This window comes from Gobius niger (genome assembly GCF_951799975.1).
Source record: "Gobius niger genome assembly, chromosome: 4".
Lineage (NCBI taxonomy): Eukaryota > Metazoa > Chordata > Actinopteri > Gobiiformes > Gobiidae > Gobius > Gobius niger.
Window position 1 is genome coordinate 6029060 of NC_136855.1, and position 288358 is coordinate 6317417.

General features: G+C 42.8%; 5 protein-coding genes across 6 annotated transcripts; 2 read left to right on the forward strand and 3 right to left on the reverse strand.

Annotated features, from left to right (window-relative positions):
- Nucleotides 1-11098: 11098 nt before the first annotated feature.
- Nucleotides 11099-24326, forward strand: ero1a (endoplasmic reticulum oxidoreductase 1 alpha). The gene is made up of 15 exons (XM_079554947.1): nt 11099-11263; nt 12285-12404; nt 14453-14536; nt 14612-14653; nt 14729-14805; nt 14902-14975; nt 15331-15451; nt 17311-17366; nt 17452-17478; nt 17640-17732; nt 18686-18932; nt 21781-21850; nt 21959-22045; nt 23890-24011; nt 24186-24326. Exons 1-15 carry the CDS (start codon nt 11192-11194, stop codon nt 24244-24246), a joined length of 1353 nt encoding a protein of 450 aa, XP_079411073.1. The 5' UTR covers nt 11099-11191; the 3' UTR covers nt 24247-24326.
- Nucleotides 24327-27147: 2821 nt separating this feature from the next.
- Nucleotides 27148-72655, forward strand: pacsin3 (protein kinase C and casein kinase substrate in neurons 3). Of its 2 annotated transcripts, XM_079554914.1 has the most exons (11): nt 27148-27526; nt 34707-34779; nt 45243-45337; nt 47283-47439; nt 47508-47743; nt 49280-49435; nt 50255-50430; nt 53596-53716; nt 65693-65826; nt 68440-68621; nt 72455-72655. In XM_079554914.1, the coding sequence occupies exons 3-11, from the start codon at nt 45290-45292 to the stop codon at nt 72568-72570; spliced, it is 1326 nt and encodes a 441-aa protein (XP_079411040.1). In that variant the 5' UTR covers nt 27148-27526; nt 34707-34779; nt 45243-45289; the 3' UTR covers nt 72571-72655. The 2 variants fall into 2 exon arrangements, with proteins under 2 accessions (XP_079411040.1, XP_079411041.1); XM_079554915.1 differs by lacking the exon at nt 34707-34779.
- Nucleotides 72656-90989: 18334 nt separating this feature from the next.
- On the reverse strand, nt 90990-103755 carry LOC306962328 (D(4) dopamine receptor-like; the record flags this gene model as incomplete). Its single annotated transcript, XM_079555447.1, has 6 exons — nt 90990-91237; nt 94049-94288; nt 96219-96571; nt 98332-98444; nt 102836-103144; nt 103729-103755. The coding sequence occupies 6 exons, from the start codon at nt 103753-103755 to the stop codon at nt 90990-90992; spliced, it is 1290 nt and encodes a 429-aa protein (XP_079411573.1).
- A 5146-nt stretch (nt 103756-108901) lies between these two features.
- On the reverse strand, nt 108902-188593 carry otog (otogelin; the record flags this gene model as incomplete). The annotated part of the gene is made up of 54 exons (XM_079555515.1): nt 108902-109140; nt 109343-109422; nt 112684-112729; nt 112994-113113; nt 113717-113821; nt 114197-114378; nt 114452-114527; nt 114925-114965; nt 115034-115132; nt 115205-115306; nt 117834-117935; nt 118015-118119; nt 118593-118799; nt 119442-119630; nt 120110-120248; nt 121864-122075; nt 122280-122466; nt 122785-122874; nt 122943-123094; nt 123367-123544; nt 125293-125579; nt 125782-126036; nt 130782-130861; nt 132274-132391; nt 132796-133071; nt 136654-136890; nt 137011-137037; nt 138115-138271; nt 138519-138635; nt 138713-138832; nt 138928-139074; nt 140143-140277; nt 141707-141845; nt 144243-144350; nt 146221-146380; nt 146457-146500; nt 147680-147754; nt 150565-150730; nt 151617-151829; nt 155396-155520; nt 159152-159329; nt 160301-160439; nt 167759-167904; nt 168206-168252; nt 170080-170188; nt 172071-172196; nt 172800-172909; nt 172991-173097; nt 175003-175133; nt 175640-175845; nt 177398-177519; nt 179690-179841; nt 180067-180168; nt 188578-188593. The coding sequence occupies 54 exons, from the start codon at nt 188591-188593 to the stop codon at nt 108940-108942; spliced, it is 7290 nt and encodes a 2429-aa protein (XP_079411641.1). The 3' UTR covers nt 108902-108939.
- An 18437-nt stretch (nt 188594-207030) lies between these two features.
- Nucleotides 207031-209659, reverse strand: LOC306961950 (uncharacterized protein). The gene is made up of 2 exons (XM_079554925.1): nt 209389-209659; nt 207031-207978 (listed from the first exon to the last, which is right to left on the reverse strand). Exons 1-2 carry the CDS (start codon nt 209633-209635, stop codon nt 207155-207157), a joined length of 1071 nt encoding a protein of 356 aa, XP_079411051.1. The 5' UTR covers nt 209636-209659; the 3' UTR covers nt 207031-207154.
- Nucleotides 209660-288358: the final 78699 nt, after the last annotated feature.

Below are 288358 nucleotides of genomic sequence, written 5' to 3' on the forward strand. Positions count from 1 at the left end.
TGTTAATTTCTCATCATCTATGTCACGACTGAATTGTAAATCAGACTTTTACTCTCCAATAGTTACTCAAGTAGTAGTGTTTTACTCTACTTGAGTAATTCGGCTTGGTCTAAGAACCAGCCCTGCTGCTAGCCTTGTTACCATCCGGCCTGTTTTTGGAACCAGCCCTGCTGCTAGCCCTGCTACCATCCGGCCTGTTCTGGGAACCAGCCCTGCTGCTAGCCCTGCTACCATCCGGCCTGTTTTTGGAACCAGCCCTGCTGCTAGCCCTGCTACCATCCGGCCTCTTCTAGGAACCAGCCCTGCTGCTAGCCCTGCTACCATCCGGCCTCTTCTAGGAACCAGCCCTGCTGCTAGCCCTGCTACCATCCGGCCTCTTCTAGGAACCAGCCCTGCTGCTAGCCCTGCTACCATCCGGCCCAATCTAGGAACTAATCTTGCTGTTCGTGGAACTGCTGCAAGTAAGATAAAGAAAAAGAACATAAAAGTTGCTTCAATTGCACCCAATGTTGTGGAAAAACAACAAGCTACAAAAATGTTCCAAACTGTGAATCATGCTAAAGTCTTGTGGGAGCAAAATACAAAGCCTAAAGGTCTTTTTGGTAGTCATATAAATATAAGAAGCTTAGTATCTAAATCAGAGCAGATGGAGCAGTTGTTGACAAATTCAAACATTGATTTTTTAGGGTTATCAGAAACTTGGTTAAACCCGGCATCACCTGCTGCAGTGTTTAATATCAGAGGGTATAATGTATATAGAAGAGACAGAATTCATTTTCAAACCAATGTTTGAAAATGAACTTAAAGAAATAAATTGGATCGATATGACTTCAGACAAAAAATGTGAAGATATCTGCAAAAATGTGATAGAAAAAACTAAATCCTTGATAGAATCTTCTTCAAAAACAATACCCCTGAAAAAAGAGATCAAAACACAAATTGCCATGGTTTAATAACTCAATCTGGCTCCAGATGAAAAAGAGAGATCTTGCTGTAAAAAAATGTTTGAAGTCAGGTCTCACCACCGATCGGTTTGTATATAAAAATTGCAGAAATAAGGTCACTTCACTACTCAGAGCAGCAAGAGCAAATTTCTTTTTGGATATAATAAAAGAGGCAAAGGGAAATAATACAATTTTGTGGAAAAATATTGATAATCTTTCAGGAAAAACAAAGTCAGCCAATCAGGTTATACATTTAAAAATAAACGGAGAAGAACAACACAACAATTTGGTTGTGGCAGAAAGTTTTAATAATAATTTTTTTAAATTCTGTTTTAGAATTAAGTACAAATTTTACAAGTGAATATTCTAATCAAATTGTAGCTAGTGATGAAACTTCTCCCAACCTTAAACCCACAGATGAATTAATGGTGAACAAAGTTCTCTCATCCCTCTCAAACTCTAAAGCTAAGGATATCTATGGACTTGACACCGTATTTCTCAGAAAATACAAACTATTTAACGCTTCCAATAACCAAATTAATAAACAGTTCCCTTGAGGAATGTACTTTTCCCACAGCACTAAAATCTGCCATTGTAACCCCTATTTACAAATCGGGCGATAAACAAGCCATAAGCAACTATAGGCCAATAAGTACTTCCTGTTTTTTCAAAAGCTATAGAGAAAGTGTTTGCTGAACAGCTGACGACACACCTTGAAAATGAGTCCCTATTGCACCCTATGCAGTTTGGCTTCAGAGCCAATCATTCTACTGAAACTGCCTGTTGTCATTTTATGGAATCAATCAAATGAAGCCTTGACACAGGAAAGGTGGTAGGTGCTGTATTTTTAGACCTACGAAAGGCGTTTGATACCGTTAATCATCTGGTGTTATTGTCCAAACTAAAACAATATAATTTATCCATCAATACCCTTAGCTGGATTAAATCCTATTTAGCCGGGCGCTCTCAGTGTGTCCGTGTAAGTGAAGCAGTGTCCCAACTGAGAGAGTGCACTATGGGAGTGCCACAGGGATCTATCTTGGGGCCATTATTGTTCAGTTTATATATAAATGACCAAACCAAACAAAAAAACGAACCCCTTAATTACAGTAAAAGGGGAAAAAAATGATAATGGCAATGAGTTCAGATACCTTGGCATCATTTTAGACTCGAAACTAAGCTTTAAGAAACACATCAAAAAGGTCTGCCATACAATAAAATATAATCTGATTACATTTAAATCTATAAGAGATTCATTGACAATACAAGGAGCTAAAACGTACTTAATGCAATGATATGACCTCACTTACTCTATGGTGTATCATGCTGGTCACAAGCCAACAAATCCACAATTAAACCTTTAGAATCTCTTTATAAACAAGCACTTAGGATTCTAGATAGGAAATCGCGACAGTATCATCACTGTCAAATATTGACCAAATATAAAATGCTCAATTTTGAATATATAGTTAAATCAGCCAATCTAAAATTACTATTCAAGATTGTTAATAATGTGGCACCTCCACCACTAAAAAACTTTGTCCAATTAACATCTAATCAGATGGTCAGAACAACAAGGTCAACAGTCAATGGCCAATGTACCAAAACGAAAAACAGCATTAGGACAATCAGCATTTTCTTTTAAAACTATCTCTGAATGGAACAAGCTTCCAACTACACTAAAATTATGCAAAGACTTAAAACGATTTTGCCTGAGTGTGAAACAACATTTTCTGGGAAATCAAACATGTCAGCATTAAAGAAAACAACAACAGCAACAACTACATTTGACATCTGAGAAGGGCAGGGGTGGGTATAGACTATAGAGGAACAAGTTTTCCTTTTATTAAAATGTACTTTTTAAAAATTTTATATAAATGTAAATACTATCTGTAAATATCATTAACTGTATTTTTTTATGCTTTTTGTAGTGTTTTGTATTTGTCTGTCTCGGGGACTGCAGATGGAAATTAGCTCCAAGAGCTAAAGTCTGGTACAAAGCATCTTTTCATATGCTGATTAATGCTCCTGCACATGTCCCTGTCAAAGAAATAAAATAAAATAAAATAAAATAAACTAATTGATTAATTGTAACATTATTTCAAAGTAAAAGTACTCTTACTAGTAAATATTTGAGCTACCCACCTCTATACATGTAGGCCTCTTTTATGCAATAACCACTAAAGCAAAGTGTCCCTCACTCTCCTGGACTAATTCTGTCAATTCTGTGTGTAAATCAGTAAATAAAGCTGTAATTCAGCTCCTATGGCGAACTATGGGAGTTACTCTTTATGACACTTTGGTGACCTCTGCTGGTTGACAAGATCATTAAACTGGAGCTCAGAGCACAGCAACTAATTTAATCAGTTTATCAAAATATGTGAATGTAATACAACATATCCTACTGAGTCACTCAATAAAGGAAATGACGTTGATGATCGATGTTGAGGCCAATCACATGGTGTCAATTTTAAAGCCACACTGCGGAGCATTTCACCCAGTAAACTGAATGTAATACAATCATTGATCTTTTTATTTGTAATAGAAATGCCTCTTGAAACATTATAGAGAAGGTTGCAACTGCCTGACAAATCATTTTTAGGGCATTTATCTTTGACTTTAGTTCAAAAAGCTTTCACTTGTGTGGCCTGCTCCGTTGTTGGGCTGATTCTTGTGTTTTGGGGGAGTTCTGGGTAAAATTGACTGAAAACAAGATCCGGTTCTTTTCACAATTGAGATCCAGCTCGAAACATTCACCTTAAAGAGCCATTCAAAAGAGCTGCTCGGTCAGAAACGTCACATCAATGAAAAGAATGAAGGAAACTGTAAAACTGAGTCATGGTGGACCATAGACACAGTTGTTATTTGGAGAAAATGACACAATCCTCAAGTGCACTCTGCTGTAGCTGTTGCAGCAATTGAATTTCAGGACTGCAATGCCTGACTCTCTTTTTAAATCTCTTTGGCCTTTCTTTTCTTCTCTGCATTTACTATCTTCTAGCTGATCTGAGTCCTCCGCATCTTGGGCAGCGGACTGAGACATGCTCAGTATCGTGGTCAGAAGCTCGCTCAGAGCGGCTGCTGATTCTCAAATCGGGAAGAGCCATGACCAGGCCTGACATGATGCTGTCAAGAGGCGACTCGGGCTCACGCCTGACCTGGCCGCCAACTGAGAAAAAGACGGTATCATGATCAGAAAAACCGTTGGGTTGCACGTAGAGGTCTGTGATTCGAACATCAGGACGAGCGATGACCAGGTCTAAGATGTTGCCTTCGCGAGTCGGACCGGACACTCTCTGGACCAGGCCAAACTCTCGCAGGACTCTGAGAAACCCTCGCGTGGCCCTGGAAGACTGATTAAGTGGAATATTGAAATCTCCAGCAATCACGACGTTACTGTGACGGGAGAAGACGTCGGACAGAAGTGTGTGGAACTCGTGAAGAAAACAGGCCATGTTGCGCTGTGGCGGGCGGTAGATGTTCACGATAAGACTGGACTCTGAGGATCCCGGGCGGCTCAAGGTGGCAGCCACGTATTCAAAGAAGAAAGTAAAGTCGAAATAAACCTTCCGGCTGACAAACTCATCAGAGTGGACTATAGCGACGCCGCCTCCAAGACCGTGGAAGCGTGGATCGTTGATAAATTCGTAGTTCCGAGGCAGGATGCTTCTGAAGCTGTCGTTTCTCAAACTGTCCAGCGGCAACCAGGTCTCTGTGATGAGGAGCACGTCCAGGAGGTTAGCCTCAATTAAGTGACTTAGTGTTGTCCGTGAGTACCGCGAAGGTCTGATGAATTTATTGACCGAGCGAGCATTGAGTAGCGCCATCTTCAGCTCCTTTTTGCCGCCATTGCTTTTCATTTTCCTACAGAAGAAAACAACCATATTAAAAAAAACAAATGCTCTGTTTACTAATATAAAGCAAAAAAAGTCGTTCTGATGGCCTTGTATTGGATGATTTGTCATCTTGGCTTTTTAAATAAAGCAGGGATTATGCTTTTTCCTGGTATTTGGTAATTATATCAAACACATCCTTACTCCACTATCATACACTTTGTTGGTTAGAAAATGCAATATAATCTAAAAATGCAAAAACAAAATATCCACCAGTTTCACTTCCTGATCCTCCACGCTAAATCCTCCAAATAAGAACAGCCACTGAAGAAGATTCAAAGATTACTCAGAGATTAACGAGTGGCTCCAAACTCAGCTCCAGGTCTGAGGAAAAAAGCCTCTAAAAGTACAACGTGCGTATTATCAGCCCTTTAACGCCTTTGACAAAGCAGAGCGGCTTCCCATGTACCAATCGAAACAGGTGAGATTTTCACGTTTCTCCGAGTTTTTAAATGGCCAAAATCGGTCCAAGGACGGCTGAGAAACATCCTGTTAAAGTCTTCAATCCGAGAACCAGGCTGTTTAAACGCACACGCGGTGATTAGCGATCGATCCACGGCAACGCGCGGTGTTTCAAAAACGTGTCAACAATGTTGTCATTGAAAATTGACTTGAAATGAATAATTTTAGGCATTTCCCTCTTCCCATAACGTTAGTGTCCGTCCGGAGAGGAGAGAGGAGGAGAGAGGAGTTAATCAGAAAGGAGAGTGTTGCATAAAACCCCCGTTATCTCCGGATCTAGAAAAACAAATTCAGCACGATTAGACGGATTGTAATACAGAGTTTGGAGCTCGTCGAATTAAGTGACCCTTGTGTTTTTTGTTGCTGTAACTTTTGGTTGTGTCATTTACTTGGAGTCCTTTTTGTGGAGTCCTTTGTGAGTTTGGGAGAATTCGTTGGACTTTTTCGAGGTAATGCTAATTATGTAGCTTCCGGTGTGCGTTGTCTATGCCGGGTAACAAGAGTCAGGCTCCGGTTTACCCGGACTGTCCCAGTTTTGAGTGTTTTATCCAATGTCTCCATAGATTTCTCTAAAGCCATTGATTTGTCCCAGTTTAACACAGAATCTATCACTGCTGTCTCCGTTTTTGGTTAAAAATAACACACGCAAGTTTAAAATGAATGTTTTTGGGCCATGTTGATGTCTGGTCACCCTAACCGAGTGGAAGGTTAGCAGCACTGAGATTTTTTCCCATATTGCCTAAAAGTCCTTGGTGCATTCTTTTCCCGAATGGAGAGACTCTAGTGAGTGACTGCAACAAGTTGAAGCGGCCAATTAGAAGCGTTGATCGCGAGTTGACTCATTTGGTGTGGACGCACCTGGAGTCGGACATTTTCTGTGGCCTCGTTGATCGTCTGAGCTGTCTCTCTCAGGGATTCGCTGGCTTGGGTCTCGTGTTTGTCCTTAACGGCTGCTGTCTATGGCTTCAGGAAGAGACAGGGCCAGTGCCACCACACCACCTAAAAACAGAAAAACACAGCGTTCACACGGGGTGAAACTTTCGAAAAGGTGCTGCAAATGATGACTGAGGAGATGACATCGCCGTGACAGAGCTCAGATAGTGAACAACGCACTTTCTCGGTTGTCCCTGGAAAGCGGGACTCACCAGGGCTGTCCTCTCTCCCCTTTAATATCGCCCAAATGGAGACGCTGATTACTGAAGGTTGCCCTTGCCAATCCAATCTTAGTCTATCGACGCACGATTGGTACAGCGAGGTGTGGTTGCGTCCTGTGTGTCCGAGAGTTGTGTACCGTGTGCAAATATCAAGAATGGCGTCTCCAGTCCCCGAACTTCTGAGCTATTCATACTGGCATTTAAAGCTGAGATAGGCCACATCTGCTTTTGTGTTGAAATAGCGCTTACTTCGGTGCTGTGTCTGCCCCCGTCCTGTTTGAACTCGATTCAGCCAAGCCCCAAGCCTTTGGACCGAGGCCGTGACTGAACCAGGAGCAGGGGTGGTCAAAGAACTGGATTTCATCACTTGAGTAAAAGTACAGACACTACTGGTCAAATATAAGCAGAGTTGGGTAGAGTTGATGAAATATTTACCCAAGTGTAACTTTACTTTGAAATAATTTTACTCAAGAGGGAGTAAAAAGAAGTACCTGTGGAAAATGCTACTAAAATGTCCTAGTAGCCCATTTCCAAAAGAAATGCCAGAAAGATTACAACCTAAATCTGTTTTATGCGTCACATGAAGCTTTTGTCGCTCAAAGATAAGTGACTATTTATTTTTACTCAAGTAAGATTTCATTCTAATATTACTCAAGTAGAAGTAAAACGTACCATATAATAAAACTTCTCAAAGAAGTGCTATTTGAGTAAATATAACATCTGCACAGCGCCACCTGCAGTTCATGGAGTGCCCATTATTAGGCTTTTAACAGTAACCAAACACATGGACAAATGGACTTTGGAGCCGAGAAATGTAGTCGAGTAGAAAGTGTTATATTTGCCTTTCAAATGTAGTGGAGTAAAAGTAGAAAGTTCTCAACACAAAAACTATTCGAGTAAACCTTGCTTATGTACAGCACTGTAGTAAATCAATCAATCAAACTTTATTTATAAAGCGCTTTTCATACCGAAAGGTATCACAAAGTGCTTTACAGGTTACAACATTTAAAACAATACGCCTGGCCCAACCTCCCATATATATATTTTATATATTAGGATTACACAAATCGATGTCAGTTAAAAGCTAAGCTAAAAAGGTGGGTCTTGAGCCTGAACGTTCCCTGCAGCCCTGAGCTCCTCCTCAAGACCCCTGCCGGAGGAGCGAAGGGGCCATGAAGGTTACTTTGTTACTGTCCTTTGACCAGGAGTTAAACTAAAAACATGTACAATAGGTGAATCCTCCAGCCAGGTGTTTCTGACCACTAGCCCGGGTGCACATCATGGAGATGGGTCCCCGAGCACCGGCCCACGCTGGCTGCTCACAGCTCCTACAGGTCGCCCTGCGGCATTGAGGATGGGTCAAAGAATGATTTTACCTAAGGGGATTAATAAAGTATATCTTAACCTTAAAGGGACTATACAGAGTTTAAATTTAAGTATTTAAGTATTTTCCTCCCCCAGGGGCGGATCTAGAAAAAAAATCATGGGGTGGCAAGCAGGGTCAGAGATAATTTCTGGGGTGGCAACACATTTTGCAATGTCAAATGTTAATAGCAGGGGTACGCAATTTTCCTTGATCGCAAGCCAATTTTTCCATTTAGATGCCACCTGAGCCTCCTAAAATGATATAAAAAATAGTAGCACTGTCCATTATATAAGTAGGGGGTTTCTAACTGAGATAAAATTGTAACTTTTGTAAAAATAAATAAATAAATCATCATCTTGGGAGCCACAGGAGTTGGCACCTGGCTCCTTATTTAGCAATAAAGTTGTTATAATTCTTTGTCCTGTCAAAAAAGTACTAACTGAGAGGGAGCCTATGAAGCACCCTAGTAGCTTTTAGAGCAGATGTGAGACATCACATGACATCAATGGGGTGGCAAGACCTCTACTAGGGGTGGCAGCTGCCCGTCATGCCCGTGCCACCCCTCTAGATCCGCCCCTGTCCTCCCCCTACATGTTCCAACAATGTCAAAGGTGTAGAATGAGCCCAGACCTGTTCACCACAACTGCCTCTAAAATCCTGCACTGAAAAGGTGTTAATTCGGTCCGAAGTGCCGACATGCACAAGCTTAATATAGAAGGTGCAGTTACACGTATGACCTCAGGTGGCAGTAGTGAGTATAAAATGGCTAGTCCCTTTAACCTTTACCTTAAGAAGTAATGCATAAAGTTATGAATAAATAATGTGATTCATAAACTAACTGAAGTCAAAGTTGTGTCCAAAACATTTTTAAACTATAAAAAGAAGATCCAGTTCAGAAGAAATGAAAGGATAATGTAAAAGTGTCTGATTGTGTATGATTCATTCACTGCTGACATCGGAGAGTTCTGCCAAACACTGCTGCCGCACACTCAAATACGTCCTCACCAATGTTCAAATCTTACAAGTTTGTAGCAAAGTCATGGCTCTCTGGCGTCGGCCAGGAGTGAACAAATCCGTCCAAACATGTACCTTCACAATAATAAAAGAAGATCAGGAAGTAAGAAAAGGTCAAGGCTTACGTGCTTGGAGGCAGAGTTGCTGTGGCTGCTCCCGTCTGTGTCTGGTGGAGTCTGACACGGACTGAGGGGAAACGAGGAGGGGTCACCACTGCTGCTGGATCTGCTCCAAACAAAAGGGAAGTGCCTGTTCCTGGAAACTGCTCCGGACATTATAGGGGCATTATAGGGGCCAATTTGTTTTCTTAACATATACTCTTTCATCTGGAAAACAACAAGAAACCTAATCTTCACAATCGCATGTTTAATTACTGCACTTACCCATATCATAGATTTATTTGGGAAATTGTAATTACAAGGGCTATTTCCTCAAAATGCATTTTCTCACATTGGTGCGACAATATCTTCTACAAGCTTTCTTCGGACCTTAAACTATTTTCGAGCCCTGACAGCGGTTCATTCATTGCCATCATTCGAGCGTAACCTAAACAAGTGATATCTCATGTAAATTACTGAGAGGTGATATTGGAAGCACTTGGTTTCTGCACCGAGTATGCGAGTATGAGTAAGATTTCTGGTAGGTTTTCCTGGGGCGTTGTAGAGACGAAAGGAAAGGGCGTCATGCTAACCACTCATACAGCCGCTGGGTCACAAAAGGGTATATTACGCACTAATAGCAACTTTTTTCTGCATAAAAAGTTACAAAATACATCTTTAAGTCTCTAGTGGTTGAATAGACTAAAGTGGCATGAGTGACAGCAACATTAATCAGAGTCAGAGAGCAGGGAAAATTGAACCACCCATATGTTTGGGGGTAATTTGGCAAGAAAGTAACCCACTTTTTATGAAAAAAAGCATTTTTCATTCAAAGTAAACTTTTGTTCATAAAATGATTGTTACAAAAACAAACAGGACTTTTTATTTTAATAGCTTACTAAATTACCAACATTTTAGATCATTTTGTAAGCTATTAAAGCATACAATAAATAGTGTAATATACAAAGAAATAAAGGGGTGGACCTACTGTATATATTTTACAATTCTTTGACTTTTGACTTGTTTTATGTCAAATTAAAATGAAATCTTTCTCCCAGTCAGCAGATAGAGCATGTGAACAAAGATACAACAGATCATGATTATTTTTCTGCATGAAATCCCACAGAACACACAAACATGTATTATATAAGATTTGTATTATTTTAAGTGTAAATTTTAGCTGAACCAAGTGAGTGACCAAAGCGAAGTGTCTCACTTTACTCCACTCTCCTGTACTTTCTGTGTAGAATCAGTAGGCCTAAATAACGCTGTAATGACGAGCCATTAGAAGTCTACTCTTTCTTACTCTTTAGTGACCTCTGCTGGATGACAAGATCATTAAACTGGAGTTCTCACAGCGGAAAATAAACCCCTTTAACCTCTTAACTCCCGCCTGAACTGAGAGCATTTTCTCCAGTTCAGCTTTACCCAAATCCTGTAGGCCTGTGTAACACCTCATTTGGAAGCTAAGATCTACAAAACTCATCTAAATGGATCTTTTTCCGCACATCATCAGATTTTTTCCCATAATTTTTTGGGCTATTCAACTCATTTTTATAGCTTTTTTGTCATTTTTTTCTTCATTTTTTATTTCATTTTTTGTCACATTTTTTTTGTCACTTTTGGTCATTTTTGTGATTTTTTGGTCAATTTTTGTAATTTTTTTTGCTTTTTTTGTGTGATTTTTCCGTCCATTTTTTGTCACTTTTTGGTCATTTTTGTCATTTTTTGTAAATGTTTTGTCACACTTTTGTCATTTTGTCATCATTTTTCTATGTCATTTTTTGTGTAATGTTTTGTGTAATTTTTTGTCTGTTGCTATTTTCACAACTTTTTTCCAGAAGCTTTTGGATTGGAGTAAAGCCAAATTGGAGAAAATATGCTCGGTTCAGGTGGGAGTTAAGGGGTTAATCAATAAAGTGGGACTGTTTAGCTCTATTTTTGAATGTATTTATTTGTTTTAATAAAACAATTCCGTTATTGGAAGAGAATGTTTGGACTAGCCCGTGAGCACAAAGTCCTACGGGTCAGATAAAAGTGTTAATATCTCCGCGTGTGGCCAGATTTTGAACAGACAGCAAAACTCCCCGTAACACTGTCACGTCCGCGGTCACGTCCCTCACGTAGGTAAACACGGAACTGACCCGCTCTCTCACACTCTCTCTCTCTCTCCAGCCGCTGCTCGCTCAGAGAGGGAAGCCGGATCCCTGGGTCTGGGAGAGCATTTTCAATTCTTTCTTTTGGGTTTTTGTTCTTCATCATGAATCCAGCGGTGATCTTCCTCCTCCTCCTCCTCCAGGTGTGCCGCGCGAGCGCCAGGTGCTTCTGTCAGGTGGGTGGCACGAGGAGCGGGTCACGTAAGGCTCTCTGTCTATGTACACAGTAAAAATAAAACGATAAAATCAAAAGTAAGGTGAAAAACTTGGCTTTAAACTCGGCTATTTGGTCTTAAAGTTCAGTTTCTCCAGTTTACAGAACGTGCAGCTGCGGACACCTGCTAAAGTGAGGTGTTTTTTATAGTTAACCTCTTAACCCCCGCCTTAACCGAGTGCATCTTCTCCAGTTTAGCTTTGCCCAAATCTAAAAAACGTCTTGAAAAAAAGCGTCAAAATAGCAACAGTTTGTTTTGTAGTTAAATGAGGCGTTACACTGGCATATAGGCTGTGACCTTTTAGATTTGGGTAAAGCTAAACTGCAGAAAATGCACCAAGTTAAGGTGGGGGTTAAGACCTTAAGTGGTATTTAGTGCCAAAAGAAGGACTCTGTACACATTAAAGCTACACTTGTATAATCTATTATTCATAGTTATACAAAGGTTAGATCTAAGGCTGTTAATGATAATGACTATATCCACTTCCCATTAATGACATACAAACAATACATTTTTGAGCTCTATATATTTTCAATATACTTTAAAATATAACAATGCTTTATCTGTTGCTTTAAGTGAGTTGTATTTCATGTTTTAGTGGGATATTTTCTGATTTAGTACTTTTCTAACAAAGCCCTGCTGTGATGTTAAACTGTAGAGTTAGTTTCAATGCTGTTCAAAGGCCTTCAGTAAGATCATTGATCGCATTACTTACGTGGCTCAATATATCGAACTTCAAATCCTGTAATCGTGACGGGCTTAGCTAGAACAACAGAGGAGCCTGAGCCATCAGAAGCCCAGACACACCTCACACACCAAGAAAGAAGGAAAATATAGTTTCCAGAATGGAAATCTAGCTTTGCAAAATTGAAATACATAATAAATGTCTCAGCATAAACAGTGAAGATGCTGAGTTTAGATCTGCAGGAAACAGGAGGTTTATGAATGAAGTGTATATTCATGTTTCCTGGTTCGTCCACAGGTTTCAGGCGAGCTGGACGACTGCCACTGTGACGTAGAGTCCATCGATCGCTTCAACAACGAGCTGCTGTTCCCCAAACTCAAGACCCTGCTGCAGACCGACTACTTCCGCTTCTACAAGGTAACACTCCGCCCCGGGGCAGACTGACAGAGGCGTGGATGATCATTTCAGACTCATTTCATTTTCCTCACTTTAGAGATATTTCTCAGGGGATAAGAACACTTTTTGGTCAACTGTCGAGAGTGACCCTCCAAAGACTCAGACTGATCAAACAACCGAACCCAGAGCACCAAGGGCATGTGGGACGACAGTGGCACAGTTAGTGCATGATCGGGAGGTTGTGCCTACACTGGTGTATGAATGAAAGAGTGAATGGGTGACTGGTGCCTTGCTGTAAAGCACTTTAGGCCTTATGAAGGTAGAAAAGCACAATATAAGTTGAGTCCATTTACCATTTGATCACGGGGATCTTTTTATCAGGACCAATGATCAGAGTTTCTGTTTCGATTTAATTTAATTAATTAACAATGGCTTTAGAAGCCTCTGTTACCTGTTGCTCAAAGCACTGAAGTCATTATTTATTCACGCCATACTCTATGGTAAGTAGAGAGTGGCTGATGGCGAATAACTGAATAACTAATCGATTAATCGAAATTTATTCAATTTTTGAAACGGTTAACAAAACACTCTCTCTCTCTTTATCCCACCTCTGGCTGAACTTTGGTGAATAGACAAAGGTTTACTCGATCTATTCACCAAAGTTCAGCCATTAAATAAACCACGCATCACTCTTAGTCTTTTGTCGGCCGGTACTTTCCAAACAGTCACAGTCATAATGGAACGTATTTTAGTAATCGATTAATCATTTCCACAGACTCGACAAGAGAAAAAATGACATGAAAACTCAGTATGTTTTGAATAGTAAAAAAAAACCTTTGTTCTCAAAGTGAGGGTCTGTTGAGTGTTTTATTGTAAATGTCATAAATATCTGTGTCTCAGGACAATTATCCAATCAGAAAGCAGAATGAGCTCCACTGTTCTATAGTTCAAACCAGTTTGGAAATAAACGTCCTCAGCCCCGGCCCCGATAAAATCCACTTTAGCTTTTATGTGGTACTGTTTGCAGTAAAGCAATTAATTAAGCGATGAATTGTAAAAAATTATCAGCGGATTCATCGATTACCCAAATAATCATTGCAGCCCTAGCTGTAAGCCACAGCTGCCTGGAGCACACTACCTCCAGGCTAATCCTGCGCCATCAGCCACTCTGACCACCAACCACTAACTCACACAGGCAAATAGGCCTGTCGTGATAAAGTCCAATGAAAGACCAGAACACTTTTAGTGACGGTAAATGTGTGATAAATGCTTGTGCTGGTGTGCTTAAATAGAGAAGAATGAACTCTATCACAGCACTGAGTGAGCGGAGCGTCTCCATGATTGAACACACACACGGCCGCATCCCCACATGTATCCAAGTCATTCACTCACCACTTTTGCCTCTTTTAGCCAAGGATCAGCACTTAAATTGTATTGACTGAGCGCGAGGTCCAAGAACAAGGGAAAAATGTTGGCCGCTAAAATCTGACGTTTAGTGGATTGATTTTTTTATATTGTCCAATGTTCATTTGCACCAACAAGTCAACACTGCCTTGTTCAAAAGCCAGAGAAATGCTGCAGTGGTTTGACAAACAGGCAAACAACAAAACAGCTTCACTCCACTATGTGTAACAAAACAAAACATTTATTTCTAACAAGGTTGAATTTAACACAGAAGTGAGATTTCACCTGAATAATGTAGCTGAAATATTTCCGATTTTATCATTTATCGAGATATTTATTGTCCATACATTTTTTTTATTTATTGTGACAGGCCTACAGGCGAACACACTCATACTTATTTTGGCCTGTTGTACATGTTTTTAGTGGTGGGGAAACCTACACAGACATGGGGAGCTCCACGTAAAGGCCCTGTCCGGCTAACCGCTGTGCCACCGTGCCGCCCAAGTCATTTATTGCTGAAACGTAATGAAAATCAGTTTGATGCAGATTAATCGTGTTTCATCACAATATTCGGAGCCTGAGCAGTTTCCTCAAAGTGCTTTAAATACGCGTGTATTGACAAGAATTTGCTCATTAAGTTTGTATCCATGCCTGTTGTTCTGAAGGTGAATCTGAACAAGCCGTGTCCGTTCTGGACCTCGGGCAGCCACTGCGGCCTCAGGGACTGCGCTGTGAAGCCCTGCGCTCCCGTAAGATCCTTAAGTCCTAATTTAGCTTGAGTTGAATCATGTGTTTGAAAGTATAACATGACTTGTCTGCTGCAGGATGAAGTGCCGGAGGGGATCAGAACCGAGGCCCATAACAAGGTGACGCTGAAATTCTGTCATGTTGATATGTACTCTTCAAATGTGGTCCTTGTTTGAAATGTGCTGTGTGTGCAGTATTCGGCCGAAGCCAACAGCGAGCTGGACAAATGTGAGAAATCGGAGGCACTCGGCGCGGTGGACGTGTCTCTGAGGTCAGTGTCTGCCTCCAGTGTTCAGACAATGAAATATAGCTTTGTAAATTCGATATTTGCCCATCAAAGCACCTGTTTGTGTTTTCTGTTCTCCAGCGACGAGACGAGGGAGGCCCTGAAGAACTGGACCAAACACGACGACGAGGCCCAGCGCTTCTGCCTCCTGGACGGTAATCAACTGCAGAATTGTTTTCTTCTTTTATCATTTTAAGCAGGTTTTTCACGGACTGTGGTTACCCTCGCTGTCCTGTCTGCACGATCTCCCCAGAAGTTCCGTGCATGGGAAACACAAAACCTATTTTGATTATGATTATTGGTTAATGTACCTCTGACTCCCAGTAGGTCTTTGAGAGAATAGACGAGTCGTTTAAACACAATCAGACACAAACAAAAATCCTTGCGTTCATCACTCTTTTTGCCATTAATACCATAAATTAATGCTTCTATATGTCCTAAATGTCACTGTTTTGACACTGACTTGCTTATTGACCCCATGTCCTCCTCTGTTCCTCCCGGTCTCCTCAGATGAGTGGTGTCCAGACTCGCAGTACGTGGACCTGCTGCTGAACCCGGAGCGTTTCACCGGCTACAAAGGACCAGAGGCCTGGAAGATCTGGACCAGCATCTACGAGGAGAACTGCTTCAAGTAAATACTTCAGTCGGGCCGTGGACCAAATACTGAATGCTTTGAGTTTTAGGTCGCACTCACACTTGATAGTTGCGTGAACCCAGTGTGATAGGGGACCAAAGTTGCAACATTGTTTCATTCGCTACTTGCGCAATACCAGAATGCATTGTGCCGTGGGGGGTTCACTGCTGTAAACAACATGGCGTCGCAAGCTGTCATCGAAGAGACTAATATTAATCTTCCAAATACCATTAAAAAAAAAATCTAGCTTAAGAAAATCTGTACCTTTTTATCTATTGATTTTGAAAAGTCGCTAGGCTAGTGCATGTCTATGGTAACTAGTAGCCTGCATTAAAAACAGCCTGACCCAAGCACAGTGCGCCTGAGGCGAATAACTTTTAACACCAGACTACCCATATAAATGTCTGTGTTGACTGAATAATTTTTGAAGTATTAACAATTTGCATTTAAAATACCGTAAATTCTCTAATACTGGCCTGTATTCCATTAGCGGCCGGGTCTCTAACAGTGGCCGGGTTCGCGGCTGGCGGAGGCAAATTAAAGCCGGTCTCTAAAACAGGCCGGGGCTTTTATTAGAAACTATAGCGGTAGAAATATTTCCCATGTTAGGAATTTGTCTCATACTGGTGTAAATGAATAACTCGCGTACAGGAAGTAAACAAACGGGAACGCTGCGGAGGAGCTGATCCAAGCGTAACTTTGACACAGATTTAGCCACTTTTCAAACCTCCTGTGACTATATTTGGAAACAGGGCAAGCAACACATGTTGTGTGACCCTCCAGGGTTTTAATAAAGTCACCATCGCATCTTCAAAGCACGTCCAGCTGCTCCGTGTGCAGGTCAGTCCCACGCCTCAAAATAACTCCTCCGATCAGCGCGAGCGTCTCGTCTTCTCTCGGGTCAGTCTCATGATCGATCAAGAACACATACGCTCCGTCTAAACTCGCCTTTTACACAAGATAACAACAAATAATCCAAGTCCGCGGTATAAACGAAACAGAAACCTGCAGTGACATTCATGTCAATGTTCCACTAACAGCAACGAAACACTTCCTGTTGTCCCGACAAAATAAAAGGCGTCAATGTTCCAGCCGCTGGGAGAGGGTTTGAAATGTTAATTAATAAATGAACCTAATAATTTAGGTCCAAATGGACACAAATCTCATTTTTCTTCATTTTCCTAGTAGTCCGTTTTGCCCAAATAGAAATAAAGGCCTGTCTCTAATTGGTGGTTCCAATAAAGGCCTGGTCCTAGATGCCCTTAAAGGCCCCGGCCTATATTAGAGCATTTACGGTAACTTTTATTTGAGTAGCTTCCTGGTTGTAGCTACGCAGCGGCGGAGTGATCTGCGCAGTTACCAGATCTACAGTAGTTTGTTTACGCATTAGTACACGTGGAATTCACAAAGGAGCTTTCTACAAATCAGATATGGCAACGTTTGGAGGACAAGCCCATGATTTTGAAGAGGTTTTTAATGCAGGCTACTAGTTACCGTAGACATGCACTAGCCTAGCAAATCCACTGAACGATCCACTAAACGATAATGCTATAGATCCCAACCCAGATATCGATAATCGGGTTAAACTGGCGCTGACAGGTATGGCATGATTGCGTTTACTTGTATAGCTGCTTCTTCTTTTTTTCGCAGCTAGACACCAAAAACCGCCCCGATATCGGTCACTGTTCATGTCATTTGGTATGATATGGACGATCACGTGATCTCACACCCGCGGCTACTTTCTGGTTTTGTTTGTCTCTATGGTCCAGTTGCATTCACAGATCTGGAAGCAGAGCAAGATTTGATTCTTTGATCCGGCTTTAGCATATATTTCTGATGATTCTCCTCTCCCGCAGACCTTTCACTGTGAAAAGACCTTTGAATCCGTTCTACAGCAGCGGCCGCAGTGAGGGTGAGGGCTGTCTGAGGCCGTGTAAATCACTTCTGCTGATCATAAACACCACTGTGTAACATTAACGCGCGCTTTTGTTTTGCAGCAAGGGCTTTTTACACCTGGCTGGAAGGTGAGTGAAACATCGATTTATTTATTATTCTTTTTTTGGGGGCAGTGGTCAATTTTTTGTCTAGTTTTTTCCCTCCCTTAGTTTCAATGACAAAGTACAAAATCCGCTGTGAGCAAATCTTTGTTAAAATAAAACCATATATATGTGTGCATGTTTTTTAGGACAGTGTGTGGAGAAGAGAGCGTTCTATCGACTCATCTCTGGACTCCACGCCTCCATCAACATCCACCTGAGTGCCAGATACCTGCTCAGCGGTACGCCCCCCCCCCCATTTTGAAATGAATATCGCAATACGTGTTGTGATTAGCATATCGTAGTGGAACACCTGTATTACAAAACTTCGATACTCCCACTCACAGTGCACCACTTATAACAAAGTAGTACTGTGTGGTATCAGTTGGTATTGGGTATCGGTAGATACTCAAACTGCCAGTATTGGTGAGAAGCAAAAGAATTGGAGCTCAGTGCATCTCCAGGGCTGGGTACCGTTAAACCAGTAAACCGTTAAACAACACCAGAATGGTATCAGAAAAGTTTAGTTACTACTGGTGGTGAAAATATGAAGGAATATGCACTTCGCAGAGGAACACCACAACGCCCCAGCGGAGTGGAGTGTTGTTGACTCCGCGTCGTGCATTATATCTGTCTAATGCACGGCTCCTCCTTTTTAAATCCTTACATAATGCTGTACAAATTAAAGTTAGTTTGGTGAAGTCATCAAAAATTGGACAATGTGACAAAAACACGTTAAGAGCAGGTCTCCCTCCGTGGCTGTCTGTCTCCTCCTGTGACCTCCTGTGACCTCCTGTCTCCTCCTGTGACCTCCTGTGACCTCCTGTCTCCTCCTGTGACCTCCTGTCTCCTCCTGTGACCTCCTGTGACCTCCTGTCTCCTCCTGTGACCTCCTGTGACCTCCTGTCTCCTCCTGTGACCTGTCTCCTCCTGTGACCTCCTGTCTCCTCCTGTGACCTCCTGTGACCTCCTGTCTCCTCCTGTGACCTCCTGTCTCCTCCTGTGACCTCCTGTCTCCTCCTGTGACCTCCTGTCTCCTCCTGTGACCTCCTGTGACCTCCTGTCTCCTCCTGTGACCTCCTGTGACCTCCTGTCTCCTCCTGTGACCTCCTGTGACCTCCTGTCTCCTCCTGTGACCTCCTGTGACCTCCTGTCTCCTCCTGTGACCTCCTGTGACCTCCTGGTCTCGTTGCAGATGAGTGGTTCGAGCAGCGCTGGGGTCCGAACGTGGCGGAGTTTCGCTCGAGGTTCGACTCGGAGCTGACGCAGGGGGAGGGGCCTAAGCGCCTGAGGAACCTGTACTTCCTGTTCCTGATTGAGCTGCGAGCACTGGTCAAAGCTCTGCCTGTCGTTAAAGAGGGGTCCTTCAGGCTGTTCACGGGCCAGCCCCAAGAGGACCGCAGGAACAAGGAGCGACTGCTGGACCTACTACACACCGCACGGTCAGTACCCCAGCCGGGCCACTGGGGGTAGGGTAGTACATGGGTTTATAGACTTTTCTCAGAGTGGCCTTGCGTGAGGAATCGTGTGCAGTCAGGGACTCGGTGTTTTCTCCGGGAGTTCTGATGGCCGTGACTGACAGGAGGATCAACCAATCATAGAAACGCATGGTTCACTTCATTTTATTTATTAAGCAGAGAAGATTTCAAACAAAATCGGGCCTGGCTCAGTGCAAACTGATTATCAGCAGGTTCCTGCTCAGCAGAACATTCAACATCAGCTCAACACACGACACAAAAACATATGGTCAGAGACAGAAGGAGGAACACACTGATGTGAGGCTACAGTGTCCATCACTAGTGGTCACAACAATAAACGTCGGGCAGATTTTGACTAGGGCTGTACGATATATTGAATTTATTGTTAAATCGATCGAGGATCGTGTGACAGACAATATCGTTGATAATGATATACATGTGTCACTTCCCACAGCCATCCCTCGCGTAAATTAGCAGAAGACTTACTTTTCGTGGATGCGCCCTACAGAACAGGGTGTTTGGATTAGCCTGCTACTATGATGAGGCAAATTGTATGAACTTTATTTTATCAAGGTCGTGCTCCTATCTCCTGCCTGGTGCGCATTAAAGCCTTTGTCTCATGTGCTGATTTACCTGCACTTCTCCTCAGTAAATACAGTTGAAATTAGAGCAAACTCGCGCCGGCCCACACAGCTCCAACAACATGTGTGAAAACCTCTGTGTCAACATGTTACCTCCACACGCCGGCTCCTGAGTGCTTGCATTTTGGGTGCTCGTCATGGATAGGGCTGGGTACCGTTTTTTACCACTACTTTAAAGATACCTGCTTTTCGGCACCGGTGCCTGAACGGTTCTTTTTTCAATACCTATGTTATTTTAATTGAATTAAATAATGTGCATAAAAAGTATCCTTAAGGGAGAAAATCCTAAAACAGCACAACAGAAAGAACACAGGCCGCAGCAGCGTCACCTGTTACAGAATTCCCACTTAAGCAGTGATAAAAGAGAGAAAGGACATTATTACCTCCTGAGCTGGTGAGACAGACCAGATCCACATCAGGCACCGTTTTCTTTCAACTAAACTTTTCTAAACTCACTGAGCTGTTCCACAAAGTGAAAGCTCCTCACGTCAATATCTGTTACATAGTGGGAGCGCGCACTCTGTCACTAATAATTTACCAAAACTGTTCGAAATATGGCTAAGGCAGAGTGAGCTTTGATCCACAAACAATCTTTCATCTCCTCCTCCGGTGCAGCTGGAGTTTAGTAACAACAGCAATAACTTCAGGCTCTGCGGAGCTTTCGCTAAAAGGTAAAAAGCTGAAGTGTCTCTTGTTGTCACTGCTTTTCTCCTTCTCTAAGAGCTATAGTTTCTTATTCAGTCCTGGTTTAGTCCTGGTTTTTAACCTTTTTCCGGTTTAGTCCTGGCTCTGCCATCTGTGCCATCAAGTGTTAGTAAGTTCTAGCTTTGCTTCGCTTTAAGAAAACATCTGCATTTGTGCTGAAGCTGCTCATGAGTTCAGGCTTTTTTTAAACTCACTGTGGATCATTTCTTGACGTCTGGAGAGAAAAAGTGCCGAAAATTGGCACAGAAAAAAAAGTTTTTTTGATGCCACCCCCTACCGGAGCTTTTGGGTCAGTACCCAGCAGGTACCGTTTAACGGTTCCCAGCCCTCCTGCTGGATAACGGCAGCACCACCGGTCTATCTTCCCAGTAAGCGCCGCCTCTGCTCCTCTCTGTTTTACCATTTGTTTTCATCTGCATGCTCTTGCGCGTCTTCTTCTCCCTCTGGGTTACTTGAAGGCAGGTAAACACTGCCCCCCACAGTGGAAACATTGTACCCTGCCACAGGGCATCTCTGAAACCTGACAGGGTTGGCAGGCTCAATTTTCTGGCACAAAATCTGTAAGATGTACAGAACTCACTCTTATTTTTAATAGTTTTTTGGTTAGTGAAGAATTCTTCCAAGAACTTGTTAACATTGTTTTATATTGTTTACATGTTTGGACATTTGGACAAATACTTGAATTGCAAGAGGAGGAAGCATGCATAAAGTCGATTAAAGCAAAATGTGATATAAAAAAAACAACAGCCTGAATGGATTTACAGATGTGTTAGCAGCAGATGTGAGTGTGGACAGACCACACAGTGACATAGAGCAGTGCAAATGAACGAACAGGTTATAATGTTCATGAGTCCCATACATAGTTGTTGGGTCTTTTTTTTTCATGATTCTGATGGTGGAGGGGAATAAACTCCAGGATCAATAGATATGTAGGTTTTCTGGTGAGGCGCTCCGTCAGCGGTCAAAACCTTTGATCCTGGAGCATCCTAGAGACCACTGTGATGGCATGTAAAGGCGCCATGCTGACCACTCATACAGCCACTGGGTAGCTACAAGGTCAAATACACAGATAACAACTTTTTGGCATTAAAAGTTGCATATGCACCTTTAAGTCAATGTATTGTACTCTGTATTGCGGTGACTCTCATTCTTGACTCTGAAAATGAAATGCCTCAGTGTCTCCCCCTGTGGTAGAAGACAGGGAGTGAATCCCATGTTGCTGGGTCACTGCGCTCGATTGTACCTGTATGAAACTGTGCAGGACTCTGTGATTTAGTTGAATGGCTCCTCCTCGCTGAGTCATAGCCACGCTTCCTTCAATCAGCCCCAGGGCAGCTGAGGCGCAGTAATATCTGCCACCACCAGAGGGCGACAGAGGAGGAAGTTAAAAACTAGCAGAAAATGCAGTTGAATACATTAATTTGAATTGAAACAGACCTGTTGTAACTCACTACACATGTTTCCAGGTCGTTCCCGCTGCATTTCAATGAGACTTCGCTGTTCGCCGGAGACGAGATGGAGGCGGCAAAACTCAAGGTGAGAGTGTTTTAACATGTGACCTGCTATAGGGGTCGGCACTCTATGGTTTCTACAGTGGTTCATATTTTAGTCCTCTCTAAAAATGCTCCGGGACGTCGTTTTCAGGAGGACGTCCGTCTGGCGTTCAGGAACATCTCGCGGATCATGGACTGCGTGGAGTGTTTCAAGTGTCGTCTGTGGGGGAAGCTGCAGGTAAGACGTCGCCTGGTTTTCCTGTGGTGTGTTTCTTCTACACAAGCCACACTTGTTTCTCCACGTGCAAAAAGCCTCACTTGATCAGGTCGGGAAAGTGCGGGGAAAATCAAATACATACATTTATTATTATATCAAAATTGTAAATCATAAAAATATATCTAATAGAGGTCGACCGATGTGGGTTTTTCTGAGGCCGATGCTGATTTTTTGGGGTGATTTTGATTGGCCAATGCCGGTATCCACCACTGAAGTTTTAGGATAATATTTTTTTAAATGTCCCGTCTACAATCATGTGTATGAAGCTTCTAAACATGTCAGTGTTGAACTGTGACAGCAGGGGGCGCTGTATATTCATGTTCAGTAGGTACTTCAGATGGAGCTTGTTTGAAAGACAAAAATCAGTAGATTACAAAAAACAGTCTCTATCTCTTATGGTTCCGAAATTATGCACAAAGGTCTACAACAGAAAAAATAGGAAGCTGAGGGAGGCCTCATTCTAAAGTCCAAACTGAGCCCTTTCCAGTGCACAAAACGGGACGTTTCTATCACTTTCAGTTACGGAGATATCGGCCGATATCGAAAATACCTGAATATCGGCCCGATCTATGATTACGGTCTCTGGGCTCAAGCCTCGAGCCTCACCTAGTGAAAGAAGTGTATCATGTAGCGCAAATAGCAGCAAGATTGCAAATGAAACTGACCTGCTTATGGACAAATGGCCTTTAATTGAAAATGATATTTTGAAGTAATTTAAATTGAATTGTACCCTTTGTATAATTTATTTATTTAAACATGCTTAATTCAGAAGCTTTCTCAAAGTTTGTCATCTTTGCTTAGGCAGCAAAGTCGATTAATGTGATGCTAGCTCAGACCTGGGCAAATTACGGCGCGAGATGATTGAATCTGGCCCACGACTTGTAGGGCATAAATTCCTTAGTATGTCAAAAAAAAAAAAAGGAAGTCTCTACCCCATTCCTTTGCAGAGTTATGATTTTTTTTTTTTTTTTACCAAAATGCTCACTTCAGCCACTTGGGGGCTGCTTAAATAAAAATAAAAGGAAAGAATCCCACACGTGTCCAGCAGAGGGCACTGACATAATGAGAGATCAGGATACAAACAACACATTGGCTACAGTCCTGTCAGAAAATTTTCTCAATAGTATTTTCCCAATCAAAACATATTTTTATTTAGGAACTTTTGTTAATGGACCCCGGCAATACACTCCGCATGTATGTTTTGGCCCCCAGGGAAATGTACTTGGAGACCCCTGCTAGAAACTCCATTTGAAGGAAGCACAGAGGTGCTTTCAGTGCGATAGTAGTTCATGTGGGTACAAAGTTTAATAAGTTAAATAACGATGCTCACTCATGCACGTCCTTGGCTTGACATGGCAAAATGTTTTCAGAAAATAATAGTCCTACAAAATACCAGTATCAGATATTCAAAATACACAATTCAGTGTAATGTACACTAGGATAAAGTTGAAGTCAATAAAGTCAATTCAGGCTTCTTATGTGGCCCCTGATGAAAATGAATTGCCCACCCCTGTGCTAGCTAGTAGCACCGCATGGTTCTGCTGTATTGTGTTTTCTGAAATAATAAACCACTGTGCTGCTAACACAACCTAAAAATAAATAAATAAATATTTTTTTTAAATATCAAAGATTAAAACAATTGTGTAGTATGTAAAAAACAAGAAAATTCTGGGCTAGAACTCCCTTTTGAAAACAGCCACACAAACAGGACTTTTGTGTCATAATTACACGATAATAATATTGTTTAACTTGTGTCCAAGTATATTACCGCCTTCTTTATTCCATAACCTCTCTGTGCTGCTCAGACACAGGGTTTGGGCACGGCGCTGAAGATCCTGTTCTCTGAGCTTCCCTCCTCTCCCTCCTCCTCCTCCGGCCTCACCCTCAACCGTCAGGAGCTGGTCGCCCTCGTCAACGCCATCGGACGGTACTGACACCCCCACATTTCAGTGTTTGAGAGATTTACAAACTACAGCATTGACACAATAAGACATTATGTTAGCGTCTGTCAACTCATTTGCAATTCTTTTCTTGAGTGAGAATTCATGATTTCACTTTTGTTCTATTCTTTTTTTTTAATATTGTCTGTTTTGTTTTGCAGAATCTCCACCAGCATCAAAGAGTTACAGAATTTCAGAGGGTTGTTGGCTGAAGACACATGACGACCAACTCCACTGTAAACACTCCCCTTTTATCAGCTTTCTGAATGTATGTGTCTAAAGTGCATTTACACATTTCCTACACAATTTTTAGCTTTAAAAAGTTCATTATGCAACTTTTTCTGGGAAAAAAAGTTTGTGTTTGCTCGTATTTGACCTTGTAGTGACCCACCGGCTGTATGAGTGGTCAGCATGGCGCCTGTACTTTCCATAACAGTCGTCTCTAGGATCAATTGTTTGCAAGGTTTTCACTGTTGAGACATAACCAGAAAACCTACAGAACAACTGATCCCGGAGCGTTGTAGAGAACACTGTGAGGGAAAGTAAATGCGCCATGCTGACCACTCAAACAACTGCTGGGTCACTACAAGGTCAAATATGCACAAATATAAACTTTTTTCACATAAAAAGCTGCATAATGCATCTTTAAAGTGATATTCTGGAAGTCTAAATGTTTTACAAATTGTATAAAATCTTCCAAATCATTGTTCTCTAGCTTCTCTAATCAGCATAACAGTTTTCAGCAGTGCTAGACTAAGGGTTTTCTAATACACGATTAGCTAACACATGGTACCAATAGAACACTCTGCACACCTATGTATGTATTCCATCATCCAGCTACAATAAGCATTCACAGCTTTAACTATGTCTAGACTGTATTTATGATTAATTTAATGTTATCCTCGTTAAAAACATCAGTGCTTTTGTTTAAAAAGTAGGGGCATTTTAAGTGACCCCAAACCTTTGAGCGGTAGTGTATATTATTTTTTGTATAGTCCCTCCTTCCTGGCTCTCAGCAGCTAATCAGAGTCTAGTATCCTCCCGTGTTGACCAATGAGGCGAGCTTTGCCTTTGAACTATTGGGAGGAGCTTGATCGTTTACCTTTGAAAATTCTGTTCGTGCTAATTTTGCAAACCAAAGGTGTGCTTTCAACATAACGCTGTCGCATGTTTTTGAATCATATCACGTTCGTATAAGGCTAGCATCGTATTAGCATTAGCCGTTTTGTTTACACACGGGTTTCATCGCCTGGAATGCTCTGAGGTCGTAAGTCGTCATTTTCAGGGGGAGAAAGATATTTGAAATAGTTTAGCTAGTTTTCTCCCTTAAAGTGATAGTCTGTAAATTTGCAAAATGAGGAGAGTTTTGAAAAAAACTTTTCAAAAGTTCACAAACTAGCTCCCTCCCCCTCCCCTCCTGATTGGACCTGACAGGCACAGAAAAGCTCGTCTCATTGGTGGAAGTGATATCCCGGGGATTCGGATTAGTTGCTCAGGCAGGGATTTTAGAAAAAATACAATGGTTTCATATTACTTCTGATATGTAAAACTGCAGGCCCCAGGTCACAGTCTATTCAATTAGTAAAACATTTAGACTTACAGACTATCACTCTAACGTCCTAGTTTTCATTCCCCTCTTTAACAACATCTGTACTTTAGTCGCTCCATAAGACTCCACACTTTACAGACTCCAATCAACTACATTTGGAAGATTTTTTTCCTGGGGAATTTTTTGAAATATCCGATTCCCAGCCTGATTTATTAAGCTTTGGAAAAAAACAAGGAGAAAGTTTATGTACTTATTCAAAAGCTAAATAAGATCCAAAAAGCTTTGTAACTAATATATCACCAAACCAAATCCATACATTTAAACCTTACTCTATCCATTATTCAACTAACGTATTGATTTCCTCTGTATTTTGTGACCAGGTTGATTTAATCTGACCCTGATGTGATTGTGAAAGACAAATACTTGAAAATCTCGTGTCTTTTAACCAGATAAGACTGATCTTGTTTCCAAACTGTGTCGTCTGTACCAGGAATGTGAATTGTATTTGCACTCTCTGCCTGAGGGGGGCGCTGTTTGTCATGTTTTAATAACACACTGAAGAGAGAAAAAAGGAGTCTTTGCACTAATATATTTATGCTTGATTGACTGTACATCGTTGTTTGTCACACAATTGCACTGTTTTTCATTAGAAAGTGAATACGGCTGTTTATTCTCCTTGAGTTTATTTTATATGACGATACTGCCGCCCTGTGAATCAATGGGGAATTACAATAAATTGGGGAAGTTGCGATTGAGTTTGAGTTTGTGAGCCAAAAACAAGGACCTTTAAATAATCTGTTGTATTTCTTGAAACTTGTGATGTATTTTCACATTTGTTTCTTTTTCATATTGCCCATAGACTTTGTTACACAAGGTGAAAGAGGAGGAAGAATGGAAGAATTGTGGCTCGTTTTTGTTGCTTTGTTCAAGAAGCTTTTAGATTTGGGTAAAGCCAAACTGTGCTCGGTGGGGGTTATCACTTTTATATTATTATTCCTATTCCTATTCACTTCACTTTATTTTTCCCAGATCGCTTGCGGAATATAATTTGAACCTCTTAACCCTCACCAGAACCGAGCGCATTTTCTCCTGTTTGGCTTTACCCAAATCTGAAAGCTACTTGAAAAAAACTATCGATGTCATAGCGACAAAACTGAGGGGGGGAAAAATGCAACAGAAAAGTGGCAAAGTGACAAAAATGCAGGGAAATAAATCTGTTTAAATGAGTTTCGTAGATCTTAGCATTCAAAGGAGGCGTTACACTGGCCTATAGGCTGCAACATTTTAGATTTGGGTAAATCTGAACTAGAGAAAATGCGCTCGGTTCAGGCGGGGGTTAAGAGGTTGATATTATTATTCCTATTCACTTTACTTTCCCTTCGTAGGTTTTGTTTCAGACCTTATGTTTCCAAATCACTTGCGTAAAGTCGTTTGAACGCGCTCCTCCGGTGCGTCCGGGGCCTGAAGGGTTAACGGGGTAAATAGGATGATGAGTGGATTGTGACGGAGCAGCATCTGATTACACACGTGCGCGCGCACAGGCGGCCCACGGGAGCGCGCACGGCGGAGGGGAGGACAGACGTGGTCCGCGAGAGCTGCTGCTGCTGCTCCTCAAGAACACAAGTCACTTCTTTAAAGCCACTAAAAGCTAAAAGCGAGTTCGAACGGGGAAGTATCACCGCTGGACTTCGGGGATCTCCGAGCGTCATCGGCGCGTCCTCGGGTGGATTTACGGCCCATGAAAAAGTCGCAGAGTGCGTGCGCCCCCGTGGAGGTTTTTAAATAAGGACTGTTTACAGGAGGAATCCTCCGCGCAGAGGGGATCGTGCGAGTCCAGAGGAGTTTCTTTTATTTATTTTTTTGGGGAGAGCGAATCGAGGAAAAGGGAGGAAGAAAGCGCGTGGGAACTGACGCACGTCGTGGCAGCTCCTCGCGCTCGGCGGAGGTAACCAGGTAAAAATGGCACACACACCTGAGCACGCGGAGACCGTGGTTTAATCCCACAGAGGCGTTAGAGACCAGACCAGACCAGAAGGGCCGTGGAATACAAACAAATATGAAATGATGAGGTCTGACAGGACACCCACGCTACGTTTGGCCTGGTTTAGACGTGGATTTGACCCGGTTCAGTGAAGTCCTGGATCTGGTCAGGAGGATGGAGAACAACTTGACCAAACCGTTTGACAACCGTTTTTGTCCCATAACGAAAATGGCCTTTGGTTTTAGTCAATACTTCAGTTTTAGTTGAGTCCAGATCTACAACACTTGCATTGAAGTCAAATGTAAAGCCTAATACTATATTTGTAATGCCACAAATGCAAAAATGGTTTGGCATATTTCATTTAGTAACATTTGTAAACATTCGATCAGGTGAATGAGGAGCAATGTTAATATTCTAAAGTAAATTGGACACCAACTTTGGAGGAAAAGATTGTGTCAAATTTCAGTCAGAACTGCAGCTGAAAAGTTTTTGTGTTCCTGACAAATGTATGCAGTAAAAATAGTTGCGCAACGTCATTGACTGAGTTCTGTCGTTTAGGTAGAAGTATATTTTAGAAGAAATTTAGAGTTAATGCCAGTTTGAATCCGATTTGATGCTTTTTAATGACTTTTAGGGCCTTCATTTTGGCATAATTTAATGCTGCATTATATGCATGCATTATATTTAATGCAGCATTAATAATGAGGACCATTCATTAGCAATTTTTTTGCCAATCTTTGCCCAAATAAAAGCACCACTTTCTACAAATGCCAGTGGAATACACCTAAATGGGTGTTCTGCTAAGAAATTTTGAAGGAATTGAATTCATTTTTTCACATTTCTAGAGCACTTTAACAGACATTTAATCTCTGATTTGTGTAATAATATTCCTCTAAATCCTCTTGAGGGCCAGAGGTTTTATGATAAAGGGTCGGTTTTGGCCCCCGGGCCTCACGTTGCCGACCCCTGCAGTAGACCATATTTTACTTCACAAGTTGGAACAGAACGGTTAAAGAGGAAATCAATCAAGTGGTTAAAATGTTATAACCGGCAATTTGTTTCGATCGGAGAGTACAAATCTACTTTGAGACATAAAACCTGCGGAGTACATCAGGGCTCAATACTTGGGCCGAAGTTGTTTTTGCTGTACGTAAATGATTTATGGGAAGTAACCATAGAACTTGATCGTCTAAAACACTGGTTTGACAAAAATAAATGACCTCTGAACTTAAAGAAAACAAAAATTGATGATTTGGAAATTTGTGAGTTGTCCTGGATCAGAAACTTAGTGGGAGACACCACATTACTAATGATAAGTTAAACTTGGCTGTGAGCATTGCGCCAATACTGGTAAAGTAATAAATGTATTGAGAACATTTACAAGTCATCTTCCACCTACTCGCTCTAGGAATATTGTTACGCTGTCACCAATACGATGTGGCATTGCTGCCCCGAAAATACTTGATATGAGGCTCTTTCAAACTGTGTATCAGTCCCTTCTTTTGTGATTTTGTTTTTATGAGTCAACAAAAATATCTGGACATTTGAGTCACAGTTCTTGTCTCATTATCTACTTTTATTGACGCCTGCAAAAACATTTCTGTCCCCCCCAATCCCTGCTGAAGTCCTGGTTACTCGTGACAACAAACGTGATCTCATCAGGGCAACAGAGGTGATGAGTCACAAAGTAAATTTACTTAAGTAGTACTTGAGTTGTGTTTTTGTTGAGAACGTATTACTTTTACTCCGCTACATTTGAAAGATAAATATGACACGTTCCACTCCACTCCAAAGTCAAATGTCCATTCGTTCATGTTGCTTCATTTGAAAAGCCTAATAATGCACACTGTATGAACAGTAGGTGGCGCTGTGCAGATGTTGCCGTCAATGCCACTGACTCACAAGGAAGATGGTTTGTCCCTGTAGTGTTGCCGTACAGACAAAGATTTGAATTTTTTGTGAAGTATTTGTCTTAACACTTATTTAAACAGCTTTGTACTTTCCACTTTGAGTACTTGGTGCATTCACTATTTGCACATGACCCATAATGCTTTGCACCTTAGGGGGTAGCTACGACCTTGAGGCCTTTGGGTGCAAGTGAAGCTACAGCCAAACAATGATGAAAAACAACTTCTGCTGTGCTCGTAATTGCTCCAACAATCAAAAAAACGGAACTTAATCCAAAACTACAAAGCTCTGCACACGAGGTCAACCAGAGCTTTGTTCCCGATCGACTTTTCAAAATCAAAAGAAAAAAAGTTACCGATTTTCTTAAGCTTTGGTTTAATGGAATTGGAAATAATTTGGTAATTTAATATTTGTCTCTTCGATGACAGCTCGCAACACTTTATTGTTTACATCAGCGAACCACCCAAGGTGCAGTGCATTATGGTAGCAAAAGTAGCATTTAATGTAGAAAAGTTACAAGTTAAAGGAACAGGCCACCGTTTTTCCATTCTGAGATCTGTTCTTACCTGAGCTTAGACGAGTTGATGCGTACCTTTCTGGTCTTTGTGCCCGTGAAAGAGCGTGGTAGCTTCCAGCTTTATCCCCGTTTGGAGCTATAGGAATATGCTGGGAGAGTCCAAATGCTAACAACATCTTTGGTCTTTGTGCGTGACTGAGGGTATGCACAAAGACCAGACAGGTACACATCAACTCGTCTAAGCTCAGGTAAGAACATATCTCAGAATGGGGAAAGAAAACGGTGGCCTGTTCCTTTAATGACAGAGGCAAGTTCAAGAGAATTCTGACTCGCTCATTTCTCATTAGTATAACATGGTCGGCACGGCAATCGTTTAACTCCTTATCATCCACCTGAAACGAGTGCATTTTCTCCAGTTTGGCTTTACCCAAATGTCAAATGTTCTCAAGTGGAGTTTATAGAGTTTAGGTTGCAGTGTAATGCCATATTTGAAAGCTAAGACCTACAAACTGATCTTAGAGGGATATTTCAGGATTTTTGACATAGGGCCTCATTACTTAGTCATCCAGAGTTTTGCTGATTTCTGGAGTTCTACAGTTCTTATATTTGAAGAGCTTCGTGGCGCTAGGCTAGTGCAAGGCTAGCACATTTCTATGATATCAGCTAGCCTGCATTATAAACAGTCTGACCCGCTCCACAGAGCACCTGAGGCAAATCACTTATAACACCAGACTAACCATACAAATGTCTGTGTCCATAGAATATTTTAACCATTTTGCATTTAAAATAACTTATTTGAGCAGCATCTGCTTCGTGGTTGTATAAGCAACGCGGCGGCGGAGTGATCTGCTAGAAAATAGTCCCTCAAAATGCAATCATTCATGTGATGCAAGGTCAGTAATATTCCGAAAATTATTCTATGGACACAGACATTTATATGGTTAGTCTGGTGTTATAAGTGATTTGCATCAGGTGCACTGTGGAGCGGGTCAGACTGTTTTTAATGCAGGCTAGCTGATACCATAGAAATGTGCTAGCCTTGCACTAGCCTAGCGTCACGAAGCTCTTCAAATATAAGAACTGTAGAACTCCAGAAATCAGCAAAACTCTGGATGACTAAGTAATGAGGCCCTATGTCAAAAATCCTGAAATATCCCTTTAAGATCAGTTTGTAGGTCTTAGCTTTCAAATATGGCATCACTGCATCCTAAACTCTATAAACTCCACTTGAGAACATTTGACATTTGGGTAAAGCCAAACTGGAGAAAATGCACTCGTTTAAGGTGGATTATAAGTGATTTGCCTCAGGTGAACTGTGGAGCGGGTCAGACTGTTTTTAATGCAGGCTAGCTGATACCATAGAAATGAGCTAGCCTTGCATTAGCCTAGCGCCACAAAACTCTTCAAATATAAGAACCGCATGAATTACAAAAGAAAATATCTCCAGAAATCAGCAACACTCTGGATAACTAGGAAATGAGGCCCTATGTCAAAAATCCTGAACTATCCCTTTAACAGTTCTTTTTCCTTGTTGTCTAATTTTTGCCACTTTTTTTTGTTGCTCTTTCGGTTTTTTTATTGTGTTTTCCTCGTATGCTTGCCTCTTTTTTGTTTTGTGTTTTTGTCACGTTGGATCCCCGTTTTCTACTCGTTTCTGTCACTATTTTGGCACCTTTTTTTTCCAAGAACCTTAGATATGGGTAAAGCTAAATTGGAAAAATGTACTCAGTTCAGGTAGGGGTTGAGATTAGGTGTGTTTAAGATGAGCCAGGCGCTGCAGGCGGCTGCAGGCGAGCGGTGCATGCTGGTCAGATTCGTGTCCAAGATGGCCCCGCCTCGCTCTGACGCCACCTGTCCGACGGTGCCCGTATTCTCGTGAGACCGAGGCGGCTGGAGCGCCTTGGGTAGGCGAGCGAAGTTGCTTTTCTCCGCAACATCCTGATATGATTGTGTTAATGTCCGTCCGTCCGTCCATCCATCCATCCATCCATCCATCCATCCATCCATCCATCCACTTTTCCGTTGTCGTGGGGGCAGCTGTTGCCTGTCCAAATCACATTGCACCAGCCCCTTATGGCTCCTCCTGCAGGTGGTGGGTCCACAGAAGGACGGCCTCATGGTTCTAACCGGGCCTGTTGGTCTCTCATAAGGGGCTTCTGAACTGCTCTTTGTCTGACCCGTCACCGAGGACCTGTTTGCCATGGGAGACCCTACCAGGGACACGAAGCCTCCGACAGCAGAGCCCCCAGGATGATTCGGGGGCTCAAACCCCTCCACCACGTTAAGGTGGCGGTTCCAGAAGGGGATTGTGTTAGTGTATTAGCCAAAATGTTGTCATATGCACTTTTAAGTATTTTTTCCAGCAAATACTTTCACCTGAGTGATAATATGCCGGAGTTATGTTTGACCAGTAGTATCTGTACTTTTACTCAAGTAACGAAACCAATGACTTTGATCAACATACATTCTATATGTATGTAATGGCTCAAAACAAAGTACTACTGGAGTAAAGTGCAGGTGTGTGTGATGTCATGCCTCCAGGTCAAAGTTGAGAGGCGTGGCGTGTTTGTTAATTGCAGTTCCCCCCCCCCGCGACCCTCGTCCGCTCCGGGGTCCGTTGTGGAAAGTTGAGAGGGGCCTGACACTTGGGAGTTTAGTGTGAATTCAGACTCGAGATTCCACTTTCCATCTCACGGGGGAATAGACGGACGCCGCAGGTCAGGGCTGGACAAATCATCGAAATTTTATCAGAAATTTGCACGCTCTACTTTGGCCAATGTCAGCAGTCGTCATTGGACTTTAGACCGGCCCTTGGTTTTTAGCATTTGGCAGATTTTTGTATGAAAGGTCTGTCGAGTCCATAGATGACAAACTGGAGTTGACTTTGGTGTAAAGAATCTGTAGAGTTCTATTGGCCTGGTGTTTCAGAATGATATAAGCATCATGTGTAACATCACAGCTTCCTCTAATGCTCGTGAAGCTGAACTCTTTTGCACGCCGCTGTAGTTTGTTTTTGATGTGGTCCCGTCGACCGTGGAGCGCTGCAGCTGTGAGGCGTTCAGGGCTCAGGCTCAAATGGGGGAAAGCACCACTCTGTCATTTACATTTCTATTTTGGGTCTGCAAACTTCAGACCAGAGCGAGCCCTGAACCCGTAGGTTGGCTCATAACGTTTTCTTTTTTTTGTACAATACTTTTTGCTTACATGAGGGATGTCATTTGGAAGTATCTGCTCATAAAGTTCTGCTGTGTTTTTATCGATCTGCTGCAGTTTTGTGACTTCTGATGGTGACTGAAACCTTGAGTGCTTCACCTGACACGACTGAAACATAAATCAGACTTAAACGCTGAAATCGTGACTCTAATAGCATCTTCTACTTTCACTTGTGTACTAATTGGGGTCACTACTTTCACTCGGTCAGATTTTCTCTCGCTCCCTCACACGGTCCATCCCACCAGAGTTGCCAGGTATTTCTGTAAGATTGGGTGTAATATTTAAACGTTTCCACTGGTGGGCAGATGATAAAGTTAAGGTATACTTTATTAATCCTCTCAGGGAAATTCATTCTCTAATGGTCAGAACCACCTGGCTGGAGGATGAAACTATTGCACATGTTTTAGTGATAGGGGAAACTGGGCTGTGGCTACAATAGTAAACTTACTGCCATCGAGTGTGGAGTGAATGAATAATAATAATAAACTGTTATCTATTAGGTCACAGTCCTTTACTATATATGCAGCCCGCAACCCAAACGAGTTTAACACCCCTGTATCTACATAATGATAACCACAATAACCAGCGAGATTGTTTCCTTTAAGGTGCATTATGCAACTTTTTATGCAGAAAAATTCAACTTTAAGTTAATAGTTGTGCATATTTGACCTTGTAGCTACCCAGTGGCTGTATGAGTAGTCAGCATGGCGCCTTTACTTTTACTACATCCCTACAACGCTCCAGGATCAATTGTTTTGTGGGTTTTCTGGTGGGAGTTTCCATCAGCAGTGAAAATCTTCCAAACAACTGATCCTGGAGCGTCCCAGAGACCACTGGGATGGAAAGTAAAGGCGCCATGCGGACCACTCATACAGCCGTTGGGTCACTACGAGGTCAAATCCACAAGTATCAACTTTTTTTTTCACACAAAAAGTTGCATAATGCACCTTTAAGGTTCAGAAGTTAAAAATAGGTTAGGTGAAATGAAAACCTTTGATAAAGGTCAGAAGTTCAACTGGGGTCTATGTTACACCGCATAGACCTGCACCTCAGTACACTAATATGCAGCCCAAAGTTTTAAATATATGATCTCCTACCCCTGCATTAACCTGCCTTTGTGCTCTTGGGCAAGACACTTCACGCTGCTGACCTCCAGTGTCTGCACAGATTGGTTTATAAATTAGTTCATTGTTTCTTGAGTCCTGGGGAGGTGGTGATTTATTAACATTCAGTGACCATTTTTACAACTTCGCTCAGTGTGGTCCTAATGTGCCTGAGCTAATTAAACCTTTCTGCAATGTTTTTTTTATTGCATTCGCATTTACCTCAATCTAAATAACCATAAACTAACGCTGGTGGGGTTTTCCTTCGTCCGGCTGTGTGGTATTTCGCCTTAATGTGCAGAATGTGTCGTGCTTTTGCGAGCGGGCTTTAAAACTAACGCTAACTGCTAACGCTAACACCACTCCTCCATGTCTCTCTCTCCCCGTGTCTGTCTCTTCCCGGATCATCAGACCCGGACTCCGGGACTTGGATCTGCCTCGTCTGAAGTGGCCTTCGCTGGTCCATCCTTTTCTCGGCTGAAGGGTAAGTCTGATGCTAACACGGCTAACGCTAACATATTAACCACTAACTGGAGGCTCCAGTTTGCTTCTTTTTTATGACTATTTTCTTCACTTTTAACTTTGGATTCCTAGTATTGTTGATGGATAGAGACAGTTTGAACTTGATCATAGTTATTTTGAGAAATATTGTATCATCAGAGTAGCTCTGCACAATTTATCGGGAACTTATTGTTATTGCAGTAGCCTACCAGGTGACGCAATATCCGCAAAGCAAATAACCACGATATATCGAAAACTCTTACTCAGATTTATGCTTTTCTTGTGAACACAGTTTTTAAGGAAACAATTCACTGTAACTTAAAGATGTGCAAAACGTCAGCTCTAGCACTCTCAAGCACTTTTAGAACACTTTCCAAATATACTTCCATTTTAGTCTCGTTTTGATGATAGTAAAATACTGCTATAATACTCTACAAAATGAAAGCTTTTAATCTATATTGCAATTTGCAGCGCAATGAACAGTGTTTAGTCCCATTGTCGGCCTAAACTGTAAATTAAGAATGGACTGAGGGAGCGAGGCTTCCCCCATAGCGTTGAGCAAGAGCTAGCTGAAGGGCGTTCATGCTAGCAATTTGGCCAGTTTTATGGAGCCAGCTCAATTGTTGAAAATAAGGCAGAAATAAAATAAATATTGCACATTCTGCTCAATTTATCAAACGATTATTGATTAACCATTAACCACCGGCTTATTGTTGTAGCATGATGTTTTATATCAACAAAATTGTAAACATTATTTCCCCCAGTAATAATCATGAAGCCTCATTAAAAAGTAGAATTATCAGCCAAAATACAAATAATAGATTTGTAAACTTCAACAGATGCTGCATTTTATGCTTATTTGCACTTCAATTATACTGTATTTTCCCCTAAAATACAGCCTCATGATTAATTGATTAATAACAATTAATTGATTAATCACGAACACCCTTAGAAATATTAAAAGAATAAAATGAGGACGATGTCGCGGATGTTAAGACACGTGGAGGTCAGAAAGACAAACCTGTGTTCATTAATGACTTGAAGAAGAGCAAAAAAGCGAAAAAAAGCGTTGCTTCGGTCATTTAACAGCTCAAGCTAAAGGTTAGCAGCTAACGTTAGCATCTTTTCACCGTAACCATTTATATTTCGGTCGTTTATTCATGACAAATACGCAACACACGACTGAAACAGCTGATTTCATTCAGTCGTGTTGTTTAGTTCAAAGACCTGTCGCTGTCAGGCTCTTCTCCGACTCTCGCAATGCATTGTGGTCTATATTGACCCGTTTAGTGACCATCGATGCTCACTACTTTTCGAGATGCATTGTGGGAAATTTCGAGTGGACTACTTTTTTCTCTCTGGACATTCGGACACCCCTACAAAATGGCGTGACCACTATATAGTGCACTATATAGGGAGTAGTGTGGACATTCGGATACAGCCAGGGACTTCCGGAGTCAGCCCGTTTCCTTAGGTTTCAGGATGTTGAAGGCCACAATAAGAGTGGAACAGAACTCAACAGTTATCACTGACTACTCTTCCAAATCTGTGCTTGATTTAACCAGAGCTAAATGTTGTCCTCATTGTGCCACAGCTCTGGGTCTGCAGTGTTTACAATACACAGGCTAATGTTGCTAACTAGCTGCTGTCGCCTATTCTTATCTGCAGAAAACAACATGTCCATATTGAGCAACATTTAGCATAACCAAAATGCTCTGAACAAGTGAGCGCGAGCTCTGATAAACACAAACTCACACGGACTGTGTAATAAGCCTACAGCTAAATGTGGCTAATAATACAGCACGGGCACTGAACAACTTTTGGACATGGCCTGTTGTGTTTATTATGGACACAAAGTGTAAACTGTCAATATTCCCTATAATTCTTTATAAAACAGTTCCAAATTGCACATGTTTATAACCAAAAATGGCTCAAGTAAAAACATTTTATCAAGTAATTAAAAAAAAATCTCATCTACCGGTTTCTCTGTTTTGTGAAGTAGCCCTGAGTTTGTCTCTCATTAGAGCCTCAGTGAGGCATGTTGAAGCGGAGGATTGTCTTGCTCTCAATCTGACAGCACCGTGTGAACAGGAGCGTGTCCGTGTGTGAGCGTGTCCGTGTGTGTGTGTGTGTGTTTGTGTGTTTGTGTGTGTGTGTTTGTGTGTTTGTGTGTGTGTGAGCGTGCCCGTGTGTGTGAGCGTGCCCGTGTGGGTGAGTCTGGGCGTGACGCTGCATTCCTCTGTGCGCACTGCGGGATCAGGCTCAGGTGAAGTTTGGAAATCAACAGAGACAGATTTGAAACCAAAAGCTTCAGATTAATCTTGCACCATCCTCCACATGAAGAGTTTCTGTGAAGTAAAAATGTGCCTACAATGGTGTTTTTTATCTGGGCGCTCCACTTAAACAGTTTCTGCAGATGATACAGGCCAGTGCGGCGAGAGACCTCACAATGTGACGGTCACAAATAGCCAGTGATGGATGTTTATTTCATGACTTGAGCAAAAGTGCAGATATTACCAATATGTTTTGACTCCAATATAAGGAGCTCTCAAAGTGAAGTGTTTACTGTAGTATTTTGTGTAAAAAATACTCTGTATCATGGTATTTTAGCCATCCCAAAGTAAAGTATAGGCATATATGATATATTGTACCTCTACCACTATGGAGAACTATTTTTTGTGTTGTATTTCGGGAGTATTTTGCAAACCCAGAAAACACCCCGCTTCGATTCAGTTAACCCCGCCCCTTTTCTCCGAGCTGATCCACCCATGCAAAATTAACAGTAAACGAAATATAAATATCACAGCAATAAGTGAAGTTACTACACGATGCAGTTATAAGGAGTTGACATCTGCAACACAGCTTCATTATGGCTAACACACAAGCTAGCACACATGCTAACACGCAAGCTAGCACACACGCTAACACACACGCTAACGCGCGTTTTGAGTGACTCACCGCTCTGTCCTGGCCGCTCCATCGGGTGTTTACACTATGGGACTCGTGTTGGTTATAAAAGTGAATCCACTTTGATTCTGGTGAAGGTTCACCAAACATCATCAAGAGAGTCACAGAAAAACACTATTTTGATGATAGTCGGCGAATCCCGGAAATAAATTCCAACTTCTGGCGAGTGGCCTCTTCTTTAGGAAGGTTGAATAAAGTCCTGTACCTCTCAAAAGCGCTCTTCTCCGTCACATTATCGTTAGGTAAGAAAAAAGAACATGTGTGTCCAGAGTAGGTTAGAAAGAGCTTCTTCTTCACAACTTTCAATGCAAACATGACATCGGTTCAGACGCTCAGGGGGTGCGTTTGATTTCTTCGCACGGACAGCGCGGACATGTCGGGCCCTTCCTTTTTTCTTTCTTTCTTTCTTTCTTTCTTTCTTTCTTTCTTACAAAAGAAATAATGAAACAACTGTTTTGTGAATTAAAATCAGCAAATCAGCAACAAAACGGGAACAAACCTTGGCATTGACCGTACATCTGCACAGGGCCACCTACTGTTCATAGAGTATGCGTTATTAGGCTTTTCAAATGAACCAAACACGTGGACAAAATGGACTTTTCACCCTGGAGCCTTTATATTTGTCTTTCAAATGTACTTTTATTGAAATGTAGCAGAGAGAGTAACATGTTCGCTCGTGCTTAGCTGTTCAGAGATATTTGTTCATTCTCCATGGAAACTTCATGTCTGATGCACACGGGGCCTTAAGTCACAATGTTTCAAGTTGGCATTTTACTGGCGAAAAACTACAGGACAAATCGATGGTTTTGGAGAAATCCACGGGGACATGAGACGGAGGCTTCCAAACTGGGACTCGCCCGGGTAAACGGGGGCATCTGGTCACCCGTCTTTAAGGTTCCTTAGCCTAATTAAAGGTCCTAATGCCCCCAGCTGATTCTGAATGTCACTCTGAATTGGCTGTGGTCCCTTCCCACCGCACACACACTTGGATAATATGAAAAAACACTCGCGCTGTACAGTCTGTGTAACTGCTGCCCTGAGCCGCACTGTGTCATTACGGAGATAAACACATCCTCCGCTCTCCCGCACGTCCAGGAGTTCCACCAGTGGAGAGCGACACATGAGCTGCAGACGATGAACCCGCCGGGAATAAAAAAGAGGTGAAGTTGGTTTAAGTTTAGCGTGGCCTGGCCCCGGTCGTGGTGTGACTGAGCCGTGTTTGCAGAGGCTTAAGTCCAGACCACACGGAGCTGTACATTAATCAGATTAGTCTGACTCCGCCCCCTTTGACCCACTTTTGTTTAAACTACGGCTCCCATCATGCCCTGCTCCCACCGGATCACAGGCTACACACACGTCCCCCCTGTCTCTGCAGATGAGAGGTTGTCAGTGCAGCACGATGTATCGGCAAATCATTATTATCACTATATCAATATCACGATACGCCACCATGTATCGCAAAATCTCTGAGCTTTTTTCCGTCCTGAATCCTGATTTTTGTCCTGATTTATTGTTCTTTAGGAGTCTCGTTTTGACCAGGGCCGTCAAAGTGAATCAAAAGATAAATTGCAAATTAAAGGCATCATATGTTTTGACAGACCGTTTATCTAAAACTCCTTTGGTGGAAGTAGGGTTACCATTGATTTTTTTCCCTGGTAATTAACGGGAATATATGGGAATTAATTGGAATAAACTGAATTAAGTTCTGGTAAAAAATGGTGTTTGGTCTCAACTTACATAGCGCTTTTCTATGTATCTTTTAGGCCCAAAGTGCTTTACAGGAGGGAACCAGTCACGCATTCACTCATTCATACACCACTGTATGCAGACGAGGTGGGTGTCTTGCCCAAGGACACAACAACAGTGGGCACCTTAAGGAGCTAGGATTCGAACTCCCGATCTTCCGGTCATGAGACAACCCGCTGTACTGTGCCACCGTTATAATTTATTGATCTCCGTAGAGAAATCTGTCCACAGAAGGACGGCCTCATGGTTATAATCGGGCCTGTTGGTCTCTCGTAAGGGGCTTCAGAACCGCTCTTTTTCTGACCCGTCACCTATAGGACCTGTTTGCTATGGGAGATCCTACCAGGAGCACGAAGCCTCCGACAGCAGAGCCCCCAGGATCATTTGGATGCTCAAACTCCTCCACCTCGTTAAGGTGGCGGTTCCAGGAGAGAACAATTATATACAGTTTTTTTTTTAAACTTGTACCTTCTTATATTTTTAACACGACCACCCTGCTAATGATCACAAATCTGACCGTCTTTCAACCACTTCTTCAGGTTAAGTTTGAACTGTTATTAAGTGCTACTCTCTCGAACAGTTAATGGCAACGAGTTCCACATCCTGCAGCTTTCACAGAGAAACCATTCTGTCCAGTATTCCTATTGAGAAAAAAAGGCTGTCAGTTTTGCTAAAATTTAGTGTCCAGCATGATTGCACCATCCAGTCTGAGATTTTTTCCATCGCTCCCTGGAGCTGAGCTGCTGCTTTCTGACTGTGGAGCCAGGCTAATGGTCAGAAACACCTGGCTGTAGGATTAACCTATTATACATGTTTTTAGTGGTAGGGGAAACCGGAGTACCTGGAGGAAATCTACATAGACGCAGAAAGGCCCTGCCCAGGTGGAAAACGAACGCGGGACCTTCTAGCTGTGAAGCACGAGCACTAACCGCTGAGCCACCAAAAATACAACTGAAGCTGCTTCTTTACAGACATGAACCGCAGTATAAGAACCTGATCTGACAGTTGGAGATTAAATATCTATCACAGCAGAGATGAAAAGTCTCAAAGAAATCATCATCTCCGTCTGACTCTAGGGTTTGAAGAGGACAGTGTTTTAGGTCATGGTCGATACAAAGAAGAGTGTTTGGAAACGGAACAGACTCATCGACAGACAGACAGTGTTCCCCAACCAGGGGTATGGGAAAAGGGAAAAAAGGGGGAAATTGAACATAATTTTTATAGGAAAAGCTATATTTTTCAGTAAAATGTGTTACCTTGGGAGAATGTTTTATGGTTAATTTTGACCGCAACATTGTCCTTTTTCTTACAACTACCATTTTTAAGTAATTACTTTCTAAATAAACTGCAACACCCCTGAGGTAGGGGGTACACGGACAACCATTGAAAGGCCCAAGGGGTACACAAGACAATAAAGGTTGGGAACCACTGGATACAGACACCATCGCATCATACAAGGGGGCGGGGCCTCACTGAGGAAAGGAAAGAAAGGAAAGGAAGTATGTTTTGGGAAACACAAGTCTAAATCGGGCCCATATGGATGTTTTTTCACAGCGGATTGTTCAGTAGAAGCACAAAAGCGGCAGTCGTAGCTAGCAGTATTTGTTTAAGTAGTTTTGGAGTAATTGGAAAACATTTCAATTTTTCTACTCTTTGTTTTGCCCCTCTGACTGCTTCAAACATAACCATATATGGGCAATTTCAGAGAGGCCGTCTGTGTCTGTTCAGTGTGTGTGTCTGTCTGCTGTATGTTCACTACGCTTATGCAGTATTACCATTATATAGTTTTCAGAGTCTGTGCCGTTCTTGTTCTACAGTTTAGGTCTGTTCTGTTTAAAGGCACAATATCTGATTTTTTTTCCTTTTTTTTTCTTGTAATGGAACAACATTTGCTTTGTCCTCCTTTAGCGTATAAAGCAGCTCTGTGTCAGACACTGGCCCCGCCCACTCCTCGGACAGTATTGGTGGATTTAACCTATATGGAGATATGGAGCCTCACTTCTTGTACGGGTTTGGGGTGTGACATCACTCAAATCCATCTTTTATTGTTCAAAAACAGAAACTAATAGTTCACTAATTGTTTATTCAACCAATAATACAAAAATAATATGTTTATTTTAGTGTTTGGACAGAGCTAGAGTTCCCACTGACAGTTTCTGGAAAATGTCCAGAAATGTATCTGGAATTTTCCTGCCCCTTTGCAATGCTACGACTTCATTACAAATTACAAATTACTACTGTTTAACGATACCAGTATTTCTTTGAGGCTTCTTTGCATTTTCCTCCATTTGAACTTATTTTGGTGGAGAGGTGAGGCCTGTGTGATCATTTCAAACACAGACACAGTTTGATTTATTTTGGAGAACGGTCTCTTTAAATAACTTTATGTCGGCTTAACTGTGTGAATAAACAGGTTTGACGGTACAATCGTATTTGGCTTTACGCCGCGTTCGTCCCTAAGCAACGTCTGCAGGAGAAAGTGAAACTGAAAGAGTGCCTGAGCCGCCAAAGTGAAGCGTGATTCATTTCGATTACTCTTTTTTTAATCTGATGTTTTTGATGGATTAGCAGCAGTAGTTTTGACACAGTTCAAACGGCTGATTCATGAACCTCAGCTCAAACACGTTGCTCGTCCCTCAGATCAGTTCTGTAATGGTGCGTATGTTTTCCCCTGGTGTTGGGGTTCTGTCCTGCCGCTCAGATCAGGTTGTGGGTAAGATCTCTGTCTCTGTCTGCGTTTGGGTCGTTGGGTTCAGTGGAAAATCGTCTGCTGAAGCCGGGGCTGTAACTGCTCTCACGTGTCGCTTGGACCTGGAGACGCTGCGGAAACTTCTAATAAACTTCTGCGCCACAAGAATCAGCTCCTGCATGAGCTGTGTTCGGAGTAATCCTCTCCTTTTGAGTATTTTCTACGAGTTTAGGTTTGATGATCAAGGTCTTTGATTGAACCAGTTCCTGTTGTTTACATGTTTTATTCATTTCTTCGAGAAATGTAATTGCTAATAATAATAATCCAGACTTTGATTGTTCTCCTCATGTCTGCGTGTTCCTATAGGTTTCCTCTTGGTGCTCCAGTTTCCTACCACTAAAACATATGGGCTTTTCTTTGGGTCGAGGACAGTAAAGAGGGTTCTGAAATCAAAGTGGGACTCCTGACCGCTTGGATTGGCCAGTCAAGCTATAAGACGTTTGCTCTATGCCCCATAGGGCCAGACACTTCCCCCACCTTTCCTGCGTGACAGGCGCAGATTGGCAGCCTCGCTTGTGTCAGTCAGCCCCAGGTCCACTTACCATGATGAGCGTTTGTGTAGCACCTCTTTCCTTCGGCCCCATCCACACGGACTCAAGCACAAGATGTTTGATCAATGCTGTGTATCATCCACACAAAACCGGCATTTTGGGGGGTTCTGTAGATGATCCTTTTCCAAGCTAGGTCCCAGAGTGGAAAGATCTCACGCCGTTTACAAGGCTCCGTTGCAAGAGCTGACACAATTAATCCAGGGTGTCCAAGCTGGTTTCATTGAGGGCCACATATTGAATTGTACGCGGTAGGGCTGAAAGATATATCGTTATCGCATTGATATTGAGATCTGAACATTCAAGATATTAATATCGAAAAAGCAAGATATAAATGATACCGATTTCATCCATGAAACTGCACTCTTTTGTATTATGAATTTATTTTTCTGAAAAATGCTGAAAAAATATGGAGATATGAAATTGTGTCCATATCGTTTAGCCCTAGTACACGGTGTGGGGGCCCACATGTCAGTGGTCAGTGCTCTCAAACATAAATTAGGGTTCATTTAAACCAGGCCTCAGACCCTAAAACCAGCTCTGTCACACAATGAAATGTCATTGATGTTATAATCGTATAAAAAAATTATTAAACTTGTAGTAAAAAGTACCATCTCTGAAAATGTGTGTCAATTACAGAAAATTCCTGAAGGCCTTCAAAGATGTATCTGAGCACCGCTTTTGCCCGGGCAGCACTTTAGTGACAACCTTTAGTACAAGACAACCATCTGATTATTGAAATCGTTGACTTTTAGTGATTGATTAATCGTTTTCTGGTCATCACAGACTCAAATAGAGCAAAAATGTTGTATTTTTTATGAAAAGCTACTTTAAGGTGTGTAGTGTTTTGTACATTGCACATTTCAGAAATATCTGTTTCCTCCAATCAGAAAGTAGAACTAAAAAACAATGGGCCTCATTCATCAACATCTTCTTAAAGGCACAACACGGCACAACATGAAATACAAGCATTTATTTATGATAGATATTTTTGTCATTGAAAAATACCTCATCTATGTATAAACAAACACGTGCCTTTGCTGTGAGCGGCTCACAACAAGACATGACTGTAACTTTACTGGAAGTGGGTACGTCGCCAGCTTGTCTCCATGGAGATTCAAACAGATTAGGTTCTCATCCAAATACATTCTTTGATTACCACTGCAGTAATAGCATTTTCTGTGATGAACTGCTCATTGGGAACATGTTTTAATGGCAACATTGTAGTCCAAAATGTTACACAGTGTGCCTTTAAGAAACCTCTCAAAATCCTGTGTCAGGAAAATCCTTGGCCTTGGCTCAGGTGTTCTGAAGTGGGTGTATCCTGACTTGGAAGTGTGTACATGTGAGGACTAATGATCATGTGTCACCGCTTCATTCACCATATCAGGACAAGAGTGCTGCGTTCATCTTTATCAAATAACATTAATGCAGCGCATTTCAAAAGTTTTAGCAGTAATACATTTACTTTACTTTAATTTAAAGTGCAAGTGATAGTACCATCTTATTTCTGAATGAACAAAGTTTTTAATTTATTATAATTATATTTACATATTTTCTGGAATTTATTCAGGTTTAATATGTACAAATCAGATTGTGAACAGAATTGCAAGAGTCCATTTAGTTTACTCATCAACATGCCCTCAAGATAAATTACAATTTTCACACACCTTTGTCGGCTTACGTGACGTTTGAGATCGGCACAATCACGTGGCCTTTTGAAATCTTCACTAAAAGTGCATCTTTTCTCACTTCTGTCACCAAGCACTGAGACTTTTTTTCTCATTATATTTTATAAGTATTTGTTTCTTCACCTTTAGTGGTGTTTTTGGTGAGAGTGTATTACTTTTACTCCTCTACGAATGAAACATGCTACGTAAATGCACTTGAACTCGACATATTCTGGTTTTGTGTAGCTCTGTGTGAACGCAGCTCTATTCATGTGGTTTTTCGCGCTGTAGTTTTTAGCTCCATGTGGTTCTGCTCCAAAAACAGGTGCTGCGTTTGAAACAAGCCTAAACCCGCTCCACCGCAGACGTCGCCGACCTGGCCCCGCTGTAAAGCTCTCTCTGGGAAACTCACAGACACATTCAAGGACAGAAGGGAGCCCTAATCTGAGGCTCATGTTGACAATGACCGCATGTGCCATAAACAACAAAATCGTTTTAAACTGCTCTTCGTCGTCACATTTGAACAGCCTGTCTTCATATTCTGACCGTTTCTCTTTTAACCATGTTCTAGTAATGAAAACGGATCTTTTGTTTATCTTAATTTAAACGTCCCCACTCCCCTCTGAGCTCACACAGAGTTCAGGTGCTGTGCGTGCTCAGAAATAAGGGCTGAGATGCTGTAAACACATATTAACGACTGAACCCAAATAAAGCATGATGAAGAACTTTAATTTGAAGTTGTGTTTTGGTGTTTGTGTTTGCACAGTGAGAGTGTGAGCCGCCATCATTCTGTGCTGCGCGGGAGACTCAAACATGTCTTCAACCGGAGACCTGAGCCCCAGCTCCGGGAGCTTCTGGGAGGTAACGGCAGCTTCATGCTCTCTTTCATCTGCGAACCATCCAGGCTGTGTTTGTGTGTTTTATTAAGTCCAATGACTAACCTCTAAACCCCCCGCCTCAACCAAGTGTGTTTCCTCCAGTTGAGCTTTACCCAAATCTATAAGGTTACAGCCTATAGGCCAGTGTAACACCTCGTTTGAAAGTTAAGACCTTTCTCCTTGTGTTGTCACTTTATTTGAAATGTTTTGTCTATTGTTTTTTGTTGTGTTTGTGTCACTTTTTCATGGCTTTTTTGTCATCTGTTCGTCACCTTTCTGTCGCTCTTTTGTTTCATTTTCATCCTTGTCTGGTCTCGTTTTTGTTGCTTTTTTTTGACATTTTTTTCTGGAAGCCTTAAAATTCGGGTAAAGCCAAAAAAGGAGAAAATGTGCTTGGTTCAGGCGGGGGTTAAGGGGACATTTTTAAGAGCCCAGTTTTATGCCTTGTTTGTGTAAAGATCAGTGAGAGGACAGACCCCAGAGGACGGTCTGTCCCTCCAAACCAGATTTTTGACTAAGCTGTCCCATTGACAAGGGTTTAAACTGACCCATTCTCATTATTAGCACTGTCATGTCATAGCAATATTTGAACAGAAGCCACAAACAGGGATGCAACTTTCACTGACGAGGCCACCGTTTTTACATACTGAGATATGTTCTTACCTGAGCTTAGACGAGTTGATGCGTACCTGTCTGGTCTTTGTTCGTGCCCTCAGTCACACAAAACGACCAAAGATGTTGTTAGCATTTTGCCTCTCCCAATTCTCCCAATGTATCCCTATAACTCCAAATGGGGTGAAGTTAGAAGCGACCAAGCTCTTCCACACGCACAAAGACCAGACAGGTACGGATCAACTCGTCTAAGCTCAGGTAAGAACAGATCTCAGGATGGAAAAACAGTGGCTGCTCTTTAACCTGCGCTCCCTGTCCCTTTTATTGCTGTGCAAAATGCAGCAGAATGCCAATGCCAATGGCAACCAATCAGACTGGGACAGAAACTATAATTGGATCACCTAAAGTTATAAAAACAAGTGTTTGTATTATAGTTTTTGAAATGCTGAACGACAGATCTAACGTATTTGTCATGATCAGATGTTGTTGTGTTTTTCATGTCATAGCTAAGGCTCAGCGATATGGACCAAAAGTCATATCCCGATATATTCAGATTGAATATCGATATCCGATATATATCCCGATATTTTTTCCGCAAAGTGAGAGCTGTGAAATGAAATGTTATGTCAAAGTCAAAGCCAAAGACGAGTAGTTTTATTGAAAATTCACTATAAAATGTAAACATAAAAACTGTATAACGAAGCTCCGTAAGGTGCACATTTAAATAAATAAAAACATAGCATCATAAAAAAAGCTTATAAAATAGAATAGGTCAAACTTTTTCTGAGGGCAGCATTTATATACAAAGAGAGAACAAAATAAAGTGCTCAGTTTAAGATAAACCTTTTTAAAAATCAGCTTTAGACTGGCTGTTTCTTTTTGTTAACTGAATATCTGAATTTGAAATATCCCGATATACACAATATGGTCTAATTCCATATCTCATTTCCAAATATATCGATATATCTTAAACATCGATATATCGCCCAGCCCTAGTCATAGCCTGTCGTACTGGATGTTTAGTGTGGAAAAGTCTTTAGATCCTTGTTTAATGTTTCCCCATTAGTTTATTGACCATTGTTTTTTATAAGAAAAGATTCTATTATTATTTTTCTATTCATTCACTGATCTGACAATGGAGGAAAGAGAACCATTCACTTTTTCACTCACGTTAAGTCTTGTTTTGACACAACTTGATGAACAAAACAAACCGATGATGAATTTGATGTGTTTTCTCTTACGTTCCACCCCTGCCCATTATGAATGAAGCGAAACTAACCCTCGATCTGTGATTTGCCTTTGCCTGTTGTCGTCAGCCCGGTAACTTCAAGCGCACGGTGAAGCGCATCGACGACGGACACAGACTGTGCAACGACCTGACGGGCTGCTTCCAGGAGCGAGCCAAGATCGAGAAGAACTACGCCCTCCAGCTCAGCGACTGGGCCAAGCGCTGGAGGAGCAACATCGAGAAAGGTCTGTAAACCGACTCCCAAAGCCGGGCCGGAGCGGAGCCGGGGTCTGACGCTGTGGTGTGTCCGCAGGGCCTCAGTACGGGACGCTGGAGAAGGCGTGGCACGCGTTCATGTCGGCAGCGGAGCGTCTCAGCGAGCTGCACCTGGAGCTGAGGGAGCGGCTGGTCAGCGAGGACGCCGAGCGGGTCCGGCTGTGGCAGAGAGACTCCTTCCACAAGCAGCTGATGGGAGGCTTCAAGGAGACCAAGGACGCCCAGGACGGGTTCCACAAGGCGCAGAAGCCCTGGGTCCGCAAGCTCCGAGAGGTCTGGGGAACTGATCTAACCTGTTTTAGTGTGTTTCATTACAGACTGCCCACAATTCCACCTCCTTAAAGGGACGGCGTCATTTACATATGAGTGGTCTAAAGCCTGAGCTTAGAAAAGTGCTGTTGCAGTTTGACAAACAGGCAGTGTTAGGGAGAATACTTACAGAATACTGAATACCCGCCTTGAAATGTGTTTAGTAAAGTATTCTGTTAGTTTGTCCAATCAGAGTACAGTATTCTGAATACTTAGAATACTTTCATGTTGATTTGCGTTATATTCCTGCATAAATGAGGGATATTATTAATAACATGTTGGCTAAACTTGCTACATCCTCAGTTTGGAATTTATTTACTATTGATTCAAAATGAACATAAAAGCACTTTGCGAAGGACGGCAGACACGACGCAGAGCTAAACGTTTCCCTGGCTCTTTCTTTTTCTTTCTTGTTATGGAACTGAAATGTCATGATTGAGTACTGCAATGTATTGCTTTGTATTCTAAATACCAGTAAGTGGAGCTGAATACAGTATTCTAAATACATGTATTCAGTTACTTCCCATCACTGCAAACGAGCAACAAGCTACATCTTTGACAGTCCCTCATGCAGGAGATGGATTTATAAAGCAAAAAACAGTAATATAGTATAATTATTTGGCAGTACAATTGACAAAATCTGAAGTAAATGAAGTTTATTTTACGCTGCTACATCCTGACTCTAGTCAAAGTCCGCTGTGGTGCAAAACGCAAATGACACGTCTACAGCGGTATGACAGTTTACACTGGTGTCCAAATATTACGTCGGCGAAACATGGCATGATATGAAATGACCGAGGCCTAGTCAGAAGTACCATCTCTGGAGTGATACATTTGCAACAACAAGAAGCCTGTGAACCAACAAAAGTTAGTCTGAAGGCCACATTTGGGCCCTAGTTCAGTCCGGGCTAAGGAGTTGCTATTCACCTTTTTCCGGAAGTTCACTAGAGCGCTGCCATTCAATGTGTTCGCCTGTTTACTCATATTAGTTTAAAGCAGAACTAAGTAACTCTTGCTCCTAGAGGCCATAAGCGCAACTGCAGGTGTCGTAGGGACAGAGGGATATTGTTCATCCAATTACAGGATTTTTTTCACTCAAACTTGGCTGTAAATATATATTATTGTGGCGCTAGCCCACAGTTACCTTTGCCTGTTAGCCTGTTAGCTTCTTCTTCTTGATTCCATTACTGTGTATTGGTGACTCCGACCCCGAGGCAGCAAAGTTGCAATTGTGTTTTCTGGGCAGAGACACCAGGGGAGATGAAAGACCCCCAAATCATCCCATTAACACTTGTATTACCCCCAGAGGGACTACAAAAAGAACTTAAGGTAAACATGGTACTTAGTTCTGCTTTAAATAGGACTGGAGAACTCAAGAGAAAATCAGTTCTACACGGACACAAAGCAGCTCTTAGGCCGCGCAGAGAGACGTTGCAGTGTTGACTTGTTTCTTGCGCCTGCATCTGAAGCAAGTCTTTTTTCTGCTCCTCCGTTCGGCAGGTGGAGGCGAGTAAGAAGCTGTACCACGCGGCGCGGAAGGAGGAGTGGAGCGCCATGAACCGAGAGACTCACGCCAAAGCGGACCCCAGCAAATCCCAGGAGGAGGTCCGCAAGTTCACGTCCCGGGTGGAGAAAAGCACGCAGGAGTCGGAGAAGGTACTGCACTGGGGCGTGTTTGTGGAGCTCTGAACTACAGAATGTGACCCCACAGAGACGCAGACGGGTAGTTCTCTGCAGAGTCTTAGTGCTCGTTCTCTATGCACCTGTGTCTGGGCAAGAGCCGCCCGTTTGAGGAGTGTTCTTATGAAAACAGACATGACCGGGCCTGTCCCAGTGCTATGCCGGAGCCAGGTACACCTGAGCCTTTAAACGCGGGAAATTGTGTGAAATTAGTGTTGCCATTTCTGAACTATAGAGGTTCTACATGTGATGTTCTAACATAGCAACAGTACAGCATTTCAACACAGCAACAGCAGCAAAGTTGGTTGGCCCGTTTGCTTTATTTATTTATTGATTTGACTCAGTTTGCAATGTTGATGGTTCTATTTCGGTTTAAAATCAGTATTCCCTCGGTGTCTCAGTAGTCAAGTTTTAGCCAACCCACCTCAAGGTTGTAGGGTGTCAAAAAATCCATTCCACAATACTAAATCGATACTAAAAGTGGTGTCGACGCAAGATATTCATCTGAGCAGGAATCAATTTTCATCATTGTTTTCGTCTCAGTTCTGTCGCTATTTTCACACCTTTTTTCCAGAAGCTTTTGGATTGGGGTAAAGCCAAATTGGAGAAAATGTGCTTGGTTCAGGTGAGAGTTAAGGGGTTAATCAACAACGTGAAAACTCAAACAGGCAAAACAACATTAAAATAAGTTTTAAAAAAAGCAACAAAAGAGCGACAAAAACATGACAAAAAAAGCATGAAACAAATGTGAGGAAGAAGTGTTGTCATTAACTTTGCTCCTTGTGTGTGATGTAGGCTCAGGAGCGCTACAGTAAGGCCCTGGAGGAGCTGAACCGCTGTAACCCGCGCTACATGGAGGACATGGAGACGGTGTTCGAGCAGACGCAGGAGAACGAGAGGAACCGGCTGCGCTTCTTCAGGGACGTTCTCCTGGAGATCCACCAGCACCTGGACCTCAGCTCCAAGGAAAGGTGAGAGGGCGGAGTCGAGAGCCTGGAGCTGGAGCTGTGTGAGAACATTCAGTCTCTCCAGAGCTTTAGGCCAAATGCGATTTTTCACGCAGTGGTCAATGTTTTGCTAGTTTTCTCCCTTCGTTTTAATGACGAAACTCAACCTTTTCAATGCTTGTTTTATTACTTTTTCTTTGCTTGCCCGCTGTAGTTTTTCCCACACTTACCCATTCACAAATACTGACATGTTTGGTATCCACGTGTAGCACGGAAAGCTGGGACCGAGATGACGCCGTAATCCAAATATGGTCATTTCCTTTGTGGGAGACAGCAGCGGCTAAAGACTGGAGAAATACACACAAGGACTAAACTTTAGGGCCGTTTTATTCCAGTCTTAAACAACATCTGCACTTTAGTGGCTCCATAAGCTCCACACTTTACAGAACACAGTTTTCAAGTCCTTTTCCGAGGGATTTTTCGAAGTGTATCTGATTTATTGAGCTCTGAACTTAAAAAAAACATCCACGATTTGAAATTTTGCTTATTCAAAAATTAAACAAGATCCAAAACCCTCTCAAACCCTTTCAAAATGAAATTATTTTATTTCTATCTATAAGATTTATAAACAAACATTTGCAGTACAAGTTTCAGATGTTCAGATCTTTTCTCTTTTCACGCTGCAGGTGAATCGGGGGAAAATGTAAATTTAGAAATAACAATTTGAAACTTCTACTGAATATTACTGATATAAATATGAGAAAAAATTGTATTGCACGTTTTCTTACGTAATTTTATGTCTTCATATCAATATAATACATTATATACATGAACATATTTTCAGCAAGGAAATTTAAATTTTAATTGGTTTACATAGGAGTAACACAGATTTTTTTCAGAAGGGGGGGAATCTTTGGATCTAGATAATCATAACTGAAATCTGGAAAAATCTGGAAAGAACACAAAATTCAAAGCTGACTAAATCATGCTGGGAATAAGATATTTTGGAAATCCTCTGAAACAAACTGTGGAGTCTAGGAGTGGAATGAAAACCAGCCCTAAAGTTGTGTCCTTTGGCCTGACACTTCCGCCTGTGTTCAGTGTTGACCGCTGGTTTGGACCTTCAGTTTGAAGTGGTCTGTGTTTGCTCTGGAGTTAATGCTCCACTCTCTGTGCAGCCGCTTCATTAATATTAACTCCCTCCCTGACCTCGTGCTTCAGGCTGAAACTTTTCCTCTGTTTAAGAACCGCACAGTCTGCAAATATCACTCCGTGTTTACACTCGGGGGGGGTTGACACACTTTTGGACGTCTTCGCATCGACATTACAAGCTTTATAAAACGTAATCAATGCAAATGTGTGGAAATAAATGTTATTAAATGTTATTCAGTCTTAAATTCAGATAGTGTTTATACAGGAAGCAGCGAGTCAGAGGGAATGCTTCTTATTACTCCATTTTTAATATTTACATTCACTCTATGATCAAACAGAGGAATGAGAGAACTGTTAATATTCAGGAAACAGTTTCAGACTAAAATATTTGGATTGTTGATTAAAGTATTGAGTGGAATTAGCTGAGCAATGTCATTATTCTTCAAGAAATTTAGATTTTTTTAAGGCCCGACTGGCGTGAATGAATAATGAAGACAGTGTGGCGCTTTCTAGTGTTAAAGGAACATTATGCAACTTTTTAGTTAATTTTTTTTTTTGCGTATTTGACCTTGTAGCGAACCGGCGGTTGTTTTTACTTTCATCACAGTGGTCTCTACAACGCTCCAGGATCAATTGTTTTGTAGGTTTTCTGGTGAGGCTCCGTCAGCAGTGAAAACCTTTCAAACAATGTAAAGGCGCCATGCTGACCACTCATACAGCCACTGGGTCACTACAAGGTCAAATACACACAAATATCAACTCTTTTTTTCTACAAAAAAATTGCATAATGCACCTTTTAAGGTTAAGGTCAACTTATTAGTTCCCATTGGGTGGGGCCTCAGGGCACTACAGGGGAGGCCACAAAGCATGTCTACAAAACAAGTACATTGAAAGAAATCGATTTTTTTAAAGGAAATGTAAATTTCTGTGCTACATTATACTACATTGAATCCCAAGCCCTGAGAGATTTTTGGATCAATAAGGGGGCCGCGATGTCCTGGACTTTGGGAATGGCAGCCATAGCATAATTGGTTCCTATCCTTTATGCCACTGGGCCAAACTGTGTAGGAGCAGTGGACAGACAGGGACCCATGTCCAGATGTGGAGCCAGGCTAATACCCAGGAACACCTGACTTGAGGATTAATCTACTGTATATGTTTTTAGTGGTAGAGGGAACTGGAGGAAACCCACAGAAAAGCCCCATCCGCCCGGGGATCAAACCCAGGACCATCTAGCTGTGAGGCATCAGCGCTAACCACTGTGCCACCACAACACGATTTTGACAAAAAATCTGAGTGTAATGTTTCTGGCATTCGTGCGGATAAAAGTGCTTGTTGTTGTGAGCGATGTCGTCTATTCATGACAAAAGCACCACGTGGTCCGAAACCCCCAAGTGTTTGAGCCAAACGCTGGACTTTCAAGTCAGTACTAAAGTTAAGGCCTTAAATGTCATTCAAAAGCTTTAAACTGTTTGAAAGTTGCACTAAATGTACATTTCTTGAAGCATAATAATATTGTATGACTCTTTTTACTGCCTAAAAACAATGATGGTCTAAAAAGTTGTGGCTGAAAATGTGCACAGTGTTTTGCTCAAAAGTTTCCCATGTGTCCAGTTTGTTGCTTTAAAGACTGTGTGGAGCTCCCTGCCCTGTGTTCAGTGACCCGCAGGTTAGAGCTTTATCTGTGAATGTTGTAACTCGGGATTGTGGGTAAACGGCGGCTCCAGAGCAAACACAAGAGGAATGCGACTCTCAGAGAGATCAGAATTCTACCTGAGAGGGGGCAGGTGACGTAAGAGGAGGGGGTGGGTCGGACTCCTGATCTATCGCAGTTTGTAGTTGTTTTAAGCCTTATTTCCTCCATAATTCTCAGTGCGCCCCCTGCTGGCAGTTTATCAAAGACCAGTTCAGTGCCATTCAGACGAGCCTTTATGTGACAAAGCTTGTGATTACTTCAGTGTATACTTTGTTGTTTTTGACTTTGTTGTTTTCATCAGTAAAGTTTCTTCTTTAACCATGTGTTGTTCCTTTGGTCAGTTTCTCGGCGCTGTACAGAGACCTGGGGCAGAGCATCAGCGCGGCCAGCGACTCTGACGACCTGCGCTGGTGGAGGAACACCCACGGCCCCGGGATGAACATGAACTGGCCCGAGTTTGAGGTGAGTTTAGGCCCACGTCTGTCTTCATTTCATTTCAGTTTGGCTCAGTTACTATGGAAATTTAGACTGAACTAGCCTTACGTCTCCATAAACTCTGCACTTTTATCACACACTAAGGGGAAAATACATTTTTTAGACACTAATGTTTTATTTTTACATTACATTACATTATTATTACAATTTAAATCAGAAAATCCATAATCCTTCCATATTTACTGTGCTGTACCAGACCAGAGCACCGCACGTACCGGATGTTTTGATCATGTTTCTGCTGCATGGAGTTTACCCACCATAGACCTTCTACTTCCTGTAACCATAAGGAAATGGTGGTCAGCTCTGGAAGTTCCTGGCACAGATGGACTTTTCATTAAAACTTGTATCCCCCTCTTTAAGTCATTAACCTCTTAACTCCCACCTGAACGAATCCCTTTTTCTCCAGTTTGGCTTTACCCTAATCAAAAAGCTTCTTGGGCAAAGAAGCCCCAAAACAACCACAAAAAATGAGAAGAAAACAGGGATGTAAACGCAACAAAAAAGTGACAAAAACTCAACAAAAATGTGGCAAAACTTCAACAAAAATGTGACAAAAATTCAACAAAAATGTGACAAAAATTCAACAAAAATGTGACAAAAATTCAACAAAAATGTGACAAAAATGTGACAAAAACTCAATCAAAATGTGACAAAAACAACCCAAAAATGTGACAAAAGCTTGACCAAAATGTGACAGAAACAACCAAAACATTTGACAAAAATTCTACAAAGATGTGACAAAAATGTGACAAAAACTCAACCAAAATGTGACACAACACAGCAACAACGCGAGGAAAAAGATCAGTTTTGTGGGTCTTAGCTTTCAAACGAGGTGTTACACAGGCCTATAGCCAAAGAGGACAGAAGGCATTCGGTTTAGGCGGGTGGTAAGAGGTTAATGAACACACTTCTCATTCTGACCTCCACGCGTTTCTTAATTTGATCTTTTGACTATTTTAATTTTCGCCCTATTCCAGATAATGGAACTGGCTCCAATAAGCCAGTCAAATTGCTAGCATGAACGAGCTACAGCTAGCCCGTGCTGAAGCATCCTTCCCTCAGTCCATTCTTAATGGTGCCTGCGCTCTTTAATACTGACACTAGAGCGGGACCGTTGAGATATTCAGGAGCTGGACAGTGCTTAACTCACAGTGGGAGGAATCGTTTGTTGGCTGTGCACGATGTTAATGCAAAGAGTAAGCACTCGTTCTAGTCAGGGCTGTTTGTAGCATGGTCATTGAAAAACTCTATTTTTGTCATATTTGAAATCACGATTATTCAAACGATTATTTGTTGCCTTTCTTTATTAAAAGTCTTTATTTTATTTATTAATGAAAAAAAACTATGCTGAATATTTTCTGTTTTCTGAACAGTCATAAACGGACAAATGATTTCAAGTTTGCCTCGATTAGGGAGAGGTCTCTGTTTCACACCTGCCCCCTGCTGGTCAGCCCTCACACCTGCGCAAGCAAACTGATCAGCGCGGCCGGATGACATCATCACACAGCGCTGTTTGTTTTTATGTCAGGCAAAAGCATGAGGCAGGGCAGGTGAAATGCGAAGGGAAAATAATCCCAGCGCCATGAAATAATGCAAGTCTGCTTTGCAAAAAAAAAAAATCAGATTATGCTAATTTTGTAATCGTTTAGTGTAATAATCGAAATCGTAATCGAATTTCGATTAATTGCACAGCCCTAATGGTCAGCATAAAATCAGATTTACACTTAAATGTAAGCAAGTAAGTCAGCAAGTGCTTTATTTGTCATTGTACAAGCGCACAACGGAATAGTGGTCAGGTGTTAGTCCTGAGCCGCTACCACTAAGCCGCGCTGCCAGTATGGGTCAACCTGACCAGCATGTTTTTGGAAGTCGGGGGAAACTTGGCTGGCTGCCATCTGTCTCCTCTGATCCTCTGAAACGGTGCAGCGCCTCCTGGGTTTATCCCTGTTCCAGAGCGTGGTGTCCTGCACTGGTCAGCTCCACCTCCTCCTCCAGTGTGTGGTTATATCAAAATGCCTCCGTCTCAAACAGTAGATGTAGGCGGCGCAGCTTAACGACAGTGCGACCACTCCTCCTGCTCACTCGGTCTGTCGTGGCGGAGCGCGGCGGGAAAAGCCTGAGTGAGAGTTGGCTCGTGTGTTTACGCTCAAAGAGAAGCCTCTCTTTTCTGACTTTTCTGAAACAGCCTCTGGTCTGGTGTCAATGCTCTTGTTGTGGGGTTGCGTGGGAGAGGAATGTGCAGCTGGACCCGACACATTAATATTTACGTCTGACTCTGATGATTCAGCTGCGATTGTGAATCTCTGGGACCAAAACATGGAGAACAATAAATTAGGTTTTTATCATGTTAGCGCATGAAATTGATCAAAAGCAAAGAAAGGATTGATCATGGCTGAACACAAATGAACCGCATCATGTTTCTGGACTCGCTGCAAGAAACAAGAAGAACAAGCTGATTTGGAGCAGTCGGAGCACCTTTGTTCATAAACTCCTGCCGTCCTGTCATGGGCGCGGCAGGCGGACAGGTCATTTTGAGTAGATGCAAACACAGCAGGTAAAATAATGACCATGTGCGCCCTGAAATGAGTCATTTGGCAAACTCGAACTGTCTTTAAAAAGCTGCAGACGCTCGGTCGTATGTTGTTATCAGCAGGTCACACTCGCAAAACATCAGGACCAGTTACAACCGCAAGCAGCAATGCAGGGCCTTGACTCGGGCTGGGTTTAATGAATCGATTAATCGTTTTGAATCGATTTTCCTTTGAATCCAATATCGATTCAAAAAACCTTTTAAATCGATCCTACGGTTGTGTTTGACTGAATTAACTATGTTTATTTCAATCGACAATAATTTCGGAACAAAATGAGATAGAAACGTACTTCTTTCTCCGGTTTTGAGTGCTAGCTCGTCTCTCGTCTCAAAGTTACAGCGTGGCAAAAAAATAGTCAAAAATTGCTCCCCCTGGATATAAAACGTGTGTGGCTGAGTGTCCACCAAAGGCAGGGGGGTGGGGCACAGGGAGACACAAGCGCCAAATATAAAGAGTCGGAGCAGTGAAAGTCTGCATCATAAATATCAGCTACACAACTTTTTTACTTTTTTAGAAGATGATGACAGCGAGCAGAGAGAACGAAAACATGCCGGCAGACAAATCCGGAAGTTGTGATGGTGACATTTACCCACAATGCAAAGCAAAAATCAGTCGCTCCCCCGCTCATCGGATGAGATTTTGGGATGAGCAGAACACTGCATGAAATACTTAAATGAATCGAAAATAAATTAAATTACATTGTGAATCGTAAGTCGGGCTCTTGTAGAGAGAACAAATCCATTTGGGAAATCCAAATTGATACCCAGCCATAACCTAGACCCCAACCCAAGTGTTGCTTGGTGTATATTTAGCTGAAGAATTGTCCAAACAGGCCAAGGCTCAAAGTGGACATATCATGCAAAATCACCTGTTTTTGAGCTTTTAAACGTTGTTCTTTCCAGACAGGTCTGAGTCATCCTCGGGTTAATCCTGTTTCTTCTTCTACTACTGTGTCAGCGTTTCATTCTGTACTTCCTGAATACAGCTGTGTCATTTTTCAAATCTAAAGACTGATATACTTCAGCGTCAAACCCACACTGCTTTTTTTAATCCAGACAATGTTCCTGTGTTTCGATAGCTTTGTGTTTTCAGTTTTTATGTCATTAATTAAAAAATTAAAATACATCACAACGTAAACGCGGAAGTTGGAACGATTTTGCCTTGCATCCAGACACCGTGGGGTAACAGGGGGGCGGGACTGACCGCTCGACTATAAACCAGCCTTATAACTGTCCTCCACATTTTGAAAGCTCAGAATCACACCTTTTGTCTGTTCTGAGCGTGTTTCATCAGGCCGTGCTGAAGCTGTAAACCAATCAATATAATTATCACATAATGAAATCAGAGTTTTTATTGCCATTGTCAGTGAAGGGACAGTCACAAACTAGGATTTATTTTTGCTGTAATTGTGCAACATGAAACATAAAGTCTATAAAGGCATGCAAGAAATAAAATAAACTTGGATAGTAAAGAAATAAACAGTCTGCACTAGTGTTAAAACAAATCGTCAAACACAGTGAGCTCAGACTAAGCCGTGTAAACATTAACTAACCATTTCCTCGTTGCTCAAACGGGCGGAGCCTGACGTGGCGTTGCATTCCGTATTTATTTACCGCCGCTGTTTGAGAGAACAATGTTGCGGAATAGTTTTGAGGGAGTTAAATTTCAGGCCTTTTGTCCCCAACTCGGACCGTCCCGTCTCTGTTCCCTTCACAATAAAAGCCCCGATTACATCTGCATTGTTCTCCCACAAAGGCCTTTACTGCGCCATAAAACACATGAAACGTCACCAACACAAAGCATTTCCCCAAAAACCTGGAGCTGTGGGCGAGGCCAGACTGAAACCTTAGCTAAGGCCTGGCTCGGTGATTACAGAATTACATGATGGAATTCTGCAGACGCTGCATGTGAATCAGGGAACAAAGTCGATGAGAGATTTCAGCTGATTGTGAAAGTTTTGATTTTTAACACACACTTTTTCATAGAGCCAGGTTTATATTGATGGTTTCATTAGGTTTTGTTCATCAGTCACAACAGTCTATAGTTTTAGGGCAGCTGAGAATACACAGGTACATCCATTTTCTTCCACTTGTCCGTTGCTGGGTCGTGGGAGCAGCTGTTGGAGTTGCCCAAATCACATTACACCAGCCCCTTATGGCTCCTCCTGCAGGTGGTGGGTCCACAGAAGGACGGCCTCACGATTCTAACTGGGCCTGGTGGTCTCTCATAAGGGGCTTCTGAGCCACTCTTTGTCTGACCCGTCACCTCAGACCTGTTTGCCATAGGAGACCCTACCAGGGGCACAAAGCCCCCGACAACAGAGCTCCCAGGATCATTCGGGCGCTCAAGCCCCTCCACCACGTTAAGGTAGCGGGGAACGGGAACGGGTACAGTGGGGGGAAATGTATGTGAACCCTTTGGAATTTCTCACATTTCTGCCTAAATTTCTCATAAAACAGTGTCTGCGTTAACTCAAACCACCCAAACAATTACATGTCATCATGTTTTATTGGCTATAACATGTGAACATTCACAGGACAGTGAGGAATAAGTAAACACCCTGGCTAAGGATGCTCCAAGAGCTAATTAGACACATTTTTGCAGACATTAAGAGTCAGGTGTGAGAAAAGCTTTGGCACACATCTTTACAGGAGTGGCTGTCCTGTAAAGATGACTCCAAGGGCTCAGCGCTAGCCTGGCCTTAGCCATCCGTAAACCCCGGTCAATTATCATTTCCCTACATGTACGTCTGGGTCCATTCAGAGAGCGGGGGAGGCGGGGCTTGTAGGTTTTTTTTATTTATTTTTTTATTGCTGGGATCCCCATTAGCACAGCAGAGCTGTCGCTATTCTTCCTGGGGTCCACATATAAAAACATAAAGAAATACATTAAAGAAAAAAGAAAAGTACATTAAGATACAAAAGCCACGCAACAATGTATACATTATATTACTGTATCACAATTCATAATCACTGCTTTCTTGGCATAATTTAACAATAATGTATCAAATCTCAAGAAATAGTTAGTATATTTTCAGTTCAGTTCAGTTGTTGATAACATTTTTTCAATGCCGATTTAAATGTTTTTATATTTACGAGCATCGTTAGATTTTCAGGTAGCATATTCCATGCATGCATTGCTCTGTACATAAATGTTTTCTGAGCACTGTTTGAATGTACTTTTGGTAAAACAAATTTCCCCACTAAGGCGTGTCTAGTTGGATAGTCATGTTTATCTTTGCTAAATAAGAGTCTCTGGTAAAGAATTTTGGGTCGCTTTGATACTATTATATTTTTGAAGAAAGACAATAATGAATACGATAATCTGTCTTTTACTGACAACCACTTGAGTTGATTCAGCATGACTTTGGTGTTGGTTGTATAATCGCAGCGTAGCACCAGTCGAGCTGCTCGGTTTTGTACGGTCTGTAGCCCTTTTAACACCCCAGCTGCAGCGTTTGACCACACTATTGGGCAATAGTCAAGATATGACAGAACCAGAGCTTGGCTTATTTGTCTAGTTGCTTTCCATGTAAAACAATTACTTTTTGTGTTCGTCATGTGCATTAGTCCTGTACATCTTCTTATAACGGAGAGACCATTTCCCATTTTAGTAATGATGTTGTCCACATGTTTCTTCCAGGATAACGTGTCATCTAAAGTGATACCTAAAAGTTTTGCCTCTTCGACCTGCTCTACCATAGTTGCACCTACTGTGAGATTTAACACTGGATTTGTTTTTATTAGGGATTTTGAGCCAAATATCATACTTTTTGTTTTCTTCACATTTAGAACTAATTTGTTTGAAATTATCCACTGGACAACTGCCGTGAACTCCTTGTCTAAATTTACACATAGTTCATCAGCTGTTGTAGCTGACATGTACACTGTAGAGTCATCTGCATACATGGATATTCTTGCTGCCTTAAGTACAGTCGGTAAGTCATTTGTGTAAATCGTATACAGCAATGGTCCAAGACAGCTGCCCTGAGGCACTCCGCAGTACACAGGCCTGAGATCAGAATATGACCCATTAAAAAACACTTTCTGCGTCCTGTTTGTTAGATAACTCCTGAACCATTGCAGAGCTGGCATTCCAAACCCATACCATTTCAGTTTGCTTAACAAAAGTTCATGATCAAGAATATCAAATGCTGCAGTAAAATCCAACATTACAGCTCCTACTATTCTTTTTTCATCTATATCCTTCAACCAGTCATCTGTCATTTGAACCAGGGCTGTAGCTGTGGAGTGTCCCTCTCTGTATGCATGTTGGTATTCAGTGTTCAGATTATTTATATCAAAATATAGTTTTAGTTGTTTAAACACAGCTTTTTCCATAATGTTGCACAAAACCGGCAGTATACTAATTGGGCGACTATTTAGTTCTGAGAATGGTTGTTTATTATTTTTTGGCAGTGGGATTATTTTCGCTATTTTCCACTTTTGCGGCACAGACCCTGTTTCAAAACTTTTATTTATGATGTGACACACGACTGGGGCTATTTCATTTGCTATTAGTTTAACAAGTTTTCCATCTAATTGATCCACCCCCGAGGATGTTTCTTTACAAGATTTGAGTGCAACTACTACATCCTCTATGCTTACATTTTGCAATTTAAATTCACAGGTTTTTTCTTTCATAATTGTATTTAGTATTAAAGGGATACTATTATTCAGAGTGGCCTGCATATTGTTTCTTAAATCACATGTTTTGTTAATGAAATAATTGTTTAAATTATTTGCTATTTCATTAGGTTTAGTGAAAAACTGACCATCTTTTTCCAAAAAACTAACCATTGGCTTCTTTTTTCTCCCAATTAATTCATTCAGGGTACTCCAAATTTTCTTACTATCGGATCCACAAGTTTCCATTTTGTTTTCATAATATAGCCTTTTCTTCTTTCTGTTCATTTTTGTCACCAGATTTCTCAATCTTCTATAATTCTGCCAGTCTGATTCATTTCCTGATGATATTGCTTCTACTTTTGAGTGATTTCTCTTCTCCATACATTCCTTCAGCTCGTTATCTCGCCAAGGACAGCTTTGTTTTCTAACTGTATGTTTCTTGAGAGGTGCATGGTTCTCTACCACAGGCAATAGTATCGATTCAAACTTCAGTAGCGCTATTTCTGGATTATCCTCTGATAAAACATTTACCCAGTTCAGCTTTCTTACTTCACATGCAAATTTCTCAGAGCAAAGGTTTTTGTATGATCGTCTACATGCAATCTGAGGAGTTTCCTTAGCGGCAATATTTTTGTTTTTTCTAACCATTACTATGAGGTTATGATCAGAAAATCCAACTGGCACCGACAGTGTTTCTGAACAACGCTCTGCCACATTAGTAAACATATGGTCAATACAAGAGGATTTAACAGTGTCATCTTTCCTTTTCATTATTCTGGTTGGTTTGTTCATCAGCTGAGTTAGACCACAAGCAGCAGCACATGCCTCAAGTTTAAATTTCTGTGAGCAATTCATAGAATTCCAGTCAACGTTTATATCACCCATAAAAAACACCTCATATTTTGAGTCACACACTTGATCCAACATGTCACAGATGGAGTCTAAATACTCTGTTTTTGAACTAGGTGGCCTGTAACAGCAACCAATCAAAACAGGTTTTAGATGGGGTATTTGTGCTTGTAACCATATGACTTCAAGATTACTTCTCATTAAATCATATCTGATTTTCACTGGGATCTGACTCTGGACATATATGGCTACACCACCCCCATGTGCATTCCTATCCTTACGATAGATATTATATCCTTGAATGAGTAATTCTCCATCTTGAAATGTGTCATCAAGGTGTGTTTCAGACAGAGCCAAGATATTTAGACTCGCCGATGACAAAACTTCATTTAAATCTTCCAACTTGTTTCTCATACTACATACATTTACATGTGCTATTCTTAGACCTCTTTTTGGTAATATAGAGAACATGAAGGTGTGATAATAATGGGTGACGTCAAGTATTTGCGCAGACATAGTTATGACAGAGTTATGACAGAGTTATGACAGAGTTATGACAGAGCTGACCTGGAAGCACCTCGGGCACATCCTTTCTTTTCTTTTTTTTTTTCTTTTCCTTTATTTATTTATTTCTTACAACAGAAATAATGAAATGGTTGGTTTACAAATTAAAATCAGACCGGAAGCATAGAATTAAGACATTACATTACAGACGTCGAGCACTTCCGTTCCGCTGTTACGACACAACTGAGCACTCAGTTGTTCACCAGGAGAGGGAGGAGCAGCTGCTCAGAGAGCAGGATTCAGGAGGATTACTGAGAGCTGCGTGAATGAAGCCACAAACCACTCTGGGGGTGTTTTTGATAAGGAAATAGCAAAACAACATGGCTAAAAGCTCCAAAAAGTCGATTTTGCATGATATAGGACCTTTAAGACAATGACCCAAAGCACAAAAGTAAATCCACTTCAGAATGGTTTCAGAAGAATAAAATACACGTTGGCCCAGTTAAAGTCCTGACCTAAACCCCACTGAGATGCTGTGGCATGATCTAAAAAAACAAAACATTCACACCAGATATCCCAGGAATCCCACTGAACTGCAGCAGTTTTGTAAAGAGGAATGGTCCAAGATTCATCCTGATTATTGTGCACGTCTAATCTGCAACTACAGGAAACGTCCGGATAAAGTTATTGCCGCCAAAAGAGAAAAAAAAGGTTTTATGTGTCATGGATTTGTGAATGGAGACCATGGTTTTATGACAGAATCTGAAGGAGCAAGTCGACAAAATGTAGTGAAATCAACATGTTTTGTTTTTTCTTTTTACTTGGACTGCTCAGAGTCACGAGGCATTTGTTTTGCTACATTATGTGAAGCTCCACTTCCACGTTTTGCTTCTTTCTTTAATCCCGACTGTGAGGACAAAATCTCACGATGTTAATGCGTTTGTTTATATCCATCATCCTGGTCATAATGTTTTGGCCGATCCCTGCGCTGAGACGCACAAACGCAGGGCCTGAGTGACTCGGGTTTGGTGAAAACGGAGCCGGCCCAGTGTCCTCACAGGAATCCGCAGCTCCCAGATCCAACAAGAGGCTTTTGTCTGAGAGAGAAACACAACAGGAAGACGGGAATATCAGGGACTGAAGCAGGATTCTCACAAAGCTCTAAACGAGCGGCAGATCTTTGCATGTTTTTCACTGTTAAGTTTAGGAGAGGCAGAGCTGCTTTCTTTTTGTATAGATACAGACGGTATGTTTAGAATTGCCCATTTACAGTCAGTGACGTGTGGTCAGGGGAGGCAAATGAGGTAGTGCCTAATCAGCCATCACCAAAAAAGTATATATATATAATAGTAATCATAATCATAGTCATCATTTGAAAAAAATACATTAAACCTTAATTAAAATTATAAAAAAAATGCAATACACTTTATCAACTAAGTTGTTCTGATGATGGTGAATGGGATTTCCTATGATTTTTATCAATTTCATGGTAAAAAATGTCCAAATGTTTTATCAGTTGTGGATATGGTATAAAGAGGGCGGAGCTACAGCGAGCCTCCGGTTTCCCGCACACACTGACCTCTGACTTTTCCTCATTCACTCAGTGCTCTCTATCATGTCTGGGTGCAAAATAAATGAACAATACATATTCCATAATAAACAGTAGAACAGTGCTCTAAACTTCCCTGTATTTACACTTACAGTCACATCCGTCAGTCATCCACCTCACTCTGCACTTCCCCATTACCTCTTTCCACTTTGCAAAACTTAAAACACATTACATTTTGGTAAGAAGTTATCACCAGACACTTTACATATGCCTTAGTCCCCAGCAACAAGCCTCACTGCACGTCACTGTATAGGCTATGGCAGACCTGGGCAAATAACGGCCTGCGGGCCACATCTGCACGGCGAGATGATTGAATCCGGCCCACGACTTGTTAGGGCATACATTCCAGAGTATGTCAAACAAAAAGCAAGTCCCAGGCCCATTCCCTTTCCATTTAAAGAGATTACCTGAATGCTCACTCCAGCCACTAGGGGGCTGCTTAAATAAGAAGAAAAGAAAAGAATCCCACACGTGTCCAGCAGAGGGCACTGACATAATGAGAGATCAGGATACAACACATTGGCTCCAGTCCTGTCAGGCTCATTATTTTTCATTTATGGGAAAAAGTTTCCTCAATAATATTTTCCCAATCAAAACATATTTTTATTGAAGAGCTTTTGTTTATGGACCCCGGCAATACACTCCCCATGTATATTTTGGAAATTTACTTGGAGACCCCTGCTATCGCTCTACTTCCCAGCAAAGTGCGATGGTAGAAGTTAATGAGTATAAGAAGTTGAATGTTTCTGTGTGGAGTTTGTATGTTCTCCCCGTGTCCTGGTAGGTTTCCTCCGGGTACTCCGGTTTCCCCTACCAATAAAAACAAGTACAATAGGCCAGGATGTTTGAGAGTGTGCATGGGGGACGACGGATGGAAATTAGCCTAAGGCTACAATCCGGTGTGGCTTGTTCATTAACTTGCACTGTCCCTACCAAATAAACCATAAAAAAAAAAAAAGCTAAATAACGATGCTCACACATGCGCTAATATGGCTAAATATTTTCAGAAAATAATAGTCCTACTGAATACCAGTATCAGATATTCAAAATACACATTTTAGTGTAATGTGCAATAGGATAAAGTTGCAGAATAAGTTCGAGTTATTGTTGGTGCGGCCTTCCAACTCAGAGCTGGCTTCTTATGTGGCCCCTTATGAAAATTAATTGCCCACCCCCGGGCTATGGTCATGTAGAAAGCAGGAGGGGAAAAAATGAACTTTCTCCCATTTCTCCACAACAACTTTCACAAATGCCGAATTATGAATATACTTTTGTACTAAATAAAGATACAGAGACATGGAGAGAAGCAAAGTGGTTCAACAGCCCATAAATACTTACGTTAGCGTCATGCTACATATGCTAAAGTTAGCTATGGCCGCTGTTTGTTTTTTTTTGCTTCTACTGAACAACTAGTTGTGAAAAAAACATTCATATGGACCCGATTTTGGCTTGACTTTGTGAATGATAAATGTTTATAGTACGCCAGAAAACGTTTTTCTTCCCCCTCAGCTAGGTCCCGCCCCCTTGTAAGACGAGTTGCCATCTGAATCTATACAGGACCTTGCAGACTTCATACATATTTTTTGTAATTTTTGTCCTTCAGTGTATTGTAAAAGCAGGCCTTTGTGCTGTGCAGCAAATTCTAAAACCTTTTTGTCAACCGTGAACCAGCATTAAATCATTATCTAGGATTTTTTGCCGTCATCTTTCTGTCCCGTCCATGTTCAGTGACGATCTGTGCGTTTGTGTTTGTTTTTTCCAGGAGTGGAGCCCGGAGCTGAGCCGCTCCATCAGTCGCAAGGTGAGAGGCGGCTCCGAGGAGAACGTGGTGACCCTGACCAACATCGTGTCGTCTGGAGACGCCCCGCCCAGCCCCACCCTGGACAGCGCTCACAGGTAACACCACAGATCTACTAATTCAGACATTTTGTTTATCCAGAGTCATGGCAACAGAGCAGTACATGAGCTGACCACTGGGGGGCACTACTGCACACAGCTCAACCGGCTAAAGTTCTAAAAAAGTGATTAAAACAATTAGCATTAACAAACCATCACTCATTTTCTTGTCTCTTCGTCTGTAAATCTGGTGTATAAACCATCGCAGCGCCCTCTGGTGGCCACTTTCGATAACACATGCTGGCCTTTAGGAACGTGTGGAAGCACAGACGCAGTGACAGTAACTATACACTTGGAATGCACGGATCTATTTACATGTAAAATGGGAGCGTCAGTGAGCCTTTCATCTTTAAAGGTGCGTTATGCAACTTTTGTTGCTTGAATATGTGTTTGTAATTTAACTTGTAGTGACTTAGTGGCTGTATGAGCGGTTAGCATAGCATAGCTTTTGCTTTCTCTCGCTTTGGCCTCCACAACGCTCCAGGATCAGATGTTTTGTAGGTTTTCTGGTTAGCTGTGAAAACAATTGATCCTGGAGCGTCCTCCAGTGATGGACAGTAAAAGCGCCATGCTGACCACTCATACAGGTGCTCTCACCAAATACTCACAAATATCAACTTTGTTTTTCACATAAATAGTTGCATAATGGACCTTTGACCTCTTAACTCCCACCTGAACGGATCCCATTTTCTCCAGGTTTTACCCTAATCAAAAAGCTTCTTGGGAAAAAAGCACCAAAACAGCCACAAAAAATGAGAAGAAAACAAGTATGTAAACGCAACAAAAATGTGACAAAAACTCAACCAAAAAGTGACACAAAAAATCAACTAAGATGTGACAAAAATGTGACAAAACTCAACCAAAAAATGACAACAATTCTACAAAAATGTGACAAAAACTTGACTAAAAATTGAAAAAAAAAAAGTGACAAAACTCAGCAAAAATGTGACAAAAACGTAACAAAAAAAGACAAAAACTTAAAAAAGAAAAAAAAGATGCCACAGCAACAACGCAAGGAGAAAGATCAGTTTTGTGGGTCTTAGCTTTCAAAGGCGGGTGGTAAGAGGTTAAGCAGAAAGAGCTTTCATGTGACACTAAGTAGATGTAGTTTGTTGTTCATGGACTTTATTCTTCAGAAATACTAATTCCCAGACTTTATAAAACACATGAACAGCTGTTTTAAAACATTTATTTTGATTTTGATCTAACATGTGTAACTGCAGATGACGAACTGAATGAGAAAGTGATCCTAAATGCAAATACTCAGGCGCGCCAATGCAGTAATACTCCGTTTCAGTAGCTGGAGTGCAGGAGGGGCAGTTGGACAGTGGGAGTGTGTGGAGGAGGCACAGACTAAACAGTCGCTCTGTGTCCAAGTTCAAGGCCTTTGTGTTTAGTCTCTGCTTCAGTCCAACTGGAAAAATCTGAGTTCAGGAGTTTTAATTCTACATTTTTCAGGAGCATAAAGTATTAAACCATCTGTGTCTGTAGTCTGTATAAGTCTATATTCCAGGTTCTCAAGGAATGACATGGATTGTGGCCTTAAATGTCATGAAAAATAATGGTATTTAAATTATAACTGGCATTAAATCTAAATGTCTTGGAAAATTATGACATTGCTCAACAATTTCTACTGTTTAAATTCATCTCTAAAATTGTGGTCTAAAACAGCGGTTCTCAACTGGTGGGTCGTGTTCATTAATTTGAGGGGAATACAGTACTTTTCATGATCTATAAGAAACGGCGTCCTTATTTGCATTTAGTCCTGAATTTAAGGTCCTATATCAAGTGCTATGCAAGTGCTCGGCGTCTGTAATGTAATGTCTTAATTCTATGTTTACGGCGTGATTTTAATTTGTAAAACAGCTTTTTCGTTCCTTCTGTTGTAAGAAACAAATAAAGGGAAGGAGGGGGAAAAAAAGGAAGTTCCCTCTGACTCTGAACAGATGTCATGTTTGCACTGAAAGCTGTAGGGAAGGAGCTCTTTCTAACCTACTCTTGACAGCCTGTTCTTTTTTCTTACCTGACGATAATGTCAGAGAAAAGTGCATTTGGCTACGAGGACGGGACTTTATTCAACCTTCCTAAAGTGAGGCCACTCGCCAGAAGTTAGAATTTCTTTCCGGGATTTGGCGACTATCACCAAAATAGTGTTTTTCTGTGACTGTCACTGGTGGATGCTTAGTGAACCTTGGCCAGAATCAAAGTGGATTAACTTTTATAAGCAACACGAGTCCCATCACGTAAACAGCGATGGACCAGAGTGGTGAGTCAATCCGAACTGCAAAAGTTGTTTGAGTGGAGAGAGGGGGCGGAGTTAACTGAATCCAAGCATCTTGTCTTCCAGGTTTGAAAAATACCTCCAGAAAACCCTTATATTTATCTCAAAAATGAGAGCTCCATAGTGGTAGAGGTACAATATATCATATAAATGCCTATACTTAACTTTGGGATGGCTACAATAGCAGGATACAGATCCTTTAAAGTTAAAGGAAAGGTATGTGCTAACCAGTCGTATCTTTTGTAAACCTAAACCACCGCGAGCTCACGACGCATCAACTTCCTGTGGTCCATCTTTGTCTCACTGACCGGGCGGTTCACTTCCTGTTGCAGGCTGAAGGAGGACTCGTCTGATTGGTCGGACGAGGAAAGCCCCAAGAAGGCGCTGGCGGTGAATGGCGTGCACGAGGGCGACGCGCACGAGCAGGTAGCGGGCGCGCCAGTGAGGGCAGTGCACGTGAAGGCGCTGTACGATTACACGGGGCAGGAGGGAGACGAGCTCAGCTTCAAAGCAGGTATTAACACCCTAACTCACTAACGCCCCGCAAACGCACTCTGATGAGCTTCTGATGGAGGGGTCATGTTGTTCAGCGTCAAGGAAACCACTTCTTCTTGTTCTACCTCCAACTGATGCGTCACACAAGTCGTTTATCCAGATCCAACACATGGGTCGTCAATGTCTGACTTTTTGTAATCGAGCTTCTTCTGTCCCACACACTGCCTCTCCTCCGATGGGTTTGGACTCAGCTTCAAATGGTATCACCCTGTCACCAGTGGTGTGTTTTTTTGTTCTGATTTGGCTTTGTTTTCTGATTTGGTAAATTTACATTAAAAAAATTACATTCATAAATGTCTCCACTGGGGCTGGGACAAAATATCGCTGTGCAGTGTATAGCAATACGTCTCGTGGTGATACGTGTTTCACCAAAAAGAAACACGTGTTTCGTATCGGAAAAGAAACACGTATCACCACAAACTACAGAAATCTGTCTGAACTGCAGCAGTTTTGTAAAGAGGAATGTCCCAAGATTCATCCTGATCGTCTTGAGCGTCTGATCTGCAACTACAGAAAAGCAGTTATAGCTGCAAAAGAAGGATCAGCAGATATTTAACAAAAGACTTTTAAAAAGCTTCTGCCATTTGTGCTTTTCAAAATGTTTTAATCAGTGTCAGACTCATTTTATTTGAGTTCCTGGTAGATGATCACTTACTTCGTGTGAGCAATTCGCTGTAGGATGTACTGTAAGTATTTCGGTCAAGGAGATGACTGTGTTTATGAAGGTGAAGGCTAACATAATTTTAAGCATTATAAAATCTGAAATAGTGCCACAAATGTTAAGTAATGTTCATAAAAACAATGGTCTTGTCTATAGTTTGACTTTTTTAATAGGTAGGTAAGTTTGTATTTGTTTTGTTTAAACTGACACAGATGTCTCCTCTGCTGAACTATTTACATCCCACATCAACTTTTGAAAATGCAGCAAGTGATCATCGACCAGGTCCACAACGAAATCTTTACAAAATATGATGATTCCTGCAGGTCTGAGTTAATCTCCATAGGAAATGAATGCGGACAGGAAGTCCTGGAGTTCACAACTTCAGGTCAGAGGAAGTCGCATAAACACATCATGCAACAAGGCAATAGCCCAGCTGAAGAGTCACTGGATCAATTGTGCCAAAATAAAGACTTAAATGTCATTAAAAAGCAGTAACTTGGATTCCAACTGGCCTTAAATCTAATTATCAAAAGCACTCAAATCATGGCCTAAAACACTTTGAACTGCACTGAGGGCAGATTTTGTACCTTTTCTTTTTTGCTCAAAAGTTTCCCCTCGTGCCCAGTTTGTGAATAATTACATTTCCCAAACTCTTGGCACGAGAGATTCTGTTTTCAGAGCCGGGACAACATTAGGAATGATGTGTGTCAGGGGTAAAGTACAGACCTGCTCTAACAGGACTGAACACATGAGTCTGTACTTCAGTGACCTGGAGACTACATGTGGGACGCACACAAAGAAACAGTTTCTTTGGCCGATTCCTATTCACAAACTTAACATTTTTTAACATTTTATATATATATATATATATATACACACACAGTGGGGAAAAAAAGTATTTGGCCAAAATCCAATACAATGTCTATGTGAAACTGACCAAACACTTTTTTTTCCCCCACTGTATATATATTTATATATATATATATATATATATATAATATATTTATATTTACATTTACATTTTATTTGTGGTACAAGTGTAGGCTTAAAAAGTGGGTTCATTAGTTTTAAACCAGGTTTTTAAATTCCTACATTTATTATGGTCAGTGTTGGTCAAAGTACTTGGTTTTGTTACTTGAGTAAAAGTATAGAAACTACTGGTTAAATATTCTGCCAATAAAAGCTGCTCTGCTGAAGTATTTGCTGGAGATAATACTTCAGTTTTCAAAGTACAAAGGTACCAATCTGTTAAGATAAATGTTAAGAAAAATAATGTCCCCCGAATTCCCCTATGTTCGTCGGTAGCATCTACACAGCGCCACCTACTGTTCTGGAGTGTGCGTTATTATTGTTATTGTTATTGTTATTAGAAATGTAGTGTAAAGTATTCTTAACACATTGAGTGTTGCGCTGTTTTGGGGATTTAGCTGTAAGTGCCAACAATCCAGACCATTTTTCATGATATTTGTAGCACCACAGCTTATTCTATGTTATAGTTATGGACACAGGCTGTGGCTCGTTTGATGCCATGGTTCCTGACAAATCCTAAGCTAAACAGAGGCTGATTTGGATCCAAATCACAGATTTTTTTCAAGAAACAGATATTTTGTGTTTTATGAAACACTCTCCTTTCTGATTTACTCCTCTCTCCTCTACTGGCACTAACGTTGTGGGAAGAGGCAAATGCCTAATATTTCCATTTCAAGTCAATATTCAATGACATTATGTTGTTGCTACAGATGGCGTGTGTATTTAAACAGCCTGGTTCTGGATTGAAGACTTTAACAGGATGTTTCTCAGCCATCCTTGGAACGATTTTGACCATTTAAAAACTCAGAGAAACGTTAAAATCTCAACTGTTTCGATCTATACATGGGAAGCCACTCTGCTTTGTCAAAGGTGCCCAGAGAGCGAGAGAGAAGTTGAAGTGAAGAAGAAACGCAATAATATGAAATGTCCAGATTGTGGATTTGATGGTCATTTATTTCAGTTCTGTTCATCACAGAGCTCCCAAAATCACACATAAGGTGTATTAGAGTGTCTAGTTTCATAATAAAAATAAAACGTAAAAACGAGTTTTTTACGTTTTTGGCACTCAATGTGTTAATTTTCAATGAATTTAATTAATATTTCAAATGTAGTGGAGTAGAATTATGAAACCCTCAACGCAGATACGACTGGAATAAAGTGCAGAAAAGCACAGTATTATGTCTGAGCACCTCTGTGTTCCTGAAGGTTTAGTTTGAGGGCGGAGGCGCCGCTGCTTTGGTTTGCTTTGTTGACACATCCTTTGGTGAACAAATGCTAAAGTAGTTCATCCACACAAAGTCAGGAGGCGAGGAGCACCAAACATCTATACTTACACATCAGGGAGTAGTCCAAATGACTGTCCAAATGACTGTCCAAATGACTGTCCAAATGACTGTCCAAATGACTGTCCAAATGACGGTCCAAATGACGGTCCAAATGACGGTCCAAATGACGGTCCAAATGACGGTCCAAATGACGGTCCAAATGACTGTCCAAATGACGGTCCAAATGACGGTCCAAATGACCACCTGCAGTCTGGCCATGAGCACAAGATGGCGACGCCACGGCCAGTACCTGACAATGGCAAATAGAGAAATCTTTGAGATTTGACTTTCCATGTCCTTCAGCAGTGATAGTTTTACCACAAGTGTTTGCAAGTGAGCAGTGTTGGGGGTAATGTATTCCAAAAGTAGCATAATTAATTACAATTCAAGTGACTCGAGATACAAGTGCAGTTAAATAAAAAAATTCAAAAACTCCCCCAAATAAAATGCAGCACCAAATCAAGTTTGAAGTTGGTGAATAAGATTTGCAGTGTGAACTTAATGTCATCAAAACAAAACACGAGAGAACGGGGGAAAGCCATTCTCTCATAAAGACTTCCTTTACTTTGAGTTAAGGAAGATTTCCTTACATAAATAAATGATACAAATGTCTCATATTTTCAAAACTGTAAGTACTAATTTACAGTATATTAGTTTTAAAGCAACACTGCAAATGAGTTGAAGCGTTTTGTCCCATTTCTCAAGAGTCCTTGATGAGGCTGAAGCATTGGCGTCCATTGGCTGCTCTGTCTCTGATGTTTCTTTGTGGTCCTGCAGGTGAGCAGCTGCTGAAGCTCGGGGAGGAGGACGAGCAGGGCTGGTGTAAAGGGCAGCTCAGCTCCGGACAGATCGGCCTGTATCCCGCCAACTACGTCCAGGCACTGGACTCCTGAGCCCGTGCCCCGCCCCACCCCACCCCCCAACACCACAACGCCCTGCCAAAACCATCACCAAGCCCCCCCCCCACACACCTCCTCACTCAAACCTGGCCACTGCTGCAAAGACATGCAGGACTGGAACATGAATTGTTTCTCCACGCTGTTACTGGACCAATCAGGAGCTGCGGGTTGGGACATGTGACCCACAGCAGACACTTCCCTTCCATCTTCCTAAAATCATGACTTTCGTTTTTACTGAATGAGTTTTTATAAGATTTAGGTTGATTTAAGTGATTTTGGGGGTAAAATACTAGAAATGTTTCCCTGTAGATTATGGATCTAAATGTAGGAAGTAAATCCAGTCATCCTGGTGGTTAGTTCTGGCTCGTAGGTTTTTACTGCTTTAACGACACAGCACGGATGACAACTGGAGAACCTTTACCTGCTCTATGTTCGACACAAACATGTTACTTCAATCATTTGAATAAGTTGGCAGAAGTTTTTAAAGTCCTGTTGCGTTGGAAGCTTCGGGCTCGTTGGAGATGGGCACATCTATTACTCTCCAAATCAAACCTTTTACTGAAAAACATCATTAAAACTCATTTCTTCTCATTTTCACTTCGCTCATGTGACTCGACATCCACAAACGTGCACCTTTAAACAAATTTCTCTGATATTTGATGTTTGATATCTGATGTTTCCTCTTGTTCACGAACGAGCCTGATAACATCATCTTTTCATCTTATAATAATTCTTTCTTTCTACTGGAGTTTTTCCGTGACTAGTAACCAGTGCCTTAGAGAATAGCGCCCTCTCCTGTCTGCACCTTGACCCCAGGCTGCAGATTTGAACCTCCTCCAATCATCTTCCTTTCTCTTCAGTTGAAAAACCTTCTCCAGAGCAGAGATGTGGACTTTTATTTGTCATTTATTTGTGTGTTTGTCTGAGGATCAAAAACGGGAACTGCTTTATTTGTGCTTCGCTTTGGCTCGATTTGTCCCAGAGTCGCTTGTTTTTCTGCTAAATAGTGCTTTATGATGATTAAGTGTAAAGAAATGATAGATTTGTTTTTTGTTTTTTAATGAGATTCCAAAGCTCGAAACATTTGTTGTAACTTGGCACCGAAGTGTGAGAACAAGAGTTTGAGTTTGTTTAGTGAAATGGCAGCAGCTGTGGTTGATTCAGTGTTGCCAAAATCCATCTGTAAATGTTCCTTTTTCTGTGCGAAAGGTGATGGACATTAAATACTTTGTGCAGCGACAAACCAACGGAGAGTTTTTGTGCACATTTCAAACGGGTCCAGAGGCCGTGGGAACCCAGGGTGCTGTAGCACCGCCTGGTGGATAGATGGTGTATTGCAGGCAGTAGTAAATATGGAATAAGAAAAAGTATTTTTGGAGGGTAATCTTGTCCCTCAGCGCTCCTCACCAAAATAAGTTCCCACGGCTCTGGGTCCAGGAGCTTTAACGTCAGAGAGACCGGGCCAATAAAGTCATATTTATCTGTCATTTGGCCCTACAAATATCTTAAATAACTATTGACCAATATCAAAACTACCATGTCTTCCTAAAATGTTAGAGGAATTTGAAAATAATCAAATGAAATCCTTTTGGCTTTTGACAAGGACACAGCACTGTGACTGGCGCGACTAAAGTTTTAAATGACATCTAGATCATAGAGTGTTTGGTCCTGTGATTTAACAAAGGCCTCTGTGAATGTTAAAGCAGCTAGAACACATTGGATTGGATTAAAACGAGCCTATAATTGGTTCTTCTTGGTTCAAACAGATTTAAAACCATCAGCTACAACTGCTTGTGTTCTGAGTTTTGAAATCACAAATCCCCCAGGGCTCTATACGAGGTCACCATTTTCATAAATTGGTGGTAAATAAATGGTAAATGGTCACATTTATATAGTGCCTGTCTACCTGCTATAGGCACTCAAAGCACTTTAAATCAAGGAACCACTCACCCATTCATACACCAGCGTACGCGGACACTGGAGGTGAAGTGTCTTGCTCAAGGACACACATTTCAGAGGAATTTGAAGTGCCGACTCTCCTAGCAGGACGACCTGCTCTGCTCCCTGCACCACCGTCACCCACATGTTCTTGATTATGGTGACACAGTTTATGCACACCTCACCTGTTCTTAAAGCTCTCCATATTCTCTCACTCTGCCCTTCCAGAACTGTTTATTATGAGAAAGTCGTCTGAAAGTCTTCCTGTCAAATAGGAGAGAGATTTATTTGTAAGGGAATCTTCCTGATTATCTCACATGTGACGAAACTACAACACCAGGTCACATGACTGTCGTTCTGACAAATCAACTCGTAAAGAGTGACACAGGAAAGAGCACAAATAGAGCGAACTACAAAGACTTTTACAGTAGAACTCTTTAGTGCCTCTTTCACATCTAAGAAACGTGTTTGGACCAAAACTACACAATTCACATGTTGAACAGGGAAAACACCCCAGCTTTAACGAATAAACTTTCACATGGAAACAAGACAAAAAAGAACCTATTCGTCACAAATAACAGGTTTAATTATTACATTCAATGTGTTTCTCCAAATTCATTTTTCTCACACTGGTGCCACAACATCTCAGTAGCTTCTACATAAAGCTGCACAAAATATCGTATCACGATATGATGCGGTTTCCACAATATATCACAACATCACTAAAGTCTTCATCTGACTGAGCCACACAGCAAAAACAATGAACAGAACTTTAACATGTGTAAAAGTTCAGTTTTAGTAAAACATTTACTAACGTAGCTCAGTTTTACCCTCGTTTTGATCCTGATTTTTTTCTGCTGCTGAAAAGCTTTGTGTTTAATTTGAACGGAACATTGAATGGAAATGGAATCGAGCATTGTTATTCCATTTCAAAATAAAATCGGAAAAACAACTTTTCTGGTAGATTTTTTGTTTTGTCTCTCTCTAAACTTGAAATAAAACAAAAATCATGCCATTACTACTTTTTAGTTTGATTATTATTTGCAACAACACAAAGACACGAGAGAGAGTCCTCGGCTCAGAGCGCTTGGTGCCACTACGGTCTGTCGGGGCATCTGAACTTGTATTTCCTGTGTCCCCACCAATTTTCACACCAAACCAGCGGCCTCAGTGTGGGAACATCTGAGGACAGCTTGAGGACGTAAAGTGCTCCGGTGCCTTTGCCGAGACGCAGAGCGAACATGCAAGATAGAAGAGATGACCGGTTATCTATTCAGCCCCATTCATAGTAATGATCCCGAGTGGTCTGTGAAATCAACATGGCTGCACCATCGCCTCCTACGAAGCCTGTTCCTTAAAAGACCGGACCCGGACCAGCTACGAGCCTCCACAGAACTATGAAGAGCAGGCACATCCCCTTTAAGAACAGCGCTATGATGTGAAATATAAACCTCAAACTCAACAGCAATAAAACAGAAGTTCTCATGACCGGCTCCAAATCTGTCCAGGACTTCACCCTCCTCATCGACGGTCACAATGTCACCCCTCCACCCTGTGTGCAACCTCGGCATCATAATGGACTCCACCCTCTCACACATCAACCACATCACTGAAACATCCTTCTTCCAAATCCTGATCCACGCATTCATCACTTCCAGACGGCTGCAATAGCCTCCTCTACGGACTTCCCACCACTCATCTCCAAAAATCCATCCAGAACTGTGCTGCCCGCCTCCTCACCCACACATCACCCCCGTCCTCCGCCAAATCCTAGAGCGTTTATCGCAACCAGCTAATTGGGGGGGTTTGATGTTTTTCATGTAGCAAAGCCACAAACTGTACAGAGTATGTTGTAAGCCAGGTCATGGGCCGAGTTGCGCCGGCCTGTGGAAAGGCAGCTATAGAGGTTCAGAATCCCCTAATGAGAGACCAACCGGCCCGGTTAGAATGGTGAGGCCGGCCTTCTGTGGACCCTCCACCTGCAGGAACAGCCATGGGGGCTGGTGCAATGGGATTTGGGCAGCTCCAACTGTCGGCAACAGACAAGTATGGGTATATACAATATCATTATTATCATCATCATATTATATGTATCTGTATATATAATGTTTTCTCCTTGCTGTCATTTCCATTTCCACGGCAGTAACATTGGTTGTGTTTGTTTTATTTGTCACAGTATTTATGATTGTTGCCGTATTTTGTGAAGTGCATTAAAAAGCCAGGGTGTAATATGGCCCACTAGGGGGCAGTAGCTGATATACTGATATATAATATGTGCATTGGTATTCTTCTTCTCCTTCAATTATCATTTTCTCATTTGAACTACAGACACGAGGAGAGGAAACATTTGAATCGTTTTCAAACTTTAATGTCTGGGCCACAGTGTTCATTTTGTCGACTAAAATATTTCGTCAGAAATGTAGTCAAAGACTGTCTACAAGAGACTGAAGTTGTTTTTGAGACTAAAACTGTGACTAAAATGTGCGGATATTTTTGTTGAGTAAAATGTGACTAAATTAAGAAACTTCCACTGACAGTTTGACGACTAAAGTCTAAAATTATTAATTGAATAAATTAAAATTAAATAACATTTTCATCAAATGTCTGATTGGCCGACTCTTGATTGTTCGGAGGCTCAGCTCTGGTTGGAGCTGTGGAGCCAATGAGGCTATGAGTTATGATAGAGTTATGATGGAGCTATGATAGAGTTATGATGGAGCTATGATAGTCATGATAGAGCTATGACAGAGTTATGACAGAGCTATGATAGCGTTATGATGGAGCTATGATAGAGTTATGATAGTCATGATAGAGTTATGATAGTTATGATAGAGTTATGATAGTTATGATAGAGCTATGATAGCGTTATGATAGAGTTATGATAGTCATGATAGAGTTATTATAGTCATGATAGAGCTATGATAGAGCTATGATACCGTTATGATAGAGTTATGATAGTCATGATAGAGCTATGATAGAGTTATGATAGAGCTATGATAGAGCTATGATAGCGTAATGATAGAGTTATGATAGTTATGATAGAGTTATGATAGTCATGATAGAGTTATTATAGTCATGATAGAGCTATGATAGCGTAATGATAGAGTTATGATAGTTATGATAGAGTTATGATAGTCATGATAGAGCTATGATAGGGTTATGATAGGCATGATAGAAGTATGATAGAGCTATGACAGAGTTATGATAGTTATGATAGAGCTATGATAGATTTATGATAGAGTTATGATAGAGTTATGATAGAGCTATGATAGAGTTATGATAGAATTATGATAGCGTTATGATAGAGTTATGATAGAGCAATAAAATGTGACTAAATTAAGAAACTTCCACTGACAGTTTGACGACTAAAGTCTAAAATTATTAATTGAATAAATTAAAATTAAATTAAGTTATGATAGAGCTATGACAGAGTTATGACAGAGTTATGATAGAGCTATGACAGAGTTATGATAGTCATGATAGAGCTATGATAGGGTTATGATAGGCATGATAGAAGTATGATAGAGCTATGACAGAGTTATGATAGTTATGATAGAGCTATGATAGATTTATGATAGAGTTATGATAGAGTTATGATAGAGCTATGATAGAGTTATGATAGAATTATGATAGCGTTATGATAGAGTTATGATAGAGCAATAAAATGTGACTAAATTAAGAAACTTCCACTGACAGTTTGACGACTAAAGTCTAAAATTATTAATTGAATAAATTAAAATTAAATTAAGTTATGATAGAGCTATGACAGAGTTATGACAGAGTTATGATAGAGCTATGACAGAGTTATGATAGTCATGATAGAGCTATGATAGGGTTATGATAGGCATGATAGAAGTATGATAGAGCTATGACAGAGTTATGATAGTTATGATAGAGCTATGATAGATTTATGACAGAGTCATAATAGAGTTATGATAGAGTTATGATAGAGTTATGATAGAGCTATGATAGAGTTATGATAGTCATGATAGAGCTATGGTAGAGCTATGACAGAGTTATGATAGTCATGATAGAGCTATGATAGAGTTATGATAGAGTTATGATAGATTTATGATAAGAGTTATGATAGAGTTATGATAGAGCTATGACAGAGTTATGATAGTCATGATAGAGCTATGATAGAGTTATGATAGAGTTATGATAGAGTTATGATAGAGCTATGATAGAGTTATGATAGTCATGATAGAACTATGATAGAGTTATGATAGAGCTATGACAGAGTTATGATAGTTATGATAGAGCTATGATAGAGTTATGATAGAGCTATGATAGATTTATGATAGAGTTAAGATAGAGCTATGATAGTCATGATAGAACTATGATAGAGCTATGACAGTTATTACAGAGCTATGACAGAGTTATGATAGTTATGATAGAGCTATGATAGATTTATGACAGAGTCATAATAGAGTTATGATAGAGTTATGATAGAGTTATGATAGAGCTATGATAGAGTTATGATAGTCATGATAGAGCTATGATAGAGCTATGACAGAGTTATGATAGTCATGATAGAGCTATGATAGAGTTATGATAGAGTTATAATAGATTTATGACAGAGTTATGATAGTCATGATAGAGCTATGATAGAGTTATGATAGAGTTATGATAGAGTTATGATAGAGCTATGATAGAGTTATGATAGTCATGATAGAACTATGATAGAGTTATGATAGAGCTATGACAGAGTTATGACAGAGTTATGATAGTCATGATAGAGCTATGATAGAGTTATGATAGAGTTATGATAGATTTATGACAGAGTTATGATAGTCATGATAGAGCTATGATAGAGTTATGATAGAGTTATGATAGAGTTATGATAGAGCTATGATAGAGTTATGATAGTCATGATAGAACTATGATAGAGTTATGATAGAGCTATGATAGAGTTATGACAGAGTTATGATAGTCATGATAGAACTATGATAGAGTTATGATAGAGCTATGACAGAGTTATGACAGAGTTATGATAGTCATGATAGAGCTATGATAGAGTTATGATAGAGTTATGATAGATTTATGACAGAGTTATGATAGTCATGATAGAGCTATGATAGAGTTATGATAGAGTTATGATAGAGTTATGATAGAGCTATGATAGAGTTATGATAGTCATGATAGAACTATGACAGAGTTATGATAGAGTCATGATAGAGCTATGATAGAGTTATGATAGAGCTATGATAGATTTATGATAGAGTTAAGATAGAGCTATGATAGTCATGATAGAACTATGATAGAGCTATGACAGTTATGACAGAGCTATGATAGAGTTATGATAGAGTTATGATAGAGTTTTGATAGTTATGATAGAGTTATGATAGAGCTATGATATAGATATGATAGAGTTAAGATAGAGTTATGATAGAGCTATGATAGAGTTATGATAGTCATGATAGAACTATGATAGAGCTATGACAGTTATGACAGAGTTATGACAGAGCTATGATAGAGTTATGATAGAGTTATGACAGAGTTATGACAGAGCTATGATAGCGTTATGATGGAGCAATGATAGAGTTATGATAGTCATGATAGAGTTATGATAGTCATGATTGAGCTATGATAGAGTTATGATAGAGTTATGATAGAGCTATGATAGAATTATGATAGTCATGATAGAGCTATGATAGAGTTATGACAGAGCTCTGATAGAGTTATGATAGAGCTATGATAGAGTTATGACAGAGTTATGATAGCGTTATGATAGAGCTATGACACAGTTATGATGGAGCTATGATAGAGTTATGATAGTCATGATAGAGCTATGATAGAGTTATGACAGAGTCATGATAGAGTTATGATAGAGTTATGATAGAGCTATGGCAGAGTTATGATAGAGTTATGATAGAGTTATGATAGTCATAATAGACCTATGATAGAGTTGATAGTCATGATAGAGTTATGATAGAGTTATGACAGAGTCATGATAGAGTTATGATAGAGTTATGATTGTCATGATAGAGCTATGATAGTTATGACAGAGTTATGACAGAGCTATGATAGCGTTATGACAGAGTTATGATTGTCATGATAGAACTATGATAGAGCTATGACAGTTATGACAGAGCTATGATAGAGTTATGATTGTCATGATAGAGCTATGATAGAGTTATGACAGAGTTATGACAGAGTTATGATAGCGTTATGATAGAGCTATGACACAGTTATGATAGAGTTATGATAGAGTTATGATAGAGTTATGACAGAGTTATGATTGTCATGATAGAGCTATGACAGAGTTATGATAGAGTTATGATAGAGTTATGATAGTCATAATAGACCTATGATAGAGTTATGATAGTCATGATAGAGTTATGACAGAGTCATGATAGAGTTATGATAGAGTTATGATTGTCATGATAGAGCTATGATAGTTATGACAGAGTTATGACAGAGCTATGATAGCGTTATGATGGAGCTATGATAGAGTTATGATTGTCATGATAGAGCTATGATAGAGTTATGACAGAGTTATGATAGAGTTATGATAGAGTTATGATAGAGTTATGACAGAGTTATGATTGTCATGATAGAACTATGATAGAGCTATGACAGTTATGACAGAGTTATGACAGAGCTATGATAGAGTTATGATTGTCATGATAGAGCTATGATAGAGTTATGACAGAGTTATGACAGAGTTATGATAGCGTTATGATAGAGCTATGACACAGTTATGATAGAGTTATGATAGAGTTATGATAGAGTTATGACAGAGTTATGACAGAGTTATGACAGAGCTATGATAGCGTTATGATGGAGCTATGATAGAGTCATGATAGAGTTATGATAGTTATGATAGAGTTATGATAGAGCTATGATAGAGTTATAATAGAGTTATAATAGAGCTATGATAGAGTTATGACAGTTATGACAGAGTTATGATAGCGTTATGATAGAGCTATGACACAGTTATGTTAGAGTTATGATAGAGCAATGATAGAGTTATGGTAGTCATGATAGAGTTATGATAGTCATGATAGAGTTATGATAGAGTTATGACAGAGTCATGATAGAGTTATGATAGAGTTATGACAGAGTCATGATAGAGCTATGATAGAGTTATGACAGAGTTATGACAGAGCTATGATAGCGTTATGATGGAGCTATGATAGAGTTATGATAGAGTTATGATAGTCATAATAGACCTATGATAGAGTTATGATAGTCATGATAGAGTTATGATAGAGTCATGATAGAGTTATGATAGAGTTATGATTGTCATGATAGAACTATGACAGAGTTATGACAGAGCTATGATAGCGTTATGATGGAGCTATGATAGAGTTATGATAGTCATGATAGAGTTATGACAGAGTCATGATAGAGTTATGATAGAGTTATGATTGTCATGATAGAACTATGATAGAGCTATGGCAGAGTTATGATAGAGTTATGATAGAGCTATGATAGTTATGATAGAGATATGATAGAGTTGACAGAGCTATGATAGTTATGATAGAGTTATGATAGAGCTATGATAGAGTTATGATAGAGTTATGATAGAGCTATGACAGAGTTATGATGGAGTTATGATAGAGTTATGACAGAGCTATGATAGCGTTATGATGGAGCTATGACAGAGTTATGACAGAGCTATGATAGCGTTATGATGGAGCTATGATAGAGTTATGATAGTCATGATAGAGTTATGATAGTCATGATAGAGTTATGATAGAGCTATGATAGAGTTATGATAGTCATGATAGAGTTATGATAGAGTTATGATAGTCATAATAGACCTATGATAGAGATGATAGTCATGATAGAGTTATGATAGAGTTATGACAGAGTTATGACAGAGCTATGATAGCGTTATGATGGAGCTATGATAGAGTTATGATAGTCATGATAGAGTTATGACAGAGTTATGATAGAGTTATGATTGTCATGATAGAACTATGATAGAGCTATGGCAGAGTTATGATAGAGTTATGATAGAGCTATGATAGTTATGATAGAGATATGATAGAGCTATGACAGAGTTATGATAGAGTTATGACAGAGTTATGACAGAGCTATGATAGCGTTATGATGGAGCTATAATAGAGTTATGATAGTCATGATAGAGTTATGATAGTCATCATAGAGTTATGATAGAGCTATGATAGAGTTATGATAGTCATGATAGAGCTATGATAGCGTTATGACAGAGCTATGATAGAGATATGACAGAGTTATGACAGAGCTATGATAGAGATATGATAGAGTTATGGTAGTCATTATAGAGCTATGATAGAGTTATGACAGAGCTATGATAGCGTTATGATAAAGCTATGATAGAGATATGATAGAGTTATGATAGAGTTATGATGGAGTTATGATAGAACCATGACAAAGTTATGACAGAGTTATGACCTATGACAGAGTTATGACCTAGTTATGACAGAGTTATGATAGCGTTTTGATAGAGCTATGACAGAGTTATGGTAGAGTTGCCGTTTTTGCACACTGAGATATGTTCTTACCTGAGCTTAGACGAGTTGATGCGTACCTGTCTGGTCTTTACATGTGCGCTCAGTCAAAAACTGAACATGTTGTTAGCATTTATCCTCTCCTCCTCCTCTCTATGGGGCCAAAGGGGGTGAAGTTAGAAGTGACCAAGCTCTTCCACGTTTTCCCTATTTAAATACGGTTACATGAGCGGTTACATGATCCTATGGTGTTATTGCGCCTCACAATATAGCTACACAAATACTTTGTGTAACTATATTTGGATGGTGTAAACGCTCATGTAACCGTATTTAAATAGGGAAAACGAGGAAGAGCTTGGTCGCTTCTAACTTCACTCCCGTTTGGCCCCATAGAGGAGAGGAGGAGGAGGGGCTTTTGCTTCTCGCTCTGTTTACGTGACTGAACTGGCTCGCGTAAACACCAGACAGTTACAATAATGCTCCAGCGACGTCTGACCAGGATCCCCATTCAGACCTGGGGGGAAGGACGGGTGTAGCTAAACGGGCCATTTTGTCACAGGGCAAAAATGTAAAAGGAATACATTTCTCCAGCGCACGCTCTGATGTCTGAGGGTCAGTTCCAGCTCGTGTGAGTTGTGGACTCCCCTGTGTCTTTTATTTTATCTAGTTAGTTTTATTGTTTTATCTACTATTTTTATTTATAATATTGTTTTATCTTAATTTCTATTGTTTTTTTACGTACTATTTATTGTTTTACGCAGGTTTTAGTGTAGTCTCTTTTGTTTCGTTTTTATTTTTAATCTGATAATTAGTATTGCATCTGTTTATTGTTTTCATGAGCTTATGTGCAGCACTTTGGAAATGTTTGTTGTTTAAATGTGCTGTAAAAATAAAGTGTATTCGATTGGATTTTCAATAATCCTGATCGGTGTCCCACGCTGAGTGCAGATATGAGCGCCCAATGACCCCACATGAGGGGCGTGTGGTGTCTCTACAGACTGCAGTGAAGACCTGTGTCCTCATGTCAGACCTGTGTCCTCACGTCAGACCTGTGACCTCACTCTACAGACTGCAGTGAAGACCTGTGTCCTCACGTCAGACCTGTGTCCTCACGTCAGACCTGTGTCCTCACTCTACAGACTGCAGTGAAGACCTGTGTCCTCACATCAGACCTGTGACCTCACTCTACAGACTGCAGTGAAGACCTGTGTCCTCATGTCAGACCTGTGTCCTCACGTCAGACCTGTGACCTCACTCTACAGACTGCAGTGAAGACCTGTGTCCTCACGTCAGACCTGTGTCCTCACGTCAGACCTGTGTCCTCACTCTACAGACTGCAGTGAAGACCTGTGTCCTCACATCAGACCTGTGACCTCACTCTACAGACTGCAGTGAAGACCTGTGTCCTCATGTCAGACCTGTGTCCTCACTCTACAGATACAGACTGCAGTGAAGACCTGTGTCCTCATGTCAGACCTGTGACCTCACTCTACAGACTGCAGTGAAGACCTGTGTCCTCACATCAGACCTGTGACCTCACTCTACAGACTGCAGTGAAGACCTGTGTCCTCACGTCAGACCTGTGTCCTCACATCAGACCTGTGACCTCACTCTACAGACTGCAGTGAAGACCTGTGTCCTCACATCAGACCTGTGTCCTCACATCAGACCTGTGTCCTCACATCAGACCTGTGTCCTCACATCAGTCCTGTGTCCTCACATCAGACCTGTGTCCTCACATCAGTCCTGTGTCCTCACATCAGACCTGTGTCCTCACATCAGTCCTGTGTGCTCACGTCAGTGGAGCACGGCTTGTGTCAGCGCTTCTGTTAGCGCTGCTGTTATCAGTGGCTTTAGAAGCGCCTACAGACGGCGTCCCACACTGAGCGCAGATATGAGCACACAGTGCGTTTCTTCTGAGGCATCTCCAGTTGGAAGCGGATGGACTTTAGGATGTTGGCGCTGTAGCTGCTCTGCGACAGAGCAAAATGAGCCATGTATTTGCTGTTTACTTCTCTGCACAGGTCTCTGTAAACAGCGTCTGCTATGTCCTGGTAGCTGCGCTGGCTGGGCTTCACCAGGATGTTCCAGTCACAGACCTGCTGTTTCAGCTGCTGCTGCAGCTTCTGGGACAGAGCCAGCATTTCAAGACTGTTAGGGCGCCTGGTTCTGAAGATCCTACAGAGCACTTCACAGATGAGAGCGTTGCAGTCATTGTTGCTCCATAGACTGGACGGCCCCTGGCTTGCAGGGAAGGCCCCAGGGAACTGTGAGGAAGTCTGCCCTGGGCTCTGAGTGGATGTGGGCGCTTGTGGGACAAACGTTGGAGCGTGGAGCTGTGTATCTGGGAACACAAGCTCGTCAGGCTGAAGTTGTAGCACCAGCCGCTCATTGGGCTGAGGTTGTACCACCAGCCGCTCGTCGGGCTGAGGTTGTACCACCAGCCGCTCATGGGTGGGGGAGAGCATGAGCCTCTGTGAGCTCTGACTGGGTTGGGACAATCTGAAGACTAGTCGGCATATTCTGCCCAGGACTCTCTGCACTGGGTCTTTGAGGGCGGGCAGCTGAGTTTGATTATAAATCCAGTGAGACATTGAGTCCATGAAGATCTTAACCTTGGTTCGGACCTCCTTCCTGAACGTTGACTTGTGTTTTGCAGGCGCCATGCTGTTGGAGATGACATCAGTCAGCTCCCGCCTCACCTCTGAGTGCTGGTTGACCGCAATGGTCTTGGGCAGAGTTACATACACGTCTCCATCTTCTTGAATTAGCTGCTGTAGAAGAGGAGTGGCCTGCTCCATCACCTCCTCCATGGAGACATTAGGTTTGGCATTAGCGCTGCAGCACAGTGGGGTCAATAACCTCCTCAGTGTGCCTTTGGCAAAAGACATGGTGAAGAAAGCTTTGACCTTGTGTGCAACTGATGTCAGATAATTGGTCCTCTGGGAGTAGCTGACGTTGCTCTGCTCCGTGCTGTGGAGAGAGTCTCCGGACACTGCCTTTTGGAGGGTTATCTCCTCCATGAGGTGGTGGACGATGGCGGAAGCTGTGTCCAGGCTGTGTTTGCTCAGACTGGCCCTGTCTTCTGTGCTCAGTTCCACAGCCTCATTGAGCAGTATATCTCCCACTACTGCAGTTGCCTCTCTCACACTGGGGCTGGAGGATCTGCCAGCGTCTTCAGAGAAGTCCACAGACAGTGTGTCTGTGCCCCTACAGCAGGCACATGTCAGCGAGGCACAGAGTTTGGACCACAGGTTGGCACAGCATCGAGGCTTTTCCTCACTCTGTGTTTCTTCACTGGGTTGAATCATCTCCACGAAAGCCTCCTGTTCCTCGTCCAGGACACTGGGGACTCTGTCGAGCACGGGTGACGCAGGGAGGGGCTGGTCTTGGTTCTCTGCCTGTGAAGACTCGTCTTCAGGTGAGGCCTGGCCGTGACAGCACGTTGTCATTTTCTCCTGGATGGCGCGCAGCATAGCTCTGGCGTAGCACATCAGGGCCTTCATTTTCTCCTTAGGAGGCCTGTAGTCTCTGTTTTCAGGCAGTAGGAGGTGCTTTCCCTTAATTCGGCTGCAGCACAGGACAGCGTTTATTTGGCTTGTCACTTCTGCGCTCAAAAGATTCAGTAGATTTTTCATGGATTGGTCAGAGGAACCCACAACAGCATTAAAGCTCTCTCTGAGACCTCTGAGCAAGCCTCTGTTCACTGCCTTCTCAGACACCTGCAGAGAGCGCTGTGTCACTCTCGCCTCCACCACCATGTTCCTTAAGGCCTCCAGGAAGAGGTTAGCAAGAGAATCAATGACCTTCTTAATCATCTCAGCCAGATTGACCCTGGAGTCAGGCTCTTTTAAGTTTAAAGAGCGCAGTCTGCCCCAGAACGACAGAACCAGCGGCTGAACCGTTTCTGTGGAGATCTTTGGCACGACTTCATCCAGAGGAGAGTCATCTGCTGCGTCCTCCTCTGTTTCTGCTTCATGTTGCATCATCTGATCCATCACAGACTCCTTGAATGTTGGGGCATTTAGAACTGCCTCGTCTTCTTCAGCTAGAGACATGAGCTGCAGAGTTGTGTGAGGAAATGGGGTGGCGATCCACTCAGCCACGGGCTTCAAATGGCTCTTTTGTAGTTCAGGACTGGGAGGAGATATTATTTGGGTTGGAAACGTAAAGGTCACAGATTTCTTCGATGTGTTAGACTGAGAGCTGGACGTCCGAGAGAGAATAGATTTTGGGGGGTCAGACGTCGATGTCCTGGCCACAGAGGGACCTTGGACAGGACTCGACCGTGGGCTGCTCATAGCGCTATTTTCTGTGAAATCTTCCAAAGCGCGGGTAAAACAGGGCCCTGTGTTGATGATTAACTGTTATTCTGTATAGATTTAGCCGTCGCTGTGTGAAAATCAGCTTTGCCGTGTCGTAAAGACGTGGAAATGATCACTGAAGCCTCACGTGTCTGTCTGCAGAGTGACACACACGTTATGCAAATGACATGATCACTGCCCTGTTTCTATAGCGATGGAATACATGGATGAATGGATTTCAGTCACATGACTAACTTTTGGAAGTCATATGACCATATATGGGCAATTCTTTAAAATGCCCATATATGGTCATATTTGAAGCAGCCAGAGGAAAAACAAACAGAACTTTCTCCCATTTCTCCCCATTACTATAACAAATGCTGAAGAGGTTGCATTCAAGTGACGTCACAACATTTCAAATTGAGGTGGAGCAGCTGAGAATGTAATGCAGTCACTATAGTAACCGTCAAACTTCAGATTTTTGTCTTAGTTTTTGGCTAATGGCTGATGACCTACTATTAGTACTATAAAGAATATTTACCTAAATCTGTACATCCGGGTCAGCGGAGATAAATGCTAGCGGTGCAGCAGCTACGCTAACCCCGGAAGTAGTGACTTTAATAAAAATGACTTTTTAAGCAGGAGGTGCTGCATTTTTGGCTAATGAGTCTGAGAAATAAGTAGGTTCAGTAACTCTCTGCTGAGTTTCAGAAATATGGATGGTTGTATGTCAGAGTTTTTAATGTTTTCTTCTAGCATATTTGCCGGTCCGCTAATAAGGCAGGGGTTAAAGCAGAAAAAATCATCTGACTGAAAATGTTTCCTGGTATAAATGATCACTAAATGTGGCGCAGCGCGGGGCACACAGTGTTTTTGTGTTACACATCGTACAGTAAACAAAGTACAGACTGACTAAATACTTTAAGTAGAAACTCCCAAACACCCAAAATGAAACATTGTGAGACTGGAGCAGAAAGGGTGGGGTTTCATTACACGGTCTGGGTCCTCCCCCAGAATTGTTTTTACGTTTCGGTTAAATCTTGAGTATTCTGATGACTTTTACTTTGCCAAGTTGTTTTGAGAATGTAATTTCTTCCATCCATCCATCCATCCATCCATTTTCTTCCGCTTTATCCAGGGCCGGGTCGCGGGGGCAGCAGTCTCAGCAGAGATGCCCAAACTTCCCGATCCGCACACACCTCCTCCAGCTGTTCTGGGGGGACCCCGAGACGACACCAGGCCGGCTCGGAGACATAGTCCCACCACCGTGTCCTGGGTCTTCCACGAGGCCTTGTCCCACTAGGACATGCCTGGAACACCTCCCGCGGGAGGCGACCAGGAGGCATCCGGAACAGATGCCCGAGCCACCTCAGCTGGCTCCTTTCGACGTGAAGGAGCAGCGACTCTACTCCGAGCTCCTCCCGGGTAACTGAGCTCCTCACCCGATCTCGAAGGGTGCGTCCAGCCACCCTGCGAAGGAAACTCATTTCGGCCGCTTGTATTCGCGATCTTGTCCTTCCGGTCATGACCCAAATCTCATGACCATAGGTGAGAGTGGGAACGTAGATCGATCGGTAAATCGAGAGCTTTGCCCCCGACTCAGCTCCCTCTTCACCACGACAGACCGATACAGCGACCGCATCACTGCTGACGCTGCACCGATCCGTCTGTCGATCTCACGCTCCATCCGTCCCTCACTCGTGAACAAGATCCCGAGATACTTGAACTCCTCCACTTGAGGTAAGGACTCCTCACCGACCTGTAGAGGGGAAGCCACCTTTGTCCGGTGGAGAACCATGGCCTCAGATTTGGAGGTGCTGATCCTCATCCCGGCTGCTACACACTCGGCTGCAAACCGCCCCAGTGCGTGCTGAAGGTCCTGGTTCGTTGAGGCCATCAGAACAACATCATCCGCAAACAGCAGAGATGAGATCCTGAGGCTCCCAAACCGGACACCCTCCGGCCCCTGGCTGCGCCTAGAAATTCTGTCCATAAAAGTAATGAACAGAACCGGTGACAAAGGGCAGCCCTGGCGGAGACCAACACGCACCGGGAACAGGTCTGACTTACTGCCGGCAATGCGAACCAAGCTCCTGCTGCGGTCATGCAGGGAACGGACAGCCCTTAGCAGAGGGCCCCGGACCCCATACTCCCGGAGCACCCCCAACCACGAGGGACAGGGTCGAACGCTTTCTCCAGGTCCACAAAACACATGTGGACTGGTTGGGTGAACTCCCACGAACCCTCGAGCATCCGACGGAGGGTATAGAGCTGGTCCAGTGTGCCACGACCAGGACGAAAACCGCATTGTTCCTCCTGGATCCGAGGTTCAACTATCGGCCGGATCCTCCTCTCTCATATGTCATTTCTGCTTCAATAAATGAGCCAAACCAACGGAGAAAAACTGTATTTCGATATGTGTGGGTTTGGAGTGTCTAGCCTCATGTCTTTAAAACATGTTTTTAATTCAGATGATCACATTGCCACTGAGTCACTCCGCTCTCACACACCTGCCCCCAGGCTCACTCCTCACCCGCACAGGTGCGTGCACTCCCATAAGCCAGATCAGCATTGTCCGTACGCATGCGTGGTAATGCTCCGGTCAAAGTTCACGCCTACCCACGGTGTCAACAAAGCCCCTGGGATGATGGTTTTTGCTAATGGCTCCTGCTTTGGTCCGACATAAACAAACAGTGCTCTGTGATGATGTCATCAGGTTTTCTTGTGGCTCTCGTGAACATAAATGTTAACATAAATGCTGATATAATGTTTGGCTGTGGCCATGAAACTTGTACCGCTGTTATGACAGAGAAATGAGAAGGGAGGCGCTGTGGTGTTTTTCTGTCTGTATTCTACTCTGTCATTGGCCGCTGCATTCTGCGTGTTTGCTTTGGGGCTGCTAATAAAATAAATATTAATAATCACTCTCACTCGGAAGCCGTGGGAAGATATTTTGGCTATGGTGCTGGGAGACAAGATTTCCCCCAAAAATGCTATTTCTGTGCTTATTTCCTATTTATTGCCTGTAATGCACAAACAATTCACCAGGGGGTGCTGTAACACCCTCAGCACCCTGGGTTCCCCCGGCCATGTTCACACTTCTACTGTGCGTCCGAAATCGGGTTTAGAAATCGGGCTTAGAAATCAAACCTGTTTGAATCAAACCAAAGAATTAGAGCATAATCGGGCATAACAATTGTTTAGTGTGTGCTGAGCTTTACCCAAATCTAAAAGCTTCTCTTATGAGTAATGTCTCATTTCAAAGCTACACGGATCCAAACGGATCTTTTTAATCTTTTTTGACAATTTTTTATCATTACTTTACTGTTGCATTTTTGTCACTGTTTTGACGCTTTTTCAAGAAGCTTTTAGATTTGGGTAAAGCCAAACTGGAGAAAATGTGCTCAGTTTAAGGTGGGGGTTAAGATGTTAACCGGGCAAAGGGCTCTTAACCTCTTAACTCCGCCTGAACTCCCTACATCTACTACGTGGCCAAATAATATTGTAACACTCTGATCGCAGTAGAAGAAGAAACGACCAAAGTGAAGAGGATTAACTGAAAACTGCACGAATGAAACAAAATACTATAGTCCAGGTCTCTTTATTACAAAGGAACAACGTTAGAAGAAGCAAATTGAGCAGGATATGTCTCCTTTAAAAGATGTAAAAAGTGTGAAAAATGTCTGTAAGAAAAGTCCATTCTCTCCAATAAAAGTCCAGTTCACAAACGTTACTCCCCGTCTGTCCGTGTGAGGAGGAAGCAGCCGCTGACCTTCTGCAGTGCTCTGTGGAGGCACTTGCTGAAGAACTTCTTGAACTCCTGGTTGAACACGGTGTAGATGAGCGGGTTGAGGGCGCTGTTGACGTAGCCCAGCCAGGTGGTGGCGCTGATGAGCGGCGGGGGCACACGGCACGAGTCGCACAGCGCCCGGGTGGTGTGGACCACGAAGAAGGGCGTCCAGCAGAACAGGAAGCAGCCTGTGGAGACAGAAGACCAACATGAGGTCATACAAACCCCCCCTGGTGGGTAGTTTAGTACAGAATAAGTCAATAGATATATGGAAACAAGAAGGGAATCCTCTAAAGCAGGGGTGTCAAACATACGGCCTGATCCCGTGAGATGATTGAAACAGGCCCTGGTCCTGTAGAGCATCAATTCCAGAGAAAGTGGGGGAAAAAAGTCTATCCCATTCCTGTGCGGAGTTAAGAATAACCAGAATGCAGCTTAACCTCTTAACTCCCGCCTGAACCGAGAGGATCTTTTGCCTCACGTTATCAGATTTTTTTTCCATCATTTTTTTGTTGGGTATTCAACTCATTTTTGTAAATTTGTAATTTTTTTTGTCATTTTTTGTCACATTTTTGTCATTTTTTCGTCCATTTTTTATCACATTTTGGTCACATATTTTGAAATTTTTTGTCAATTTTTGTCAATTTTTTGTCACATTTTTATCACATTTTTGTAATTTTTTTGTCAATATTCCATCACATTTTTGTCATTTTTCTGTTACATTTTGGTCATTTTTTTGTAATTTTTTGTCACATTTTGTAACATTTTTGTCATTTTTTTGGTCATTTTTTGTCAACTGACAAAACATTTTTTGTCAGTGACATTTTTGCCTCTTTTTCATCAATTTTTCATCACTTTTTTGTAATTTTTTTGTCAATATTCCATCACATTTTTGTCATTTTTTTTGTTACATTTTGGTCATTTTTTTGGTCACATTTTTGTAATTTTTTGTCATATTTTTGTAATTTTTTGTCACATTTTGTAACATTTTTGTCATTTTTTTTGGTCATTTTTTGCCAATTGACAAAACATTTTTTGTCAGTGACATTTTTGCCTCTTTTTCATAAATTTTTCGTCACTTTTTTGTCAATGTTTTCTCACTTTTTTGTCACATTTGCATCATTGTTTTCGTCTCAGTTTTGTTGCTATTTTCACAGAAGCTTTTGGACTGGGGTAAAGCCAAACTGGAGAAAAAGGTGCTCGGTTCAGGTGGGAGTTAAGGGGTTAAATAAAAAAAACAGACTTAACAAGAGATCAGGATATGAACACATTATAGCCATGTGGTATATGGTCAGTCTGCCCCAGGGCGGCTGTGGCTTCAATAACAGCCACCGAGTGTGACTCTTAAGCAGCACTTTGAGAAACTTGTGACACAGGCTCTTAGTGTAAACTGTTGTTACTGATGAGGGCGCAGACTCAAACACCTCTGGGCCATAAGAACTGTTAACACTTACCATACTGAGGCTCCACTAGGACTTTTGACATAAAGAATGGGCTACTATACTATTGAGATGGATGGATTTCTTCAACTCTGTCCAGTTGTGCAGAGACAATACAAAGACTGTGAGTCCCAGTTTAGGGGCTGAGAGGCAGCGGGTGTGCCGTGATAATTGAGGATAAAAGGATAAAAAGGATAAAAGAGGATTTAGTGACGCAGCTTTAACACAAGCTAACGTCACTGAGACCTGCACAGAGTCAACTCCTCGTCCTCCAAGTCACCAATCGTGAGTCGTGGCCGCGAATCCAACACTGCAAAGAGTAATCAAGGAATAAGTCTGCTCTGGAACCGAAACAATGATCGGATCCTATTAAACTCTTAAACTGTGATTCACGAACGCTGGGATCTTCCCGCATCACCTACGCACCTGCCTTAAGTAACTGATGTGTGAAGTATTTTTCTCCGACTGACCAAAAATGACTCAAATTAAGGTCAAATATTCTGAATTTGAAGATTTTGTCACAGGATGATACATTTGCACACAGCATTTTGCACATTTGATTGTATTGTTTGTGTGTGATTTTATTTTGAAGTGTTTTTACCGTTGTGCATTTTTATTTCCTGTTTTTAATCACCTGGACCCTCACACCTGCCTCTGGCCTGTCAGCCCTACAGAGACCCCGCCGTGGACTCTACCAGCCGCCCCCCCCCCCCCTCTACCTCTTGGGTTTCTTTTTAAACAAACGATTCTGTAATAAATGATTGTTAAACCTTTTAACTGCGTATCTGCTTGATTGCACTGCTTGCCTGGTTTGAATTGGTTTCAGAGTTCCTAGCCTCTTTTAAATACTAGGTGGCGCTGTCTGACGTATCCAGGCACAGCTTACATTCTAACACAGTAAGTTATCCTCACTCAGTCCGTCCGGCTGCTTCCATTTGTCAGACGTGTCATTTTCGAGCAGTGATTCTCAATGTGTGGTACGTGTACTATTGGCGGTACTTGGGCTTCTTCAGGTGGAGCTCAGGGCCAGCAAAAGGAGATATTGTTTTCATTTATTTTAATTGGAGATGATTTCGTTGATGCTTTTGTAATGAAATAAGTAAATGTTATTCTAATACGTGTCTAACGTGTCACACTGCGTCACACGCTTCTGTCACATGTGTGGCTTGCGTTCACTTCAGTAGGAGCTGCTGCTGCTGCACGATTCGGAGGAAACTTCTACGTGTTTTCCCTTTTCAGCTGAGCACAAAGCTGTGAATGGAAATGCGTTTCCTGATTCTTTGATTGTGCTTTGGTGTACCTGTAAAGCTGCACGATAAACCTTTATCAAATTGAAGTTGAGCGTTTAGATGCTGTGATTACGTAAACTCCAGGGCCTGAAGTATTTTGCTTTTTTCCCGCCGTGTGCTCCGCCATGTGAGTGAAAGACATGTTTGCCGATCAGAATGATGGAAAGTTGAACAAAACATGAGCTTGAGTGTGTTTGTGAACATCATACTTGTGTGTTTCTAATAACTGTGTGGCCATGATTGTGGTACGGTTGACTTGATGTTCCCTCACCGACGACGACGGGCAGCACCCTCATGGCTCGGCGCTCGCGGTGGTTGATCTTGGCGTGTCTCCTCTGGGGCCTGTACTCTATGGTGGGGACGGAGTTCTCGCGGTACGTGCGGGGGTACGGCAGCTCCTGCTGGGTGTAGTCGTCCCCGGTGTCGTCCATCCTGCACTGGGTCAGGTCCCGCTCCACCATCCGGGGCAGGGCCAGGGGCAGCGGGCGAGGGGAGCCGGGCAGAGGGGACACTGAGGGGCAGAAGAAGAACCAGCAGGTCAGGGGGTGGACGTTTCGGCTACAGTAATCTGTGACACAAACCTGCCACATTCATCTTAACCCTTGTGTCCTGTTGGTCCAATTTTTGTAATTTTTTGCTCTTAATTTGGCCATAACTTATTCCATATTGAGATATTTGAATTTTTTTTTTTGTTACAAAATGTGTTTTGACAAACATTATCAAAATATAAATGTAACATTTTATATTGATCATTGATGCAGCCTGTACAAATTTACTACCCTCATCTCATGTTGGTGATTTTTCACGCCACTTTTTGACAGCTGTAAAAAACATTGTAGTTTTTTCACATAATTATGTTAATCCACTTCAGTTCTGCACAAAACTACCAAAGATTGAAAAAATATCAAAATATTTTACTATTTTATTGCCAATATATATAAAAAACAACAACAACAACAACAACTATTTTCCATATAAAAAGTGAGTTTGGGCAGAATTTGGATTATCATTTTAAAACACCCTTGGGTCAAAGATCAGTAACAACTTTGATTTAGATAGACTTTTTTAGTTTTTATGTAAAGTTGAGTTCCCTCTCCCTAATCTCACATTAGTGGCATTTTCTGCCCCTTTGACTCCCATTAAAAACTCACTTTTTAATGGTTCTGCCATCAGACTTAAAAAATCTGATTTCTTTGGTTATTTGTGGTGAGCCCCATAACTCCACAGAAACAGCCTCACTGGGATATTAGGTTTTTCCCATATGGTAAAATCTGAAACTCAGTGTATTGACCACTCACAAGCGACCTGCTTGTGAGTGAGACATTTGGTAAAATGTGCTGTTTGGGCCGCTGTAATGACAGAGAAATGAAAATTGGCCTCTAATTCAAACACACTTTATCTCTGCCTTACACTTTGTTGGTTAAAAAATGCAATATTGATCTAAAACAGCTGAAACAAAATATCCAGTAGCTTCACTTCCTGTTACAGAAAGAAAGAACAGTTAGTGCTCGTCGCTTGTGTTTATACTCATATACACGATGAGAGGATGAACCCCGGTGAGATGGAGAGGCAAGGAAAGCATTTTCTCCATGACTAGTGATGGGCGATACATTTTTTAATCAAGACAATAGCGATACTTTGGGGTCACTTTTGTTGATATTGATACCGATACTGGTCAATTTATGCCAATTAAAATGACATTACTTGAACTGGTTAATTAAACAATGTCAATATGAAACTAAATCCATCAACAAATGAATACTTTCATGACAAACAGAACCTAAAAATGAATGAATGATGACGGCTCAGTGAGACTCTTTAGTGTTTAGAAACTTTTTACAGATGACCTGGTATTGATACCTAAAAAGTAGCCGTGTGGCATCACTATCGATGCTATGGTATCGATACGGAGGATCTCAGGAGTTACAGACTGGTAAATCCAGAATGTGTTTTTATACACAGGGATATTCTTTATCTGGCCACGCCCTCCTTCGCTGCTCGTGCCAAACTCAAACAGACCCGTGCATCAGATTGGTTTATTTGCGTCACGTGTTGTCGGAAGTCCCCTCAAAAACAACAACAGGCGGGAGAGCGAGCTTTTTTTTCTTCTAATCAGTCAGTCAGCAGTGAGTCAGTGAGTTTTGTGACTCATGATCACGTTCGAATATTAGTACAGAACCACTAATAACAAAGCAACAACAACACACGTTAGCCCTTCACTGATTGGCTACTCCGCTTCCTGTTTTTCGCGTTTGCTCAGAGCGCCGCTGAAGTCATGGTTACCAGACTCAATTGCTGGTACAGCGGTGACTCTGGATTTCTTGGTGACTCAGAGGGAGCTTTCTCTGAGCTGCCGTCGTGCTGCTAAGAATAGCTACCGGGGAGGATTTGCAGATCACTCAAAGATGCGCTAGCAAGTGGAAACAGGTCCCAGCCCGTACCTGAGGTGGCGGGTACAGGAGTGGCGTGCTGCAGTTTCCGACACGCCTCGATGCTCATCCTCAGCTTGCGTTTGCGGTTCTCCTCCCAGCGCCGCAGGCCCCTGAACACGCCCCAGTACAGCAGCAGCATGACGGGGCAGGGCACGAAGAAGGAGCACACGGACGAGTACACCACGTACGTGTCGTCCTCCAGTTTGCACTCGCTCGGGTCGCGGCGCTCCACGTTGTTCACGCCCAGCATCACCGGAGACGCCACGGCCAGCGCCAGCAGCCAGGGGGCGCACAGGAGCACGAGCTGCCGCTGGTCCACCTGCCGCCGGCTGTAGTTCAGGGGGATGGACACCGCGATGAACCTGACAGAGACACTCAGACATGCAGTCAATCCAACACTATTTCATCATTTTGATGACTGAAATGGGACTAAAACTAAAACCTACAGATCATTTAACCTCTTAACTCCCGCCTGAACCGAGAGGATCTTTTTCCTCACGTCATCAGATTTTTTTTCCATCATTTTTTTGTTGTCTCATTTTTGTAATTTTTTTGTAATTTTTTGTCACATTTTTGTCATTTTTTTGGTCATTTTTTGTCATATTTTTTGTCAATTTTGGTAATTTTTTTTGTCAAATTTTTATCACATTTTTGTATTTTTTTGTCATTTTTTTGTCACATTTTTGTCATTTTTTCGTCATTTTTTTTGTCAATTTCTTGTGACATTTTTGTGTCATTTTTGCCACTTTTTCATCAATTTTTCGTCACTTTTTTGCCAATGTTTTCTCACTTTTTTGTCACATTTCCATCATTGTTTTCGTCTCAGTTTTGTTGCTATTTTCACAGCTTTTTTCCAGAAGCTTTTGGACTGGGGTAAAGCCAAACTGGAGAAAATGTGCTTGGTTCAGGTGGGAGTTAACTGAAGGAGCGCAAGAAGGGATTAAAAACCTGTGAACCTCCAAAGGAACAGGTCTGAGTTTTGTCCATGGGTGAACCATAGACTGTAAATTAAGAATGGACTGAGGGAGTGAGGCTTCCCCCATAGTGTTCAGCCATTGGAGCCATTATTTAGAATAGGGCAAAAAAATAAAAAATAAAAATAGAAATAGTAAAAGGATCAAATGAGGATGATGTTTTTCAGACAAACACGTGGAGGAAAATGCAAAGTCCATCTAAGGCAGGAACTCCCGGAGCCAGCTGCCATTTCCGTACAGGAAGAAGTCGGCCACAATTCGTCCATTTAAACATGTTTGAAAACAGTAATAGTAGCCGTGTTATTATCTGTTTGAATCTAAATGTATATCTTTAGACTTAATACACATACACGAAATATATATGTATGTGTTTGTATATACACAGGTGAAACTCAGAAAATTAGAATATCGTTCTGTTATTCAACTTAACCTGTGAAACTAATATGATGATACTCATAGCATGCAAAGTGAGATGTGTATGGCCTTTATTTATCATTTTGAGTATTATGGCACAGCTTGTAAAAAACCCAAATTAAAAATCTCATAAAATTAGAATATTTAGAAAATGGACTGTAAGCCATAATCATCAGAACTGGTTGTTTTCATTTTCCAAAATGTGGTGATGTCACTGGACCCAGTGGGGGAGGAGCCAGTTTTTCCTTAACTCCATTACACTTTCACATGTCGTATCTAAAAAGAACATTTATGAATTATAAAGATGATCATTAATGTGAGTCACTGGGTCCATGATCTCTCTGTGCAAGACCAAACATTTCCTCACAAACAAAATAATGTTTCCTCTATATAATATAATGGTAAATGGTCTCAACTGATACAGCGCTTTTCCACCTACATTAGGCACTCAAAGCGCTTTACAGCAAGGATCCACTCACCCATTCATACTGTCATTCACACACCAATGTACACAGACACTGGGGGCAATGTGGATTATGCATTATTAGACTTTTAACATAAACCAAACACAAGGACAATGGACTTCAGACTGAAGTAACAACAATATTACTCAAGTAAAGCACAGATCCTCCAAAACTGTAAGGGTCCACGCTGATGGCACAGTGGTTAGACTCACTGATGGCACAGTGGTTAGACTCACCGCTCCACGCTGATGGCACAGTGGTTAGACTCACCGGTCCACGCTGATGGCACACAGGTTGAAGATGGAGGCGGTGCACAGCATGACGTCCAGCGACATGAGGAAGTCACAGAGAACAGTGTCCAGAGACCACAGCCCGCCCTGGAACTGGAGACAGACGAGACATGAAGTGATTTCTTTAAATAACACTGGAGGACCTGGATGTGTTGTTTTAAAGCGTTGTAGCACATGTGCTTATTTTCAGCACCTTTTCCATGAGGGGCTTTTGCTCTACGCTAACAGAGAAAATATATTATTCAAGACCATGCACATTTTACACAGAGGAACAACTCCTGATTCTAGCCACTGTTTGAGCCTCTGCTAAAGATGTTAATATTGGTCTGCAGTTTCAGTGCAGTGGGGACAGAGTTCCACAGTGTAGACCCATAGATGTTCTGAACCATGGGAGCACACCTTCCCCGCTGACAGAGGCTCTGAGAGAGGTCTGACTGCTCACCGTGAGAACATGGTGACACACAAGGTATAGAGCGTGTGCTTTTGTACAGGGTATAGACGATATTAACACTTGCAACACAGTCTCTTGGTGCTCATATAGTCTTGGCTGCACAGCAGATTATCAGTAACAGGATCAGGTTCAGATACAGTTAATCCTCTGAGCTCCAGTGCTGGGCCAGAGACGAGCCTTCAGGAGTCGACTACTGACCTCGGCCCGGTCAGCTCCACACCCAAACCGAGAGCTCACTCCTGGGTTAGGCAGAAGACCCACATTCTGCTAAACTAGCCCTCACTTTTAACTAGACTTACACAACTTATATAACAGACTGTGTAGTGCAAAAGGACATACAACAGTGCTGTTGGGATCACTCCATCCAACCAATCACAGACTCCTCCTCCTAAAAGTAATCTCATTACTCCTTTGATTACTTTATTTCAAAAAGGAAAGGACTTTATTTGTATGGCGGCTTTCACAGACATGGTCACGAAGTGCTTTACATGAGACAATTATACATTCACTACTCGGTGTTCAGTTTCCTCTGGTTCAGACTGTCACGCCTGTGCACATCTGTACCAACGGTCCCTCTGACCATCATCATTCATCCTGGCCTATTGTACATGTTTTTAGTGGTAGGGGAAACCGGAACACCCAGAGGAAACCTACGCAGACATGCAAACTCCACACAGGCCCTGTCCAGGTGGGAATCGAACCTGGGACGTTTTAGCTGTGAGGCACGAGCGCTAGCCACTGTACCACCGTGCCACCAAAAAGTAATCTGATTACTGATCACGAGTTACTTTAGTTTTGTCTGTTTAGCTCTGCTCCACTTAGTGGTTCATGTTGAGAACCTCTTGTTTCCCACAGACTTTGGAGTTTCTAAATTTTATAACATTTAATAAATAATAAGACATTTAGCTTCATTACATGACTAAAAGTAATCAGTAGGTACTTGATAAAGTAATTATAGTCTAAATACCAGTTTTGCAATTGTAATCCCGTTACATTGCTGTGCTAGTTAAAAAGTAATCCAATTACCAACAGTGTTACCACAGGTAATCTGATTAGATTCCAGATTACTCTATAAAAAGTACCTTGGTTATTTTACTCATTACTTGATTTTTAAAGTAACTACGTTAGATTACAAGTTACTTTATAGTTACATTCTTCAGCTGCCGACAGGCCCTCCCTGCCTTAAAATACAAATGAACCGGTTTTGCCAACACTGGCGTTATTGGAAGTGCATTTAGACAGAAATATCAACAACGCTCCACAGACTCAGGAAAGTGACGCGCTGTATTTCCATCTCCTCCTCTTCAGTCGTCATGAGTCGTCTTCAGGCTGAAAACGGGACGTGTTGCAGACGGCAATCCATCACCATGGTGGCTCTACATCGTGATCACGATGAACGATACCAACCCTAGTATTTTGTTTTCCGAAGGAAAATGACAGAAAAGTAACTCACAGAGTCTCGGAAAAGTAACTTTAATCGGATTACTGGTCTGGAGAAAGCAATGCATTAGTAATCAATCGATCAATTGTTACTGAAAAAAGTAGTCAGATTAGAGTAACTCCATACAAAGTTACTCGTTACTGGCATCACTTATTACTAATTCCTAAAGTAATCCAGGACGGGCAAAACTGTGTCAGACAAATAAGTCAAATTTGGCCTTGATTTGAATGACTAATTCCAGAATATTAGATATACAGTATGTAGATATTAGACCTTTTAAAAAAAATAAGATTGTTGTTTTTTTCTTAAAGCAGTACTAAGTAACTCTTGCCCCTAGAGGCCATAAGCGCAACTGCAGGGGTCGTAGCAAGTTGCGATTTTTTTAAACTTATTAATTGTCTTGGAGAGTAAATACTACGCTGACAGGAAAGGTGAAGGGAGAGAGGGATAATATTGCACATCCAATTATACAATGGAAATATCTTTTTTTCCCTCAAACATGGCTGTAAATACTGTTTAAAGTGACGTTTGCCCACAGTTAGCTTTGCCCGTTAGCATGTTAGCTTCTTCTTCGTGATTCTATAAGTGTGTTTTGGTTGCTCCGGTCCGGTGGCAGTCAAGTTGCAATTGTGGTTTTCTGTCCAGAAATCATCCCATAAACACTTGTACTACCCCCACAGGGACTACGGAAAGGATTTATTAAGGTAAACACGTTACTTAGTACTGCTTTAATTTACAGTCAGGTCCATAAATATTGGGACATCGACTCAATTCTTCTGTTTTTGGCTCCATAAACCACCACAATCGTTTTGAAATGAAACACCAGCGCTGTCCCGGGTTCGATTCCCACCTGGTCGGGGCCTTTCTGTGTGGAGTTTGCATGTTCTCCTCATGCCTGCGTAGGTTAGTGGTAAAAACATGTACAATAGGTTAATCCTCCAGCCAGGTGTTTCTGACCACCAGCCTGGCTCCACATCATGGAGATGGGTCCCCGAGTGCCGGCCCCCGCTGGCTGCTCACCCTCCTACAGGCCGCCCAGTGACATTGAGGATGGGTCAAATGCAGAGAACTCATTTCTCTACAGAGATTAATAAAGTATAAGTACAAGTATAACTGCATAAAAGGCAGACTTTCAGCTTTAATCTGAGAGTATATACATCCAAATCATGAACGGTGTAGAAATTAAGTGTTTGTATGTGAGCCTCCCACTTTTCAAGGGATCTTAAGTAATGGGACAAGTGGCTGCTCAGCTGTTCCATGGTGTTTGCTCTTCCCTCATTATCCCACTCATAATTAACAGATGAGACGTCCCGAGTTCATTTGAATTGTGATATTTGCATTTTGGATATTGTTGCTATTGTTTTGAATATGAGATCCAAAGAGCTGTCAGTATCAGTGAAGCAAGCCATTATTAGACTGAAAAATCACAACAAACCCATCAGAGAGATAGCAAACACATTATGTGTGGCTAAATAACAGTTTGGAAACATTATTAAAAAGAAAGAACAAACAGTTGAGCTGAAAAACACCAGAAGATGACAGGACAAAGGTCAGATCAAAACCACTCTCTAGAAGGTGGTGTGTGTGAGTCAAAGTCAACAATCAAGAGAAGATTCACCAGAGAGAATACAGACCATTAACCACAGGGTGTAAACCACTGAGCCTCAAAAACAGGAGGCAAAAAACATGTAAAAAAGCCTTGACAGTTCTGAAACAACATCCTAGGACAGATGAGACAAAGATCAACTTGTACCAGAGTGATGGAAGAGATAAGTCTGGAAAAAGAAAGGAAAGCTCCACCTCCTCAGTGAAACATGGTGGTGCAGCATCATGGCCTGGGCTTGTTTGGCCCAATGGAACTGTTCCATTGTGTTTATTGAGGATGTGACTGTTGACAAAAGCAGCAGGATGAATTCTGAAGTGTTTCAGGATGTATTGTAAATGCTTGGACATCGCTTCACAGTGCAGATGGACAATGACCCGAAGCTACTGCCAAAGCTAAAGAGCTTTTTAAGGCAAAGATCACCTGACATGAATCCAACAGAGCAGCATTTCACTTGCTGAAGACCAAACTGAAGGGAAAATGTCCCAAGAATTGCCTGGCCTGCCAATCTACATGCTTTTACATAGATATTTCAAAGACATAGAGTCTGGGAGCAAGCATGAGCACAACGATTTCCCCGGTGGGCGTGATTGACAGACGACATCAACCAATCAGAGAACAAGCGGCAGGAAAATTTAATTATTTCAAGAAAAATGTACTTATTCCTAAATAACTTTTGCAGTGTTCAGTCTGCACCTGATGACGTCACCATTTGCTCCCCAGGATGAATGAGAGGCTACAGTCTGATGTGTTTACATGTAGCCTAGCTAAGTGTCACGTGTTCTCATCCACGTGCGGTCCCTCTGTAAACAAACCAAACGCACTGTAGAGGTGTTTGTGACCTACTGCTTTATCTGTGCCTGGTCCTGCACTTTATCTCCAAGTTTAAATCATGTCACACTAACTTCCTCCACCTCGAGGGCAGCCCCCCTCTTCCAGGCCGGTGTGCGCTCTTCTGTAACGGCCCCCCCCTCTCCCTCTCCCCTCACCTCCGCGAGCACGAAGAGCGGCAGCACGAGCAGCGCCAGCAGCAGGTCGGACACGGCCAGGCTCACGATGAAGTAGTTGGTGCTGGTCTTCAGCGCCTTCTCCAGGTACACGCTCGCGCACACCAGCACGTTCCCGAAGGCGATGACCACGATGAGCGCCACGCCGAACACAAGCGCGGGGACGCTGCGGTCCACAGGGGGGTCCACAGGGGGGTCCCCGAGGAGCGACGGCCCCAGAGGCGGCCCGGGGCTCGAGCTGTTCCCGGACATCACCAGGGCGCGAGAGGACGTGCGCTCGCGCTGCCAAGACTGCAGGGCACGCGCACGGTTAAAAGCTGATTATTCGGACTGGCGCGCGCACACTGAGGGGAGGTCAAGGCTCAGAAGTCTCTGTCACTCTATGTATCACTTTAAAATAATAATAATAATATTTTAAAGAATTCAATAGCATGTGTGATGTTTTAAAAGTATACATACAAGAATAAATGATGATAACGGCTTACACTTGTATAGTAGCTACTTTATGAGACTGTGTAATGGCCACACTGTAGTCATTATACATTCACACCATACTCAGTGATGGCTAGCTCGACTAGGGTAGAGTAAATATAACATAATCAATATAATTAAAATATTTGCTCAAGTAAAATTAACGTTATACTTTTAAATAATTTAAAGTAAAAAGTAGCCTACTGGGGCAAATAATTACTCGAGGAAAAAGTACCTTATGAAGAGTTAAGTAACAAAACAGAAAGACTGCAGATACTTCATTTCAGTGTTAAAAAAAATAAATAGCCAAAGTTCATTCAGGCCTATTGTACATGTTTTAGTGGAAACCTACACAATGATTATTTCAAGTGGTAGAATTAGTGGTTCCCACCATTTTGTCCCACGCGCTCCTTAAAGGAACAGGCCACCATTTTTCCATACTGAGATATGTTGTTACCTGAGCTTAGACGAGTTGATGCGTACCTGTCTGGTCTTTGTGTGTGGCCTCAGTCATGCAAAACGACCAAAGATGTTGTTAGCATTTGGCCTCTCCCAGTGTATTCCTATAGCTACAAACAGGGGTTAAGTTGGAAGCTACCAAGGCAAGGCAAGGCAAGTTTATTTGTAGAGCACAATTCATACACATTGCTCTTCAGTCACAGACTGAGAAGTGAAGAAGGAAGTCATGGTGGATTTAACAATGAAAGATTGAAATTCAAGTTTTCCTTCATAATAAGTGTGAAAATCCTGTGATTAAAATATTACTTAAATACCGGGACACAGACGACCTAGGGCAGATTATGTACATGGATGTTTCTTCAACCTTTATAAGCATCAATTGTGTGATTTAAAACCAAAAAAGGGTAATTTTCATTTCATTTTTTATTTATTTACTACATACGTCAGTTTCAGAATTGTCCACTTACAGCAGAAGTCTAAAGTTCTGTCTAAAGCAGAAGCTCCATGACTTCCTTTTTCACTTCTCAGTCTGTGACTGAAGAGCAATGAGGCCTCAGCTTTTTTACTGGAAACAAAGAGCTCACTGTATTTAGTGTCATGTTACTGTCACTCATGGTGTCTGACCTAAAGTCTAACTCTGAAGAAAGTTGATTCACATATACACTGAGAAGGTTGGAAGGGCGCCCCCTTGTGTCCAAGTGCGTCCAAATACAGGGACCAGAACTGGAGCCATATTTGGTAGTAGAAAGGGTTAAGTCATTTGTTTATAATCCGAGCGCCCCCATCATTTGATCAATGAGATCGACTAAACTCAGATTATTCAGTGTTTAATAGTTTAATAGTTTTCAAATTGAACCAAAAATACTCACGAGTTGAAAGTGAAAACCATCATTAATAGGCCCTATACTTGAGCTAAAAGTGAGCCCACCAGTTGTGAAATGCACTTCTTAAGTCCTCCCTGTAAAGAACTGGGATGATAAAACTGTTTAGACCTCGACTGACATTTTCATTTACTCACTCTGTTTTTCATTATTTCTGACCAAAAAACAAATCTGCTATAGGGCCTTTTGAATCATCACAATTTTTGATTTGTACGTATTATGAACTGTTATTACATAATGCGATTCTATTTCACCTTTTTGTGAACTTTTCAGTCACTTTCCAATCACATGACCAGAGGCCGGCCCAATCACAGCACAGCGTTGTGTTTGTGAAAGAATGTCTAAATACGCTTATTCCTACTGCGGTCAAATCCCTCCGTCTCACTGCGTCTGGGTCCAAGGGTCTCTGACGGCTTTTGGATTCAAGAGGGATTTTAGAAAACGTATTCATGAAGAGAAGTGTAACAGTAAAGGCAAACAGAGTCACTGTTTGTCAGGAAATATTTATTGAAAATCCAAATGTACATCGTATGGTACAACCCTCAGTCACTCCATCGTCAGGCTGTTCAGGACAAGTCCACAGTTGAACAGCGCTTTTCCAGGCGTTTGCAGCTGGGCGGGACTTACGGAATACGTATGTAGGTTTTACATTCCCATAAAGGCTCTTTCAGACTGTCAATAGAAGTTTGGATGATTTTAGTCTCTCCTTTTCATTTTTATTTTGTCTTATTTTAGTCGATGGAAATATTGGGACATTTTAGTCATAGTTTCAGTCAATTTTAGTCGTCAAAATATCACTTTAAAATCACAACTTGCTAAGACACCTGCAGTTGTGGTCATGGACTCTAGGGGCAAGAGTTACTTAGTACTGCTTTAAAGGGGGGGTATTATGCAAAATCGACTTTTGCAAGCTTTATATCATGTTATTATGTCATTCTCTCATTACAAACATGCCTGAAGTGTTGCCTTGGCACATTCACGTATTTTTGAATAATCTGTAAAAACTCTGATGGCAGCCATTTTAGGGATAGGTTTGCCTGAGTCCTCCTAGGAACGCCCCCACCTCCTGGAGACGCCTCCGAGCTTTCGTCACCAGCCGAGTAACCAACCACTGCCCCTCAGCAGAACCCCCTCCCCACTGATGCCACAGACAGCGTGTGGAGGGGGCGTGTCGGAAAGAGTCAGAGGTTCTTAAAGAGACAGAGGCCTATTTCAAGACATTCACTACAGCCATTTTGAGAGAGCAATTTTATACAAGGCAGTTATTCTAATTTACTGCATTTACAGACCAACAGAAGGTTTGGTCATCATTGTAGTGTGATATAGACTGGTGCTATGTGATTGAAAAAAGCATAATACCCTCTCTTTAAGTCCTATTATAGAGTCTAAAGGCCTTCCCAGTTCTAGTGTATTACTTTGAAGGCATGAGCCGCACCTGGAGCACATGACTACTTAATACGCAGGAGCAAAAGGACAAACTTGTTTAGTGTTCCCGATTACACCAGTTGGGCTCAGTTCAACTAGAATTCTGATTCTACTCTGAAGGCTACATGCAAGCACTTCAAAAGGAAAGTAGAAGCTGCTGTGGACATTAGTACTAACCGTGTTATGGTATGGCCATGCAGCTTATTCTTTACAATGCTGCTAGACTGTGGTTGCCATGTCCTACAAACGTTTCCACAGTTTGGGCTCATTTACACTGATGTTAGACTGAAGTTTACGCCGCCCGCCCCAGCAGTGACCTAGCACGTATTCCGGAAGTGAGGAATCAGGAGCACAATTAACAGCTTAATCTTATAACGGTGATTTCCATTTCAGAAAAAGTGAATGTGGACCAGAAGTCCCCGCCCACAGTGAGACTAACGTTTTCACACCAAAGATAAGGAATAACGGTGTGGACCTGTCCATGAGACGCTGAAAACTCCCCAAAGACGACGAGAACGTGTGTGTTCTATCAGACTCCAATAAATAAATAAAGTGCTCGACGAACAGCGACCGCTCTCTGCCTTAGAATCACGTCACACAGAAACAGTACAATCACTACAGCTACGACGGAACTGCAAATGTAGGCGAGTATTTACAGAGCGGAGGATCATGGGAGGTGGTGTTTCAGGGGCTGTCAGTGCCCGGTTTGAGTCTGTCATTGCGAGAACGTTCGATGAAGACTGTCGTTCTTCTGCGTTTTGGGCCCGTCCTCCAGTGCTGCTGTGGTGCAGTGGACCAGACTGCTGGAGGACCGGCCCGGTTAGCGATTGAAAAAGCACATGTTTTGGCCTGGATGTCTCGCACGATACGATACACAATACAAAATACATGGCTCACAATATCGATAACCTCACGATGGGCCGATACTGCGATAATCGATAAATTGTGCACAAAAACCTACAAAGAAACATATGCGATTTTTCACCTATTTAACATTTTTACTTTATAAACAACTACAAATGTATATGATTTACATTTGGTTTCATGTGCACCCTTCCCCTTTTTCTTAAATAAGTAAATAAATGACACTGACAGACAGTGAGCCCACTGATTGTATGGAGTCTCCACAAGGAATAAATTAAACTCAAGTTTATCTCACGTAAGATAAAAACACTATCATTCAAAGTAAATGGCTCGTTGCACATTGTGGCGGGTGCAGGTTTCTAAACTTCCTAAACTGTGGGCCAGGGATCAGAGGGTGACCCTTTAGCTTACGCTTTGAGGCTGTTCATTAGCCTTTAGCTTATACTGTATCGGCTAAAGTTTAACCAGGTTAGGCTAACAAAGAAGAAGATATCATCAGAAGAGTACCGGAGTAGAGTGGGTCTTCTTGTGATCGGAGGGTCGGCGGTTCGAATCCTGCGCACACTGGTGTATGAATGAGAGTGTGAACGAGTGCCTAAAGTAGGTAGAAAAGCGCTATATAAATGTGAACATTTACCATTTATAACCGGCATGATTCCCACAAGAAAAACACCTGATGGAGAGGCCAGAGCAGTAAGTAAATCAAAACGCTCGCAAAACGGTAATGATAATGTGTGTTAGCCTTTGATGAAGCTGTAACATTGTGAAGTAACTTCACTTATTGCTGCGATAATTCTATTTCTACTACTGCTAATGTTGCATGGGCGACATCAACTCAGAGAGAGGGGCGGAGTTAACTGAATCCAAGCGTCTTGTCTTCCGGGTTGGAAAAATACGCCCAGAAAAAACTTTTATTTCTGAAAAAAATCTGTACTCCATAGTGGTAGAGGTACAGTATATTATATAAATTCCTACTTTGGAATGGCTAAAATCGCATGATGTGGGCCTTTTAAATCACATAACAGAAGGGCCCCTGAGTGCTCAGAAAGGCCAGCACCAGCTTTGCCACCACGTCATTTTTACAAACTATGTTTATTCTGTTTAAGCGAAACTCCATAGCCACATCGTGCAACGAGCCGAATAATTTGTGTGAATGCGTTTGCTCCAAGTGCTTACAATGACAGTGCTGCCCTCTACTGTCCTGACTGTATTCTTGACAATAAATGGCCTCTGGGGACTTTGAAAGCCTCATTCATATGCATGACATCATCACAAGTATCAATATGGGCATAAGAAGTATTGGTATCGTATCGTTCTGCAAAATATAGTCACATATCACTAAATGTATGTATTGTCACACCCCTAATTAGGACCACTGGCAGGAGCAGGGGGCGGGGATAGGACCACTGGCAGGAGCAGGGGGCGGGGATAGGACCACTGGCAGGGGCTGGGGGAGGGGTTAGGACCACTGGAATGAGCTGGGGGCAGGGTTAGGACCACTGGCAGGAGCAGGGGGAGGGGTTAGGACCACTGGCAGGAGCAGGGGGCGGGGCTAGGACCACTGGCAGGAGCAGGGGGCGGGGCTAGGACCACTGGCAGGAGCAGGGGGCGGGGCTAGGACCACTGTCAGGAGCAGGGGGCGGGGCTAGGACCACTGTCATGAGCTGGGGGCGGGGCTAGGACCAATGGCAGGAGCAGGGGGCGGGGCTAGGACCACTGGCAGGAGCAGGGGGCGGGGCTAGGACCACTGGCAGGAGCAGGGAGCGGGGCTAGGACCACAGTCAGGAGCAGGGGGCGGGGCTAGGACCACTGGCAGGAGCAGGGGGCGGGGCTAGGACCACTGGCAGGAGCAGGGGGCGGGGCTAGGACCACTGGCAGGAGCAGGGGGCGGGGTTAGGACCACTGGCAGGAGCAGGGGGCGGGGCTAGGACCACTGGCAGGAGCAGGGGGCGGGGTTAGGACCACTGACAGGAGCAGGGGGCGGGGTTAGGACCACTGACAGGAGCAGTCGGTGGGCTCCTGGATGCCGTAGTTGACCCAGGTGGAGTTGCCGCTGCAGTAGAGCTGCACGGTTCGGCGCTGCAGCCCGGTCTCTCGGCAGCACTTGCAGAAGCGTGCGTACGTGTTGATGTTGTAGTTGTAGATGCTCGCCGACGGACATTTACCGTCGCACGACACGATGTTCACCTGAAACGGGACAGGGTTAAGGGGACATAAGGCATCCACAAATCATAATACAATTTTTATTATTCATTAATGTATTCCTTTATTAACAAGGAAAGCGTTTAAGAGTGGCACAATGATGGACCTGGTGTTGCCTTCTCCAGTGTTAGTCGAGGGAAGGGGATGTTTAAAGTTGGCACAGTGCGTGATTCAAAGCGGCACTCACCGGGCGATTGCTGCGGCAGTCGTTTTTCCTGATGGTCATTCTCACAGTGACTTTTTGACATGACTTTCCGTCCTCTTTACCTGTTCAGCAGAGGGACATGTTTAACGCTTTTCACCTCAACTTTAGATGTAGTTTACAGAGAAGTTCAAACAGAAAAGAATGAGAAGAGGCGTCCACATGGTTCTGCGTCACAAACAATTCTGATCATCAGCAAAAATGATTTGTCCAAAAGACTAAAACACACACACATTCAACAGTGAGTTTTGCTGAAATTGTATAAATCTTTAAGATAAATGCATTGAACTTTGGCATTTGAGGCATTGGAAATATTGTGTTTGGGCATTAGATTGCATTCAGTTTGAGTTCCTGTTACTCGTAAAATGTTTTCAGAAAAACTAGGCCAGTTCAAAGGTTTTGTGCAGCAGAAAAGGTTTGTAGATTCTCAACTAAAAGCATTAACTCCAAAGTGATATACTCTGATATCAATCGATATGGAAAAAATACATCTAAATATTTTTTACCATATCACCCAAATGCTCCCTCTACAGGCGGAACAGCAGCATTACACCAACGACAAACGCATGCAGAGTCTAGGCCCCTCTACGGGTCTAACACAGTACATTGTTGAAAGTCAACAATGCACTGCCCACAGAGCCAAAGCAGCTGTCACATGATCCTCAGGTCGGGGCGGGGCTAACAAGACAGGAAGTGAGATTAGAATGAATGTTTATTGGCATTTTATCTTTATATGATCTCCTATGCTTCTGCATTCGTACCATTCTTTTAAAGGTAAACCTAACGCTATTTTCAAATGCACGTCAGGCGGATAGAACAGAGGGGGGACTTGTTTTTTGACTGGTGCGCACTTGCATCATGGATGCTGTCAATTAGTGGCCACTCTGTAATTGTGCTGCACAGCTCAAAGAGGAGTACAATGGGGAAACAAGATCCTCCTGGATTTTATGCTGGAGAGCCAGATTTGGCCCCCGGGCCTGACGTTGCCTACCCCAGTTTGGTTGTGTATATTTTAATGTCACTTTTGAATTAAATAAATGAAATAAAAAATGAACGGAAATGTATTGGGCCATTTGAGCCCACTCTGGCAGGTCATGGTGCCTCTGATGCATCACTACTATTCAGTGTGGAAAATGCAAAAAATTATATTATGGAAAAAGTCGAGAGCCGGATAAAATTGCGTAGGGGGGGCCACATCTGGACCCCAGGCCGCAGTTTGCCCACTTTTAACTTTAAATCTTTTAACAAACAATATTTTACTCAAAACAAAAATTATGTATTATTAAATTTACCAGTTTCATTTAGTTTACGTTTGATATTGTAAAGAACAATGCAAGCAGGGTAAGTGGTAAGGGCTCAGTGGAAGACATGACTTTTGTATGAAGCAGTAACTGGTGTACAGTAATGTTTAATTTTCAGTTTGTTGTGTGACAAATAAGATTTATAACCCCAGGGAATACACTATTTCACCAAGACGAGCGAACTTTACACATTGCGGCTTTTCTTTCAGGGGCCTTGTTCTCGTTGGATTTCTGCCAGTTTTGGGGGGAGTACATTGTCGAAGATCAACAATGGCCTGAGCGGGCGTGTACCTCGTTCACAGTTTGTGTTGACTGTGGGAGAGACGGGGCTAACGGGGAAAGGGAGGAGAGCGAGGCCGTTACCTGCGACACGGACACAATCAGACAACCAAGGAGCAGAGGTTATTCTTCTTATCTGCTCCTTTTCAATCATGGGAATATCCAGCTAAGAATGTGTGTGCATATATCTGTCAATCACTGTGTGCAACATCATGACGGGGAAACATATCAATGATTTTTCAAAACTAATTCATTATCAAAACAAAACACCCAAAGCATCTTTACAGTCAGTCCTGCTCTGACAAGAAGCGACAGCTCTCACTTCTCTGACCAGCCAATAGAAACACAAAGAAGAGAAAACGCCTCCAGAGGGAACCAATCAGAGCCTTAGTGAGTGTAACTGACAGGTCAGGTCTGAGAAACTTGGTTTGTCGACAGGTCCCACATGAAACTGCATTGAAAAAAAAAACAACTAACATCCAGTGGCAGAGGGTCACCCCAGTGCTACGTGCTGGAGAACCCAGCCATGATATATTTGTCTTGATTTTCCACGCATTTGCGAGAAAAAAAACCTGGATTTCCCAGTACTTCTTACTGTCCCCACTTTTCAGAGTCACTGTCACAGAAATGCTAGAAAACTGGCCCTAACATGAAATCATTACAAATGCTTTATAATTAGATGCAAAGTATTATTTACACAAATGTTTACAAAAACATATGAGTTTACAATACTGTATACTAAAGAAGGATAACAAGAAGGACAAGAAAAGAAAAGTGAGGTAGGGGCCATTAATGGTGCCTAACACTAGAACGTGCCTCATTCTAGTGTTACTTGCCATTTTTCTTACATAACTGTAGCTCACAGTAGGGCTGTGTGATATGACGATACATATCGTGTGGGAACAATAGAAAAGTGTCTATCGTGCCATTTCTCACTCTGAATAAGTCGTCCTCCTCTGAGACTTTTACGCTCGGGTTTATACACATGACAGTTCAGATCAGTTTAGTTTAGCCCCATTTATCCTGCAATCTCACATTTTTTCTAACCTAAACAATATTTTTTTTTAAATTATCCATAGCAAAACCACTGCTTCAAAATAAAGTTTAAAAAGGTAAGCAATGATATATTTGTCAACTTTTCAAAGAATAACTGAAAACGTAGTATAATACGTATTAGTCTTACATAACACTTTTTTAGACACTCAAAGTCGCTTTACAATTTTGTGCATTATTCATTCACTCCATACTCGGTGGTGGTAAGCTACTATTGTAGCCACAGCTGCCCCGGGACTGACGGAAGCGAGGCATAATAATCAAAATGATAACAAATAAAGGCTATACATATGTAATGAGTCTATCATATATTAGTTTCACAGTTCAAGCCGAACTACAGAAACCAATGCACTTTTTAACGATATTGTATCGTTATCGTGATATAGTGCGTAAAATAGTCCATATCGTGATATATGATTTTTTCCTTATCGACCAGCACTAGCTCACAGGGTAAAAGAGAAAAGAGGTGCTTCTGTTTGTGAGATGAAAATGATTATCCTTTAGCTCTGATTGGTTCCAACTGTCGGGCATGTCTTTGTGATTTAAACACTGCGTTTCTATTGACTCACTACATTGTGGTGTGAGAGAAGCTTTGACTGAGAGGAGACATGTTGGACACATGTCGAGGCTACAGCGCTAACGCTAACAATGCTAATAAACAAACAAGCTAACAGCGCTACCAGCGATACTCACAGGTCCTGCAGCAGCCGTCCATGTAACTCACCACGGACCCTCCGATCTGAAACAGCGGCAAATGTTTCAATGAAGCCACGATAGAGGTCCAGCCGGTTTCCTTGGGCCTGTCTGTCTTTCAGAGATTTGTCTTTTGTGTAGTTTCCCACATTCCCCAGTTGAATGCCCCGTGTGTCATCGATTAGTGATTAGCAGCCCCCCGAACTACAGGGTTAGCATGATCTTCATTGTCTGCAGAAGACTTTACGTTCCTGTTAGGAAGGTTAGATCTTCAAAACACATGCAGAATGACACTGAAAGGCGGTTTTACCTTGAGGCAGTCGGTCTCGTTGAATGGGGGGCAGCTGATGGGGTACGAAATCAGAGTGGAACCGGACTGAGTGTCTGCGCAGTCAAACTTCACACAGTTAGACATCCACGAGCGGCCGGGCTGCAGGGAGATACACAGGACAAATACAAGGAAAACAGAATAAAACCAATCAATCAATCAGTCAAGTTACAAATAGTGACACAACAGAAACAAGCATTAATTCAAACTCTTACTGTGAGAGAAATGTTACACCAGAGAGTTTAAAGGTAAACCTCACACATGACTGTCAGAGTTTTATGTCTGTTTTTTGGTGCGGAACAAAGTAAAGTCTGATGTGGGACTTCCTTTGATTGACAGTAAAATAAAACTGAGATGAAAAGAAAAGACGGCACCGAAAGCTAACGCAGGTCCATCCATCTGAGAGACAACCACCTGCATTCTTTGCAAAGCTACAGACAGGCAAGTAAGAAGCTTTCTCAAAGTTTGTCATCCCAGGCAGCAAAGTCTTAGAATTTTACCCCTCTTTCTGCTCAGTTTCTTATTTAAACCATACGGCGAATATTGTAATAATTATTATCATCCCATTCCTACTTGATTCTGTAGTTACTTTGCCAAGACAGTGATGACATTTGACTTTTTAATTAAAAAAAAAGAAGTAAAATGTGATTATTATTTAAATGCATGCCCTGACGTGTTTCAAAAATGACAGAAATAGCTTGTTACCTTGTAGAGGGCCGTGGTGCCGTTGTCGTGCTGGTACGAACAGGAGATGTTTTTGCAGGAGCCGCAGCACGTGGTCTGGTCTTTGGGAGGGACATAGATCTGATTCTAAGGGAAACGAGACACACGGAGTTATAGCAGAGAAAGGTTTGGTTGAGAGCTCCATGCCAGGTATCCGAACCCGCATAAATGTCCAAAAACACCCCAAATATCTAGATTATAGAGTGACTGCGCCAAGCTACTGTACCTCTAATGACACAGGTTTGGAGCTGGACTCTGCCTCTCACTGTCAAACCGCTGTTAGCTATAGATCCTAATGTGCTGGTTTAAGTTCTCGTTTATGTGATCATTTATATGCAGGACATTTATTACAAGCCACAGCCAGAGGTCGGCCCCAAAACTCATACCTGGGTTGACCAGGCATTTGGCTGAGTCGCCGTATAGATGCAAAGTTGACAACATTAATGTTAGATTCCGTGTCACCTGCAGGCAGCCGGCGGTGCAGTTGTGGGTGGTGGTCCTCATGATGTGGAGGCCGGTGCTGGAGTCGATGGAGCGGCTGCACTGGCGGCTGAGGCACACGCCCTCCTCGCCGTGCTCCACCAGCGTCTGGCCCGGGCGCAGCAGCAGCCCACGCTCGGAGAACACGCAGCCCGCCTCCACCACTGCGGCGGAGGAGAGAGAGGGTCACCATCAGTTGGTTTGGACACGTGCAGAGAGGGGAGGACTTTTACTGACCACATTTGTATCGATTGCAGTTGCACTGGTTTTGGGGGTCAGCAATAAAGGCCCGGTCCACCTGCATCGTCTCGCCCTGAAAAAACAATATGAGTGAATATCAGCGTTAAACTCAAATATTTTGTCGTAATTTAAGTCAAAGTCATATTTTTGTGACTAAAATTAGACTGAAACTAAATTCAAATGAGTTAACGAACTGGCTGACCGAACAAAACAATTGTCACACAGGCTAGTTCTCGGCAAGAGGAAAGTGACTGAGTTCAGTTGTTCTTTTTATGTTGTTATGACATGGGAGATTTACGGGATAATACTAAAACGTAACGAAGCCGAGAAAAAGTACGAATACGAATCAACACTGTCTGACAGCACTGCAGCCTCATTAACATGACGATATCAGTCAGAAAACAATACTCCAAGGTAAAAGTGTCAGTAAAATAAATGTGTCCTTTAACAGTAATTAAGTATATTTTTACCAGGCCACATTTTGGAGAGGCGATCTTGTCACAGGCACAATCTACAAACAAAACAAGAGTCATCTCACCATCTGTGCTTTTATCATGTGTGGATATTGTTTCTGGTTACCGCATGTCTGTCTGGGGCAGCAGCGTCCCGGGACAGCGCTGGAGATTGGGCTCATCCCGACAGGGCAGCTGATCTCTGGGCAGCGCTGCGGCTCACACACTAAAGAGGCAAAGGCCAGTGTTAGGTTCATTCAAAGATACAGGGCGATGATGTTAGAGATGTGACACTGACCGCACTGGTACAGCGGGCAGCAGCGCTCCGTCGTGTTGGAGTCCACAGACAGCACCTCTCCCTCCTGACAGACAGGGGGCGACTCTGAGCACGACGTACACACTGGAGGCACAGGAGAGGATCAGTCAGGTGAATACCAAGGACAACAAAGTCGCACTATTCACACAGAATGACCCAGTGACGTAGGTAAAACTGAACTGGAAAAACGGAATGATGATAGCAATCCTCAGTGGACTGAGCTGCCGATGATTCTTCCTCCAGTTTCTCTCTGAAGAGTGGACTTCTGTCCAGCACAGCTTCAACAAAATAACAATAATCTCCATGCGCTCTTTTTCTTCTTTGTATGTTTGGTGCTGATGATTGTCTGTCAGATGCAATATTTTTCCCTTTTGTCACTACCCAAGGTAGCGAAACTAAGTACCAGAAGGTTCCGGCCCACTTTAATTCCTGCCTGTATAAATGAATGTCTGCTGAAATGTTGTAAATGCTGCACATAATAATGTGGGGTCATGTGTACATGTATATGTAAAGTGTTTTCTTTCTATATCCCTTTTTCCAAGCACCTGTGGGGAATTCGAACCATTTAAAGCCACATTGCGTAACATTTTGGATTCAATACAAACCAGGCTCGACACAGGAATTGCTATTTTTGCAGTGAGTAATCAAAGACTGAATTTGGATAAGGATCTAACCTATTAACACACTGAGTGCCAAAAACTTTTAAAAAAAAAGAAGCGTTTTTTATATTACGAAACAAGACACTCTAATAAACCTGATGTGTGATTTTGGTAGCTCTGTGGTGAACAGAACTGAAATAAATGACCATCAAAAACTGAACATTTATATATTTTTTTGCGTTTCTTTTCCTTGTTTTTTTTTAGTCTGAGGGGGCGTGGTGTTGTGTAGCGAACAGCTGTAAAGCCGACACTTCTCTCCTGCTCTCTGGAGCGCGTTTGACAAAGCAGAGCGGCTTCCCATGGAAACATTTCTCTGAGTTTATAAAGGTTAAAATTGGTCCAAGGACGGCTGAGAAACATCCTGTTAAAGTCTTCAATTCGAGAACCAGCACAAGCGATAAAAAGCGATCGATAACACGCGGTCTTTCAAAACGTGTCAACAATGTTGTCTTTGAAAATTTACTTGAAACTGAGATATTTTGGCATTTGTCTCTTCCCATAACGTTAGTGTCTGTCAAGAGAGGATAGAGGAGGAGAGAAGAGTTAATCAGAAAGGAGAGTGTTTCATAAAACATGCAATATCTCAGTTTGAAAAAAAAAATCAGTGATTTTGATCAAAATTTAGCCTCTGTTTAGCTTAGGGTTTCTCAGAAACCGAGGCACGTAAAATTAAACAGTCTTCAAACGAGCCATAGCATGTGTCCATAGCTATTACATAGAATATGCTGTGGTGCTACAAATATCATGAAAAATGATCTGGATTGTTGGCACTCTACAGCTAAATCCCAAAACAGTGTGGCACTCAATGTGTTAAAATCTCATATTTGGCTGTCCTAAGTCGACATCTCCATGGAGACGAGCTAAAAACGTCCCCCACATCCAGTAAAGTAACTGTCAGGTCTGAGGAGAGCTAACATGCATGTTTGTTTGGTCATTTTGGGGGATTTTTCAACAAGATAAATCAATCAATGCCTGTGTTTTATTCAATGTTCTTGGGTTAAATGATATGAGGTGTGGCTTTAAATTAATTTGCACTATTTTGGATGTTGGTCCCGGTATTTGGATGCACTTGGACACAAGGGGGCGCCCTTCCAACCTTCTCAGTGCAAATGTGAAATTACTTTCTTCAGAGTTAGACTTTAGGTCAGACACCATAAGTGACAGTAACATGACGCTATTTACAGTGAGCTCTTTGTTTCCAGTAAAAAGGCTGAGGCCTCATTGCTCTTCAGTCACAGACTGAGAAGTGAAGAAGGAAGTCATGGAGCTTCTGCTTTAGACAGAACTTCAGACTTCTGCTGTAAGTGAACAATTCTGAAACGTATGTAGTAAATAAATAAGAAATGAAATGAAAATTCTAATTACACTTTTTTTTTAAATAACACAATTGATGCTTATAAAGGTTGAAGAAATATCCATATACATTATCAGCTGTAGGTCATCTGTGTCCCAGTTCCTCTGAGTCGTGGTGGGTCATGGTGCACCACAACTCAGAGGAACTGGGACAAACATGACTCTACAGCAGATACTAATGACAAGGATTTGCTTTTGTAGAATGAGAGTCATTAATATTTAAGTCATATTTTAATCACATAAATTCTGGATTTTCACACTTATTACGAAGGAAAACTTGAATTTCAATCATTTATTGTTAAATACAGCAGAAGTGTAATGTTCTAAAGCAGAAGCTCCATGACTTCCTTCTTCACTTCTCAGTCTGTGACTGAAGAGCAATGAGGCCTCAGCCTTTTTACTGAAAATAAAGATCTCACTATTTAGCGTCATGTTACTGTCACTCACGGCGTCTGACCTAAAGTGTAACTCTGAAGCCAATCAGATCACAGAGACTCAGAGTGGGCGGGGCTCAAATCAGCACCTTACGCCAAGATCTATAACAAACCCAGAGTAGAAAGGGTTAAAGCAGTTGCAGTAAAGCGTTGGGTTGTACTTACTGCACATGTGAGCCAGGCAGCAGGCGTCGGCTCTGGTGGAAACCAGCGTCTGATCGTCCCGACACGAGGGAACCACAGACTCGCACAGCTCCGGGTCACACTCTGGGAACAGACACACCGGGACACGTCACGCTGATGTTAGAAGTACTTTTAACCTGAGGCGTGCGAAGATCAGACTGACCGCAGGAGAACAGCGGGCAGCACGAGTCCTGTCTGAAGTACGACACCAGCTTCTCTCCGTATTTACAGTCGGGAGGAGGCAGCTCACACAGGCTCTGGTTACACACTGTAAGAAACAAAGCAGATTGACTACAGAGCTGCACTTATGTTCAAGTTTTGGATCCACGTTTTACTCGTGAGAACATTTTACTTTTGCTCTACGACATTTGAATGGTAAATATAACACAGACAGACCTCCCCCTACATGTTCCAGCCATGTCCTGATGTGTAGAATGAGCCCAGACCTGTTCACCACAACTGCCTCTATAATCCTGTACTGTCACTCAAAAGGTTGTTACTTCGGGTCCGAATTGCAGTCATGCATAAGCTTAATATAGAAGGTGCAGTTACATGTATGACCTGAAGGTGAAGGTGGCAGTAGTGAGCATAAAATGGCAAACTTTGCATCTAGCACCTTTAAATTTGGCATGATCAAGTGCAATACTTTTTTAATAATGAAAACAAGTTTAATAAGTTTAATTTGACAGTGCAACTTTTACTTTGAGCACCACTGACAGACCTACATATGAGGAGACTGACCGCAGAGTTTGTGAGGGCAGCAGCTGTTGTCGTCGGCCAGGCTGATCACTACCTCCCCCTGTCTGTGGCACTCGGGCACTGCGCTGGAGCAGTTGAACTCCACGGGGACGATGGTTTCGTTCTCGCAGCGGTACATGCAACAGGCGTCGTGTGAGGCCTTCCACACCTCGCCGTGAGAGCGAGGCAGCCCCGCGCTGTCCGTGCACGCTGTGACACACAGAGATACAGGGTTATGAGGATTATACAGACACTGGGGAAAAGCTGGGCTATCTATTCATTTTCCTGTATTTAAACTAATGCTAATTTACTAACTAATGCTTTTTAATAGCATTTTAATTCCCCCAACTATATATTTGTTGCCACAAACACAACAAACCTGTGCATATTTAAGATTTGCTAGTATTCCATCAAAGAAAGGATTACGGGGAATTTCAATATTAAAAAGAAAAATGGGTCACAAGTGGAAACTTTGAGGAAAGAATTTGAACAAATTCAAAGTCCATCTATGACATGCTAGAGCCGTATGAGCCATCTCAGGGAGGGGTCTCCTGGTGGTTCCCAGAGTCAGGACTAAACACGCTGAGGCTAAGGCTAAAATCTGGAACAGTCTTCATGAGGATGTGAGAAAGGTGTCACTCTGATAATGTTCAAATCCAGGCTGAAAACACTTTTTTTTACCCGTGATTATGACAATGAAAGTGTTTTATCTCCTCTTGCTCTTTACTGTAATTAATTCATTGTTATGGTGATGTTTCCGGGCTGGTTTAGTATTTTTTAGGTCATTTCTCTGTACCTGCAGTGATAAAGGACTGATGACGTGGTATCAGTTTAATTGAATGCATTTCTCACCGCACTTGTCGGGCCGCACACACAGCGCGGAGTACGGCCTGTGCAGCAGCGTTCCCTCTGGACACACGCAGCCCTCGCTCAGACCCGAGCACTGGTCCGGGTCGGAGTCGAAGTCTTGGTTGGGGCAGGACGAGGCGGAGCAGGCCCGGAGGCAGGACTGGTACTGCAGACCGTCCGGGCACACGAACGCTGCAGAGGAGAGGGAAACCAGGATTTAACTGAACCCAAAGGTTTGGAAAAGACTGTACACAGGGCAAATATCTTCTTAAGCCAAACCAAGCAGTATTTCTTCAAGTGTATTTTCTCCAGTTCAGCTTTACCCAAATCTAAAAGCCTCTCGACTAGAGCTTACAGCCTATAGGCCAGTGTAACGCCTCATTTGAAAGCTAAGACCTACAAAATTAATCTAAACTGATCTTTTTCTTTTTTTTTGGGCATTTTTGTCACTTTTTTTCAATATATATATATTTTTTACATTTATAAAGCCAGTAATCAAACTCAGTTCTGAGCTCAAAGTGTGGTAATTACAACCCAATGAAGTATGTCCACTTTGATACCTGCCCCATGGTCAGTCGTTTCCACAGAGCTGATTCGCATCTGTCGTGTATTTAAGCTAATAAAGTAAACATTGAGTCAGTGCATGGTCACGTGGAAAAGCGAGTCCTTACGGCAGTGCTCGGGCCTCCTCCACTCAATGCAGATGTTGAATTTGTGGCAGGATGCGGTGTACGCCGCCAGCGCCACGCACTGGTTCTGCACGTACTCCGTGTCTCTCACCCACAGCTCGCAGAAGGTGCTCGGACGGACCTGGGACAAAAGAATAAATAAATATATATTGATTCCAGCATTCACATATAAATATATATGTGAGTGCTGGTGAGGCTAAACCTGCAAGAGTCAGCTTAGCAGCCCTGACCCTGGGATGGTATATCATCATTTTTGTGGACTATTTTTTTTTTTTACAATGCTTAATGACATGAATTTCTGAACAGACTATCTCTTGGTTAACTTCCTGTAGGCCAATGTAGGGTAAACACTACTTCCTGTCCACATTTTAACGTAAATTGAAAATAAACAAGATAGAAAAAAAAAAACTTAAATAAACATAAAGCCAAGAGCATTGCATTAAAAATGTGTTTGTGGATGGTGGAGCCATTTTACCATTTGTGTCAAATTAGCATTAGCCTTTAGCTTCAAGACCAAAAAACGTCCAGCTATCAACTAGGGCTGGACGATATGGCAAGAAAATTAATCACGATTTTCATTCTCATATTGACCGGATTTCCAAAATCGATTATATTTTTTTAATAATAAATATATGAAGCTGATTCTTGAACTTAGACATCTTTTATTTATCCGTCATTTAACACAATAAACTTCCATTGTTTCGTCTAAACTCTAAAACTAGGAGATGGTTCTGCCAAAGAAAACCTGTCGATTATAAAATCCTATGTCGATTACTGAGATTGACCAAAGCAGGGATTGCGATTTTGATAAAATTTTGATTAATTACCCAGCCCTACTATCAACACAGAAGTTCAGATCTCTCCAAACCGTCCCAGGGTTTATGAAACGCAACAAATCTATTCTTGTTTTTTGAGGATTTGTAACCATTCAGTCAAACTGGGGAATGAGGGGGATTTTGGATAATTGAAATTAAATTGCAAGCACCGTTTGAGCATAGATTTGTAAATGTGGCAGAAAATGACGAGTAGGGCTGGCCGATATATTGATATTTAAGATATCGATATATTTCTGAATGAAATATGGAATTAGACCATATCGCATATATCGGGATATTTTAAATTCAGATAAGCCATTAAGTTACTAAAAAGAAACATGTAATCTCAAGCTGATTAAAAAAAAAATGAGCACTTTACTTTCTTATCTCTTAATATATATATGCTGCCCTAGTTTATTTTCTAGGCTATTTTTATTGAAGATGTTTTTTTGTTTTTTTTGTTTATGTGTGTAAATGTGTGTTTATGTTTACATTTCATAGTTTTCGATAAAACTACTCGTATTTGGCTATGACTTCGACTTTCACAGCTCTCACTTTGGGCGAAAAATATCATGATCTATATCGTATATCGAATTTCAACCAAAATATATTGGGATATGACTTTTGGTCATGGTGTCATATGAGTTGTCAGTAGAGATGGGAATCGAGGTTCTGCTGAAACAACAGCGGTGAGGAGCTGACATCCTTTGACTCTCATTCAGATAAATAGAGTAAGGGAAAGAGGTAGGTAAGAAAACGATCTGTTTAGCAATTTGTCATTTTTTTAATGTTTTTTTTTAGACCATTATAATTTCCTATTGAGACGCTGAGCTAGTTCAGACGGTTCTAAACTGAGTCCAGACTCTCCTAAACCACTTGAGACCCGTCTAAAGCCCCTCAGTGTCGTCATTAGAGCCGTACGTATTGGTGACAGGGCATGAAGTGCTGTTCCTGCAGCATGCTCAGACACTGGGAGCAGTCGCTGGTGGAGCAGTTCTTCTCGCGGCGCCGGCTGAAGCTGAGGGAGCCGGTGGCGTTTGAGATCTGCCAGCTGTCGATGAAGGCCTCGCTCTCAGAGACCGCGGTGCCGTTGGACAGAGTCAGGTCATTACTGGGGTCTCCATCGCAGAACCCTGCACGAGACCAGAATCAAGAACATTTTTTCTAAATCTTGAGAAAGCTCTTGATGCATATTTTCAAGCAGATTATAACACTTTTTTTGAAAGTCAGGTTTAACGCTGACGTTTGCGACTTGAGGTGACGTGACCCATGACCAATTGACTGGGACTTGCATTTAGTGACTTACTCCCACCTCTGGCCCTAAGGTTTATCCTCACCGCAGAGCCCCAAGGTGGTCAGCCTGTGATGGTGAGCCTCCGTGTCGATGACCATGAGTCCGGTGGAGTGGAACCACTGCAGCCGGAGTCCTGCCGGCGTGCGGATCAGATACATGTTCCCTGTGTCGTAAACCTCAAAGCCCAACTTCTTAAAGCGCGGCTTGGCGTAGCGTGAGTTCACATACAGCTGAAACACAGAGGAATGGTAAAATGGTAAATAGTCTCACCTTATAAAGCGCTTTTCTACCTTTATCAGGCCCAAAGCGCTTTACAGTGAAGAACCAGTCACCCATTCACTCTCTCATTCAAACATTAATCTACGCAGACACTGATTGTAAAGATTTTAAGAATTGAAATGCTCCTTTCTGTCATGTCCTTGGTGTGGGGTGAGGGGTGGAGGCACAGAGAGGGCTGGGAAGGGAGGGAGTTCAGCTTCCTGGTAGCCTGGCTGAAGTTGTGGTTAATCGGGGCCAGACAGATTTGACTCTGATGATTGAGTCCTCACCCTGCGCTGGAGTCTGTTGATGACGACGTGGTTGGATTTGTGCGTGATGTTCAGGGCCACGAGACACAGGTGAGTGAAGTTCCACAGCAGCTGCAGGGAAAGGGTTTGAAACTTTAGATCCGAGCCGCATTAGAAACATTAGAAACTCTGGCACTGACCGGAGAGCTGGAGTCGGCGGGACACTCCTGCACAGACACGCTGACCGTTTCGTTCTGCAGCTGGGTCACCATGTAGGAGGCGGCTTTGAATACGGCCGCGCTGTTCCCATCGAAGGTGATGACGCTCAGGTCGGGGAACAACGAGCAGCGGCCTGAAAACACACGGACAATCTCTGCTTCAGCTATTCCGCCGTCATTTTCATCGGTAAGTATCGGCTTAAATCCTAATATTACATGTCCAAAGCATCACTCCGACCTAAGTGTTGATTTACTGTATGTCCTTTCATAAAGACATAAAAAATATATACATTTGTGGCTAAAGCAAAGCACGCAGAGGCAAAAAGGTCACCCCAGCGGTATTGAGGATGGGTCAAATGATGGGCCTAATGATAACTTAACACATGAGAATGAAATGGTGCCGTACATGGACAGTCCCACTGGGGGCAGCACTTGTCTCCGTTCACCAGGACAGCGAATCCCAGCAGGCCGCAGTTGGGCGGGTCGTTGGTAAAAGGGCAGCTCTGGGATTTGTTGAACAGCACGAGCTGGTTGTTCACGCAGATGAGTTTGGTGCAGTCGTCGATGATCTCTGCGTAAGGAGGCTGCGCAGAGAGAGACCGAGGGGAGAAGTTTACCATGAAACTGACAAAACAAAATGAAAGAGGAATAAGCCACAAAGAGACCATTTCATCGTATGAACTTTGAGCACATTGTTAAAAAATTGACAACAAACTGGAAATAAATTCAAATCGCTGTTTGGAAGCAAGACTAAATCAGATGGTTCTGTTCTTTGGGTCCCATTATGTCTCAAAGCTGCGAACCCTCTATATTTGTCCTCTACAAACAAGCTCTGAGAATACAATACACTTTAGTCACAGATGTATCTCAATGCGTATTGTACTCTGAGTTATAGTACAATACGTATTGAGATACATCAAGGCCGATACATAAACATTTTCTTCAAATAAGTTCATCTGTCCATGATTTGCATGAATAATTTTGAAGTAATACTAAGTTACTTGTTTACCTTAATAAATCCTTTCCGTAGTCCCTCTGGGGGTAATACAAGCGTTAATGGGATGATTGGGGGGGGCTTTCATCTCCCCCTGGTGTCTCTGGCCAGAAAACCACAATTGCAACTTCCCTGCCTCCGGGTAGGAGCACCAATACACACTAATGGTATTACGGAGAAGAAGCTAACAGGCTAACGGGCAAAGCAAACTGTGGGCTAGCGCCTCTTAAACCGTATTTACAACTAAGTTTGAGTGACAAAATGATCTCTCCCTTTGTCTTTTCTGTCAGCGTAGTATTTACTCTCACAGACAATGAATGTCTGTAAAAAAACACAACATGCTACGACACCTGCAGTGGCGCTTATGGCCTCTAGGGGCATGAGTTACTTAGTTCTGCTTCAAGAAATCGGTCCATGTGGCAAATGTTTTACACTTCAATCAAGAAAGAAACACAAGCAACAATTCTATTTCAAGTGTGATGAGATCTTTTCTCTTAGACTTGCCTTATGTTATGTTGACTTATAAAAAAAAAAAATCAAGATTACGAGCTACAAGCTCATTTCTCAAACACGAATTTGAACAATGTGTTAAAACACGGTTGTAAAAGTCTCAAAAGAGGACGACTTATTCAGAGTCACATCTGCTCGTCAATATTAAGGCTCATATTTCACTAATACAAATACAAACTTAACCTAATGTTTAAGAAACCCAGTGGGCAAATGGACAATATTCAGCAGTTCACATGGTCCACGCACCATGCCTCCCTCTGTTTCTCCTCTCGCTGTCCTTTACAGATCATGTTCGAACCAATCACGGCAGTAAAGGCTGTTTGTTTGTGTTGTTCAACACAAATAAACAGTGATGTAGCTGTGCTTTAGAGCGGTGGTTCCCAACCTGGGAGGCGGGTCAGGTCATAAGTGATATAATTTGAGCAAAATATATGGTTAAAAATCATCAAATATGATTTAGAAAGGACTACAGATACAATAAACACTCCAATTTGTTTGAAATAAATACTTATTAGCAGTTTTCATACATTTGTGGGGGCCACAGTTTTGGACTTGGGATGTGCGGCCCGACTACAGCACATGCGTTGGACTGGATTATGGCGCAATTTTCAATACTTCAAAATGGCAGACGGCCTTCAAAATTTTCTGTCAAAGCTAAAAATATTGCATAAATAATAGAAACGTTTCGATTAAAGTAACCTCTACTCTGGAGTACTGCAGCTGTTACTACAAAACGATAAATTTCCCCTACATTCTACCTGCTATTCCCTCACGTTTCTAACACCCGACAAGGTGGTATGTTTCACTGTAGACTAACTAAACACTCACCCTACAGGCGCGGGCCGTCTGCAGGATCACGGGCGCTGATGTTTCCGTGCTTCGCGTCGTCTCTAAAACTGTGGACGGCGTCACTTTGGGCGTGGTCCCCTCTGTGGTCACTCTGCCCAGATCTTCTCGCTCCGTTACCATCACTTTGGTGGTCTCCGTTGCCATTGTCGCTACCGTCTTCCAATCACTCTCACTCAGTTTCTCTGTAGCCTTCATTGGTGTAGGCGTAAATGGCGATATTTCCGCCCTTTTGGTGGAGGTTTCTTCAGGGGTTTTAGCTGTGGTTACTTTAGTCATTGTGGAAGACAAAGTTTCAAGCTCTTGCACAGTTGTAGTTGCTGTCGGAGGCTTTGTTGACGCTGTTTGTAATGTTGTGGCCTCTTTCGCAGCAGTAGTGCCTGGTCCCGTATATCTCTCAGTAGTAGGAGCAGTAGTAGTAGTAGTAGTAATTCCTTCAGTAATTGGGCGAACGGTCTCAGTAGCTGTCACTTGTGTGGTGACTGGAGCTCTGGCCGTAGTCTTGTAAGTGGCTGATAAAGGCTTCGTCGTAGGAGCATGTGTCGACTTTGTAGTTGGGACCAGTCGGGTGGTGACTTTGTCCGGGGCAATGGCAGCGGCAGTGGTTTTTGGAGTAGATGTGGAGGTAGTGACGTGGGCTGGAGAGGACGGAGGGAGAGGGGTAGTAGTAGTAGTGGTAGTGGAGGTAGTTGGAGTAGTTGAAGCGGTGGTGGTAGTTACTGAAACCTGTTGGAAAGAAAAAGAACATGAAAGTGAGTAACTGCTGGTGCAAATGGATCTCTCAAACAGTTCCCGTCCACCTCGAAACCTGCTCTGGTTCTGCATTAAAAAAAAAAGGGTGCAGATGTGAGTGCAGGCCAGCAGCAGTACACGGCAATCGAGTCTGAGCATGACAAGGCTCGAATAGATAAGTGTGAGTGCTCTACTAGTCTGGTGTCCGTGGCATCAACTCCATTTCCACAGTGTTACATAGGCAAGTAAAGAGAAAGCGTAAACAACCAGCGAAGGGCGGGCGTCTGCCGTTGATGCGATGTTATAGCAGTTCTGCGTTAATATTCATACAGGATTATGAATCACGAAACTGACCTACTGTTGATGTATTTTTGGTCATTTAACGCCGATTGGAAAAAAGTTCTCTCTCTCCTGCGCATCATCCGGATTGTTTTTAAGGGGACTTCCACATCCCATGAGTGACACTGCTCGCGAACAACACGTGACAGCAAATAAACTAATCTGATTGTGCGGGCTCGTTTGACTTCTCTATTGCCGTCAACAAGGGCGTGGGTCCCAGACTGATGTCCCTCTGAATAAAAATATAGAGGGATATCATTCTGGTCTCACCAGGCTACCCATCACATGTTGTGACATCACAACAGTCGTAACAGTCTATCATTTAGAATTGATTTGTGGAGCTAAGTGTCCTATTCTGTATCTGTATAATGGCTTATCTGTCTTCTCTCTCAGCACATACTATGAACTAAGGTCACAGATTAGGGCCGACCAATATATACTATCATCATTGGCCAATCAAAATCCCCAACAATCTGCCTGTCAACCACTATTAGATATATTTCTATGATTGAAACCTTTACTATAATATTAATTATAAATGCTATAGGCTATTTGATAGATTGGTAAAATATACATCAAATTAAATAACTTAAAATATCGGCCTATATATCGGCCATAAGCCACGCCAACCCCAAAGATCCATATCGGTCGGGACCACGGTCAGATGAAAGGACTTATGGCCATAAGATGAATGTGGCATTTTGTGAATCCAATCACTTCCAAATATAGATCAGGGAAAACATTTGGGGTCCAATCTTCCACCTGGCGCAACAACAGCGTTGCTCAAGACGAAGTTGGTATCTTGTGTACAAACGACGGTGCACCAGTGCTTTCGTCGGTCGTTTGAGGATGTTGCTCAGAGAAAATAGGAGTCGGCTGAGGTGTGGTGAGCTACAAAGAACACTACAACAAGCGCTTTCTTTTCTATAATTAACATCTAATTAAGTTCTGGCAGGACAAACTACTAACTCTTTCTCCCACTGTGAGTTAAACACTGTCCATCTCCAGAATATATCAATGGTCCAGCCCACTTACTGTGCCAGGTATGAAGCTAAAGATTTCACAGAGCATCTCCCGTCTGCGCAAAAGTCTAGTCTACAGCCTGTGTTTAGAAATGCAAGATCAGGCCTGTCATTTTCTACTTGGAGATTTCTTTCCAAAACTGGCTCACCTGAAATATTGAAATGAGTAATCCAGAAGTGATAAATGGGCCTGTAAATCTGTCTTGACTCACTTGCACTCTGCCTGTGACCGGACGTGTCGTTGCCGTCGTCGTCGGTCGATGCGTCGCAGGTTGCACTGTGGTCGTTCCAAAAGCAGGGGGCGCTCTCTCCGCTGTAGTGGTCAGTTCTGTTTCTACCCTCTCTGTCGGAGGTTTCACCGTCTCAACCTTCACCGGCACGGTCGTTTCCGCTCCTAACGCCACTTTCTCCGTAGATTTGAAAACCTCTGACGCAAGAGTTGCTGGAAGACTTGGTCCTTTTACTGTAGTAGTTGATGTTTCAGTTGAAGTACTGGGTTTAGTAGTTGTACGAGAAGTAGTAGATGATTTTGCTGATGGAGAAACCGCTTGTGTAGTTGTTGTAACGTGAGGAAGATGCCAGAGTTCTGAAGTAGGAGCAGTTGAACGTGTTGGAGCAGTCGTAGTTAGTTGTGATGCTACAGTTTTTGTAGTACTTTCTACGCCAGTCGGAATAGTAGTGGTAGTAGTAGTCATAAGTATTTCCGGCTTTATCGTCTGCACAGGGACTTGCACTCTCGTCGTCTTGGCCTCTTCTGGTACTTCGGATCTTGTGGTGACTTTATACGTCTTTGGCGCAGTCGTTGACCAAGGCCTTTTTGGCGTAGTAGTAGTAGTAGCAGTAGCAGTACTAGTCGTAGAAGTAGCAGTAGTTGTAGTAGCACCGGCTGAGTGGGTAATAGGCCTGATTACTCTTGTCGTAGTATGAGAAATTGTTGATTTTTCTTCCTGTAATGAAGCTTTAATGGTTGTTTTCCAATCTAAGGGTGGCTCTGAAGAAGTATATTTTGTAGTTAAGACTTCAATTGGCCTTGCAGTAGTAGTAGAAGTAGAAGTAGTAGCAGTAGTAGTATAAGTAGACTTTGTTGAAGCTATGTCAGGAACCGGTTGTTGCTTTGTCGTGACTTGTGTTGGCACTTTCTCAATTTCATCCTGAGCAGAAGTAGTTGTAGTAGCTGTAGTTGTAGTAGCTGTAGTAGTCATAGTAGCGATAACAGTATGGCTAGTTCTTGGTGAAATTGACGCAGTAGTAGTCTTTGCAGTACTTGAAGTTGCAGTAGTGGTTGTAGTAGTTTTTTCAGAAGGAGTACTTGCTTCAGTGGTGGTTTTCGTTGTCAGACGAACTGGCATTGATGCAGTCGTTGTAAGTGAGCCATGTATCGTTGGCTTGGTAGTACTTTTTACCCTTTCAACTACTTTTGTGGTAATTGTAGTAGTTGCAGTAGTTGTTTTATCAGCTTTAGCAGTAGTAGTAGATGCAGTAACAGCAGCAGCAACAGGAGCAGTCGAAGTAGTGCTAAGTGTTGTAAATTTTAACGTGCTAGGCTGAATGCTAATATCGCTAGCTTTCATTGTTGTGATTTCCACAGGTTTTGAGCTAGCGCCGCTAACTTTACTCGTAGTTGTTGTTGTGGTTGTTGTAGTAGTAGTTGGCTCAATAGCCCCTGTAGTAATCGGTTTACTCGTCATCTGTGTAGCCTTTGCAGTAGGCTCAACTTGCTTTGTGCTAATCCCACTAACGTCCTTTGTCGTGGCGCTAGGCTGCATGCTAGTCTTGACAGCTTTCGTTGTGGCTTTGGCTGGCGGGCTGGTTGTTGTGCTAGCTTGTGTAACTGGTTGAGTAGGTTCGACCGCCTCCGTGGAGGACACGGTAGACGTTGTGGATTTGGTCGATTTTGTGGTGGATTTGGCCGGTTTTGTGGTAACGCTGGCCGTCTTTGTCGTTGTTTTGGAAGGTTTGGTGGTAAGCTTGGTTGGCTTGGTTGTCTTGCTTTCCTTAGCTGTAGTTTGACTTGGTATCATGCTAGCTTCTGTGGGTGCTAATGCTCCAGCTGCAGTTTGAGAGGTTGTTGAGGCTAATTTAGCTGGCTCAGTCACAACTTCGCCACGTTCGGTGGCTGTTAATGAAATTTTGGTTGTGAACTCTCTACTTGCACTGAGCGGTGTTGTCGTTGGGCTAAGGTGCGTTGTGGACAATTCGGTCACGAGCCAGAACAACGTTGTCTTAGTGTGCCCCACACTGGAAGTGGAACGGCTCTGGTCCTGTGGGGGTTCAGTGACTCTGGAGGTGACCAGCTCTGGTTGGACAACAGGAGGCGCTACATAAGTCGATGTTGTGTTTGCAGAAGGAATGGGAGGAGAGAGAATTGATGCGTGGGAGCCGACGGGGGGATTGATACCTTAAAAACAAAAAGCAAAAGATCAAAATGAGTTTGACCAATCATAAGCCAAAATGACAAATGGTGGTCTGAGCCAACTTTCAGAATTTGGGCCAGTTCACTTGGAAACAAATAATTGCTTTAGAAAAACCCACATCGATCGACCTCCTTAAGATATATTTCTATATATTTCTATGATTGAAACCATTACTATAATAATAAATGTTTAACTATAAGTGATTTGAGCGATAAAAAAATGACATCAATTTAAATTACATAAAATATCGGCCTATATCTCGGCCAACCCTTCATATCGGTCGGGGTTGAATTCCCCCCCCCATGCAGTATTTATGTCAGTAAACAGTGCCAAACTTCCCTTCATCAGCAGTGTCTCATCTTAATAAAGTATCACTCCCTAGTTTTACAATGGTAGCGGTTTGTGTAGAGCAGGGGTGACCAAAGTGGGGCCCTTGACCTACTCTTGCGCTGCATATGTTTAATACCATTCATTCTCAATGATAAATATGGATGCAGTATGCTGTTTGGCCTAATTGGGGGTGCTGTTTCACTCCTTGTCTTGGTGTTTATCAATCACAGAGCGTTGTAGCATTAGCTTTCCCAGTTTTCCAACTTCTGGTTGTTGACAACAACAAAGATATACGTGTTAAAAGTTGACTTATAAAAGAATTGATGCTGAGCTGACACTTCCAAAATGATCTAATATGGCATTTTCTTTGACTGAGGTAAAATCACTGTAGATGCAGGTGTTGTTGTTGTTGTTTACATTTTGCACTATATTGCTGCAATTGTTGATTTTGTTCTACTAAAAATAGGCTTTTGCCATAGTTAACATTTTTGATGTAGCATGTGATTTCCATAAATAGAATGGCACTTTTTCATTTTGGTCCTTGGAGACAAAAATGTTTGGGCCCTCCTGGTGTAGAGTGTCTGGGGTGTAACAGTATGTATGTGGTGCTCTGTATGTTTAATGACACACTCACAGTCCTGGAGGTGAACGCAGCGGTGAGTGACCTCATCCAGCACCATGTGAGAGGGACACACCGGCAGACAGGCCTCCACTCTGTAAACAGAACAATTACTCTCAGTGCCTGGCTGTCATTATGCTTTTTTCTTTAAAGAGGTGTTCATGTTTTTGCAGGTATCAGGTTATCATTTCAAACCCACCGTGAGCATTATTTTGTTCTACAAATTAATGTGTAGTACATCAGACTGAATGAATCAATTTGGTAATTGATCAATGAATTGATAGATTAACCGAAAGATACATTTTTGATGAATAAATATTTTAATTCAACACAATAAAAGAGCAACAATAAAAAAACTTAAACTACCATTCTTCTCTGAAGAATGCAAATTCTCTTCAATTCCAGTGATTAGGAGTCAGCACATTACCAAAGCAAGCTCTGGTATAGGAAGTTTTTTTCCTTTTCTTTTTTTTAACCAAAATGATTCACTGGAATTGAAAAGAATTCTCCTCCTTCAGAGAAATGTATACTTTGTAGTAGGGATGCACTGATACCACTTTTTCTAAAACCGATACGAGTACGAGTATGAGTATGTATTTTTATTTAACAATAGTATTGAGATGTTACTTATTACTGCAACTAAAGAGTCTCTTTTCTCCTTTACTTCAGCTCATGTAGATTTTCTTGTGTGTTTATTGTAACTGATCCAGTAGCTACAGTATTTTGATTATTTTGCTGCAACTCCTTTTGGCTCAATATGGACATGCTGTATCTCTTTATTTTGGATTTTCTGAGTATTTTTTAGTCGCTGGGCATAAAACGGCGTAAGAATCCTCAAAACTGTTAGCAGCTAGTTAGCAGCACTAACAACATTTAGCTCTGGTTAAATCCAGCAAAGTCAAGTGGTATCGGTTTTCTGGTATTGGGACTTCATTAATGAGTACGAGTATGAGTACAAACTTGTGGTATCGGCCCGATACCCGATACTGGTATCGGTATTGGTGCATCCCTACTTTGTAACCCTTAATTATCACTCTTTTATTGTGATGCATGATGTCAAACTGGTGCCTCTAAATGAAAGTCTTAATCTATGAAAATGTGTCTTTAGGCTAAACTACCAATTAATAGATCAATTACCAAATTGATTTATTTATCCTAAGTTACTATAGCGTTTTAATGCAATTTTAATGCAAGATGTACACAATATGTTTAAGGCTAAACACAAAACACATTTACAATTTCTAAAAACAGTCCACCAAACAGAGGAATGAGGGGAAATTTTGATAATTAAAGACAAATTAACACAATGAGCCACTTGAAAACAAACAAAAAAGTAAAAATGTTGCAGTTGCATGTGTATGTGGCCATTTCTTCTGTTTTCTATGAACGTATGGAGTAAAAAAGTTGAGCCATTTCATTATGATAACAGAAATCCCCAATGTAATGCCTGTTGTAATCAAATGCAGTTGGGTATTTATAGATGTGATGAAGTTTATAAAGTACTTACTGTGGGATGGAGGTGCAGGCCTGGGCTTGGGGGTCACTGCAGGTTCGAAAACACGGCACGGAACACGAGTCATATCTCCAAAGACACTTAGGACCCACCGAGGCGTCCGCGCTGGGGCCTGGACAAAAGTATAACACAGAGAAAACTATTTATCTTTCATTCACAAATGCTCTATTTTGACAGACGAAAAAATGAAAAAGTAGAAAACACACTCTGGGATAGTTTTTGTTTGTCAAAGTAGTAGCTTGGCTTTAGCGTGTCGCCTAAATTAACATTTATTCATGACATTACAAGTTAAAAAAAAGCATTCCAACAAGGTAAATGAATTTGGCCAAAAACAAAAGAACAGAAAAAGATCACAATTCGAGTGAACTCAAAAACACAGATTTGGACTTGAATGATGAGGAGTATTTGATTTGAACAAGCATGAATATGAATATGTACTTTTTAAACTGTTTAGATGTAACATTTTGTGAAAAGTCTGTTGTCATGAAAAAGGTGAGTGAGTCCGGTGCGTGTTACCTGTGATGCGGAAGAGCGTGGCCTTGCGGTAGCTGTCCGTGTGGCGATACTTGAGCAGGTGGATGAGGCGCGTGGCGTGGAGGAAGAAGCCCGGCTTGGACTGCGCCTCGAGGGACACGAACCCGGGGATCCACGTGTCCCTGTGCAGCACGAACGTGGCGCCGTCCCAGAAGGCGTCGCCGTGCCGCCACTTAGACAGCTTCACCTCACCGCTCGGGCCCGCGAACAGGAAGTGGTTGGGTCGGTCGGCGGCCTCAAACGACACTCGAGACAGGTCTGGGGGCGACACAGGAGAGGAGTGAGGAACAGGGAGGAGACGAGGGAGGGGATTTCAGACTTCAGGGACTAAAACAGGACTGGACCATGCAGGTACAACAGGGTTCAACAAGGCCTTTATGAGGGCCAGACCAATGAATGACTAACTATATGCTGTAACCTCCATCTCTCAAGGACCTGTACCTGTACCTGTCCCGGAGGAGTGTGGGTCGGATCACGCTGACCCTTCTCACCCTGGACACGGACTACTGTAATGAAGTCAGTTTGGGTTCAGACTCAGAGGTAGGGCTTTGTACCGTAATCTACGCCACACCGCGTAGAATTTTACCCAAACAATAAAATTGAAATACAAGCTTTTATTTTATGACAGATATTTTCAGCATTGAAAAATAACTCAAACAAACATGTGATTTTGCTGTGAGCGGCTCAGATCTCCTAAGACATGACATAACTTTACCGGGAGTGGGTACGTCTCCAGCTCGTTTCCATGGAGATGTCAACTAAAGGCAGCAGAATTTGAGATTTAAACGGGTTAGGCTCCCATCCAAATCCATTCATTGATTTCTCACTGCAGTAATAACATTTCCTGTGTCGAGCTGCTCATTAGGAGCATATTTTGTACTGATGGCAACAGCATAGTCCAAAATGTTACGCAGTGTACCTTTAAGCAGTGATAAAAAAAAGAGAAAAAGGACATCATTTCCTCCTGAGCTGCAGAGACAGACAAGATCCACATCATGACACTGTTTCATTTACGATAAACTTTTATAAACATGAGCGGCGCTTGATGTCAAAGCGAAAGCACTTCACACGTCAAAGCTTTACACAGTGCGAACGCTCACTCTGTCACTAATCATTTACCAAAACTGTACCAAAAATGTCTAATACAGAGTGACTACCAAAAATGTCTAATACAGAGTGAGCGCTCACCTTTCCAGAAACAATCTTTGATTTCCTCCTCCGGTGAAGCTGGAGTTTAGCAAACAACGAAATGCAAGCTCAGCCTCCAGGACTGTCGCTAAAGGAAAACAGCCTATGTCTGTCTTGTAGTCACTGTCGTGTTGTGCTTTTCTCTTTGTCTAAGACTCTATTGTCTTATTTAGTCCTGGTTTAGTCCTGGGTTCACAACCGGTTTAGTCTAAATGGTTTAGTCCTGGCTCAGACCGCGGCTCTGTCATCTCTAATAATGACAAAGTTTTAGTAAATGATATATTTTTTTTCTTTAAAGGATCTGTATCATGCTATTTTAGCCATTCCAAAGTTAAGTATAGGCATTTATATGAATGATTGTACCTCTACCGCTATTGAGCACTCATTTTTGTGATAAATATAAGTGTTTTCTGGAGGTATTTTTCAAACCCGGAAGACACAACGCTTCGATTCAGTTAACTCCGCCCCCTCTCTCCACACATACTTACCGTAATATAAATAAACAGCAATAAGTGAAGATACTTCACAATGCAGTTATAAGGAGTTGACATCTGCAACACAGCTTCATAAATGGCTAACACACAAGCTAATACACGTTTGGATTGACTCACCGCTCTGGTCCATCGCTGTTTACATTATGGGACTCGCGTTGGTTATAAAAGTTAATCCACTTTGATTCTGGCGAAGGTTCACCAAACATCCATCCAAAAACAATATTTTGGTGATAGTCGCTGAATCCCGGAGAAAAAACAACTTCTGACGGGAGTGGCCTCTTCTTTAGGAAGGTTGAATAATAGACTGTATATACTCCTGTCCACGTAGCCAAACGCGCATCTTTTTCTCCGTGACATTATCGTTAGGTAAGAATAAAGAACAGGTGTGTCCAGAGTAGATTATAACGAGCTCCATCTTCACAGCTGCAGCACAAACCTGACGTCTGTTCAGACGCTCAGTTTGTTTTGGCCACAGCTGACCTGGAAGCACCTCGGGCACATCCTTTCTTCTTTTTTTTTTTCTTTTCCTTTATTTATTTCTTACAACATAAATAATGAAAAGGGTGGTTTACAAATTAAAATCAGGCCGTATAGAATTAAGACATTACATTACAGAAGTTGAGCACTTCCGTTCCGCTGTGACGGCACAACTGAGCAGGTCAGTCGTTCACCAGGAGAGGGCGGCGCAGCTGCTCAGAGAGCAGGATTCAGGAGGATTACTGAGAGCTGCGTGAATCAAGCCACAAATCACTCTGGGGGTGTTTTTGATAAGGAAATAGCATAACAACATGGCTAAAAGCTCCAAAAAGTCGATTTTGCATGATATAGGACCTTTAAAAGAAACAGCCACCATTTTTCCATACTGAGATATGTTCTTACCTGAGCTTAGATAAGTTTATGTGTACCTGTCTGGTCTGTGCATAAATACATTGGGAGAGACCAGGTACACATCAACTCGTCTAAGCTCAGGTAAGAACAAATCTCTGTATGTAAAAATGGTGGCCTGTTCCTTTAAAGAAAACAGCTGCACTTGTGCTGAAGCAGCTCACTATCTGTTCAGGCTCATGTCGGGTCATACAGTACATTGACGTTTGGAGAGTAAAGTACCGAAACTTGGCACAGAAAAAATAAGGTTTTTCAATACCACCCCCTACTGGAGCTTTTTAGTCAGTACCAAGTAGATGTCCAGCCCTATTAAGAGGAGGTCTTAACTACAATCTCCTTTTGGTGTTTTCGCTGCTGCCAACATTTTCACCGCCATCCCGATGTCAAAGCAGATATTCGTCACGTGTCCCAGTATTCACATGCCCGTGTGCAGTGTTCGAGCCACATCTCCTCCATCGGACTTCCCCAAACTTCAGGTCGGAAGCTCAGTTTCAGGCTCCTGTTACTGCAGCGGGAGGTGTGTAAGTTAATTCAAACATCACTCTATAGCTCACAGCGGACTGCACTGCGGCTGCGAGGGCCTTTTATATCAACAACCCCACACGTAGTTACAAGGGAGAGAGAAATATGGATTATATTTGAACTAGAATAGCCAAACAGGTATAAGGTGAAACTACAGGGAAACTCTCTCTTTAAATGCTTATGATGACCTTTCGTCTGTGAGCAAATCATAACCTGCAAGAGCCAATCTGAGATCACTCCAGCTTGACTGATTTGTGGAGAGGACGCACTTTTGGAGCAGCATTTGCAGCTGATTGGATCAAAAACACAGAAATCCATGAAATATTTAGTTTTGAAAAATGTTTTGTGTAGTAGTAGTGTAATGTTATGTTCAGCAGGAAATCACTGCACTTCATGGCAGCGCTCCCTCATCTTTCCCACACTTATTAATTAAAAAAACGGACATGTTTGGTATTCACGTGTAGTATGAAAGGCCACCGAGATGACACTGTAATCCAAATATGGGAATATATTGGGTAAGACAGTAGAAAAACAAATCTTTTCAGGGCCTAGTTTTCTCAAAATTACACTGTTGAAAAAACATCTCCTCTTTAGTAGCTCCAACAGACTCCAAACTTTACAGGCTTGGACTTACTTCACTTTAAATAGCTTATACAAAAACAGAACAACAAATGTGTAATTAATATAATTCAGATACATATATTCTAATACACATTCATGTTTTTTGTCCCTGTTTTGGGTCTGTACTCACCATGCGGTCGGACTTGGCTCAGCCCAGGCGTCATCATGAAGTGGGACAGGAAGCCCTGGGACTCGCTGCTGTTGGCCCGGACCAGGAACAGCGAACCCAGGGAGCCCAGAGAGCCCGGGGAGCCGGGGGAGACCACACCGGCCCCGGGGGAGAGCGGGAGGAGCGGGGAGACGCTGGAGGCCAGGACGGCGGTGCGGTCTCTGAAGGGGATCAGTCTGTACGGACCTTTACCCAGGACTGGACAGAAACAGAAATACTTATACTTTTGGTGTTCAATTATATACACCAATAAGTAAAAAGACTATAGATAAATTAGAGATTAGTGTTGTGTGTACTGCACAGATGAAGGACACATACCTTTGTTGTAGTATTCACAGTCGTATGCTGAAACAAAAGAGCAGAGACACAAATGAGGAACGTCACTTTGAACTTTATGGCTTTTAAAGGACAGATGCATCGAGCCGACTGCTTTGCTTCTGATACTGACACTGAGGATTTGAGGATCTACCAATATCTGATAATAACAAAGACATTTAAAGTTAATGTGTCCTCCGCATCAGTGATACTGACCGGGTAGTGATACTGACCGCCACCGGTGATGGTCAGTATCACCCGGTGATGGTCAGTATCACCCGGTGCTGGTCAGTATCACCCTGTGATGGTCAGTGTCACCCGGTGATGGTCAGTATCACCCGGTGCTGGTCAGTATCACCCTGTGATGGTCAGTGTCACCCGGTGCTGGTCAGTATCACCCGGTGCTGGTCAGTATCACCCGGTGATGGTCAGTATCACCCGGTGCTGGTCAGTATCACCCGGTGCTGGTCAGTGTCACCCGGTGATGGTCAGTATGACCCGGTGCTGGTCAGTATCACCCAGTGATGGTCAGTATCACCCGGTGATGGTCAGTATCCCCTGGCTTCATGTATTGTGCATGTTTTTGGTTGATGGGGGAAATTCCTGCACAAACGGTATCAAACCTGGTTGTGAGGCCAGAGTGCTAACCACTCAGCCAGGTGCCGCCATGTTCTAAAAAGTGGCTGCTGTGAGCAGTGAATGGTCCTCTTACGTAACAAGTCGATTTCTTAATTTGTGATCTTAAAGCTCGATACAAATACTCCTGGATTCTTTTCATCAGTAGGTGGATTAGAGAACCCCCTCACACTCGCCCCTCCTCCCTACACACACTGCTCTTGCGTTGCGTTCAAAGACAGAAGGGAACTATCAATAATCTTTATCAGTAGAATAAAGAGAACATTTTGATAATACATAATTTTAACATTTTTAAACTCTGCATAGTCCCTTTAAAATGTGTGAGAAATCAAAACTGTAAGTGTGTGTTTGGAGGGCGCTACAGGTCTGTTTTTGATCTGATGATGTGGCTCTTTTATAGACAAATGGTTTTGGACGTGTATTTACGGGTAGAAGGAAAATGTGAGAGCAGAGGATGCAGAGGAGACTCACGGCAGAGCGAGGGGCTCCTCCAGTCCACAGAGACGCCCTGGAGGCAGCAGCGCTGGGCGTAGGCCGCCACGCTGGAGCAGAAACACTCACAGTCTCCTCCTCGGCTGCACGCGCACGTGTCAGCGATACAGTTCATGTAGAACCACGTCACGTCCACCTTTAAAGAAGAAGTGTTTGTTAAACATGAACACCTACAAACTAAACAAATTAAAGCATAAAAAGTGTTTCCAAACCTATATATTTAATTTGACAAATGCTAAAATGTTTGTATTTTCAATTAACTTATGCAGTAAAAACAGTTGGGCAACGTCATTCGATATAATGCCAGTTTGAACCCAATTGAATTCTTTACGGCCTTCCTTTTGGCAGAGGACTAAAACGTTGGCCTGGTGCAGCGCCCTCACCACGGGATGGCAGCTCTGGAACACCTCTCCCAGCAGGACGGAGCACTGCCTCTTGGCGAAGGGCTCTCTGAGAGGAAACACGGAGCAGGGCTGCCTGAGGTCTGGGCTGTTCACACACTAAGAGCACAGAGGGAGGTTAAACCAGCCGCTGAACTCCTGCCCCAACGCTGCTGCTGTGAGCCATGACCTCTGACCTCGGAGGTGGTCCAGCTGCTGCCGAACTCCTGCGGCGTCGGGGACTCGATGTTTTCAGGCGTGCGCATCTCGTTCACGGTTTTCAGGTCAAAGTTGCCACAAAGACCGCTGAGTTTCCCCTAGAACAGACACAGAGATTGTAGAGCAATAAATCCAATAAAACCAAAGGGTGTTTCCTGAGGATTTCAGATCAGCAGAGTGTGGTCGGCGGTACCTGCCAGCGCGGTCCAGCCTGAACGTGGACCGTGGTCTTCGTGTCCCAGAGCACGGTCAGGTCCTCCTCAGGGAAGTGCACCACAGAGAAGATCCCTGCGGAGAACAGGAACACCCTCTGCCGGCGGTCCACCACACTCGAGGGGTTCTGCACCAACACAGACATACACATTCTACTGGGATTGAAAAGATAAAAGTCAAGATTTTTTTTTTAACCTCTTAACTCCGCCTGAACCGAGAGGATCTTTTTCCACACGTCATCAGATTTTTTTCCCATCATTTTTCTGTTGGGTATTGTCACATTTTTGTCATTTTTTCGTCAATTTTTTTTTATCACATTTTTGTCCATTTTTTGTCACATTTCTGTCATTTTTTGGTCTATTTTTTATCAATTTTTTGTCATTTTTTTGTCACATATTGTCACATTTTTGTCATTTTTTTTTGTCACATTTTGTCACATTTTTGTCTTTTTGTCACATTTTTGTCATTTTTTGTCACATTTCTGTCATTATTTCGTCTATTTTTTATCATTTTTTTGTCATTTTTTTCACATTTTGTCACATTTTTAGTCATTTTTTTGTCAATTTTTTCGACAATTTTTTGTCAATTTCTTGTGACATTTTTGCCACTTTTTCATAAATTTTTCGTCACTTTTTTCCCAATGTTTTCTCACTTTTTTGTCACATTCCCATCATTGTTTTCGTCTCAGTTTTGTTGCTATTTTCACAGCTTTTTTCCCAGAAGCTTTTGGACTGGGGTAAAGCCAAACTGGAGAAAATGTAATCAGTTCAGGTGGGAGTTAAGGGGTTAATACAGTTTTTATGCTGTTGGTTCAGGGACAGCATTAAAGAAAGTGACATGGTCGTTTCAGCTCAAATAAATGAATTTTTTGCCTTTTTTTTGTGAATGTTTGACCCATTTTTCTTCTTACACAATTTTTCCTAATTTTTGCCCCCATTTTTGTGCTCTCATTCTAGCAATTTTTTTATTACTAATATCCTCCCCATTTTTCCAAACTGCATCTGAATTTTTACCAATTTGTTTTCCTATTTTTTATTTTTATTTGTCCACACTTTTTCGCCAAGATTTCCCCCAATTTTTCAAACATTTCATTGTCAGAACATTATTCTTCTGCTTTCTGGGTCTAGATGACAAATATTTTAGTCTAGGTATTGGAAAAAGTAATGCTCAAATTGGCCGCGGGTTCGACTCATACCGGTTTCCCCGAGTCGCTGTCGAAGGCGATGACAGTTCGTCCGACGCTGATGAGGAGCGACTTCCTGCAGATCACGCCGCTGTCGAAGCAGTCCACGTTCTGGGCCGTGACGCTGAGCGGAGTGTCCATACTGCTCTGTGGGAGAGAGGGGGGAGAGAGGGGCTCAGGAGGACCTGGACTAAACCAGGACTGTCTTTCCACAGGCAACAATCACACACTGCTGTACAACACAACAGGTGAAATAAAGTAGTCAATAAAATAAATGGCACACGCGAAAACTCATCGACCGAAAGCGGTGATAAAGAGCGGGTATTTGGTTTCCTCTTGCTCCCCTTCACTGTGCAGCTGTTTCAATAAAGAGCAGGAAATTAAAATACCGAGTGGCTCATGTGGCTGAAGTTGAGTAGTGGCGAGTGTTTATGCTTCAACTTCAATTCAACTTTATTACAGACTCAGGGTCCAAAGAGACAAAGGCCCTTTCCAAAACCACCAGCTCTCCTCTCCTCTCTTTTCCTCCCTTCTGATCTCTTCTGATCTCTTCTCTTCTCTTCCCCTGCAGAGCCAGCTCTCTTCTCCTCTCCTCTCTTTTCCTCTCTTCTCCTCCCTTCTGATCTCTTCTCTTCTCCTGCAGAGCCAGCTCTCTTCTCCTCTCCTCTCTTCTCTTCCCTTCTCCTCTCTTCTCTTCCCTTCTCCTCCCGCTCTTCTCTTCTCCTATCTTCTCCTCCCTTCTCTTCTCTTCCCTTCTCCTACCCTCTGTTCTCTTCTCCTATCTTCTCCTGTCTCTTCTCTTCTCTTCCCTTCTCCTACCCTCTCTTCTCCACTCTTCTCCTGTCTCTTCTCTTCTCCTTTCTTCTCTTCCCTTCTCCTACCCTCTCTTCTCTTCTATCTTCTCCTCTCTTCTCTTCCCTTCTCCTACACTCTCTTCTCTTCTATCTTCTCCTCACTTCTCTTCCCTTCTCCTACACTCTCTTCTCTTCTATCTTCTCCTCACTTCTCTTCCCTTCTCCTACGCTCTCTTCTCTTCACCTCTCTTCTCCTCCTGTCTCTTCTCTTCTCTTCTCTTCCCTTCTCCTACACTCTCTTCTCTTCACCTCTCTTCTCCTCCTGTCTCTTCTCTTCTCCTACACTCTCTTCTCTTCACCTCTCTTCTCTTCACCTCTCTTCTCCTCCTGTCTCTTCTCTTCTCTTCTCCTTCCCTTCCCTTCTCTTCTCCTCTCCCCTCCGCCTTGAGGTTAGGTTTTCGCAGTAGCTAAAACCTACATTTCGATCCGAGAAAGGTTAATTGTGCAGCCCTAACTCAGCCAACCCGTCTTTCTAAGCCACGCAAGCACTGTTTGTTTTGCACGCAAGATGTCACACTAGTCTGTGCTAACGCTATTGTTGATCGGGCCCTTAGAGCGTTAGTGCTTAGGAAGAGGAAAGAGGAAGCGGTTTGAGAAAGGGCCAGCGTTTAGGGGAGGAGCTTTCTCTGAGCTGCTAATAACTGGGGAAGATTCAGAGATTACTTATTGGCGATATTTCTCAGACGATGAACAATTGTTGGTCAGCTGATCCGGGGCTTTACCTTGAGCAGAGAGATCCTGCAGTTTCCCACGTAGTCGTAGAGCAGTCCGTCGAAGGTCCTGTAGTGCCGGTCTCCGTACGCAGAGCACATGGAGGCACAAGGCCGAAAGACACACTGGAACGTCCCGTGCTGACACACACTGCAGAGGAATCAAGACAGGACAGACGTGTTTCTACTTTCACTTGAAAACGGTGAAATAACTGTGTCAAACGCCAAAACATCACATTGAATTACGCTTTTTCTGATGAGGAAATTGGGTTTAGTTTAGCAATTTAAATTCTGATCATTTGAGAAAAGACTGAAATGTGAAATGCTAAACTGACGCTTATTGAAGTTTGGAGACAATGATTTCATTATTTTCATTACTTCAAAGTGTCTCTCTTATTCTCTGCCCAATGTTGGATTTGGCCGCAAAATCTGATCCAAAAACCCTCCTGTTCGATCTCTTTTCACATCAGGAACAAATGGATTTTTCATTCCTCCTCAAAGCTCCATCAGATTACGCGGTTCCAAACCACTTAAACCACTTTGTTTGTTTCTATCTCATCGTTTTACTCGCTTTCATTTCACATTTCGGCCCAATCTGATCAAACCAGTGGCCGCGGCGAGTTCGGGTTCCGCGGAACGTTTGGGACAATGCTCTAAAGACTTTTGTCATTCGGCCATTTTTCTGTCAACTCCAAAACAGGCGGGACCAAAGGGGTGTCCCCCCCCAGAGACCAGCGTTCACAGAAACTACAGCGCGATAAGGTTTGAATATGAAACAGAAGCCTTCCCACAAACGCGGCTGTGAGAGACAGACTGCGGGGAATTAAGAAGGTTTCCAGACCCAAACTGTTCATCACAACTTGTGTTTAAATGCAAACTGATTCAGGAGGATGGACGGCCAGAGAAAGTGCATTTAAAATGAAGGTGGAACCAGTCAGTGCTTCTTAAAACTCCATGGATCCCTGAGCCTTGTGTAAATTCTCTTAACCCCCCTGTTTACTGAGTACATTTTCTCCAGTTCGACTGTAAATGATGAAAATGCAAAAGAAAAGGCATCAAAAGAGCGATAAAAAGGTAACAAAAAAGCAAAAATTGGTCAAGAGGTTAATAATTAGCAATGCACTGCATTAAGTAATGAAGAAATAAGTCACATTTACATTGAATTACACTGAATATGTCATTTTGTCCTGGTTTAGAGGAATTCATTTAAAAAAATGAATGATTTTTAAATGTTTCTTAAATTAAAGGAACAGGCCATCGTTTTTCCATACTGAGATATGTTCTTGCCTGAGCTTAGACGAGTTGATACGTACCTGTCTGGTCTTTGTGCGTGCCCTCAGTCACGCAAAAAAGGGCAAAGATGTTGTTAGCATTTGGCCTCTCCCAGTGTATTCCTATAGCTCCAAACGGGGGTGAAGTTAGAAGCGACCACGCTCTTTCAAGAGCACAAAGACCAGACAGGTACGGATCACCTCGTCTAAGCTCAGGTAAGAACATGTCTCAGTATAGAAAAACGATGGCCTGTTCCTTTAAGAAAAAACAACCTTTTGAGCGCAAAGAGAGTTTTCCTTAATTTAAGGAAAAACAATGTATTTAGTGATATCAAGTTCAGTTTAACTGTGTATTAGCGACATAAATAAAAATATAAACTTGCTGATACTTTCAGCGACAAAATGTAAAAATGGGATAGAGTCAGGTGTAAATGTATGGTTTTATTTTGTTGATATATTAGTCAAAAAGATTTTTGTTCAGAGCGGATTTTGGATCTCATTTTGAACAAAATCTGTTTCTCCTTGGTTTTTGGTGGGGTTCAAAGCACAATAAATTAGGCTAGAAGTATAATATCAGGTTCATCTCCAATGTCAAGAAATGTGTGAAAAATGGGGAAGAATTTGGGGGGGAAAATTGGAAGATTGGCGGAAATTGTGCCAAAAAATAATAAGAAAAAAAATTTTAATGGGGAGAAAAAAGGGAAAATATTAGTAAGAAAAAATTGGCAAAAATTAGGAAAACTGAAAATAGGGCATACATTCAGTGAAAAAATAAATACATAAATAAAAATCATTTATTTGAGCTGAGTCACTTCGTTTAATGCTGCCCCTGGACCAACAGCATCACCTGCTTTCGATACTTGTATTTTTTCCATGCAAGTAGTACCTAAACTTTCTGCACTTCTGCACTTTTAATGGTACCCCTAATTACGATGGGTTATTCCCATTAAAAAAAAAAAAAATACTAACTGCCTCACTCAAATTTGGGTACATGGAAGGCAAGGGATGTTTCCTGTTTGGTCCACAACATGCCCTGGCTGCCTCCTCCGAAAATTTGCAATTGACATTTTTTCCAAGTCATTCAGAAGTACTGCAATGTATATGATATCATTCTGAAAAGACTAAATAACGTCCAGAATACAAAGTTGCTGTACATATTATCTACCCCACAAAAGTCATATTCTTTGTCCATTCCTGACTCTAAAATACATACATATTAGATGAATTTAGCTGCGATTTGTAACAGGCGAGTGCAGTAGAGAAGCATGAGTTGTTACCAGTGGTGACAGGGTGAGGAGACTCGGTCCCCGGGGAAATACTCCTTCCCCTTCCACAGGCAGGGACAGGCCTGAGGCTCGAAGCACTCGTCCCCGTGCTTCAGGAGGCTGAAATAACAATTAGAGAGGGAGAAAGGTCAGCAGTTCACGATGCAGTTCCAGTAGAAACAGCATCACAAGATCAGATCTGGACCTGTTTGATACAAATGAATGGTGAAGCCAGTCCCTATATCAAGGTATGGCGAGGAATGACAAATCTGTTTCTTGGCATTTAGATCATTTCTGTGGTTTGCTAACCATCCATTGGAAGGAGCTCAGTTGGCGCTTTAAAATGAGCCCAAAACATTGCAGTGAAAATCGGTTTGTTTTGGAATCTACTGATTTTTGTCCTTCAAACAAGCTCCATCTGAAATACCTACTAAACATGAATGTCCTGAATAAATCAGCCCTATGACCCTCGAAAAGTTTCCAAGCTTGCTATCTACTATCTACTATCTACTATCTACTATCTACTATCTACTATCTACAATCTACTATCTACTATCTACTATCTACTATCTACTATCTACCCTAACCCATATGTTTGATTCGGACTCCTCTTCTCCTTTTTATTTCTGTGGTTGTGGTGATGGCAGTCCTGATCTCTCCTCTTAAATTGAGCTTAAACAGGCTTTTTACTTTTAATGACAAGAGCGAGAGGAAGAAGCTGCTTAAGACAATCCAGTCGACCATATTTGAACGTCTCTACTGTGACGCAGATGTCAAAGCCCTCTGTGGATCAAACATATTCTGATCTGCACAGGATTCTTGTAACTCTAAACCCAAATATACCTTTTTTGTGAACTTGAATATTTGAGTTCTGAACATCTGCTGGAGCGTTATTAGCCTCAGAGACGGTGATCTTGTGATAACACTCACACACAGAGGACCCAGGCTGTAATGGTCAGTAATGAGTCCAGGCGCTGACAGAAGAATCCATTCAGCCAAACACAAAGCCTCTGTTTATGACCAATGCACTGCTCTCAAACACTTCATCATTCCAATGTTTCTAAAGTCAAACTTCGCTGGTGATTGTAGAGCTTAAATGGCCTCCATTATGCAAAATCGACTTTTCCAAGCTTTACATCATGTTATTATGTCATTCCGTCATTAAAAACATGCCTGAAGTGTTGCCTTGGCACATTCACGTATTTTTGAGTAATCTGTAAAAACTCTGATGGCAGCCATTTTAGGGATAGAGTCCTCCTAGGAACGCCCCCACCTCCTGGAGACGCCTCCGAGCTTTCGTCACCAGCCGAGTAACCAATCACTGCTCCTCAGCGGAACCCACAGCGTGTGGAGGGGGCGTGTCGGAAAGGGTCAGAGGTTCTTAAAGAGACAGAGGCCTATTTCAAGACATTCACTACAGCCATTGTGAGAGAGCAATTTTATACAAGGCAGTTATTCTAATTTACTGCATTTACAGACCAACAGAAGGTTTCGTCATCATTGTTGTGTTCTATAGAAGATGGCGGCCGCGACACAACCATCTTTCACCAAAGAAAAAAAAAAAAAGAGTGGTGCGCACTGAATGGGTGCTGCTGCCGGATGCTCTCTCATCGAATGCAATTTCTCCATCTGTGAGATCAATAAAGTACCATCTTATCTTATCTTATAGACTGGTGCTATGTGATTGAAAAAAGCATAATACCCCCCCTTTAAAGATCTGAACAGTTGCTAATGACTCCTTGTATCCTTTAGTTTTTGTGGGAAAAACGACATAGCCTCTGCTCTTCTGGCTGATGCCATTGTAAAACCACTGACTTCTTTGTTTCCAAAAGCAGCACTCCGTGTGCGTCAGAACTCAAACAGATCACGCCCAGGCCGCCACTAAATGCACCATCAGACACCAGGCGTTCTCTGTGATGTGAAAAGAAAGTCTCTCCAAAGAAGACAGTGATACAATGTGAAACACTGTACTGCCAAAAGCCACACTCACCCCGGGGGGCAGGAGCAGCCGGGGGCGCAGGGCTCGTGGGCGGGGCAGGTGAGGTTCAGCAGGTACGACTCACAGGTGCGCTCGCAGGCCACGCCCCTCTGTGACGTCACTCCCACGCCCGAGCAGTTCAGGTAAATCTGACCCAAGGGGCACAAGCCGTCTGGGGAGGAGGACAGAGCGGGTCAGGAGGGAAAAGACTGCGCATCCAACATTCTAGATGTCTCGTAGTTACTCACCACTCGCCGGAGTCTGTGAAACCAGCCTCCCGTCCACACACAACCTGCGGAGAAATACAAACATCTGTTTTACTCATAGTTAGTGGCTGTGTGAAGCCATTTATGGTCAAACAACAGAGTTTGCTCTTTTTTAATCAAACTGAAAAATGACCCTGATCCAAAGTTTCCACACCCCAGTCCTGTGTATGCTCCCGTTAGCATCAATGACAGCTTGCAGTCTTTTGTGGTATTTGTGGAGATGGTTCTGTTTATAATCCAACGGTAAAGCGGCCCAATCCTCTTGCTCATAAACTTTTGATCAGGGTCATTTTTGGTACTTTCTTTTATCATTATGATTTAAAAAGAGAAAACTCAGTTGTTTGACCATAAATGGCTTCTCACATCACTAACTATGAGTGAAAAAATCTGCCAGGGTAAGTAAACTTTTGAGCACAACTGTATTAATATTTCTTGTGTCATTTTCTCAAACCGATTTATTCTGAATTTTGCTGCGGCGAGATCCAGTGTCGCTTTAATTTTTCACCAAGATCTTGTATTGACGAAGGGAGAGTGCGAGCACTGCGCAAAGCCTTCTCCAGCACATCCCAAAGATTCTCACTGGGGTCTATCTCATGCTCGAATTCAGGTCAAATATTCTTAATTTGAGTGATTTTAACTGATTAAGATATCTTTTTGTCAGTGTAAAAGTCACTCTACCACTCAATAGATTAAATATGTTCTTTGTGGGTTTTTCAGATCTCGCAGATCCTCAATAGACAGTCTTTTTACTTACAAAAACGGATGTATGGAATCGGTTCTGTGATTTGTTTTCAGTATTCGCCAACATCAAAACCTGGAAAATCAATCGGAATAACCCTGAACAAATCCAAACTCATAAAGTCTGTACATATTTGAAGCCAGAGTTCATGTTTAGAGAAATGTATGAGTGTGTGTTCGGTAGAGATGCGCGGTCGGGTTTCTTCTGACCCGCCCCAACCCGACAAACCGAAAAAATGAGTCTCAGTTTGCCGGCCCGACCCGAACACATAAAAAAGCTGCTTCATGGGCTGCTCTGCCGCTGGCCGTCACTCAAACGGGAGCACGTCACGTGACCGTGAGTTTACAGGAGAAATAGTGCTTGATGCTTTGTTTTGCTACTGCCTCGGGTCGACTGGCACATCCCCAGTGTTAGGCATCAGTGTGAACAGTGCAGAGTAAAAGGCCGTGTCGCAGTGAGGTCTTACTGAACTCCTGCTGAAGTCATGATCACGTCTCCGGGGTCGTAATCCGCCCCGAGGAAACTGCACGGACACTCGCTCCTGGGAAACGACAAGGAAACAGCAAGAGTCAGAAATAAGCAGCGACAAATACGACTAAGCAACACGTAGAGGTTTTCTCCTCTCTTCCACAGCAGTTGTTTGGTCAGAAATGCACTCCGTAAACGTGGATCATTTGTTTTAAGCGTTCCGCACACACTCACCCTCATTGTCAGTGAGAATATGTTATTGCAGTGGTTCTACAATATTGAACAAGACCAATTAACATGAAATGGTTTATGCCAATGTGACACAAAGCTATTTGAACCTTCCAATGATGGCTTTAGCTGAGCTTGAAATGACAAATTATAGATATTCATTTGCCTGGTCTGCCAGACACTCCTCCTTTCTGTTCAAAAGACAAACCGTCATTTCACGATTTGACCGACATCGACTACATGTCTTTGAAACATCTATGAAAAAGCATGTAGATTGGCAGGCCAGGCAAGATAGTCATGCTTAGGATAACTCCCCCTTGTACAGCATTTTAGAAATAGTGCTGTTTTATAAGCATTAAATAACAAGGAGTCGTGCATTACATGTTTTTAACGCGTTGTGCAGAGTCTAGAGCGCCACAGTTTTTTTGTGTTACTCAACACAGTGCAGTTACAGGGCATTTTAGTGACCAAATATGATGTATTTTTATGAAAATATTCTGGTCATGTTTCAGTTTTTGCAAACATTCCACCATTTTGTAAAGCCAAGAAAGTTTAACCTCTTACCTGACAAAAAATTACGACAATGTAGCACAATTCGAGGAAAAGATCCTTCTAGATCGGTTATGTAGGCTTTAGCTTTCAAGTGAGGCGTTACTCTGGCCTTTTAGATTTGGGTAAAGCTGAACTGGAAGAAATGCACTTGGTTAATGTGGGGGTTAAGAGGTTAACCTCAGAAAAGCAAACTGCTGCAGATAAGGCTCTAGCGGCCTTCAGTCTGCAGTCCACTTCTATCTTAAAGCCACTAACCACTCCTGTGATGGCAGTGAGGTGAGAACATTTTACCTCAAAAGCAAAGATGGTTTGAAAGAGACGACAAAGAAGCAATTTTCATTAAGAAACAAAACCCTTCCATGAACAAAAACGGAGGACGGAGATTTAATCTGTCTCCCCAGTACAGCAGCCTCCTGTGCCACAAGCCTGGAGGGAACTGTCATGCTAATGCCAATGCTAATGCTAATGCTAAAGCTAATGCTAATGAGGCCGAGATACAGCCCAGAGCAGATCAATGTCAGGTAACGAGCAATAATCAGCTGAGTAGCGTTTACCCACAGGTTAGTCTTTGAATAAAGAGTTTTTTATCTCGTCCCCCTGTGAGCTGGAAGCCTTAGTGTTGCTGATGAAGCCGTCTGAATGAGAGGCGAAACGTCCTACACTTCAACAAAGAAGATGACTCAAGAACCTCAGAAAAGTAAAGCTACTTTGATTTTGACTCCTTCTGTAACATCGGTCCATGTAGAAAATGTTTTACATGGAAACGTATAAAATATCAATAATAAAAAAACAATGATTTGATGCAAATAATAACATCTCTATGTCTGTGCTGCGCATGGACGCACTGCTCAGCCAAACCAGAAAACCAAGGGTTAACATTGAATACTTTGTAAACTGCAGAGGAGACTGAACACCACCTGAAACAGCCTTTGTCAGCACCACTGTTTGAGAGCCAGTCCCAGGGCAGCTGTGGCTACAAAAGTCTCTGTAAATAATGCACCAAATGCTAAAATGATCATGTAATGAAAGTCAGTGTCTCCACCGTGGGCAGAGGTGTTGGGATTGTTGTCGGGATTTTGCTGCTGCCGTGGCCCTGTGTGCAAGAGTTTTTGGCCACTCTCTCGCCTCTCTGCGCTCGGGTTTCCTGGGCACCGAATAAAGGGCGGTTTGACGGTGAATTCCTGGCCGGTAACCGGATCGCGGCGTGAGAGAGAGGGGGACATTTAGGACGCTCCGCGGGGCAGAAAATACACTCTAAAAGCATGACCCGCCCGTTTAAAGAGAGCACTATCACTCAGAGAGGAGCCGCTCTGGAGACGAGCCCACGGCGCGCTCCAACGGACCTGCTCATCCCGCCTCCAGGGGGAGTACCGCGGGCGGACAGCAGGGGGAGACTGAGGGAGAAGTGGAAGAGTGGAAGTTTAAACCTGGTCAACCTGATTGCATTATTGATTCATTAAGGAAAGTAATAGAACTGATTGAATAGAATTGATGGAAAGATGGCTTCGCAACACTGCTGTCATGTTGGATCAGAAAACAAACTACAAGCTTCCGTATGTCGAATGGTGTCACCTGCTGGGGTATTAACCAGTTCTGTATGTTTTGGAGTTATGGGGGGAAACACCCGGAGGAAACCCACACAGAAAGGTGTGCCTGGGAGTAATCATGGACTCAGACTTGTACTTAAACAGCCACATCAAAGCATCAGCAGCTTTTTACCATCTGAAAAATATCACTAAGATCAGACGTATATTGTCGAACCCAGACTTTGAGAAACTTTGTCTCCAGCAGGTTAGACTACAGTAACGGCTGCTCACTGTTAGAGCTGCAGAACATCCAGAACCAGGAAATACAACCATATTAGTCCAGTGCTCCGGTCTCTGCGCTGGTTTTCTGTCACTCAGAGAATAGAATTTAAAACAGCTCTGCTTGTGTACAGGTCTTTTCATGGTTTAGCACTAAAGTCCATCTCTGACATGTTAGAGCCGTATGAACCATCTCAGGGAGGGGTCTGACCCAGAGTCAGGACTAAACACGCTGAGGCTAAAATCTGGAATGATGGGACAGAGATGTTAGGTGACAGAACGGTAAAGGTCCACTCACCGGTGGACGCAGGTGCGGGTGCGGTGGTTGTAGAAGGAGCCGTCGGGACAAACGCAGCCCTCCTCGCACTCGTCCGAGCACGACTGAGGCACAGACAGGGCGGAGCAGCGGCGCAGGCAGGACGAGACGCACGGACCGTAGACCATGGAGTACGGACAGGTCACCTCTGTGACGAGACAACAGAGCTTAGACAGGAGGACATCACTGACATGTGCAGAGGGATTTACCAATGTGGTGATGCTTCTTTTAGGATGTTTGGTCGAGTATCGCCTTAGAGTTTAAGAACACGACAATAACATTCACAATATTGACATGTTTGGTGTTCACGTGTAGCACAAAGGCGACAAAGAGGACGCTGTAATCCAATTATGGTCTTTTCCTTTCAGGGAGACAAACTTTAGGTTGTCATCACAAAATCTCCACTTTAGTAGGTCCTACTGACTCCAAACTTTACTGTCTTGGATTTTTCAGAGAGATTTTTAAATGTCTAATTCCTGCCTGATTTCTTTAATTTTTAAACAGCAAAAACAAGGATAAATTTGAATTTTTACAGACAATTTCACTATATAAATTAAAAAAACTAAAGATCCAAAATCCCTCTGAGCAAATCTTCACAAAGTAAAACCATCAAATTAAACCGGGCTCTGTCTATTATATTGATTTAATCACTGACAGTAGGCAATTTGGCCACTTTTATGCACAAAATGTCATAAGAAAAACTAGTCCTCAGTAATTGACAATACTGACATAATGCTTCATATTCAGATCTCGAAAATGTATTTGTTTTTTCCTTCTTCCCTGCAGCATCACCCTTTAACGTTTGCAAACATTCCATCAAACAGATGAATAACAGAAATTTAGATATTCAAACGTAACCTGGAAAGTGTTTTAGACCCTCATTTTTGCATTTTCAACAAACTTACAAAGCAAAAAATACTTGAGCATAAACCATTTTCCAATTGATTCCATTTCGGGTCTTCCTTTTGACACGCTTCCTTTACTGACTGAATGGAAACTGTTTAAAGCCTATGAGGGTGTAGTTGCTTCCTCACCGCACTCGGGGACGTGCTCTCTGAAGGGGATGAGGACTCCGTGTTGGCGGCAGTGGCGGGCGTAGTGTGCCATGGCGGAGCAGAAACAGGGCGTGCCACATTTGCAGGCGTCGGAGCGGCACTGCAGCAGGAAGGGCCCCGGGCTCAGCAGCTCGTGACACGGCTCGAACAGGCCCTGGGTCAGAACGGAGCACTTCTCTGTGGCAAAGGACACTGGGGCGGGGGCACAGAGAGAAAGATCAACATCACAGTGTTGGTTTTATTTACTGCTGTTATTAATGGGGGAGAAAAAGAGACACATCTTGCAGTGGAACAGAGCAAACGCATCAACACCAAGGAGGGAGCATTAAAGGGGGTGTACCCAGTTTTTTAAACTCATAGTACAATCAAATCAATTCTAGTCCCTTGCGTTGGTTAGCTCCTCATCCTTCATCTTCCTCCTGCGCAGCTCCCTCATCTCCACAACAGTCTTTCACCATCTTCTCCTCGTTTGCCCCTTTTTTGTTTCCTGAAGTGCCTCCACTGTGCTGCAGGTGTGGGGGGCTCTTGGGCCCTCTTCAGTAATTCAGAAGAAGAAATGTGTAGGTCTTAAATGTCTGTAAGCTAGCACATAAGCTAGCTGTTTGTTCACTTTTAACCTGCTACCTGCCATCCGGGCTTGGGTTAGGGTTAGTTACCCCTAGTCAGGATATAATTAGGGTTAAAAGCTATTTCCTTGATGGTCGGCTCGGGCGATGTCCCCTTAATTGGCCATTGACGATGTTTACAGTGAACCATCGTGATGGTCGATGATATCGTCCATCTCTCATTATAAGCATTTTTAAAGACATTTACATAGCCAATATATGAGCTGCATATTATTTATGTTAGGAAAAATGTGAGATTGCAGGATTAATAAATCTAAACTAAACATAGGGCTGCTCGATTATAGAAAAAATAATAATCCCGATTATTTTAGTAATAATTGAAATCACGATTATTCAAACGATTATTTGTGGCCTTAAAAAAAAAATCTTTATTTTATTTATTCATTTTTATTATTATTTTAAAAAACAACTATGGACTACATTTTCTTTGGACAATAAGAGTTTTTTTTTTTTTAATATGCCCAGTTTCTAAACTAATCATATAGGGACACCTGCCCCCTGCTGGCCAGCCCTCACACCTGTCCAACAGAGCCGCGCGGCCTGATGACATCATCACACAGCGCTAATGTTTTTATGTCAAACCAAAGCATGTGCTCGTGAAATGCGAAGGGAACAGAAACAATTATCTCAGCAGCATGAAATAATAAGAGTTTGCTTTGAGCTCCGTTGATCTGCTCCTGAAGAAGAGTTTTAGACTTTTCTACTAAACAAAACCAGTGCCTGAGCAAAGGATGGGGCTTCTAAAACAGCTGTTCTCCTTTCAGCACAAGGTGAGCTCTTAACAGTGGCGTTGTCTCAAGAGTTAGGTATAAAAAATATTAGTACGATATTATTTACAGTTCTGTCACGCAGTGCTGGTGTTTCAGCTGATCAGACGCGCTCACACAAACCGCGCAGGACGGACTTTTTGCGCTTTGAATGGACGAGCGTGAGGGCATCCTTAATAATCGTTTGTTCTCGATTATGCTATTTTTGTGATCGTCTAGTGTAATAATCAAAATCGTAATCGAATTTCGATTAATTGCACAGCCCTAACTAAACATGATCTGAACAGAGTCACGGAACACGAATTTTGCAAAGGAAATGTGTTAAACTCGTACGTAAAGTCTGAGAGGAGAACGACTTACTCACAGCGTCATCTGCTCCTCAATACCAAGGCTCTTATCACACGAATAAAAATGTAAATCGGAGCTTATTATTTGCGTTTGCTTAATTTTAACGCAATGTTCAAGAAACAGTGGGTGAACGGGACAATATTTACAAGTTTGCATCGTAGCCTACATTTTTGAAGCCGCTCCACACTCCGCCCTGTCCATGAGCTCGTGGCCTCGTACCTCCTGCACCGCCTCTCTCTCTCCTCTCTCTCGGTCTCGGTGAGAATATCTAGCTCCGATGTGAGATCCATCTCGTCATTTTAAAACTGTTAGGTTTCCGTACAAAAAGTAAAGCGAAACCAGGAGGTGTTAATGTGAAGAGAGAGAGAGCCCCGCGCGTCAAACAGAGCAGCGCTGCGTCTTTACTTTAATAATTACAGCTAACACTTCATGTCTTCTGGCAGGCTACGGAAACTAGCGTGTATATTAGATATATTTGTGATTTAATTTACAGTGCAATCCCTGCAAAGTTTGAAGGTTTACAAGGCCCACAGAGGACCAGTGCGTGTTTCTGACAGGAGGGGGCGTGGCATCACGATGGTGGCTTTCCATCGTGATGTTGCTCATCCATCACGATGGACAATGATATTGTACATTAGAACAACCCTATGGCCATTACGGACTCTCTGCAGTAAAAAATCCAATGAACCTTCACAAAAACTCTGCAAAGATGTTCAGAAGTATCCAGTAAAGTATCCAGTAAAACAATGTGGAATACAGAAACAGTTCGCAGAAAAAGGCAAAAACGTTGCTGTAGCAAGAGAGAGGGAAGCTACTGCTTGTTTATTTAATTTTTTTGATTTTGCATTATTTAGTGTCATGTTACCGTCACTCATGGTGCCTGACCTGAAGTGTAACTGTGAGCGGGTCTACCTCTGCTCGTCCCCGTCCTGAGCGCACTGTGAGTGGGTTTACCTCTGTGCTCGTCCCCTCCCTGAGCTCACTGTGAGCGGGTCTACCTCTGCCCATCCCCGCCCTGAGCTCACTGTGAGCGGGTCTACCTCTGCCTGTCCCCTCCCTGAGCTCACTGTGAGCGGGTCTACCTCTGCTCGTCCCCTCCCTGAGCTCACTGTGAGCGGGTCTACCTCTGCCCGTCCCCGCCCTGAGCGCACTGTGAGTGGGTTTACCTCTGTGCTCGTCCCCTCCCTGAGCTCACTGTGAGCGGGTCTACCTCTGCCCATCCCCGCCCTGAGCTCACTGTGAGCGGGTCTACCTCTGCCTGTCACCTCCCTGAGCTCACTGTGAGTGGGTTTACCTCTGTGCTCGTCCCCTCCCTGAGCTCACTGTGAGCGGCTCTACCTCTGCCCGTCCCCTCTCTGAGCTCACTGTGAGCGGGTCTACCTCTGCTCGTCCCCTCTCTGAGCTCACTGTGAGCGGGTCTACCTCTGCTCGTCCCCTCTCTGAGCTCACTGTGAGCGGGTCTACCTCTGCTCGTCCACGCCCTGAGCTCACTGTGAGCGGGTCTACCTCTGCTCGTCCCCTCTCTGCTTGTCCTCACATAACCTTGATCATCTGTGCTAGTTGTAAAATGGAGAGCTGTCCCATTTCTTAGGGCGGTCTTTTCAACCCCTTAGCCCTCGGTTTCAAGGTGTTGGGAAAGGGCAAGGGCAAGGGTAGAAAAGAGAATTGAGATTGGGCCTTAATTCACAGTAACCAGAGTGAGCGGACTCATTTTGACATTAAAGGGTGAAAGAGTCGGGATTCAAATCACTGACTGGTTATATATCTCGGCCGCTCCGCCATCTGAGCCACTGTCACCCAATAATACTGATGATGAATAAACTCATCATCTCTCAAACACTGTTGTTTGTTCTAACTCCTGCAGGCTAGTTTTACTGTGACACTTAACGTAGTCAGAAAATTATAAGTTCTTGTTACATCATCATAGACAGAAAGTGTGTCTAAATATAGCATATTTTTACCGATCATGAATGTGGACGTAAGAGCCCACATTTTGACTTTCATATCAGGGTATTACCGGCCTGTTGGTGCGCGTCACAGGGGTCGATCTGCGGCGTGCTCAGGCTCATGGCGCAGGCGGACGACACGCGCCAGCCGTTTCCAAACAGCTGTGGCGTGCTCTCGATCATCCCGGACGGCGAGCTGCAGGAACACAAGAGGAAATGAATGAACAAAAACATGAACTCACTCACGCAGGACAAGTTATTGTTAACTTAAAATTCTTCCATCTGACTGATGTCCGCTCTAAAATTTAACACATTGCAACTTTACAATATGCAACATTTTTGGTCATGATTTAGAGCTTTTTGAGTCTTGATTTGACACAATTGGATGGAAAAAACTAGAAATTGTTGTTTGATTACACTGGAACGTTCTGAGTTGAAATGGTTATTGATTTTTCTTTTTTTTTCATAATGTACAGCCCTACTGTAATGGTTATTCACATTAACATCTGCTGTCTATATTGTGTTCTGCTAATTCTACTATATTTATTTTATGTTGCATTATCTTATTATTTAAAACATTATGAGCTTATGTTTCATGTTGCACAGAAAATTATATACAGTATATTGACAGTTTGGTATCCACGTGTAGCATGCAAGAGTCTCTTGCCAGCCTGTGGTTTGGCGAGCTTTGCCACAGCGGAGACCAGTGCCAAACCGGTCTGACCAGGTATAGGTTTTATATATAGGTAACATTTGCATGTAGCTTACCTTCATATTTTAATAATAATAATAATAATAATAATGCATTGGCTTTATATAGCGCTTTTCCGGACACTCAAAGACGCTTTACATTGCACTATTCGTTCACTCCGTACTCAGTGGTGGCAAGCTACTATTGTAGCCACAGCTGCCCTGGGGTAGACTGACAGAAGCGAGGCAACCAGTCTGCGCCATCGGCCCCTCCAACCACCACCTACCACTCACTCACTAACTACATTCGCTAGGCTTCCTGGTGTTCCAAAACGGTCTCCCATCCAAGTCCTGCCAGGCCCTTCCCTGCTTAGCTTCCAAGGTCTGACGGAATTGGGCATTATTTTAGTGGTTTCTTTTCTGTTTTATTACAGCTTGGTACCTCTGAATGATTCCAAAACCCCCATCAGAAGGCAGTCATTTTCTCAGGTGACCCTCAGGTGAAGAAGGGCGTCAGAGCCAGGGGAGAAGGAAGAGGACAAATATGAAGAAGAGAAAGAGTGTAGTCGGAGGGAGCGGAGGGAGCTGCAGGGAAGGAAGAGGAAGGAGGAGGTGGAAGAGCTGATCAGTGCAGGACACCACGCTTTGAAGCAGGGATAAACCCAGGAGGTGGTGCACCCAAAGATGTACTATAATAAAACTCTAGGTAGGACATGGCCATAGTAAAACGTTGGAACAAAGTTCTGGCGGCCATCTTGTGACTGGCTCTTCTAACCCAGTGCAATGTAATCATCATAGAAACACCACTGATTTCCTTGATACGGTTTTGATCTCTTTTCAGTTATTTCATGACTCTATGATAATTGTGACTGACCTTATGTCATATCTGGCAGCTTTGCAGTTTTTCACATTTTATTTCAGTTTAAATACGCGGCACAGACTTTAGCTTCATTTGTTCATGGATTTTCCTCAAACACTTGTATTTGTATCAAATATAACAATTTGTTTCTTACTTTAAAACAGCATTTCTGTACTTTTTAACACGACATGACCAATATTTATTGAACATGGGACAGTGATACAGTGAATGCTAAACCACTGAATCCTGGGACTGAATGGGGAAAACAATGCTAATACGGCTAAACAACACGACTAAAAAACGAGACATTTCAAACAAATGACCTGATCTTGACTCAGATACGAGGCTTAGAAGTAAAAAAAACAATCACAAACTATGGGCCCGATCTTGTGTTTCCGAACGCAGACTATAGCGTAGCTTTCAGATCTTGCAGAGCCAGACTTGGGCAGGACAGCCTCCCGTGGCCAATGGCGATGTTATGTAAGTGGGGGTGAACACATGCTTTTATTTGAGTTATCTGGCACCTGCTTTGGTACAAGAGATCAGTGCACCCCCCCCCCCCCCCCCCCCCCAACTGTTTCCTATAAACAAACCACATACACCTTCTTTTGCTAACCTTTTTTGTCATTAGCCACTTTGTTTACATCATACCATCCCGTAAGATGATGGCGAAGCATTTCAGTGGAGGGATTTCTGCTCGTCCCTGAGTGCATTACCGCTGTCGCACACATCCGTCCTCGCTGATCCCATTAGGGCCGTTTAGACCCGCTCTAGACCTGGTTCAGGCCCGGCGCAGATCTGCTTCTCGGGGAACAGGCGGGCCCTTGTTGCGGCTCCGTGGCCCCCGTTAGAGCCCTGGCCACAGTGTGCATTACCCCGGGCCCTCCAAGCGTTCAGTCAATGAAACAGGAGCAGCACTTCAAAGACACGGCCTCAGCGCGCCGTAAAGAGAGCGAGAGACGAGAGGAGGCTCAGCCAGAGACCAAGAGGGGGTCAGTAACGAAGTACGTTTACTCAAACCAGGAGCTGTACTTTACCAGAGGAGACTTTTTGTTGGGAACGTACTACTTTACTTACAGTACATTTGAAAGATAATCAAAACACTTACTGCTCCACTTTATTTCTATAAAGGCTCCAAAGTCCAAATTGCACCCTCCAGAGCAGTGGGTGGCGCTGTGCAGATTTACTGTAGATGTCCTTGTCTCACAACAACGAGGAAACTCGCTTCTTGTCTTGTAGTCTTTCTTGCGCGTTTACTAGTCTTGAATTTCAACGAAAAGGCCGAGAATACGTTTCTGATGATTGAAGAGAAACATCCTCAACTCAATCAACCCAGGCCAGTCGACATTATTGGAGTTCAAGGTGAAGGTGCAGGTGAACGTGCAGGTCCTCTCACTCACCTGGGCCTGAAGCTCCGCCTCCTCTCACTCGCCTGGGTCTGAAGCTCCGCCTCCTCACTCGCCTGGGCCTGAAGCTCCGCCCTCCTCTCACTCGCCTGGGCCTGAAGCTCCGCCTCCTCTCACTCGCCTGGGCCTGAAGCTCCGCCTCCTCGCACTCACCTGGGCCTGAAGCTCCGCCTCCTCTCACTCACCTGGGCCTGAAGCTCCGCCTCCTCTCACTCACCTGGGCCTGAAGCTCCGCCTCCTCTCACTCGCCTGGGCCTTTACAGCGTGAGCCGCTGTGTGATCCTACCATTGATCTACTGACCGAGTTGCTTCTCTGCTACTGAATCTTTATTTGGTTTTATCTGACAGATAAACGCTGCGTGTGGGTTTAGACGCTTCTTTCCCGCATGATGCGGTGCCGTGTGTATGAGTGATGCTTTTACTGCACGAACTTTAGGAGTCACAGCTCTGTTGAACCGGAGCCGAAGCTCAATGTGGATGTGTGAAATAAACAGACATTCGTCCTTTGGTCTGTTCTCCTCGGATTCTCATTCATGGCTCTAACTAATCAGATTTGTGTGGAGTCAGACCCTGCGCTCACAGAAACAGGCAGGTATGAATAAGTATGGGAAAGACCAAATCGTCAAGGAAGAGTTGGTTGATATTTTTTACTCCAACATTGAAACTAAGACGCTTAGGGAGCCTTTTGCCTTAAGTTTGAACTGACTCTTGATTTTACAAAATAAACATCTCATTGTAATCTAAACAGCTTCAATCACTCACACTTAGAAATGATTGGTATCTACATGTACTTTTCTGAAACACTGTTCTCCTTAATGGCTGCCTGTCACTTGCTCAGACAAACTGCAGCCAAGATCCCGGCGTGTTCTTACAGGAAGTCGTCCTGGCTGTTGCCGTTGAAGGTCCCGCACAGTCCCACCGTGTCCTGGAGCCAGCGCTGGTCCAGCTGGAGGTAGAGCCTGGACTCGGACCAGGAGTACTGTAGCCGCAGCCCGAAGACCGTCCGCACCTGCACGAACATGGAGGAGAGCTCCTGCACCTCCAGCACGTCTGAGGGACACACAGCCTTCATTTCACACATCAGTCTTTCCGACTCCACTCTCCACTCTTTGGTAGCCACAGCTGCCCTGACTGACGATAATGTGGCTGCCAATCAGTCGCTCACACACAATATTCAAAGGCAAGGTGAGGGAAGTCATAAAGGAAGTCACGGTGGCGCAGGGGTTAGCGCTCGTGCTTCACAGCTAGAAGGTCCCGGATTTGATGCCCACCTGGACAAGACCTTTCTGTGAGGAGTTTGCATGTTCTCCCCGTGTCAGCGTAAGTTTCCTCCGGGTACTCTGGTGTCCCCTACCACTAAAAACATGTACAAGAGGCCAGGATGAATGAGAGTGTGTTTGAGAGCTGCAACTGTGACAGCAGATGGAAATGAGCCCATGGCTACAATCCGGTGTGGCGTGTTTACATGCATGAATGTTTCCGCATAACATAAAGCTGAAAGTGTCTTGCCCGAGGAGACGACGGCGGCAGGTTAAAAGTTTAAAAGCCAATTTAAAGGTCCTACGTTATGTTTTGGGCTGTCACAGCAACAACAACAGGAAAAAGATCAATTTATATCAGTTTTGTAGCTTTCAAATGAGGCGTTACTCTGGCCTGTAGGCTGTGAACACTCCAGTCCAGAAGCTTTTAGATTTGGGTAAAGCTGAACTGGAGAAAATGTGCTTAGTTAAGGCGGGGATTAAGAGGTTAACCCAGCACTCATATTGCCTTCACTACCAGAACCAACAACAGTAGCTGCAGCTTCAGTGTCAGCGGCCAACTGCACTGAATGGGTTTGGATCAGGACCGAACATATTCAAATCTCATATTTGGCTGCCTTTCATCAACAGCTCGAGGCGTAATCGATATCTATTGTTTCTGACGCCTCAAAGCCGTTACTCGCACACTTCCACACACATTCAGACTGATTTGTGCTTTGAGCCAGTGGAGCAGGAAAGTCCCGGTGGATGAGTGGTGTTTACCGTCGTAGTAAGGCAGGGAGATGCGGTACTGTCGGTACTCTCCCAGAAACACCTCCCCCCCGTGGCTCAAGGTCAGCTCCGTCCGCGGGTCCTCATCCACCACCAGGCTGACCGACTGCAGGCACGCCCCGTCCAGGTTCTGCAGACACACACACAGACAATCACCGATACCAATGAGGCTGTAGGCAAGACCTTGATGAGAGAGTGATTGCTGGGTAAATAGGGCATTGGGGACGGAAGTTCCTGATTCACCGTGTGGAAAATGCTGTTTTTAAAGCATCACTAAGTAACTCGTGCCCCTAGAGGCCATAAGCGCCACTGCAGGTGTCATGGAATGTTGCGTTTTTTTTTAACTCATTAATTGTCCGTGAGAGTAAATGCTACGCTGACAGAAAAGGGACAGAGGGATATTGTACATTGTGCCACATGATGGAGATCATTTTTGTTCACTCAAGCTTAGCTGTAAATACTGCTAAAGTGGCGCTAGCCCGCGGTTAGCTTTGCCTGTTAGCTTCTTCTTCGTGATTCTAATAGTGTGTATTGGGGCCTCTGACCCGTAGGCAGCGAAGTTGCGATTGTGGTTTTCTGGCCAGAAACACCAGGGGGAGATGAAAGACCCTCCAAACATCCCATTAACACTTGTATTACCCCCAGAGGGACTACGGAAAGGATTCATTAAGGTAAACAAGTTATTTAGTACTGCTTTAAAGTGAAGGAATCATATTTCTACTACTTCTTCTACTTCAGGAAAATACGTTGCAGAAATGAGGCCTCTCTTTGAATTGTCAGCATCAGTCTTATACACAGTGATTCCATAAACCGTGAAAAACATGGCCATTGACTTTTTTTGCTTCATTAAATCGTTTGTCTTAACACGTCCAGCGTTGTCCTACTTCTTTTCTTTTGCTATTTTTATTTTGGTCGTTTTCTAAATATAGAATCTGGTCAAGTCCAAAAACCCATGGACATTGCTAGCATGAACAAGCTTCCGTTAGCCTTTGCCCGCGCTGAGAGCTGTATGTGGCTGTTCTTGATAGTTTTTGTCATATTTTCATTGTTTACGGGAAAGTCTAAGGCCCAATCTTGTCTTTCTAAATGCAGGATGTGGACTAGACCTTGGCGTCGTCGGGTGGTCCTTTGTGGAACCTTAGCTCCAGACTTGACGCAGTAAGTGGGTTGAACGGGGCTGCAGCGTGTAGAGCCTGGTGTGGCGCTCTTTCTTCAATACCAGAGCCAGCTCTATTTCCCCCATGTTTGACTCTCAGCGGAATACAGTTTGTAGTTTGTCCTGTAATGCTGGGTTACATGATTGGGGTGATTCGTGATTCGTAGTTCAGCGTGATATTATTCTTACACTTTTCATAGTGTCGGAATCACTGTTTTCTCTCACGCAGGCGCTCAATATTGATAGAAACCAACGCCGCGCCGATGCACAGGGCAGCGAGCAGCAGCACGTGTGTAGCAGAGGCGAAGGTTAAACAGCACAAATCAGAAGCAAAGACATGAACCAGTCACCGTATTATAGTAGCAACATGGCCTAAACGAAGGAAGGTTTGTGTAGTTTTGTTTTCGCTTATAAATGAAACTGTAAGTCCACACGGCTAATTTGCATGAACTCTCACAATGTACTGCAAACGAGAATGGGAGGGATGTTATATGTATATTTATAGATACTTATTGGTACTAGTGATGTACCTATCTGATATTCAGTGTCAATCCGGGCATTTTGAGAGTATCGGATTGGATCGGATTTGATGACTGGACGTGTCCGGTGCAAAAGACGGGCGTGAATCTGCAGCACAGTGGTAAATCTGCAGACTGGAGCCACTGCAGATCCAGGACCACAGATTCAGTGCCTTCATGCTATCGCTAAGCTAGGCTACTAGCAATTTGATTTGATTTATTCTTATTATTGTGTCTTGCACATAAATAAGTGTCCAGCCATCATGGGCTCACAAGACACATTTCAAAACAGAATTCAGCTGCCAAAATGAAATCACAGAAACTGTACAATCAATCATAACAGAGCAACATCCACATCACAGAGGAGGATATAAATTAATGTGTCTACTATTGTTAACCTGCCGCTAACACCTGCTTCTGAAAAACGTTCTAATTTAAAATTCAAAGCTAAAGCCAAAACCTCCAAAAGGTTACAGCCTATTGAAAGACAAGACCTACAAAACTCATTTAAATCGATTTTTTTCCTCGTCACTTTCTTAAAACATTTTATCATCACTTTTTAGTTGCGTTTTCATCACACATATGTCACTTTTTCATCACTTTTTTGGCACTTTTCTGTTGCTCCTTTGTGGCTTTTATGTTGCATTTTTGTTGCCTTTTTTGTCACTATTTCCACGCTTTTTGTCACATTTTAGTCACTCTTTTGTTGCAATTTCATCCTCGTTTTCGTCTTATTTTTGTGGCCATTTTGACATTTTTTCAAGAAGCTTTTAATTCTGGGTAAAGCCAAACTGGGGAAAATGTGCTCGGCTCAGGTGGGGGTTAAGAGATTCCTGACAGGACACGATTCCCAATGACCCGTAGCAGCGCGCAACTGTGCGGGACAATATCCATGGGTGTTTGTGCCATTAATCGTAACACGTGGAAACAGTTCGCAACAGTTTGCGACGGTGCGTGACGCCTCCACCCCAAATCATCAAATTCCATCCACATTCGTGATCCTCGGTCACAAACTTTAGACCTCCAGGGTGAAGTAAACACAGTCTGTTGAATCAATACAGCAGGACATTTTCACAAACCTTTTGGAATGAATCAAAACTGGCTTCCTGTGCAATTGTAAAGTGCGTGGTAAATCAAACTCTTGTGGGAAAGTAGTCCCCAGCTTTGGGCCGTGGAGGAGGAATCTGCTTCATTCCTAAAGGTTGGTGAGCAACATCAAGAGAAGGTCCAGCTGAATCGATTCAATGGACTGTGTTAGAAATCATAGAGCGCTTTTCAAGATGCTCAAAGCTACTTTTTGCCATCCTGGGATGGAACAAACGTTGCCACCACAGAGCCCGGTTACGAAGCCGCGCTGAATAAACCAAAGTCATTGCGGACATTTTACAATTAGCTCTTACAAATTTCATCCCCTATCAAACCGAGTCTCTCTGCAGTTATGCCTTTGTCCTGCTCGGACCGGGCCAAATAATGTGGGCTCCTGAAGGTCTCTGCGAGTCTCCTCTTTCGCTCATTTGTCGCGTTGATCGTATCGTGATGTAAACGCTTCCATAATCACCGCGCTTCATTCAGACGCCAAAGAAAAGACACAAAAGAGCAGCCTTCCCCGACAGGTTCCCAGAGAGCGTATAGAAGACGTCCCACTTAAAGAGGTCCATTATAGAACAGGGGGGGGCTCTGGGGACTGACAGGACGAATGCACTGACAAAACATGGAGCTGTCACTGGCAGAGCCACCTAAACCTAAAGATAATACAGATTTAGCTGATGCAAAATGATTATTAGTCTATTTAGTCTTACAAATTCAACTCAATTTGACTCTTAAAACTTATGTGTGGCAGAGCTGAACAGCCTGGCTTCATTCTGTTTTTCTTTCTTAAACTTGCATAACTATTGTAGTCAGACTACTTTTGAAATAATGTAATCAAAGAAATAACTACATTACATATAGAAGAAGTAATCAGTACCCAATAGTTGGATTACTTTACACTGGTCATAATTTTAGTCAAAGTATATTTCTTCTGACTAAAACTGAATGAAAGGTTGTCAATGAGACTAAAACTGAGACCCTGACCTCCAGATGTTTTGGTCGAGTCGTAAAATTAAAGTAAAAATGAAAAGAAGGGACTAAAAACATGTGACACGGTTTAAACAATTCTCATAAACTGTCTGACCAAAAGAAAAGTCACGAGCACATTGTTAGTTTCTCCAACGTCAAAAGATCCAGTGTTTTCACCAATTCAAAGAATGTCCCGATCGAATTGTTTGACCCTTTATGCTGGCCGATACCGAACCGATGGTCTTTTTTGTATTTCTATTATATAGCCTAATATACATTGCTATCATATAATGTATATATCAATAATATATTTTATATATTAGATCCATACATTGTAGACCTATTGGAAAGTGCAGTAGTTTCACCAGTTACAAGCCTTTTTATAATATTTGTTTATATTTATTTATTTGTAGGAAAAGCAGTTTTGGATTTAGCTTTGAATTTTAAATTTGAAGGTAATGTTGGGTTTTATAGGTTAATACAGACTAAAATGGGCATTTAGCATTAAAACAAAAACAGTTTCAGAATTTAAGCCTCTTCACAAAACAACAGCAATAAAATTGAACCTAACCTAGCAGGAGATACTATAGTTTCTTTTGGGGGATCAGATCCGATCCAGTCATTAAATCCAATCCGATACTCTCAAAATGCCTGGATCGGCTACTGATACCGAATATCGCATGGGGACATCCCTAAAGATCTCAACTCTGTGGCGGCCGATCCATCTCATACTTCCTGAACCCCTCCTTCACAATGTGAGCCCCATGAATCCTGGCATTGTCATCTTGGAATATGCCTGCACCATCAGGGAAGAAGAAATCCACCATTGGAATAACCTGGTCATTCAGGATGTTCAGGTTCAGAATCAGACGATCTCATTCTTTGGGCTCAGCGTGTCATAGTGAACCTAGACCTCACCAACTGCAGCAGATCAGAACGCTTACATCCAGGGCTCTTTTTGTGTGTTTTGTTGGCCGTGTTTACTTGTTTGGGATAGTGCATATTAATGAGTTTAATGAGGAGAGGGCACTTGTGTAATTTGGCAGCCGCGTTTCTGTGAGTCAGCCCCTGGGCAGCTGTGGAACTGTTGACAGATGCAGACTAAATATTCTGAGGTATCCAACAGGGGCAACACCACGTTTAGTTATTATTTCACCAAACTCTGCTTTTCGATCTTCGCCAAATGCCTGGCTCTGCTTTTGCTGGAGATGAGTCGATAAAAGACGGTTTGTCCGAGAGTGGTTTCCCATGAGCCTTTGGGGCAGTATCGCGTGTCATCTGCCCAGTGTCCCGTGCTTTGTGCCGTGAGGGGCTTTTGGGGGCTGTGTTTTTGGTTTTGGACAGAATGTGGACAGGTTTTGGTGATGGACCAGACTCTATGAAAGACCTGATTCATGTGGCTGTTCTCAGATCCCGGCGCCACGCCCTTCACCAGCACCAGCTGCTCCGGCCTCTGCCACATTTACTCTTTTATTGTTCCCCGCCACAAAAGCATGAAAAGGAAATGTTTTAACTCAAATATTAAAGAATGCTTTAAGTCTGCTCTTGTGTCTTCATTTGAACAGTCAAAAAAAAAAAGAACAACAACTACAGGTCGATATTTGGGTATTTTACAATATCAGCTATCGGCCGATATCACGCCGATTAAAGGCCGATATCTCTGGAACCCAAAGTGATAGCAGCAGTGAAGCCGGTAACGCGCTACTTTTTTCAGTAGCGTATAATCTAACGCATTACTATTTCCTAATCAGTAGTCAGATTAAAGTTACTTTTCCAAATCACAGTTATTATTTTGTAAATTTCCTTGTAAAAAGATATTATTAGCTTTTTTTTTGCGATGTTATGTATGCAAGTCAGGTTTTCAGCCTGAGGACCACGGCACAAACGTGAACAGGAGAGAGATGCACGTTTTCTCACTGGAAACACTGAACAGTCACTATGTGAGTTTGTGTTGGATAAAGATGACACTATAAAGGTTCGCTGCACTCTTTGTGCTGGCAACAAAGTGTTCCAGCTTCAGACACATTACATCCAATTAAGAAACATTTAGAGTTGTAGCACAGCAGTCACTTATACTGAAAGTCCCACCAGGAGAGGATGTGAAGCAAACAGCTGATGCAGGAGGAGGCGGTTTTTGTCAGTGTGATGAAATGAGGTAAGACACGCCCTAATCTTTATGGAGATGTGTTTAGCCACAGCCCTGAACAGCAGCCACTGAAGTGAATCAGACTCAGTCTATAGCAGTAATGTAGTGCCCTCGTGTGGTCCAACACCCACTACAGTAAACACCAAAATAAACTCTCTAAAATAAAGTAACGAGTAATATAACTTAGTTACTTTCAAAACCATACCGCCTTTGCTCTGCGCAATCTCATCAGACCTATGCAGGGAAGGGCCTGGCTGGACTTGGATGGGAGACACCAGAAAGCCTAGCGAATGTTGTGAGTGAGTGAGTGGTTGGTGGTGGTCGAGGGGCCGATGGCACAGACTGGTTGCCTCGCTTCCGTCAGTCGACCCCAGGGCAGCTGTGGCTACAATAGTAGCTTACCACCACTGAGTATGGAGTGAACGAATAGTGCAATGTAAAGCGTCTTTGAGTGTCCAGAAAAGCGCTATATAACACCAATGCATTAAAGTAATGAAGTTACTTTTTAAAGAAGTAATCAGTAGTCAGTCTGATTACTTTTTCAAGTAATATGTGGCAACACTGGATAGCAGTGTTGGGTGTTAATAAGTTAAAATAAATAATTTCCCAACAAGAAATCCAACAGGGAACAGCGTTCCCGTTACGGGTTAATGGAGGTCATTATTTATTATTATTATCCTGCTCTCGTCTGTTCTTCAAGGAGAGGAAATGAGAAACAGCATGACTCGGGCAACCAATCAGAGGAGGTGCTAAGTGGGCGAAAAGTGTGTCCGACACGTTCATTGGTTTAACTGCTTTAACCCGCCTTAACCGGGCACATTTTCTCCAGTTCAGTTTTACCCAAATCTAAAATCTTATAGGCCAGAGTAAAGCATTTGAAAGCTAAGACCGACAAAACTGACTTTTGTTGTTGCCACATTACTGTCACATTTGTTAAGCATTTTTCTCTGTTTTTTGTCTGGTTTTAGTTGGGTTTTTTGGCTTGTTTTTTAGGACTTAAATCGTAAATGTACCTGAAGGGTCTGTCCACATGGGTTTGTGATGAAATACAATGCTTAGACTAGATTTTAAGTGCATTAAAAAAAGGCACAAATACTGAAATCCAAGGCCGAGAGAAAGAGTGGGTCTGGGGCGCCGGTGCTTTGTGTCCAGCAGAGTTTTCAGCGCAGTCATAAACAGGGCATGGTTCACCTCCTGAGCTCATGGGCCCGAGGATCCAGCAAATTTACGTTCAAACGTGGAGCTACATGAGAAAACTGCAGAGACGCTGCTCTGTACTTTTGGGGACTGTCTCGATAACAATGATTAGGAGATATTTTTGCAAACCATCAGAAAAATGCAAACATGTGCTGGCAACCATTTTAATCTACATTGTCCTAAACAGACTTCAAAAGGGAAGAAAAAAAAACTTTTTTTTTTTTTTACAAATTTCCCCCTTTTCCCCTCATTTCTTTCCTAATCATTGAAGATAAACTCCTTAAAGCAATTTCGATATCATCTTGCAGACTATATACTGCCCACCTCTATCTGTAGTGTTTGTGTGTAAATGTGGTGGTGTCACTGCGACTCACGGCTCCACACGGCGCGTTCTGGATGGTGACGGTGAAGCGGCCGGAGCTGTGGCTCTTGGACAGGACGTACTGACACGTCGCGGCGAAGGAGAAGACTCTGCCGTCGAACGAGTGGAAAAACATGTCTCCGGTCACCGAGCACTCCACTGCAGCGAGAGAGGAGTAAGAGACAATGATGTCTTCTTTAAACGCAGATATAACAATAAAAAGTATAGGTTTATTTTAGGGCTGAGCTGAAGTTCTCAAATACTACTCAAGTAAAGCACATATCCTCAGAAACTCTGCTTAAGCACTGTACTTGAGTAGATTTACTTTGTCACTGACCACCTCTGGGATCAACATATTCTAAATAATAAAGTATATGAAAGCAGCCACTACAGCTCGATCACAAAGCGGGTTCTTTGGAGCCGTCTGGACTTTGGCAGAGCGCGGTCGCGAGGGACTCGCCTGGACAGGTGTAGTCGGTGCAGTTCCAGCCTCCGCCCACACAGGTACTGCAACAAAGCACAGGCATTTACAGGTGTGAGCGCCGTGAAGGTCAGATAACACTGATTAGACCGCGCCGCAAGGAAATATGTGGGGTATTTAGGCGACGGGAAAACTTCTACCACACTTACTTACTAAAAAACTATTCAGACCGTATTGTGGAGCCACACGATGTGAGGACAACAGGAGTACAAAAGCGGCGGCAGCTCAGAGAAAGCTCCTCCTGAACTCCTACGTATTCAAAAAGTGATTCCCTCACCTCTCCATCTCTGGCTAAGCTTCATCCTTTCATTGCAGAGTAAAAAACGCTTGCCACAGCTTCACCACAGCCCATAGACTGTACATTAAGAATGGACTAATTGTAGCCTCCTTCTTCCTGAAGCCTTAAGGAAATGGACCAGGTTTCCAGAAGTTCCTGGCTCCCATGAACTTTGCATTGAAACTTTGATGTTCTTTAACCTCTTTAACCTCTTAACTCCCACCTGAACAAATCCCATTTTCTCCAGTTTGGCTTTACCCTAATCAAAAAGCTTCTTGGGGAAAAAAGCACCAAAACAGCCACAAAAAAATGAGGAGAAAACAAGGATGTAAATGCAACAAAACTGTGACAAAAATTCAACAAAGATGTGACAAAAATGTGACAAAAACTCAACAAGTGTGACAAAAATGCAATAAAATGTGACAAAAAAACAAAAATGTGACAAAAACTCAACAAAAATGTGACAAAAATTCAACAAAAAAATGACAAAAATTCAACAAATGTGACAAAAATTCAACTAAAAAATTAAAAAAAATTCAACAAAAAGTGACAAAAAACTCAAGAGTGACAAAAACTCAACAAAAAGTGACAAAAATGTGACAAAAATGTGACAAAAATGTGACAAAAATGTGACAAAAACTCAACAAAAAGTGACAAAAATTCAACAAAGATGTGACAAAAATGTGACAAAAATGTGACAAAAACTAAACAAGTGTGACAAAAATTCAATAAAATGTGACCAAAAATCAACAAAAATGTGACAAAAATTCTACAAAAACTAAAAAAAGACAAAAATTAAACAAAAATGTGACAAAAATTCAACAAAAAAATGACAAAAATTCAACAAAAATGTGACAAAAATTCAACAAAAAAATTACAAAAAATCAACAAAAATGTGACAAAAATTCAACAAAAAGTGACAAAAAACTCAACAAAAAGTGACAAAAATTCAACAAAAAGTGACAAAAATTCAACAAAAATGTGACCAAAAAAAATAAAAGAATAAAAAAAACTAAACAAAAAGGTGACACAACACAGCAACAACGCAAGGAAAAAGATCCGTTTTGTGGGTCTTAGCTTTCAAATGAGGTGTTACACAGGCCTATATAATAGCCAAAGAGGACAGAATGCATTTGGTTTAGGCGGGTGGTAAGAGGTTAAGTTATTACTGAACACACACTTGTCATTCTTCTGACCTCCAAGTTTGGGATGAACCGATACCACTTTTTCTAAAACCGATACAAGTACGAAGCATTTTCTTCAACATTCTTTATGAAGTTTATAGACTGTTTATAGACTGTTCATAAACAGACAGCCAAACTGCTAGCATGAACGAGCATCTGCACTGAAGCCACTCTCACTTAGTCCATTCTTAACTTACAGCAACCTATGCAACAATCACACGAGCCGCACATTCCCTGTATTAAAAAGCTGTGGCATTAAGAGGTGCAAGAGGCGGAGTGGGTGGGAGGGGCTTAAAGTGATATCCCTTGAAAATGAGGATGTGAAACTACTGGATGTTTTCTCTGGGATTGACTGCGAGTTCCTGAATGAAGACAGATGGACAGAGACTGACCAGGTGTTGCAGCGGTCGTCCAGCGTCTGCCCCGAAGGATACAGCTGACCGTGGTGTTCACAGGGGCATTCAGACGGCCGCACGCAGGCCCCGGACTCAAGGACGAGACCTGGAGCAGAGAAACCAGTGTCATGCTTTTAAACTCTTAATATTTGAATTTTTCGAAAAGCCAGTGCTAAATATGAATGGGATTTTTTACGTCCGGCCCCCGGCACGTGACCGTAAATGGCCGGGACTGTCGAGCTCTATGAAGACAAAGTAATACATAGCTTTTAGAGTACATTGTAGCAGAAGTGTTCATAACATTTAAAACCACACTGCATGACATTTTGGATTCTCCTGCTGCCAACACGAGACATGCTTCTCCGAATGCAGTTTATTTCTGCAGTGTGTTCTCAAAGAATGGATTTGGATGAGGACCTGACCAGTTTAAATCTCATTCTCAGCAGACATGAGTGTCGATATACTACACAGTGCAACAGAGCAGTGCAAACGGCGAGAATGGGTTATTATGTGTTCGCACGATGTACCATTAAAACACTTGAGTGATGCTGGAAATGTGCCTCTGTTATTCACCCAAACAGCTGCACCTCCAGTTACCAGTCTGTAAAGTTTGCGGACAACACCACCCTCATGAGTCCGCCTACAGGAGAGAGGTGGACCGGCTGGCGTCCTGGTGCAGCCACAACGAAGCTGAACGCCCAGAAGACATTGGAGATGATCGTGGACTTCCCCCTCGCCCTGACAGACTCTCCCACCCCCATCTCAATCGTGGACTCCTTCACCATCGCCCCGGACCTCAAATGGGAGCCAAACATCAGCTCCCTCATCAAGAAGGACCAGCAGAGGATGTTCTTCCTGTGGCAGCTGAGGAAATTTAAGCTGCCGACCAAGATGCTTCTGCCACAAGAGCAGTTTCTTCCCTCCGCCATCAGACTCATGGACGATAACGAGACTCAATAACTCTATGACTCTATGACTCATGAACATAATAACCAGTTCTAGCCATTTGCACTGCTCTATTACATTATGTGATCTATCCACACACATATCTGCTGCTGACACTTACTGCACATGCACATCTGCATACACTCATGCCGTTGTTCTATGTCAAATTGCTGTTGTTGTCTTTAGCATATTTGTATTTATTTTAATCTTCTTTATGTATGCCCTTATAGTTTTCAAGTTTTTATAGTTTATTTAATCTAAATAATGTGTTATATGTTTTCTGTTTTCTGTTTCATATTGCACAATTGCACCGAGTAAAATTCCTAGTTTGTGAACCTGTTCTCAAACAATGGCAATAAATACTAGAAAAAGGGAGAAGGCGGAGGTGCTCACAGGAGCTTGATCGTGTAGGTACCAGGTGCTCTTCGGGAGAAGAGACAACTGCCTTGACAAAGACCTAGGGGTTGAAACGTGTCTCGGAAGCTTTATTCTCGGCAATAAATACTATTCTGAGTCAAAATTCCATTAAAAATGACCAGTTTCCTGCTAGAACAGTCATTTACCACATTAACAAAGTATAGACTATATTTCTGATTCATTTAGCGTCATCCCCATTGAAAAAAAACTGTGCTTTTCTCTCACATTTAAAAGCAGCAGTACCTTAAAGTCGGAGATATTAAAGAACAATCTCTCAGCTGTTGCCTAAACTCATTTCTAGCTCCCACAGACCCTCCTGCACATCCCGATATTTCCCTTGAGTTCATTAGAAGATCGTCTCAGCCAGAGTTCATAGCGAGACACAGTTGAGATGTGAACAGGGCGGACCGCTAATGCTAATGCTAACGTTGTGCTAGATTTAGCCTCTGACTTCCTGTTTTGTGCTGGATTTTGACACATCTGATTTGTCGCGTTTACAATCTGGATCTATGGTGCTAAGAGACATTTAATCTACTGCAAGAAAAGGCGTGAGCGGAGGCGTGTGTGAAGGCGTGTGCGAAGGCGTCAGCGGAGGCGTGTGGAAAGGGCGTGCGGAGGCATGGTACCGTCGGGGCAGTAGCAGCCGTCCACACAGGCCAATCTGCTGTCGATGCAGCTCTTCTCCTGGTTGCACGTCTGAGGGCAGCAGCTGATGCACTCTCTCCACTCCAGACCCTCATCACAGTGCTTCTCTGAGGAGCAACAGGAGAAAGGAGACTAGCACTTATCTCTTAGACCTATACTCAGACTATTGCATCACCACAGTGGCTCCATAGTATTAATCTTACAAACCAATCAACAGCAATAGAAGAGCACTAACACACGGTTTATCGAGGCAGAAGCAAGTCGGTCAAGACTTTTTAATGCCATTTTATTGCCTCAACTCGACAAATCTATTTTTTAAAATCATTTCTAAGATCAGAATAAGCAGAGTAACAAAGTGAAATTTTGAAATTGGGCAATATTTGAGCAAAATAATCAAACATATTAGAGAAAATGTCAGCAAAACTGCAGATGAGTTTGTTTAGACTATCACTTTTGTATTTTTGACAAACTTATGCAGTGACACCGGCTTCTATTAATATTAGAATTGATTTTCAGATGTGTTTTCTGCAGTCAGCCCAAAACTGTGGAACGCTCTGCCTGTAAACGTGGAGTGTTTTAAATCTCGTCCTACATGAAAACGTAAAATGATAATTGTAATACATTTTTCTTCCTATTTATGTCAGTAAGTTTCAATAAACTTTAACATTTGGGTCATTCAAATAAAAGGACTTTTCTGACTGAGTAGTTACCGCAGAAGGAGAAGGCGAGTCTCCACTGCTGCAGCGGGTGGTCGGCGTGGGCGCAGGCGCGAGCGTACTCACTCAGCACCACACACTGCATCTCATCCCCCGCCCCCGACCTACACAGGCAAAACATTGACGGATTCATAAACCCGCAATTTCATGTGCTAGCTGTTGATTCTGGCGAAAAGCGGCCTCACCAGCAGAGGTCGTTGGTGCAGGAGGCCATGAACGACAGAGGGCTGACGAACTCATGGCAGCTCTGGAACGGAGGCTCCAGCAGCTTAGAGCAGACTTCATGGGCTTTCTGTGGACGGAAACGTACAAAACTGAGCACAGACTCAATGCCTGGCTGCACTGCAGAGTGATGGGGTACAGTACAAACTCATTCAAGTCAGGACTGGGAGCTCACATTAGCCATAACAACTTTTTTTCTGCCTTTTTGTCCAGGTGTGAAAAGAGGAAGTCCTCGCCTCAGCAGCAAAAAGAGGACCTAGATCTGGGGGCTTTTAACAAGTAGGTAACGCATGTTTTGAAGAGTTTTGATTATCGTAAGCCAGGAGTCTCCAATCTTTTCACACGATGAGGTACTTTTATGAAACAAAAGCAACAAAGAGCTACTTATGCATCAAAAAGGTTTGTCTGATTATCCTATTTCAACAAAAATGATTTGAAGTTTGTCCTTATACTCTACTTTATGAACCTAACAGTTTGCAGATTGCGTCCAAACTGTTCAACACCAAAGAAAATGTATCTAAAGAGCTGAAGAGATCCTGGTTATAAACTGTTGGGCTTTTCCCATAATTCTGAAACTGTATGTGCAGTGCACTGCACACACAGCACAGATGGTGTTAGCATTTAGCCTCTCCTCCTCTCCACAATAGCTCCAGTCCAAACGAGGTCAAGATAGAAGCTACCAAGCTCTTCCACATTTTCCTTATTTAAATATGGTTACGTGAAGTGTTACATTACGAAAGTATGACACAAAATTAAACAATGTGGATTTTCTAAGCGGATAAAAGGGGGAACTATATTGTAAGGTGTAATAATACCAGGGGTAGTTCGGCGTCCAGACAGTAAAGTGAAGATATTACTGCGCGGATTTCAAACTACTCCTGGTATTATTACGCCTTACAATATAGTTCCCCTTTTTCTCCGCTTAGAAATTCCACATTGTTTAAATTTTGTGTAATTATACTTTGTAGTGTAACACTTCACGTAACCATATTTAAATAGGGAAAGCGTGGAAGAGCTTGGTAGCTTCTATCTTGACCTCGTTTGGAGATATAGTGGAGAGGAGGAGAGGCTAAATGCTAACGCCGTCTGCGCTGTGTTTACGTGACTGAGGGCACGGGTGAAGATCAGACAGGCACAAATGAAGTCGTCTAAGCTCAGGTACGAACATATCTCAGTATGTAAAAACAGTGGCCTATTCCTCTAAGGATTCAAAGGGGCAAACACAAATCGCTGTCATTTTCCAGTTTCTCTGAGACCTAGGAAGTTGTGGGAGGCTCATTTTAAGGCTCTTTCCACGGCAAAAATGCCTTTAAGTGGCATTAAATCGGCCGATATTGTAGAATGTTCAAATATTGATCCGAAATGTCGTCGACCGCTACAAAGGTTTGAAAAAAAAAGGTGTATTTTCTTCCTTAATTTTGATAATTGTGAATAATGTAATGCGCTGTGATTGTGTGTTTTTAATGCTGTAATTCCCTTGTATTTTGTTGTACGGTGACCTTGAGTGTCTTTAAAGATGCCTCAAATAAAATGTATTATTATTATTATTATTATAATCCATATATTCATGACTCAAACATTTCAGATCGTGACTAGGGTTGGGATATCACTACTTTAACAAAACCTGCTTTTCGATGCCAGTGCCTTAACAGTACCTTTTCAATACCTATTTTAATTCAATTAAAATAATGTGTATAAAATCGTTCAGGATGTTCTAAATCAGCAGAGGCCGCAGCAGCATCACCAGTAACTTCATGCTTTGAGCAGAATGTCCGCTTAAGCAGCGAAAGGACATTAAGACACATCAACATTTCCTTTTCTTTCTCTTCCTGTATCACATCACATATCGTATCGGGCCCCAAGTACCGCGGCAAAAGCGTATTGTCCCAGCGCTGCGAAGCACAAGCCAAAAACAACAAAAGAACTGGCACAAAAACAAAAGGAAAAATCAAAGGCTTATAGTCTCCGCCCTCACCTGCAGAACATGGTCCGGGGCTTCAGAGCAGGGAGAGCTGAATCCTGACAGGACGACGGGACACCTGGACTCATCGGGCTCCGCCTCCTGCCAGCTGTTCCCGAACATCTCGACCTCCTCCGTGAATACGCCTGGACAACGGCAGGAACACATCCAAAAACATGGGTCATCTGTGTACCCACTTTCAAGTCAATAAAAAGGGGAGGGGGTTGAGACGAGACAAACTTGGAAAAACAAAAGCAGAACTATGGCAATACTTTCAGGTTTGGGAATATTAGTTCAGGGCTTGCACAAGCAAATTTTATGCTTTTTAACCTCATAATCCCCACCTGAACCGAGAGGAGACGAAAAGAAAGCAGCAAAAGAACAAAGAAAACGGGACAAAACAGCTATGAAAGAGGAAAAAGATCAGTTTTGTAGGTCTTAGCTTTCAACTGAGGCGCTACCCTGGTCTATAGGCTGTGAGCTCTCTAGTTGAGAAGCATTTAGATTTAGGTAAAACCGAACTGAAGTGGGAGTTAAGAGGTAAATGCCCAAACACAATCATTTCCATGCCACAAAATGCAGTCATATAGAGACAAACTGAGACAAACAGACAGAGGCAGCAGAGGTGAACGAGGTCAGACGGAGGATTTACCGTAGCTGGTGCGCAGATCGTCCTGAACGTCCGCGTTAAAGTTCCCACATAACCCGCAGGTGCGACCCACAAAGTCCGGGCTCAGTTTGATGTAGACGGAGCCTCGCCGCCCGTCCCAAGCCAGAGTGAAGCCCTGCCGCGTCGCCAAGACGTAATCCGCGATCCGCTCCAGCATCAGGTCGTGGACGTGGTGAGGAAGTTCCAGGCTGCGCACAGGGGCAAAGGTCACTGCAGCTGCTGCTTCAGTATCCTCCACGACCTTATTCCAATCTACAATGGCCCATTTTTTTCCACATTGTATAGAACTGGGTCTTTTGTCTGGGCAGCAGACCTGCTCAACCTTACAGCGGTGGGTTTCATGTATGTATTTCCTCATACCAAGCAGTTGTTTGCAGGTTCTACGACTTACTTTGTGAAATGGAGCAGTAAGCGTCAGAAACATGATTGACAAGTAAAGGCTGTATATAGATCTTTAATAATAAAACTTTCATAATAACGTCCCTTCGGTTGGTTAATCTGCAAATGCAGGCTGACGACACGGGTAGAAACAGAGTTTCCAAATTTTTGAGTTTTTGAAACATGTGCAATAGGTTAATCCTCCAGCCAGGTGTTTCTGACACCCAGCCTGGCTCCACTCCTGGGTCCCCAGGAGCCCACGCTGGCTGTATAATTTAAGTTAAAGGGACTACACAGAGTTTAAAAATGTTAAAATTAAGTATTTTCCTCCCTTCATGTTCCAACAATGTCCTAAGGTGTAGAATGAGCCCAGACCTGTTCACCACAACTGCCTCTAAAATCCTGCACTGTCAGGATTGTCAGGATGTTACTTCGGGTCCGAAATGCCGTCATGCACGAGCTTAATATAGAAGGTGCAGTTACAAATATGGCCTGAGGTGGCAGTAGTGAGTATAAAATGGCCAACTTGTATCTAGTCCCTTTAAAGCAGTACTAAGTAACGTGTTTACCTTAATAAATCCTTTCCGTAGTCCCTGTGGGGGTAATACAAGTGTTTATGGGATGATTGGAGGGTCTTTCATCTCCCCCTGGTGTCTCTGACCAGAAAACCATGTTTGCAACTTGACTGCCACCGGTCCGGAGAAAGCAATACACACTAATGGAATCACGAAGAAGAAGCTAACATGCTAACGGGCAAAGCTAACTGCGGGCTAGCGTCACTTTAAACAGTATTTACAGCAAAGTTTGAGTGAAAAAAAATATTTCCATTGTATAATTGGATGCACAGTAACCCTCTCCCCTTGCAATATGCTCATGGTTCTTTTGGGACTCTTCCCCTGGCATCGTTGTGCAGGTATCATGAGAAAATGGATCAGATTTGCTCTCTGCACACTGGATTTTTATTTTGGGCAGGATTTTATACTGGACGGAGTTTCTTCAGGCTGCTTTTGTATCTGTCCTCATCAAACAAATCAAATAAATAATAAAGTGACGCAGTAATGTAAAGAAAGAGTCACTGATCCAGACACGGGGCTTTTGATAGCATCAGATTTGGTGTTCTTCTTCTTAAAAGAGGTCTGTTCATTTTAGAAAAATGTATCTCTAGCTTGCGTCACTTTTGGGCATTTTTGCGCAATAATGTTCTCTCATTGTAGTGTCAGCTGACATGTTACTTTCATGTGCAATTTGGAACATGTAAAACCCTTATCCCCATTTCCGAGGACAACGTGAAAGCCTCATTACTTCATCTGGACACTTGTGGCTTCTGGCTCTGCTCACGTTGGTCGTTGATGTAAATCTCACCGTTGTCCTTTGAAAGTGACGTTGTGAGCGCTGAGCCTGATCTCTCCGTCCCAGTTCATGAACAGACTGACGGAGCGGCGGCAGCTGTAGGGGGAGGAGTCACAGTCGGGGTCGTTGTGGACCTGAAAAGTAACACAGTAGCACAGTTACAACGATAAACACCGGAAGACCTTGATGGCAGATAAGACATGGCAGACTCCTTAAATAAAAAAAAACAGCATGGCACACTCAAGTAGCCGATTTCCAATTTTTAATCAGGATGATGATATAACGTTTCGGCATGAGCCTTCATGATGATCATTCTTTTTTCAGCCATTTTTCTACTTTTTGTAGAAAAATGGCTGTTCTGCACTGGGTGTGGCTTCCTGATTGATGGGCACCACCCACTCTTTGGAGATGATCTAAACCACCTGGGCTGGTCCACTCCACACACACTGTGGTTCTAAGATGAAAAAAGAATGATCTGATGAAGGCTCATGCCGAAACGCTATATCATCATCCTGATTAAGAATTGGACATCGGCTGCTTGAGTGTGCGATGCTGTTTTTTTGATTAATGAAGATTTTCCTCAACATCTGCACCGCTGAGAGCACTTCTGGTGTGCGTTGCTTCTATTGTTTCAGATATGACTCCTTCAACAGAGCGTGGTCCTAAAAAGGGCAGAAGGACAGGAACTTTGCTGTGAACTGTCAGTCAAAGTCTGGCCTCATTTAAGGAACAGGTCAACGCTTTTCCATACTGAGATATGTTCTTACCTGAGCTTAGACAAGTTGATGCGTACCTGTCTGATCTTTGTGTTTTACAGATTTAAAATCTACAGAGAAACCCCTCAGAAAGCCCTTTGGCTTAAATGGTTGCTTTGACATATCTAAAGAAGTAATAGGATTTCTTCTCTGGGAGCCGCATCTCTGGGATTTGTTCATTTTCAAAGAGCTGGCTCATTTATGGGTCCCTATTCATAATCTTTACGCTTCTGGGGATTCCCTTATTACAAAAAGGACTTTAATATCAACAGAAATGAGTGATATAAAATGATTACATTTTGTTAATAAATAAATACAACCTTGAAAACTCTGTAGTTGAGCCCTATGAGGTGAGACTGAGACGTGCTTTTAAAAAAAGTTCCAAACTTACAATGGGACTGGCGTTTACCCTTAAAAAAGCCTGTACGTATATGAAAGCCACTTATAGCAAAGCTCTCACTTGTGTGGCCTGCTCTGTTGTTGTGTTGATTATGACGTTAATCTTGGTTAAAAAAGGAGAATCTTAGCACTCCTCCTGCAGTGTCTCTGGGATTAGGTCTGAATCTAAATTGGGACCTTATAGCCACTAAAGCGCAAACAAATACCATTTCTTTGGACCATTAATGTAGAAACTACAAACAAAAAGTACATGAAGTGGCAAAAGTTCTCTTTCCCGTTTTTGAGAATTATGTAAGGCCTGAGTTCGCCTGAGGACCCAGTTCAGCGGAGTGGGGTCAGCGCGTCCCTCCTGCAGAAAAACCTCTAAATCCCTGAGAGCCAGGTCTCGGTTCTGCTCTGCTGGTCCGCTCTTCAGAGGATTCCACTGAGTTGAAGGTAATTGACGCTAATCTCAGAAAGTGGACTAATCTGAGCAGATCAGCTAACGGGCCATTTCCACACAACAGCCTGTTTAACACGTCCTCCGCAGACTGAGGAGTCACTGTCAACAGAAATAACCTGCTCAAACCCCGCTGTGAAAACCTCTGTCCCAACTCAATGACCTTTACGTCTCTGTTCAAGCAGGTTATTACAGACACACTGTTCTCAAAGTTTACGGTGGTCTTGGAGCTGTTTTCAACCACAGCCGCGTCCAAATGAAACAGGCTTAAAAACAAGGGGCTGAGAGTCTTTCTCACACACATGAATAAAGGCAGTCAGCGTGTGTTGGCCTTTAATCAGGCAATACTTATTGGAAAACCGGTGTTCAGTGTCCTTTCTAGGATAATTTCAGATGGATTTGGGATCCAGGAAAAGGCCTGGATTTGGGGACTGTCCCTAATATTTTGGGACGTCTGGTCGCCCTCGCCGCCCGTGATGTTTCAAAGTAAGCTTTCTGATTGGACCTGAAAAAGCCCCTCCTTGTTCCCTGTGCAGAGGAAAGCTCGCCTCATTGGTCCAACACTGTCATTATAATTTATATTATCATCATGTCACTTAGTTTACATCAAATTGCAGGCCCAGAACATCAATTGAATGTTGAATTGTATTCAGTTTAACTATCGCTCTAAACTGAGACTCCACTGTTTCAGCTCAGTCCTCATGGAAGTACCTGCACGTTGAGTCCGGAGCCCTCCTCGCAGTCTCTCAGTAGTGTGTAGGTGCAGCGTCCGGGGAAGTGGAAGTAAAGTCCATCGAATGTCTCAAAGTTGTGCTGGCCCCAGCTGCGGCAGGTCATCTCCCGCTCAAAGCCCTGGTTCGGCACTGACACACAACAAGCAGCCGTTTTACATCTTCAATCAACAGACTGCAGTCATAGGAAGAAAAATCTGATTCATAATTCATATTCATAAAATGAAAATTGTTTACACATTTGGGTTCATCACGACTCGAGTATGTTCGGCAGCTTTTTGTTGCCTCACTCACCGATAAAGGAGTGGGCGGTGTGTAGAGTTAACTGTCCGTGTAGTGGGCGGGGCCTAAACTCACCTGTTTGACACCTGTGCCCCGTAGCCTGGTACAAACTGCAGTCACATGACTGCGAGTTCACGCACTGGCCGCCGTTCAGGCAGGGGAAGCGGCACGGACCGGCTGTGGAGACAAACGTAAGACTTTATATTCTTTTGAACAAAACTTAAAATAGTAAAAGGAAAAGCCGGATCTTACATTGAAGATGTATTCATACAACCGCTGAGTCAACAAAAATATAGCAAAATACTGTACGAAATATTACATCAGATAAAACAAGATAAATGCACCGCTAACTACTAAAACTCCATGTTATGTCACAGCAGAGAGGGAAGTAATATTAAGTCTCATGGATTATAAGCCTATGTATTTAGCACAAAAAGGTTGTGTCAAAATCAGGTCCTAATGAACGTTTCAACACTTTTTACATTGGAAAATTAAGCAGATTGTTCCGTAGAAGTGAAAAACCAGCATTCGAAGCTACAGTAGCAGTAGCATGCAGCTAACAGCATTATGGTTAAGTAGCAAGTCAGTAAGAGCTTTGATTGTTATTGTAAAAGAGTACAACAAAATAGTGTTCAGGTGTTAGTGCTGAGCCGCTGCGACTGAGCCGTGCTGCCACTTTGGGTCAACCTGACCAGCATGTTTTTATAGGTCGGGGAAACCCTAGCACCCGGAAGAAACCTGGCTGGTTGCCTTCAGTCTCTGAAACGATGCAGCGCCTCCTAGGTTTGTCCCTGTTTCAGAGCGTGGTGTCCTGCACTGGTCAGCTCCTCCTACCTCTTCCTCCTGCACAGCTCCCTCCACTCCACAAAAAACTTTCATCACCTTCTGGGAAGAGCTTAGCTGTTAATCTGTTTCATTCTCCAGTGAACGTCATTAGCCAGAACAATAGAAGGCATGTCTGGCTTAGCTGTGAGTCTCTTGATGCCTCTTCAGTGTCTCAGAAGAAATGTGTATTTGGGTTTAGCTGATAAGCTGCATTTACTTTTAAAAGCTGCTTTCTTCAGGACCATTATGGACTCTCTACAGAGAGCTTTTTTTAACAGGCATTTGATCACTGATGTGTGTAATAATCATGACATGATACATTGATAGGCCTCTTGTGTTCACTGCTGCCTCTTTACATTAATAAAATTGGATTCCAGAGTGAATCCATGATGGCACTCTCCTCTGACAGACCAAAAAAAGACAAAAATGCAGGAAACTCTGCCCTCGTGAGGTGGGCTGAGCAGCAACAAGCCTCCACAGTGCTCCAGGGCCTGTCAATCATTAGCCCAAAGCTAAAACTTCTAAAATGTGTATACCACGAAATCCCGCATGGTTTCATAAACTGTACCCACCCCAGAGTTTATCTGAGTATCTAGCTTTAGAAAAGCTAACTTTCTTTTTAAACCGGGTTTTAAATTTGCTAAATTTGGTAAACTGGCTCTTTTGAATTCGCTCCTTGAAATGTCAACCCACCCTGCTTTACAGCAAGGGCTAGAAGGCTAGGATGATTCTAAGGACCCAGGAGTCGTGAAAAGGCTTATGCTGTAAGACTGTGGGCCCTAAATATAGCCAATTCTAATGTAAAATTCATTTTTTGGTGAATAAAAACATGTTCTTATTTTACACCCCGTTCCATTCATAATGGTTCGCTCCACCATACTGCTGCGTGCCGACAGGCACAAGGTTTGGCCTCTGTCACTGCTACTTCACAGCCATATCATGTCAGAAGTCAGGCAGGGCCTGGCAGGCTTCAAACACAAGGTTTGATTTCCTGTTTCTTATTTCTTGGAGTGTTGAGACGCTAAAGTGTGCTCTCATCTCACGCTTCAGGCAGAGAGGCGCAGCTCCAAACTCACTCCAGCCACCCACAGCCAGGCCACTTCAACCGGGAACACTGTCACCAAAACACCAATCAGCTCGGTCACTCAGAGCTCGCTGTGCGCCCTGTGTTCCCCGACCACAGCCCAGTTCAGTATCGGCCAATCTATCCCCGAATGCCAACAGCTGATAAGTCCTGAATAAGTGTCATTCAAGAGCGCAAATGACTACAGCGCCTCGACTCACAACGCACTGTTCACAGGACTTCAGTCAAACTGTTACAAAAGCTAAATACAACATGAGACCAAGTGTCAGGACTAGGGCTTTAGGCTGTTGTGTTGTTTGGAGCCAGAGTCCAGAGTACAGTGAGAAATGAAGTTTAGAACAGAGGCTGAGCACAGGCAGCAGAGGCCTGGGGGTCTGGGCCCCCACTCACTCTGATTGATAAGCAGCGTGTGTCAAAATAAATTTTGAATATTATTTTGAATTTAGAAGATAAGCTGATTATAATCTCTATGTGGGCCATTCTTTTTCCACTGTGTACTGAAACATGTTCCTTTTCAATCTGTATTGCATTAATAAAATGTAGCCATACAACAGGATTTTATGAAAAAATACACAACTTGAACCATACTAACTTGCTGGGGCACCTCTAAAAGGCACCAAATTGCAGAAAATACAGTAAAAATGTCTGGTGGTGCGCCACTGACCTCGGAGGTAGATATTTGCTGTGGTGACTGAGTAAAGATCATTCAAGCAAAGTTCGGACACTTATTAAGGTTACAGTCATGAAGCAGCGCTGACGATAAGAAACTGTGAGCTCATGGATTCATTTAAACCTAACAAGACGAGAGAAAGCCAATACTAGTGTCAGTGTAGTCACAGTCTCTGAACTTAAAAGGAATGTAATGAGTAATTATTTTCTGAAGCCGCTCCACTGTTTAACCAAAAAGTCAGTTTCACTGAAAATAACAAGGAAATGAGAGTGACCTTTATACTTTCAGATCAAATGTTATTCACAAGCTCATCTTCCCATGAACCCAAATGGGACGTTTTCAGTTTGTAACTCTGCCTTTGGCTCGACGTTGCCAATTACTGGGATGGTGGAGTAATCGCTTAAGTCCTGTTGCTTAGCATATTCCTAAGATAAAACCCAGGGGATACAGTTGGTGATGAAATTCAACATTACTTTAAAAACCCGCCATGTTTAGGGGAAACAAACAAACATTGTCCATAGATCATTAGCTAAATGAAAAACAATAGAAAAAGTATAGAAAAGAGCTGAGCGGACAATTACATGAGCTGCTGAGTCTCTACTGGTAAATCCATCTGACACAGTGGATTTACAAGAGGTATTCACATATTGTCGACTGGACTGTGTTGATTTAGTTCTTCAGAGAGTCTTCTTGCTCTTTAAGCAAATGACGAGACATAATTTGACTGAAGAGTAAGTAAATCCCCTTCTTTTTGGGTGACAAAACAATGGCCAAAAAAATGAAAGCTCTTACTGCTTTTTTTATGTATAAGCGCTTTTGACTAGTATATATATCCACTGATATATTACAGTGAATATATCATGCACGTAAGGTTTAGAAATAGACTCAAAGACTTTGGGGTCTCAGCATTGATGATGTACATTTTGTAATTTGGAATGATGTCTCTGCCGCCCGGCAGCAATGGGAATAACTGATTGACTGAGTAACTTTCAGTTTCCATTGACAGCATTGTTAGAAGTTCCAGCACAGTGTGATAAATCGATATAATATTGAATTATGGGTATTAATAATGTGGAGGGCAGATTTGTGCTTTCACAATGATGCAGAAAAAAAAATGCTAAATTGAACAGGATCGAGGATTACTCAAAACTGTGGGAAGGTGAAGTGAAATACAATTGTTGTTGTCAGAGGAAACTTATTACATACAAAAAGACGTGGATTTTGCATGATATATTTCTACTTTACAGGGATTTTACTTTTTTAAATGTGAGTAATATCCATTTTGCTCTCCTGCAGAAGGTTACAGACTAAGAAGGCTTCTGTGTTTATCCGTATTGTTAGCGATTAATCATAAACCCCAAAGATGCTACTACCAATTAGCTTTGTAGGGGATAATATTGTAAACATTGCTGAATCACTCCGCTGCCAGGAAGCTGTGAAATTGTATAAACTCATCCATGTGAAGATGAAGTTTAGTTTAAAATGAACTAGAGCGGTTAACAATTGGCATGAAGGGTGTAAAGAGCTATCACTCTGAAAACTGGATGAAAGAGCAAAAGCATCTCACTGGCTTTTGAGCTTCAGAGCGTGTGACATGTCTAAAATGACTCCAGTTTCTGTGTCCTGGTGGTCTGTTGACGGGGTCAGGTTTTCCTCTGTCCCACAGCTGTCAGAAAACCCACACACTGTTACGGTCAGTGAACGCACCGTGGTTTTATCTGCTCCATCGAACCCTGGACCTGCTCTGGACCTGCTCTGGACTCTGGGGTCAGCGAGCCTTGACACACACCCCTCCCCTTCTTTACCTGGACCAGAAACACACCTGTCCGTATACGGCTTTACATTAAACAGCGCCACAGCCACGTTCTGACACATGTAAAACTATGAAATGTTGTTATTGTTGAGTTGATCATATATTTATCTTCCATCCAATTTCAGCGCTCTAACTCTCTAATAACACACTTAGAGCCAATAGAAGAGATCAAATTCTGTTCTCACTGTGTTCATGTTCATATATTTCCATGATTGTCATCTGATTTAATTTTACAAATGCATTTCTTTTGAATTCTTCACTGGGATGACTTTATAAGCACATGTCACAGCTTTCACTCTTATCAAAGGGGAGCAAAAGCAAGGAAGTGGGAGGGGCTTATGGTGAGCGTGCTTTAAAATCAGGAAGTGGAACAACTGGACATTTTGTTTTAGGTGTAGCATTTTCTAAACAACAAAGTGTAAGATAGTGACAAAGTGTGTTTGAGATGATGACCAAATTCCTGCAGAAAGCATAGTGCCTGCTCTTTAAAGGTGAATTATGCAACTTTTAAAATAAGTTGATGTAGTGACCACATGGGTGCTTAGCTTGACACCTTTACTTTCCATCCAGCCTCTTAGACATTCCAGGATCATGTTTGCGTTTTTGACTGTTTTCTTGGATTAAATATACACGTACACATGGAAACGTTCAATTAGCAGTGAAAACCTACCAGCAACCCTAAAACAATTGATCCTGGAGTGTCTTAGAGGCTTTATCTTTGATATAGTATATTATTTGCTGTGGTTTGTTGAAATTTGCAAAAATGTTTAATAAAACGCAAAGTGGTCCAATCAAGTCAAACGCCAAACTAGAATCCAAACTATAGCCAGTGTAGAAACGAACCATGTGTATATTGCTGTTACTTACGTGGGTGCCTCCTTGAGTTGGTCCCCAGAGCTTCTTTATACTGTCGCCTCAGAACCGAAGAGTTGGTCTTGCCCCCCTCCTCCTCAAAGCCTTCCGATTGGTCCCACGGATGATTGTCTGCACCCGTTTCACTTTGATGCCACTTCGATAAATTGCCTCGTGTGCTGTTTTCCGTCTTATGTCTTGTTTGATCAACTCCACCTGTAAAATGTTTAGAATTTTTAGTCACATGTACATCTGATATCTGATTGGCTGATCTTGTGGCTCCGCCTTGCGCCAGCTCCTAACCTTTCTCAGCGTCGATTCCCAATTGGCTTGTTGGCGTTGGCCCATTTTGTGAAGTTTGTCTTGTTGGGTTTTTGTGAATTTTGTCGCTCTCTGAACGATTTTTTGCCGTAATTTGAATCTGAGTCGACGAACTTGTCCTTGTTTCCGATTCGCTCGCTTGAGTTGCAGTGCTTTGCGATTGGTTCCTCGAACGCTTTGTGGTTGGCGTCACAAAACTATGCGTAACTTTTGCAGTAGCAGTAAGTTCTATAGTTGACATTTTCCTTTCGTTTGGTTGGCTTGTTCCCTCTTTTGATCGTCCGTCGGAGTCAACAGACGTTAATGTGGACAAGTCTACTTGGCTAAACTCCTCGGTTGTGCCTGGAACTTCAGTCATAATTGTCATTTTCATATCTTTCGACTCAGTTGTTGACTTGACGGAGCTTGTAAGGTCAATGTCCGGCAATGGCGAAGCTGTTTGGGAAATAGAGGCAGGATCTAAAAAGCTTTTTGGATGGTTTTCTCGCCTTTTCAAAGTTGTAGCTTGAGTCGCGGGCATTGCATTAGTCAACAATACATCAGACTGTAACATTCTGGCACTATTTGACCGAGAAGATGTGGTTTCACCCATTGTAGAAGTTGCAGAAGAGGCAACTCCCATTGTGTTTATGTTTGATTGGGTGCTTGCTGGTTTTGCGACTTCTTTAGATTGTGTTTGACTAGTTGAAGGTTCATTTCCCCCTAGTGTAGCAGCAATTGATTCCAGTGGGCTCGATTTGCTGGTAGACAGTGTGGACAGGCGTTCCTTGATGTCAGACTCTATACTCATTGTTTCTTTAGCCATTGTGGTTGATTTATCTGAAAATGTTCTACTTGTTACGGGCTCCGTGGATGTCGTGAACTCAACGGAAGATGTGGTTCGACTTGTTGTTGAGGGAGCTATCGTTTTGCTAAAACTGGTGGTGGGCTGTAAAGTCCTTTGAGATCGGGTAGAGTGTGTGTAAGTGGTAGTTGAGGTCCTCTGTGAAGTAGAAGAAGGCGATGCGAACAGTGTACTGGTCGTTTGGTTGGTTGTTTCCACTGGAGGGACCTTTGAGGAGAACAAAAAGCATTCGTTAGAAGTTCCTAAACAATATAATACCAAGATTGTGAATTAAACGTGGGACTAAACAATAAAACAGAACGATATCATCACAACTACAAAATGTAAATAAACCATAGTGAAGCTTAAATCATGGATTGGACTGAGTTTGGTTGAGTTGAGGACGTTTGGCTTCTATTCACAGAAGCTTCTTCTTAGTCAGAAAATGAAACAAAAGGCACTTGGGAAGGTTCAAACGCAGCTATCTAAGAAAAATACTTAACTTAAGGATAAGGATAAGCATTTCAAGGTGGAAGAATTTCAGACTAAACCAGGTCTTCATGAGAGGTTGGCGTCAATGGTCACAGAAGAGGCCCTCCGAAGACTTTGCCTGGGGCTCCTCCTGCTGGCAGCTGTGGGAATAACTAAGTTTCAATTCTGATTTACGCCATGGTTTACAGCTTCAGAACGCCGTGCTCAGCGGCTCAGAATCGATATAGTGTGGGATTATGGGCTTTAAAAATGTGGAGGGCAGTTTTGAGTTTATCAAGGACACAATTGTATCCTGGAAGTACAGAAACAGCTACATTTAACAGCTTTGCCCAAGGATTACTCAAAACTGTGAGAATGTAGTGAAATACTACTCCAAGTATGTCTTTAAACCAGGTCTTCATGAGAGGTTGGCGTCAATGGTCACAGAAGAGGCCCTCCGAAGATTTCATTCAGCTTCATTCTGCACCACATTTTCTGACCCCAAGAGCTAAGACGAAGCTTCTGAAAATACGAGCGAAACATCCTCAACTCAACCAAACCCAGTCCAGTTGAAGATTTAAAGTGGACATGTCACGCATACGAGTTATAAAATTAGACTTAAACATAATTTTGGTGCATCAGTATCGGTATTTTAGGTTTAATTATTCTACATAACGTCTGTAAGAATCAACAATAAAATACAGGGGACAGAGCTGGTGAAGACTTTGCCTGGGGCTCCTCCTGCTGGCAGCTGTGGGAATAACTAAGTTTCAATTCTGATTTACAGCTTCAGAACGCCGTGCTCAGCGGCTCAGAATCGATATAGTGTTGGATTATGGGCTTAAAAAATGTGGAGGGCAGTTTTGAGTTTATCAAGGACACAATTGTATCCTGGAAGTACAGAAACAGCTACATTTAACAGCTTTGCCCAAGGATTACTCAAAACTGTGAGAATGTAGTGAAATACTACTCCAAGTATGTCTTTGACTACATACTTTATATAACATTTATATTTGAAACGAGTCATATTTCTCTAGAAATATGAACAGTAGGTGGCACTGTGCAGGTGTACTGCCAATGCCACTGACTCACGACGAGGAAAGTTTGTCCCCGTAGTGTTGCCGTACAGAGGGGAATTTGTTTTTTGAAGCCGCAAAGTTATGTTTTTAACACTTATGTACTATGCTTTGAATACTTTGCTTACTTTTTTTCACAGCAGATACATCAGTGCTTTCACTTATGTAATAATTGTACTTGTTTTGGAGTAATGACTGACCAGTAGAATAGAAGTAATAAAATCAGGTATTTTCACCACCACTGTTGTTTTTAATCAATTTTTCCAACACTTTAGCAGCTCTCATGTCAGTCTTCTCTCTAATGTGCTTGCTCCTGCACCTGAAAATTGTAATTAAGACATTTTTGCCAAATCACGCAGCCCTAATAAAGCCGTCCGCCTTCCTAAACTGTGTCCGAGTTGAGTTGTTTCCCAGAAGGCTGTGGCTGTGAGCGTGGTGTGAATGTGATTCTTGGCCGTTGGCTCGTCTCTCCGGATCGCGGCGCTGACAGATAAAAGTCCAGGTCTCAGGACTCGCTCGGATCCCGTTTCAATGGTTTCAAAGACGGGAGCGAATCCGAGAGAATCCACTCAACACCCAATATTTACTGTCAGCACCTGCGCCGCGGCTACTGCTGCCAGCACAGAGACAGAGGCGACTGAAAACACATACCGACAGAGAGGGCCATGTTAGAGATGGGATCCAAGTTAAGATCTGAAAACTGGCCCTTTCGAGGTTCTAGTGGGAAATACGATGAACGTGTTTTGTACATGTTTCGTTTTGCAGAGCCAACATTACAAATTGTTAAAAGGAAGTCAGAAGGATGCAGCCCTTTTGAAAATTCAGACATACAGAACCATCAAACATTTTGTTTTGCCAATAGCCGTCAATCGTAAGAAGTGAGCTGACAGAAAACCATGCAAAACAGCTGTCAAAGACTGAAGAGAAATCCAGCATGGAGCCACCAGGAATCCATTGTCCACCAGTGGTGTCATTTTCAGAAGCTGTAATCGACCTGAAGTGTCCAATGTGAGAAAAGTGTAAACATAACCACATCACATAAGCTAAAATGTTTAGACTGGATCAGGAATGATCTAAAGCAGGGGCCCAAAGTGGGGCATGCGGGCCAAATTTGGCCCGCCGAAACAATTCTGTTGGCCCGCCAGAGGGTGACCTACTTTTGCCCGGCATGTGGTTAATACTAATTCTCTTCCATTCATCCTCAATGGTAAATTTGGATGCAGTACACTTTTTGGCCACCCGCGTCAAATTGGGGGCGCTGTTTCACTCCTTTGTGGTGTCTTGGTGTTTATCACAGAGCGTTGTAGCATCAACTTTCCCAGTTTTCCAATTTTTATTGTAAAGGTTGTTGACATTAACAAAGGTACATTTTAAAAATGGACTTATAAAAGAATTTATGCTGAACTGACACTTTCAAAATGATCTAATGTTGTATTTTCTTTGCGTTAACAAATGAATGAGATAAAGCCACGTTTTACATTTTGCACTATATTGCTACAATTGTTGATTTTGTTCTACAACAACTAGGTTTTGCCAGAGTTAACATTTGTTAAATGTAAAGGCTATCGAAAAATAAAATAAAGTAACTATTATTATATGCAGTTATATGTGTTTCACGCTTGGCATCGGTGAATTTGGCCCGCGACCCACAGGCACTTTTTTATTTTGGCCCTCGGAGACAGAAAGTTTGGGCACCTCTGATCTTTAAAAGGTTTAATGGACTGATGAGTTCAGAGTGACTCTGGATGGACTTTGTCCCGTACCACCACTTAAGCAACCTCTGAAAACTGGCAGTAGGTTTGGGAGTTGTGTTTCAATTCCACTTTCATCTTGAAATGGTCCAACTAACTCATCTTTAATTATACCTGCTCACTTGCCCCTCCTCTTTTATGCCCATTACTGATCTATCCCATGGATCAGTCCATCCAGAGTCACTCTGATCTCATCAGTCCATAAACACTTGGAAAACTCTGTGATCATTCCTGAACCCGTCTAAACATCTTGTGCTTTTATCAACAATGATCAGGTTTAAACTTTTCTCACGTTTGCAAAGTCTCTCAGCACTGAACACCTTGTACTTCTGGACACCTCAGGTCGGTTACTTACAGCGTCTGAAAAATAATTGTATCACTGGTGGATAATGGATTTTTGCTTGCTTCTTTTAACCTTTACTTTGCATCTTTTCTTTTCATATCAAGAGTGCTGCATCCCTCTGACCAGGTTTTCAGAGTTTTTCAGATGTTTTTTCCTTTCCATTTGGTGTGCGGGAAAATAGCTGAATAATAACTCTGCACCTGATTAAGAGTGTGGACCTGCTTTGACCACACTACCTCTCAATACAAACATCGCCACGACTGAAAATCACAGCAAAAAACTGTGCAGTACGTGATGAATGATGATCTGATAATCCAGGCTTCATATAGGTGGCAGCAAATCAAATGTAGTGTTTTTAATGCCACAAACGCAAAAAATCACAGAGCATATTTGCAAACATTCGATCAACCACAGACAATTTTGATATTCAAGAGCTTATTGGACACGATGGGAAACCTCTGAGCTAAAAAATATGGAAAGTTTCATCCAAAACGGCAGAATGAGGCCATATTTTTTCCGTATTTGAAAAACTGCAGTAAAAACAGTCGATTTAGTCAATATAGGCTTGAATCCAACTTAATACTTTTTGATCCCACAATCAACTTTTCAGCACTGGTCTAAACAATGATACAATGACAAATGCTAGACCTGGAGTCACATCTGCCACATTTGACACAAACGACAAACTTTTCCTCCAACTCTGACAAACCCATCTTGTTTCGCCTCGACTCGGTAACTATGGTTTAGAACAACAGTGTGATTTATTGTTGGAAATATCGAGCGTCGCGTTTCAGTCCCAGGTCAATTTCTGACCCACAATTTTCTCCTTTTTGTCGGAGCCACAATTGCCTCCATTGTGGCTGTTTATGAATGAGGGAGATAACGGCTGCGTGGGTTCGACATCACTCGTGTGCCTGTGCGCGGGTGTGGTGTGTGGGAACGGGGACCGGACCTGGAACACGGAGCCCTTCTTTCTCGGTTTTGGTGCAGATTTTTATCAATTCATCGGTATCAGGGCGAAGTGTACCATAAATCACATTCACATGGGTTTGACGGGGCAGCCTTTTGTTTGTCAGCGAACTTACAAATCTCTGATCTCCACAAGGTTGCCAATGCAGAGCTGTGTTTCTCCTCTTTGCACAGTACTTCACACTGAGCCCTGCTTAGACCTGGTTTAGTCCTGGTTTAGTCTTTATCTGGGATGGAGTTACCGCTCTGCTGCAAAGAGAAACCAAGAGAGAGCGACTCGACTGGGGGGATTTACGGTCCAAGGTTCGGATCTGAGGTTCAGTCCAATAGACCCCATAGACCAAGGGTAGGCAACGTCAGGCCCGGGGGCCAAAACCGGCCCTCCATCATCAAACTCTGGCCCTCGAGATGATTTTGAGAAATATTATGACCCAAATCAGAGATCGAATGCATGTTAAAGTACTCTAGAAATGTGAAAAATACTGTCAATTCCTTCAAATGTCTTAGCAGAGCACCCTTTTAGGCCATAATCCTGAAAGAATAATCATCTAAAGTAAGAAATGACTTAAATTTACTTGAATTAAGAGATTAAATTCAAAGTTTGGGTAGATTTGGTCTGGTCTTAGAGCAGATAAGACCTATTCTTGCCAATGGAACAAGCACGTTTTTAATCTTAATTCAGATTATTTTGCATCATTTCAAGTGAAAAAGAAATGTTTTTTTACAGTAAAAGTTAATTTGTCTGATTTCCAGTAGGATTTCTATTTGTTCGATTGTCATTAGCCTTTTCATCTGATCTTAAATTTACTCAAATTTAACACAAGAAAAACTTTATTCAAGCGATTTTAAGTCATTTGTCTAATTTAAAATGGACATTTTTACAGTGTGTATGATGTACAACACTGGCATATGTAGAAAGTGATGCTTTACGTCAATTTCTTCAATTGGAGGGTCCGGCCCTTGGTCTTTTGACGATGAAGAAAACCGGCCCTCCACCAAGCAAACTTGCCTACCCCTGCCATAGACTGTTAAAAAGAATAGACATCTCCTCCTCACTCCTCCCCGTTTACCACAATGACCACGTTCGAGGGGGAAATCATGGCAGGTTTACAGACTCCTCCTCCCCAGCTTTGACAAAGCATGTTCCTAAAAAGGGCATAAGGGCGGGATCTTCACTGTAGACCCGGCCTCTGCTCCAATGCTAACAGTCCGACCCTCGTTAGTACGAGATTTCTACATTTAAAAATGAAAACCAGACTGGTTTCTTTAATTGTGACTAACCCAGCGTTATCACAGGAGGAATATCTAGCTGTAGAAAGTGTAAGACAATTAGAAACCAGGCTTTAAAGTTGTTTTTAACGTGTCTAAAGCGCAATGCATTCCAATGGGACACTAGCTGCGATATGGAGGTACTACTGCAATGGCGGAGCAAGGGCACAGAGCAGCCAGCGGCCATTGCTTGGTCCGCTAATCTGTGGCCTCTGCTTTAAATCAATAAAGTCTGTCGTCAGTTTCTTGTTGGATCATTTTGTGGCCTGTAGTGGGAAAATTTTCCACAGAAGAGTGGGTTAGTTCTGATGATTTACCCGGGGGTCATATTTTCATTGCCTTCTGGTTACAATATTTAACAGCTGAACATAGTTTGTTACCGACAAATTATCGCATGAACTGCTGCTGTCACTATGTCACTGACACACTGTAGTGGCCAAATATACCACCTGGCCTCTAGGTGTCGCTGCTGTGTTAAACCCTTAACTCCCACCTGAACCGAGCACATTTTCTCCAGTTTGGCTTTACCCCAGTCCAAAAGCTTCTGGAAAAAAGCTGTGGAAATAGCAACAAAACTGAGACGAAAACAATGATGGAAATGTGACAAAAAAGTGATGAAAAATTGATGAAAAAGTGGCAAAAATGTCACAAAAAATAGACAAAAAAATTACAAAAAAATGACAGAAATTTGACAAAAAAAATTGACAAAAAAATTACAAAAAAAATGTGATAAAAATTTGACAAAAAAAGAACAATAATGTGACAAAAAAATGACAAAAATTTGATAAAAAATGTACGAAAAAATGACAAAAATATGACAAAAAATTACTGAAAAAATGACAAAAATGTGACAAAATGTGACAAAAAAATTACAAAAATGTGATAAAAAATTGACAAAAATTGACAAAAAATTGATGGAAAAAATGACAAAAAAGCTACAAAAACATGATGGAAAAACAATCTGATGACGTGAGGAAAAAGATCCTCTCGGTTCAGGCGGGAGTTAAGAGGTTAAAGGTGTGACCTCTGCCTATTTAAGGGGCGTGATGCGTTGCACCTGTGAGGGGAAACAGTCTTTTGACCATGTTACAAGGCAAAATAAAGGACATTTTTAACCATATATTCTGAGTATTGGGTTCATCTATCATTGAAACACGCGTCGGAAACTTCTCCCAAACCGGTGCATCCTAGTGGCTTAGTGGCACAGGGCCATTGGCTCTATACACACTTTTACCTCTCAGTTTTCCTCTCTACTCCGCTTCTGCAGCACTCACACTCAGTCTATAGGCGCCTTTCACTGGGAGCAGAGCGGTGTGAGTCACATGAGAGCGGTTCGAGTTTTTTTTTTAAAAGAATAAACTAGTCTAGACGAGTGTGGGAGCCACTGATGGGTTTGTCGCTAAGAGCAAGCTACAACTGAGCCAAACGACTTCTTGTTTATTACCAGCTTGTATTAATGTCACCGCTTGGATATTTCTTATGAGAATCCTACAATAGATATAGGGACAGTGGCCCGGCAGTAGAGGGATGTCTCCGGTGCAAACCCCGGTCCCTGAAAGCATCATCTCTGACCTGTTTACGGAGTTTCACTGAGAGTAAACAGCACACTCTCACGCTAAACAGTAAAAAAAAAGGTCGATGTGAACGCAGATATGATCCTCACTCGTGAACTGAATATATCCACCGGGACAGGCCCAGGTTCCACTCGACACACACCGATACTGACAACAGCTAACTTCCTGTCCTCCCTTAAAGTTTCAGTAAACAGGAGGCCAAGATTAAGTGAGATAACGGGATGGTTCCAGTTATTGCAGCATTAATATTCCCTCGACACCCCCAGAGGAGAGGGAGAGAGGGAGCAGTGGTTTCAGGGGGGGGAGGGTCCTGCCGGCTCCTCCTCTCTAGTCCTCGTCTGGACCGGGCTCTTGGTTTTTACCTGGTCTCCGAGGGCCGCGGTGTCCCATTTCTCCGCTTTTGTCCCCAGACTCCCACTGCAAGGAGAACAACCACACGTTTGTTCACACGCCACAAAAACATCCCCGACTCAGACGCTGCTGCCCCCCGACACCCGGGTCCCACCGAGTCTCCGCTTAGTCCATGTTCAGTCCACGTTCAGTCCACGTTCAGACTCGGTTTAGCAGCAGTTTAGTCCCGGTAATGTCTCAGTCCAGCACTCACTTGTTGATCTGTTGTTGGAGGTTGACTCTCTCTGCCCCCCACGATAAACAAGCTGAAAAACAGAAAGGACGGTTTGAAGATCCGACTTATACCCTAACCCTATAGAGCACTATATCACGCCATTTTGTAGCAGTAGTTTTAAGAAAGTTTTCAGAAATACAAGCATTTATTTTCATGACTTTTCAATGGAGGAAAGTACCAAACTCCGGCTGGCTGGTGTTGTGAGCATTGTAAAGAGTTTGGTACATTTTTTTTATTGTGACATTGAAGCTAATGGTGTGTTCCCACCAATAAAATGCCCGGTTGCAGTTTGGGGGGGCAGGGTGAGTATTTGTCAGGCTTCCACTCACATTGATGCAACCCCAGCCCAGCCCCAGCAGCTGCATGGGGCTCGTGCACATCATGTTATGGCTCTCTTTGAAATGTTTAACCTCTTAACTCCCGCCTGAACCGAGAGCATTTTCTCCTGTTCAGCTTTACCCAAATCCTGTAGGCCAGTGTAACACCTCATTTGAAAGCTAAGGCCTACAAAACTAAATTGATCTTTTTCCTCACATTATCAGATTTTTTTTCATCACTTTTTTTGTTGGGCAGTCATCTCATTTTTGTCAAATTTTCGAGACTTTTTTGTCACTTTTTCGTCAAATTATTTACATTTTTTGGTCAAATTCTTAACACTTTTTTGTCCATTTTTTGTCACTTTTCGTCCATTTTATTTCTCTCACTTTTTTGTCAAATTGTTGTTAATTTTTGTGATTTTTTGTAAATTTTTTGTAAAATTTTTGTCACTTTTAAGTCAATTTTTTGTCACTTTTTTCACATTTTCATCCTTGTTTTAGTCTCAGTTTTGTCGCTATGTTCACACCTTTTTTCCAGAAGCTTTTGGATTGGGGTAAAGCTGGAGAAAATGTGCTCGGTTCAGGTGGGAGTTAAGGGGTTAAAAGGCTGTGGGTTGTCAATGAAACACCTCAGTCCCTCATCAAACAGCGTGTGGTGCAGTGTCTGGGAGATCATTTCTATTTCTTTTTCCATCACAAAGTTTGTACATTTATCAGGGTAAGGCAAGGCAAGGCAACTTTATTTATACCGCGCATTTCGTACACAAGGCAACTCAATGCACCTAGGGTAATTGATGAAACGGTGGAAGTGAAATTTGTGCAAGGGATGAAGTCAAATTTAGCGAGTCCAAAAACTTTCCAACTCTGAAGAAAAATTCTCCTTCAACAATCTGATGCGCTGCTGGTCAATCTGAGCCAATCACAGCGCTCCTTGTGCTGCTACAGAAAGACGCTGACTCGACAAACGCAATCGCCCAAAACTAGCTTCACCGAGCTCCAAAAAAACCCCCGCTGATTTTATTCACGCCAAACACACGTGTGTCGCTGTCGTAACTCTGCTGAGATCATCCCATTTGTGTAAGTGGGCCACCTGCAGCATCTCGCCTTAAAGTAGTTTAGCTGCTTATTTAGCTGACGTAGCATAATATAGGCAGGAATGTTCCGCAGCGTGGCTTTAACATGAAACAACAGTATAACAGCTAGCCTAAACAATAAATGACAGATATTCCTTATCCATTGAACACAGTGTAGTCAAATGAGCAGGACCAAGCAGCTGTGGTCCACGCAGCCATCTCACAACAAAAGCGCCTTATCCCAGGCACACAGCCTCAGCAGCAGCCCCCGCCTCTGGAGCTGTTCAGGCAGACACCTGCCGCCGGCAAACCAGCGAAACAAGCGGACCATCCATCTGCCAGAGTCTGAGCCATGCTTCAAAAACAATACTTTTTCATTTCAATTTCCAATCCGCTTTACTTCTACAGCGCAGTGGTTCTCATACATTCTCAACCTGGTCTATGAACAGACCACAGCTCTAAAGTTTAAAATAAGATAAGATTTACTCTAAATGATGCAAAGGAGCCAGAGGACCATCTGAAGCAGCCCACGGTGTTATATATACCCTTACCACAGTTTGACAACCCGTTCTTTAGGTGCTGCACACAGTAAAAAAAAACATAACTATGACATAACTTGACAAACATCTGCCGTTTGGGAATACCACACATTTGGTAATGCTAATGCATATAGGAAAATGTCCACACACTCAGAAATGGTATATTTTTTCTTTTATTTCCACTCAAGTCAAATTACTCTGAGGGAGCTGTCTGCCTTTTCAGCTGACGGATCCATTTTAGAGGCTTTTGTCTGGATTGAACTAAATCTGAACAAGCTTCAGAACACGAAGACCATGTCAGTGAGAGATTAGACAATGGTCATCACCAGAGTCACTATGAACATAACGTGAAATACAGATAAAATACAGAGACATATCCACACACAACTGACTCATTGATAGGCAGTGACCCTCTCTGCTCAGAGGAGGGCAAGGCTGGGATAAAGGGGAACTGTCAACGGAGGTCTGGACTTCACTTCTCTCTCTGAACTCAGCTGGGTACACTTCTTGGTAACTTGGTACCTTTGAGACGACTTCTATCTCCATTGTATGCTTTGGCTATATCCACATGTCTGTCCTTCCGTGATACAAAAGAGCTGGGTCATATGCCTTTTATGATTTACTAAAACTATAATATTGTTTAGGCTAATCTTCACTTGTTCTGCTAGCTTTAATAGCCTACCATTTAACACTGCTTTAGACTAATCGTAACCCTTTTGTTACCGAGGCTGTTATCTTTAAATCTTATTTTTCAATATTAATTTAATAATAATGTCCATGCAACCAGTCATTCTACATGTTCTTGTAGCTATATGTACATTTTCATATCTGTTTCCCGCAGCCATTCTAAAGTTTTCACTGTAGTTTTTTTTACCTTGATAAACGAGCGCGAGGCCAATGAGCAGAGTCCTCGTGGTCCCCGCTCGCGGCTCCATCGGTTCAGTAAAGTCCCGCGGTTCAAAGCTTCTCCACGCGCGTCATCACCATGGGTCAGTTCACCGGCTCTCGCGCCGCTCCTCGCGCATCTGCCGCTGCTGCTGCGGCTCCACGAGGCCACAGTCCCCGCTCTCTCACCTGGGCTCATTAGCATAACGCGGGTGCAGAGGGAGGAGGGGCGACAGTTCAGGGATGCACAAGTTCCATTTCGTTAAAAAAAAAAAAAAGTTCCATTTTGTTAGCCACATAGCATAACTGCCCAAGTCATTTTACACTGTTACACTGGCAATAAGAGAAAAACAACGTTTTTCCTAAAAAACGTCTTGTTGCATGTTTTCTAAAATCAAAACAAAATTGAGTAGGCATTTATGCTATGTGGATAACGATTTGTCAATTCAAATGGACAGAATGTTCTACAATAGAGATTGTGCGTGTGATGTCATAACATAAGCAAATTTGTATGTCTGTAATGTTATTCTCGTCCCTCAATTTGAGGTTGTAACTTTGTTATTAGGTTTGATAAGTCTATTCATTTGAGGTTCTATTTCTACTTAGATTTATGGGCATTTATTTATTTATTTATTTACTAACTGTAACCGAGCTAGGGATGGGCGGATCGATACCAAAGAATCGATATATCGATACCAAACAGCTATTTTTTTAAGCATCGATATTGGGCAAAAAGTATCGATACTAATTTGCATATCGTTAGCCACATAGCATAACTCATTTTTGTTTTGATTTTGGAAAACATGTAAAAAGACGTTTTATAGGAAACGCATTGTTTTTCTCTTATTGCCATTTTAACAATACAAAATGACTTATGCTATGTTATGCTATGTGGCTAACGATATGTAAAAAGAAGGAGGGGCAGCAAATATCAACACAAAAGGATGATTTATTTCTTTGTTCTGAGCCAAAACAGTCCACAACAGCAAAGGATTGAACTGAGCCGGGCATATCATTCTGGTTTAGGTTCTGTTTGTCATTTAAGTATTAATTTAAATGTTGTTTATGTATTCAATTTCACATTAGTATTGTTTAATTAACCAGTTAAAGTAATATAATTGTAATAATTAACTGACCAGTTAATTATATATAATAACCAGTTTTAGAGATGTACATTGATTGAAATACATTCACCCACATGAAATGACCAGTGTCGGTATCGATATTGGTATCGACAAAAATGACCCCAAAAGTATCGGTATCGTATCGATTCCAAAAAAGTGGTATCGCCCATCCCTAACCTGAGCCTCCGCTAGTCTCCGCATTTCATGTTCTGAGATTAGGGGATTTTACAAAAAAAATGTCCACCCTCGTCCCTGACCCGTCATTCACTATAGACCCACACTATATAGTAGACCTTTTTTCTTGAACCCCCCCACATGTAGTCGGTAGCTGTTGTCTGCACCTCTGACTTACGCAGCGCACTGGATCTATAATTTCCTACAGCCTGGTCATCGGCAGGAGGAACCTTTACAAACACATGCTGATCTCATGTGTTTCAGGAGGCTGTAAGTGCACAGGTGTCTACAGTCTTCAGTTTAGCAGGAAGTGATGATGACATACACACGCATGGCAGTCAGATCCCTTTTATTTCACATGGATGTTACCTGAATGGATTATAAGAAGCTATCGATCTTTAACAGCTCAAGCTAAGCAGCTAACGTCAGCAGCTTTTCACTGTAATGGTTTACTTGTTCAACAAAATATCAATTAATGACACAAATGAAACAAAACAGATGGGCGAAGATCTTTATTGGGGTTTTCATCTTCAGGTCCCAGATGATGTGGGTAGAGACCAGCATCATCATCATCATCATCTGCACCATCATCCAGTGGGTTGCCAGGGTGATCGTCTGCAACATATTTTCACCGCTTCACTAATTTGATTCTTCATTGGTGAGCACTAGTCTTCTGAATTTTGTTTTAAGCAAACCAAATGCATGTTCTATTGCTACTCTAGCAGTATCGAGTTTGAGATTGAAAGTGTGTCCTGCGTGTCAAATGGCCATTATCTCTATAGGATACTAGAGATAACTGGGATAAAGTGGGTCGTCCCCAATAATATGGAGTCCCTGGGGCGTCATCTTCCAACATTTGGCCGACCTCTGATGTGGCAGAACCCTCTGTCATGAGTGCAAAACTGAGTACATTAATGAAGTTGTTTTCTGTTGTAGTATAGGACAAAGAAACCTTAGAACCAAAAACAATATTTTTGGGGTTTAAAATTGGTATATGACATGTTGGGGAAACCTGCTTCCTGACCAAATCGGTCAGATATTCCTCGATAGGATTCTTGGTTGGTCAATGTCCAAGGACAGGCCAGGACACTTTTTGTTAAAGGTATTTTTGTTTGTGTGGTGATATAGTAATGGGGCAAAAGAGCAGCGATGAGTGCCTGTGAGAGACAGGTGAATAGAACGTTACATATATTTTCATTTATCATGTATATTGTAGTGGTAATAGCTATGGAATGACACCTTCTGAAAGTGAACATCACACATTTGACAGAGAAACAAGGCACAACAGAGAAGCAAGGTGATAAAGCCACTCTTTTTTTGTAACCCTGGTTCACTCCCTGATAATTGTTGACATATTAAATCCATCCCACACTTGGTGATCATGTGACAGTCTGAAGTGACCCTTGAATTCTATTGCAGTGCAGAGCGGGACGATGTCCTCCACATAGTTCTGTATATTTGGGAGAACCCTGTGAAAAGAATAATGATGTCTGCAATATAAGCATTTTAGAGACAAAATAAATTAAATTACTGCTATACCTCAGGTACATCTTTCATATAGCATGATTGTGCATCACTGAAACATGCCAGAATTGTTTTAGCGCTTCACTTTTTTGAGTGGATGAGCCAAGGCTTTCTAATCGCTGCGTCACTGAGACGTCAATAACATCAAGGCTGCGTCTGAAACATCAAATTGTAGCCTCTAAGCACTAACACTAGCAACTAACTCCTTAACCTTTCATTGGGATCGACTGTTAGATCTCTATGCAGTTAGTGAACTAGAGCTTCAGCAGCATTTTGAACAATCCATCCGTCCTTAAACAGGGGAAAGGGAAGTGACATCATCAACAGCTGTTTTTCTTCTTCCATCCATCCATCTTCTTCCACTTTTCCGTTTCCGGGTCATGGGGGCAGCTGTCGGAGTTGCCCAAATCACATTGCACCAGCCCCTTATGGCTCCTCTTGCAGGTGGTGGGTCCACAGAAGGACGGCCTCACGATTAACCGGGCCTGTTGGTCTCTCATAAGGGGCTTCTGAACCGCTCTTTGTCTGACCCGTCACCTAGGGCCTGTTTGCCATGGGAGATCCTACCAGGGACACGAAGCCCCGACAACAGAGCTCCCAGAATCATTCGGGCGCTCAAACCCCTCACCAAGTTAAGGTGGCGGTTCCAGGTTTTTCTTCTTCTTTAAAGTTATAGGTGGAGTGCAGGCCAAACAAAAGTGCATGTCGCCCCCTACTGTATAGTGTCCAACAACAACATAGTGTACAAAAAAAGACGTTTAAGGAGAAAAGTAATCCAAATGATCCATACATTTTCCTTTAGTGTTATTTTATTTCAACAGCTGTTCCATATACAGTGGGGAAAAAAAGTATTTGGTCAGTTTCACATAGACATTCTATTGGATTTTGGCCAAATACTTTTTTTCCCCACTGTAGCTACAGTAGCAAATGATCCATGTGGCTTAAGTTTCTACTAAATGAAAACAAAAGCATTTAATCTGTTTACTGACTTTACTCTTTAACACTGACATGTGACTGAGCTGTGGGGACGACAACATGGATTTTGTCACTTTTATAAAGTTTGGCTTGTGCAGAATCTTAATTTTTAATTATTATTATTTTTATAATTAAATGTGCTCCTGTCAATCAACAGTGGTTGTGCATGAAACACTCGAGGGTGGGGGCGAGGAGGGTGGGGGGGTTTGGTGCAGTGGCTTATGGGATGGCACATAGCTCCTAATCACCGGTTAGTTAGCACCAGAGGTCCCTATGCTAAAGTGGCTATGATAGTTAGCATCAGAGGTCCCTATGCTAAAGTGGCTATGATAGTTAGCATCAAGGCTCCTTTTCCTAACTCCTTCCTAACTGACAGACCAATTCGGAAGCATCTTGCCATGGCGGACACTGACGCACATCTGGTTTGGCGTAAAAGCTCTTACCAATCTGCTCGTTTCAGACACAGCCCTAGTGTAGTTATAGCACCGGGAACAGAATGGCTTCTAGAGCAGCAGATGCTGATGTTTTTGAGTTGCATTTACAACTCCTCATCACGGCATCATGGAGTACACTTACGAACAAAATGTGTGAAATGTGTTTCCTTAACCTTTACAGTTAATGGAGTGTGTTTCAGAAAGCTCTTGTTTCTGTGCTTGTCTGTTTCCTCATGTGGGCGGAGCCATCAGTCCGTCATCTGCGACCTGACACTCGCACACTTGAATCCGATCCACACCCTGTTACCTGCGGTGGAAGAAGGCTGGCCTCTCCTCGACACCATCAGTCTTCCTATGTGGGGACCATTGCACAGACCTGTGCCTCAGCTTGGTTTCCTATGATTTGCAAATACTTACATAGAGCTGGACGATTTGGCAAGAAAATTAATCACAATTGTATTCTCATATTGATCGATGTGATGATCTCGATTATATATTTTCATAATAAAAATAAATACATGAAGCTGGTTCTTGAACTTAGACATCTTTAATACAAACAACAACAAATGCTTCCCTCCCGTTTCATTTAACACAATAATCTTCCATTGTTTCGTCTAAAACTCCAAAACTAGGAGATGGTTCTGCCAAAGAAAATCTGTCGATTATAAAGTCCCGAGTGAATTAATGAGATTGACCAAAGCAGGGATTGTGATTTTGTGTATTTCCGGAGGCTTCTTTCCAGTCGTCAAGCAGCATAGGGAATGAATGGAAGCTCATCGCTCTCTTCTCTTCCGCCGCCGTTGGTGTGAGCTCGGTGTAATGTGATATAAAACGTCACGTGACTTTTCTTAAAGTGATACACTTGGTGACACAGCTCGGCTGAGGCATTGCTTATCAGTGCCTCATCACTACTATAAGATTTGACAAGTGTGCACAATCAATGTACCACACATGGTCATTGTATAATAAATACTTAATATAAAAATACATACACTTTTTTGCTTGTATTTTTGTATCTCATGAACATCACTTATGAATCAGTGCAGACTTCTTTTATAGTCAATTCTGATGGCATCCACACACTTATGAAAAGCTTTTTCTCCATAATGACAGTTTCTTTCCAGACGTTTGTCTCTGATGAACGTGTACACATACTCTCTTTGGATTCATTCTCCATCAGAGTGGAGGTACAGTAGCACAAAGCCCTGGACTGTCCAGACGAGCATCATCTTTGAATACAAAAAAAAAGAGAGGGTGAAAATAGACCAACATCCTTGACGTGTGAGAAATTTTCTAGTACTAGTAGTTCAAATTATGATAATATTGTTTAAATCACTCACCAAGTAGAACTTTGGAGGCCTGTCTACTACAATACCTCAGAAGTTTGAGAGTTTGCCGCTTAGAGTAAAGGAAAATGCCCCAAAGGGAGGTATACCATCTTATCTGGCAACACAAACTGACACAGGTGCGGCAAAATGGATCTTCACCTACAGGTGTATACAGTATGTTCCAAATTATTCCAAAAATTGTATTTCAGTGTCATAAAGGTAAAACAAAATAATAAAAACAAAATCAAACTAATGGATGGTGTTTTGAAATCAGTGAGTATCAGTGAGTAAAGGAACAGGCCACCGTTTTTCCATACTGAGATATGTTCTTACCTGAGCTTAGATGAGCTGATGCGTAGCTGTCTGGTTTTCCACGTTTTCATATGACTCTAACTGTATCTAAATACAGTTAGAGTCATATGAAAACGTGCACGAGCTTGGTCGCTCCGAACTTCATCCCAGTGTGGAGCTATACCTACAGTATGCTGGGAGAGGCTAAATTCTAACATTTGCGTGACTGAGTGCACGCACAAAGACCAGACAGTTATACATCAACTCATCAGAGCTCAGGTAAGAACATCCATCCATCCATCCATCCATCCATCCATCCATCCATCCATCCATCCATCCATCCATCCATCCATCCATCCATCCATCCATCCATTTTCTTCCACTTGTCCGTTAGCGGGTGGTGGGGGCAGCTGTTGGAGCTGCCCAAATCACATCACACCAGCCCCTCATGGCTCCTCCTGCAGGTGGTGGGTCCACAGAAGGACGGCCTCATGGTTCTAACCGGGCCTGTTGGTCTCTCAGGTCAGGACCTGTTTGCAATGGGACACCCTACCAGGGGCACGAAGCCTCCACCAACAGAGCTTCCAGGATCATTCAGGTGCTCAAACCCCTCCACCACATTAAGGTGGTGGTTCCAGGAGGGGTGCGAACATATCGCAGTATGTAAAAACAGTGGCCTTTTCCTTTTATGGAAAAACACCTGAAGGAGGACGTTCCACATTATTAAGTAGACCACCAGTTTATTTTCAAGCAATATGGGGAAGAAAAAGAATCTCTGCTGATGAAAAGCGTGAAATAGTTAAATGTCTTGGACTAGGTATGAAAATCTTTGATATTTCATGAAAGATTAAGCGTAATCATCGTACTGTTCAGAGATTTGTGGCTGATTCAGAGCACACACGGGTTTGTGCAGATAAACATGATGACGGCTTATTCGTAATCCAAATGTCCTCATCCCGTACGTATTCATTCCTCCACACAAGATGTATTTTAATTGACCTAAAAAAAATATAAGTTAATTCTGGCTTCATGTCAGTGAGGAAAATGTGTTCTTTTATAAAGTATATGTAAACATCTGGTTCTCACTGTATGTGTCCGTTGTTATGGAAAAATGTTCCTCAGAAATGAATATTTAATGCCATTTTGAATACGATTTAATGCTTTCAAATTCCTTTTAAATTACATAATTAGTGAAATGACTAATGCTTTTTAATGCCCCCCACGGAAACCCTGCAAAAACCTTAGCCAGTGAAAGCAGAGGAACGGGGTATGTGGAACCAGCCATTATATTTCAGAAATAAAACATTTTTATTTTTATGTACGATTATAGGTTTGATCTTTACATGATGTGAACTTGCCAGAATAAAAACTTGTCATGATTGTTACAAAAAAGAAAATGTACATGTATATTTTGTAGGTCATTTTGTTAAGTAGAAAAGCAGATTATTGGTTGAGTCAGATTTCCTGTTAAATTTGTTTTTTCAGAAGAGGAAACATCCCAAAAATGTGTAAATACTAAAATGTTGTATATATTATACTCATTTTACACAATAACCACCAAAGCATAAAGTAGCTTAACTTACCCCACTGTCCCCAAGTAGAAAGTACAAATTTGAATTATGTTACCAAAAATAGCTTTGCAAACTCTATGAACAGTAGGTGGCGCTGGGAAGGTAAGTAGTCAGTGCTACTGAATGACAATGAGAAATGTACCTTTACTCGACTCCATTTGAAAGATAAATATAAAACTTTCTACTACACTACATTCTTATAAAGGCTCCAGAGTATAACAAAACACCAGTCAAGTAGAGTCAAAAACTCAACATCACTTTCTTTTATTACTGACCACCTCCGGACATCGTCACATGGTTAGCGGCTTGGACCAACAGAACACATGAAATATTCTTCAAATTGAGTTTAATGACAATTCTGGGTCTGCAAACTCAGACGAAATGCCTCGTTTCCACATTTCCTTGTTCTCATGATCCTGAAACTCAAAATACCTCTGTTCAATAAACAAATTATTTTAATTGCACTTGTTTTTTTAATGAATGTTAAATGTATTTCCCTATATAAAGTTGGGAAAAGTCATTGAAGCTTCCCTCTCCAAGTCCCCTTCAACATAATGCATGACTTCTTATTTTAAATCCTTTGAGGCCATACATAAACACATCAGCTCTCTCTCTCATGATGTTTCAGAGACAGTAACAAGTAAACCAGGGGCCTCATTTATAAAGCTCACGTATGAACAAAATGAGGCCAAAACCTTCTGTACCAACTGTTCAACGCCAAAAGTGATGTTTAATCAAGTTTGGTGCACATTCTAAACTGCTCTTTTCTACCTTATTTCCCTCAGAAATGTCAAAGATAAGAACAAAATAAGAATTCCATCTCTGGCTTTGTGTAAAATGTTGAAACGCTTTGTTTCGTTGCTGTGGTGAAGACGTGCACGTACACGTACACTCATGCACGGACACCCGAGCGCGCTGCCGACTGAGAAGCAGGAAAGATCCCTGCAGAACCACTGGATGTTTTTAACCATAGTCTGACCCACTCCTGCAGAGCCACACTGAGGCTTGGTCCAAAGCACAAGTCCACCACTCTGTAGCTCCTGACCCCCCTTTAATACCGTTACAGTACGGATTGTGAAACGCTTGAAAAAGAAAACCGTGATGTGTCCAAAAGCTATAAACCAAAAGGCACATTTTTTTAAGTGTTCAGACTGTAAAGTGCATTACCATAGCGAAATGTAGCTTTAACTTAAAGTGCTGTGCTTCTAAATAAATACTACTTTATAAAAAGTACTAAAAGTTTGTTTACGTTACCTTTTTTTTTTAACCACGAAGGGTTTTATAAATCCCAGTCTTTTTCTCCGTACGTGTGGTTTAAATTGTGTTTGCACGTTCTCTTATAGTCAGAATCTCATGTACAGTTTTATAAATGAGGCCCCTGGGACGTTTAACTCGAGTAACCGGTGCTTCAGACAGTGTAGGAACACGCATCTTCCAATCTAGAGAACTGAGAACTACCCACTGACTACATTATACTGTCCATAGTCTAGATCCAAAATGAGTAAGTGAAATGATGGTTTATTTCAGTCACCATCGAACACACAACATGACTATGAACAATAAGCGAATTGCACATCTCGGGCTACCAAACATTAAACCGTGCTATTCACAGACGGTGAAAAGCCATGATTTGGACCATTTCAATCTCTGGAACGTTGGTTTATTTTCCAGTCGCCGTGGATTTCCTGGTCCACTAAGGTCCACTACTGCTTACAGAACCTCTGTCTCTTCCCTTGGTTTTATAAGGTATTGACCAAATGAATGAGTGCAAGAAATGTCACTTAAGACTAGAGCTGGGTACCGTTAAATGAAACCAGTCTGGTATCTGCAAATAAAAGAAATCAAAGAAAGGTACAGAAAAAAATATGAAATAAATGATTCAAATGTAAAAGAAATTCAACAGAAGGTAAAGAATAAATTCACATTATCAATCAGTTTTATGGTTCTATATGACAAATATTTTTGTATCGGTGTCGGAAAAAGTATCGGTATTGTTAACTCCTTGACTGCCAGCCATTTTCGAATCAGAGAGCTTCCCACTGCCGGAGTTTTTTCATTTCATGAAGACAAACAGAAAATATAGTACTAGGTCTACCAAACTTACCAAACGAAAAATTAGACTCTCTTCTTTCACCTAAAAAAAAAAAGTCCATTCTTTAGTCTGTCAAATCGTCAATGGCAGTCATTGAGTTAAAGTACCAGTATATGCACACAAAATGTAACGGTACCCAGCCCGACTTCAAATTTCAAGTGTTTACACCAATGCCTGTAAGCCTTACGGTTCACGGTTATGGCTCAATATACTTCAGTGGTCACGGTCCGTTCGTTTAGAAGCCGAAATGTAGGAGCCTGACTGACCCACCCGTGTGCAGTTGAGATGTGAACTTCGCTTATAGGGATTTGACTTTCCCTGATCTCTATTATCTACTATAGGCACATAGAATGTCTTGAAACGGTTGATCTTACATATAAAACATTGAGAAATCATATTCGCTGCTCTCATCGTCACTGTCCTGGATTGTTTTGGACTGTTTCCTGTTCTGGGCTGCCACTCTCTTGGGCCGCCCTTTAGGTCGCCCCGTCAGAGGCCGCCTGCACTTGGACTTCGCCGCCTTCCCTTCTTTCTCCCCTTTCCTCTCCGTTTCCCCGTCTGCTCCCGTGTCCTGCGTTTCGCTCGACGTATCCTCCCGTTTGGCGGCGGCGTGGTGTCTCTGCACGTGGCTCTTGAGGCTGACGTTGTGAGTGAAAGATTTGTCGCAGAGTTTACAGGCGTACGGCTTCTCCCCCGTGTGCAGGCGCATGTGGGACTTGAGATGGCTGCCCTGGTTGAAGCTGCGTCCGCACACGGGGCACTTGAAGCCCCGCTCCCCCGTGTGCACCACCATGTGTCTGAGGAACGCCGGCCTGTCCCCGAACTCGGTCCCGCAGATGGCGCACTTGAAGGGGTTCTCGTCCCGGTGCTGCTTGGCGTGCTCGGCGCGGCCTTTGAAAGAGGGGAAAGTCAGTGCGCAGTTGGGGCACCTGTAGGGGTCCTCCTGCTCCTGGTGGATGAGCTCGTGCGCCAGCTTGTCCACCCGGGTTTTGAAGTTGGCGTAGCAGTACTTGCAGGCGTGCTCGTAGGTCTCCATGTGGATGCCGTAGTGCAGTTTGAGGTAGGATTCCGAGACGCATCTCTTGCCACAGATGTTGCAGACGAACGGCTTGATTTTGTGTTCGCACTCGTGAGGCAGCTTCCTGTAAAACATTCCACACTCGGTGCAAAGCTTCCTCTTCCCGGGTTTGTGCTCTGCAAAATATAGAGAAAAAAAAGGGGTTTGAGTCCTGATTTGAGCAGCGGGATAGTGGTGTCATTCATGTTGGAATACCAAGGATCAGGGGAAGAACTGGCCATATGTCCATTCTGAACAGGTCTGGCCTCTCAATTTTCTCCTTAACCGAGCTTTACCCAAATCTAAAAGCTTAAAAGAAAAGCATCAAAATAGCAACGAAAATGAGGACAAAAACGCAACAAAAAAGTGACAAAACGTGCCAAAAACACAACGACAAAGCACTGAAAAAAGCGATGGAAAAGCCACAAAAAGTGTTTTTTTTTTTTTTTTTTACCAAAAAAAACGCAAAGCCACCAAAAAAGGAATGAAAAAGCAACAAAAAACATGACAAATGCAGGGCCAAGGTGACACAATGTTACACTCACTTTTGTAGGTCTTAGCTTTCAAATGAGGTGTTGCACTGTTGCTCTCCAGTCGAGGAGCTTTTAGATTTGGGTGATGCCAAACTGGTGAAAATGGACTTGTACATAAAACATGTACAAAGCCAGGATGAAAGAGTGTTTTTGAGAGTTCACATGGGAGACGACGGATGGAAATTAGCCATCCGTCGTCTAATCCGGTGTTCATTAACATGCACTGGTCCCAACCAAATAAACCAACAACCTAAACTTAACAAAACTTTTGCCGTATTGTTTACATTAGCAAAGTTAAATAAGATTAGATTAGACCAAGTTGATTCTGAAAATTCAGAGGATTTTCTTCCCTGGCCGGTGCCCGACTTCCTGTTTGGTTCGTGTAATTTCTGGGGCTTGATCAAAAAGTGCTGTGGTGTTTAAGGCGCCACCAATAAAAGACAGCGATCTGCCAGGGCCGATTTGCATGGGACAGCTGAATCAAAGCCACACTGACACTTAGCTTTCAAATGCCTCCACCGCTCACAAGCACCTGCTTCATTTATAAGATCCACCCGGGCTCAAAGGGAAACTAAAGACAGGAAAAGCTAGATGTGTTCAGAGCAACAGCGAGACTCGACCAGCCTGCGGACGGGACCATTTCTGACAGTTTAAATCCACCACCTGACCTGAGCACATTTTCTCCAGTTTGGCTTTACCCAAATCTAAAAGATTCTTGAAAAAAAGTGATGAAAAAGCGACAAAAACTTGACCAAAAATGTGATGAAAATGCAACAAAAAGCCAAAAAAGAGAACTAAAAAGTGATGAAGGTGTGGCAAAAATTCGACAACGCAAGGAAAAAGGTTCAAATGTGATTGTGACCTTATGGATTTGGGTAAAGCTGAACAAGAGAATTTGCACTCGGTTAAAGGTATATACTTTTGAGGTTATCGCTTACAGGCATCAACAAAGCCAGGATGATTTGTTAGGGATGTAAACGCAGAAGCTCCAGGTCATGAGGCAAAAGCACCAACCTAGAAGAGAAGAAACCTCCTGTAGATGTGCCAGTGTGGAAGACTCTCCGGCCTCCGCGCTCTCCTCTCCTGAGGACGCTCTGGGCGTCTGCTCGTCGCTGCTTTTGGTCAGAGTTCGAGTGTTGAGCTGAGGAGGCGTCCAGTCGTCGTCAGAGTTCTTTTCATCGGGCCCCGTTTCATCGCTCTCTTCCTCCTCCTCCTCCTCCTCTTCCTCTTCCTCCTCCTCACTCTCCTCTGCAGCAGCCATTTTTGTCGTCCTGTTTATGAAGGGTTTTGTTGTATCATGTTTTAACCCCTTAACCCCCACCTTAACCGAGCACATTTTCTAGTTTTACCCAAATCTAAAATCTTCTCCACTTTACAGCGTAAAGGCCAGTGTCACGCCTTATTTGAAAGCTAAGCCCTGCAAAATGCATCTAAGCTTCTTCCTTGTTTTTGATATCATTTCTTGATCACATTTTTACCTCATTTTCATCACGTTTTCATTGCTTCTTTGTCGCGTTTGGCTGCGTTGTTTTTATTTGTGTGATCAAGCCACAAAAATGTGATGAAAACACAAAGGATGAAACCATGACCATCATCACGGGGAAGAAGTTTAGATTAGTATTAGATGAGGCTTTTAAAATTCTGTTTTTCAACGTGCTATAAATTCATAAAACAATAAAACACAGTGGAGAAATTCACCTCAATCAATTCAAAGGCAGATCTTGTTTCTTCAGAGTGTCAAATGTGCTGTTAAAATATTCAAATACAAAGAATCTGCTCTTAAATGCACATTTCTTTTCACTGCAGTTTCCTTTTCCTGAAAGTTGCATTTCAGATGCCTTGAAAAAAAAAAAAATTGTTCCAAATGTTTTTTTGTTTTTTTTTGCCTCGTTGCAGTATTCATTTCGTCAACTAAAATATTTAGTCTTAAATTTTAGTCAAAGTGACATTTTTGCTGACTGAAATTGGACTAAAATTAAATGAAATTTTCATCAAAAGACTAAGAATAAAACTAAATTAAAATATGTTGTCAAAATGAACACTGGCCCACTGTCTCCACTTCAGTCCGTCCCGGTTCTCTCCGCCAGTGCTCCAGCTCTAACGTGTTTACCTTAATAAATCCTTTTGGTAGTCCCTGTGGGGGTAATACAAGTGTTTATGGGATGATTGGAGGGTCTTTCATCTCCCCCTGGTGTCTCTGGCCAGAAAACCATGTTTGCAACTTGACTGCCACCGGACCGGAGCCACCAATACACACTAATGGAGTCACGAAGAAGAAGATAACATGCTAGCGGGCAAAGCTAACTGCGGGCTAGCATCCCTTTAAACAGTATTTACAGCCAAGCTTGAGTGAAAAAAATTATTTCCAATGTAAAATTCTCCCACATGTCATATAGCTCCAAAAAAGCTCACGATAGAAGCTACCAAGCTCTTCCACGTGTTCCCTATTTAAATAAAGTTACGTGAAGTGTTTTCATTAAAGACTTCCCCCGCTCACTTCCGTCAATAACCTTTAGGAGTTACTGCGCGGACGTTTTACTCCTCGTATCATTACGCCTCACAATATAGTCCCCCTTTTTATCTGCTTATAAAATCGACACGTTACATTTCTGTGTAAATATACTTCGCATGAAAACACTTCACGTAACTTTATTTAACACGTGGAAGAGCTTGGTAGCTTCTATCGTGAGCTTTTTTGGAGCTATATGACATGTGGGAGAGGCTGCGTATGTGCTCCGTTTGCGTGACAGAGCGCACGGACAAAGACCAGACGGGGATATATTAACACGTCTAAAGTGAGGTAAGAGCATATCTCAGTATGTAAAAACGGTGGCCTATTCCTTTAAGAAATAAAGGTATCACTTTTTTACACTCCCCTTGATACATTGAACCGAACTAAATTTAGTACAACGTAATGTGCTCTGTAACAATGTGTAATAAGTTGTACTTATGGGTTAGATACACAATGGAATAATGTGTATTTACAGTTTGTAGCCTTGAATTAGCCTAGCGCCACGAAACTCTTCAAATATAAGAACTGCTTGAATTACAAAAAAAATATCTCCAGAAATCAGCAACATTCTGGATAACTAGGAAATGAGGCACTATGTCAAAAATCCTGAAATATCCCTTTAATCGGGTTGTGTGATTGTTGACTCCGCTATCAAGGTGATTTTGTGTGAAATAGTGACATTTTCGTTAAAATAAAGTCAGCTCGGAGGGTATTTACCGTTGTTTTCCCCGTTTGGTGCAGGTCTGAACTGTGGGGCTTGATCCGGCCGGAGCTGACGGGGCGCAGACGGAGCTGAAAATAGAGTCGATCCGTATTTTCATGGTGGAGTGAATGATGGGAATGTTTCTGAACGTTGAAAATAGCAGCGCATTTGCTGCGGAGGTCGGGGCGGAGGTCGGGGCGGAGTGGAACGGGGCGAACACGGAGAATGTGGAATCTGGGGGTAAGGCCTTCAAAACTGATCCTAACTTTTCTGTTGCGTTGTCGCCACATTCGCCACCGTATTTTTGAGCCGTTTTGGTCGTGTTTCTGTTGCTTTTTTAACGTGCTTTTTGTCATGGTTTTGTGGCTCTTTGGTTGCCTTTTCATCCCTTTTTTCATTGCTTTGTTGCATTTTCGGCAAATTTTTCGCCACATTTTTTACCGCTCTTTGTGGCTTTCTGGTCACACTGTTGTTGTGTTTTCATCCTCGTTTTTATTGCTATATTCCCAAACTGTAGAAAAGGTGCTCGTTCAGGTGGGGGTTAAGAGGTTCAGTTGTAAATCTTCCATACCAGTTGTTGGCCCGCGGTGGGATCCAGTCGTCTCCTCCTCCGTCCTCACTCTCCTCTGTTGCAGTTGTTGTGGTTGTTTTTGTGTCGGTGCTGGTCGCGGTCAGATCCAGTGGAGGTTTTGAGTCTTCGTCAGAGTTCCCTTCGCTCTCTCCCTCCAAAACAAAACTCTTGACATCATCCTCCTCTGAGCCGCTCAAAGGCTCCTCTTTCGGCTGCACCTGGAGGAAAAGACATAGATCACATGTGGGCAGTGACAGAGGAAGCGTTGCCAGCCCAGTTTGCAAACCACCGTCTGATAAGCAACAATGACATGAACAGTGGCCACACATTTATATGGAAATGGTTTGACAGTCGAGTGATTCGGTCCTACCTCCAGTTTGACGCGGACTCTCTCGGGCACTTCCTTTGGAATGTTTCTGTTCTGAAGGCACCACTGAGGCAGAACAAAGCCACAATATGGACACCTGCGTTAAGAAGAAAACCCGAGCTTAGAGTCCAAAACTTTACAGCAGACGCCAATTAGAAGGGATGCACCAATATTGAAAAAAATAATATATCGAGTATTTGCTACAAATATCTGATATGGAACCGTTTTGGCTCTCACATATTCAAAAACACAACTTTCACCAACTACATCTAAGTGAACATGCTGTATATCATTTAAAACTAGGAGAGAGAATTCATTCACTGATTTAGTTTTAACCGCCGTAAATATATTTTTGATCAAAATGGCGCAGCATGCTAAAACTAGCAGGCGCGTGCTATTGCTAGCGGTTACTAATCGATGCTTGCTGGGTCAGAAACTAAGATAGACATACACAAAGTACTTAAAGGGACTATACAGAGTTTAAAAATGTTTAAATAATGTATTTTCCTCCCCCTACATGTTCCAACAATGTCCTAATGTGTAGAATGAGCCCAGACCTGTTCACCACAACTGCCTCTAAAATCCTGCACTGTCTAAAAAATCGATGCTTATTCGGGTCCAAATTGCCGTCATGCATGAGCTTAATATAGAAGGTGCAGTTAGACGTATGACCTGAGGTGGCAGTAGTGAGTATAAAATGGCGAACTTCGATCTAGCCCCTTTAATAAAATAATATCGGCCACTGATGGAGAGGCCAAGTGTTTGTGTTTAGTTTATGAAAGGCTGTTAATAAATGAAAATGGAAAAACGTTTCACAAGGATCACTGCATTTTCGACACTTTCCCTGTGACAGGCTATTTGATATTAACCTCTTCACCCCCGCCTGAACCGAGCACATTTTCTCCAGTTTGACGTTACCCCAATCTTAAAGCATCTGGAAAAAAGGGTCAAAATAGCGACAAAAACAAGATAAAAAATGAAAAAAGTGTCAACAACTACTAAACAGCTCACCTAAAGTGATATGATCATTACAACTTGTGCATTACAAATATCTTCAGTTATTCTTTAATAGACATAATAGATAATTAACATCATGAGAAGAAAAGATCAGACTTTGTGAAATGAAGGGGGTTGGGCCTGGCCGATATATAGGCCTATATTTTAAGTTATTTCATTTGATGTCATTTTTTGTTAAAATCTCTAAAATAGCCTGTAGCTAAACATTTATTAATATAGTAAAAGTTTCAATCATAGAAATATTTCTAATAGAGGTCAACCCATGTTTTTTTCCAATACCGATGCTGATCATTGGGGATTTTGATTGGCCGATGCCGATATGCACCACTGATATTTTTGAAAAATGTATGGTCTCTAATCCTGTGTATAACGCTTATAAATGTATTTGTGTTGCACTCTGACAGCAGGGGGCGCTGTATATTCATGTTTAGTAGGTACTGTATTTGAAAGACAAAAATCAGATTCCAAAACAAAAAACGGTAAGTCTGGTTCTGATATTATACAAAAAAGTCTACAACATAAAATACAAAAAATAGGTGTACAAACCTTTGACCAATTTTCACCCTATGTTTCTCCTCATTTCAAAGCTGTGCCTGAGCTCTTTCCAATGCAAAAAGGTGCTAATTGTAACGTATAGCTCAATGAATTTAGTTAACACGATTATTCTTCACCAGCTCTAATCCGGGACTATAGACTCACTGGTCTGAGTGAAGTCCAGATGGGGGACTGGAAGCAGGCAGCTCTGGTCTCTGAGGTGAGGAAGCTTCAGTCTGCTTCTCGTAACTGCAACAAAAATAAATAAAAAACAAGTCAACTATGAAGCAAATAAGGATTTAAAACAGGGCTTGACTTCTGTTTTAGCCAGTACCTCTTTCATACTCTCACTGCAAGATACTTTGGCCAGGTTGGATCTGACCTGATTGTGTGATAGTGACCCAGCGGCTGTATGAGTGGTCAGCATGGCGCCTTTACTTTCCATCACAGTGGTCTCTAGGACGCTCCAGGACCAATTGCTTGGAAAGTTTTCACTGCTGATGGAACCAGAAAACCTTCAAAACAATCAATTCTGGAGCGTTGTAGAAAGTAGACCACCGTGATCGTAAAGTAAAGGCGCCATCCTAACCACCCATACAGCCGCTGGGTCACAAAAGGTCAAGGTAAAATATCAACTTTTTTTCACATAAAATTTTGCATAATGCACCTTTAAAGTACAGATTTAAAAACGGCAAACTTGAGGTGATGTGTTGATTTTTCTAAGACATTCAATCGATATGGCAGCGTTACTCCGATTCTCCTATGTCTGCTTAGGTTATGCACGTGATGTCAAAGTGTTCTGCAGTGAATGGCTAAATTGTTGATTTTGAGTGGCATGATAGAAGTTATTGATTTTGCCAGTCCTTTTGCCACTCTTTGGACTGAATGAAAGAATGGATGTGCGTTGTGCATACCCTCTATTCTATGCCTTCAGATTATAGATTTTCATTAAACCAGAGCAAAAACTTATTTGTGGCAAATTAACCTCCTAGCCCCAATTGGAACCAAGCACATAGCGATAAGAGGTTAAACAATACGATGCTATATTAATCAAGTAAAAGACTAGACACAGCGGCAAGAGAGAAACAACAGATAAATACACTTTTTTTTTATATATCAATTTTTCCAATGTAATGCTTTATTTCCTTCCCAAGCAGGTCGTCTTTTATTGTATTTCTTATTTATTGTCGGATATTATCAGATGATACTTACTTTTCGAAAAAAGCTTTGCTGTCATTTTTCAAGTTTAGATTCTAAGGTCTTTAATAATATCGTTTAACACAATATTTTTCTGCCACAATATATTGAACTTCAAATGTTGTTGCCCTGACAGGCCTTGCCATTTGATGTGTGTTCATCCCCATTGAGAGCAGAAACTTAAAGTGCATATTACGGTGCTTTTGAAAATGTGACTTATTTCGATGGATAATATCAGTTCCAAGCAATAATTGTCACTTTTATTTCAGTAAAGCAGCAATTTTAAGTAAGATTTTTTTTTTAAGCTACTCATAGGAAGTGACATAGATTAGGGTAAATTTCCATAGCAGCTTGACTCACCCATTTCCCATTGACTGAGCATAGTTGGCATTGTTTTTAAATTGTTTGCCTTTATCTATGTCACTTCTTGTCAGTGACCAATCACAAAAATCATCAAACTCAAGAAAGCTGGGTACAATCTTTAGCAAAATCTGAAAAAAATCTGAAATATCATGGCGTTTTTTAGCATATCTCTTTTAATATTCTTTATGCATGTCCCCTAAAGCCTCATAGTATATGTTTTATGTTCACCGAGAAAAAATCCAAGTTTGTGAACCTGTTACCAATCAATGGCAATAAAATCTATTCTGATGGGCCATATGTACTTTAATAGAATATGTACATATTTTATATCTAATACATATTTTATTCGCTAATACTTGTCTACGTTAAAATCTCCAAAGATCTGTGCTTTTATTGTCCTCGCCTAAAAGAGATCGATGGGTTGACAGCAGCTGAAAACATCTGGATCGTTCAAAATTCGGGATGTTTGGCGGCTAATGCTAACGGCTATAGGAAAAACACATTGAGCAGGCTAACGAACTCCGAAAAGTTTCCCAGACTAGCCGTCTTGCTAACTGTCCACAAACGTTTGAATCGAACACCATTTCTCCTTTTTATTTCCACGTGTTTGGACGCAGAAGCACCAGCCAAAACATCTGGATGTCCCGAAGATCTCGCCGTTCCTCTCCTGTTTCGGTGCCATGGTAACCAGCCTCTGCCACTCCTACGAAAAGCGTGTGATGATGATGGCTAGAGGCTAGGCTAATGGTTGACAGCTACCTTTTCGATCTGTTTTCGCAATGTTGTTTACAAAGGACTATATAAATGTCGAGGCAATTAAGTATAATCAAATTAAAACCAAACTGTTACCTGTCCATGAGCATCTCCGCCAGCTCCGTGTCCATCGTAAACCCGAGTCGGTCCCGTAGTTCTCTCCATCTCGGGTATAATTTGTGAAGAGTGACCCGCGACTTGTCCCTCTGCTGGTCCCTTTTGCGCTTGTTCTCTCGCGCCGCCTCTGACAGTTTTTTAGTTTTAGTATGTTTAAAAGCCAGAAGAGGAGAAGCTGCTACTTTCTTTCTGGTTTCCGCGGCCGCCATGTTTTGTGTTTACCTTGCTCCAGTTAAACATCCGCCTTACGGTGCGACAGCGCCCCCGCCAGGACGGCTGTGGGAAGTACAACATGCACTTCTGATCAGGCCCATGGATTTGGTTTAACCTCTTAACCTTTTAACCCCGCCTTAACCTTTTAACCCCCGCCTGAACTGATCATATTTTCTACAGTGCGGCTTTACTCAAATCTAAAACCTTGTAGACTGGAGAGCCACAATGCAATGCCTCATTTGAAAGCTAAGACCCACAAAAGTGGTCCTAACTTTTTTGTCGCCAAGTTTTGTCACTTTTGATATTTCGTCACGTATTCTTATTTTTCACATATTCTTATTTTTTATTGATTTTTTGATGCTCTTTTGTCCCTTTTTGTGGCTTTTTGTTGCATTTTAAAAATATTTTTGTGGCATTTTGTTGCTTTTTCGACACATTTTCATCCTCGTTATCGTTGCTATTTTGACACTTTTTTAAAGACTATTTGGGTAAAGTCGAACTGGAGAAAATGTGCTCGGTTCAGGCAGGAGTTAAGAGGTTAACCAAGCACATTTTCTCCAGTTTAGCATTACCCAAATCTAAAAGCTTAGGCCAGTATAACACCTTATTTGAAAGCTAAGACCTACAAAACTCACTTAAATTGATCTTTCCTCACATTGTTGCCGTGTTGTCGCCACTCTTGTCATTTCTTTTCATTGCTATTTTGTTTCTCTTTTGTGGCGTTGCGCCCTTAACGTCACATTTGCATCAGTTGTTTTTAATCACTTTTCATCACCTTTTCGTCATTTTTTGCCACTTTTTCATTACATTTGTCACTTGTTTTATCACTTTTTGTCACAGTTTCATAAAATTTTTCATCATATTTTTGTCACCTCTTCATTGCTGTGTTGTCATGTTTTTGTCGCTCTTTTGTTGCATTTTCAGCCTCGTTTTCATCTTATATCTGTCCCCCTTTTAACACTTTTTTTTTTTAAAAGACTTTAGATTTGTGTAATGCCAAACTGAAGGAAATGCACTTAGTTAAGAGGTTAACCCCCACATGAACCGAGCACATTTTCTCCAGTTTGGCATTATCAATCAATCAAACTTTATTTGTAAAGCGCTTTTCATACCGAAAGGTATGGCAAAGTGCTTTACAGATTACAACATCCCTCCGGATATATACAAACACTTCACACACACTCAAACTGCTCCCAAGCCAGAGGAGACACTGGGAGAGCCTAAAAATGTAGTAAGTAAAAGCAATAAATAAATATATAATTATATATTAGGATTAAATAAATAGATTAGTCAGTTAAAAGCTAAGCTAAAAAGGTGGGTCTTGAGCCTGAACGTTCTCTGCAGCCCTGAGCAAAAAAGTGTCAAAAGAGCGATTTAAAAAAAGTGACCAAAACACGGCAAAAAAGTGATGAAAAAGCAACACCACCACAACAATAAAAGCGACAAAAAATCAACAAGAAACTCACGAAAGAGCGACAAAAAGGTGACAGAAATGCAACAAAAAAGTGACCAAAATACGACAAAAAAGTACTAAAACACAGCAAAAACGCTCAAAAAATGCGACAAATGTGTTACGATCAGTTTTGTAGGTCTTAGCTTTCAAATGAGGCTTTACTCTGGCTCCAGTTGAGAAGCTTTTAGATTTGGGTAAAGCCGAACTGGGGGTTAAACCCAAACACCCTCTGCTAAAAAAATGTCAATACTTCTGTAAAACAATTAGTACAGTTCTAATTTCAAGGGTCCTTGGCGTGTACCTATATAAACATTTGCAACATTATATAAATCGAATTAAAATCTCATTTAAATAAAAGAAATGGGTAGTATAATATGAATTTCATTGCTATATAAAAGGAAAAGGGTACTCTACAGAGTTTTGTCATTTTAGATTAGGCAAACCTTTAAAATCCCAGGTTGTGGTTGGTCATTTTTGCAACGTATAGCACATAAATGGCGGGAGTATGGAAACTAAATCTGGACTTAAAAGTGGACAAACTGAACAACTCACAAATTTAAATATCGGCCTAGAGAGAGACAGTCTAAATGTGTTTTGTTTCATTTTGTGGCTTTTATTAGGCTTTCAACTCAACTCCAGGCATGTTTTTCAAGAGAGAATATGGCTTGAAAAAAGTAAAAGGGAACTTTTAATTGTAGATTGAACTCTTAATCCTATTCGATTTCATCCTCATTGCCATCTGTTGTTTTTGCATATTTTCTTTTCTTTGCAGTGCTTCTCTTGGGCCGCCCTTTAGGTCGGCCTGTTGGAATCCAATACGACTTTGCTTCTGCTCCTGTTCCTTCTTCAGTTCTCTCCTTTTTTCGTCCAGTTTCCGTCCGGTCATCCTCCTGTCCCGTCGGGTGATATCGCTGCACGTGGCTCTTCAAACTGACATTATGATTGAAAGATTTGTCACAGTGTGAACAGCTGTAAGGCCTCTCTCCCGTGTGCAAACGCATGTGTGATTTCAAATGCCCTTCTTGAATAAAGCTGCGCTCACACAGTGAACATGTGAATGGTTTCTCTCCCGTGTGCACCGCCACGTGTCTCAGAAAGTGTGGCTTATTCCTAAACACGATTCCACATAAAGCACATTCTAATTTGTATCCATGTTTCTTTACGTGTGCAAGGCGTGACCTAAAAGTAGCAAAAGTCAGTGCGCAGTCGGGACATCTGAAGGGATCGTTCTGGCTCTGGTGGATGAGCTCGTGTGCTAGTTTGTCCACTCTGGTTCTGAAGCTGGCGTTGCAGTACTTGCAGGGGTGCTCGTAACTTTCAGAGTGGATCCTGTTGTGTATTTTCAGGGCGGACTCGGACACACATCTCTTGCCACAGATGTTACAGGCAAATGGCTTGGTTTTGTGTTCACATTCATGAGGCCGCTTCAAGTTCTGATAAAACACTCCACATTCAGGACAAAGCTTCTTCGTCCCTGGTATAGGCACTGCAAAAAAACAAACGAAAAAAAAAATCGAAATGAATACTTTATCTTTTATTCTTTGCACAGGTGGATGTTGAAACAATTGAGTGGAACTCGGTCTTAGACACCTGCTGATCTGTTGTGTCAAACCAGTGAAGGGGTGGGGGACACTGCAGGGCTCAAAGTTGCGACCATTTTAGTTAGTAACCTTAAGGGACAGCCTTCTCGTTCTACCTTAAGAGTGAGTGCTGAGTGAGGAGAGTGAAGGCGCAGAGTGGGGAGAGTGAAGGTGCAGAGTGAGGAGAGTGAAGGCGCAGAGTGAGGAGAGTGAAGGCGCAGAGTGGGGAGAGTGAAGGTGCAGAGTGAGGAGAGTGAAGGCGCAGAGTGAGGAGAGTGAAGGTGCAGAGTGAGGAGAGTGAAGGCGCAGAGTGAGGAGAGTGAAGGTGCAGAGTGAGGATAGTGAAGGCGCAGAGTGAGGAGAGTGAAGGAGCAGAGTGAGGAGAGTGAAGGCGCAGAGTGAGGAGAGTGAAGGCGCAGAGTGGGGAGAGTGAAGGTGCAGAGTGGGGAGAGTGAAGGCGCAGAGTGAGGAGAGTGAAGGCGCAGAGTGAGGAGAGTGAAGGTGCAGAGTGAGGATAGTGAAGGCGCAGAGTGAGGAGAGTGAAGGTGCAGAGTGAGGAGAGTGAAGGTGCAGAGTGAGGAGAGTGAAGGTGCAGAGTGAGGATAGTGAAGGCGCAGAGTGAGGAGAGTGAAGGTGCAGAGTGAGGAGAGTGAAGGTGCAGAGTGAGGAGAGTGAAGGTGCAGAGTGAGGAGAGTGAAGGTGCAGAGTGAGGATAGTGAAGGCGCAGAGTGAGGAGAGTGAAGGTGCAGAGTGAGGAGAGTGAAGGCGCAGAGTGAGGAGAGTGAAGGCGCAGAGTGAGGAGAGTGAAGGCGCAGAGTGAGGAGAGTGAAGGCGCAGAGTGAGGAGAGTGAAGGAGCAGAGTGAGGAGAGTGAAGGCGCAGAGTGGGGAGAGTGAAGGCGCAGAGTGAGGAGAGTGAAGGCGCAGAGTGGGGAGAGTGAAGGCGCAGAGTGAGTTGAGTGAAGGTGCAGAGTGAGGAGAGTGAAGGCGCAGAGTGGGGAGAGTGAAGGTGCAGAGTGAGGAGAGTGAAGGTGCAGAGTGGGGAGAGTGAAGGTGCAGAGTGAGGAGAGTGAAGGTGCAGAGTGAGGAGAGTGAAGGCGCAGAGTGAGGAGAGTGAAGGCGCAGAGTGAGGAGAGTGAAGGTGCAGAGTGAGGAGAGTGAAGGTGCAGAGTGAGGAGAGTGAAGGTGCAGAGTGAGGAGAGTGAAGGCGCAGAGTGAGGAGAGTGAAGGCGCAGAGTGGGGAGAGTGAAGGAGCAGAGTGAGGAGAGTGAAGGCGCAGAGTGGGGAGAGTGAAGGTGCAGAGTGAGGAGAGTGAAGGTGCAGAGTGAGGAGAGTGAAGGTGCAGAGTGAGGAGAGTGAAGGTGCAGAGTGGGGAGAGTGAAGGTGCAGAGTGAGGAGAGTGAAGGTGCAGAGTGAGGAGAGTGAAGGCGCAGAGTGGGGAGAGTGAAGGAGCAGAGTGGGGAGAGTGAAGGAGCAGAGTGAGGAGAGTGAAGGCGCAGAGTGGGGAGAGTGAAGGTGCAGAGTGAGGAGAGTGAAGGTGCAGAGTGGGGAGAGTGAAGGTGCAGAGTGAGGAGAGTGAAGGTGCAGAGTGAGGAGAGTGAAGGCGCAGAGTGGGGAGAGTGAAGGAGCAGAGTGGGGAGAGTGAAGGCGCAGAGTGAGGAGAGTGAAGGCGCAGAGTGGGGAGAGTGAAGGCGCAGAGTGAGTTGAGTGAAGGTGCAGAGTGAGGAGAGTGAAGGCGCAGAGTGATGAGAGTAGGGATGGGCACCGTTAAACGGTTCCTACTTGGAACCGACCGAAAAGCTCCGGTCGGGGGCGGTATCGAAAAAATTTTATTCTTTCGGTGCCAACTTTCGGTTCTTTTTCTCTCCAGACGTCAATATGTGACCCGCAGTGAGTCTCAAAAAAGCTACATGAACGTGTGCGCAGATACTGACCCGCTTCAGCGCAAATGGAGCGAAGCAAAGATATATTTTATAGATGTAACTTTTAGCGAAGCAAAACTTGCTAAACTTCTGTTATAGAGATGACAGAGCCGCGGTCTGCGTCAGGACTGAGCAGGACTGAGCCAGGACGTGGACTACACCGGTTGTAAAACCCAGAGCTAAACAAAATCAGTTATGAACCAGGACTAAACCAGGACTGAATAAGAAACTTGAGCTTTAGTCAAAGCGAAAAGCAAAAGAGAGCAGTGACAATAAGAAAGACGTCTTTACCTTTAGTGACAGACCCGGGAGGCTGAGTTTACGTGCTCTTGTTTACAACTTTACAGCAGCTGCAGCTAGAGGAATATCGAAGATGGTTTGTTGAAAGCGAGCGCTCACTCTGTATTAGACATTGTTGGTCCAGTTTTGGTAAATTGTTAGTGGCAGAGTGAGCGCTCACACCATATAAGGATCTTTGACGTGTGAAGTTGCTTTCGCTTCGTCGAACAGCTCAGTGTGTTTAGAAAAGTTTAGCTGAAAGAAAACCATGTCCTGATGTGGATCTGTCCTGTCTCTGCAGCTTAAAGGAATAGGCCACCGTTTTTATATACTAAGATATGTTCTTACCTCACTTTAGTCGAGTTAATATATCCCCGTCTGGTCTTTGTCCGTGCGCTCTGTCACGCAAACGGAGCACATACGCAGCCTCTCCCACATGTCATATAGCTCCGAAAAAGCTCACGATAGAAGCTACCAAGCTCTTCCACGTGTTCCCTATTTAAATAAAGTTACGTGAAGTGTTTTCATGCGAAGTATATTTACACAGAAATGTAGCATGTCGATTTTATAAGCAAATAAAAAGGGGGACTATATTGTGAGGCGTAATGATACGAGGAGTAAAACGTCCGCGCAGTAACTATGACATGTGGGAGAGGCTGCGTATGTGCTCCGTTTGCGTGACAGAGCGCACGGACAAAGACCAGACGGGGATATATTAACTCGGCTAAAGTGAGGTAAGAACATATTTTAGTATATAAAAACGGTGGCCTATTCCTTTAAGAGGTAATAACGTCCTTTCTTTCTTTTTATTACTGCTTAAGTGGAAATTGTGCTCAAAACACGAAGTCACAGGCGACGCTGCTGCTCCTGTGTAACTTCTGCTGTGCCGTTTTAGGATTTTTTCCTGAACTATACTTTTTTATACACGTCATTTTTATTGAATTAAAACAACATTGGTATCGAAAAAAGTACCGTTAAGGCACCGGAACCGAACAGCAGGTATCGTTAAAGTACTTGGTATCGAAAAAAAACGAACGGTACCCATCCCTAGATGAGAGTGAAGGTGCAGAGTGAGGAGAGTGAAGGCGCAGAGTGAGGAGAGTGAAGGCGCAGAGTGATGAGAGTGAAGGCGCAGAATGAGGAGAGTGAAGGCGCAGAGTGAGGAGAGTGAAGGCGCAGAGTGAGGAGAGTGAAGGCGCAGAGTGAGGAGAGTGAAGGTGCAGAGTGAGGAGAGTGAAGGTGCAGAGTGAGGAGAGTGAAGGTGCAGAGTGAGGAGAGTGAAGGCGCAGAGTGAGGAGAGTGAAGGCGCAGAGTGAGGAGAGAGAAGGAGGAGAGTGAGGAGAGAGAAGGAGGAGAGTGAGGAGAGTGAAGGCGCAGAGTGAGGAGAGTGAAGGTGCAGACTGAGGAGAGTGAAGGCGCAGAGTGAGGAGAGTGAAGGCGCAGAGTGAGGAGAGAGAAGGAGGAGAGTGAGGAGAGAGAAGGAGGAGAGTGAGGAGAGTGAAGGCGCAGAGTGAGGAGAGTGAAGGTGCAGACTGAGGAGAGTGAAGGCGCAGAGTGAGGAGAGTGAAGGCGCAGAGTGAGGAGACTGAAGGCGCAGAGTGAGGAGAGTGAAGGTGCAGAGTGGGGAGAGTGAAGGTGCAGAGTGAGGAGAGTGAAGGTGCAGAGTGAGGAGAGTGAAGGTGCAGAGTGAGGAGAGTGAAGGCGCAGAATGAGGAGAGTGAAGGCGCAGAGTGAGGAGAGAGAAGGAGGAGAGTGAGGAGAGAGAAGGAGGAGAGTGAGGAGAGTGAAGGCGCAGAGTGAGGAGAGTGAAGGCGCAGACTGAGGAGAGTGAAGGCGCAGAGTGAGGAGAGTGAAGGCGCAGAGTGAGGAGACTGAAGGCGCAGAGTGAGGAGAGTGAAGGTGCAGAGTGGGGAGAGTGAAGGTGCAGAGTGAGGAGAGTGAAGGTGCAGAGTGAGGAGAGTGAAGGCGCAGAGTGAGGAGAGTGAAGGCGCAGAGTGAGGAGAGTGAAGGTGCAGAGTGGGGAGAGTGAAGGCGCAGAATGAGGAGAGTGAAGGCGCAGAGTGGGGAGAGTGAAGGAGCAGAGTGAGGAGAGTGAAGGTGCAGAGTGAGGAGAGTGAAGGCGCAGAGTGGGGAGAGTGAAGGCGCAGAGTGAGGAGAGTGAAGGTGCAGAGTGAGGAGAGTGAAGGTGCAGAGTGGGGAGAGTGAAGGCGCAGAGTGGGGAGAGTGAAGGCGCAGAGTGGGGAGAGTGAAGGCGCAGAGTGAGGAGAGTGAAGGTGCAGAGTGAGGAGAGTGAAGGCGCAGAGTGGGGAGAGTGAAGGCGCAGAGTGGGGAGAGTGAAGGTGCAGAGTGAGGAGAGTGAAGGCGCAGAGTGGGGAGAGTGAAGGCGCAGAGTGGGGAGAGTGAAGGCGCAGAGTGGGGAGAGTGAAGGCGCAGAGTGGGGAGAGTGAAGGCGCAGAGTGAGGAGAGTGAAGGTGCAGAGTGAGGAGAGTGAAGGCGCAGACTGAGGAGAGCGAAGGCGCAGAGTGAGGAGAGTGAAGGCGCAGACTGAGGAGAGCGAAGGCGCAGAGTGAGGAGAGTGAAGGCGCAGAGTGGGGAGAGTGAAGGCGCAGAGTGAGGAGAGTGAAGGCGCAGAGTGAGGAGAGTGAAGGCGCAGAGTGAGGAGAGTGAAGGTGCAGAGTGGGGAGAGTGAAGGCGCAGAATGAGGAGAGTGAAGGCGCAGAGTGGGGAGAGTGAAGGAGGAGAGTGAGGAGAGAGAAGGAGGAGAGTGAGGAGAGTGAAGGCGCAGAGTGAGGAGAGTGAAGGTGCAGACTGAGGAGAGTGAAGGCGCAGAGTGAGGAGAGTGAAGGCGCAGAGTGAGGAGACTGAAGGCGCAGAGTGAGGAGAGTGAAGGTGCAGAGTGGGGAGAGTGAAGGTGCAGAGTGAGGAGAGTGAAGGTGCAGAGTGGGGAGAGTGAAGGTGCAGAGTGAGGAGAGTGAAGGCGCAGAGTGAGGAGAGTGAAGGCGCAGAGTGAGGAGAGTGAAGGTGCAGAGTGGGGAGAGTGAAGGCGCAGAATGAGGAGAGTGAAGGCGCAGAGTGGGGAGAGTGAAGGAGCAGAGTGAGGAGAGTGAAGGTGCAGAGTGAGGAGAGTGAAGGCGCAGAGTGGGGAGAGTGAAGGCGCAGAGTGGGGAGAGTGAAGGTGCAGAGTGAGGAGAGTGAAGGCGCAGAGTGAGGAGAGTGAAGGTGCAGAGTGAGGAGAGTGAAGGCGCAGAGTGAGGAGAGTGAAGGTGCAGAGTGAGGAGAGTGAAGGCGCAGAGTGGGGAGAGTGAAGGCGCAGAGTGGGGAGAGTGAAGGCGCAGAGTGAGGAGAGTGAAGGTGCAGAGTGAGGAGAGTGAAGGCGCAGACTGAGGAGAGCGAAGGCGCAGAGTGAGGAGAGTGAAGGCGCAGACTGAGGAGAGTGAAGGCGCAGAGTGAGGAGAGTGAAGGCGCAGAGTGGGGAGAGTGAAGGCGCAGAGTGAGGAGAGTGAAGGCGCAGAGTGAGGAGAGTGAAGGCGCAGAGTGAGGAGAGTGAAGGCGCAGAGTGAGGAGAGTGAAGGCGCAGAGTGGGGAGAGTGAAGGCGCAGAGTGGGGAGAGTGAAGGCGCAGAGTGAGGAGACTGAAGGCGCAGAGTGGGGAGAGTGAAGGAGCAGAGTGAGGAGAGTGAAGGCGCAGAGTGGGGAGAGTGAAGGCGCAGAGTGAGGAGAGTGAAGGCGCAGAGTGAGGAGAGTGAAGGCGCAGAGTGGGGAGAGTGAAGGAGCAGAGTGAGGAGAGTGAAGGTGCAGAGTGAGGAGAGTGAAGGAGCAGAGTGAGGAGAGTGAAGGAGCAGAGTGAGGAGAGTGAAGGCGCAGAGTGGGGAGAGTGAAGGCGCAGAGTGAGGAGAGTGAAGGCGCAGAGTGGGGAGAGTGAAGGAGCAGAGTGAGGAGAGTGAAGGTGCAGAGTGGGGAGAGTGAAGGCGCAGAGTGAGGAGAGTGAAGGCGCAGAGTGGGGAGAGTGAAGGAGCAGAGTGAGGAGAGTGAAGGCGCAGAGTGGGGAGAGTGAAGGAGCAGAGTGAGGAGAGTGAAGGCGCAGAGTGAGGAGAGTGAAGGAGCAGAGTGAGGAGAGTGAAGGCGCAGAGTGGGGAGAGTGAAGGCGCAGAGTGAGGAGAGTGAAGGAGCAGAGTGAGGAGAGTGAAGGCGCAGAGTGGGGAGAGTGAAGGCGCAGAGTGAGGAGAGTGAAGGCGCAGAGTGGGGAGAGTGAAGGAGCAGAGTGAGGAGAGTGAAGGCGCAGAGTGAGGAGAGTGAAGGAGCAGAGTGAGGAGACTGAAGGCGCAGAGTGAGGAGAGTGAAGGTGCAGAGTGAGGAGAGTGAAGGCGCAGACTGAGGAGAGCGAAGGCGCAGAGTGAGGAGAGTGAAGGTGCAGAGTGAGGAGAGTGAAGGCGCAGAGTGAGGAGAGTGAAGGTGCAGAGTGGGGAGAGTGAAGGAGCAGAGTGAGGAGAGTGAAGGCGCAGAGTGAGGAGAGTGAAGGCGCAGAGTGATGAGAGTGAAGGCGCAGAATGAGGAGAGTGAAGGCGCAGAGTGAGGAGAGTGAAGGCGCAGAGTGAGGAGAGTGAAGGCGCAGAGTGAGGAGAGTGAAGGCGCAGAGTGAGGAGAGTGAAGGTGCAGAGTGAGGAGAGTGAAGGTGCAGAGTGAGGAGAGTGAAGACGCAGAGTGAGGAGAGTGAAGGCGCAGAGTGAGGAGAGTGAAGGCGCAGAGTGAGGAGAGTGAAGGTGCAGAGTGAGGAGAGTGAAGGCGCAGAATGAGGAGAGTGAAGGCGCAGAGTGAGGAGAGAGAAGGAGGAGAGTGAGGAGAGAGAAGGAGGAGAGTGAGGAGAGTGAAGGCGCAGAGTGAGGAGAGTGAAGGTGCAGAGTGAGGAGAGTGAAGGCGCAGAGTGAGGAGAGTGAAGGAGCAGAGTGAGGAGAGTGAAGGTGCAGAGTGGGGAGAGTGAAGGCGCAGAGTGAGGAGAGTGAAGGCGCAGAGTGAGGAGAGTGAAGGCGCAGAGTGAGGAGAGTGAAGGCGCAGAGTGAGGAGAGTGAAGGCGCAGAGTGAGGAGAGTGAAGGCGCAGAGTGAGGAGAGTGAAGGCGCAGAGTGAGGAGAGTGAAGGCGCAGACTGAGGAGAGTGAAGGCGCAGAGTGAGGAGAGTGAAGGCGCAGAGTGAGGAGACTGAAGGCGCAGAGTGAGGAGAGTGAAGGTGCAGAGTGGGGAGAGTGAAGGTGCAGAGTGAGGAGAGTGAAGGTGCAGAGTGAGGAGAGTGAAGGCGCAGAGTGAGGAGAGTGAAGGTGCAGAGTGAGGAGAGTGAAGGCGCAGACTGAGGAGAGCGAAGGCGCAGAGTGAGGAGAGTGAAGGCGCAGACTGAGGAGAGTGAAGGCGCAGACTGAGGAGAGTGAAGGCGCAGAGTGGGGAGAGTGAAGGCGCAGAGTGAGGAGAGAGAAGGTGCAGAGTGGGGAGAGTGAAGGTGCAGAGTGAGGAGAGTGAAGGCGCAGAGTGAGGAGAGTGAAGGCGCAGAGTGAGGAGAGTGAAGGCGCAGAGTGAGGAGAGTGAAGGCGCAGAGTGAGGAGAGTGAAGGCGCAGAGTGAGGAGAGTGAAGGCGCAGAGTGAGGAGAGTGAAGGCGCAGAGTGGGGAGAGTGAAGGCGCAGAGTGGGGAGAGTGAAGGCGCAGAGTGAGGAGACTGAAGGCGCAGAGTGGGGAGAGTGAAGGAGCAGAGTGAGGAGACTGAAGGCGCAGAGTGGGGAGAGTGAAGGCGCAGAGTGGGGAGAGTGAAGGCGCAGAGTGAGGAGACTGAAGGCGCAGAGTGAGGAGAGTGAAGGTGCAGAGTGAGGAGAGTGAAGGCGCAGACTGAGGAGAGCGAAGGCGCAGAGTGAGGAGAGTGAAGGCGCAGACTGAGGAGAGTGAAGGCGCAGAGTGAGGAGAGTGAAGGCGCAGAGTGGGGAGAGTGAAGGCGCAGAGTGAGGAGAGTGAAGGCGCAGAGTGAGGAGAGTGAAGGCGCAGAGTGAGGAGAGTGAAGGCGCAGAGTGAGGAGAGTGAAGGCGCAGAGTGAGGAGAGTGAAGGCGCAGAGTGGGGAGAGTGAAGGCGCAGAGTGGGGAGAGTGAAGGCGCAGAGTGAGGAGACTGAAGGCGCAGAGTGGGGAGAGTGAAGGAGCAGAGTGAGGAGAGTGAAGGCGCAGAGTGGGGAGAGTGAAGGCGCAGAGTGAGGAGAGTGAAGGCGCAGAGTGAGGAGAGTGAAGGCGCAGAGTGGGGAGAGTGAAGGAGCAGAGTGAGGAGAGTGAAGGCGCAGAGTGGGGAGAGTGAAGGAGCAGAGTGAGGAGAGTGAAGGCGCAGAGTGGGGAGAGTGAAGGCGCAGAGTGAGGAGAGTGAAGGCGCAGAGTGGGGAGAGTGAAGGAGCAGAGTGAGGAGAGTGAAGGCGCAGAGTGGGGAGAGTGAAGGAGCAGAGTGAGGAGACTGAAGGCGCAGAGTGGGGAGAGTGAAGGAGCAGAGTGAGGAGAGTGAAGGCGCAGAGTGGGGAGAGTGAAGGAGCAGAGTGAGGAGAGTGAAGGCGCAGAGTGAGGAGAGTGAAGGCGCAGAGTGAGGAGAGTGAAGGCGCAGAGTGGGGAGACTGAAGGCGCAGAGTGGGGAGAGTGAAGGAGCAGAGTGAGGAGAGTGAAGGCGCAGAGTGAGGAGAGTGAAGGCGCAGACTGAGGAGAGTGAAGGCGCAGACTGAGGAGAGTGAAGGCGCAGAGTGAGGAGAGTGAAGGCTCAGACTGAGGAGAGTGAAGGCGCAGAGTGAGGAGAGTGAAGGCGCAGAGTGGGGAGAGTGAAGGAGCAGAGTGAGGAGAGTGAAGGCGCAGAGTGAGGAGACTGAAGGCGCAGAGTGGGGAGAGTGAAGGAGCAGAGTGAGGAGAGTGAAGGCGCAGAGTGAGGAGAGTGAAGGCGCAGACTGAGGAGAGTGAAGGCGCAGAGTGAGGAGAGTGAAGGCTCAGACTGAGGAGAGTGAAGGCGCAGAGTGAGGAGAGTGAAGGCGCAGAGTGAGGAGAGTGAAGGCGCAGAGTGAGGAGAGTGAAGGCGCAGAGTGAGGAGAGTGAAGGCGCAGACTGAGGAGAGTGAAGGCGCAGAGTGAGGAGAGTGAAGGCGCAGACTGAGGAGAGTGAAGGCGCAGAGTGAGGAGAGTGAAGGCGCAGAGTGAGGAGAGTGAAGGCGCAGACTGAGGAGAGTGAAGGTGCAGAGTGAGGAGAGTGAAGGCGCAGAGTGAGGAGATGATGTGCAGTGAAGTGTGTAGTGAGTGTAGTGAAGCAGGGGCGGAGCAGAGAAAGACAGGGGTTGGGAGCATGGATGTATTATAATAATGGTTGGGAGGCACAAAATCTGGTGTCCCATTTACAGTGTTAAAATATTGTAGATTGCAGTATCAATACAAACAGCTAAAATAATATATCTAAAATGCAACAGAATGCTGGAAATGGCATGTGGTATGTTTTAATTCCTTTCTTCCCTGTTTTTTTTTTTGGTTGCGCTCCTAAATTTCAAAGTTGGGAGCACAACGCTACCGAGAAAAAAAGTTAATTTCGTGCCCTGTATTGTAAAGTATCATTTTATGATTCATGTTCATGATCAATGTATATTTACAACCAGGGGATCTACAATTGTTTATCAAGGAAAATGGCTCTTTATATCTATTAACTATATCTATACATTAACCTAAATTGTAGATTGCTTGTTGCTTCTGCTGCATTCTTTGTGGAGCTTCTTGAAGAGCTGCAGGTCGCTCTCTGGCTTAAAATAATGCGATTGCTCACAATAGACGTTATTGGTTAAATGCACTTGCGTAGATGCAATTTTTATTGTTTATTTCTCTGGTTTTATCAACACGTATTCATTCTGCTGTTGTTAACTTCCTGTGCGAGGGAATGTACCATCGCGAGAGTCTGCGAGATTCTAGTTTCTGCTTTGCCCGGTAATGAACATGGCGCGGCAATAAAACTTTCTGTGGAACTACGTCGTGTCTTTGGCTATTTACATGGTAGCAGAGGATGGTTTCCAACTACAGAGTACCGCCGAAGCTTGACGAAGCCAGGCCATACGAGTGCTGGAAAAATGAAGTTAGTATTTGGAGACTTGTTACGGACTTGGACAAGAAGAAGCAGGCACTCGCGGTCGCGCTGGGGCTCGAGGGGCGAGCCAGAGAGACCGCTTTGGAAATACCCGCGGACGATCTGAACAAAGACGATGGTATGGAAACCTTGCTAGCTAAACTGGACGCGGTATTCTTAAGAGAAGAAAAAGACCGCGCTTATGAAGCATATTCTCATTTTGACTCGATTTCCAAAGACAGTGCGGTGTCCATGGCGGACTACATAATAGACTTTGAGCAGAGACAACCGCATGAAGAAGTACAACATGACCCTGCCTGACGCCGTGTTAGCGTTTAAACTCCTGGACACGGCTTGTCTCGAGGAGAAGAGTAGGCAGCTAGCACTTACAGCGTGCGCGGATTTGACATTCACATCCATGAAGTCAGCATTGAAGCGGATTTTCGGAGGAAAAACCAGCGGAGCAAGCGGCGGGAGCGAGACTCAAGATGCGGCGTTTTTCACGGAGCAGAGGCCACCAGGCAAATTCAGAAGGAACAACGGCCCGCTACAGAGCGGACAGCGGCAGCCACAGCAGGGCACAAACCCTCTCGACAGATATGGTAAGCGAACAAAATGCGCCATTTGTCAAAGCACGTACCATTGGGCCAAAGACTGTCCTCATCGGAGAAATGAAGTAAAGCTAACAGAAGATGAGAATGTTGAAGAATGTAACATTACACTGTTTACAAAAGTTGTGACGGACTCTGAGATCTTCCTAACTGAATCGCTGGGATCAGCTATCATTGACACTGCATGCACACGCACCGTGTGTGGTGAGAAGTGGCTGGATAGTTACATGAAAGACCTGAGCCAAAGCCAAATAAACAAACTGCTGCAAACAGAATCTTCAAGCTGCAGACCTTTCAGATTTGGTGATGGTCAGGTGGTACTTTCCAACAGAAAAGTGAAGCTTCCCGCTAAGATCGGGCCAACAAAATGCCACATTGAAACTGAAGTTGTTCCTGCTGAGATTCCTTTACTGTTAAGCAAAATGTCTCTAAAGAGAGCAGGAACTGTTTTAGATATGGAGAATGACAGAGTTGTCATGTTCAAGCAACCGGTGCCTCTTGAGCTCACTAGTTCGGGACACTATTGTGTGGACATTAGAGATGGTACTACTGAAGCAGACACCAATGAAAGTGAAGTCCTTGTCGTCACAGCAGAGATGTCTACAAAAGAGAAGCGTAAAGTTCTCCTGAAGCTTCACAAGCAGTTTGGCCACGCCTCCGCAGACCGGCTGCAGAGGCTCATCCATAGCTCTGGAAATACTGACAAAGACTGTCCAGTCATTCTGCAAGAGATCATCCGTGACTGTGAGGTATGTCAAAGATATAGCAAGACCAAGCCCAGGCCTGCTGTTGGTTTACCCTTAGCCTCCGAGTGCAATGAGACAGTGGCAATGGATCTACATGAGCTGGAACCTGGCGTATGGTACCTCCACATCATCGACCACTTCACACGTTTCAGCGCTGGAAACATTGTGAGAACAAAGAAAGCCTCGGAGATCGTCAACTCCTTCATCCACTCGTGGATAAGTGTCCATGGTGCCCCCAAACGGATATACACAGACAACGGTGGAGAGTTCAACAATGAAGAGATGAGAGAAATGGCAGAAAAATTCAACATTGAGACAAAGACTACAGCGGGATACAGTCCGTGGAGCAACGGGCTGCTGGAGAGACACAACATGACACTGACTGAGATCCTCCTGAAGGTAAAAAGGGAAAACGGGTGTGGCTGGCAGACTGCTCTAGACTGGGCTCTTATGGCCAAAAACAGTATGATCAATGTGCATGGTTATAGTCCACACCAGCTCGTGTTTGGTCACAGTCCTAATCTTCCCTCTGTTTTGGTTAATAAACTGCCCGCTCTCGGGGGCACTTCTATGAGTACTAGAGTAGGACAGCACCTAGCAGCATTACATGCATCCAGAAGAGCTTTCACAGAGGTGGAATGCTCAGAAAGAATAAGAAGAGCTTTACGAAAGCAGCTCAGGCCTACAGATGACAAATATGAGACAGGAGACAGAGTGTACTACAAACGAGCAGACAGTACAGAGTGGAAAGGCCCTGCTGTAGTTATAGGTCAGGATAGCTCTGTGGTGTTTGTCAGACATGGTGGGATTCTTGTCAGAGTGCACCAGTCCAGGCTGAATAAAGTTAATGCACAGGATGAGGATAAACCTGTACTACCTGATATTATTGAAGATGGTAAAGAAAATGAAAACATAATACACAATGATATGTCAGATGATGAACTGAGTGTGAATGGAGAAGTGCAAATACCTGAAAATGCAGAAACAGATGATGGAGAAGACGTGAGACAAACTAATGAGACAGAGAGTGATGCTACTAATACAGTGGGTTCCACTGGTGTCAAACTGAGAACAGGTCAGACAGTGACATTCACAAACAGAGATGATGGTACTCAGCACACTGCCAGAGTTTTAGGCAGAGCAGGAAAAGCAAAAGGGCAATATAAAAACTGGTACAATGTGCAGTATCTTGAACCAAATGGCAGCGAGGGTCAAACAGAAGCTTTAGACATGTCACATGTTGATGATCTTCTCACTGAATGTGAAAGCACTGATGCTGATGTACTCATTACCAAAGACATCTCTTTTGATGCTGCTAAACAGCAAGAGATGGAAAACTGGCAAAATAATAATGTTTACGAAGAGGTCACAGACAAAGGTCAAAAATGTATTTCTACTAGATGGGTCTGTACGTTGAAAGAAACTTCTAATGGCATTGTTCCCAAAGCTCGCCTTGTGGCGAGAGGTTTTGAAGAAGTAAATATTCATGAGTTACAGAAAGATTCTCCCACATGTGCATCAGAGTCACTCAGGCTGCTGTTAGCTGTAATCTGTCAAAACAAATGGAAAATTCACTCTATGGATATTAAGTCTGCCTTTTTGCAGGGTATGGAGCTCTCAAGAGACATTTACATTCGTCCCCCACCTGAAGCGGGCGTGGACACTTCTTTGTGGAAACTAAAGAAATGTGTGTATGGACTTGCAGACGCATCCCTCTACTGGTACAACAAGGTCAAAGAACTCATGCTGCACACTGGTGGTAAAATGTCACGGGTTGATCCTGCAGTGTTTTATTGGCAGAATGAGCAGTCTGAGGTGATAGGACTACTGGCATGCCATGTGGATGATTTTCTTTGGGCAGGTTCAGAGCGTTTTGTAACTAAGGTCATCCCTGTACTGAAATCTACATTTCACGTGGGTCGTGAAGAGCATGACAGTTTTTCATACGTAGGAATGGACATTGCTACTGTGGGCTGTGTAGTACAGGTGCATCAGCACAGTTACATTGAAAATCTACAACCAGTTCAATTACAGGCAGCACGTGCAGTACAAAGAGAGGCTCAACTAACTGAGAAAGAAAGAGAACAGCTCAGGTCCAAAATAGGACAGATCTTGTGGGTTGCTAAACAAACTAGACCAGATGTTATGTTTGACACATGTAGCCTAGCGTCTAGCATTAAAAATGCTACTGTTCAGTCCATACATGAAGTGAACAAAGTGATCCGTAAACTTAAGTCAGAGAAGGTCACACTTAAGTTTCAACACTTGGGCAATAGTGATGATTTGAGTTTGGTGGTTTTCAGTGATGCTTCACTGGGCAATCTTCCCGACGGAGGTACACAGGGAGGGGCTTTAATCGCCCTTATGGGAAAAACAGGAAAGTTCTCTCCTCTGTTTTGGCAGTCCAAGAAAATCAGACGTGTGGTAAGAAGCACGCTGGCAGGAGAAACCCTTGCCATGTCAGATGGTATTGACAATGCAATGTTCTTGGCCATGCTCTACTCTGAGCTTACCACTGGTAAAGCTGATCTTAACGCTATCCCACTTATTTGTGTTACTGATAACCATTCCTTGTTTGATGCTCTTAAGTCTACAAAACAGGTTACAGAGAAGAGACTCAGATTAGAAATAAGCGGTGTCAAAGAGCTTCTACATACTAACAAAATCAAAGAGGTGCGTTGGTCAGAAGCCAAGTCACAACTTGCTGACTGTTTGACGAAGAAAGGTGCTTCCTCACTTATGCTTCTTAAAGCGCTGTATGAGGGTGTATGGCATTTGTAATATCTGCATTTATCTTGGTGCAGTTTTTTTTGTTCAAAGCTCACTAAAAATATTACTGTTCTGTAAAGTATTTGTATTTTGGTGACAATGTTTAATATGTCAAAGTCACCTGTTTATTCTTTTTATTTTTATTTAAAGAGAGAGGGAGATTGTTAACTTCCTGTGCGAGGGAATGTACCATCGCGAGAGTCTGCGAGATTCTAGTTTCTGCTTTGCCCGGTAATGAACATGGCGCGGCAATAAAACTTTCTGTGGAACTACGTCGTGTCTTTGGCTATTTACACTGTAACCAGCAAAATAAATGCAGCGTATCTCAGCGTATCTGTACTATCTACGAGCCATAGGACCAGCCTCAAACTCTCCACGGCTAAAAGGTTTGCTTTTGGATGCCACAATAATGAGTTTTACAATCATTTGCTCCTGTGTGCTTCTCACCGGTCTCTTCGCTCTCCTCCTCGTCTGTCTCTGCTGAGTCATTTTCTCTTCCGCTCTCCTCGTCCACCCCTGATCCCTCGCTCTCTTCCTCTGAATCACCCTCTTCTTCAGCCTCCTCTGCGCTGCTCACTGGGTCACCTTCCTGTTCCAGCTGGAAGAAGAAACATGACATTAATATTCTAAACTACCATTCAGCACGCACTCTCTCCTCACTTTACGAGATTTCACACATCAAAGTGCGCCAACGCATGGAACTACAACTTCTATTTTTGTAGTTTGATCTGCAAACTTTTACTTTCACAGCAGGTCCCCGACGTCTGCACTATGAGGAACTAGGTAGGAAATTCTACACGCGACCGTAAAGTAGTTGATACAGTTAATAAAGTATATCTCGACTTCAGCTACCTGCAGAGTGATTTCAATGCTTTCGGGCTGATTGTTTGGTGCGGTTCCGTTTTGAACACACCCCTGGGGCAAAGCGAAACCACACGAGGGACACCTGCAACACACGAGAAACACATTCATGTTAGCTCATCCAAGAACAAATTCAAAACGATCTCAAATCAATGACCTCTGTTATTAACAGCACGGCACCTTTAACAAATAACAGCTAAGCATGTCTTATAATAGTTTGATTGCTTTTTAACATTTTGATGACAGCTCTGTCCACTATTACGACTGCTAAAGACTCACTTGTCCAGAGGTAGAGGTGCAGAGGGAGGGCTTTGTGAGGTGAGCTCAGGCTGTTCATCACTGCAACACGGAAACAGAAAGATCAGGCCGCATCCAGTCCACATAATAATAATAATAATAATAATAATAATATGGATCTGAGAAATATGTTTTTAAACCTAACATTCAGGTCACAAGCTAAGTACATTTACATTTGGTTTGAATCATCAACTTTTGTACCAATACTAGAATCACATACACGAGGTAGGGTTAGACCCTGAAGATATTTTGTTGTCTTCAAAGCATCTTAATGACCGCGGTCTTTGACATTTACATTCATAATGATGTCTGAGCTTAATACAGCTTTCGGTTGACCAAACAGATGTAGTTGTATTACTCTATCTGGTCTTGTTGAGGTGCAGATGGAGGACTGGGTGTGGCTGGCTCCGGCTCCTCAGCTGAGGATACTTCAGTCAGCTTCTTGAAACTGGAACAAAAATGCAGGTGAAATCAGGGATACATTTAAAAGTGTTCGTTCTGCGGCGGAAGGAATGGGAGCTTATTTGTTTTAGCGCTTCACAGTGTATTTGTTTGTCATTCGCCGGTAAGCTAGCCTAGGTATAGCTATGTAAACACACTTTTCCCTGGGACAGTAGCGCCTACAGGCCCTCTGACCACCATTCATTCATACACACACATCATTCATCCTCAAGTCAGATAACGCGTCACACTCAATTTTATATTTGTGAGGGACATGTTCAGTCGACACATAAAGCTGTACATCAAAGCCTGTAAGTGTTCGCTCTGGAAAAGCATCATTATAGGCACCAGCAGCCTGCACATCCTGGCTCTTGTAATGAGCCTGGTACAAGGGACTACAGTACGACCTTAAATAAAGCTTTACTCTCTGTTAGGGCTGCAACTAACGATTATTTTGGTAATCGATAAATCTACTGATTATTTTTACGATTAATCGATTAATCGATTAGCTGTGAATGGTGTATGAAAATGGTGTTTTTTTCATTTTTTTTTTTTATCACCTAAAGCTAAAGTGGCATCACTTGAGGACATGTTGATGGAGCAACCTTAAAGTGAGTGTTTTTGGAGGCTCTTAGTGCCAATTCTGCTTTATGACTGGATGAGACACAGACAGATATTTATGAAATTTTCAATGTACAAAACACTAAATAACCTAACTTGAAAAACAAAGTAGGTTTCCATCAAAAATAAAAAATGTGAATGTAATTTTTGCTCTTTTTAAGTCTGTATTTACTAGAAAACAATTAATCGATTACAAAAAATAGTTGACAACTATTTCAATACTGATTAGTTGTTGATTAATCGATTAGTTGTTTCAGCCCTAGTCTCTGTACAACAGCCACACTTCCGTGCCAGAGTATTGGCCTGGGCAAACGTGTTCTCATCAGATGTCCTGATCTTGGAATCATGGAAGATTCCTTCAGAAAAGTGACTATGGGCTAAGACCCTTATTATTTATCATTTGTAACAAAATGGTGTCATCTGTTCAGGAATCATATTTGTAAATGTACCTTTGGATGTTACTTAAGTAGGAATTAGATAGCATAAAATGATGGTTGCTGCTTTATACCTGTATTAGTACTGTTGCAGTACACATGTTTCATATCGATGTTGTGATGAACAAAACTCTCTAAGTTGATCTCCCTTAAATGAAATTTCAATTAGGATGTCAAATTTCAACTCAATTGAAAAGAAAATAAACAAAAAGAAAGAAATCAAGAAAGAAAGTGGAATAAAATAATGGAATGAAACTGGAGAGAAAACAATAAAACGGTAATTATAAATATTATTAACATAATAATAATAAAATGATAATAATAATGGTGTAAAGAGGAGAAAAGGGAAGGAAAAGAAAAGGGGGGGAAAAAGAAAGAATAATAAAAAAAAAAAAGATGTCCTGATGATGAGCCCGCGTGTTTTCGCCCTGGCTTCTCACGTCGGTAGAAGTTTTCAAATGAACAAAGTGCAGGACTTACTCCCAAAATAAACACAACTTACCAGTCCAGCAGAAGTTTAGCGACCAAAGCATCCGTCTTCAGACTCCTCTGTTCCTTCAGCGCACGCCACGACTGAAAACACTCTCCCAGACACACGCTCAGTTTGCTCCGTTCTCTTGCAATTTCTCTCTTCCGCTCGACTACCTCAAAAAATGACTTCCTCTTGCGGTCACGCTGTCCGGGATTCGTCTCTGCCATTGCTCAACTTCGAACAAACACGAGTGCATTGAAGTTTATGTACTTGCCAGTCAGCAACACAGCTGGAGCAGAGAAAAACAAACACACGTGCGAGTTCTTCTTCTTCTCTTCAGTTTTCGGCAGACTGGGCAGTGGGCGCGCTTCTTCTTCTTCTTCAGCTTAGGTGCACACCGCCACCTACTGTAAAAAATAAATAAATAAATAAATAAGTAAAACAACCCAAAACATCATCATCAAAATAATAATGATAATAAAATAATAATAATAAAAATTATAGTAATCTTAAAGTACACCTATACTTTGTGAAAAAGTTCTGCCCCTTTTAGGAACCCCATCAGTGCTCTCATACTTTTACTGTCCCCTCTTCCCAAGATCCCCTGTAGGCTCCTGGCCCTCTCCAACTCATACATCCTGTCCCTCAAAATCCTTCTCTGCCTTTCATACTTCCTATATTCCATTAACACATGTTCCACACTCTCTGCCACATCACACAAAAAATCGCAATTCTCAGACTCTACTTTTCCCATTAAAAACAAAGTTTTACTCAGACCGGTGTGTCCTAACCTTAATCTCGAACACACCACCTCTTCCTTCCTACCTTTCCCTTTCACACCTTGGCACACTAAACGTCTAGAGCTGTATTGCTGCCCCCTCCGAAAAGCTCAAGGACGACAACTTGACCTCTTGACCCCCGCCTTCACCAAATTTCTCTTGCTCAGCCAAATCTGCAATAGGGGTACACTCTAATAAGTCATCCATGGACTCTGTTGCAATGACCTTAATTATTGTGTTCCTGGAAGTAGAACATGTGCATTGTTTGTTAGAGCTTAATTTTATGTGCTTTAGTTGTGATTTTAATCTTTAGTTTCACTCAAAAACTCAAGATGGTTAGAATACACCTTTGTTAAGAGGGACATTTTCTCATTAAAACAACTATTCACCTTATTCCAGAGCCTCGCGTGGGCGCCGCCATTAATTGTGCCCGCCCCTTTTCTCCTATCAGTTAACATGGGACTGGAGAAGTCCATATAAAATCAGTCACTAAATGAAAACAAAGCCGTTTTCAGGCCGCGCTGAGAAACTGTGCAGTGTTGACATGTCGGTGCAAATGAAAATTGGACATTTTACACAAATCAATCGACTAAACATCAGATTTGAGCGGAGAATATTTTCCCTCGTTCTCCGTTAGAGATGCGCTGGTCGACCCGAAACCCGCGGGGCCCGCGGATTCGGTCGGCTCGGGTGCCACAAAATTACGGCAAACTTCGGGTGCGGGTGGGTCGGGTTAAAAAGCGCACTTTTTTTTTTCCTTATATTGTTTGCTCACTACATACAGTGCATTCTTATCCATAAATTCCACAAAAGTCGACTGTGTTTAGTTGAATGTTTAGTTTTAGGGGTAAACGTGCCATATCATGTTATGTTTAGATGTCACCTGGACGATCGCTTCTGTATGACTTTAATCACCGCTACAAATGCATCACAATAGCCGTGCCCAAGCACATAATGACACGTTTGTGATGAAAGTAATGCATCAACAAGAAGCAAGGTGAAACTAATATAAAAGACACAGCATCTTACCTGAGAAGGGAAACTTCTAAGCGTCAGGTAAAGCTGCTCCACTTTAGTCCAAACTCCGTTTACTTGACAGAAAGACTCGTCCATGACGTGGTGGAAGTAAAGCCTCATGATAGTTTCCGCTCCTTGTTTCCTGATAAGTCCATTCGCGATTTCAAAGATTCCCCAGCAGTGCAGTAAGTAGCAAAACAAAGCATCAAGTGCTAATTCGGCCCCGAATCGAGGAAGTTGCATGCCGGAGGGATGGCCAGGACCATGAACGCGGAAGTGGTGGAAGGAGCGTGTGAAATTCAAAAGGAGAAAGAAAAAAAGAAAAAGAGGAAGAAAATAGAAGTGTCTGCAAGTGGATCAAGTGATGATGAGGGTTCATTTTTGGTCGGGATGGTGGCTGTAGGTCGCGCGGCTGGAATATTTAGCAGGCCACACAAGGTGGGAAAGTTTGTTGGTGAAATTGTTGGAGAAGTTCGCTCGGTTTCAGTAACAAGAAGTGGCCTTGTCATAATTGACTGCAAGTCTCAGGCTCAGCTTGACAACGCGTTGGATGTTTGTGGATTCCAAATGGACCGAGAGTTTGTGAATGTGAGATGCTTTGTGATGGATGGGAAAGTGAAAAGAGCTAGGGGAGTTATTTCTGGTGTTCCTGTTTCCTTCAAGGAAGAGTTGTTTTGGGGAGTAGATGGAGTTTGCGATGTCAAAAGGTTGAACCGAAGTGTATGTGGGGTAAAAGAAAGAAGTACGTCGCTGTGTTTGACTTTTGAATGTGAGTTGCCGGATCGTTTATATTTGGATTATATCTGCTACCGTGTTCGGCCATTTGAGCGAGGCCCACTGAGGTGTTTTGTGTGTCAAGAGTATGGGCATGTGGGGGCTGTGTGTTGTGGAGTTAAAAGATGTGTTTTCTGCGGAAGAAGGGACTGTGCTGACGAAAAATGTAAAAAGCCAGACGAGGATCCACAGTGCCCGCACTGCAAAGGTAGCCATCGTGTCGGGGCAGCCATATGCCCCAGAAGAATCACAGAAGAGAAAATTGATAACCTGAGAAAGGGGAAAAAAGTGACGTATGCTGAAGCAGTGAAACAGATCGAAGTGTGTGAAGAAAATGATGTACCTAAATGAAATGACAATGTAATTATGATTGATCTGAAGGGATTTTTGGCGTTCATGGTAATGGTGATAAATTGTGCGACACAGTTACAGAGCAAAACTGACTGTATACATAAGATTCTTGAAGCGGCAAGGAAGTTTATGAACATGGATGGGATCACTGAGGAGGAGTTGGTTAAAACTCTGAAGGAAGGGTGCGAAGGAGGGTCGAAGTAGCAATCACTGTTGGGTTTGAAGCGGAGTGGGGACTATTTTTAACGCAATTTGGTTGAACGCTGTTTTTGTACACTAAAGCCAGTGGGTGGCGGAAATGCACTTTTGAGTTTGTGTAGCAGAGTGGAGGTTACTATAAAATAAATAAAATAAATATGTTGCTACAACGCCACCCAGTATAACTGGGAAATACCTTACAACAAGTCTAAGGCACACAGGTTCGTTAAAAGGACCGGGCAGAGGCAAATGATTTACAAAAGCGTGTTTTGTTTTATTACACCAATTAAGTTTGGTTTCTTAAAAAGTTCCTTTTGGACGTTTCGTTCTTTAAAAGCTGGATCCAGGACGAAGAGAACAAGTTGACAGACATACAGGCAGGGGAGGCATGATGGTGCTGCCATAAGTACAGGACAATACATTTTACAGGTGTCAGAAACAAAACAAAGATCCTACCAGGTAGCGAAAGCGAAGCGAGACACCCTACGAGCCCGCAGACCCCGGACCACGTCCAGCTATACGGCACCACTCGGACCGGCATCAGCAGCGCATCGAGGCATGGAAGTTGCATACAAAGTTGACGGCCTTAAGCCTACGTCGCCGGCTTGACGCTCCCGACACGACGCACAACCAAGCAACCCCAGACTAGCCGCTAGCGAAGCCCCGCAGCAGGTGTGACGTCAGAGAGGTGAGAGGGCAGGTGATGGGGAAGAGCCCCTTTTATAGCGCGCCCCCTACGTGCCATTGGCTTAATGCAGGGACACCTTTGCCTGGCTCTGCCATACTCTTCCCTGTTCATTCCATGCAGGGAGTTAGTCTGGTCACGGAGCAATTGGAGCAGTTTGAACGGGCGGGCCTAACGCGCGCAGATTGTCAGTGAAATAAACCAATTAGCAATTAGCGGACGTGACGACAGCTGTGTCCAATTAAACAAATATGAAGTGAATATAAACTCACGCGGAGAACGCGAGGCAAAATCCTTGACTACTTCATCCAATAATTAGTTTTGGCTGATGTTAAAGTTAATTGAACTAAAAACATAGAGGTGCAGCGAGTGACGTAACCTTCTCATTTCTCTGTGACGGTCGTGATTGGTTCGGCTCAGCCTTAGCCGCCAATCAACAACTTGTCTACCGTGCGTGGCCAGACCCACCTTCTTTCGTGCAGAAAGAAGGTGGGTGTGGTTTATCAGGCTAGGGACACCTACCCCACCTCACTACATTTGCATCCGCCGTTAAACAACCAAAGAAGAAGAAGAAGAAGTGCTAATTCTCCTGTAAACTCGGCGTCATGTGACGCGCTCCCGTTTGAGTGATATCCAGCTGCAGCGTGACTCATGCAGCAGTTTTTTAATGTGCACGGGTCGGGTCGGGTCGGCAAACTGAGAGGCTTTTCTCCGGGTCGGGTGGGTCGGGTTTAAATTACAGCGGGTCGGGTTGGTGCGGGTCAGAAAAAAAGCCGACCCACGAATCTCTATTCTCCGTTTAAATGAACGGGTTTCACGCTCGACCGGAAGTGTCTGTACAACGGAAGTGCTGAGACAAAGCAAAAAGTGGCAAAAGTGGGTGGAGCGGAACAAGGTGAATGATGTAAATCGAGTGCACTGACAACAAAAAAACACTCCCAAAACTCAGAGCACATCGCTGCACTGGGCGGGAGTACAGAGTCCCCCCTGCTTGGACCAATGTGTCCGACCGGTCCAGCAGAGGCCAGGGGCCGTCCACCACCATCCCCACCAGGAGGAGCTGCACTGTTTCAGAGGATCAGAGGAGACTGAAGGCAGCGGGTCAGGTTTCCTCCAGGTGCTACGGTTTCTCTGACCTCCACAAACACGTGGGTCAGGTCGGCCCACAGGACTAACACCTGAACACTATCTTGTTGTACGGTTGTACAATGACAAAGAAAGCACTTACTTACTAACTTTGAGATCTCCTTGGTATCCGACAGGTCTCGGAGACATTGCAGGGACGTCACGGAAATGTCTCACAGGTTGAGGACAACAAAGAGTATTCGCGACACAACTGCTTGAGATCGCACCCACATGGAGACTTGAAAAAAGTCTCCGCTGAAATTTAACCTCTTTGTTTTCATCGAGTCTACCTAGAGACTCACCTCTCCAGGGGACGTGACCAGCCGTAACTTGAGTCTCCCACTTGTCTCTAGGCCGGTGAGATCGGCCATTCAGAGTTACTTTAGACTGAGGGACTGCAGATGGAAACTAGCTCCAGCTAAATCTGGTGCAAAGCATCTATAATTCATGTTTTTTGCACATTGTCCCTGTTGAAATAAACGAATAAACTAAACTAGTTTCTGTGGCGTTTAAAGGTCTTCAATAATATTGTTTATTGCAATATTTTTCCTGCCTCAGTATATCCAAATGTTGTTATCGTGCCAGGCAGTGTTGGGCAGGTTACTTAAAAACTGTGATATATTCTGTATTAGAAGTTAGAGCTATAAAAATGTAACATGTTTGTATAACATATTACTGTTTCAAACATGTAGCTGAGTTACACTACTTTGAGTTACTTTTGAGTTACTTTTGGTAAAATATAAACGAAAATAGCAATAATGCCACTGAGCAAAACTGCAGTCAAAGAGTTCCTTTTCCTTCTTTTTCCCCCATTCTCTCTGTTTTGTTTTGACGGTGTTAACTACACGCAACTGCAGATCTTACACCAGTGTACGTTATTTGGAGGGAGTTTGGCTTTTTTTCATTCATACTTTTAAATGCACTTGTAACTTGAGTTATTGAATTGTAATGTTTAATATATTCCGGTATTTTGTGTAAGTAATATGTTATATTCCTTAGTTACTGCGTTATATTTTTGTAACTGGTTACTTTTGTAATACGTTGCCCCCTGTGCGAGCGGCCTGCTTTGTGTGCAAGTCAAAAACATTACAGCGGGAGAACATCATTTTAACAAGTTTGTCCAAAAACCTTCTCATATCTTCACTTTGGAGGTATTCATTGACCCTTTGTTGACGGGCACGTGACCCAGAACACGGCCCCATATTCATCTGTCGAAAAATGGCGTCCACATCTTGCTGGATTACGTCAAAGTCTTTCTCTGGCGTTCTGAGCGGGCTGGCCAGGCTCGAAGACCCCGCTGGGCTCGCCGCTCCGCCAGGGGGAGATCCTGCGGCAGACGACGGACTGGGAGATGACACTTCCATCATGATTTGGCTGCTTTCCTGTATTGTTTCCTTGCAAAAACTTGGAAACAGGGATAGCAGGGACCTTTTGTACGTTCAGAGGCTCCCGCTGGTCTCGCGCGCTCCTCTGGTTTCGCGCAGGAACACGTCATCGCGTTGAGGCACATTTTGAGACATTTTTTGGCGCGATCTAACATGCTCTGGCTTGTGTGCACGCTTGGCATTTTGGAAGCAACTCTTATCTCCATCTCCAGTGAGTCCTGTGACCCCGTGGAAAGGATGCTGTTGACGTTGAGTCCTGTGACCCCGTGGAAAGGATGCTGTTGACGTTGAGTCCTGTGACCCCGTGGAAAGGATGCTGTTGACGTTGAGTCCTGTGACCCCGTGGAAAGGATGCTGTTGACGTTGAGTCCTGTGACCCCGTGGAAAGGATGCTGTTGACGTTGTGGGATACTTCGTTCTCTATGAGCACGGTGAGCTCTTGAGATTCGTTGCTCAGATCCACCGCTTGAGTGAAGGGGACGTTCCGAGCCTGGCCAAATATTAAACCGATTGACTGTTGTAGCACGGCGGTGATGGTCTGAAACGCCCGGTTTGCCTCGTCGTCATTCAGACACCTCACTCTCACTTCGTCTCTGGGTATAACCAGTCTCAAAACGTTAGCTGACAAGGTCTGGATCAGCTGTACGAACATGCTGAGAAGAATATTCGTCGTTTCAAAGTGCCACGTGCAAGCAGCGCCCATTCAGCAGGGCGTATCCGATCAAAGTGAGTCCTCACAATTTGTAGGAGACCCTCTGAGGTGACGGCTATCTCGCCATGAGCCTGAAGCCTCATCACCTCCATCGCTGAAAACAATTCTAAACTGTTGCCATGTCAACCATGTTAAGTCAATGGGAAATGAGTCAAACTGCTGGAACTTTACCTTTATTTATGTCACTTCCTGTCATTAACTTAAAAATGACAACAAAACGGATTCAGCAGTGTCATTTTGGTATTTTATTTTGTTATTATTTTTCCCCACATTAACACAACATCAGTGACCATGAGTGAAAGAAAAGTGAATTCCCCAAAGACCAGGGGCGGATCTAGAAGAAAAATCACGGGGTTGGCAAGTTGCATATATTTATGCAACTGTGAAGCACTTTGAATTGCCTTGTGTATGAATTGTGCTCTACAATTAAACTTGCCTTGCCTTGCAAGCAGGGTCAGGGATCATTTCTGTGGTGGCAATACATTTTACAAATGTAAAAAATTAATAAAAAATCATCATCTTGGGAACAACAGGAGTTTGCACTTGGCCCCTCATTTAGCAATAAAGTTGTAATAATAAGTCTTTGTCCAATTAATGCTCTGTTTGCCGATGTTTCTTCCAAGAAGCGAGGTTAAAGAGACGCTTAGGAACTTTAGTGTCCCATTCTGTTCTCACTATGCAACTTTTTTATGTAAAAAAAAGAAAAAAGATTGATATTAAGGACAGGTCTGAATCAACTCCCCAGGCTTTGGAACAGAAATAAATGACTCTTTTCTATTTTGAAGTGGTTTTAGGTCAATATTGCTTCTTGCAATGTTTAAAGTGTCTCCTTTAATGTCAAGTCCTGCACTGAACCCCATATTACATCTTTGATTTTAGAACCAAATACCGCAGTAGGAGTTCAAAAGACTGCCTTTCCTCTCCCGTTTTCTAAAGTGTACTGTATCTGTGAGACATCTGCAAAGGCTGAACACAATGGAATCAAACACCATCAACACAGCATCAATGTATATTCTGCTTTTAATATCCAAGAGCTTTAAGACATTGAGTCAGTTTGGACAGAACAGTAAAGGTTTGTTTTACTCCTTGAATCAATCAAAGATGATTGGATTCACAGACACATTCTGGTTGATGCTTCTGACGCTCAAGGGTTCAATCTCTTGAACAGATGAAACCGTATGATGTGTGACAATCCTGATCGTCCCAACACTTGTTCTCTGGAAATAAAAAGAGCACGTCATCAAACACAAAGGACTCCACTTATTATTTCACATTTATTCTGCGGCAGAACACAAACCGGAGAAGTCTATAAGTGCACAGTTCTGCTGTCCTCCAAGATTGTTGGGCTCTCCTTTGCACCACCCAGTGTAGAGCGTCCTGTCGCTGTTGATCCACAGCCAAGCTCTTTCCTAGAATGACAGAGACATGGAAATAGTCCAGTGGCACTATTTATGTTGAAACTGATGAACACGTACAGTCTGTGCATCCGAATAACCGATCCATGCTCTTCTTCCTTCTGCCAGGGCCTTCACAAACTCATTCTCTTCATGATTGCGAATGGAGACGAGGCTTCCACCCAAACGCAAACAGTGTTTCTAAGAGAGACGGATGGAGACTCAGAGATAACGCTGTCTGTTTCAACTCCAAAAAGAACCAGTTGGACTTACCTGAGCATCAGTCCATATTACACGTGTTGACACATAAAGGTAAAAGCGCCTGTTGAACCTTGCCCAGTTTACAGAGTGCTCAGCTAAAATACAAAGCAGAGGTGGTTTATAATTGTAGCCAGAGCCTGTCTGTCAACATTCTTGGTATTATTTGGGCCGTTACATGAATGTGTGACCTGTATTAGGAGATAAAAGAGGGAGACCAAGTGTTCATCAGAGAGAAACAAAAATAAAGTACAAACAAAACGGTATCTGGACAAAGTTTTAGGGTGAAAACCTTTACCCCTTTACTGTAAAAGGCTTTGGCAGTTCTGAAGTGAAACTTGTAGGAGAGCAATGGAGCTCTACAGTCCCGCCTACATAAGGGTTCCAGAAGTCCAATTCCCATAGACTCATGAAGAGAGTTTCAAAGAACAATGGCAGCTAATGAGCTCTGTGCTAACTCCTGGACTTTGAAGAATCACTTCACTGTCATTTCAAGTGCTTTTCTTTCTTCCAGATCCATGTTCAAACACAGGAAATACTGCCTTACGCTGCTCTTTAGTCCTCCATCACCACTCTGCTCACACTTCACCTTGGTATCATATTGCTCACCACTGTTCCCTCTTGAAGACAATATAAAACCACTTTAGGCTCATGAGTCAGGTTCAATGTGACCGTATGGCCCACACCTAATTCTGAAGGGGATTTTAAAGTGGCAAATGCTGATAATCACTCACGTTTACAGTAGTAGGACCCAGGCGTGTTCACGCACACAGCGTTTTTACAGATGGTCGGGTCAGCGCATTCGTCTATATCTGTGGAAAGTAGAAAATATTACAATAATGACATGACCTTGACAGTATCACCAGATTGAGATGACGTTTTTACAATGAAAAACTGAAGCAAGGTTTTAATGTGACACTTTTAAATGAGATCCTTAGAAAAGAATGACTTTGGACTGAATGAGGCTCTGAATCTGTGCTTCTATCTGTGAATGAAAACCATATTTTTGAATGAAAGAAGGGACAGTTCTCTATCGCTGAGGATCATGCTGTCGGCTCGTCGCCATAACCAGAGGACGGCAAAATGAACTGGAGCATTAAGTGGAAGAATGGACTGATTACAGTATGTCATTGGTGACAGTGTGTTAGACAGTTCACATGTGACTTTGGCTGAGAGTTGCTGGATCGTTTTCCATTATAGATGTATGTTCTCCCACATTACCACATTCACTATGAAGCTGTCAAATAGTTCAAAGCTAATGCAAGGCCTGACAAAAGTTATTCACCGGAAGTTTGATACTGACCAAAAAACTCATGGGTTGGTGTAAAATAGCGTTCATTTTATATGTTTTCATTGTTCTTGTTTTAAGTGTATGAGGACGACAGATGGAAAGGCGCTCCTGACTAAATCTGTCACATTCAAACAAAGTACTAAGTGTTTATTAATGTTCACTGCCCTGTCCAAACAAACAGATGAAGTCAGTCATGTGGGGACACAGATCATAATAATCATTCAGTTCGGGCGGACACTCGTGGGACTTGAACTCCAGTTAGAAAAAACATACTTAGTCAACAAAGTCAGTCAAATCCAAATGAGTTTGCAGAAGGTTTTGGGGCCTTACCCTCACAGGCCTTCCCATCCTCTGTGGAGTTGAAGCCCCGTGGCACTGACACTCGAATCCTCCGGGCGTATTCAGGCAGCGGCCATTTTGGCACAGGTCACGGTGATCAGCACACTCATTGACGTCTGTCCAAACATTTGATCAAAGCAAGTTGAGTGGATAGATGATATTGTATCAGACTGCTACATCATTGGAATTGTTCAAAGTGGTGTGAAACGTGGAATGTTCTGGTGTCTTACTAAAGCTACAAAATCAGAAGTGAGTTGGCTTGGACCTGAGCAGTTGAAGCCGTCCCCGGAGAAGCCCTCTTTGCAGACGCAGCTGTACGAGCCTTCAGTGTTGATACAGTCTGCATTGTTGCTGCACTTGTCAGTCCCGAGGGAGCACTCATCCACATCTGTGACAAAACATCCAAAGTCCTCACTTATGTTATTTTTGTCTTGATTTCATCCAAAAGTCACATTTAGAAACACATTTGATCCGTCTTCTAAGACACTGGGACAACTTGTCAGGTCTTACGGTCTCCTTCTAACGTCTGATGGTGTTGTTTCACCAAAGAAACTCATGCAGTCATCCCCAGTCACTTTAGACGGGACATTAATGGATCATAAGGTTGAAGACCAACACCATGTGAAAAGGGCTTCATTTTCCTACAACTTTCAGAACCGTATTGGGTCTGAAAGGGGCTTTTTAGAACCACCCTCTAACCAAGTTTCAATAGCACCCACCTGAGCAATTGAAGCCATCGCCGGTCCATCCCGGGTCACACAGGCACTTGAAGCTGCCTTGCGTCGGGATGCATTTGGCGTGTTGGTCACAGTTCGCACATTTGTCAATAGCTGTGGAAAAAACAAAGCAATAAATCAAGGCGTTAAGAGGAGGCAGAAAGAGAAATGATCCGTGGCTAAAGCACTGGTTTGGATGCAGATGAATGCATTTGAAATGTCTTCATTCTTGAAACAAACATGTCAAGTTCACAGAAGCTGGAGCCACAAAACTCAGCTCACCTACATTTACATTGTTCCATTCTACATTTGACTTGTGCAGAAGCATCAAAGTGCAGCTTTAAACCCACCTCCATCCTGGGCCGTCATGGCTCCGACCAGAAGAGTAAAGATCACCAACTTCATTGTGGACATCTGTACAATGATACAAAAGGGTTAGGCGTTTGAAACCAGACTTCAGAACAAACTATTCTGACTGATGACAAAGAAATCCAATGACAGAGGTTAGCCTGTAAGAAGGTCACATTTAGAGATGTCAGAAAATCCATTTGGAACAAGCTACAAACCAAGGTTGCTAAGTTTCTAACATGTCTGCTTTGTAGAGCAGGTAGGAGCTTCAGGGACTACAATGCTCTGAGTCCAATCAGCGCCTCATATATTCATGTATGACAATATACATGTGGATATTCATCCACATGTATATTGTCAGGACTACATTTAGGAGAGTGAAGAATATTAGAGACAAATGTGAATAGCCTCATGCTTTTTGGAGGAGACATTTAGACAGCACTCACCGTAGATGTGAAGAAAGGTGTTTGGGACCTGGGATGATCAAATCACTGTCTATCAGGCGTACACTTGAGGATTGCACCAAAGGCACTGACAATGCGTGAGAAAAGCAGGGTTTATAAAGAGCCCCAAAGGTAGGGGGTGTGTGGAGGAGGTGGACTGGCTGAGACTGGCTGGTCACCAGTGGGAACTAAAAAAGGAGATGAGAGGCAGCTTTTGTGTGTTTTCACTTTTCACTTCATGTAGTGGGCTGTTTACTGTTTAATGTTCTACAAACTACTGTAAACAACTCCTCTGCATTTGCTACTCATCTGTCCAGGTCAAAGTTCTGGAAACTCAAATAAGGTTAAGGTCAGGCTGTACTTTATGCATTTACTGTACTAAATTTGATCAAATCACTTCAGAGCTTAACTAAAACATGTACAATAGGCCAGGATGAATGATGTGTGTGTGTGAGTGAATGTATGGTGGTGTCAGAGGGACCGTTGGTGCAGATGTGTGCAGTCATGACAGCGCTTCTGTCAGTCTCCCCCAGGGGAAAGTGAAGCTACAAACGTAGTTTACCACCACTGAGTATGGAGTGAAAGTATAATAATCTCATGTAAAGCACTTTGTGACTATATCTGGCACTATATAAATAATCTTCTTCTTCTTCTTCTTCTTCTTCTTCTTCTTCTTCTTCTTCTTCTTCTTCTTCTTCTTCTTCTTCTTCTTCTTCTTCTTCTTCTTCTTCTTCAGTTTTGTGCAATAACACCAATATGCTTCATTAAACTTCCTGGTTGACAGGCTACACTGACTCCAGCATCTAATAGTACTGAGTTATCACTGCCATCTGATACTGTCCCATATTACCAACATTACCAAATTTATATATGCAAAATATACACGGACACTTCATGTATATATAAAAACATAGTTTTCTTCTTGTGTGTCTTGTATGTTTTGTCATTTATGAGCACATTTCAATGTGTCCTGATCTATGCATTATAAGAAGCAAGGTTTGTTGTTGCCAGAAGGGGGCACCCTTCGAGCACCAGCCCACCTCCTGCTCATCAGATTCTTCATTGTACATTTCAAGGAGTGCCTTTGTGCTGACCTGGTACCAGGATGGTGGTCCCACTCGAGCACTGGTCACCTCTGGCTCGCCCTAGTATCGAGTTTTTAACCTTAGCTTTCAGACACAGGTAAGTTCCATTGAGAAAGGGCTCAAGTGTTCCATTAGTTAAACAGAATGTATTTGTTACTAAATGTTTTTCTTTCATTGCATTTCATAAGTATGCTTCATTTAAAACCTTTAGTACAGATGTAAGTTTAGTCCATGAGATACAGAGTTCATATTTGGGACAAGAGTCCAACGAGTCCCTGCCGACCGCGGGGGACAGCAAACCCAATCTACTGCGGTGCTACAGCGTTGAGCCATGACACGCTCCCGTGATGGGACCCACAGAAACACTAAAACGAGGAAACAGTCCTCAGGGCGAGCGTAAAGGATGAATTTAAAATAAATGTTACAAAGACCTGTTGGACAGAGCGTACCAGTCCCGGGACAGCAGGCAGCGGGAGATACAAAGGTCAGAGGGCAAGCAACACTAACCCGGGGCCTTTTATAGTGCGCCTCCAGTGGCGCGCGCAGGAACAACACTACCACAAATGACTCACATCAGCACATACACTGCATTCCAAATTATTATGCAAATTGTATTTTTGTGTCAAAAAGGTAAAAAAAATGAAATAAAATAATGAAACTCATGGATGGTATTGTGTCTCGGGGCTCTTTGAATCACTGACATTAATCTCAGAGACCTGTGATTATTAGTTTTCAGGTTAAGCCCAGTTAAGGGAAAAACTACTGAAAAAGGGTGCTCCACTTTATTAAGCAGATCATTTTCAAGCAATATGGGAAAGAAAAAGGATCTCTCTGCTGATGCAAAGCGTGAAATAGTTGAATGCCTTGGTCCAGGTATGAAAACCTTCAATATTTCATGAAAGATTAAGCCTAATCATCATACAGATAAGAGATTTGTGGATGATTCAGACACACTCACGTTTGTGCAGATAAAGGCACAATATGGACGGTTTCTGCCAGACAAACACATCAGATTAAGAGAACAGATGCTACAAAGCAGCAGACAGGTATTTGAAGCTGCTGGTGCTTCTGGAGTCTCCCAAACATCAAGGTGAAGGACCCTCCAGAGGCTGCAGTTGTGCATAAACCTTATATCCGGGCCTCCCCTAAACTGTTAATTGAATGCTGAAGAACAGAAACGGCTCTAGTGGATCAGAAATACATGAAGACTCATTTTGAAACAGTCTTGTTCACTGATGATGCCGTGTAACCCTGGATGGTCAAGTCAATGGAGTAGTGGATGGTTGGTGAATGGCCACAATGTCCCAACAAGGCTGTGACGTCAGTAAAGAGGTGGCGGAGTCATGTTTTGGGCCAGAGTCATGGTGAGAGAGCTGGTCGGCACCTTTAGACCCTTTTAGGATCCCTGAAGGTTTGAAAATGACCTTTGAAAAATATGTAGAGTTTCTGACTGACCACTGTCTTCTATGCTACAAAAAGAAGAGCCGTCCTTTCCCTAAGAAAATCATCTTCATACATGACACGCACCATGTCCTGCTGTAAAGAAAACCTCTGCATCACTGGCTGATATGGGCCTAAAAGGAGAAAAACTCATGATGTGGACCCCCTCCTTCCCTGACCTTAACCTTGTTGAGAACCTTTGGAGCCTCAATAAAAAAAAAATACTTCTATGAGGGTCGGAGGCAGTTTTCATCCAAACGGCAGCTCTGGGAGGCTATTCTCACATCCTGCAAAGAAATCCAAGCAGAAACTGTCCAAAAACTCTCAATTTTAATGGATTTAAGAATTTTGAAGCTGCTATCACAGAAGGGTTCTTATGGGGTTCTTATGCCTCACAGACAGGACATTCATGGTAAGTGTGGATACCTTCTCCTCTAAGGTCCATAAAATTACATGTGGTGTACCCCAGGGTTCGATTTTAGGCCCAGTGCTTTTTAACCTGTATATGCTCCCTCTTGGTGGTGTCATCAGGAGACATGGAGTCAACTTTCACAGTTATGCTGATGATACACAGTTATACATCTCCATGTCTCCTGATGACACCAGGCCAATGGATGCACTTTTTAACTGCATTTTAGATATTAAATCCTGGATGGCAGAAAACTTTCTCCAGCTTAACCAGGACAAAACTGAAGTTTTAATCATTGGTCCTGAGGCCCAGAGAGAGAGACTTTTACCCAAACTACAGTCACTGTCTTTTAATCCTTCCTCACAGGTGAAGAACCTGGGCGTGATTTTTGACTCTGAGCTGACTTTTATTCCACACATTAAAAATATCACAAAGATAGGTTTTTACCATCTAAAGAACATAGCCAGAGTCCGCCCCATTCTCTCTCGGGCCAACACGGAGACGCTAATGCATGCTTTTATCACCAGTCGTATCGACTATTGTAATGCCCTGCTTTCTGGTCTTCCCAAAAAGAGTATCTCAGGTTTACAACTCTTACAAAATTCAGCAGCTCGTGTCCTGACGAAGACCAGGAGGCGGGACCACATTACACCGGTTTTAGAATCGCTGCATTGGCTCCCCGTGTGTTTCAGGATCGATTTTAAAGTTCTTTTAATGGTTTTTAAATGTCTTAATGGTCTTGGTCCTTCTTATCTCTCAGAACTGCTTTTACCTTACGAACCTTCACGGCCCCTTCGCTCCTCCGGCAGGGGTCTCCTAGTTATTCCTAAAGTCAACAGGAAAACTCACGGTGAGGCGCCTTTCCAGTGTTGCGGCCCTCGCCTCTGGAACCACCTGCCGGAGGAGCGAAGGGCTGTAGAGAACGTTCATGTTTTTAAGAGCAGGCTCAAGACCCACCTTTTTAGCTTAGCCTATAACTGATATTTATTTTTGCTAGGCCTATTTTTTATTATTTATCAGCACCTTATAATTAATTAAATTGACATTTAATAGTCATTAATATTTATTTTGTATTTATGTATTTTACCTCTCGGTCTTATTTTTTATTATCCTATTATTCAATTTTACTTACGTACTTTTATTTATCTTAACATTTTTTATGCTCTTCCAGTTTCCTCTGGAGGGGCCCTCTGCCTCGGGAGCGGTGATTGGCTGTGGCTGCTGGGGGGCTGTCTTGTGGGTGTCTGGATGGAGGTGTGGTGTTGTCCGGGCACCCTGTGTTGGTCCCTGTGGCTGCAGCCGAGGAGCCGCTCCCGATGCAGACGGCTCCTTGGATGGTGTTCCCTTACCTGGTTTATCTGCACCCAGCCTTATCTTAGCCTTTTGTCCATAATCTCCACTGTTTTACCTTGAGTGTGTATTGTGTGCTTGTGCGGTGTGTCTCTGGGGAGGTGGGTGGGGGGAGTGTGAATGCGACAATGTGTCTGTATTTTTGGAAGGAAGTGGGTGTGACAGAATGTTTTTAAATCTGTAAAGCACTTTGTGTTACATGACATGTATGAAAAGCGCTATACAAATAAAATTGATTTGACTTGATTTATGGTAAAATATAACTTGACCTGTTAATGCTTTTTAGATGGAAATAGCTTTTGATTTCAGTAAGTATGACCTCCTAATGCTACAAATTCAACAAATGACCATTTTCAGTTAATTACAATCTTTAAAATATATTGAAATGATGAGTTGCATAATAATTTGGAACAGTGATTTTGAGGTTTTTACTATATTTATTTTTGAAAAAAATACTGTTATCACTGGGAGATTTTTTCAACCACATTTAAATGATCTTCTACCAGTTAAAGACTTAAAGAAATTATGCTGACTCTCATTGAAGTTCATGTGTCATAAGGAGGATGTTTTGTATAATCCAAAATGTTACGCCGTGTGCCTTTAAGGAATGTGGAAAGCACTTTGTAACTCAGTTTTGAAAAATACAAATGTATTATTGTTATAATTATTATTACTGGTGGCGTTCATCAAGCGGGAAAGAGTGTTGTAGGAACCGATAACGTAATAACAGGTCGATAACGTAATAACAGGCCGATAACGTAATAACAGGCCGATAACGTAATAACAGGCTGATAACGTAATAACAGGGCGATAACGTAATAACAGGGCGATAACGTAATAACAGGCTGATAACGTAATAACAGGCCGATAACGTAATAACAGGCTGATAACGTAATAACAGGCTGATAACGTAATAACAGGGCGATAACGTAATAACAGGGCGATAACGTAATAACAGGCTGATAACGTAATAACAGGCCGATAACGTAATAACAGGCTGATAACGTAATAACAGGCTGATAACGTAATAACAGGCTGATAACGTAATAACAGGCTGATAACGTAATAACAGGCTGATAACGTAATAACAGGCTGATAACGTAATAACAGGCCGATAACGTAATAACAGGTCAATAACGTAATAACAGGCCGATAACGTAATAACAGGCTGATAACGTAATAACAGGCTGATAACGTAATAACAGGCTGATAACGTAATGACAGGCCGATAACGTAATAACAGGCCGATAACGTAATAACAGGCCGATAACGTAATAACAGGCTGATAACGTAATAACAGGCTGATAACGTAATAACAGGCTGATAACGTAATGACAGGCCGATAACGTAATAACAGGCCGATAACGTAATAACAGGCCGATAACGTAATAACAGGCTGATAACGTAATAACAGGCTGATAACGTAATGACAGGCCGATAACGTAATAACAGGCTGATAACGTAATAACAGGCTGATAACGTAATAACAGGCTGATAACGTAATAACAGGCTGATAACGTAATAACAGGCCGATAACGTAATAACAGGCTGATAACGTAATAACAGGCCGATAACGTAATAACAGGCTGATAACGTAATAACTGGCTGATAACGTAATAACAGGCTGATAACGTAATAACAGGCTGATAACGTAATAACAGGCCGATAACGTAATAAAGGTGGTGAGTAATAACGATTGACCAATAAAGTAATCAGTTATTACGATATCGTCTGAGAAAATCCTTTGAAAATGTAATAACTACAGCCAATAATGTAAGTAAGTAAGTGTTTTATTGTCATTGTACAGGCGTACAACGAAATAGAGTTCAGGTGTCAGTCCTGAGCTGCTGCGGCTGAGCCGCGCTGCCACTGTTCGTCAGCCTGACCCGCATGACCTTGGAGGACGGAGAAACTGTAGCTGTCCTCTGTCTCCTCTGATCATCTGAAACGGTGCACCGCCTCCTGGGCTTGTCACACCTCAGAGCGTGGTGTCCTGCACTGGTCAGCTTCACCTCCTCCTTCCTCCTCCTCCTGCACCGCTCTAACCGCAATCTTTCACCATCTCCTCATTTATCCCTTATTTTGTTTCCTGTAGCTCCTCTTGTGATGCCTCCTCTGCGCTACAAGTGTGGGGGCTCTAGGCGCCTCTTCAGTGTCTCAGAAGAAGATATTTGTAGATCTCAAATTTGAAACTGGTGAAATTTATTACGTTATGGGTTCCTACAGCGGGCTGCTCCATTTGACAACTGTTTGGAACATTTGGTCTTTTCTTGTATTTTGAGTGAGAGTGACTGGGTGCTCCCTCAGAGATGAGGTTGAGGAGCTTGGTCGGCCTTAAGGAGCTCGGAGCAGAGTGTGGATTCATGAGGATCACTTTTGGGATTATAAAGCTTTCCCTGGTGTTTATGTGAGAACTGCGTTCTTCATTCAAATACTGTATGTTCACAGTAAAGCAGCGGCAGCTCAGGCCAAACGTCAGCATGACAGAGGAAGGTGATGAAGGTACTTTGAACATGACGAGCTTGGAAATGCCAGAGGTGGGTGAGGACGGGTGTATAAATAAGTCTATTTACAAAGCGCTGGGTGTTGTGTGTACAATATGGCGTCACCCTCTTCTGTTTGCACTGGAGCATGTGCCAACATCAACATATGACGTGCCCAAGAAGACACTGTTTTACTATGAACCAATATCCTGCTTGTCCAGTACTTTTTTGAAAAGAAAATAAGAACATGAATTCCAATATATGACACTTGGGCTGGTTACCAAAATCAAAGCTCTGATCAGACATTTGTGAGGGGATCTGTCTTATTGATCACATAGTTGCCCATTGACCTCCATCTGAGAGAGTGACAGCAGGACACTGATCACTGTACATGGCTATAGGACCTGTCCTGCCATGGTCCAGACAAGCGGCTCAACGAACAGACTTGAACAAGCAGCAGCATCGTCATCAGAAACTACACTACACTATAGAAGTAACTTTTGTATTCAGTTAAGTTAACTTGTACTTTTATTAATCCCCGGAGGGAAATTGCTTCTCTGCATTTGACCCATCCTCAATGCCGCTGGGGCGTCCTGTAGGAGCAGTGAGCAGCCAGGGGGACGCCCTGAGCACCTTCTCCAGTTGGGGATACACATGTTTGCAGTGGAAGTCAACCTGACTTACTCCATTCAGTGTGTCAGAGCCAGACATGCACAGTGAATGTTGTAGAGTAAATTTGACTCTGTTCAGACTATATTTGGTCCCACTCTTCTCAGAGTAACTGTGAGTTGACTCTCTTCAGAGTTACACGTCAGGTTAGATAATCTGACACCATGAGTGACAATAACATGACGTTAATGTGTTCTTTATTTCTAATAAAAACACTCACGACTCATTGCACTTCAGTCTGTCACAGACCGACAGATGAAGAAGCAAGAAATCCAGCTAGGCCCTCAGCTGGAAGCACAAATTAAATATTGAAAATCAAGCAGTTATTCATACAATTAGATTAAAAGAAATAACAAAACAGTTTGAAAAAAATAAAATAAAAAAGCTCCAGTATTGTATCTGATGTAGGGTCATTTGTGTCCCTGTTCCTCTGAGCCATGGTGGACACAGCAGACGTGGACAGGACTGTGGAATCCACAGTTTTAATTTGGAGAAAGTGAACTGACCCTCGAGTGCAGTCTCTGTAACATGGACCTGTCCACATCAGTCATGGTCCACCCTGACTCACACGTGACCCTGAAGACTGAAGTGAGGCCTCAGTACTTTATACTGAAAACAAAGAGCACATTGTATTAAGTGTCACGTTACTGTCACTCATGGTGTCTGATTGTCTAATCTGAAGTTTTACTCTGAAGAGAGTCAACTCAGTTACTCTGTGAAGAGTGGGACCAAATACAGTCTGAACAGAGTCAAATTTACTCTACAACATTTACTGTGACTGTTCTTTAGTTTGGGCTCAGTGTGGGGACACTCTGGTGGGCCATACTTTAGAAAAAGCCTGGATTATTGGGATTGGGCAAAACAGTGCAATCCCTTAATGCGGCTGAGAAGAATAAGTTTCACTTAATAAGCCTATGTTAACAAGTTTCTGAAACAACTACACTGTTGTCATTATTCATTCACTCCATGTTCAGTGGTGGTAAGCTGCTATTGTAGCCACAGCTGCCCTGGAGCAGACCAGCCATTTTCAAAGTCCGTTATTGATCCCAAAATCTCTCGTGGCCCCCAATAATAATAATTGACTAAATTTTCATGAATTTCTTATTATTTTACAGCCAAAACTACATAAAAAGTAACATCTAGCCGACGACTCCTTTTAAAATACATTATTTTCAATGTACTTGTTTTGTAGACAAGCTTTAGGGCTCCCTGGAGTCCTTTTGAGGAGCCTATTTTGGAAACCACTCGGGTAGACTGACAGCAGCCAGGCTGCCTCCAACACAGACACAGGGAGAACATGCAAACTCCACTGTAGCTGTGGGAATCCAACCCGGGACCTTTTAGCTGTGAAGCACAAGCTCTAACTGCTGTGCCACCGTTCAGCCCAATCAGATCAGAGGTGACAGAAGAATTAGCTCTGAATCCTAAAGAAGGGATCTCTCTGAATCCCAGATCTGAACTAGAACTAGAACAGGACGAGCAGCTTTAAAGGGATGAATCAGGCCTAAAAAGAGACCAAACCAGGTCCAAAAGAGTTCCAAAAGGATAAAGCAGCTGCAGTTCAGTCCGAGTGTCCTCCTGACAAAGGAGGGTGGTAGAAGTACTTTGAACATGTTGTGGGTGAAAGTACCTGAGGTCAGTAAGTGGCTCAAGGTAACAGGAGGGAGTAGGATAAAGTGGTGGGTGTGTGTGTGATATGGCATCGCCCTCTCATGTTGTCCCACATTCAATACATGTGGTCCCCATAACTTCTCAAGCAACACAAAAGTGTCTTATTCTGTAGTATATTTTTAAAGCGATTGAAAAAAGTGACATAAAATGCAGCTCACAAGACAAAAGGGCAGAATCAATGAAAAGGCTTTCAAGTTTTCCATTAAACTATATCTTAAACTATGTGTTGATCATGGTAATGTATCTATATCTTAAACTATGTGTTGATCATGGTAATGTATCTATATCTTAATTGTACCATAATGAGTTGGTTTCATTTGGACAGATCGTTAACGGTGAGTCAGACTCTAGTTTAAAACCTACAGGCCCTTTTATATATTCATTCATTCATTCATTCATTCATTCATTCATTCATTCATTCATTCATTCATTCATTCATATATGAATACAGGCCTGATCCTGGACAGCCCGCGCCCTTGTCCTGCAGACCCCTGATCTACACCATCAAAGGCTTAGGAGAGTCAGTGTAGCCTGTCAACCAGGAAGTTTAATGAAACATTTTGGTGTTATTGTACGAAACTGCTGTCTCAAAGAAAAACATAGTTAAGCTCTGAAATGATTTGATCAAATTTAGTACAGTAAATGCATAAAGTACAGCCTTACCTTAACCTTATTTGAGTTTCCAGAACTTTGACCTGGACAGATGAGCAGCAAATGCAGAGGAGTTGTTTACAGTAGTTTGTAGAACATTAAACAGTAAACAGCCCACTACATGAAGTGAAAAGTGAAAACACACAAAAGCTGCCTCTCATCTCCTTTTTTAGTTCTGACTGGTGACCAGCCAGTCTCAGCCAGTCCACCTCCTCCACACACCCCCTACCTTTGGGGCTCTTTATAAACCCTGCTTTTCTCACACATTGTCAGTGCCTTTGGTGCAATCCTCAAGTGTACGCCTGATAGACAGTGATTTGATCATCCCAGGTCCCAAACACCTTTCTTCACATCTACGGTGAGTGCTGTCTAAATGTCTCCTCCAAAAAGCACGAGGCTATTCACATTTGTCTCTAATATTCTTCACTCTCCTGAATGTAGTCCTGACAATATACATGTGGAACTGAAACGGTCATTAGCCCAAACTGGAGATTGAACCAAACATTCTTCCAGATCTAACAAATATATGAGGCGCTGATTGGACTCAGAGCATTGTAGTCCCTGAAGCTCCTACCTGCTCTACAAAGCAGACATGTTAGAAACTTAGCAACCTTGGTTTGTAGCTTGTTCCAAATGGATTTTCTGACATTTCTAAATGTGACCTTCTTACAGGCTAACCTCTGTCATTGGATTTCTTTGTCATCAGTCAGAATAGTTTGTTCTGAAGTCTGGTTTCAAACACCTAACCCTTTTGTATCATTGTACAGATGTCCACAATGAAGTTGGTGATCTTTACTCTTCTGGTCGGAGCCATGACGGCCCAGGATGGAGGTGGGTTTAAGCTGCACTTTGATGCTTCTGCACAAGTCAAATGTAGAATGGAACAATGTAAATGTAGGTGAGCTGAGTTTTGTGGCTCCAGCTTCTGTGAACTTGACATGTTTGTTTCAAGAATGAAGACGTTTCAAATGCATTCATCTGAGCCACTGTGTTCCCCACATCTGCATTCAAACCAGTGCTTTAGCGACGGATCATTTCTCTCTCTGCCTCCTCTTAACGCCTTTGATTTATTGCTTTGTTTTTTCCACAGCTATTGACAAATGTGCAAACTGTGACCAACACGCCAAATGCCTCCCGACGCAAGGCAGCTTCAAGTGCCAGTGTGACCCGGGATGGACCGGCGATGGCTTCAATTGCTCAGGTGGGTGCTATTGAAACTTGGTTAGAGGGTGGTTCTAAAAAGCCCCTTTCAGACCCGATACGGATCTGAAAGTTGTAGGAAAATGAAGCCCTTTTCACATGGTGTTGGTCTTCAACCTTATGATCCAATAATGTCCCGTCTAAAGTGACTGGGGATGACTGCATGAGTTTCTTTGGTGAAACAACACCATCAGACGTTAGAAGGAGACCGTAAGACCTGACAAGTTGTCCCAGTGTCTTAGAAGACGGATCAAATGTGTTTCTAAATGTGACTATTGGATTAAATCAAGACACAAAAAACATAAATGAGGACTTTGGATGTTTTGTCACAGATGTGGATGAGTGCTCCCTCGGGACTGACAAGTGTAGCAACAATGCAGACTGTATCAACACTGAAGGCTCGTACAGCTGCGTCTGCAAAGTGGGCTTCTCCGGGGACGGCTTCAACTGCTCAGGTCCAAGCCAACTCACTTCTGATTTTGTAGCTTTAGTAAGACACCAGAACATTCCACGTTTCACACCACTTTGAACAATTCCAATGATGTAGCAGTCTGATACAATATCATCTATCCACTCAACTTGCTTTGATCAAATGTTTGGACAGACGTGAATGAGTGTGCTGATCACCGTGACCTGTGCCAAAATGGCCGCTGCCTGAATACGCCCGGAGGATTCGAGTGTCAGTGCCACAGGGGCTTCAACTCCACAGAGGATGGGAAGGCCTGTGAGGGTAAGGCCCCAAAACCTTCTGCAAACTCATTTGGATTTGATTGACTTTGTTGACTAAGTATATTTTTTCTAACTGGAGTTCAAGTCCCACGAGTGTCCGCCCGGACTGAATGATAATTATGATCTGTGTCCCCACATAACTGACTTTCTCTGTTTGTTTGGAGAGGGCAGTGAACATTAATAAACACTTAGTACTTTGTTTGAATGTGACAGATTTAGTCATGAGCGCCTTTCCATCTGTCGTCCTCATACACTTAAAACAAGAACAATGAAAACATATAAAATGAACGCTATTTTACACCAACCCATGAGTTTTTTGGTCAGGATCAAACTTCCGGTGAATAACTTTTTTCAGGCCTTACATTAGCTTTGAACTATTTGACAGCTTCATATTGAATGTGGTAATGTGGGAGAACATACATCTATAATGGAAAACGAGCCAGCAACTCTCAGCCAAAGTCACATGTGAACTGTCTAACACACTGTCACCAATGACATACTGTAATCAGTCCATTCTTCCACTTAATGCTCCAGTTCATTTTGCCGTCCTCTGGTTATGGCGACGAGCCGACAGCATGATCCTCAGCGATAGAGAACTGTCCCTTCTTTCATTCAAAAATATGGTTTTCATTCACAGATAGAAGCACAGATTCAGAGCCTCATTCAGTCCAAAGTCATTCTTTTCTAAGGATCTCATTTAAAAGTGTCACATTAAAACCTTGCTTCAGTTTTTCATTGTAAAAACGTCATCTCAATCTGGTGATACTGTCAAGGTCATGTCATTATTTGTAATATTTTCTACTTTCCACAGATATAGACGAATGCGCTGACCCGACCATCTGTAAAAACGCCGTGTGCGTGAACACGCCTGGGTCCTACTACTGTAAACGTGAGTGATTATCAGCATTTGCCACTTTAAAATCCCCTTCAGAATTAGGTGTGGGCCATACGGTCACATTGAACCTGACTCATGAGCCTTAAGTGGTTTTATATTGCCTTTAAGAGGGAACAGTGTGAGCAATATGATATCAAGTTGAAGTGTGAACAGAGTAGTGATGGTGGTGAGGACTAAAGAGCAGCGTAAGGCAGTATTTCCTGTGTTTGAACATGGATCTGGAAGAAAGAAAAGCACTTGAAATGACAGTGAAGTGATTCTTCAAAGTCCAGGAGTTAGCACAGAGCTCATTAGCTGCCATTGTTCTTTGAAACTCTCTTCATGAGTCTATGGGAATTGGACTTCTGGAGCCCTTATGTAGGCGGGACTATTGAGCTCCATAGCGCTCCTACAAGTTTCACTTCAGAACTGCCAAAGCCTTTTAGAGTAAAGGGGTAAAGGTTTTCACCCTAAAACTTAGTCCAGATGCCGTTTTGTTTGTACTTTATTTGTTTCTCTCTGATGAACACTTGGTCTCCCTCTTTTAATAATGCCAAGAATGTTGACAGACAGGCTCTGGCTACAATTATAAACCACCTCTGCTTTGTATTTTAGCTGAGCACTCTGTACACTGGGCATTCTACAACAGGCGCCTTTACCTTTATGTGTCAACACGTGTAATATGGACTGACGCTCAGGTAAGTCCAACTGGTTCTTATTGGAGTTGAAACAGACAGCGTTATCTCTGAGTCTCCATCCGTCTCTCTTAGAAACACTGTTTGCGTTTGGGTGGAAGCCTCGTCTCCATTCGCAATCATGAAGAGGATGAGTTTGTGAAGGCCCTGGCAGAAGGACGAAGAGCATGGATCGGTTATTCGGATGCACAGACTGTACGTGTTCATCAGTTTCAACAAAAATAGTGCCACTGGACTATTTCCATGTCTCTGTCATTCTAGGAAAGTGCTTGGCTGTGGATCAACAGCGACAGGACGCTCTACACTGGGTGGTGCAAAGGAGAGCCCAACAATCTTGGAGGACAGCAGAACTGTGCACTCATAGACTTCTCCGGTTTGTGTTCTGCCGCAGAATAAATGTGAAATAATAAGTGGAGTCCGTTGTGTTTGATGACATGCTCTTTTTATTTCCAGAGAACAAGTGTTGGGACGATCAGGATTGTCACACATCATACGGTTTCATCTGTTCGAGAGATTGAACCCTTGAGCATCAGAAGCATCAACCAGAATGTGTCTGTGAATCCAATCATCTTTGACTGATTCAAGGAGTAAAACAAACCTTTACTGTTCTGTCCAAACTGACTCAATGTCTTAAAGCTCTTGGAATATTAAAAGCAGAATATACATTGACGCTGTGTTGATGGTGTTTGATTCCATTGTGTTCAGCCATTGCAGATGTCTCACAGATACAGTACACTTTAGAAAACGGGAGAGGAAAGGCAGTATTTTGAACTCCTACTGTGGTATTTGGTTCTAAAATCAAAGATGTAATATGGGGTTCAGTGCAGGACTTGAAATTAAAGGAGACACTTTAAACATTGCAAGAAGCAATATTGACCTAAAACCACTTCAAAATAGAAAAGAGTCATTTATTTCTGCTCCAAAGCCTGGGGAGTTGATTCAGACCTGTCCTTTACCCATTTAGGCCTAAAACGCCTGGGGAAAAAAACACCTGATGTTTTTCTGGAAATTCAGCAATTGTGTCAACGCCTAAATTATTGATTTATCTGCTTCTGTAGCAGATAGGAACAACATTCAAAAAGTATTTGAGAGTTTACACCTGTGGGGTTATTTAGATACAACTTATCAAATATAAAATATCCCAAAGTAAAGTGAAATAAAGTATATAGCCCTCTTTTACTAAAACATAGGCCTATTTAATTTGTTTCATACCTTTGTAATTTGTCTTTTGAGGTCACTTCAGAAATGTCTTGAAAAGTGCCAAGATGGACTCTTCTGTAATCTAAATATCCTTCCAACCTGCCCAACACCACCATTAGGCACTTTATTAAAGTCACATGAATCTAAGATTGAAATTGAAACTTCTCATTAGGCTGGGTAGTACTCAGAGGCAGGTAGTACATGTACTTGAGTAACTTTTAGCAGAAAAGGTACTTCTTGGAGTAGCTTTATCATACAATACTGTTAATGTCTACTTGAGTAATATTATAGTGAAGTATCTGTACTCTTACTTCAGTAAAAAAAAATACTCGTTTCTCAGTGAGTAAATCTGTATGCTGTCAAAGCTTGATTTTGACATTAAAATACATGTAATTTGCATTTCGTGTACATTTTTCAACATTATATATTTTATACACTATAATGATTTTGCAATGTTCAATGTTCTGTTTCTCATTATTTTCATCACTACTGAAACAACAATTAAAGCTACTTTTACTTGAATAAGTATTATGGCTACTCCACCCACCTCTGGTTGTACTGTTGTCATTATCGTATCGGCATATTGAACATGGGAACAGCCCATCTTACCTTACATCTCATTTGGTGGTTGGGTCTCTGCACATCACGCAGAGGCAACAACTCCCTTTGATGCCAAATAGCCAGTAATAAGCTTTTGCCAAAGGTTGTGCCAGGCTGTCAGATTACATGAAATGAAAATACTAAGTAAACGAACACTTAATAATAACCAGGCCACCCGATTGGATTCACCAATAGCTGAAAAAGAACTTCTCTCTGCATTAAAACAAATGCCTAATAATAAATCCCCAGGTACGGATGGCTTCCTTGCTGAGTTCTACAAACATTTCTGGTCCATACTTTCACCAATCTTTATCCGCATGCTTCAAGAAACTGAATAAAAATCCTCTTTCCCAAAAAACATGAATACGGCCTCCACGATCCTTTTGCTCAAACCTAACAAGGACCCCACTCTCCCATCTAGCTACCGTCCAATTTCACTTATAAATGTAGATATCAAAATAATTGCAAAGGCATTAGCTAATAGAATAGAAAAGGTTTTTCCATCTGTTATACACTCTGACCAAACCGGCTTTATCAAAGGTAGGCACGCATCCACAAACACAAGAAGACTGTTTGACCTAATCAACAACGCAACAATATCCAAAGAACATACCATCATAGCTTCACATGATGCAGAAAAGGCTTTTGATAGAGTGACCTGGGGTTTCCTGTTTGCCACATTATGGAGGTTTGGCTTCGGGGGATCATTCATTAATTGGATAAAGGCACTTTAGACTTCACCATCCACCTCAGTTGTTACTAATGTTTAACATCACAAAATGTCATACTACACAGGGGAACTAGACAGGGATGCCCGCTCTCCCCATCACTTTTCACAATTTTTATTGAACCGTTAGCATCAGCCATCCGTCAAAGTCTAAATATTAAGGGAATTCAAACTGAAAACATCCATCACAAAATTAGTCTGTATGCGGATGACATCCTTTTGTTTCTTCAAGACCCATCTTCATCAATGTCAGAAACCATTCATATTTTTAATTCCTTTTCCAAAGTATCTGAATACTCCATAAACTGGTCCAAATCAAAGCAGCAAACAGGTATTTGAAGCTGCTGGTGCCTCTGGAGTCTCCCGAATATAAAGGTGTAGGACCCTGCAGTTGTGCATAAACCGTCTATCCGGCCTCCCCTTAACTGTTAATTGAAGCTGATGAACAGAAACGGCTACAGTGACTCAGAAATACATGAAGATACATTTTCAAACAGTCTTGTTCACTGATGAGGCCGTGTAACTCTGGATGGTCAGATGGATGGAGTAGTGGATGGTTAGTGAATGGCCACAACAAGGCTGTCAGGAAGGAGGGGGCGGAGTCATGTTTTGGCCTGGAATCATGGGGAGAGACCTGGTTGGCCCCTTTAGGATCCCTGAAGGTGTGAAAATGACCTCTGAAAAATATGTGGAGTTTCTGACTGACCACTGTCTTCTATGGTACAAAAAGAAGAGCCGTGCTTTCCCGAACTCATGATGTGGACCCCATCCTCCCCTGACCTCAGCCCTATTGAGAACCTTTGGAGCATCAATAAGCAAAACATCTATGAGGGTGAGGCAGTTTTCATCCAAACAGCAGCTCTGGGAGGCTATTCTAACATCCTGCAAAGAGATCCAAGCAGAAACTCTCCAAAAACTCACAATTTTAATGGATTTAAGAATTTTGAAGATGCTGTCAAAGAAGGGCTCCCATGTTTAAATTTATTTTAACTTGTTCAGATTTTTTTTTATTTCAAAGTTGACAGTTTAGAAAGTCAGAAAACAATGTCATTTGCATAATAATTTGAAACGCAGTGTAAATAAACCAAAATTCCCATTTTTGAATGTTGTTCCTATCTGCTACAGAAGCTGAGAAATCAATCATATAGGCGTTGACACAATTGCTGAATTTCCAGAAAAACGTATGTTTTTTTTTCCAGGCGTTTTAAGCCTAAATGGGTTAAGGACAGGTCTGAATCAACTCCCCAGGCTTTGGAGCAGAAATAAATGACTCTTTTCTATTTTGAAGTGGTTTTAGGTCAATATTGCTTCTTGCAATGTTTAAAGTGTCTCCTTTAATTTCAAGTCCTGCACTGAACCCCATATTACATCTTTGATTTTAGAACCAAATACCACAGTAGGAGTTCAAAATACTGCCTTTCCTCTCCCGTTTTCTAAAGCGTACTGTATCTGTGAGACATCTGCAAAGGCTGAACACAATGGAATCAAACACCATCAACACAGCGTCAATGTATATTCTGCTTTTATTATTCCAAGAGCTTTAAGACATTGAGTCAGTTTGGACAGAACAGTAAAGGTTTGTTTTTACTCCTTGAATCAGTCAAAGATGATTGGATTCACAGACACATTCTGGTTGATGCTTCTGACGCTCAAGGGTTCAATCTCTCGAACAGATGAAACCGTATGATGTGTGACAATCCTGATCGTCCCAACACTTGTTCTCTGGAAATAAAAAGAGCACGTCATCAAACACAACGGACTCCACTTATTATTTCACGTTTATTCTGTGGCAGAACACAAACCGGAGAAGTCTATGAGTGCACAGTTCTGCTGTCCTCCAAGATTGTTGGGCTCTCCTTTGCACCACCCAGTGTAGAGCGTCTTGTCGCTGTTGATCCACAGCCAAGCTCTTTCCTAGAATGACAGAGACATGGAAATAGTCCAGTGGCACTATTTTTGTTGAAACTGATGAACACGTACAGTCTGTGCATCCGAATAACCGATCCATGCTCTTCGTCCTTCTGCCAGGGCCTTCACAAACTCATTCTCTTCATGATTGCGAATGGAGACGAGGCTTCCACCCAAACGCAAACAGTGTTTCTAAGAGAGACGGATGGAGACTCAGAGATAACGCTGTCTGTTTCAACTCCAATAAGAACCAGTTGGACTTACCTGAGCGTCAGTCCATATTACACGTGTTGACACATAAAGGTAAAAGCGCCTGTTGAACCTTGCCCAGTTTACAGAGTGCTCAGCTAAAATACAAAGCAGAGGTGGTTTATAATTGTAGCCAGAGCCTGTCTGTCAACATTCTTGGTATTATTTGGGCCGTTACATGAATGTGTGACCTGTATTAGGAGATAAAAGAGGGAGACCAAGTGTTCATCAGAGAGAAACAAATAAAGTACAAACAAAACGGCATCTGGACTACGTTTTAGGGTGAAAACCTTTACCCCTTTACTGAAAAAGGCTTTGGCAGTTCTGAAGTGAAACTTGTAGGAGAGCAACGGAGCTCAACAGTCCCGCCTACATAAGGGTTCCAGAAGTCCAATTCCCATAGACTCATGAAGAGAGTTTCAAAGAACAATGGCAGCTAATGAGCTCTGTGCTAACTCCTGGACTTTGAAGAATCACTTCACTGTCATTTCAAGTGCTTTTCTTTCTTCCAGATCCATGTTCAAACACAGGAAATACTGCCTTACGCTGCTCTTTAGTCCTCACCACCACTGCTACTCTGTTCACTCTTCAACTTGATATCATATTGCTCACCACTGTTCCCTCTTGAAGACAATATAAAACCACTTAAGGCTCATGAGTCAGGTTCAATGTGACCGTATGGCCCACACCTAATTCTGAAGGGGATTTTAAAGTGGCAAATGCTGAAAATCACTCACGTTTACAGTAGTAGGACCCAGGCGTGTTCACGCACACGGCGTTTTTACAGATGGTCGGGTCAGCGCATTCGTCTATATCTGTGGAAAGTAGAAAATATTACAAATAATGACATGACCTTGACAGTATCACCAGATTGAGATGACGTTATTACAATGAAAAACTGAAGCAAGGTTTTAATGTGACACTTTTAAATGAGATCCTTAGAAAAGAATGACTTTGGACTGAGTGAGACTCTGAATCTGTGCTTCTATCTATGAATGAAAACCATATTATTTGAATGACTGAAGGGACAGTTCTCTATCGCTGAGAATCATGCTGTCGGCTCGTCGCCATAACCAGAGGACGGCAAAATGAACTGGAGCATTAAGTGGAAGAATGGACTGATTACAGTATGTCAGTGTGTTAGACAGTTCACATGTGACTTTGGCTGAGAGTTGCTGGATCGTTTTCCATTATAGATGTATGTTCTCCCACATTACCACATTCACTATGAAGCTGTCAAATAGTTCAAAGCTAATGCAAGGCCTGACAAAAGTTATTCACCGGAAGTTTGATACTGACCAAAAAACTCATGGGTTGGTGTAAAATAGCGTTCATTTTATATGTTTTCATTGTTCTTGTTTTAAGTGTATGAGGATGACAGATGGAAAGGCGCTCATGACTAAATCTGTCACATTCAAACAAAGTACTAAGTGTTTATTAATGTTCACTGCCCTCTCCAAACAAACAGAGAAAGCCAGTCATGTGGGGACACAGATCATAATAATCATTCAGTTCGGGCGGACACTCGTGGGACTTGAGCTCCAGTTAGAAAAAATATACTTAGTCAATAAAGTCAGTCAAATCCAAATGAGTTTGTAGAAGGTTTTGGGGCCTTACCCTCACAGGCCTTCCCATCCTCTGTGGAGTTGAAGCCCCTGTGGCACTGACACTCGAATCCTCCGGGCGTATTCAGGCAGCGGCCATTTTGGCACAGGTCACGGTGATCAGCACACTCATTCACGTCTGTCCAAACATTTGATCAAAGCAAGTTGAGTGGATAGATGATATTATATCAGACTGCTACATCATTAGAATTGTTCAAAGTGGTGTGAAACGTGGAATGTTCTGGTGTCTTACTAAAGCTACAAAATCAGAAGTGAGTTGGCTTGGACCTGAGCAGTTGAAGCCGTCCCCGGAGAAGCCCTCTTTGCAGACGCAGCTGTACGAGCCTTCAGTGTTGATACAGTCTGCATTGTTGCTGCACTTGTCAGTCCCGAGGGAGCACTCATCCACATCTGTGACAAAACATCCAAAGTCCTCACTTATGTTATTTGTGTCTTGATTTCATCCAAAAGTCACATTTAGAAACACATTTGATCCGTCTTCTAAGACACTGGGACAACTTGTCAGGTCTTACGGTCTCCTTCTAACGTCTGATGGTCTTGTTTCACCAAAGAAACTCATGCAGTCATCCCCAGTCACTTTAGACGGGACGTTATTGGATCATAAGGTTGAAGACCAACACCATGTGAAAAGGGCTTCATTTTCCTACAACTTTCAGAACCGTATCGGGTATGAAAGGGGCTTTTTAGAACCACCCTCTAACCAAGTTTCAATAGCACCCACCTGAGCACTTGAAGCCATCGCCGGTCCATCCCGGGTCACACTGGCACTTGAAGCTGCCTTGCGTCGGGATGCATTTGGCGTGTTGGTCACAGTTCGCACATTGGTCAATAGCTGTGGAAAAAACAAAGCAATAAATCAAAAGGCGTTAAGAGGATGCAGAGAGAGAAATGATCCGTCGCTAAAGCACTGGTTTGGATGCAGATGAATGCATTTGAAACGTCTTCATTCTTGAAACAAACATGTCAAGTTCACAGAAGCTGGAGCCACAAAACTCAGCTCACCTACATTTACATTGTTCCATTCTACATTTGACTTGTGCAGAAGCATCAACGTGCAGCTTAAGCCCACCTCCATCCTGGGCCGTTATGGCTCCGACCAGAAGAGTAAAGATCACCAACTTCATTGTGGACATCTGTACAATGATACAAAAGGGTTAGGTGTTTGAAACCAGACTTCAGAACAAACTATTCTGACTGATGACAAAGAAATCCAATGACAGAGGTTAGCCTGTAAGAAGGTCACATTTAGAGATGTCAAAAAATCCATTTGGAACAAGCTACAAACCAAGGTTGCTAAGTTTCTAACATGTCTGCTTTGTAGAGCAGGTAGGAGCTTCAGGGACTACAATGCTCTGAGTCCAATCAGCGCCTCATATATTTGTTAGATCTGGAAGAATGTTGGTTCAATCTCCAGTTTGGGCTAATGACCGTTTCAGTTCCACATGTATATTGTCAGGACTACATTCAGGAGAGTGAAAGAATATTAGAGACAAATGTGAATAGACTTATGCTTTTTGGAGGAGACATTTAGACAGCACTCACTGTTGATGTGAAGAAAGGTGTTTGGGACCTGGGATGATCAAATCACTGTCTATCAGGCGTACACTTGAGGATTGCACCAAAGGCACTGACAATGTGTGAGAAAAGCAGGGTTTATAAAGAGCCCCAAAGGTAGGGGGTGTGTGGAGGAGGTGGACTGGCTGAGACTGGCTGGTCACCAGTCAGAACTAAAAAAGGAGATGAGAGGCAGCTTTTGTGTGTTTTCACTTTTCACTTCATGTAGTGGGCTGTTTACTGTTTAATGTTCTACAAACTACTGTAAACAACTCCTCTGCATTTGCTACTCATCTGTCCAGGTCAAAGTTCTGGAAACTCAAATAAGGTTAAGGTCAGGCTGTACTTTATGCATTTACTGTACTAAATTTGATCAAATCATTTCAGAGCTTAACTAAAACATGTACAATAGGCCAGGATGAATGATGTGTGTGTGTGAGTGAATGTATGGTGGTGTCAGAGGGACCGTTGGTGCAGCTGTGTGCAGTCATGACAGCGCTTCTGTCAGTCTCCCCCAGGGGAAAGTGAAGCTACAAACGTAGTTTACCACCACTGAGTATGGAGTGAAAATATAATAATCTCATGTAAAGCACTTTGTGACTATATCTGGCACTATATAAATAATGTTCTTCTTCTTCTTCTTCTTCTTCTTCTTCTTCTTCTTCTTCTTCTTCTTCTTCTTCTTCTTCTTCTTCTTCTTCTTCTTCTTCTTCTTCTTCTTCTTCTTCTTCTTCTTCTTCAGTTTTGTGCAATAACACCAATATGCTTCATTAAACTTCCTGGTTGACAGGCTACACTGACTCCAGCATCTAATAGTACTGAGTTATCACTGCCATCTGATACTGCCCCATATTACCAACATTACCATATTTATATATGCAAAATATACACGGACACTTCATGTATATATAAACACATAGTTTTCTTCTTGTGTGTCTTGTATGTTTTGTCATTTATGAGCACATTTCAATGTGTCCTGATCTATGCATTATAAGAAGCAAGGTTTGTTGTTGCCAGAAGGGGGCGCCCTTCGAGCACCAGCCCACCTCCTGCTCATCAGATTCTTCAATGTACATTTCAAGGAGTGCCTTTGTGCTGACCTGGTACCAGGGTGGTGGTCCCACTCGAGCACTGGTCACCTCTGGCTCGCCCTAGTATCGTGTTTTTAACCTTAGCTTTCAGACACAGGTAAGTTCCATTGAGAAAGGGCTCAAGTGTTCCATTAGTTAAAAGAATGTATTTGTTACTAAATGTTTTTCTTTCATTGCATTTCATAAGTATGCTTCATTTAAAACCTTTAGTACAGATGTAAGTTTAGTCCATGAGATACAGAGTTCATATTTGGGACAAGAGTCCAACGAGTCCCCGTCGACCGCGGGGGACCGCAAACCCAATCTACTGCGGTGCTACAGCGTTGAGCCATGACACGCTCCTGTGATGGGACCCACAGAAACACTAACACGAGGAAACAGTCCTTAGGGCGAGCGTAAAGGATGAATTTAAAATAAATATTACAAAGACCGTTTGGACAGAGCGCACCAGTACCGGGACAGCAGGCAGCGGGAGATACAAAGGTCAGAGGGCAAGCAACACTAACCCGGGGCCTTTTATAGTGCGCCTCCAGCGCAGGAACAACACTACCACAAATGACTCACATCAGCACATGCACTGCGTTCCAAATGATTATGCAAATTGTATTTTTGTGTCAAAAAGGTAAAAAAAAAATGAAATAAAATAATGAAACTCATGGATGGTGTTGTGTCTCGGGGCTCTTTGAATCACTGACATTAATCTCAGAGACCTGTGATTATTAGTTTTCAGGTTAAGCCCAGTTAAGGGAAAAACTACTGAAAAAGGGTGCTCCACTTTATTAAGCAGATCATTTTCAAGCAATATGGGAAAGAAAAAGGATCTCTCTGCTGATGCAAAGCGTGAAATAGTTGAATGCCTTGGTCCAGGTATGAAAACCTTCAATATTTCATGAAAGATTAAGCCTAATCATCATACAGATAAGAGGTTTGTGGATGATTCAGACACACTCAGGTTTGTGCAGATAAAGGCACAATATGGACGGTTTCTGCCAGACAAACACATCAGATAAAGAGAACAGATGCTACAAAGCAGCAGGCAGGTGTTTGAAGCTGCTGGTGCTTCTGGAGTCTCCCAAACATCAAGGTGAAGGACTCTCCAGAGGCTGCAGTTGTGCATAAACCTTCTATCCGGGCCTCCCCTAAACTGTTAATTGAATGCTGAAGAACAGAAACGGCTCTAGTGGATCAGAAATACATGAAGACTCATTTTGAAACAGTCTTGTTCACTGATGAGGCCGTGTAACCCTGGATGGTCAAATCAATGGAGTAGTGGATGGTTGGTGAATGGCCACAATGTCCCAACAAGGCTGTGACGTCATTAAAGAGGTAGCAGAGTTATATTTTGGGTGAGAATCATGGTGAGAGAAATGGTCGGCACCTTTAGACCCTTTTAGGATCCCTGAAGGTGTGAAAATGACCTTTGAATAATATGTAGAGTTTCTGACTGACCACTGTCTTCTATGCTACAAAAAGAAGAGCCGTCCTTTCCCTAAGAAAATCATCTTCATACATGACACGCAGCATGTCCTGCTGTAAAGAAAACCTCTGCATCACTGGCTGATATGGGCCTAAAAGGAGAAAAACCCATGATGTGGACCCCCTCCTTCCCTGACCTTAACCTTGTTGAGAACCTTTGGAGCCTCAATAAAAAAAAAATACTTCTATGAGGGTGGCAGCTCTGGGAGGCTATTCTCACATCCTGCAAAGAAATCCAAGCAGAAACTGTCCAAAAACTCTCAATTTTAATGGATTTAAGAATTCTGAAGCTGCTATCACACAAGGGCTCCTATGGTAAAATATAACTTGACCTGTTAATACTTTTTTGATTGAAATAGCTTTTGATTTCAGTAAGTATGACCTCCTAATGCCACAGATTCAACAAATGCTCTTTTTCAGTTAATTTCAAGCTTTAAAATATATTGAAACGATGAGTTGCATAATAATTTGGAACAGTGATTTTGAGGTTTTTACTATATTTATTTTTCTATATTTTTATTTTTGTTATCACTGGGAGGTTTTTTCAACCAAATTTAAATGATCCTCTACCAGTTAAAAACTTGAAAATTATGCTGACTCTCATTTGAGTTCCTGTGTCATAAGGAGCATGTTTTGTATAATCCAAAATGTTACGCCGTGTGCCTTTAAGGAATGTGGAAAGCACTTTGTAACTCCGTTTTGAAAAATACAAATGTATTATTATTATAATTATTATTACTGGTGGCGTTCATCAAAGCGGGAAAGAGTGTTGTAGGAACCGATAACGTAATAACAGGCTGATAACGTAATAACAGGCTGATAACGTAATAACAGGCTGATAACGTAATAACAGGCTGATAACGTAATAACAGGCCGATAACGTAATAACAGGCCGATAACGTCAAAACAGGCTGATAACGTAATAACAGGCTGATAACGTAATAACAGGCTGATAACGTAATAACAAGCTGATAACGTAATAACAGGCCGATAACGTAATAACAGGCTGATAACATAATAACAGGCCGATAACGTAATAACAGGCTGATAACGTAATAACAGGCTGATGACGTAATAACAGGCCAATAACGTAATAACAGGCCGATAACGTAATAACAGGCTGATAACGTAATAACAGGCCGATAACGTAATAACAGGCTGATAACGTAATAACAGGCTGATAACGTAATAACAGGCTGATAACGTAATAATAGGCTGATAACGTAATAACAGGCTGATAACGTAATAACAGAATGATAACGTAATAACAGGCTGATAACGTAATAACAGGCTGATAACGTAATAACAGGCCGATAACGTAATAACAGGCCGATAACGTAATAACAGGCCGATAACGTAATAACAGGCTGATAACGTAATAACAGGCCGATAACGTAATAACACGCCGATAACGTAATAACAGGCTGATAACGTAATAACATGCTGATAACGTAATAACAGGCTGATAACGTAATAACAGGCTGATAACGTAATAACACGCCGATAACGTAATAACATTCTGATAACGTAATAACAGGCTGATAACGTAATAACAGGCTGATAACGTAATAACAGGCCAATATCGTAATAACAGGCTGATAACGTAATAACAGGCTGATAACGTAATAACAGGCTGATAACGTAATAACAGGCTGATAACGTAATAACAGGCCGATAACGTAATAACAGGCTGATAAAGTAATAACATGCTGATAACGTAATAACAGGCCGATATCGTAATAACAGGCTGATAACGTAAAAACAGGCTGATAACGTAGTAACAGGCTGATAACGTAATAACAGGCTGATAACGTAATAACAGACTGATAACGTAATAACAGGCTGATAACGTAATAACAGGCTAACGTAATAACCAGTGTTGGGTGTAACGCGTTCCTAAGTAACGTGTTACTGTAACGAAATGACAATTTGAGTAACGTAGTAGTGTAACGCGTTATTATGAAAATACGTTTAATTATATTACAGTTACTACCTAAATACTTCGTTACCGGCGACACCGGGCCTCGGGAAAGCGAGAGAACTGCACCACCGCTGCCTGCGTGCACGCGTGCTTACGTCACGCTGAGCACATGAGGGAGATTGTTTGTAAAGCAACATGGAAGAGCCAGAGCAGAGGAATTTGTTTTACCGGTGGAGATATGCACACTATTTTAACTATATCAGTCAAAAAGATAAAAACGTTGTCGTGGAGTGCAAGCTTTGCGCGTGTCAGGATCCACATCTTGGCTCTCCCCCCTCCCTTCTGTGTGTGTGTGTGTGTTTGTTTCCTCCTACCTGGGCGTGGCTTTCCTGGTTTGGCTGCTGGCACACCTGATACTCATCCATCCTCATCACCTGCAGTATAAGAAGCCTGGTTCTTCAGCCACTCCTCGCCAGTTTGTTGTCAATACTATCCAGTTAGTACGCTTGGCTCCTTCTTTGTGTAATCTGTATCTTTTGTAACTTATTTTTTGTGCTCAGGTGCCAGCAGCCAACTAACCTGCCTGCCTGCCATCTTGCCAACTACTCTGCCTGCCTGCCATCTTGCCAACTACCCTGCCTGCCTGCCATTTTGCCAACTAACCTGCCTGCCTGCCATCTTATCCATATACCTACCTGCCTGGTACCTCCTGCTCCACCTGTAAAAGTTACCAAAATAAATCTGTTAAATACTTACCTTCGTCGTCCTTCTGGGTTAGAGTGAGCCGTGACAGTACGAACTGGCCACAATGAACCCAGAGGACTCAGATTTAGTCTCCAGAGCCATCACCCATCAGGGGACGCTTCTTGGACAACATGACACAATGTTACGAAATCTTGCGGAGAGTCAGCAGACTACAGCCAACCAAATTGCCCAGCTCAATGTCATGCTTCGTGAGTTAACAATAAATTTAACCCATGCTTCTGCTCTTTCTCAGTCGTCAGTATCCCAGAACCAAGCTCATTCTCCGGCTTCTGAAGACTCTGTTCAACTCCCTAGGGAAGCACATGTGCCTGACCCAGAGCACTACAAAGGTGAAATGGGGAAGTGTGGGGGTTTTCTTCTACAGTGTTGTTTAGTGTTCAGTCAACGACCAGTTACTTATGCCTCTGACTGTTCCAAAATTGCTTACATTATGGGACTACTGCAAGGCAATGCACTGGATTGGGCAACTGCTGCCTGGCAGAATAACTATGAAATGCAACACAGCTATGATAAGTTTGTTGAGGAACTTAAGAAGGTTTTTGACCACCCTGTTTAGGGACAAGATGCCTCTAAACGCCTCCTCACACTACATCAGGGCACACGTAGCGTGGCAGAATATTCGGTGGAGTTCCGGACCTTATCAGCAGAAGCAGGCTGGGATGACGCTGCTCTCCAAACAGTATTTGTGAATGGTTTATCTGAACAGCTAAAGGATGAGTTGGCACTAAGGGATGAATCTAAAGACCTCGACTCATTAATCTCTACAGCTATCAGACTTGACAATCGCCTCCGTGAACATCGGAGAGAAAGGAGCTCCCGGTCTTCAGCACAACCTACCTTTTCCCGCGTCATGCCTGTCACTCGAAACTCCGCCCTTCCTTCTACACTGCAGCCATTACCAGCTTCTACGGAGGAACCCATGCAACTTGGTCGCGCTCACTTGACTCCAGCTGAACGTTTTCGCAGAATAAGAGCTGGTGAGTGCATTTATTGCGGGAAGTTGGGTCACTACATATCCACCTGCCCTTCATGCCCAAAAGAGCAGGCTCACCAGTGAATATGGGGGTTCTGGTGAGCCAATCTAATGTGACTTCTGCCCCCCAAACAAGAATGCTACTCCCAGCCACCATTTGCTTTAAAGATCTTGTCCTGCCTTTAACAGCCTTGGTTGATTCTGGGGCAGATGAAAACTTTTTAGATGTCAATCTGGCTCGTCAGGTGGATTTACTGATTGAACCTCTTGAGTCTCCCCTGGTGGCGAATGCTTTGGATGGAAGACTTCTGGCTAAGGTAACCCATTGCACTCCACCTCTAACTTTAATGTTATCTGGAAATCACAAGGAGCAGTTAAGTTTCCATATTATTTCCTCTCCACACTCTCCTGTAATTCTCGGTTATCCTTGGCTACAGAAACACAATCCCCATTTTGACTGGGTGAGAGGAAATGTGTTGAGTTGGAGCTCATTCTGTCATTCTGCTTGTTTACAGTCGGCTCTCCCTCCAGTCGGAGCTGCTCTCTTGCCTCCTGAACCTCCAGATCTGTCCAACATCCCCTGTGAATACCACGACCTACAAGAAGCATTCAATAAGGAACGTGCTTTGTCCTTACCTCCACATCGTCCGTATGACTGTGCCATAGACCTGCTTCCAGGAGCCAATCTGCCTTCCTCTCGTCTCTACAACTTGTCACGACCTGAACGAGAAGCTATGGAACGTTACATCAAAGATTCCCTGGCGGCAGGTATTATTAGACCATCTTCATCTCCTGTTGGTGCAGGGTTTTTCTTTGTTGACAAGAAGGATAAATCCCTTCGCCCCTGCATCGATTATAGAGGGTTGAATAATATCACTGTAAAAAACAAGTACCCCCTTCCCCTGATTGACTCAGCTTTCCAACCACTGCATAAAGCCACCATCTTTTCAAAACTGGACCTTAGAAATGCTTACCATTTGGTCCGTATTCGCGATGGTGACGAATGGAAAACTGCCTTCAACACACCACTTGGTCACTTTGAATACCTAGTGATGCCCTTTGGTTTGACCAACGCTCCGGCAGTTTTTCAGGCACTGGTGAATGACATCTTAAGAGATTATCTCAATCAATTTGTTTTTGTCTATATTGACGACATGTTGATATTTTCCAGTACCCCTGAAGAACACGTGTGCCATGTACGTCAGGTTTTGCAAAGACTCTTGGAAAACAAGCTTTATGTTAAAGCCGAAAAGTGTGAGTTTCACGTACGTTCAGTCAGTTTCTTGGGCTACATAATGGGCAATGGGCAGGTAAAACCAGATCCAGCAAAAATCCAGGCAGTAGCCGAATTGCCCAAACCAGAGAATCTTAAACAGCTCCAAAGGTTCCTGGGATTTGCTAATTTTTACCGACGTTTTATCAAGAATTTCAGTCAAGTTGCTGCTCCCCTTACACGTCTTACGTCATCGAAGGTCCCCTTTATTTGGGCTGAAGACGCGGAACAGGCTTTCCAAGAGCTTAAAAGACTGTTCACCTCTGCACCAGTTCTTGTCCACCCTGATCCATCGCTTCAGTTTATTGTTGAAGTCGACGCGTCTGACACAGGAGTAGGAGCAGTCCTGTCACAACGTTCCCCTGTTGATCAAAAACTTCACCCCTGTGCCTTCTTTTCACGCCGTCTCTTACCAGCAGAGCGGAATTATTCTATCGGTGATCGGGAACTCTTGGCTGTCAAGTTGGCCCTAGATGAGTGGCGGCATTACCTGGAGGGTGCTGAACATCCTTTTGTGGTTTGGACGGATCACAAAAACTGCAAAACGCCTCAACTCCCGGCAAGTTCGTTGGGCTTTGTTTTTTGGTCGTTTTAATTTTACACTCACCTATCGCCCAGGTTCACGCAATGTTAAATCTGATGCTCTCTCTCGACAGTTTGTTCCCGCAGAATCATCAGATAATGTTGAAACCATTATCCCGCCATCCTGTGTTGTGGCTTCAGTGACTTGGGAGATCAAATCTATTGTTGAGGAGGCGCAACAAACAGAACCAGACCCAGGTAACGGACCACCTAACCGCCTATTTGTTCCAAGAGCAGTTCGTTCGCAGGTCCTTGAGTGGGGTCACACATCCCGGTTTGCATGCCACCCTGGTGTTGGTCGTACTATCACCCTGCTTCGACGTCATTTTTGGTGGCCTGCAATGGAGAGGGACACTAGGGAGTACATTTCGGCTTGTACTGTGTGTGCGCGAGGAAAATCCAGCAATCAACCTCCTGCAGGTGGCCTGCGTCCTCTTCCTGTACCAAGTAGGCCCTGGTCCCACATTGCACTTGACTTTGTAACAGGCCTCCCTGTATCCCAAGGTAACGCTGTAATACTTACCATAATTGACCGGTTCTCCAAATCAGTCCATTTTGTACCTTTAACCAAACTGCCATCAGCTCAAGAGACGGCTGATTTGCTAGTCCAACACGTCATCCGTATTCATGGTATACCGCTTGATGTAGTTTCTGACCGTGGTCCACAATTTGTTTCCAGAGTCTGGAAAAGCTTCTGTCAGGCCTTGGGAGCCACGGTCAGCCTTTCATCTGGTTTCCATCCTCAGACTAATGGCCAGTGCGAGAGGGCGAACCAAAACCTTGAAGCTACACTCCGCTGTGTTGCTGCCCAAGACCCAAACAGTTGGAGCACTCTTTTGCCTTGGGTGGAGTATGCGCATAATACACTTACCTCCTCAGCCTCTGGCTTGTCCCCATTTGAATGTGCTGTAGGATACGTGCCACCTTTGTTTCCGGAGCAAGAGCGTGATATTGCTGTTCCATCTGTGAAGGATCATCTTCAGCGTTGTCGTCGTGTCTGGAGGGCTACTCGCGCTGCTTTGATTCGCTCAGCTGAAAGAAACAGACAAATTGCTGACAAACATCGGATCCCATCTCCTGATTATCAACCAGGTCAGAAAGTGTGGCTTTCTTCAAAAAACATTCCTCTAAAGACTGACTCTAGGAAACTATCCCCTCGTTATATTGGACCTTTCGAAATCGAAAAAATAATCAACCCAACTGTTGTTCGTTTGAAGTTGCCGTCTTCTCTTCGTATACATCCCAGTTTCCATTTCTCCCAGTTGAAACCGGTGCATTCCAGTCCACTTTGCCCTCCTACCGATCCCCCTCCTCCTGCCCAGCTTGTGGATGATTACCCTGCTTTCTCGGTCCGCCGGCTCGTGGATGTGCGGTGCCGGGGCAGGGGCTATCAGTTTCTTGTCGACTGGGAGGGCTATGGTCCGGAGGAGTGTTCCTGGGTGTCTCGGTCGCTCATCCTGGATCCTGGCTTGATCTCAGACTTCTATCGCGCCCATCCTGACAAGCCTGGTTGTCCACCGGGGGGCGTTCGTTGAGGGGAGGGTACTGTCAGGATCCACATCTTGGCTCTCCCCCCTCCCTTCTGTGTGTGTGTGTGTGTTTGTTTCCTCCTACCTGGGCGTGGCTTTCCTGGTTTGGCTGCTGGCACACCTGATACTCATCCATCCTCATCACCTGCAGTATAAGAAGCCTGGTTCTTCAGCCACTCCTCGCCAGTTCGTTGTCAATACTATCCAGTTAGTACGCTTGGCTCCTTCTTTGTGTAATCTGTATCTTTTGTAACTTATTTTTTGTGCTCAGGTGCCAGCAGCCAACTAACCTGCCTGCCTGCCATCTTGCCAACTACTCTGCCTGCCTGCCATCTTGCCAACTACCCTGCCTGCCTGCCATTTTGCCAACTAACCTGCCTGCCTGCCATCTTGCCAACTACTCTGCCTGCCTGCCATCTTGCCAACTACCCTGCCTGCCTGCCATCTTGCCAACTACCCTGCCTGCCTGCCATTTTGCCAACTAACCTGCCTGCCTGCCATCTTATCCATATACCTACCTGCCTGGTACCTCCTGCTCCACCTGTAAAAGTTACCAAAATAAATCTGTTAAATACTTACCTGCTTCGTCGTCCTACTGGGTTAGAGTGAGTCGTGACAGCGCGGGCAGCAAGCGATTGTCCACCGCAGCCAACTCATCCTCGAACCTTTTAAAACACTTGCAGCGTCAACACTCAACTATTAAGCTAGTCGCTAAAGAGCGTCTCAGCGAAAGCCGCCGCCGCCTCCGACAGCACAACACCAACACGATATAAGCAACCTCGACTTGAATTACGCTGTCAGGTAACCTCAAAGACTGAAATAAATAGACTTGTAGCGGCGTATGTTGTTGAAGAGATGCTGCCCATTTCTACTGTAGAGTCGCCGTCTTTCAGAAACATTTTACGCAAAATACAAACTGCGGATGGATTGGACAGTACAAGCGACAGAAAAACATTTGTAAACTATCTGGAGAAGTGCTACAGCAAGATGGAAAGTGAGTTAAAGTCAACCTTTGAGAGCCTGGAGTATGTTTCGACCACTGCTGATATTTGGACCTGTCATAATAAAAGTTTCATGGGCATGACAGCACATTGGATTAACCCAAACAACCTCAAACGCGAAAAAGCAGCTATTGCCTGCCGAAGAATAAAATGACGTCATACATACGATGTCGTGGCAAGTGAAATAGAACGTATACATTCAGCGTTTGGACTCACTCACAAGGTAACTGCCACTGTGACAGATAATGGGTCAAACTTCGTAAAAGCCTTTTGGATCTACGAGGCAGCAACAGCATCTTCTGAGTCGGAGGAGGACGGTGGTGAAGAGGAGGAGGACAATGTTGTTTTTGCTGATGTAAATGACATACTATCTAATGGCACTGCAGAAGGACATTATATTCTGCCCCCTCACTTACGGTGTGTTTCACACACGCTGAACTTGATTTCTAATAATGATGTGAACAAATGGCTGTCTGCAAATGCTGAGTCCAAATTTGTGTACAGAACATCTAAGTGCTCTGCTCTCTGGACCAAGTGTAGCCGTTCAACTGTAGCCTCAGAGCTTGTTGAGGATATATGCAAAAAAAAGCTCATTGTCCCTGTAACAACAAGATGGAACTCATTCCATGATTCCTTGACATGCATCCTCACTATTCCAATCCCACAGCTAAACCACTTGTGTGCTCAGTTAGACATAAGAGTCCTCTCTGAACGTGAACATAAATTTCTTACTGAATACTGTTCAGTAATGAAACCCCTCACCGTTGCCTTGGATATTTTGCAAGGTGAAGATAACTGCTACTATGGATGTCTTCTGCCAACACTAGAAGTTTTAATGTCCAAGATGTTGGCACTGCAACCTGAGCTCTCAAGAATGACTGCTGGTCTGCCAGATGTCATTGTACAGGTATGTATACTTACTTACGTTTAAACTATAAAAGAAATAATGCACTTTTTTATGATGTTGTACTTTTTTTTTTACATGCAGGCCATCAAGACCAGATTTGGGTCTGTGCTGGAAAACGAGGATGCTCAACTTGCTGCTGTCACACTGCCAAAGTTTAAACTGAGGTGGCTGAAAGAAGAGCAGAGGAAGGACTTTTTAAAGACACTGCTGGTAACACAATGCCGATCTTCAATGGACACACAAGAGGTGAACCCATCTGAATCTGAACCACAGGCTTCTTCTTCCTCCAAGAAAGGTGAAATGGACTTTTTTGCTTTCGAAGATGACCTTCCAGCTTCACGCAACTGTGAAAGTGAAGTCTTTAGTTATTTCCAGTCAGGTTGCGAAATAGACATTCTCCATCAGTTTCCAAACATTAAGGCCTTATTTCTAAAACTGAACACAGCAACACCTTCAAGCGCACCAGTAGAGAGGCTGTTCAGCCTGGGCAGCCTGGTGCTAACTCCAAGAAGGAATAGGTTGTCAGCCAAACGATTTGAGAAACTATTGCTACTCAGGTACAACCATTACTTTGAAAAACAACAACATTAAATGAGGAGTTGTTTGCTACAACAGTTAAACTGTTACTTTTTGCACTTTTGATATGTTAAAATGAAACTCGGGTTGTTTTTGTTTACATAGAGTTTTATTTTATTGTTTAAAAAAAATGATTGCACTACCAGCCAGTAGTCTTGATGACTGAACTGCCTTAATTTTATTTTCCTGGCTGCTAAGTAATTTACTTTCATGCTAATGTTCTGCCATTTGAGCCAGTTTTGAACAACATAATTGTAGTTGACCTTTATTTAAAGGAGCTATATCAAGCTATTTTAGCCATTCCAAAGTTAAGTATAGGCATTTATATGATATATTGTACCTCTACCACTATGGAGCACTCATTTTTGTGATAAATATAAGTGTTTTCTGGAGGTATTTTTCAAACCCGGAAGACACAACGCTTCGATTCAGTTAACTCCGCCCCCTCTCTCCGCGCATACAACTTTACCGTAATATAAATAAACAGCAATAAGTGAAGTCACTTCACGATGCAGTTATACGGAGTTGACATCTGCAACACAGCTTCATAAATGGCTAACACACATGCTAATATGCTAACACACAATCGTTAGTTAAGAATAAAAAACAGGTGTCCAGAGTAGGTAACGAGCTCCATCTTCACAGCTGCAGCGCAAACATGACTGATCTGTTCAGACGCGATGTGTTTGTTTTGGCCACAGCTGACCTGGAAGCACCTCGGGCACATCCTTTTTTTTTTTCTTTTTTTTCATTTTTTTTTTCATTTTTTACTCTTTGTTTCTCTCTTACGACAGAAATAATGAAAAAGCTGTTTTACAAATTAAAATCAGGCCGTAAGCATAGAATTAAGACATTACATTACAGACGTCGAGCACTTCCGTTCCGTTGTTACGACACAACTGAACACTCAGTCGTTCACGAGGAGAGGGAGGAGCAGCTGCTCAGAGAGCAGGATTCAGGAGGATTGTGGAGAGCTGCGTGAATGAAGCCACAAACCACTCTGGGGGTGTTTTTGATAAGGAAATAGCATAACAACATGGCTAAAAGCTCCAAAAAGTCGATTTTGCATGATATAGGACCTTTAAATGGCTTTAATAAAGCAACATACAAACTTGATTCTGTTCTCTTTTTTGTGACACGAAGTAATCCAAAAGTATTGTAACTTAGTTACTTTCTTGAGGCAGTGACTAGGTAGTGTACCCAATTACTTTTTTTAGAAGTAACTAGTAATTTGTAACTAATTACATTTTTTTTTTTTTTTATCAAATATTTTTATTGAGACCAATAGTAGAAATTACATTGAGGTACATGCTCCTTTATATGGTTGACGACACAGTGAGATGTACTCAGTAAACATATATGCAACCACTACAACAGTGTCAACATACACTTCAATTATATTACAAGAAGCACAGTCTTGTTTAATGTCTTTTTTTTTTTTTTTTTAAACCCACCAGCCCTGGAACAAAAAACAAACAAACAAAAAAGAAAATAATAATAATTATAATTATAATATTAGTAATAAACCCTCCCCAGCTCACCCCCCAGCTCACCAAAATCAACTGTTGAAATAGACATATAAACATTCTGCAAATTTACACACACATAGAAGTAAAAAAAATAATAATAATAATAAAATGGGCACAGCCAGGCACCTCTAGTTAGGTAACGTTTTTAGGTTTGATAGGTAAGATATGAAACATTGCCATCTTTGGTAAAACCTTTCAGTACATCCTCTAATTGAATAATTGATTTTCTCAAGTTTTAAAAAAGACGTCATATCCTTAAGCCACAGGGAAATTGGAGGACACCTGGCAGACTTCCAATGCAACAATAGTGAACGTCTTGCTATTAAAGACGTAAAAGCCACAACATCCTTTTGTGCCGAATTTAAAACCAATGAGGAATCGGGTATCCCAAATATGGCAATGAAAGGAGAAGGCTGTAGATTCACTTTAAGCACCACAGAGATAATTTTAAAGTAATTAGACCAAAAGTCATATAAGCAAGGACATAGATAAAACATGTGGCCAAGATGACAAGGAGAGCCCTTACACTTATCACATATATCCACCACTTCTGGGTAAATTCCAGCAAGCCTAGATTTGGAGAAATGGACCCTATGTAATACTTTAAACTGAATCAGGCTAAGACGGGCACATGAAGAAGACGTTCTAATGCAGTTCAAAGCATCCTCCCAGAGCCCTTCACTGACCTGTATACCCAACTCTCTCTCCCATGAGTTTTTAATTTTGTCGCTTGATTCATTGCTTAACATTAAAATGAAATTGTAAATTTTGGATATCGACCCTTTCTGGCGTGGACTATATGAAATCACATTTTCCCACATCTGTTCTGAAGGTATGGAGGGGAAGTTAGGGAAAACTTTAGAAACAAAATTACGAATTTGAAAATAACGAAATAAATGGGTGCTTGGTAAGTTATAGTTGGAAGATAGATTGGTAAAGCTGTCAAAGAGTCCGGATGAGTATAAATTTCTAATTTGTTTGATGCCCTTGTCATGCCATATTGAAAATACTGAATCTGAAATAGAGGGGGGAAACAAATGATTCTTGGCCACAGGGCACAAAGAAGAGGCAGCCACGAAGTTAAAGCGACGTCTAAACTGATACCAGACTTTCAATGTGTTGTGAACCACTTGATTATCTGTATATAACGCGGGTTTTGCTGGCAAAGAGGAAAAAATCAATGCGGGAATAGAAGACCCCCTGCAAGATAATAATTCCATTCTACACCAGGGGGAGCTAAATGATTTTAACCAATAACAAATTTTATGTATATGAGCTGCCCAATAATACAACTGAAAATTGGGCAGAGCGAGTCCCCCACTGAGTCTACATCTCTGCAGCAATGCTTTGCGAACTCTAGGAGGTTTCCCAGCCCAGATAAAACTACCAATCATTTTGTCCAACGAATCAAAAAAGGATTTTGGCAAAAAAAGAGGAATCGACTGAAATAAGTAAAGAAATTTAGGTAAAATATTCATTTTCACAACATTAATCCTACCCAAAAGGGAAAGAGGAAGATTACGCCATTGCTGAAAATCAGAAGTTATTTTTGTAATGAGGGGGGAGAAATTAGATGAAGCTAGGCAAGATAATGAACGCGTCACATTTATACCAAGATACTTCAATCCAGTAAAACTAAGTTTAAAAGGTAAGTCAGACTGCTTAAGGTCACAGGCAGAAGAATTTATCGGAAAACATTCACTTTTCTCCAAGTTCAATTTATAACCTGAAAAAGAGCTGAAGTTATTTAGAATACTCAAGACTTTGGGGATTGAACTAGCTGGATTTGATACATATAGCAACAAATCATCCGCATATAAAGATAATTTGTGTTCAGTTCCATTTCGGATAATCCCTGTAAATGAAGAAGGAGACCTCAAAGCAATAGACAGAGGCTCAATAGCAATAGCGAAGAGCAAAGGCGATAATGGACAGCCTTGCCGGGTTCCACGGCCAAGAGGAAAATAATCAGAGAATGTATCATTCGTATGAACACTAGCTTTTGGGGATGAATAAAGAAGGCGAATCCAGGAAATAAATTTATCATTAAATCCAAAATTCTTCAACACGGCGAACAAGTACTCCCAATCCACCCTGTCAAATGCTTTTTCAGCATCTAACGATATTACAATTTCGGCTAAGTCAGAAGACTGTTTTGAATAGATTATATTGAGAAGAGTGCGTATATTGAAAAATAATTGACGCCCTTTGATAAAACCATTTTGCTCTTCAGATATAATCGATGGGAGAATGTTCTCCAAACGAGAGGCAATTACTTTGGCCAACACTTTTACATCAGCATTTAACAAAGACAACGGTCTATAAGAGCCACACAAAGTTGGGTCTTTGCCCTTTTTATGAAGCAAAACTATAGTTGCCTGTGTCAGTGTCGGTGGTAAAGTACCCTGTTCTAACGATTCACTGAACATTGCTAAAAGTAGTGGTGCCAATTTTTCAATAAATTTTTTGTAGAATTCGAGGGGAAACCCATCAGGGCCAGGGGCTTTGTTTGATTGCATTGCTTTAATAGAATGTGTTACTTCAATGAGACTGAGTGGAGAGTCCAAGCTTTTGGCCATATCTGAATCAATAATAGGATTATCAAGGCTTTGAAGAAATTCATTCATGTTTTTTGAGTCAGGAGGAAATTCTGACGTGTATAACGAGGAATAGAATGATTTAAAGGTGGTATTAATTTCATTGGGGTCAGTTGTAATGGTATGATAGGTATTTTGAATACTACTTATTAGCCGAGAACTAGCCTGACGCCGTAATTGATGTGCCAATAGGCGACTTGCTTTGTCACCATATTCATAGTATGAACCACGACTATGTAATATCAACCGTTCAGCTTCTTTGGTTGAAATTAAATCGAATTCTAATTGTACATCCATGCGCTGTTTAAACACTTCAGGAGTAGGGTTTAAGGCGTATCTTTGGTCTAACTGACTAATAGCAGTGGTAAGTTCAACAATCCTAGAATTACGCCTCTTACTAGACATTGAGGAGTAAGAAATGATCTGACCTCTAAGATAGGATTTAAGTGTCTCCCATAATAACGAATATGAAGTAGAGTCGTTCTTGTTAAACAACAAAAACTCATCAATTGAAAAAGAAATAAAATCACAAAACTCCTTATCTGCCAAAAGAAGAGAATTAAACCTCCACAGAGGTGGGCTACGCTTGTGGAAACCTATCTGAATATCTAATAGCAATGGCGCGTGATCCAATATAATTATACTCAAATAATCAGAGGAAACAACACAAGAATTTAGAGTCTGGTCAATAAAAAAGTAATCAATCCTGGAATAAGAATGATGCACCTTAGAAAAAAAAGAAAATTTTTGCATGAGTGGATTGCGGGATCTCCAAGGGTCAACAAAGCCATTCTGCATCATAAAATCTGAGAATGCTTGGGCCATCGAAGATTTATTTGGATTACGGGGATTGGATCGATCTAAAGGTGGGTCAAAGACACAATTCAAGTCGCCACCAAAAATTAACAAATGTGAATTCAAAAATGGTAATTTGCTTAGCAATCTATTGGCAAATTCAGCATCATCAGTGTTTGGGGCATATACATTCACTAACAGAACTTTTTTCTGCATCAACATACCTGCAACTATCACATATCTGCCATTTTTATCAGCTATGATGTTAGTGGCCGAAAACTGTACTTTTTTGTTTATCAGAATAGCGACTCCTCTTGATTTAGAATTAAACTCTGAATGAAAAACTTGACTCACCCATGAGCACTGTAACCTATGATGGTCTATAGTACGAAGATGAGTTTCTTGTAGGAAAACTACAGAAGATTTTAACTTTTTCAAGTGTGTGAATACTTTTGATCTTTTTACGGGATGTCCCATACCCTTAATATTCCAACTAATGAATCGAAGAGCTGTGCCTGGACTAGTTGTGCCGGGTCCTATGGTGGTATTAACCATTTAGGATCATGAGGAAAAAAACAAAAGTGAGCTGAGTTAAAACTCCCTCCCCCCATCAAACCCCGAACGAGTACACCCAAAGTCCCCATAAAACCAAAGAACAATGGAGACAGCAGTGTCATATTAAGCAAAAAAGTTGCTCACAGTAAAATGGGAACAACTCAGAGACAAACTGAGCAATCAAAGGCAGAAGTATGACTTGAGTGAAAAGTGACTCCCGCCAACCTCAAAAAATGAAAATAAAATGTGCAATATTTTACTAACAATGATTTTAGGATAGATTAGTGGCATAGTACCTAATCTAAAAACAATATGGAAAATAAAATAAAATAAAAAACAAATAAAAAAAACAACACTCTCTTAATGAAAAGAAATAATAAATTACATTAATACTCGATGCAGTAGCCCAATAGTAAATGCAACAACTACATGATACTACAATGTCCTAATGATTCATCGAACGAGAAATTAACACCTGTCCAAATGATACAAATGAAACGTAGATCCCAACAGAAGTAAGCAGTGTATACACACCTATAACCTACAGTGGAAGTT

Excerpts from the sequence above, each read along its gene's own strand:
- ero1a (XM_079554947.1), top strand. The coding sequence starts at position 11,192 with ATGAATCCAGCGGTGATCTTCCTCCTCCTCCTCCTCCAGGTGTGCCGC. Across the intron at positions 12,405-14,452 it reads ACTACTTCCGCTTCTACAAG|GTGAATCTGAACAAGCCGTG; the intron begins GTAACACTCCGC and ends GTTGTTCTGAAG. Across the intron at positions 14,806-14,901 it reads GCGGTGGACGTGTCTCTGAG|CGACGAGACGAGGGAGGCCC; the intron begins GTCAGTGTCTGC and ends TCTGTTCTCCAG.
- pacsin3 (XM_079554914.1), top strand. The coding sequence starts at position 45,290 with ATGTCTTCAACCGGAGACCTGAGCCCCAGCTCCGGGAGCTTCTGGGAG. Across the intron at positions 47,440-47,507 it reads GAGGAGCAACATCGAGAAAG|GGCCTCAGTACGGGACGCTG; the intron begins GTCTGTAAACCG and ends GTGTGTCCGCAG. Across the intron at positions 68,622-72,454 it reads CGAGCTCAGCTTCAAAGCAG|GTGAGCAGCTGCTGAAGCTC; the intron begins GTATTAACACCC and ends GTGGTCCTGCAG.
- LOC306961950 (XM_079554925.1), bottom strand. The coding sequence starts at position 209,635 with ATGGCTGCTGCAGAGGAGAGTGAGGAGGAGGAAGAGGAAGAGGAGGAG. Across the intron at positions 207,979-209,388 it reads GGAGGTTTCTTCTCTTCTAG|AGCACAAACCCGGGAAGAGG; the intron begins GTTGGTGCTTTT and ends TATATTTTGCAG.